General features: G+C 57.1%; 2 protein-coding genes across 2 annotated transcripts; both read left to right on the forward strand.

The window, feature by feature from the left end:
- The first annotated feature begins 9,125 nt into the window (after nucleotides 1–9,125).
- On the forward strand, nucleotides 9,126–190,281 carry ITPR1 (inositol 1,4,5-trisphosphate receptor type 1). The gene is made up of 59 exons (XM_054694812.1): nucleotides 9,126–9,166; nucleotides 9,833–9,908; nucleotides 26,017–26,128; nucleotides 28,149–28,219; nucleotides 81,239–81,354; nucleotides 86,511–86,597; nucleotides 87,529–87,687; nucleotides 89,283–89,381; nucleotides 89,922–90,005; nucleotides 90,084–90,230; nucleotides 91,983–92,078; nucleotides 93,351–93,395; nucleotides 96,257–96,411; nucleotides 98,176–98,275; nucleotides 99,134–99,294; nucleotides 99,632–99,773; nucleotides 100,525–100,683; nucleotides 102,279–102,451; nucleotides 103,049–103,168; nucleotides 103,555–103,749; nucleotides 105,349–105,600; nucleotides 105,746–105,887; nucleotides 106,516–106,669; nucleotides 107,252–107,439; nucleotides 108,047–108,185; nucleotides 108,614–108,672; nucleotides 109,608–109,769; nucleotides 109,867–110,037; nucleotides 110,230–110,295; nucleotides 111,149–111,286; nucleotides 112,328–112,453; nucleotides 113,134–113,334; nucleotides 114,778–115,029; nucleotides 116,146–116,271; nucleotides 118,380–118,508; nucleotides 120,332–120,452; nucleotides 121,789–121,973; nucleotides 124,093–124,241; nucleotides 124,987–125,098; nucleotides 140,138–140,270; nucleotides 141,878–142,068; nucleotides 153,159–153,339; nucleotides 153,444–153,697; nucleotides 155,147–155,347; nucleotides 156,029–156,139; nucleotides 157,608–157,703; nucleotides 159,065–159,187; nucleotides 159,861–159,965; nucleotides 160,739–160,931; nucleotides 161,655–161,777; nucleotides 164,675–164,850; nucleotides 165,903–166,067; nucleotides 166,647–166,842; nucleotides 167,959–168,051; nucleotides 168,920–169,059; nucleotides 169,249–169,414; nucleotides 171,425–171,585; nucleotides 182,800–182,961; nucleotides 188,951–190,281. The coding sequence occupies exons 3-59, from the start codon at nucleotides 26,037–26,039 to the stop codon at nucleotides 189,035–189,037; spliced, it is 8,130 nt and encodes a 2,709-aa protein (XP_054550787.1). The 5' UTR covers nucleotides 9,126–9,166; nucleotides 9,833–9,908; nucleotides 26,017–26,036; the 3' UTR covers nucleotides 189,038–190,281.
- Nucleotides 190,282–252,946: 62,665 nt separating this feature from the next.
- On the forward strand, nucleotides 252,947–258,474 carry BHLHE40 (basic helix-loop-helix family member e40). The gene is given in 6 exon segments (XM_037522073.2): nucleotides 252,947–253,026; nucleotides 253,131–253,174; nucleotides 253,177–253,199; nucleotides 253,430–253,537; nucleotides 254,431–254,554; nucleotides 255,852–258,474. Coding segments are annotated over 6 exon segments (1,239 nt in total). The 3' UTR covers nucleotides 256,712–258,474.
- Nucleotides 258,475–279,901: the final 21,427 nt, after the last annotated feature.

A 279,901-nucleotide genomic window follows, 5' to 3' on the forward strand; every position in this document is an offset into this window, starting at 1 on the left:
AACTGTCATCCCTAGCTGGCTAAGAGTTACTCCGCGAAGCACTTGGCTGTTTTTCTTCTCTTTACCTTCTCACTTGCGCGGACATGTCTGCGGGGGCCACTGCTTCAAAGCCCTGTTCCAAAGTAGGTTAGCCTGATAAGTCTTTTTTTTTTACCTTTTCTTTTTAATATTGGTGCCGCTTCCCCTGTGATAATGTTCTGAAAATAAGTTAAGTGGGAGAGAAGCAAAGGCTAATTTCATCTGAGAACCTAATTTCTAAAACTGATTTGGGGTCAGAATATACATTCCTTAAAAAAAAAAAACAATAATACAAATATATTCCGATAGTAGTATCGCACCCTACTTCCTTCTCAAACCCAGCGAACTTTTTCAAAACCAGATGAACTTAAAGAGTTTATTTTCAAATTCTTACCTAAATCACTTTTCATGAAAGGCCGGATCTGTTTACTTGTTACAACAAGGGATGTTTTCATTGAGTCTTATAGCATTTTTTTTTTCAATTCAGCTTCAAAACAATACATCCAAACACTTAGAAAGGAAGGCCTTGCTTTTCCTTTGAATGGGATTTTCGGGGAAACAACAATATTTTTCTTTTGAAAGGTTTTTATTTATTTATTTGTGCATGTACCGATATAAGAACTAGAGTGTAGGCCAGAGGTGTGGGGGGTGAGAGGACTCCCCAGAGACAGAGTGGGGAGCAGATCAGGTGGATCCACTGAAATCTACTGCTGAGGGGAGCAGCGGGGAGACAGGAGAGGTGTGCTGCGCCCTGTGGTTTGCTCCCTGGCCGGCTGGGGATGGAACTCGTGCTGCAGAGGCTGCAGACAGCTTCATAGGTTGCGTCTTAACCCCTTGCACCACCAGGGAGGCCCCAAATATTCTTATTTTTTATGTGAAGTGTACTAAGTGCCTGTTTCATTTTTCCTAAGGAGCCCTCACCTTACGGAATGTCTCATCTGCTCCCGGGAGAGCCAATTGCACCTGTTCCTCAAGGTATTTCAGCTGCAGGGAGAGATTCAGACTGCCTTTCAAACAGATGTGCTTTCTGCTTGCTCCTCCTCCTTCTCCTAAGAGGTAGCACAGTTATAAATGTAGATAAAAGGGCTTGTTGTTGTAAGATGAGTAGAGAAAGTACTCGGAAGAGATTTCCCTTTGTCACTTGCTGCGATGTTCAGTATGTGCTTCAGTGGCAAAGGACCATGTTGCCATCATGTCCTCTCATGGGGAAATATCCGCACATGAACTGACAGGTGCCTGGATGGTGGTGAACTACCTCAGGTGAGCCGGGGGCTGGCACAGCATCTCGGCGATTTCCTAGGTCACAGCTGCAGTCTGAAAAAAAAATTGCTAGAAAGCGGTTGGGAGAATGGAAAGAAAGACATGCAGAGGACTACAACCTTTGATCAAAAAGCAGCCAACCTTCCCATTCGTACCCATCTAAACACTGCATTTGAAACTCCTCTGGAAGGAACGTGGTGACTAGGATAAAGGCAGGCATCCTATCAGTCTGTGCCACTCTCTGCTGTGCCCAGTGTGGTAGCTGTGGAATGCCACGGTGCCCACTAATTGTAGACCCTATACAGACAGGCACTGCCCCATACACAGCACCCTCTGCCCCAACCCCACCTGCCCATTCCCCTTCCCTGGGTGACTTACTGGTGTGTTTCGTGAAGGGTTGACCTCAAACTCTCATCTGGATTGAACTCCTGATACAGGTTACCCATATCCTCGAGCTACAACAAGAGGGACAAACTATTTTCAATCTGGGGACAAAATTAAGTCAGGACAGAAAGCAGTTAATTTGTTCGCCTGCTGATACAGCAGAGGAAGTGAAATGTGTGCTTTCTACTTGACTGGTAACTGAATTAAGTAGAATTCAGGGACTGGTTTAGTGAATAGGTCTATTGATCATTAATGAACTTGCCCAGGAGGAGGGAAAAAAACGAGACCCGCAGGAATTCTCAAGTTTCCCACTTCCTTCTACTCATGCATAATTCTCTTTGCTTTTCTGGTTGACTTGAAAAGACCCCTGGAAGGATATATTGCAACACGCAGACTTGCTAGCAACTTTGGAGACAGTTGACATAAAATTGCCTAGTTATAGTAACTCACTCACTTTGCATTTGCTCTAAAAAGTTAAATGTAGATTTTAAAATAGCTTCTTACACTTAACTTCACCTTTAAAAAATATAAAATCACTCTCCAGCATCATTTTGAAATGATCGCAAAGATGGCCATAGAAGTATCTATAAATGTGGCAAAATGTAGATTTTTTGAATAAGATAGACAGGTAGGAACACATAAACATAATATTTATATTAAATAGATTTGCATTTTTGAGAGTGAGTTTCAGACATCATGAAAGTCCTCCTTTGTTTTATTTATTTATTGATTTATTCATGCATATAAGAACTGGGGTGCAGGCCAGAGGTGTGGGGTACGGGGCAGTGAGAGGATTCACCAGAGACAGAATGGGGAACAGTGCCGCGGACCAGCACAGCAGTAGACGATGAGGCCGTCTCAGGGTTGAGAGACTGCGCAGGGTGGTCAGGGATTCGGTTAAAGAAATGACAAACAGACACACTTCAAGAGAGAGTGTAAATCTGAGTGCTCTTTATTTTAGTCAGTGGTCAGTATATATATGTTTTTTCTAAAGGCATAGGATCAGTGAACATCAAAGAAATCAGCTTGCTTATAGGTTTAGCTAATCATTGACAGGGCAGTGATTTATGTCCAAAATACATCTGGACCTAGCTGCATTCCTAAGTAGACAGGCTATTAACTCTTTCTATATTCTTGTACTAATTACTACTACTACTACCTACTTATGTTTACTCATAATTAATTGTCATGGGTGAATTTATATTATAATGCAGTTAATATCAAAGGTACTAAAGTCAAGCACATAATAGAAAGATTATTAAACTAACAATTCTATTATAACACAGTGTTGAGTAATGTTTCATTTGCATTAGCCTAATTATTAAATTACGTATGTTTTCTAATTAGCAATCAATGACCAGAAAAAGGAAAGATTTTAGAGAGACAGTTGTAGCAGAATAAAGTTTGTGGGCCTTGAGAAAGCGAGATAAGGTTCCAGGTGGTCAGCATTTCTTTTAATCATCTTTGTGGCAGCTTCTGGTGGTCGTTATCTCTTGGCAGGCATTCGGCTTCTCTGCATCTTAGGGAGTTTGCTGTTCTCCCCCTGCGCGCATGGTTCCTTGCCCACGCCGGACCTCAGGGACCATGGCAACAGCCATTAGCCCTGAGGGTCACTGCAGGGGGAGGTGCAGCAGAACAGAACAGTTAGATCTACTGAAATACACTGCTGAGGGGAGCAGCGGGCGAGGCAGGAGAGGTCTGCTGTGCCAGGTAGATCAGCTCCCTGGCTGGGGATCGAACTGCCTTGGTTGGCGATGGCTTGATAGTTTGGAGACTTAAGCACTTGCACCACCAGGGAGGCCCCTACAGTCCTCTTTTAAATTCCTAAGGATGAGGGCATTGGCCCATAGATCTCCAGCACCACACTTACACCGAAGAAAACGAATAATGCCACAATTTATTTTATTTTGTTTTATTATTTTTATTTATTTTTGTACAAGAGCTGGGGTACAGGCCAGAGGCGCGGGAGGGTGAGAGGATTCACCAGAGACAGAGCAGGAAGCAGAACAGCAGATGGACTGAAAGCATTGCTGTGGGGAGCAGCAGGCGAGACAGGAGAAGTCAGCTGTGCCATCTGGGAATCTCCCTGGCCGACTGGGAATCGAACCCTCACTGCAGAGGCTGCGGACAGCTTCACAGTGCTGTGCTCAACTGCCTGCACCACCATGGGAGGTACTGCTTTAGTCCTTTTTAATATAAATATCTTCTGCCTTTCCTCCCCAGGAAACTGATTGACTTGCTGTGTCCAGGCCCAAGGTGTGTCATGGCCCCCACCTCCTGGGTTTGAGTGATGTAATCCTTAAACACTGTGCAAGGACATTTATGTGGCAGGGTGGATTCTCATGGAATCCTATCAGGAGGAGGGTAATCGGATCATTTGGTTAGCGTGGGTAAATGCCGTGTCACTTCATTGTAAAGGTCCACATTCCATCCTTTAATAAGTGGGTAACTTATGGGGGAATTTTTAGGATCCTGTGACTATCCTGTTTCCCATCAACATTTCACCCCCAGGGATTTGGCATCACTTGGTGTTTTAGTCTAAGTAAATCATCACCCTGGAAACGGCAACGTGGTGATTTTCTAGTTGCCGTTATCCTAATTCCTGCGACATGTATGGACTGACTTCTTCCATGAGGAATTCTGTTTTCTTTTCAGATGTTTCCTTTCATGTCACACATAAAGATAAGATAATAAGCCTTTCCTGAGGTTACTTCTGACCCCCCTTGTGGTTCCGATAATCGATTAGCCAGTACATGCCCAGCACTGGCTCTGGGGCCAGAGCTGAACTAGATGCTGCGAGGGGCACAAATGTAGGACGGTTCCCCTTTCCAAGAGTTTAGCACAGGAAGATAATCCAGCCTTGCAGGGATGCCTGCGAAAGAGTTTTGTGGGTCAGCACAAGAAACACCAAGATCTGATGCTAAAATTATGAGTTGTCTGTGCTGTTGGGTCCGTGGGTTTTATAAGAACCTCAAAAAGGACTGGGGATCCTTCCCTACCCACAGAGAGTTAACGACTGAGAGAAATTGGTTGGAGGGCTGGAGTCATGAACCAGATGGAAGAAATAAAGTGGACTCTCTGGCTTCAGTGTGGTTCCTTCTGCCTGGTTTGGAGACGCTGTTCCTTTAAGTCCTCAGGATCATGGGCACAGGCAGTGGAGATCTCCATCTCCTACCTGGGAGAAGACTGGGAACGGTGCTGCCAGGACCCGGAGCTCCCTTGGGCACTGAGCATGTGTCACTTTCTCTGTGCTGTTGATGGTGTTTGATGGTCTGGCCTGGGTGGGCCTGCAAAGCCCTTCCATGCCCATGGCCCATCTGATCAGTGAGGCTGGCAGAGCAGGATTGATGCCCAGAAGATTCTGCAGAGGGAGGTGGTGGACAGAGGGAGGTGGCGGGGCACAGGTCACATCGGGTGTGGCCGATGTCAGAGCCAAGTTTCCCGATCCTGCCTTCTGCAGCTCAACCTGCTGTTACCCTGGTGGCACCTGAGGGCCCCGCCTCCCGTGGTGGAGTCAATTGTGGTCTTTAGTGTGTGCTGTTGGCCGAGGCCTGTTTCTAATTGTAGGGTCCCCCTGGGGGAGGCCGGTGTGCTAGTTTTGGACATTCTTCAGACTTCCGCTCAGGCTGTGACACTGTCCTCATCTGCAGAATGCTCCCACCTCCCCCACAGGCACTTCTAGGGCAAAGGCATGACGGCAACTTTCAGGGCTGATGATCATCCTGAACACGATTCTGAGAATCACGTGCTTGGTTTTCTGGAGCAGCACAGACTGGTGAGCAGCGAAATTAATTCAATCTCTGATTTTATTATATGAAATATATATTACCAATACATCCAAAATATGATCATTTTGGCATGTGATCAATATAAAAACTATTAATTAGGTATCTTACCTTTTTTTTTTTAAAAGATTTATTTATTTATTTGTACAAGAACCAGGGTACGGGCTAGAAGTGCGGGAGGGTGAGAGGATTCACCAGAGACAGAGTGGGGAGCAGAGCAGGCAGACTGACAAAATACTCTGCTGAGGGGAGCAGTGGGAGAGACAGGAGAGGTCTGCTCGCAATGTGGGAACCTCGCCTGCCAGCCGGGATTGAACCGGCGCTGCAGAGGCTGTGGACAGCTTCAGAGCGCTGCGCTCAAACGCCTGCGCCACCAGGGAGGCCCTAATTAGGTATCTTGCCTTTTATTACATCATCTTTACAATTCAATGTGGATTTTCTACCTACTTCACATCTCAGAATCAGAACTAGTCAGAACATCTGATGTGCCTAAGTGGCTGGTGGCTACTGTATTGGAAAGTAGGGGTCTAGAAAGTTCTTCCAGGGGAAAAAAAGAGAAGAAAAAGCTCTTTCCCCCTACTGAGCATGGAGAATGAATTGGGCAAAGATTGTCATCAGCCACGACCCGTCATCACAGAGAGCTCCTTTGCATCACAGCAAATTTAGAAAAACTTCCTTCTGGTGACCTAGCAGCTTCTAGAACTTGATGCCAATAGCAACATGTTGGTTGGGATCATCTGAGCCCACAGGTAGAGGAAATAGCAGGTGACCAAGAGGGGGCTGTAAGGCATGTGTGCTCAAAAAGTGTGTTTATTTAGGGCCTCCCTGGTGGTGCAGCGGTTGAGCGCTGGGCTGCGAAGCTGCCGGCAGCCTCTGCAGCACTGGTTCGATCCCCGGCCGCAGGCGAGGATCCCACATGGCGCGCAGACCTCTCCTGCCGCCTGCTGCTCCCCTCAGCAGTGTACCTTTGTCCTTCTGCCTGTTCTGCTCTCTGCTCTGGCTCTGGTGAATTCTCTCGCCCTCCCGCGCTTCTGACTGTACCCAGTGCTTGTATAAATAAATAAATAAATACAAAAAAAAAAAGTGTGCTTATTTAGCTGACGCCTATTGAAATACTTTTCAACAAGCTTTCCCTGCAGGTGTAGCCTAAAACATGCAGACAGGTGAGTGGAGCCTGCTGGATGCAGGTGGCAGGGAACACATGCATGGGTAAAATACGCCCTGCCTCCAACGGCCTGGGCGGGGAGGCCATGGGTGCAGCAGGAGGGAGTGGGTGTCCACTGCACGCGAGGAGGAAAATCACCCACCCAGCTCTCAAACACCAGGACCTTCTCTGCAAACGCACCGACTGCTGCACCGTGCCTGGAGTGACAAGCACAGGAGAAGTTACCCTTTGGTGTTTACTGAATTTGTTTGAAGAGCCTAAATTCCTTTCAAAATGGAATAGATTGTTTTCATGAGGGGGGAAGGAAGAGGTCAAATGGGGAAAGGAGTGGACCCCTTTGCTGTGACCGGCGGGTGCTGGTGGCTGGCGCGGTGGCCTGAAGCAATAGGTGGAGACGCCGGTGCCCAGGGCCCGGGAGGGCGCTGCGAGGACAGGCACCCAAGCTTGGCTGCAGAGGACTGCCCGGTGCCTGGGCTGGCAGGAAAGGCCAAAACCAGCAGGAGGTGCCCGGTCCATTTGCTCCTGGGAGGTGGCGGGTAGCAGCCGAGGTCAGGGTTCCCGAGGCAGACGCCCGCCACGGTGAGGCTTCAGGGCAGTCACTTAACCTCTGCGCCTCAGTTTTCTCATGAACGTTCATGGATAGGGCTGACCAGGCGCGCACGGGAATGTCACCAGCGAGACTCATGCGCCCGCGCGCACCGGCAAACGCCAGCCGGGTCAGCCGCGCCGAGTTACGGTTCCAGCGGCGACGCCCGACTCGTGCCAAGCGGCTCTGACAGAAGCAGATTCGTTCTAAAGTTCTAAGTCCTCAGGTCGGTTCTAAGTCCTCAAAAGGGGGGCAAAGAGCTGAAAACGACCCGCCCCAGGGCTCGGAGGCTGCTCCCAGGACTGGGGGGGAAGCGGTTTTTCCAGCCGTGGCGTCGGATTTCCCGACGGGGACGGAGGCACTTGGGGGCGCGGCCCTCCCGGCGGCTCCTGGCACCTCGGACTCGCCGCGGGTGCGCGCCCCGGGGGCAGACCCGGGCCCGGCCGGGGAGGACCCCGTGGGGGGGGGCGCGGCCGGCTCCGGAGCCCGCGTCCCGGGGCTGATGCGCCCGAGCGCGGGAGGCTGGGCCCCCGGGGCGCGTCCCGGGCCGGGTCGGGCCGGGTGACCCTCGCGCCGCAGCCCCGCGGCCCCCGCCCCGGAGCCGCTCGCAGCCCGGCCAGGGCGCCGCGGGGCCGAGGCCGAGACTGACCCCCACCCCGCTCCGCGCGCCCCGGGACGCGCTCCCGGCCGCCGCCGCTCCCGCCCGCGGTCACCGCTTAGGACGCCTCGGGGCGCGGAGCAGGGGCGCCCGGGAGCAGGGGGGGCCGGGAGCAGGGGGGTCCCGGAGCAGGGGGGCCGGAGCAGGGGGGCCCGGTGCAGGGGGGTCCCGGAGCAGGGGGTCCCGGAGCAGGGGGACCCGGAGCACGGGGGTCCCGGAGCAGGGGGGCCCGGTGCAGGGGGGTCCCGGAGCAGGTGGGTCCCGGAGCAGGGGGGCCCGGAGCACGGGGTCCCGGAGCAGGGGCGCCCGGGAGCAGGGGGGCCGGGAGCAGGGGGGTCCCGGAGCAGGGGCGCCCGGGAGCAGGGGGGGCCGGGAGCAGGGGGGTCCCGGAGCAGGGGCGCCCGGGAGCAGGGGGGCCGGTGCAGGAGGGTCCCGGAGCAGGGGCGCCCGGTGCAGGGGGTTCCCGGAGCAGGAGGGTCCCGGAGCAGGGGCGCGCGGGAGCCGGGGGGGCCAGGAGCAGGGGGGGCGCGGAGCAGGGGGGCCGGAACAGGGCGGGCCCAGATGGGGGCGCGCGGAGCAGGGCGCGGGCCACGGCCGAGGTCGCGCCTCGCGTGTTTCCTGGCCCGGCGGGCGCCAGCGGACACCACGCGCCCGCGCCCGCGCCCCCGCACCCCGCTTCGGGGCCGACGCGCACGGGCGGGACAGGGGCAGCCGCGGCCGCCTCGCGCCTCCTCCGCGGGCGCCGGGGTGGCCGTGGGGCGCCCGGGGTTTCTGAGGTTCTGGGCTCGGGGAGTCGGGGCGGGGGGGCGCGGGCAGAAACTTCCCAGGGCAGACCCGCCCGCCCGCCCGCCCCCGGCCACACCCCGACCTGCCAGAGGCCGGCGGCACCGGCACGCGCCCGCGGGGTGAGGGGCGCCCCCGGGGACCCGCGCCCCGCGCCCCGCACCGAGCGCCTGGGGGGCGCCGAAGCCCCGCCCCGCCCCGCCCCGCCCCGCCCCGCCCCGCGAGTCCTCGGGGGCCGGTCCGGCGCCCGCGGCATCCTGGGACTTGTAGTCCCGCCGCGCGGCCCCGGGCGCCGCCGACCCCGCGCCGGACTACATTGCCCAGGGGGCGCCCCGGCCTATATAAGCGGCCGGCGCCGCTGCCAGGAGCAGTGACCATGTGGCCGCGCTGCTGAGCGCTCGGCGCGCGGGGGAGGCGGGCGCGGGCGGAGGCGCTGCCGGAGCTGCGGGTTCCGCCGCCGCCTAACGGAGCCGCGCGCTGCCGGCATGGGCTGGCCCGGCGGCCGCTGACCCGCCCGGCGCGCGCAGGTAGCGGGGCGCGGGCGGGGCGCCGGGCTGCCGGCGCGCGGGGAGTCGCGGGGAGTCGCGGGGGCTGCGCAGCCCGCGCCGTCTGGGGCTCCTTCGCTGGGGCTTTTCTGGGGGTCGCTTGAGGTGGAAGCAGGGGTCTGGCCCCCCGTGGAGGCTGCGGGCGCTGGCCGGGCGCGTCCCTCCCCCGGGCGGGAAACTCTTGCAGCAGCTGCAGGAAACCCGGCTCTTATTTTTTCGGGGGGCGGGGGCTCGCGCGGGGTGCCCTGCGCGAGGGCGCTGCAGGAAACACTTTCTCACACGTGCAGCCCTCGGGGAACTCGCGGGCGCGGGGGCCTGCGGCGGGGCCGTGGGCCGGGCTGGGGACGCGGAGGAAGCGGGGCGCGGCGAGGGGCGCCCCTGCGGATGCGGCTCCGCGGGGGCCGCGGCTCCGGGGGGCAAGTGCAGGGGCATCTGCCAAGCCCTGCCCTGGAGCCGCAGCCCCCGCGCCGCCAGGGCCCCGCGCCCTGGCGCTGTCAGTGGCCCGCCTGTGATCCTCGCCCAGGTGACACCCCAAGCCGCGGGGAATACGGGGGGGCGGGGGGGGGCGTAGCTGAGGAGGGTGGGACGCGAGCCGCCCTGTCAGAGCCCCGCCGGCAGCCTCTGACTTTCTTCTTTCTCAACCCGCAGGAGCTGACTCCAGAGGCGCAGGACTGACACCCCTGGCTGCACCTGCTTTGGCAACAGAGTACCTGACTCAGGTCAGGTGAGTGTGCAAACCCGAGGTTGTCCTCGCTGCTGTGAGCCGTCTCCGAAGAGCCCTTGGAGACAGGGGGCAGGAAAGGAAACTCCCTGGCTGAGTGTCCACAGTTTGTCTCTGCCCGGGGAGCGCCTTGGGAGGCCGGGGGAGCCAGGGGGCGTCCCTCTGCTCTGGGCCAGGGCTCAGCCCTGGAGCAGCCTGAAGGGCTGTGAGAAGAGGGAAAAGCCCTTCCATGGAGCAGTAACAGGGATGCCCGTTGGCGGCCCTGGAACCAAACTTGCCAGACAGTGCGCTGATGCCCAGTTCTGAAGGGTGCAGAGCGTTTCACCTGCCAAGACGCGTAAGCAGGGATGAGCCGCCTCTGTCGGTCACAGAGTCACTTTCTTTTTGCTCGCTGGGAGCGTGTGTTCAATCAGAGTAGGTTGGAATGCAAGAAATGAAAGCGGTTGCTGGCAGATTGAGAGTTAGAACTTGAAAAAGGGAAGTTGGTCTTTGAAGCCTGAGATAGTGGTGGGCAGTCCTTGACACCTACCTGGTCCTCACAGCATCTGTGGGGCTCCTGTTGTCTTGGAGCCTGCCGTGGGTGAGGAGCGAGGGCAGCGTTTATCTGTACTCAAGCAGCTCCTGTTTTCATTTTTTTTTTTTTCCCCAAAATGGTCAGACTTGCAGAGAGGGAGCTTTCCATGAGTGCATGGACATCCCCATTGCTTGTAGATTTGGCATCGAAAGCTTTTGCTTCCAGAATGGTGAAGAGCAGGGTAAACAAGGGGTGATGGGGGTGGGGTGCAGGGACTTGATAACTTCTTGAACGTTCTAAATATTTGGCTGTTCCCTGGGCTACAATCTTTGGGCTTTTCTAATTAGAAAATAAAAGCCAGACCCTTCATTATGGTAGTAGAGTGCTCTTGTTTCCTGCTGATAAGATCCTCAGGCGTGCTGGGGCGGGGTGGGGGTTGGGGGGGGCCTTGGATGTGTGAGATCTAGGTCCTTCTCGGAGCTCTGTTGACTCTTGAGACTACGTGGGCACTCCCTAGGCCAAGGTCAAGGATTGACTTCACAGCTTCTGGCTCACAGACTCTTCAAATAGTTGCTGAAAAATAACACTGACCCATTCAGTGCAGAGGCAAACCAGGTCTAGGGCTAGCATCATGGCAACAGGCGGCGAAGCCGAGGGCCAGGGGTGAAGCCACTCACACAGTGGCCATGCGGTGGCCACAGCATGGACCCCGAAGCAGTGGGGCTGCACTCTGTCGGTGTCCCAAGATGCCGGGAAGTTGGGGGTGGGGGCGAGCCGGAGTGGGAAAGTGATAAGCCTGTGGCTGTTGATGAACCTTGGCTCTGGCTTCTGTCCCACCAATGGTGAATGAAAGATACTTCCCTGATGTGAGAAGGAAAGGATGTAGCCGGGGGCCGGGGGTGGGTATTTCAGGAGGCAGTGGATGGAGTTTGTTTGGGAAAGCTGCGTGCTGCAGGCGGGGTGAGCAGAGAAAGCAAAGTGAAAGACAGCAGGGCCCATGAAACCAGGCAGGACTGTCGGTGGCAGCATTAGGCTCAGCTTGTGCCTCAAACGTCTTGATCAGCTGCACCTAGACCTGGGAGCCGGTTAAAAGAATCGGGTGTTTCTCCTTCTGAATGATTTCAAAGTTTAAATGGCAGTGAGTGCTGCAGCTGTGAGCTCTGCAGTGCCGCTGCTTCTCACATACCCTGCAGTTTACTTTGTGGCTAGTTTGCAGGACACTTTCCTTTTTCGTGTGTGTGTGTGTGTGTGTGTGTGTGTGTGTGTGATCACATGATAGAGAGAGAGTTAGGGGAGAGAGTGTCGAAAGTACAATCTGCTTTTTGAATCATCCCCATCAGAACAGAATATTTTGCCAAGACCTCCTTAACAGGCCAGGGGAGTTCTTCATGCCCTAAGTGACTTGCTCCTGCCCTCCACATGGACCCCTGCGAGTGTGTGGCGCTGCTGAGCCCATCTAATGAAGCGGCTGCCTTTTGCGGGGATTGGCATCTTGTCTTAGTGAGTGAGGGGGAAATGGTTGCGTGGAGGAGAATAGATGGACTCCACGAGCCAGCTCCTCTTTCCTCAAAATAGATGAACCCAACAGAGAAAGGAGGAGAAAGTGGGAGGAAGAGAAAAGACACTTTGAATCCAAAGGTCTAGAACCAGCTGACTTCCAGAGCAAAAGTCTTGTGGCTTTTTGGCTCCTCTGGATGGTCTCCTGGGAACTCTGAACCCCTCACAGGCAGCTCTAAAAAAAAAACAAAAAACCAAACCACAACTAGACAAGAAACACCAAGAATGAACAACAACAGGTACGGAGACAGAGAAAGTAGGCAGAGAAAGTAGGACAGGAGTTGGGTTTCTGGGCCGAGCTGTCCTTGGGTATGTCTAATTAAGGAGCCTCCCGAGGCTGGCGGCCTGTCTCGTTGGCTGTTGGCTGGATCTTGTAAAACAACACGCAGCCCAGGCTCTCCAGGAACCGGACGCGCATGCCATTTCTTAGCTTTTACTGTTGGAAGTTTTTGCGTGGCTCTTCCAACACAGTCCCTCTAACTCGAAGTCAGTGGCTAGAATGACATCATTTCTGTGACTCCTACCCATTGTCACCCTGTCTGTGGCCCTGAGGTCGTTGCCGGTGAGGACGAGCTGAGTGTCGGGCTGAAAGCAGCACCTGTCGAGCTGACCCTTGTGTTGAACTGCGCCCACTTACACTGAACGTGGTTTGGGTGATAAATCTGTTCAAGACGTCCTAGTGCCTGTGGATGTTGTGAGGGCTCACTGTTTATTTCAGCCTCCAGCACATTCCCTGGGCGCCTGCTGGGGCCCAGGGCCTGGGGCCATGGCAGTCCTCTTGGAAAGATTCTTAAAGCCTAGTGTGTGTGTGGGGCGGGGGGAGGGGGGACGGGGAGGAGCAGGCATTATAACTTAGGAGGTAGCATGGTATGAAGGGGAGTAAGTGCTATGGGGGAAGAGAAGGCAGAGGAAGGGAAACAGAAAGTAGCACGTATCGGCCAGGACGGGGAGGAACTGGACCCCTTGTGCGCTGCAGCTGGGAATGCGAAACGACGCGGCTGTGGTGGAAGACAGCCTGCTGCTTCCTCAAAGCACGTAACGCAGGGTCACCACATAACCCAGCACGGGACAGGTGTGGACGCCCATCTTCACAGCAGCGTTGTTGACTCAGATTTGTCCCGGTGGGTGAATGGGCAAACAACACGTGGTCTAACCATGCGACGGAATATTACTCAGCCTTAAAAAAGTGAAATTCTGCTACATGCCACCACACAGACTCCCCTTGAAAACTTTCTAAATGCAATAAGCCAGACACAGGTGAACAGAGTGTGCCTCCACCGATGCCAGGCATGGAGAGCACCCAGTGCATCTGCCAGAGGGGAGGAGTAGGTGCTAGGGGAAGGGGAGCAGGGCATGGGGTGCTCGATCAGTGGGAGAGTCCTGGCGGTGGAGGCCGGTGATGGCTGCGTGGCAGTGTGAGGTGCTTAATGCCACTGAGTGGGCCAAGTGAAGGTGGCCGCAGTGGTGAGTTTCGGGAAGCACGTGTATTTTGGCATAGTCAAGCAAGCGAGAGCAGTCACAGCTACAGACCAGCGTAAAGAGGGTAGAGGAGCAGTAACAGGGCTTGGGGGCCAGAGACGGACTCCTCGGTATGCAGATGCTTGGGCAGAGATCTGGTGAGGTGGCAGGTGGGAGGGAGGTGACTGGCGGGTGTGTGTGTGCAGCGGGTCCGAGGCCAGGAAGCTCGACGGGTCCAGCTGGGACAGTGTGTCGTGTCAAAGCATGCAGTGGCCAGGTGCTGCAGGTAAACAAGGGTTTATTTCCCCAAGGATTGCAGACCTCTCAGAATTTTCGGTGTGGTTCTCCACCTGACCGAACACCATCCTTTCTGAAGAGTGAACTCTGGGGAGGCTGACGAGAGCACATACCAGATTGGAACTTGATAGGGGTGAGACTCAGATTTCTTGACTGGCTGGTTAATCACCTGATATACCTGGGATTGAAATTCAGCTCAGTAGCAAAGGAGTCTTTTCAACCTGCCCTTGGTTCAGACAACAAGTGCCAGCTAAGCGCCTACGCGTTCTCCTGGGGTTTATCTTCGACTCAGACCTCTGCGCCCACCAGCCTGCAGCCCGTCCAGCCCATTCCACAGGAATCGCAGGAGCAGGACCCGGTCAGCTGTTCAGCCTCCGCCAGGGGATACGTGAAGCCTCCGATGGCTGATTCTCCCCGGGAGGGAAGTCAGGTTCAGACTTAGGACAAACATATATTGGGCTGTTTGCTGCTCATTTTAGTGAAAGTTGGAGGGGGGCAAAGAGAAGCAGCAGAGCCACCAGGCACCCCCAACCCCACCATCCACGATTAGGGGTTTTGTTTCTGTTTATAGAACTAAAAGGTGGGTGTATATTCAAACTTCACAAGGGCCGGTCCAGCTCTTTGGACCCTGCCTTTTGACTGCATATCTGCACACATGTTCTTATCAATAAGCACACACACGGCTGTGGCTTTTGCAAAGCACCTTCCCTTCCATGGGGCTTTTTCATTTGCGTGATGGCCTGGGTGGAGTCCGTTGGGTAAAAGAGCCAGACTTCATCACCATCGGAATCCTGGCTTTCTCACACGGTGTATATTGTTTTTTAAGATAACCGAATGGAGGGCCTCCCCTGGTGGTGCAGGCGGTTGAGCGCAGCTCTGTGAAGCTGTCCGTAGCCTCTGCAGCGCGGGTTCAATCCCGGCCGGAGAATCCCATGTGGTGCAGCAGACCTCTCCTGTCTCGCCTGCTGCTGCCCTCAGCAGTGTATTTCTGTCAGTCTGCCTGTTCTGTTCCCTGCTCTGTCTCCGGTGAATCCTCTCATCCTCCCGTGCCTCTGGCCTGTACCCCGATTCTTGAATGAATAAATCTTTTAAAAAAAAAATAAGATGACTGAATGGAAGGTAAAGCCTTATCTTAGTGCTACCTGCCCTAGTACAGGGAGGAAGCCTGGCAGTCAGTGCTTCAATGTAGAATTTTTTTTTTCCCTTCAAAGTAACTGAAGCCAGTGAGGTCGGTAGGGCTGTTTGCACTAAAAGGGAAAACTGGACTGTAGAAAAATTGAACCCCCTGCAGTACCGTAGCATGGAGCTTGGTGTGGAGAAGCTTCTCTGCTCATCCCTTGCCCTCCGGGCTTACGAGTTCCTGTGTTCTGGCCTCGTCTGTGTCCTCACGCACACCCCTCTCCCTTCTCAGCTTTGAAGCCCTCCCCCACATGTGGGTACATTCATATTTTAGTATTTATCGCTGAGGTTGGGATTCTTTTTTTTAAGTCACAGTATTATCCATCTCCAGAAAAGACAATTTTTGTCGATTCTGTGTTTTATCATTTTCTTTTTTTTTTTTTTAAGATTTATTTATTTATTTATACAAGCACTGGGTACAGTCAGAAGCGCGGGAGGGTGAGAGGACTCACCAGAGCCAGAGCGGGGAACAGAACAGGCAGACTGATGAAATACACTGCTGAGGGGAGCAGCGGGCGGCGGGAGAGGTCTGCGCGCCATGTGGGATCCTCACTGGTGGCCGGGGATCGAAGTGGCACTGCAGAGGCTGCGGGCAGCTTCACAGCCCAGCGCTCAACCGCTGTGCCACCGAGGAGGCCCTTATCATTTTCTTGATCCATATAGATCTTTAAGAGCACACACACACATATATATGCATGTGTGTATATGTGAGCGCACATACACACATTTTTAACGCAAAGCCTAGTCAGTCAGTAGTACAGCATCGCAAATGGCTGACTTGTCTTTGAACCTGTGCGTTTTCGGTCCACCTGTCTTACTCCCTGTAGGTTGTGTCTGAGGAGGCCGTGATACGTTTCCCCACAGTTTGGCCCTGGCCGGCCCTCGGTGTGCCGTGGCTGAACATGCCCCTCTCTCTGCCAGCATTGGCTAGTTCCATGTGGGGAGTTGAAGAGGGTCAGTTCCGTCAGCTTCACTCCGGACTGAGTCTGCCTGTCTGGGTGTGCTGTCCTTGGGGTTAGCACCTCGGAGCTGCCTTGCCTTGACCTGCTGGTTCCTTTAGGGCTGCGGGACTCCTGATTCTTCCCTCCTGTGTTTGTTCGCTGAATAGTTATTAAAAGGAATTTCCTCCACTTGGTTTTCGGTTCCCTGGGGTAGAGCTCGTCCATGACCGGGTCAGTACTGGACTGCATTTTGCCAGTTTTCAGAAATCACGTGTTGATTGCCTGGCGTGACCTGTGGCTGTGGTTCTCAACCAGGGGCATTGGGCAACATCTGGACATTTCTGGCTGTTTCAACTGGGGAGCGGGCGCCAGGGCCCTGCCGCCCCAGGGCCAGCGTGCAGCTTCACCCGACGCTGCCCAGCCCTGCGTCAGACTCACCTCCCCCACTGCAGTGGGGCGCTGCCGCGAAGCCTGGACCCAGGTGGTCCATCAGGCATCACATGGACTCCTGATCTCAACACAGTCTGTGCTCCACTCACGCCATCCTTCTCGTGCCCCCGGCCCGTCGCTGCTCAGCACGCGGGAGGCCACTCCCCCTCCGCTCCGAGGCTCCCTGGCACCTGGAGCCATGGCGTGCTTTCTTGTGTTCTGTATGACGAGACGCCCGGCACTTCTGTGTTTCTGGTCCCACACCCAAGTCTGCCTTCCCCAGGATCCCGGCTCCTTCCAGTGGACATGAGCAGGGAGGCCTCTGTCAGGGCCAGGTAGGGAGGCCTCTCGTTCTCACGCAGATCAGGAGACAGGAATTCCAGGCGAGGAAACTTAACACCCAACCATTCCTACCTGAGTCGAAACAGCCTTGCCTTTTAAAAAAGATTTCAGAATATGCTCTGAGCTTTTCACGTTGGTCTCAGGTTCAGCCTCAGCGCTGGGGCCCAGCACAGACATCCCCAGACAGCAGGCATGGCCTGTCGACCCGGCGCGCCTCAGCGAGCTAGGGAGTCAGCTGGAATCCACAACATTGGGGAGGAGGGGGGCAGTGCGGGCGCGGAAAAGGCCGTGTGTGCCGCAGCAAGCTCAGGCCCCTGAGCTCTGTCTCTCCCTGTCTCTGTCTCTTTACACACACAAGCACACACACGCGTGCGCGCATGCACACACACACAGGCAGCTTCGCTGCAAGTTCAGCGTACATCTCACCGCAGTGGCTGTTAGCAGCTGGAGAACTTCACCTGCCTCTGGCTCTGTGCTGGCTCTGGGAGCACTAGAAACCCGACCCTCGGGCCCCGGCCCCTGGGCAGAAGTTGCATCTCAGCACAGCCTCAGGAGCCTTCTGGGCTGCTGCCCCTGTGCCCGTCAGGTTGTCATCGTCCACAGAAGTCCCTGTGGTTCCTGGAAACAGCGAGCTGAGCCTGCTCGTGAAGGTGTTGGAGCAGCAGCGGCTCCCGGCGCCCCAGCTGCCTGTGGGGATGGCCCGGCCCGTGGCTGTCCTCCTGGAGCTGACCTTTGTCCTGACCTGCAGCCCTGTCACTTTCGGTTTCTCAACAGGCTGGTCTCCAGCTTGAGGGGAGCGAGTGCAGGGCCGTGGGGTCCCCTCTGACGGAGGCGGGACCTCTCCTGCGGACACTCGGGGTCCATTGGCAGGCAGCGGCAGAGCCGGCCCTGTGGAGGCCCAGGCACGGCACCCCCAGCCACCCTGTGGCCTCGATGTGGGCTGGGGTGGGGTGTTGGTGCCTCATGGCCATCGCGGATGAGAGCTGCGCAGCCTGGGGGTTCCTGGGCTTCAGGAACAGTTGAGCACTGGAGAAAACATCCCGCCTCGCAGCTCCTCTGCTGACCTGCATCTCAGGAGCTTTATCTCGGGAGCTGATTTAGTTTTGTAAAAATAGCTTATAAGTACCCCATGCCCCTAATTTGGACCAGAAAAAGCTGATACAACACCTGGGCCTGGGCCCATCATTTATTTCTCTGTGTGTGTGTCTGTGTCTCTGAGTGTGTTTGAGTGTGTTTCTGAGTGTGGCTCTGTGTCTGAGAACGTGTGTCCATGCGTGTATGTCTGTGAGTGTGTAATCGTGTGAGTGTAATGTGTGTCTGAGTGACAGGAACTGGGCCTGTCCCTGGCTTGGCATGTGATGTCCTCTCTGCCTGCTCTGCCTCCCCCACCTGCCGCACATGCACGTTGCCAGATCCTTCTAGTCCCAGCCCAAATGCTTCCTCTTCTGGGAAGCCTCCTGGCACCTGCGGCTCCCAGCACTCTGCGCCCGTTTTCCTTGTGGGCCTTTTTGATGTGTGCCCACAGGGCACCTGACAAGTACTTGTGCTTTCTCACCTCTGTGTAGCCTGCTTCTCCACAGAACCTGGTGCTCCACACCCTCTCCTGATGGACTCCTGAATGGCCCCAGAGCTTGGAAGGGCCCCTCTGCTGGGGAGAGCCAGGTGCAGCCTGGGGCCGGTGGGTGGGTCCTTGGTGGCTCCCCGAGGACCAGGCCGGGGGCCTCTGGAGCGCTGGGCAGGGAGAGGAGGCAGAACCGGCTGTGCAGCCCCATTGCTTGGGGTTCTGGCCTGGCCCTGCTGACCGCAGGCAGTGCCCAGGGGGCCAAGTGTTGGCTACTTCTTGGGGTCAGACCCAGAAGCCACCATCTGCGTGACTCTTCTGAGTAAGTATAACAATACCTGCTTTGCGTCACTGCTGCCAAGTGGTAGAGTAAGGAACCCTTGCCGAAGGTCAAGGTGAAAAGCCCGAAACAAAACCCCAGGTGTGACAGTGGGGCCTCGGCCGGCGCCAGGCCCGCCTCCAGGGACGGTGACGCTGTCTGTGGCTGCTGTGGTCGCGGCTGGGGGCTGAGGGACTGTGGGCATCTGTCAGGTGGCGGTCGGGTTGTGTTAAAGCTCCCTGTACAGGTTGGGCCCCGAGCAAAGAAGTGTCCACCCTACGTGGCCCTGAGCTGGGGGCCTGCCCTGGAGCGATGGCCCGTTTCCGTGGTCCCGGCTGCAGGCAGGGACATCTCAGGCTTGGCCTGACTTTAAATTAATTTCACACAATTACCGCCCCTCCCCCCCCCCCCAGTCTGGTTTTGGAGCCCTGTGGTCTCAGCTTTGGCCACAAACCATCTGTGTGGCCTCAGAGATCAGCAGAGGTTGTGTGTTTGTTTCCATGTAGAAAACGAGTCTGGGCTATACAGTGGTGAGGCTCTGCTGACGGCCGCTCTGCCGGGCCCTCAGTGGTGGTGTGAGGGCGGGAGACCGGGGGCGGGTTGGGTCGACATCTTCGCTGAGAAGTCCCCGAGCAGCTTCGGTCCCTGTTTCCAGCCCGTCACAGGAATGTGCGTGGAAGGGCAGCCGGTTCACCTCCGTGTGTGTCTCTGCGCCACGTCTGAGCCCACGATGGCCCTGCTTCCCTCCGCTCGTCCCGAGAGGCTGCTCCAGGCCCTGCCCTGGGGAGCCCCCGAGCTGGTGGCTTCCTTTGGGCCCAGCTGAGAACTGTGACTTCCTGGGCTCCAGGAGGAGGGCTCTGGGGTCGGGTGATGACCCGGGCTGGGGGCTGCATGTCTGACCAGACCTGGATGGGGCAAGAAGGCCAGGAGGGGCTGCACCCAGCTGTGCTGCAAGGACCAGCTGGGGCTGCTGCTGCTTGTCCTCCCCTCCCGGTAGAGATGAGCGCGTGGCGGGTCTGCTCAGAGAAAGCTCCAGAATTCACCGTGGAGGAAGCCTGGTCCTTTTCTTGCATGAGCCCACCGTGCATGGCGGCTCCTCGCTCACGGCTGCAGCCACATCACCCTGTAGGCACCTGTGGGGCGGGGGGCAGTCTGAGGCGGCTCAGACGCTGGCACCTCTTTTCTAGGGCTCACTCTTACGAGGCCTCCTGGTGCCCATCGTGGCCCATGGAAGGTTTTGCACCTAAAAGGGAAGTAGCTCCCTTTTGTGTGGGTGTCTTGGGGCCACGTCTGGTCTGCGGACGGGCCGCTGCCCGGGCCCCACCCTCCCCCCCACAGTGCTTTGAAGCCTCCAGCGCGAGCCCTTTGCTTTGCTGCCTGACTTAGAGGAAGCCTTTTGATTTTATTCTTTTCAAAGCAGGCAGCCAGATGCCCGGCACTTGGAGGCTCTGGCAGCGCCCTGGTCCTGGGGGTGGAGGTGGGGTGCCCGCCTAGGCAGAGCAGGGAAGGTTCCCCAGCCCGGCATTTTCTGTTGGTGAGGTTTTCAGCAGGCGACTGGCCTTTGGGGCCTACGGGGGAGCCCCGTCCTCTGGTGGTGGCCGGCGCTTGCTCTGGCTCACGGGTGGGGGCTGTCCTGTGGCACTGGCACCCCCACAGCGAGCCCGGTGTCCCATCCTTGTGGCGTGGACTGGCTGGGCGACTGGGCTGACCCTCAACTGACCCAAGCCCTGAAAATTCAGCGAGATTGGCTTGGGAGAGCACGAAGCACAGCAGGTTAGAAGGTTGAGGGTGACAGCCCGGGAAGGTGCTCCGTCTTGGGCTTGCTACGTGTCCTCTGTTTCTCGTCACTCCTGCACACGCACTCACGCTCACGCCTCCCCCTTCTGCACATGAGGAAACTCAGACCTGGGGAGCGCGTGTGAGCTAGTCAGACCAGGTCTTGCTGGGCAGGGTCCAGGCCTTGTTCTCGCAGCCTGAAGTGCTTTTCTTTTCTTTTCTTTTTTTTTTTTTTTGGTGGCACCCTCGCCAGTGGCCGGGGATCGAACTGGCGCTGCAGAGGCTGCGGCAGCCTCTCAACCCAGCACTCAACCACTGCGCCACCAGGGGAGGCCCCTTTGAAGTGCTTTTCTGCGTGGCCTCCTCCGTCCTGACCCCTGGCCTCTCCGAAGCCTCGGCTCTTCCTGCACCCAGGTCACTGTCCCGTGGCCAGTGTTAATTCTCCGCACAGGCCTGTGTCTCCCTCCCTCTGCTTTGCTCTGTGGCTGCCTGAGTGCCCCCACTGGACACAGGGTCACCAGGGCAGGGGTCTCATTGCCGCCTGCTGACCCCCGGTCCTGGCCCAGGGCGGCACTTAGCCGGCGCTTCTGCAGTGAGCTGAATACAGGGGAGTTTCGACAGCAGGGACCCTCCTGGGCTGTTCTTTGCACCTTAGTCTTGTTCTGCTCAGGTTTCGTTTCCTTGGAGCAGGAGTCCTAAGCACAGGCAGCACCAAAGCAGATTTTAAAGAAAATTTACGGCGGCATTTTCCGAACGTTTGGATCTCTGGAGTGCGTTCCGTTCCTAAACGGTACGGAGGACCCCAGAGGACCTCTGTTTATGTGAGTCGTGACAGCCTGTATTCATCATATTAGAGATGAACACGGAGCAAACATAACAAATAAGCCCATTACACAGTCACACAGCACCGTGTTATTTATGAACAATAGCTGTATTTTCCAAAACAAAAGAAGCCAGCAAGCACAGAGGCGTTGGTCTGCCTTCCTGCAGGTGGCTGTAAAATTCAGCTTCAAAGGCGCTGGCAGGAGGCGCGTCGCACACTGGTTCTGCCTTCAGCGCCTGCGACCTCCCTGGCCCCGCAGCCTCTGGAAGACTCAGCTGTACACACATGAGAGATGAGGGGGAAGGCAGGGGGCCCTGGTGTTATTATCAGAGTAGTTTTGACTTTGAAGAGCCCCTCAAAGGGCCTTGAAACCCCTAGGAGGGAGTCCCTGGTGCACCTTTGAGAGCCACTGACTTGTGGGCTAGGTAATTGGAAAAGGGGGGGTGTGGTACCTTCTGAGAGAAAGAGACATGGAGGCTTAAGCGGCAGGTGCCATTGGTTCCCCCAAGTCTGGCCCTGCCTCGGAGGTCTCTTCCAAATTATGCACGTGAGGTACACCCAGGCTGTCTTTGCAAAGCATCATCCTTCTAGCGGTGCCTCCTGAATTGCAAAGGAACACTGGGAATTTGGATGTGGGTCATGAAACACGAGAACACATAGGTTCCTGTCCCAGCCTGAGAACAGTGGTCTTGCCCGAAACTTCTGGATCGCTGTGATTCCACCAACCCTACCTGGCTCGTAGCTCTCGGCCTCTGATAAACCTGGGCCTTAGGATGGATGCGAGCTTGTCTGCACGCTTCGTGCTCTTAGTCCTGTCACCCACGTGTTGACGCCTTCAAGGTGGAAGCTGTTAAAAAAGGGCGAGCCCTCGTGCCTATGGGAAGGCGGGCGAGTCAGGCCCGGCCCTGGAGAGCGTTGCCGGTGGGTGACGCACACGCAGGAGCCAGAGCTGAGGTCATTCGCTGGCTGGGGGGGGGGGCTTCTGATTTCCTCCTTGTCCAGCCACCCTTGAGGGTTAAGCGGCACCTTAAGCAACTTCTCGGTTATTGAACGTGTTCTAATTTCGTCTCATCTCAGGACTCGTTAACTTTTAAATTCTGAATTGTGTGTAGGCGAAAGTTGAGGTTTTTTTTTTTTTTTTTAGAAAAATGAATATAATGCAATTAGTTAAGTGCGTGCATGAGAAATAGATGGAAAAATCACAGAAAGTGAGTTTCCTACCACTTAAAGCTTTTAAGCGAAAGCACATAAAATCCAATCTTGAGCTGCTTAAAATGAAGTGAACAGGCTTTAGTCTAACACCAAAGTGGAAGAGGCTCTAAATATGAATTCTCATTCCTTTGAAGAGGCGCCCTCCTGTCCAGGGGCCTGTTTGATGTGGGCAGAGGGGAGGGCAGTGGATTCTGCCTTTGGGCCAGAAAGCACTGGCACCTCGGAGGGCTGCGTCAGCCTGGGAGGCTGCCCGGCCTCAGCGTTCCTGGGACGTTGTTTACCCGACGTGCTGGTGTACGTGTGCACAGTCAGAGCTGGCTGTCTGGTAGGAAATAGCAAGTCTGGGTGGACGTGTGTGAGGACTATGATGGGAGAAAAGTGGATGTCTTTAGTCTGGCTTGAAAATGCAAAAATGGAAAAAAAGGGCCAAAAAGGAGGGAATTATGCAGCTGAGCACTTCGGCAGATGATTTGGTTTGCCCTCGCGGTGCCCCTGCCAGATGGACGGGTTGACCCCCTCTCTCTCCCCTCTATTTTTTTTCCCTGGGTGAGGACCTGAGGCTCAAAGAAGTCCCAAAGGTGCCTCGCAGCACACGCAGGCCATCGAGGAAGCGGGCACCAGCCCCAGGTGTCTGAGTCCAGGCTGAGCCTGTGCAGCCGCACAGCCGGAGGGGCCTTCTTTCCAGGGATGGAAGTTTAGCAACTCAGTTTCCGACTCCCAAATTCCTCATAATAGTCTGCCGAAAACAGCCCCAGGCCTCTCTTCTCTCTCCCTGATCCAACAGTATGAACGTGACTTCAATTAGTTTCAGGAAAGCAGTCACTCAGAAAACAGTTTAGGTTCTTCCAGGCAGCAGGTGAAGTGACACTGTGGTTCTGTGCCCCCACGTCTGACAGTGGCCCTGCCCGGCCTGCCTGGGAGCTGGGATGCCGCAGGTTGGAGGAGTCCCATCCTTGAGAAGACACGCAAATAGCAAACAAGTGGACACGCGGTTTTAGGAGAAGGGTAGAGACCCGGATAGGGCAGGGGGTCTCACACAGCAAAGCGTGTTGGGGACATCAGGCCCAGATGTGGGGGGGCAGGGGTGGTGACATCAGACTGGGCTGCAAAGGTGACTGGGAGTTAGCAGTGGTGGGAGAAAGGAGGGTGTTGGGGCAGCCCCGCAGCATGTGCAAAGGCCCGGGGGTCAACGAGGCACCTGGGCAACGTTTACTTTGCCCGGGGTGTGGGGGCCAGGAGGGGCAGGGCCGAGAGATGAGGAAGGAGAGGTAGGCAGGGACCAGATCATGAAGAGCCCTAGAGGGATTCTGGAAGTGTCTAAACAGGGGAGTAACATGGTTTAATTTACGTTTCTAAAGGATCGTACTGACGGTGTGTATGGAATCGGGTGCCAAGGAAACATGCATCAGAGACAGGACTAGGAAGGTTTTATGGAGCCCAGTTGAGAAATGATCCTGAGATTTGGTTGGGGGCGGAGGAGTTTGAAAGGATGGGAGGATTCAGGAGATAAATTAAGGCTTAAAATCAGTAAAATTTAATGCTCGATTAACCCTTAATCAAATTGGGATTTGAGGCAAGCTCATGTACTTGCTGAGTGTTTACTGAGCCCTACTGTGTGCTGGCGTTCCTCGTGGGGACACTGGGGTGCGCAAAACTGAGCCCAAAGCAGATGTGGTGCTAACTCGGGTGGTGGGCTGGGGAGGGATGCGCATGTTCCAGGCTGGGGACAGCTGACCCGAGGCCCTGCAGCAGAGGCCAGGGGCGGGAGGCCGCTGGTGCTGCTCTGGGGTGGCTGAGAGTGGGCGTGGAGGAGCAGCAGGGCGGGCACGCAGGTGGTGATGCGCTGAGCTGCTGTGGGAGTCCAGGAGCAGAACCTGAGTTGCTGCTGACGTGAGACGCAGATCAGGGCGTCATCACCAGGGAGAAACCCTGGAGCCAGCAGAGGGGACAGGACACAGGAAGGTGGGGGGCGGGGAAGGTGGGGACCCCACAGGTGCAGAGACTGCAGGTTCACAGCTCCGTCACCCCTGGTTCGTGTTCTCCAAGGAGATGCCTCCTCCCTAATGGAGAGAACCCTCTGCACTTTGCTGGGGAGCTCACAATGAGCCACGGTGGTGCCCCCCATATAACCCCAGGGCCTCCCCAACCAGGTGTGCTTGGCATGAGGCCTTAGAAGTAGTTCGCCTGCTCTGCCTGGTCCAGCCCCCTGGGGGAATGGTCTTTCCACAGCTGTCCTGTGTGCACCTTGCTTCCCACTGGGTGCTGAGTGCTTCGGATATCCCCTGCCTGCAGAGGAAGCCATTCCTAGACCCCCATTTTATATATGCGGAAGGCAAGGCTTTGTGGGGGCGAGGGGTGGCAGCACTGGCTGGCCTCCTGCAGTGTCCAGATGACCTGCTCACTTTGGGCCCAGCGCTGTGATCCTATTCTTCAGCGACTGCCCAACCTGGGGTGTCAGGAGCGGCAGGTGGGTGATGCTTTGCAAAGAGCAGCAAAGTCAGACAGAGAGCCTGCCCGTGGAGACTGGGCAGCGGAGGGCAAGGCCGGGGCCATGTGCAGGGAAGGGGTGGGGCAGGCAGCTTGCTCTCAGTTGCGGTCTGTACAGAAGTTCATGCCCAGGGGGTGCGCTTCTTCCTTGCCAAGTCTGGTTGTTCTGGGGGGTGCTTCTCCCGGGCAGTGAGCGGGGCTCTCTCACTGTTTCCTCCTGCTGAGGGCCCTGCGGTCACTGCCGCAGGAGAGCAGCCTCAGGCGAGAGCTTGTCCACCCTGCTGCGCCTCCCAGTGCCTGGGGACTTGAGACGGCACAGATGTTTTGGGAGGTCTGCTCTGGAGGCGAGATCTTGGGGAGCCCCGGCCACCTGCACCCCCAGCTGCATGCACGTGGTGGGAGGGGTCAGTGGCGGCTGCCCCTGCGCCTCCCCAGAGCTCAGCTTGTGGTTTAAATGTCACCTTAGCTTTTTATAATTGGCTCCCACGCCTTAATATTTATGGCCTGATGAAAGCCGTTTCTGTGAGTCATGTCAATATTTTTGTTGGGGTGTGTGTGCGCGCCTGAGTGCAGTTCCTGGGCAAGGTAGACACACACAACCAGGCAGTTTCCTAGGACTGCCCTGGCTGGCCACGTGGCTTCCTCACCAGGGCTCTTCGCTGACCCCGGCCTCCAGGCCTGCGCACCGGGAAGGGCTAGCCCCTGCCGTCGGAGATCCTCTCCCTCTGCAGTTTCTTGGTGACAAGTAGCAGTTGGTTGAAGTGCCAAAGGCGGTGAGCTCTGTGGCTGGACGTCCCCGGGCTCATTCTGAGTCCTTGCTCGTCCCTCAGCCCGACCTCCAGGCCAGGCTTTGTGGCAGGTGCTTCGCCGTGATGCCACATCCCAGGCCCCGGCCATGTTCTGTCAGACTTTGCAGCTCCTCGGGACTGCCGGGCCCTTGGCCGCCTTCCCCATGGTCAGTGTATAATAAGCAGTTAGTTTTGTATTGAGGGTCCTGCAGAGTCGAATTTGGGGACTGTTCCCCATTGCGGCTGGAGTGTGTGGAGGTGAGGGGGCGCATGGGACAGACTCCATGCCCGCCCCATCCCTGCCCACCCCACGCCCTCTGTGTGCCGCTGGGACCAGGGCACCAGCGCCAAGGCCACTTTCCCCGCCTTTTCCCCCCCAGAGCATTGCTGTCCTGGTGATAATGTTCCCTTCTCTCTCCCTTCTTTAGGGTCCCCGAGAAAGACAGACATGTCTGACAAGATGTCAAGTTTCCTACACATCGGAGACATTTGTTCTCTGTACGCGGAGGGGTCCACAAATGGATTTATTAGCACGTTGGGGTAAGAGCGTCCGATTTCTTATGTGGCCAGATTTGCTGGAGACATCGCCCCGCCAGCCCCAAACTCGTGTTGCTCAGCGTGTTGCCACTTTACTTGGCTTTTCCAGGATGGTTCGAATCCTGAAATTCCACGGTCACCAAATTTATCCTTTTACACAGAAAGAGTTTTCCTGCCAGTGCTGCAAGAGTAAAACCTCCCGAACAGGACTCTTCATTTCAGCTTCCTCTCCCTCTGTCGTGAGGGAGGCGCAAAGCACTTGGGGTGACGTTTGGAAGATGATTGTTTACAGTCCCCCCAAGCAGTGCCTTTAGCTGGGTCGCCGCGGCCACCCTCGACGGCGGCTGTCTCGGAAGCGAGGCCCGGAGCCCCCGCGCCGTCTCTCTCCTCCGAAGCTGAAACCTCCTTCAGTCGCTGCTTGCGTTTGAAAGTTGGAATTTCGCACAGGTCTAGAACTCAGATTTTTGCTCTTTTATGCCTTCTTCCATTTCCGCCCAGCTCCGCGGGATAGAAATACGTTCCCGGGTGCGCTCCTCTGACTGTCTTCTCCCCCTCCTCCCACGCCCACTGTCTGGGAGAGGACGTGAGGCGCGCGGCCCTCGCGGACAGCGGTGCGGAGCCCGGTGCTCACGTCCAGAGCGCAGGGCTAGGGCGTGTGTGTGGCGAGAGCGGGGCCGGGCAGTTTGTTGCACTTGGCACAAGCTCATCTCAAATAAGTGGGGGAAGGAAGGCAGCAGCCTCTCCAAGCGCCTCCTCCTCGCTGCCGCCGGGACCGCGCGGTCACAGCTGTCCCTTATTGTCCCCTGTTGTCCCCTGTCCATGGCGAAGGCTGCCCCAGATCTCCCCCAGTCTCCCCAGCCTCAAGGAGGGAGGGGTTCAGGTGTGAAACCCCAGCTCCTCTGGATGTCGCCCTAGACCTGGGCCACTCTCCTGCCCCTTCCTCCTCACTGGAGTCACCCCAGCTTCACTCTGGTTCCGAGTTGCTTCACCTAGTAGGTCAGGTATGCGTGGGGGGCTGCCACGTGCGCATTCTGCTCTGGGTTCTTCATAGAGTCTCAGGCCAGCTGCGATACTGTCCCTGACTCTCCCTCCTGTTGAATTTTGGAGCCCAGGAGGCAAGCAGCTGGCAGGCTTTTCCGGACCTCTGCAGCCCCCCACTGAATAGATAGGAGCGTCCGGCCTAGGCAGTCGCCTCCCTCTGAAAATGCCCCCTCTGCATCCTTGCAGCTGCCTCAACTTCCAGCAGCGCCACTCCCCGCCCACGCAGGGGGTTTCTGACTGCTTTCCTCTTGCTGTCCACAGAGGGTCTGGGGTATATTCCCACCACTCTGCTTCCAGGGGTCTGGCCCCCACTGCGAGGTTCCAGGGCAGGAACCCAGCTCAGCAGGTCTCGCATCCCAGCGCCCAGACTGGCCCCTCAGCTACTTTTTTTTTTTTTTTAAGATTTATTTACTTATACAATAGCGGGGGTACAGGCCAGAGGCGTGGGAGGGCGAGAGAATCCACCAGAAACAGAGCAGGGAACAGAACAGGCAGAAAGACTGAAATACACTGCTGAGGGCATCAGCGGGTGAGACAGGAGAGGTCTGTCATGCTATGTGGGAATCTTCCCAGCCGGGCGGGATTCGAACCGGCCCCTCGGAGGCTGCGGACAGCTTCACAGCACTGCGCTCAACCCGCTGTGCCACCGGGGAGGCCCCCTCAGCTACTTTTACTTGCTGTTGCTGAGCCCAGCTCCCAGCTTCCGAACCATTGTGTGTGGACTCAGCCCCACGCTGGACGTGCACAGGGGAAGGGGTCTAAAATGTGGTGTGTCCACAGCATCAGCTTTGGGATCAGGATTATTAGGCCCTGACTCGGAAACCTCCGGTGGAAACGGGCCCTGGCGGGAGCAGGCGTCCAGGCTTTGCACAGGGGCAGCGGGTATGTGATTGTTGCCTGGGGCGTCTGGCGTGCTCAGGTGCTTAGGTTTTATTTTTCTGCACTGGGCTTGCTACAGCGTTTGTCTTTGTCTCCCCTGCAGCCTGGTTGACGACCGTTGCGTTGTGCAGCCTGAAGCTGGGGACCTCAACAACCCACCCAAGAAATTCAGAGGTAAGTTGGTGGCCTTCCTGGTGTGGCAGCCTTGCCTCTGTTGAAAATTCTCGAACTCTGTTGCTGGGTGCGATTTTTTTGCTCTTAAAACAACTGTACGTTTATTTACCGACGTGTGTTTTCAAGTATGATTTCGGTTCCGAGTTTTATGGTGTCTCTAATGCATAAAGAAGTTCAGTGTCAAGATGTCGGGCGACTTTGGTCAGTTGACCTGGTGAGCACGTGCTGGTAAGTGCTTGTTCAGTCTGCAGGTGTACTTTGGCACAGATTGGTCTCTAAACAGAGGGTTTGTGGGTCCCGTCGCAAGGATCTTTGTTCTGTTAGCAGTCTTGCTGTTTTTTTGGGGGGACGGTGACTTTCTGAAGTGCCTGAATGGGGCTGGGAAGTGCTTGGTGATGGCAACTGCTTGTTGAGTTGGAAGACACAGGCAAGACAGCCTTCCCGTGGCTTTCTCCCAGAAACGCCTCTCTCGCATTTGGCAGCTCCCTGGGAAGCAGCCTAATTTATTCCTGGAGGTGTTTAAAATACCTTTGGTATCTGGAGGTGAGATGAGCTCTTTTGTTACCTCTTTGCTGTTGGTGTGACTGTGATTTGCAGTGACTGTGATTTGCAGTGATCGTGATTTGCAGTGCCGGTTGCGAGGCAGGATGATCCTGAGGGATCTAACATTAAACAGGTGCCCAGGGCTCCCCTCCACTGCAGGTGGGAACCTGGGCACCCGCATTTCTTAAGGCTTCCCGAGTGAGTCTCACACACAGTGGGGCTTGAGCACCCGGCTCAGGAGTTGGACTGAGGGCTCAGCCCCAAGCCTTGCCATTTGCCGACGGTATCGTTTGAGTTACACGTGCTTATTGTTAAGGGATTTAGGGAGGGCTTGATTTCTTTTGGAGAAAAGCTAAAGAAATTGGAATAAAACAGAAGGCAGACACTGGAGGGTGGGAGCCGTTTGGAGATGCTGGCTGTGGCGCCGCATCCAGTTGGCGTCTGGTTGGCTGCTGTCTGGAGGGTGCTTTGCCCGGGAGGGGCTGTTACACTCACCGCTGCCATAAGTGCGTGTGACAGGAGCTGAGGGAGCTGCTGAGTCCCTGGTGCCACCTCCAGAGCAGTGCTGAGTGCAGGAGGGCCCGATCCAGCGACCACGGTCGTGGCAGTAATCCCCATCTGATAGCCTGCTGTACCTCAGTTTACCTTTTCCCAGGGCCAATCCTGGTGGACTGGGAGCCGGGGCCCTAGACTGTGCTTTTAGGTCCTGGTGCCTCAGTCCCCGGCAGGAGGGGGCGCGGGGGGCTGCTCAGGGGCCTCCACAGTTGAGGTTAAGTGGTCTGTCTGGGATCCCACAGCTGAGTGGGTAAAGTGGGGCTGTGGGTCTCAATTTGGCTGTGTGGTGAGTTCACCTGGGCGAGTCCCAGAAAGACCGATGCCAGGTGGCAGCCTCAGGGCTCTGATGTCACTGGGTGTGGGGGTTTGCGAAAGCTCCCCAGGGGTTTCCCTCTGGCAGAGAGCCGGGCTGCACCACTTGCCATTGGGGGGGGACAGCCTGGCCCCGCTGGGCTTCCTGGCTGCCAGCAGCTGGGTCGGGAGCTTTGGAAGGTTAAGCACTGAGCAGGGGTCACAATGGCTGTTTGAATGCAGGCCTAGGACCTTGCGGTGGGGACGGGGCGGGAGAGGTGCGTGTTTTCCCGGCTGACGTGAAGGGATGTTTTGAGAGAAGGCCCTTTGGAAAGAACCAGACTCCATTCCCGGCTTGGCCTGGTGCTGTCGGGGACAGACCGTGAGGTCACAGGTGGACCACCTCCGTCAGTTGAAAGGAAAGGCCCCTGGGTTGGGAGCTGCTCTGCACGGGGGGTGCCTGGCTCAGCACAGGCTGGCTGCGGGCCTCGTGGGCAGTGGGCCCTGCTCAAGGTGAGACCCTGGAGTGCCAGGGAGACCTCGCCCAGCTTGGGCCCCGGGCAGCGAGGCTCCGTACTCTCCGGTCTGTGGCTGTATCCCTGAGCATTCTCCAGCTGTGCTTTCTGAAAGGAGAAGGCCTCTCTCGCGGAGGGGTGTCTGCCCAAGTATGAGTGTGTTTTTGAGCTGAGGTCATTCCACTGTTGATTAAGTGACCCTTGGGCGCGGGGCAGTTGGGAGGCCTCACTGCCATGCCTCTGTGCCCCGGTGTTCCGCAGGCCCCCAGAGGAGTGAGGTGCTGGCCCGACGCCCGCTGGATGGAGGCGTCGTCACCAGAGCCCTGCAGAACTGCGTTCGGTCATTGGTTCTGCTGTGGCTTCCATTGCTTCCTTGCCAAGTTATTTTCTATATTGAGAACCATCATAACCTGTTCTTAAGTAAATGGAAACCAAAGGCCTATTTATGCAATACTCCCTGTGGCTTCCGACGCTGGGTTTTTAATTTTGTAAATGGCTCTTGGAATCTGCTCCCCTACTGGTTAATAACAGGGGCCCTCAGACCTGGCTTCCTGGGGTCAAATCCAAGTTCCCCTGTTCTCAGCCCTGTGCCCCCCGAGAAGCGGCCTAGCCTCTGCAGACCCGGGTCTTCTCATTGTTAAAGGGAGGCGGTGACCTTTCCTGCTTGTCAGGCTGTGGAGGCCCTGATGTGTGCTGGCCCTGATGTGTGTGGGCCCTGATGTGTGCCCTGATGTGTCCTGGGGGCCCTGGGCCTCACCAAGGGTGCGGTGAGTGACGCTGCTCCCGCCTCTGCTCCCAGGACCCAGAGCTGAGCCTGGACTCACAGGTGGAGGCGGAAGGGTAGGGCTGTGTGCCGGTCCCTCACACGAGTCATCGGATGCGGCCCCCCTCTCTGTCTCGAAGTGCCCTTGAGGGTGGGGTGTCCACATGGCCCCCTGGGCCCAGATTTGATGGCCACTGCAAGCCGAGGGCCCGGGGTGTGGTGCTTGATCTTCCAGGGCTTGCTGCCTCACCTGCAGCCTGCAAAGCAGGGTGGGGAGCGCTCCTTCCTGGGGAGGTAATAGGTGGGTGATAGCTGGCGAGGTGCCACGGGGTGCCCGGTGCCAATGCTCAGGCCCAGGCGTGCGAGGCTGGGCTGTTACCACCACGCTTCTCCCTACTGCAGAGAGGTGCCAGCCCAGGGTGATTTCTTACTGGGCCTGCTGCCCTGACTGCCCGTAGGAAGAGAGGACTGGTGCCCATCAGCCGCGGTCTGCATTCTGGATGTGTGCGGGCGGCAGCCCTGCCCCTGGGCTGTGTGAGCCCCTGAGACTGGCCAGGCCTGCTCTTGCAGGGCTGACTGACACGGCACGGGTGTCCGTGGGTGATGGCAGAACCTTATTTTCTGTTGCTTACGTTCCCCAACACTCCAGTGCCCTCGTCTCCCCCCACCCTAACCTCAGGGTGCTTCTTGGTGCCCCCTGGTTTTTGAAAGTGTTTTGCGTTGTTGCATTGTCTGCTGCATGTGTCCGGTGTTTGCTTCCATTGTCCAGCTGACTTCGCTGCACGTAATTCCCTCAAATTCCCTACATTTTGTTGAAAATGGCTGCATTTTGTCCTTTTGGGGTGGATCGACCACACTGTCTGACCGGTGTCCTTCAGTGGACATTCAGGCTGTTTCCATGTCCCGCGGTCCTGAATAAGCTCCATGAGCGTTGTCGGGTGCACGGGGCTGTCACTTAGGGGTCACAGTCTTTGGGCAGATGCCCACGAGAGGGGTGGCCGGGGTCTGGTAATTCCGTTTTCAGTTTTTTAAGGCAAATCCAGGTTGCTTTCCATAAGGGCAGCAGCGGCTCACCTTCGGGGGCGTCTGAGTTTTGCTGATGTCACGTTGACCGATGGCAGTTGAGCACCTGGCTCAGCGCCGAGGCCCCTTAGTCTCAGTGTCAGACGAGAACCCTCTTCCTGTGCTCGCCCCTGCCAACCCTTTCCCACGGGGCCCGGGGCCCTTGCCTCAGATGCCCGTGGCCTCTCCTCGTGGCTCTGATGGGGCATTTCAGCGAGGACCAAAGTCCAGCGGGAAGAGGGCAAACAGTGCCCGGCGGACGTGTGCATTCTTTAATGCTTTCTCAGCTGTCCCCAGTGCCAGCCACGGGTGGCGGCGTGTCACCTGCGGCTCGTCCCATGCCTGGTGCAGCGCTGGGAGTGTGGCCCTGCCGCTGGCACTCCCCTCTGGAGACCCCGACTGCTCAGCATGTGCCCTGGTGGCCTCAGTGCGAGAGGAGGGCGCTGGCTGTCTCGGAAGAGCCACTCACGCACCTTAACCACAGCCAGGAACTTGAGCCCCAGCCTCCAGGACCCTCTATCCTCATCACAGAGAGCTGGTCGTGTGCCCCCCGCCCGGGGCTTGCAGGCACTGCAGGGCTTGGCTGGGAGAAGAGTCTTGTGCTGTGAAGCTTTGTCCACTGGCCTTGAGGCTCACAGCAGCTCGAAGGGGGCCTCCAGCAGAGGGTGGGGAGTCAGGAAGGAGAGGGGCCCCGGCCTGTTGCGCCTGCAATGTGGGAGCTTTTAAAGGACTTAGGAAATGGGGGTGCGCATGAAGCACCCCAGCTGTGTCTGTCCCCTCTGATGCTTGGGGAGGGGGTGTTGTTTCATCCCTCCTGGCCTCACTTTCCCTGTTTGTTGAGTGGAGTGTAAGCGAAGTCATTCCTGAGATCCCTTTTGTTGTGAGACTTTGAAATCAGCGCCAAGGAGACAGTGTCCCAGGGATGCGCAGGAGCCAGCGCAGTCCAGAAGCTTCTGCTGCCTGGGGTTGCCGGGGGTCTTCGTCTAGAACAGACGTACGGACAGAGGCGGCCAGGCCTGCCCCCAGAGCCTCTTGGGGACGCAGCCAGGACCTAGGGTCACAAAGGTCACTTGGGCCGGGTGGCCTGGACAGACCGCCGGGCTCGCTGGCCTTCCACCGCCCTCCTCGGCTGCACGTTGCCTCAGGCGTTGCTAAGCAACGATCTTTTTAATTTTTTTCCTCTTGGCAAAAGGCATCCAAGGAATGAACCCATATCTGACTGAGTTTTAAATACCACATGCAAAGGGGTGGGCCTAGCTTAAATCTTGTTTGTCCTTTTGATTCTAACCCACGACGGGCCTTTCGCAGTGGGGCTGAAGGCCTTCGTTTCAGGCCGTCTGGTTAAATTAGGCAGAAAAACGCATCTGTTTAAGGTGCTCGTCACGCCAGTGCCTCGAGGCGTGAGCCAGTTTGTGTGTGCAACGCAGCGCCTGGAAAAGTCCCCGTAACTTGTTCTGTATTCACAAAATCAACTCAGATTTAATAAAAAAATTAGTAGGTTTTTTATAATCGTTTCGGATTTACCAGCTTATCTCAATCAAACCAACAGACGCCCGAGAAAGGAAACGACACTATAATTTAAATCAATTCCCCGGGCAACAGGGAACGCTCACAGCGTGTCCCCCGGTGGCCGGGCCGCGGCCGGGCAGGACTGTGCTGGAAGCCCGCGCACCCTCGCCCGCCTGGCCTCCCGCCTGCTTGCTCGGGGCCGCCCACGTGGGCCTGGCCCCGCACTCCCTCAGCCCTGAGGAGCTTCCCCTGGAAGACCTGTCTCCAGGCAGCAGACCCCAGGCCCCGTGTGACGTCCCTCCCGTGCAGTCCGTGCGCCAGCCCAGAGCTGCGCCAGCCGAGAGCCGCGCCCTCTCCCGAGGTACACAGGCTCCAGCAGCCCACAGCCGCCCTGTCCCAGGTCGGAGCGCGGCGGGGCTGCGCGGCTCCTCCAGCGGGGCCAGGCCAGCCGGCGCGAAGGACGCGGAGGAGGCCGTGTCAGGCCGTGCCCTGGGCACACGTGGTGGGCGAAGGGCTGGGATGGTCGGTCCTGTGTTCGGGACACCCCTGAAGCTGGGCGGCGAGCCCCTTGCTCCTGACGACCGTGCTTCCTTTTCTGACAAACGCGGAAGTTGGAGAGAGTCTCTTGGGGTCAAAAGCATGTCTGTGTCGAGATTGGGGTTGGAGCTCACCCTGAGTTCTGCTCGCACTGTCTTCTAGCTGCGGTGCTCGCACCAAGGATTAAAAACATTTTTCCTCTTCCGTCATATGTGTCATCGGTGATAATCTGTTTTCTAGCTATGCAGGTAATAGTGCCTTACCTGGCGCTTCCAGGCGCCACCTGTGTCTGTTCGTTTACTCGGAATCGCTGCTTTTTATGCTTTCCTCCATCGGACCCTCACGACCCATCAGCATCCCCTGTGGACACGGTCGTGCAGGACGCCGAGTGTCCCTCCGTCGCGGCAGAGCAGGAAGCGGCAGAGCCCAGAATGAAGCCGGAAAGCCCTCTTGATGCTTCCTCCCAACTGCCTGGAGTGGGTGCTGGCCCGGAAGTCTGTGGATTTTAGTGTCCGGTTCCACCTTTGCTGCTCCAGAACAAGTCATTTTGGGCTGCGCTGACCTGAGGGCATGTCCCTGCATCATGGACACACAGCCGCCCACTCTGCTGCCAGCGAGGTGTCTCTCACTGTCGCCCACTTCCAGACAGACGGGGCTCACCTGGCGGGGGCAGCTGACCCTGCCCTCCCCTGCCCAATGCGGCAGGTGCAGGCCCTTAGGGACAAGCTGGGTGGAGAGGATTGACCTCTGCTCTCAAGGGGTTTCGCTGTCTCCCCGTCTGTCCATCAGGGATGCATTCTGCACGGCTGCCTGTGCAACCTCTCCCCACGCTGCCTGGGTCTGTCCTTCAGCGGGGTCTCTTGCAGGTGACAGTGTTCCTTGCGGCCAGGAGACTGGCCCCTCCTCTCCTGGACCCCCCTGTTTGATCTGTGGTTTTGGCCTTTCCTTGGCCCCTTTTACACACGATGCTGGGAGACAGCTGAGCGCCTTCTCACGGGGCCCTGACACCTTCTGCTCGAGACAGTGAATGCCCTTGGGGTGGCCCTGCCTGGAGAGTCTTTGCTGACTGTGTGTGGAGAAGAGGCCCCTTCCTGTGCCCAGACCCCTGACCAGAGGGCTCGGACTGACTCCCGGCCTGGGGATTTCAGTGCGTGGAGTTTGCAGCCGTCCCTGGGGCCGCGGGGCTTCACCCCTGCTGGTCTCCCACATCTGACTGCTGCGCCCCAGCACCAGGAGGGGGCGGTTCTGGAGTGTGTGGCCTTTGGAGGAAGCCCACAGGCCAGCTCTCCCCCTGCCCAGCTCTGGTCCTGACCGATGGGGCATGCGCCCACATGACGATCCTGCCTTGGTCTGGACTTGGAGCCCGCCAGGGAGGAAGCGTGTTTATCTCAAGCCAGGGGCAGGCGTTTCCACCACGCTGGGCGGGCCGGGGGGAGATAGGCCGCTCTGCCGCTTTCCTGAAAGCCCCTCCCCCCACGCATGCTTGTGTGAGTGCACATGTGTGTGTGAGCGTGTGGTCGGTTCAGAGGGGCCCCTCTGGGGGGCCCGCCTCGGGTTCCCTCCCTGGCTTGGGACAGTCCAGGAGAAGGCAGGACAGTGGCCACCTGGAGGGGATGGCCGGCGAGTGACCACCTCCGGGGGGGCTGTGCTCGGTGCAGGGGCTGGGGGAGGGCGGCCGCGCCTGGGGAGACCGTGTCTCCTCAAAGAGCCGGTCTGTTCTCCTTCTCGAGCAAGCGCGGGGGCCAGTGCCGAAAAACTTCAATGTGGGCAGTTGCGAGCATGGGGAAAATAAGTCGGGCATGATTCCGCCTCTCGAGATTTAAAAAGTTCCTTTTTTTGTCTGGTATTTTTCCGGGTACATTCGAGTTCCAATTTGGGTGTTTCTGAAATGTCTGGATGTTTGGTGAGGCTAAAATTGTACGTGTCTAAAAATGTCACGGTGATGGCACTTCTTTGTGTGCTGACGTGGACGCAGGCGGCACCTTCCTGCCGCCACGGACGCCCCCAGCGCCCCCTCCTCGGCCGGCCGGGCCGCATTCCAGGTGAAGGCAGGAGCGGGTCTGATCCGCCGCCGGGGAGGCCCAGCTCATGAGAACTTTGCTTCAGTGTTGTCGGCACAGAATCCAGGGTTCTGTTGCCATAGTTTCAGTGAAAAATTTGACCTTAGCTACAATAACATACAGTTTAAAAGAACTAGCTAATCGGTTTTCTAAAATTAGTGTTCTCTAGTACATAAACCAGTAGGAATGGAGTATTTAATTAAATATCATACCAGGATGTGAAAGCCCGAGGGAATGCAGTCCCTGGAGCCGGGGTGGGGGGGGCAGGCGGGAGGGAGGAAGCCCGGAATCCGTCTCCGCTGGTCTCTCGTGAGCTCGAACTTGTAGTTTTTTTAATGTTAGCATTGCCTTTATTTTCAGATTCGTCAGGGAGGAACATAGAAAGCTTGCTGGGAGGGCAAAACAGAACATGCAGCATGATTTCCCGTGTGCCCTGCGGGCTGTGGACAGAAGGCAAGGTGTGGCACACACCTGCCCGCGACCTCCTGGGCAGCCGGGTGGACAGAGGGGCCTGGACAAGTTCCTCCCTGCCCGCGTGTTTTTGAGCAACTGCGTTCCAGATGCCTGTTCTTTGCTCGACGTGTGTCCGGGGGCTGGCGGCTGTCTGGGGCCCATCCTGAGCCCCGGCGCATCCCGGCAGGCCCAGGCACCATTTTTCTAGGTGTACAGAGCTGGGCATCCGCGCCCCTCCCTGGGAAGAACCCCCGACAACGCTCATCTCCTTCACAAGGACTGAAAATGTCACCAATGTCGTGGGGGCCCAGACAGACGAGGCCCCGCGTCCCCCTCAGCGGCTGCTCGTGTGCTGGTCTCGCCTGTCCCGGCCTGCATGGGGGCCGCTCGGCCGCCGCTGGGCTCGCCGCCCTGTCAGCTTTGCTTCTGGTCGGGAGCGCTCCTCAGGGCGGGCTTCCTGGGACTTCTGTCGGTGGATCCCCGGCCACTTGACACATTTTCTTTCTCAATTTCACTTTTATGATTTCAGCTCTTTTTTTTTTTTTTTAGCCTGAGAACAGTCTTTACAGGAGTGGAAGTGTGGGGTGTGTTGCGGGGAATGTAAACCTTTTCCGTTTGACTTGTTTCCCGGGCTGCTGGCTGCTGCCGTGGCATCTTAACTGTTGCAGTGGAAAATATGTCCTTGGCAAGACTCTGAGAAGCAGCCCAAAGGTCGCCGGACTGAGCGGAGCGAGCGCCTTGCCTGTTGACGAGGTCGTCTACCTGGACGCCAGGACGGCGGCTGCCCGGGAGGAATGTGCAGTGTCAGGGGCGACGAGTGACGGCTGCTTCTGGGGATGCTGGGCTCCAGACACGTTCCGCCCGTTGCATCAGGCCGTGGTGCTCAGATGATCTGAATTCACCGTAATAACAACTTAGGAAAAATGCTGTCGGGGGCTGGTCAGGGAGGTGATGCCCAGGACGGCTCGACCCGGCTCCCCCAGCCCGCGGCCTGGCCTGAACGGGGCCACCTGAGTCTGGGACATTGAGCAACAGCCACTGAGGAGGTTGGATGTGGCAGTTGCTTGGTGGAAGGGGGACTCGTCAGGGCACTGGTGCTGGCAGGCAGCCAGCTCACACGGGCCCAGGCCGCAGGCAGCCAGCTCTCAGCCTGAGCCGGGCAGCCGTGTCCGTCTCTCCCCCCGCACGCTGTTCCTTTGTGCTCTTGTCCTGTCCTCACCTCGTTGGGCTTCGGGCTCATACGGCACCCTTCATGCGAGTGGTGGGGTGTTCCGAGGCTGTGCCCTCTGAGAGCCCGGCCATCCATGTCACCTGTCTGCCGCCGGGCAGCCCCGGGGAGCCCAGCGGGCTCAGCGCTTCTTCATGTCAGCATGAGCTGCCAGTTCATGCTCCCGTGTCCTCCGGGGGCTGGTTATTCTTGGGTCCATTTTATAAGCTGTATTTTTCTAGAAAGTTACCTATGTCCTCTAAATTATGCTTGGACCTGTCGTGTCCTGGTATTATCTCTCCCATCCCCACGGTGTCCATCTGGTCCCCCCAAGGGTGTCCACTTTGGAACCCCAGAACCCGTGACCACACTCACTCCTTTGTGAAAGGAGCTTCGTGGACAGGGTTAGGTTCTTAAGCTAGGAAAAGGGTCCCGGGCTCCAGGATGTGGTGATGGACTCAAGGGCCTTCTCAGAGGGCAGCTGCAGGGTGAGAGCTGTCCTCGGAGGTGTGCGGAGGGAGGGAGGCTGCAACCCAGGGAGCCACCAGAGACAAGGACAGAGTTCTGCCCTGTGGCCTCCAGCAGCAGCCCTGTCGACCGCTAAGAGAACAGGCCTTGTGTGGCTTAGACCACTGTGGTTTCAGTGATTTGTTTCAGCATCTGCAGGGTTAATATAATAATACTTTTTATGTCATTGTGCATTTTATTTTCTGGATGAATATGGACATGTTTTTCTGTCTTCTTAGTTTTCACAGAAACATTTTGGCTTTATTAATGGCATTGTTGGTTGGACTGACTTGAAGTTCTTTAATTTCTGCCCTTTTATTATTTTCTTCCTTTATCTTTTGGGGATGTGTTTACTTTTCCTCGACTACTCTCAGGGATGATTGGATTCATCAGATTGTGAACCCTCTCCAACAGTGAGCGTTGGAGGCCCTGAATTCCTTTTTATACTTCAGTCGCAGCGATGGATTTTGATGTGTAGTAGATTTTGTTCCTAATGTGAAGTGTTTCATGTTGTGTGTGTGTGATTTCTAGTTCTCACTTACAAATACATTTGTCGGCTTCGCTGTATGTTGGTCAGATTGTCTGACCATCACAGCCATCCTTCAGTCTCAGGGGTGTGCTCTGCAGCCTGGCCTGGGCCTGCCTTTTGCACGTGTCACCCTGCAGCTGGAGTGCACACCCCGAGTGGACCCCACTGGGGCCTTTGGTGGTCGGCTTCATCTATCAGATTTTGAAAGACTCTCATTAAAATGTCCCACTATTGGTCTCTTGGGGTTATGAAGCTGTTCTACATCCTTACAGTGGTGGTACGTGTGTCTGTTCAAACTCATAGATTGTTTACGACAGGACAGAGTGAATTCTAATGTATGTAAACATTTAAAACAGGTTTAGAAATTGCCAGCTCTGGCAGTGGGATTGCAGTTCTGCCTTGTCATTTTTAAGTTCTTGTTCTTCTTTTAGGTATACTGAGGCTATGTGTGTTTTTTTTTTTTTAAAGATTTATTTATTTACATAAGAACTGGGTACAGGCCAGAGGTGCAGGGGGTGAGAGGATTCACCCGAGACAGAGTGGGGAGCAGAACAGGCAGAATGACTGAAATACACTGCTGAGGGGAGCAGTGGGGAGACACGAGAGGTCTGCCGCACCATGCGGGTATCTCGTTGGCTGGCAGGATTGAACCAGTGCTGCAGAGGCTGTGGACAGCTTCACAGCGCTGCGCTCAACCGCTTGCACCACCAGGGAGGCCCATACTGAGGATATGTTAAGAAAGGCTTACACTTATAAAATTGTTATGACTTCCTGGGGAAGTAAGCATTTTATCATTGTGTAGGGTACTTGTTTATATATTTTATGTCTGAAGTCTTTGTTATCTTAATAACAAACGCACACCAGAATTTTTAGTTAGTATCTCTCGGGTACTAACTTTATAAAGTTTCTTTTTCTTTTTTTTTTTTTTTTTAAAAGATTTATTTATTTGTTTATACAAGCACTGGGTACAGTCAGAAGCGCGGGAGGGTGAGAGAATTCACCAGAGCGGGGAGCAGAGCAGGCAGAAGGACCGAAGTACACTGCTGAGGGGAGCAGCGGGCGGCAGGAGAGGTCTGCGCGCCATGTGGGACCCTCCTCCGGTGGCCGGGGAGCAGCCGGGGATCGAACCGGCGCCGCAGAGGCTGCGGGCAACTTCGCAACCCAGCGCTCAACCGCTGCGCCACCGAGGAGGCCCCTCGGGTACTAACTTTAACTGTTATATTATTTGTCATTGTGATTTAGAGGTGTTTCTGATTGATTGCCTATAACTGGCTGCCTTTGTCTATTAATTGGGATTTTAGTCTATCAACGTTTGTTGTAATTACTGATGGTTTTGGATTTACAATCTTAGGTGGTTGTTTTTTTCCAACCTCAAATGGCCTGTGTGTGTCTGTATTTTCTCTTCTTGGTGTGTTTAAGTTTCATTGAAGGATTTTTGTTTTTCTCTATTCCATTTTCCCTACTGTTGTTTTGAGGCTTATGCTTTATATGTTATGTTTTATGTATCAGCAGCTACTCTGAAATTTAAATTGTGTTTAAAATGCATTTCTAATTAAGGCTGAGGTTAATGACCATTGTCATTCTCCTACAGTGTAAGAACCTTAGAATATTTTAAATCTTGTTACCCTCCCAGTTTATGCTTTCATTGATCATAATGTTAGCATTTTATTTATTTTTAATTTAAACTTGCATATTAATTGATTTCTTTACTGCCATTTAAAAATATTACCTATGTAGAATAATTTTCTCTCTGCTTTAAGAACCATCTTTTGACTTTAGAGTGTCTATTAGTTATGTCTTATTTGAAAATTTCTTCATTCTCAAGTATAGAATTGTGGGTTGATGGATATTTTCCCACCTTCATTAAGCTGTTAATGAAGCTTCACTAATGAAGCTTCACCTTCATTAAGCTGTTAAAAGCAACTGACCGAAACTATGCTTTGTATTTTCTCTCTAGTTGACTTTAGGATCTTCTCTGTGCCTTTGATTTTCTCCACTTCTAAGAGTTATAAATTCCCGGCGAGGGTACATTTTTATTTATCTTGCATATTTGGTTAGTTCCCCGAGCTGCACTTGTTCGCTAACAATCATGGAGAACTCTGAGCTGTTACTTATTGCAGTGCCTCCCCACTCTCTCTGAGATTCTGGGGCTGCGCAACGTGCCTGTTTTCATGTCTTCATCTTTGCTCTGCAGGCTGTACTCTGGGTAATTTGTTCTAAAATGACTAATTCTCCTTGTCTGTAAATTTTGTTCTAATGTGTTCTTTATTCTTTGAGAGTTTAATCTCAGCTATATTTTCATTTGTAGAATTTCTGTTTTCTAAAAGTTTTTGTTCATTCTCATGCCTCAATGTTTTCAAGCCTCTATGTTGCTTCCTGTAACACAAAAGCCATATTCTTAAAATGTTCTAGTTCTAAAAATTCTAGTAGGTGAAATCTCCGCAGATCTCATTTTTTGTAGTGGATGGTTATTCTATTTTTCGTAGCAGCTGGTTCTAAAAATGGCGTCTCACTTCCCTATATGTTTTCTCATTTTCCTGTCAGCTTCTGTTTCTTGGAATTTCATCTGTGGAATTTTTTTAGGCCTGGGTTAAAGTTAATGTTCCTCCAGAGAAAATGGTTTCCTTTTGCCAATTGCTTGAGGGCCAGTTAAATGCAACTCTGGACGACTTTAAACCAATTCTCTGCCCAGACTTGTCTTTAAGGTTTTTTTTTGTTGGCTTGTTTTCTGGTTAAAGCTGTAAGGATTTTCTATACAGTGTGAACCTGAGGGACACAGCAGTGGGTCACTGTGGTTATGAACAATGGGGGTTTCCTCTCCTGTCCAGCAGCAGCGTCGAGGGACACAGGCCACCTTACCCGTCCACTCTCCAGGGTGCCTGGCTGGTTACTCAGCGTGGCTCGGGAGGTGTGAGTGCTGGGTGGCCCACGCCATGTCACCTGACGGCTTCTGGCTTCTGTAGGCTCAGAGTTTTATCTCCTGTACCCAGTACAGGACCAGAATCATAGTCTGTGGTCCCCAGGTTTTCCAGACAGCTGCAGGCTGACCGCTGACTTGGGCTGACTGCCCGCAGCCTCTGACCTGCGCCCCAGTGTTGGCTCTCGGGTCCCTCCTGGCCAGCTGCCTTGGGACGTGGTTTAAAAGTGTGTTTTCATGGTTGATCAGGCTCCTCTGTTTTAATCCAGAGGCTCATTCAGGGCAGCTAGTTGGTCATATTTTCAGAAATGGACGTATACCTGTGCTACTTTTCACCTCGTTGCAGCGGCCATGTTGGTGTGATGGAAATTATGGACGGCAGCAATTTCCGAAATTTATAGTTTCATAGCTTTTCCTTTGGGGAGAGTGGGCTGTGTAGTTTTAATATTTAGAATTTCCAAGAAGAGGATTCTGGTTGAGTTTGGGTCCAATGACTTCTGGGCTGGTCAGCTTAGACCGTGGGCTTAGAGTTACCTGTGCTGACAGGGAGCCTCCCAGGAGGTCACCTGGGCTGGGAGTCCATTCCTAAAAAAGGGGCACTGGGCATGCTCCTGATTGTCTGCTGGGTGAAAATTGTGGGGAAATGGGTGGCATTTGAGTCTGTTCGTAACGATTTTGACTACAAGTAAAGAGAAAAATCCATATCCCAGTGGCTCACAACCCGTCTAGGTCATCTTCCCACAACTCTAAGTGTCTAGGTCACAGAGGCAGTGCTGGGCAGAGAGAAGGACGCAGGAGCCCTAGATTTTGCGCCACATCATCAGGATATGGACTTTTCATGAGCTGGTTACCTCATGGTTGCAGAATGGCTGCTGTGGCTCCAGGCATCCTGTTTGCATTCATGGGAAGAATGAAGGGGCCGCACGGTGAAGACGTCTCTCATTCCCGTCCCTTTTACGCAGCAGCGAAAGCCGCTTGTGTTGCTCAGCAGCCTGCTTCCACTTCATAGGTCTGTTGGGCTCCGCACTGTAAGGGCCTGTAGGGGTTTGAGGGAGTGATGCTCTGTCTCGGCAGCCTCGGCGTTCAGAATCAGCCGGGGAGAGAGCTGTGGGAAGTGGCTGGACATCGGGGTTTCCATGTTGCGGTATGGCGACTGCGCAGATCTTTTCCTTTTCATTTCCTGTCCTGGTGATGGAGGAATACTGACTTTTATTTCCATATTATAAGTGATGCAATGTACCTGTCCGTAAGAACAGCAGAATATTCCCGACTGGAGTCAGCCGGGAAGAGCAGCACTGTTACTGAAAGCGGTTGACTTGATGAGCAGTCGCCACTCTCACTGACGAGCACCTGAGTAGCGTGTCCCGCGCACGCGAGTAACCTCTGCCTGTATCTGTAACTCCTTCCCTGGGCTGGGAAAGGCAAGGGATGAAGCAGAGCGTTTCGCCCCCACGGCTGGGCTTGCACTGGCCAAGCCCGGTGTTCTCTGTGAAGCTCGTCTGGGGCGGCGCTGCCAGTTTGCACAGAGGAGGGCTAGTCCTCGACTCCTCACTTACTGTCACTGCCGTGTGAGGGGACGTCAGAAGTCATCCCGGGAGCTCACCCTGGGGTTTGCGCTCCCTGGAAACGCTTCTCAGAGCCGAGCTCCCCTGCGGTCTCCAAAACAGTTGGGTTGGTAACTTACATCCTCAAAAAGATGAAGCCTCAGAGAAAACCTAAAATAAATTGCAGAATCTATTTTAAGTTCAATATGTTTTCCCGTCTCGTCTTGAGGGGGAAGTCACTTTTCCTGGAAAGTGGCGGGGAAGCCTCCCCTTCTTCCCGCGAGCGCTGTGGGGCCCGCCGGCGGCACTTGCGGAGCTGGGCCCCGGGAGCGCCTTCGGTGGCTGCAGATCCTGGCGAATGCGTGGTCGTGGGCAAAGGACCTGAGTCTTCTACGTCTTGATTGTCTTGACTCGCTCACGAGTGAAATGGCAGCTGTCAGTTTAGGGGGCTCGGGCCGGAGGACGTGGGCATCCCGAGGGCAAGGCCGGGCGTCGCAGCACGTCCCCGCCCTCCGCCTGTCACCCCGTGTGGCTCCTGGGATGCAGCTCGGCCTCCTGTTGGGAGAAGGGGTTGCCGTTTCTTCAGGAGCGTCAGGTTGGACGGCGGAGAGCGGCTTCTCGAGGTGCCTGGAAGGCAGGGACATGCTGGTGGAGCCTCGCCGCCCTGTCCCGTGGCGGCTTTGCGGAGCGCGGGATTGTATCCAGTTCAGAGTTGAGGGAAGATGACCCCAAATTCAGAATCCTAGAAGCGCTGCTGCAGGGTGCACAGCTCCGGCCCTCGGCTCCTCTGCAGGCGCTCACCCGCCCGCCTGCTGCCTTGTCCCCACGGGGGCATGGGCACCTGGCCTTCACCCCCCGGACTCCGGAAGCTGTGTTCTCGCTGTTTGCTCTCAACGTCACCTCCTCAAAGGGCTGTGTCTGTGTCGGGAGTGGGCATGTCACCGATGGCAAAGATGTTAACAGGTGACGCTTGAATCTCACGGAACCTGTCCAGCGCGGGCAGCGCTGCACTCTGGAGCACGCGCTGTGGGGTTGGCGTGGGCATGAGAGGCAGCACCAGGGACGAGGGGTGGCCAGAAAGCTGCCAGCCTCCCAAGCCTCCGCTTCTGCCCACTGAGCTCCGTGACCTCGGGCCTCTGCTGGTGCGTGTGTGATGTGAGCGTGGTGACTGGCTGTGAAGCCCCTCCAGCGCCTCGCACGGGCAGGGCCTGGCCTCCGCACGGCCTGTGCCACGTCTGTGCTTGCAGCCTTCTCCATCACTCGTGTCCCTGCACTGATGATTATTTTAATCTCTGTTTTATGCAAGGCTAGGTCTAACATTTTGTTCTCGCATCCCAGTTGTAAGACGCAAAGAACAAGCCTCCAAATTGGTCACCCACACTTGGTTTATGAATAAATACGCTAAGCGTTTACTAAGCCCACGTGGCTGAGAAGTGACAATAGTGCCCGAGTGTGTCCGTGATGGAGGCTCGTCTTCAGCCACCCCCGGTGTTCCTGCCCCTGGAGTCCTGCCTCCACCTCCCCCCAGGGGGATGCCCCTTGATGCCCCGGCCCCATCGGGCTTCAGCGCACTCAGGACTGCTGGCATGGTGGTGTGGCAGAGATGCCGCGTGCCCCTGGGCCCCCGTGTTAGCTTTGCCAGATGCTGGCGCTGATGTCTTCCAAGCGCAGCGGCTTCTGTTGCAGGTAAATCCCCCGTCATAGTGATGGTCCTTCTTGACCCCTGCCTCTCCCTGTCACTTGCCCACATCCAAGGGGTTGAGCCTCAGACGCACCGGGGGCATCTCCCTCCCTCCTGCCCACAGGGACCTGGGCCAGGTGTGGCGGGTGGGGGCAGGAGCCCCTGTCTGCAGAAGGACCTCCGTGTCATCCAGGTCGCTGCACTTGACTCAGCTAAAGGCATATTTCCTCCTTCCCCTCTTAGGCAGCAGGACCACGGGCCGGCTCAGGCTGGGCGCCTGCCATCCTGCTTCCTTATTTGTCACGGGCATTCGCCCTGACGTAGTGCCAAGCCCTGGCAGGCTCCAGTGGGGTGACCGGGCGAGCACCGGCCGAGGGGTGCTGGGGAATCGCCCTCCTGCTCCTCTCAGTGGAGTCTGTCTCCAGCTCTGCCCGGTTTGTTTTCAGGATTTTAAAGTTAATCAGACCTTCCGCCGGCTGTGAGTGAAGAGGCTCTGCCAAGATGAAATTGCCGTTGAATGAAAGCCCAGTGCAGTCGAATCAGGTTAATTAATTGCCCATGTTATCCTCGCTTTGCACTTTCACAAGAAACACCGAGTGTGCGTCGGTTCCCCCTTGGCACGACGTCCTTTCTGCAGCCCCGTGCTCCGAGGACTGGCGACGGCGTGCGTGTGCGTGCACGTGCGGGCGTGGGGGGGCCGGTCTTGTCTTTCTAGTAAACTCTCAGGCCTTCCATTCTCGTTCCCCGGGTGGCGTTTCAGTTCAATTTGGTTGGTCAAGTCGAGCAGCTGTTTAATCTCCCTCATGCAGAAGACACATCTCAGCGCCTCCCGGCCGCGTGCCCTTGGGCGCTGGGCAGCGTGAGAGGGCCCTTTGTCCTGCGTTCGGATTGGCGCCAGCGCCCGGGCACGGCTCACCCGGGCTCTTCAAGGTGACAGGAAGGACGTTTTGTGTGTGTGTGGGGGGGAGTATCCTGAGTCAGGAGTTGGTTTGGGGATGTTGGGCCTAAATGATCCTTTCATCTCAGCTTAAAACCGCCCCCTTCTCTGAGGCCAGAGAAACATTTCCTGTGTTTGCTCTTCACACATGGGCCGGGTCCCATCCCCACCTGCCCATCACCCTGTTAAGAAATTCTGGAAACAAGTGAAATGCCCCAAACCAGAGGAGTGGGTCGAGAAGACCTGGTGTGTGCACACTGGGTTGTTCCTCAGTGATCAGAAAGCGAGAAACTCGTGTCATTTGTAGCAACAAGGACAGAGCTGGAAGGGATAAGTCAGGAGGAAGGTACTACTGGATGGGGCCTTAATGTGTGGACGATAGAGAAACCGAACGACAGGCAGGTAAGACGGGCTTGCACACCCCCTGACTGCAGACAGCAGCGCTGGAGCCCCCGGGGGCTGGGCGGGGGTGAGGACAGAGGAGGGGAGCGCAAGGGGCGGACGGTGGGTGATGTGGGTGGTGGGCACACTGCCGTGGCCGAACTTGATAGGGGGATCCTACCATCACCTCAGTTGAAAATAAATTAATAATTAAAAAAGAAATTAAAAAAGAAAAGAAGACGTGGGCTGTGAGCTCTCCCTTCTCAGCAAAAAATGGCTTCTCGGGACCGGCCCGGCTCCGCAGGGTCTCCGGAGGGCGGTGACTCCAGAGCCCTCTGCTTGTCCGGTGGGCAGGGAAATCCTAGGCCCTCTTGATGCGTCTCCATTTCTGTAAATTCGGGATTAGTGAGAGAAGCATCACTCGAAAGCATTTTTTAAAAATCCTCATGACTTTACCTGCCGTGCCGGCTTGGCAGACACGCGCTTCCGCACAGACCACGCGAGCAGTCGGCCTGCGTCTGCTCTGAGGGTGCCGAGACGAAGCCCCGGACAGCGAGCGGACCCCCAGAGCTGTGTAGGCAGAGGGACTTCCAGTTGTTTTTCTCTTGCAAAAAAGCTGCGAAGGACACGTCCAGGGCTGGGTCCTGCTGCTGGGGGTGTCTAGGGGCTCGCAGTGGTTTTGGTTTTTTTAAACCTGGACCATTCTGGGATCTCTGCGTTGGTGACGTTTCCTGTTGTGGAGTGGATGTGTCTCCCCCAGGAGGGGCTCCCCAGCGTGCTGGCCTGGAGCCGGGGCTCCGCCCGGGGCAGCACCTGGAGGAAGGACATGGGGAAATGCAAAGGATGTGGCGCTTCTAGGAACTGCACAGCCAGGCGGTGCTTCCCCGCCCCAGACAGAGACAAGGCTCCCTTGTTGAGCAGCCCTTGGGGCCCAGTGTTCTCTGGAGACCTTCTTGCTGATGAAATCAGGGTCTGCAGCCTTTCCAGTGCCTTCTATCTAGAGCTGGGGCGCTCACCTGCCCTTGAACCTGCCGGCAGGTTGGCACATGCTGGAAAGCAAGTCATTCTCGGGGCTGTTAATTTCTAGCGACGCAGAGTTCCCCAAGGCCCCGTAACCCTGAGCGGGAGGTCCCAGGACCAGCGCTCCTGGGCCTGCCCCTGGGGGTCTTGACAATGCCCCAGAGCGCAAGGGACACCCAAAGGGGATGGGAGGTGCAGGGCCTGGGCCAGGTGCGGGGCCCCCACCCACCTCGGGTCCACCTGGTGGGAATGTGGCCATGGCTTTACTGGCGGCTTCCTGGAAACCACATAGTGCCTGGTACATAATAATTGATGCAAACCATCACCACCTTTGCCTGGACTGCGCTTTGAAACGACTCGCCCCGTTCCCAGGTGCATGGCCTGCGGCGCCGCAGAGCTCTGGTTCTGGGGAGTACTGGGACAAAGTCAGGAAGCTTGGGGGCTGGATGGGCAGGTTCCTGGACCCCAGCAGCCTCTCCGTGGGGGCACAGTCTGGGTGTTTCCCAGTCAGAGTCTTCATGGGGGTGCAGCAGCTGGTGACCATTGTCCAGGGGGCCCAGTCCTCGAGGCCGCTGGGCTCCCGCAGCAGGCACGTGTCTCCCAGGTTCCCTGTTCATTGGCAGCAGGTAGAAGTATGTAAAACGTACATTTTCAAGAGTTTTCCTACACCTGGGAGTCGTCTGCATCTTGCTTTCTCCACCAGAGTGTTGCTGCCTTAACCCTTAAGAAAAAAATCAGTGTCTTCGTTCTTTTTAACAGATGAGGCTTATTCCACAGGACGGCTGTGCCAGCGCGACAGTGGCCATGCTCTGAGTGATGGACACGTACATTTTTTCCCTATCATAAACAATACTGCAATTTATCAAAAATTCATCCAGCCCCTACTTTGTGCCAGATGCTGCGCTAAATGCTGTATAAATATTTAACTAATTTAATCACTGTAACTGCCTAATGAGGCTTGTCTGCCTTACCTACCAAGAAACAGGAAAGAATTAAGTAATTTGCTTTTCTCCACGTAGCCTGACGCCAGAACCTGGAGGCAGGCAGCCCGGCTCTGCCTGTTCTAACCGCTGCTGAGCGGGACTGTCCCTGAAGCCACACCCCGGTGCGGCCTTTGTTCACGCTGGCTCTGGCGGACACTTCTGCACGGTGGGCAACATCAGTCTAGAATTAGCAGAAAAATTAATTTTTATGGAGACGTGGCGCACCATTCTGACACAAACCGGCTCCCGGCGCTGACAATGGGGGCCAGCCTCATGGTGACACGGTGCTCGGTGCTCTGTGCATCGTTAGAGTCACCCCTGGTGGCGCCTGGGGTGGCTTTTCTTTCAGGGAACTGCCACGTGCTAAGGCTCCTGTGAGCCCAGACCACCACCCACCCACCTGCTCGGCTTCGTCGAGCGGTGCCAAGCATCTCACGTTGAGTGTGTTTCGGCGTGCGTGTCCTGCTTCCATGCGGACACTGCAGGCCGATCCTCGTGAGGTCATGAGCTGACATCACGGTTCTCTTTTGTGATGAGAACCTTGAAGACCTGCCCTTAGCAACTCTCAGGCATACGGCGTGGAGCCGCCAACTGCAACCACACGCGGCGTGCCAGCCCCTCAGGACCTGCTGCTCCTGTCACTGGGAGCCTGTGCTTCGGCCAGGCACCTTTTCTCCTCCACCGCCTCAGTCCTTGGTGGCCGCTGTCTGGTCTTTATTTCTATGAGTGACGTTTTTAGATTCTGCATCTAAGTGACCTGTTTCACTTAGCATAATACCCTCAAGATTCATCCAGGTTGGTGCGAACGGCAGCCTGTCCTCCTTTCTCCTGGCTGCGTAGTATTCCTGTGCCTGTGTCTGACCACATCCTGTGTTATACATGTGCACATGCACAGGCCTGTGTACGCATGTGTCTGCAGATATACACACGCGTATCCTGCCTATCACACATATCAGTTTGACCCATCGGCTAATGGACAGAAAGTTTGCTTCCTATCTTGGCTTTTTTTTTTAAGATTTATTTATTTATTTGTACATGCACTGGGTACAGTCAGAAGCGCGGGAGGGTAAGAGGACTCACCAGAGCCAGAGCGGGGAGCAGAGCAGGCAGAAGGACCGAAGGACACTGCTGAGGGGAGCAGCGGGTGGCAGGAGAGGTCTGCGCGCCATGTGGGACCCTCCTCCGGTGGCCGGCGAGCAGCCGGGGATCGAAACGGTGCTGCAGAGGCTGCGGGCAGCTTCCCAACCCAGCGCTCAACCGCTGCGCCACCGGGGAGGCCCTATCTTGGCTTTTGTAAAGAATGCTGCAAGAAGCAAATAAGTGCACACATCTCTTGGAGACCGTGTTTTCATTTCCTTTGTGTGCATTTCCAGATTGGCATTGCTGGATCATAGGGTAGTTCTATTTTTAATTTTTTGAGACTCCTCCCTACTAGTTTCCACGGTAGTGTCACCAGTTTCCAGTCCCACCAATACAGTCCCACCGCCGAGCTGGTGACGGATCACTGCTGGGCGCGTGCGAGCTGGTGATCTGGGACGCTTCTCATGCTGTTGGGTTTCTTCCTGCCCGTTCGGTTGGGCCTCCAGCAAGAAAATATTTTGGCCAAAACTTTGGCCTGAGACCCATGTGTGGCTTTCAGGTTTAAAACTATGTGTTTTTTAGCATTTGGAATTCAGCTTACAAGGTTGAGTAATTCTGTTGGAGGTTTCTTTTACCCTCAGATTATTTTTGCAGATTCTGTATTTTTCCCTCTGTAACGTCACAGTGCAGGGATGTGAGTCAGAAGCCCAGGTGAGGGCTGAGACGTTACTCGCTTTTCTAAATGTAAATCAGAAGCTTCATGTGGACACACGCTTCGCCTGCACAGCAGTGCTGACGTCTCAGCCTCCCAGGGGGAGTCACTGGGGTGCCGCAGTTCTTGTTGTGAGTTCATCGAGTCTAAAGTAAGTTTTCTCACAACCACATATACCGGGCCCCCCACCCACTCCCCCGTTCCCTACAAGAACCCCCTCCCCACTTTGAATAAACTAAAAGCGCTTGGATAGTTCTTCAGCCAGTCGGCTTCCTAATTCCATTTAAAAACAGCTTAAAAATATTGGAATCGGCCTTCTGAGGGGGAGTGTCTTCTGTCACTGGACGGGCTTAGCGCGTGTGCAAACACGGCAGGAAGAACAGGGGAGGCCGAGCTGCCCGGTGGAATGCGGAGAAGAAAGTCTGGACACGCTTGATTGACTGAAGGCAAACAGTGCAAGACAAGGGAGAGCAGTTAGAAAGTCTAGGAAAAAACCAGAACTAAAGTAAAAAGGAAGTGTGTTCCCACTGCATCTGGCGCCGCCAGCGCGCGGAGCAAGGCGGGACACTCTCCTCGGGACGCCCGCCCCCAGCCTCGGGGAGGGAAAGTCGGGTCAGGGAGGGCAGGGCAGCGAGGGGACGACCGTGGCCGAGCGCGTGACGCAGCGGGAGGCGAAAGGGGCCACACGTTTTCTTTAAAACAGAAAGCCACGGGCAAGGAAATAGCAATTTTTTCTTTTTAAAACAGGAAAAGGATGAAGAAGGGACAGAAGAGTTCAGGGCCCTGTACAGAGGGCATCTGGGAAGGGCAGTCGGGGTGCAGGGGAAGGGGGTGTTGCTTTGCATTGTCAGCTCATTAGACTCTGAAAACCTTCCTCCCAGCCCTAAGGCAGAGCATCACCGTCCCCTCAGGGACCCGACCGCCAGGCTGAGGAACAGGCCGGTCACCGCTTGCCTCTGGTTATGCCTTCTGCTGCCACGCTTTGAACAGCTCTCGTATCGGGCCATTTGCCTCTAAGTTCTTACAGCCGCACCTCAAAATAAAAAAGCCGTCTCTTTGGATAACTCAAAGCCGTCACCACATCTAATAAAACGAGCTCTTCCTGCCGTTGCCGTCCTGAATTTTCTGTTCCCTGAAAACTCCTTCCTAATAGTTAATACATTCCAGGGCCTCCCCTGGTGGCGCAGCGGTTGAGCGCTGGGCTGCGAAGCTGCCCGCAGCCTCTGCAGCGCCGGTTCGATCCCCGGCCGCCGGCGAGGGTCCCACATGGCGCGCAGACCTCTCCTGCCGCCCGCTGCTCCCCTCAGCAGTGTACTTCGGTCCTTCTGCCTGTTCTGCTCCCCGCTCTGGCTCTGGTGAATCCTCTCACCCTCCCGCGCTTCTGACTGTGCCCAGTGCTTGTATAAATAAATAAATAAATCTTTAAAAAAAAATAGTTAATACATTCCAGCGAGGCTACACATCAGGCTCCTCTGCTGTGTCTCCATCCCCTCTGAGTCTCTTAATCTCGAATATTCCCCTTTCCCTCTCTGTCACACCTTTGACTGGCTGAATTTAACTTGATAGTAAGAACACGTGCTTGCACTAGATTAGTATAGGCAGCCTTGTCTATTTTTACAAACCTTATGTTCTCCTTAACTTTTAAGCACATTGTCATAAACATTCGTTTTTAATGCCTAAATTTAGCCGTCCCTAAAGCGGGAGCGTTCCTCTCTCAGCTGTGTTGTCCAGGATTATTGGGGTGCAAAGGTGGACATTGTTAGCACGGGGCGGGTCTGCACATGTCCCTGCTGGAGGTTCTGACCTAACAGCTAGTGGGTTCCTTGTCAGGTGCAAGCCTCTGCGCTTTCAGTGCATTTTATTTAGTCCTTACAATTGGGGAGGAAGGACATGTGGGGACCCATGGGTGCTGCAGGCCTTGAGGAAGCAGCCGTGAGGCCGCGGGGGTCAGCGCCTCCTGCTCCGCTTTCAGCAGCCCCTTCCTGGTGCTGAGCTGCCGGCGGACGGCTGGTTTGGACAGGGAGAGCGTGTCCATGGGAGGAGGTGGTCGGGCTGGCCTGGAGCGGAGTCCTCCTGTGACTGCTGCCGATGTGGGCGAGAGTCCGCCACTGCCCTCGCTGAAAGGACAGCTGGCGGGGCCACCGTCCTGACCCACACCACGTGGCCTGCCCGGGGACGCTGAGCTCGTGGCCCAGGGGTCACCGACGGCTCCAGAATCCTCGCTTGGTTTCCCTGGCTTTTGCTTTTTCAACCTTTTGAACTTTGCTAACATGAAATTGTCCAGAACTGGCGTGCTGAGACCCCAGGCTCGTGAAAATGCGCTTCTGTGTTCAAATGTTGACTTTCTTCGGTCCAGTGTGACATGCTGACCGAAAGGGCAAAGGAAAAAAGGGAGCAAATGAGAAGGACCGTCTGGCGCTTTGTGTTAACCTCTGGGCTGGGAGTCTGGAGGGGGCGCTGGGCAGGGACAGGGTGCGCGTGCCTGGAGGCGTCTCCGCTGCTTCATTCACGCGGGAGCCGCTGACATTCCCGGTGCCGCCTGAGTCATGGACCTTTCTTAAATGTGGGGTAAATGGAGCGCGAGTGACCGATCTGCTGATCACTGTCTGCAGCCCAGGGCGCTGTGCGTGCTGTCCAGGGTCACAGCGGACTCAGCGCTGGGGACTCTCGGGACGGCTGGCTCTTAGGCGGATTAGGCAGGCTGGGCTGAAAGCCCCGCTCAGGGATATGTGCCCCGCTTTGCTTTTCATGCTTGTCGACATTCTGGACGTGGGAGAGATTGGAAGGTAGACGCACCCCATCAGAATACCTTGATACTCCGCAAAATTCTTAATTCCTGTTTTTAATCAGGAAAAAAATGGTTGGATTGCAGTGTCAAGTTGCAACAAGTTAGCTTTGCATTTTGCCTTGGAACAGTCCCCAATTTTGTTAAGCCTTGTCTTGTGGTGACCGTAGATTTGAAATAAGAAAAACAACTGATAGTGAGGGCGAAAAAAAAAAAGCTCCGAGTGGGTGAAGCAGTTGGACTAATTGTTTCGGCTGAGGTTCCCAAGGAAAGCTGTCTGACATGTTTCTGTTACACTGAGCAGACTGTTTACAGCAGGGATCATTTAAATATGGCCCACCAATACCTCAGGTTTCAGGTTGCCAGCTCTGTGTGTTGAGACTTTCCAGAATCTTCTAATTGCACCGTGAGTGTTTTTCCTTTTTCCTTTGTGTAAACTGCAGGACTTTGTACCTAGCAGAAAATAGCTCACCTCCAAAGGTGACGGTCATGCATCCATTCAGAAAATACCAGGTGCTGCAGTGTGCTCACGCACCCCGCGGAGCCCGGAGCCGGGGCGTCTGCACCCCGAGCACATGTGTCCCCGCAGAGCAGGGTGAGAGCAGAGCAAGGATGCGTGCGTCTGCAGGGGGTGGTGGGTGCAGCGGGGTGGCCGCCCTGAGGAGGGTGGCAGGGGGTCTTCTGGGGGGTCATCTAGGTTGATACGTGCAGAAACACGAAGAAAGCTGGAGCCCCTCGCCATGTCCTCACCCATGCCACTGCACCCCTCAGCCCGCGCCACACGGGAAGCCACTCGTCCTCACCCTGAGAGACCCAGAGGAATCTGGGGCGTAAGTGGGTTTGATCAGCATCTGAAGGTGAAGTGACCCAAATCTGATTTCCTCCCAAGCACAAGAGCCCCCACCCACCCCTTCATGTCCTGTCGCACCTGCAGCCGCCCTGCGCCAGGTGGGACTTTCAAATAAGTCCCTTCAGAGGTACCCAGGGTTGGGACTTGGACCTATGAGTTTTTGGGGGGTCACAATTGAGCCCTGACAGAGGCTGGATTTAGCATAATTTGGCTAAATTCTTCGTTCCCCGGCAAAGGGAGCGCTGGGCGGTGCCCGAAGCCTTTCTCCAGCTGAGGCTCCCGGGAGCCGGGGCGGCCGAGCCCCTTCCCACCCCAGCGCCGGTTCCCTGGGCTCTCGCTGGGCCCTGGCTCCTCTGCGCAGGGCGGGTTGGGGGCCCCTGTGGGGTCCCGCTCAGACCCTCCAGACTCTGTAATCCACCGACTTCCCACTCGGGACCTGGGCTCAGTCCTGGGGGAGCCCTGGGCTCGGGCAGCACGTCCAGTGTGGCTCCTCGTGTTGCCCTTAAACTGCTGAGTTCCAGAAACCTCCATCCACGGGGAAGGGGCCTCCTCGCCGTGGGGGTTTCTCACCCTGACTCTGCTCCTTGAAAGACGTCCTCCGGCCGCGCCGCGGAGGCTCATACCCAGGGCTCGGGAGCAGCAAACGCTTACGAACACTTTGTGAAATTAAATTTTGTCTCCTGCTGCCAAGAAATGAAGAGTTTTTCTCTTTCCCATTTGGGGTCAGAGGCTCCTGCTAGGTCGGGGAGGTGTCCTCACAGGGCAGGCCATGGGAGGACCCGCCCCAGGGGACGCGGGGACCGGTCACCCACTCTTTGACCTGGCCGGGTTCTGGAGCCACCGGGCGGCTGGCTCCGCGGAGGAGAAGCGTGGCTGATGCGGGAGCAGGTTTGGAGCGTCGGCTCCCGAGGAATTCAGCTGGGCGCAGCCGGGCGCGGGATTCGGAGGCCAGACGAAGCGTCTTAGCGCCAGCAGAGGCCCCGGTGTCCAGACGCTGGGCTGCTCTGTCTTCTTGTCCTCTGCATTTGTCACCATTTTGGCCCAAAGTTCGTGCCAGGATGTTCAGATGCCTCCCTGCTCGCTGAGTGGCACAAAGTTGGCTGCCTCGCCCGCGGCGCGCCCCGGAGCCAAGTCCCTCTACGATGAGCTAGAACAAATCCTCAGATGAACCTCGGGGAAGAATGTTTGAGCTGGGAGAGGAGAGCAATTCAAAGGACAAATAAATTTAAAAATCACGACTTGTGAGGCATTGTAAGCCGAATTAGGAGCCCACTTGGAAACGGGATCTCAGATTTTAAAAAATGTGATTGTTTCCCTGAGCTAATGCTGGTTCGCAGCACTGGGTATGCTTCAGGGGTAAAGGGTCACACCTCCTCAGACCCCACCCCGGCACCCCTAACCGTCCACCTTAGGCCATCCTGGGCCTCAGCGCCCCCACCCCGCTCTGCCCCTGTGGTCCGAATCATGCACTTACGTTTCTGGGGTTTGTTTTTGTTTAGTTTTGTCCCTTTGCTTGTTTCTTTACAGTCTACAAATAGTGAGCTCCTCCAGGATTTCTTTGTCCTTCTGACTGACTTTATGTAACATAACCCCCTCCTACTCCATCCAATTTGTTGCAAAATGGCATAATTTCATGGTTTTATTTTTTTTGAAGAGCTCAGTAGTGTCCCGCCGTGTACATAAGCCACATCTCCCTGCCCCACGCTGCCCTTGGGCTCGTGGTGTCTCCACACTGGCGTGTGACTAGTGCTGCCGTGAGCCCCGGAGGGCCTGTGTCCCTTCACGTCTGCATCCCTTCACCCTCAGCTGGGCCCCAGGGGTGGCGCTGCTGGACCCGATGGCAGGTCTAGTGTGATATTTTGAGAAAACCACATGCTGTTCCCCACGGGGGCTGGGCCGCCTCCATTCCCACCACCAGTGGACAGTGGACGGGGCCTTTTCCTCCACATCTTCACCAGCGCTTGTTGCTTCTGGTCTTTTTGGTCTGGTCCGTGCTCGCAGGCTGAGGTGGCCTCTCCCTGTGGTTTTGATTTGCATTTCCCTGATGAGCGATGACATCTTTTCATAAGCCATCTCTATGTCTTCTTTGGAAAAGTGTCTGGTTTTTCTTTTGGTCGCGTTGTTTTCTTGTTGAGTTGTTAAAGAGTTCTTTGTAGACACTGGGTTTTAGGCCCTGTCTGACGGATGATGTTCACATATTTTCTCTCAGTGCAGTGTCTTTTTGTTGTCATCAGTTTCTATTGCTGTGTAGAAGCTTTTTAGTTTGATGTAGTCCCGTGACTTTTTTTTTAAAGATTTATCTATTTATTTATTTATTTGTTTGTTTGTTTGCTTATACAAGCACTGGGTACAGTCAGAAGTGCGGGAGGGTGAGAGAATTCACCAGAGCCAGAGCGGGGAGCAGAGCAGGCAGAAGGACCGAGGTACACTGCTGAGGGGAGCAGCGGGCACAGCAGGAGACGTCTGCGTGCCATGTGGGACCTCGCTGTCGGCCAGGGATCGAACCGGTGCGCAGAGGCTGTGGGCAGCTTCGCAGCCCAGCGCTTAACTGCTGCGCCACCAGGGGAGGCCCCTTTTTTTTTGCTTTTGTTTCCCTTGCTGTTGGGGTAGTTTCCACAGGCATCCCTCATGCCAATGACCCAACTGTTTTGCCTGTTTTCATCTGTGTATTTTATGGTTTCAGGTCTTACATCCAAGTCTTTATGTTGAATTTCCATCTGTGGCATGAAGTAGTGGTCCAGTTTCAGTCTGTGCATGTGGTTTCTCCTTTTCCCCGATGCCAAAGGAAGTCAATTGTCAACTGTATAGAACAGGCTTGGGGGCAAGTGTTGGTTATGGAGGGCTTCACAGAGGAGGTGATGCTTGAGCTAGTTCCTGGGGGTGGAGAGGCGTTTGTCAGGCAGGCAAGATAGAAAGAAGAATTCCAGGAAAACATAACCTCACACATGAAAGAACAGAGAGCGAGAGCACCGTGGGGCCTGCACGAGAGACTCGCCAGGGCGGGAGGAGGGCTGAGGATCAAGGTGCAGAAACAGGAGACCAGATAGATGCACAGGGACCCAGATCCTGGAGGGTCGAGCGGCAAAGCAGCTTGGACTTGACCGCAGCCACGGTACTGCAGAGGAACTTTGGCAGAGGAGTGAGTCTGGCGTATTGGCCTTTTAGGAGGACAGCTCAGGGAGCACTGGACAGATGTGTGGTGAGGACAGGGGTGACCGCGAAAGCTACGGTGCGGGTGAGGGATGGAGCCCACTGGGCTGTGGGGTGGAGAGAGCAGTGGGAGATGTACTTGGTCAGGACGTGGCGTCTGTTAGGCGCGGGTGCTGGTGAGAGGGAGGCTCGGGAGCAACTCCCCAAGGCCTGCCTTGGAGCCTGCGGCAGTGGGGGAGCAGGGCGGGGACTGCTGCAGGGTCGTGCATCGGGACCATGCATCGGCCTGGGTGGCTGGACCCGCTCCTCTAGACCCGGTGTTCTCTCCCTGAACAGGGAGACCTCTGAGCCGGCGTGGCCATGGGGTGGAGCGGGCATGCCCTGTGCACGCCACGCTCTCCTGCCGACCCCCTGCTGTCCTTCCTTGCCTCTGTCACCGGCTGCCCCTCCGAGGGTGTGTGAGTGCCACAAGTGAGGGGTCTGCCTAGGCATCAGGGCAGTGCTGGGCTCCATGGTGCCCGGCAAGTGCTTGTTGAGCACGTGGATGAAGTGTCCTTTGTCCTTCTCGCCTCTGCAGCTTGGCTGTGGCAGCAGACACACCTGCCTGTGTGAGGCCTTCCACCTGTGGCTGCTGCTCACCAGACCTGACGGAGGCAGAGCACCCCCCCGCCCCATCTCTCTCTTTTTAAAAAAAGATTTATTTTTATTTTTATACAAGAGCTGGGGTACAGGCCAGCGGCGCCGGAGGGTGAGAGGATTCACCAGGGACAGAGCGGGGAGCAGAACAGACGGAGCCACTGAAATCCACTGCTGAGGGGAGCAGCGGGGAGACAGGAGGGGTCTGCTGCGCCCTGTGGGTCACTCCCTGGCCAGCCTGGAATGGAACCCGCGCTGCAGAGGCTGCGGACAGCTTCACAGCGCTGTGCTCAACCCTCTGCACTACCGGGGAGGCCTCCCCGCCCCCCACCATCTCTTGCTGGAAAAGCCAATCTGAGGATGGGTGGGGTGTGCCTGTCCCTGTCCACGTGGCCCTCACCGCCCATCCTTAGTGGGTCTTGGCTGCTCGTTACCTGCAGCCACCTTTCCTGTCGGGGTGTGAGGGCCACGGCTTGTTTGCACAGTGGGTGCTGGAAAGAGGTTTTAAAGTATCCACAAAGCCAGAAACTCCTCCTGCAGGGGAGAGGGTATCTTGGTGAGTCTGATTACGTACCGGGCTCTCCTGTTCTCCTTATAAAGCACCCCGGAATGTCAGCAGCAGTGGGCTTGTCTCCCCGCTCTGTGGGGATATTCCTGGCGCTCTCCCACCTGCCTCTCTGCGCCGGGGGTGGGACCGGAGCGTGTGTAACAGCTTTGTTCCCAGCCTAGCTTGTGATGCAGTGATGCCGGCGGAAGCATCCAGTAAATTCTGAAGGATGCGCACGCACTTGCCGAGCAGAGAGCGTCTGCCCTCAATGGTGCTCTGGGCCGGGGAAGAGCGCCCAGTGACGGCATCCCGGGGGGAACGGCATCTCTGCCCATTTGTGCCTGCTCGCGCCTTGAGACGTTTCCCTTGCCTGTTGGCACAATGATGCTTTACTCCTGGGCCTCTCAGTTGCTGGGGATGCGAAGATGACGGCACGTGGGGTGTGTGCTTCCTCGCCTGCGTGCTGCTTCTCGGACACGGTGACTTCCTGAGAATCCAGGCCTCTCCCAGGGCGGCCCGGGCTGTTCCGCTCGGGGGTCATGCTTCAGTACAAAGGCCACCTTGAGAGGATACGGCGTGCTTCCCGCCTGCAAGGAGAACTTGGGGGCCATGCCGAGTGGCAGGTTACACACGTGGTCCGAGTGCACAGGGCAGGCCGTGCTCGTGTTGGAGGGCAGGATGGCGGAGGCCAGAGGGGAGCTAGGCAGGGATTTTCTGCCACCCTTTCTTGGCTTCTTCCACACGCGATAAGGATTTATAAGGAGGAAGTAAGTCCCTTAGACTCTGGCTCTGTGCTGTCATGCTTGGAAGCTAAAAAATATCATTGCCTACAAAAGCAAAAAATATCCTGTGACTATTGCGCCACGGGGAGCTTGCCGACTGGCCTGCAGGCCTGCCTGGCGTTGCCGTGGACGAAAGGACAGGAGAGAGGCACTTGGCCGGTCTGTCCATGCGCTTTGTTGATGTGCAAGAGACAGTGGCTGGCAGTGACCTTGTAAGGGAGGAGAGTGACTTTGATGCTGTGGTATTAAGGCTAAGGCGTGGGAGGCAAGTCATAGCTGAAAAACACGCCTGTTTATTACCCTGCTGCCTGCACCCAAGGCAAAGGAGACAAAAAGTGGTTTTATTGTTTCTTTTCATCACCATGGAGTGAAATTGTCACAGGTAGTAACTAGCAAGCAATGTGTGGCAAGCAGGGCACCTGCTTTGAGGGGACAGAGGACCCTGGCTGGGGGAGGGGCGGCCCGCGGTGGGCACTGGCTGGAGACCTCACTGTTGTCGATCACTGGACTGCAGACGTGGGGTGCCGCGCAACTCTCGGTCACACCTCTAAGGCATAGATTCCCAGGTGGTGACCCCTGGGTCTGGGGGCGCCCAGGGTTCTGCAGGTGTGGACAGTCAGACGGTATTGTGAGAATGATGCCCAGAAGTGCCGGCAGGGAGAGCGGGGCGCGGGACGGTGGGAGCAGGGAAGGACCAGGCAGCAGCGTTCAGGCGGGAAGGCTGATCCGGGGAGAAGCCCTGCACATGGAAGGCGCCGACGTGGCCGTCAGACTGCCGCTGCGGGGGCTGGTGGCAGGACAGAGAATGGCGGTTGGGCCTGACGCATGTCCTGCTTTCATGTGACGGTGGCCCAGATGCGAGATTGTTGTCTAAATGAAAATGCCTCTCCTGAAATGTCATCGGTGCTGAGTGTCGCAGGGCCACCTTGTGAGGACTGTGCGCTCTGGCTGCGACTCGCTGGGAGGCAGCCCGGGCCTCCCTGGGCCTTGCTGCCTTCCTGGAGGTGCTGGTGGGCCCAGCCCTTGAGTTTCGCACAAGCTGCTGTGGCTGATTCGGGCCGGTTACTGCAGAGCTTCTTGACCTTTAACATGCAAGGCTCCTCCCCAGGAGTCCTAAATCAGACTCTGGGGGTCCAGAGTGAGGGTTGGGATCCTGGCGCGGCGGGGGGCCTCACGGGCAGCGCCACCCAGACCCTCGGGGCCACGGACCAACTCCTCCATGAAAATGAGTTTGGTCTCTGCCAGCGCCGGCCAGCGGATTTGTGTTCTCCTCAGCGTATGATAAGAAGGTGCCCCGTGACGGCAAAAATACATTCACCTTTGAAATTCATCCAGAAGAACAACTTCCCCATTGCAGATCCTCGTCTCCCTCGCTCCTCTTTATCTCATGGAAAAATTGCGACATCATTTTGGATACAACAAGGTTCTTGAGTTCCCCGGCTGCCACGTCAGAGCAGAGCAGGCTGCAGGACAAGAGTGACGGAGGCCACAGAGGCCATGCGGAGGCCTTGGGGGTCCCTGGTGGGGTGCCTGTGGATAGCAGCCGCATTGGCCCTGTGCCCCCCGCCCCCAGGCTGTACCCCGGCAGCCTGTCCCGGCGGGGGTCTGGGCAGGGCCCACCGCAGCGCCAGCGCCTCCTCCCTCCCGAGGGCCAGCCCTCCGCTTCCCGTCCAGTGGAGCAAGCGGAAGGAGAAAATCGACGCTTTAGTTCCTATAAAGCTTGACACTATCGGGCTTTTTAAAGGTCTTAAGTGGATAAATTGGGCTTTCGTGTAGGTGTGTTTCCTTTTTGAAATTGTTTGATAGGAGGTTAAAAACTTAATTGCGTGAGATTCTATAGAAAACAGATTTTCTCTGCCAGTTTTCTCTGCGAGTGACTCGCCCATCTTCTGAATGACAGCGTCGAAGAGCGAGGAGAGCCACGGGGGCAGCTTGTCCTTCCCGTGCGTTTCCTGCCCCTGTGGACCTGCCTCCGAGCTACAGGTGGGGTTTCCTGTGGCTGACGGCGAGGGCGGGAATCCAGGCCTTGCCCTGTCCGCCTGCCCTGCGGATGGCGGGCCAGTGGGGGCCTCGGGGCTCCTGTGACCGTCCCTGTCCTCATCCCACACTCCATCACCCAGCAGCACCACGGTGTGGGGTCCGGCCCAGAGGGTCCCTGCCCCACCAGGGTACAGCCTGGGGGCGGGGGCACAAAGCTGTCCCAAGGAGCTGCTGCAGTGAATGCAGGGCCAGACCTCAAGTCTCTTCCCCAGCTCCTCGTGCTCCTCACCTGGGGGCCCAGAGCCCTGTGTTGCCCTGCGCAGAGGCGCACCCAGCGCGGGCACCCCGCACCCCGAGCAACTCTAGAGGGCCAGAGGGCCAAAGTGTCCTCCTTTTACCTCATCCTGAGGCCTCTCCAGTGCTGACTCAGACAGACCTCTGACAGCCACACACCGCTGCGGAGCTGGCCCTCAGACGGGGTCGCCTGGTGTGAGTTACGCCTTGTTGTCGGGAGCGGAACGTGACAGTTGTGCAGAGACGTGTGGCTGGCCCGGGGCCCCGCCTCCAGCCCGTCGGCTCTGTGACGCTGGCCCTGACTTACCTGCTCCCTGTCATGGTTCATCCGAAAGACGATGCTCTGAGGACAACATGATGATACTGTACAGAAAGTTTGCGTGTGGACACGGATCTGTAAATGCTGGCCATTGTGTACTGATGAGCACGCCGCCTCACCGACATGCGTTCCTGGGCTTGTTTCCTGTCTTGGACACGAGTCACGTCTGTCCATACAATATGGTTCAAAAGAGCGTGTCCGTCTTCACACAGACAGGCCAACGCCGATCTCGCTTCCGCTCCGCTGGAGTCTGTGTCAGGCAGCGGCGTGAGCTCGAGGCCTTGGTGGCTTTGATGATACAGAACAGAGGAGTCGCCTCCTCAGATGGGAGGTGGGTCCTTTCTGGTGACACACGGCATGACGTGTCACGGCCAGAGACTTCCTGTGAAATTGTTTTCCTTCGCTGCTTCTTTAAAAATCCCTGCAGACCCTTTGCAGATTATAGGCATAGCTCATCTGGGTTGGATAATTAAATATAACTTCATTTTGACTGTTGAGTCGATTCTTTTTAAAAGAAAATTAACCTTGCAAGACACCTGGATGCAGAGTTTTCACCTTATTAAGTATTCGGGGGTACAGGGGGTTAAGTTTCAGGCCAGTTAAATACAGACATGGCTGGGCTGTGGCTTGGAGACGGGGCCTCTCAAACTTACTCCTCCAGCTATTCCTATGACCCACGTCACCCTTTCAAAGAACCCCACAAATCCCCCACATTTCACTTTATAGGAACTACCAAGTGAATTATTCAAATTTACATAGTTATCTAATCTCCTGGTCTCCCTGGCAGCCAGAGGGAGGGTTGCAGGAAGGTTTCGATGAGCAGACAGAGCGCTGCTGTCCCGTCCCCAGTAACTGCAGGTAAAGCTGCCCCTGCTGTCCCTCTGTGTTGCCCCTCCCCCCACCCCCTGCAGGGCCTGAGTTTCACAGCCCAGCTGATGGGAGCCCAGCTGATGGGAGCTGCCCACTGTGTGCCCTCGCCTGGGCTGACCCGAGCTTGCTGGCTTTCTCCAAGCCCCATCCAGAGCAGGCTCCCTCCTAGCAGGTGCCAGAGAGGGGTTTGGGGAAGGGGGCGAGTGCCACCCTGGGGCAGATTACCCCTCCAGGGAAACACAGGAAGCGGGTGGAGGGTCCTGTCTTGTCCTAGCAAGTATTTATTGTTTCTGTGAACACCGGGCAGAGTGTTTGGTGCCAACCAGCTCGTGAGTCTCCGCGCGTCTGAGATGCCACAGCCAGGGGACTCGGCTGTGCTCACCTGGGCCTCAGCCAATCCCCACTCTGCACACCAAGCTCAGGTGCCTCCTGCTCTAAATCATCCCCATGCAGAATGCACCTCTGTGTCTGTCCACCCTGGAGGGAGTCTGGCCGAGGCAGCGGAGCAGGCTGGAGGGGCACCGTCGGGGACAGCTGCCCATGGACACGTCTGGCCCTGTGATGTGGATGGGGTCCCAGCTCAGCTCCCCGGGTCAGGCTGCCCTGAGCTTCCCAGACCAGCACAGCCCAACAGGTCACGTCCACATAACTGCAGGGGCTCGCCCTGTGCCCCTGAACCTCCTTCTGCACACGCAGGACAGAAGTGGGGTGTCCGTGGGGACTGTGCCGCCTCCGCGTTAAATCAGCCTGGGCCGGGTGCCGCCCACCCCGTTACAAGTTTTATAGGAAGCAAACATCTATTTTGGCTTTGTGCAGACTCCACTGTATGGAGCACTAAAAATAACCAAATGCTCACAAACCATTTGTGATGTAAAAATGCCTGCGGGGACCGAGTTGCCTTTGCCCGCAGGCTGCCAAGTGGCCGGGCCAGATGCCCCGAGCCCGCTCTGCCGGTCATCGGGCGTTTCTGGTGTTGGAGGGACCTGCTTTCCCCGTGGACTTGAAAGGTCGCCTTGCCCACACCAACTGTTCAAGACACTTGAAACACTTTAGACAGGCTGCTGCTTCCTTTTTTTTTTGATTGCCAAAGAAATGGTCTATTTGTGGCTTGAAGATTTTGTGAGTTTTGTCTTTAGCCCTTGTGAAAAAGAGGGCGCGAGCAATGGAGGTAAACAGACCACGGGTTAGACTCGCTGAAAGCCAGGGAGGTTATCCCTCTTGAGTCCTCCTCACGTTCCCCCTGCTGACACATTTCTGGAGCTGTGCTGTGGGGACCCGAGTTCTCCAGGTCCCTGGTTCAGTGGGGTCCCCGCACCCCGAGGCTGTCTTTGCTAGTGTTGTCACATGCGCTGGAAAACTAAAAACCACGCTCTGGATCAGGGGCCAGAGGCCTCTTCTTTACATCAAATAGTCATTTTCTCTCTTAGCAAATAAACAAGATTTTGGATCCAGAAACACATCAGAGCTTGACCACAGAAGAGCCGGCTGGTTGGATGCCTCGAGGCTAGTTGTTGCTGGTCTGTAGGAAAACTCCCTCCTCCAGGCTGAGCGGGTCCCATGAGCCCCCTGACCCAGTTCACCTGGTCCCAGCTCCGCACTGCGCTGCCCGCAGAGTGCCAGGGTGGGTGTGAGCCTGTGTGCCCATGTTGCCCCTGCGCTGCGTGCTCTCTGCTGTCCAGGAGTGCTGGCCCGCCGTGAGAAGTGGCTGACGGCCTTGCCTGCGTTGAGGCAGTGACTGGAACAGCCTCATGACCGTGCAAGTGTCTGCCTGACTGTTGGATTTCTCGGAGATCACCGGCTCTCAGAAGCCAAGTGCTCCAGGGAAGTGACAGCCAGGGTTTGCTGGAATAACCCATGGAAGGTGCCAGTCTTCCTCACCGGGCTGTGTGCTCATGGGCTCTGCCCCCACCCCCTGGGGGGCACATTCTCTGGGCTCATCGGCCTGAACCACAGGAGACAGCGGCAGGTCTGCGGGGGGCCGGGGGGAGCTGTGTGCGCCCTGCAGGCCTTCATTTCAGCGCTTTTCTCCTCTAGAATTTAAAGGCATCTTCAATGTCTAAAACACTCAGTGCCACTTTGGGGGTGGGGGCGATGGAAAAGATGTTTTAAAAAAGCCAATTCTCTTGTAAATGGTTGCTAAAACGGGAAGTTGGATTTGGAACTTCTTTGGAAGCAAAACAAATATTTAAACGATGAGATGCACGTATCCTCGTAAATGCTTTCATTTTAGGAAAACGAAAATTTGTGGGGTGACCTCATGTCAGTGTCTGACCATGCAGTCACTGAGCTCCATGGTGGAAGGTCGCACAGATGTGACCCTGGAGCCCAAAAAGCTCGTGCTGACTCATCTCAGGCCGTTGCTGCCTGTGGTCTGGGTACGCTGGAGCAGCCGTGGCTTCCTGGGGGTGCAGGGCCCGGGCAGTGCCCACAGGCTCCCGGGCCAACCTGCCTTCTGCCCTCCTTGCTTCCTGCAGTTTCCCTGCCTGCCCTGGGGCCAGTGGCTCTGGGAGCCCACGGCTGGTTAGAGACGCACAGCTCGCCCTGCTCTCCCTGGCTCCGGCTTTCACTTGCCTTATTTGGTAAAGCTCTGGGCCTCCTCCTTCCTGGAAGGGGCTGTTTCGCCCTTTTCAAGGACTGCTCCCACTTTCTCTCTTGAGCCCCACCAGCCTGCAGCTCTGCTGGTCCCCGAACCCCGTGTGGTGGGGCTGGAGCCTCCAGCATGCGCAGGGCAGCTGGTGGAGAACCCCGTGCACAGGGCAGGCCAGCTCAGCTTCCCTGCGGAGCAGGGCCCTGGGCCAGAAGTGCCTGCCTGGGTCCTCAGGGCCGGGCCTGCCCTTCCCCCTTCCTGGGAGCTTGTCCTCCCACCTCTCCCGCTGTTGTTTCCCGCTATTGTTTCGGCCTGTGGTCCGCTCCCTTGCTCGGGGATCTTCCCTCTCCTTTGGAAGGGAGAGATAACTTCGCTCACACAAGAGCGTCACACCCCAGGTTCTTTTTAAAGTTACGTTTCCAGAAGTATCGTTTTTTTAAAAAAGATTTATTTATGCATTCAAGAACTGGGGTGCAGGCCAGAGGTGCAGGGGGGAGAGGATTCACCAGAGACAGAGTGGGGAGCAGAACAGGCAGATCCACTGAAACACACTGCTGAGGGGAGCAGCGACACCCCAAGTTTTAAAAGTTTTCATGGATTATTCTTCTCTGAGTACCACTTTCAATGTTACTTAGAGCAAAACGCCTTATCTATCACCCCCTTAGCCCCGTGTGAAGTCATGTTCTTTGCACCTCTCACCCCCCCCCCCCCCGCCCACCTTCCTTAACCCTGTGGCGTCTAGAGTTTGACCGCACAGCCTCTGTGGTTCCAAGTAGCTTCGTTTAAAAAAAAAACAGCCTAAATTTGAGAGCTAGAGCGGGGAGGCTTATTTCTTGGAGCGTGCATTTGTTTAGTGTTTTAGCCTAAAAAGGAAGTTTGTAGACCCCCGCCCCCACCCCGAAGGATGCTTGTGCTCTGAAATAAGATGGGGATGGAGCGCATGGAGCGGAAGCGAGGCTGGTGGGAGCCAGTCCTTGCTCTGGCTGGTGGTTGCTCTTTGTTGTTTCGGAGGCAGGAGGAAGCTGGATCTCCCGGGTTTGTCGGGAGGGCCCTGGCCCAGAGGATGTCTTACCCGGGGGCGGGGGCGTCTGCAGGGAGAGCCACCCCCTGCGGCCACTTTCGTTTTCAGCCACGGGCCTTGCAGCCTTTCCCCTGCACTGGCTCTCTGCAGTGCCTGCTCTGACAGCTTCCGGCTGGTCGGCCTCGCCTCCAGTTCAGTTTTGGGGTGCAGTTCAGGGGTGCTAGCACCACAGGGTACCCCAAAGGCGAGCAAAGAGGTTCCTGTGTGATGTCTAGATACTTCCTGGGGTGGAGGCCAGAGGAGGAGTGTAGAGGGCTGCCTCTGGGTGTCAGGTCCCAGAATTAGCCCCGCTCTGGCCGTCAGGGGGACCCTCGCCCCACGACAGGCGCCCGTGGGCCCTCCTGTGGCAGAGGTGGCCGTCCCCTGCCCTCCCCCACGCCCCTGCCAGCTCACTCACAGCCTGGCTCTCTAGGGCTTTGCCTCCCCCACGTCTCCCACGCAGGTGCCCCGGCAGGTCCTCTTTCTGTGCTTTTCTCCAGCAACGAGAGGCCCTGGCTGCCCAGGGCCATGCTCTGTGCAGGCACCTGCCTGAGCCAGGGCCCTGGCGTTCTTGGCCGAACTACGTCTGGAGTCAGAGGTGTCGGTCGCACTAGGTGACCTGGGGGTGTGCTCTCGAGGTCCCCGTGGCCCAGCATCCCCTCTGTCACGCCACCTGTTTCCCGTGTTGTTGCTCATGCTTGTGCTGGGCTATGGCCGGTCCACGTCACAGGTGGGTGAAAACCTGCCCTGCGGGTCCTGGGAAGCCCTGGTGGGCTTGACTGTGCCTCAGGAGCTCCCTGAGGCTGGATGGGCTTGGGGTGCACACTCTCACGCCTGCCGCTGGCCCTTCACGTGGTGGTCTTCAGACCTGACGGATGGAGCCAGGGTCATGTTCTGGTGCAGATTCAGAATCGTCTACCCAAGAACCTGCATTTCTCACCAGCCCCAGCGGTGCCCTGGTGCCAGTGCAGGGTTTGGCCAGAGCTAGTTTGCAGAGGCGGGACCAGCCTGCGTGTCCTGACTGTGCGTCCTTTGCAACTGATGTGGTGAGTCGCACCTGCAGGGAGCGGTGGTTCCCCACAACCACTGGCGGTGCCTCCAGGGTCGAGTGAGAAAAAGGAGCGGAACCTAGGAGCATGGCGGGGACTCTCGTTCGTAACGGGTTTGTTGGAAAGGCAGGCGCTCCTAATGGGTGTCTCATCTTTGTCGCTGGAGGCTGCACCCCGAGCCGCCTGCGTCCTCTCGAGACAGCCTGGAGCTGCGGGGTTCTCACACCTCCCCTCTGACTCTGCGCAGCCTCCTGGGATCCAAAATAGCAGTGTGTAGGGAGAGTCTCCCACGGCGGGCTCCACACCGGGCGTCTCTGCGAAGTGGGGCTGATTTGTTCTCTGGGGAGGAGATCAGTCGTGGAAGACCTCAGTGTCCTCAGAGACATGCGGCTCCCGCTGGTCTTTGATGCTGGCCTGTGTCCCTCCCCTTGGGCATCCCCACCCCGTGGTCCCCGGCCTGGCTGCCGCTCAGAATCATTTAAGCGCTTTGCAAGGTGGTTTGCCCTCACTAGGTGAGAAGTAGAAGCTGAGCAAATTAATACACAAAATAAACTTTTTAGACTCTGAGCACTAAGTAGCAGTTTTAGGGGGCAGGAGGGGACTGTGTGGGCTGAAGGTTACCTCGAGGGTGGCGATGGGAAGGCTAAGGCTGCGCACTGGGGCCACTGAGGTTATGAGCCCAGGCTGCATCGGTAACGAGTTCACCAGGACACTGCCCGTCTTCCAGCCCCTTCCTGCCCGTCAGCCCCTGGCCCTGTGACCTTCCAGGCTCTGCCCTCTGCATTTACTCGTCACGCATCCACCAGTTTCACCTGTCACTGAGGGTGGGTCTTTAAACCCGTTTCCAAGCAGCTGTGAAGTCTTTTATTCCACCTGGCTTTGCAGGCACCTCCTGGGCTGGTTCTCCAGAACCTTCCTGGCTGCTCCTTCTGAGTCTCCCGACTGTGTCTTCCTCCTTGTCACCCCTGAATCCCGATCTGACCCTCGCTCTGCTCCGTCTCCTCTCTGGATGGTCCCGTTCAGTCCTGCAAGGTACCGGTGTGGAAGAGCCACCCGGGTCTCTCCAGCCCCTTCTGAGAGCCAGGAGGCCTCCGCGCACTGACTCCAGCGCCTGCGGTGTCGCGGCCCACAGGGGCCTGCTCTGCCCTGCCCCGGGCAGCCTGTCCTGCCTGGAATTCACTCATGTTTTGCCAGGAATCACCCCCTCCCGTCTGTGTGTACGTGTCTGTGCTCACATCGCACCCCAGAGCAGCCCTGGTTTCCCTGCCTTGGTCCCCTCAGTAGCTCCAGCCCTCTGGGGCTCTCTGCCTTCTTCCATTCTTCCCAGACCCAGCTGTGTCTGTTTCCTTAATCTTGGCCCCCTTGAGAATCATCCAGAATCGAAGGTACATGAGGACAGAGCTGGGGACAGAGGCCATGTCTGTCTGGGTCCCGGCTTTTCCGGCTCTTTACTGCTGTCTGCCCTGCTGGGCTCCGGGCCTGGCGCAGGCGGCCTGCCGGGCTCCTGGCGTCTGGACCAGGGTGACGCGGCCTCGTGTTTCCTGGGGCAGGAGTGTGAAGAGCAGGGATGACTCGGGGAACCCAGCTCTTCTCCTGAATCCTCTCCTGAATCGACGGCCCCCTGGTCGTCTTCTCACCAGGTCTTGCTCCTCGGGCAGGGTTGGGAAGCTTTCATTTAACCTGGTGGTGGGGCGGGGGAGAGAAGCTTCTGATGGAATAACAGAAGCCCCTGGCTCCTCGGCCGGAGCAGCCTGCGAGGTTGGGGTCCCTGAGCTTGAATTTGGAGGTGATGTCTTTAAACAACTGCCTTTGTCTTGGTGGATGTTTCTGAGTCGTCCCTGGAGCCCTGTCAGTTTAACAGATCTGACATAACCGCTTACATAAGCCGCCTCTTAAGGATGCAAATTGAAAACGCATCATAGTCAGGGCTTAGAGCTCCCTTCACTCTGCAGGCTCTGGGGGCCGGCTTGCAGCTCTCAGCCTCCTCCCCCGGGTAGTTCAGAGCTGGGTGCGAAGGACTTTCCCACCTAGAGAAAGAACAGGAGAAAACGTGAGTGTGAGTGCGGCAGGGTCTGTCACTGTCTTTGAGCCTCCACTCTGGCTCCTGTGGCCCCTGGGGTGGGGGGGGCAGCCTCAGCAGCTGCAGCCCCGGCCTGGTGCCCCGCACACTCAGGCCCAGTGACTGGGCCCTCTCAGGTGCCTGCACCACCTCGCATGTTGTTGTGAAGCGTGCAGTCTCTTCCTGGTGAGGCCGCGCCTGTCGCTGTGCCCTCGCGTCTCGGGCCCTTCAGGATACAGAGGGCCACAGCCCCGCTCGCTTCCGAAAAGCTGGCTGCTGTCAGGGCTCAGTCATGTTGTAGACCTGGCTCCCCCGCCCCCAAGTGATTAAGGTGAAGCTGGAGTTGAAACCCCTTGCTGTGGACACCAGCAGCATTTATAAAATTGTGCCAAGCCCGACAGCTCTGGCGGCCTGCTCCGGAGCTCCCCACTTTGCAGAAAGGTCACCACGCTTAAGTCGCTGCCTGTTTCAGGGGAGTCTCCATGGTTGAATTCCCGTGCGAGCTAAGCATTGTGAGTGCTGTAAAGCGTTTCCCTTCACACCTGAAAACTGGGGACAAGCAAACAAGCAAGTCCCCCCCAGGCCTCCCTGCCCTGCTTCAGAGTCTGGCTGGTTTGGGGCCAGAAGGGTTTAGTGACGGTCACAGGCCACGTGCCCGCGTGCCAAAGCTCCTGCCCTGGGAGCCACGGGCCGGCGTCAGCCCCCAGGTTGGGCCTCCGTGCGTCTACTGACTGCCTCTCGGCTGGCTCCTTCCATCCACACAGGCTGTCTGCCCCCCAAGAACCCCCACAGCTGGATGCCACCTCTCAGCTCAGAGACCCGTCCCGCTGGCCCGCCCCAGGCACCTGCGTCTGTGTAGCTGGTCAGGGCATCACCCAGGCCCTTCCCCGCTAGCGGCACTGGCCAGGCAGAGTCCTCTGGACTCTCACAGTCCTCTGGGCGTCGGGCTGTGCCGCAGGCCTCCTTGAAACAAGTTGCCTCCATTGTGCTTCTCTGAGGCAGTAAAGTGTGTGACCCGTTGGAGGCTGAGAGTCAGCGGGGTCGCGGCCTGCTGGACCCAGAACTCAGGGCCCCAGGGGAACATGTCTGCTCAGCAGTGACTTGGGGCCCATGAGAAAGTGTGTGTCCATTCATGAGGTCCTCTCACCTCCAGCTGCTGGCTGCCCAGGTACCAGGAACCCAGCATGGCCCAGTCCTGGTGTGCGTGTGTCGTGTAATGAAGCGTGAGAGAGCTGGGTTTTAATGTGAAATTGCCCGCTTTAAATAGTGTCAGTCACTCTCCACTTGCCCTGACAGTAGAGGCCAGATACAGCTGTCCGTGTGCCGAGTTAGGCCTGAAGTCACCCCTGGCAGCTGGCGCTGAGGATAATGCTGTTAGGTGAAGCTTCTGTTAGCTCAGTAAACGTGTCCGTGTAGACAGCTGAGGGTGAGGTTTTGTGGGGCCTTGGGTTTGGGTGATGAGGGTGTCACCCGAGCCCCACGTCCCTCGTGATGCAGAGGGTACACCACGAGCCACACACAGGTGCCGTGGACTGTCCCGGCTGGGGTCACTGCGAAAGGGGGCGTTGGAGTTCTGTGGAGAAGGGAGGGTGGGTACCGAGGAGCCTGGTGACGATGGAGGCGCGGGAGCACCTGCTTTGGCTTGAGACCAAGTGCTGTGTTTCCCCCGGGGATGCTGGCCAGCCTCTCCTGGCTGCCTGGTGGGGCCCAGTGGTCTTTGCCGCCGTTCACTTCCACGCTTGGGTTTGCAAACAACAGAGCGGTGTGTTGGAGGCCGAGAGTGTGAGAGACTGGACTCAGGCCCGCACCAGGCCCTCCTGCGGCCCCCATCCTTGAGCCTGTGGCCGATGCCCCAGTCTAGGTGGAGGCCGGAGCCCCTGGTCAGGAGCCAGCGTGGTCAATTGGTCAGCGGAGGTTTGCCTCGCCTCTCCCCTCCCGGTGCAGGAGGCCGGCCCTCCCTTGCGACTTCCCCCTCCCTGTTCCTTTTCATACGGGGCGTAGCTGGCATGCCGCCTTGTGGAAGTTCAGGGCTTGTTGACTGGATGCGTTTATATTGCATTTCGTGGCTCCCTAACCCCTCTGCCACATAGCTGCCATTGCTTGGTGGTGGCTGGAATGGCCAGGGTCACTCTTAGCGGCTGTGAAGCCACCGCTACTGCAGGGGACCAGGCTGCTGTGCTGCGCGGAGAGCTCGGAGCCCCCCTTCTGGGTGCGGGCGTCTTCCTTCAGCAACACCTGCCGGCTCCTCCCGGCCGCGGCCCCTGGGTCCCCTGCTCCACGCCGTTCCTGCAGGGCCAGCCGTGGTTGGCCCGCCGAGAAGCGGTGTCGCGAGAGCTGTCTGTGTCTGGGCTGCTGTGGACACCACCACGGTCAGCTTGGAGAATCACTCTCCACTTACCCCAACTCCTCTTTGAGGCTCCTCTTTGAGCTCCTGTTTTCTCTCCATGGGTGTGTGCGAGTCCCCAGAGTGGGCACACCCACCAGCCGTGCACCCGCGCCAGCCTGCTCTGTGGTTGCAGGGTGGGGGGGGGGACGCTCCCCGGGGCTTCCAGTCCCGTTTCCCTGACGAGCGAGGGCGAGCCCTTTAGACGCCCACTTCGGGAACCAGCTCTCTTTCTCTGTTGGGCTTTAGGATCCGATTCCTTGTAGTGCTGCTGACTTGAAGTTCTTTCTCTTCGTGGACGGTGGCCTCTTGTCCAGGGTGGGGTTGGCAGGGGGGGTTCTTCCATCCTGTAGGTTGCCTTTTCCTCTTGTCAGCTGTCTCTGTTGCGTGATGCTGTTTAGTATCAGGTGCAGAAAAGTCACCCCTAAAACCATTGCCAAGGAGCTTCTTCCCTTTGTTTTCTCCTGGGAGTCTGACAGCACCAGGTCATATGTTTAAGCGTGACTTGCTTTCTTCCCAGAATGGTGCCAGATTGTCTGGGTGCGTGTCGTTCTGTCCGGCTCTACCCAGCGTGCTTCTGCTCCTGAGTGTGGCTTCTGAAACTCAAGTCATGTTCCAGGCTTGGGTTGTTAACACTCACTACAAATTGGTGATATTAGGGCCGTTCCCAACAAGGCTACTCTTTGGTGCCACATAACACTGGTGCATTCCCTCGCATCCTTCCCAGGTGCTTTTCCCCTGTCTCAGGAAGCAGGATTGCTCCCCCTCCCGCCACCCAAAGCTTATTTGTAAGTGTGTCGACACACTCACTCTTGTGTCGGTGGCAGCACTGTTCACAATAGCCGAGCTGTGGAAACAGCTTAAGGGATAAAGAAGCTGTGGTCTGTTTTACACAATGGAATACTACTCAGCCATGAAAAAGGTGCAGCCCTGCCAATTGTGAGAACACAGCTGGACCTGGAGGAAATGATGCCGAGTGAAGTAAGTCAAAAGGAGAAAGACAAATACCAGATGGTCTCACTGAGGTGTGGAGTGTAGAGAAGCCAAACGAGGGGACAGACAGAGTCAAACCAGGAACAAAGTCTGGAAACCTGACTAGCATCGAGGCTGTTGCAGGGAGGGGAGGGTGGAGAGCAGTGTGTGGAGGGTCCCGGGGACTGTGGTGAAGGGCTCCGGTGGTGGATGTGGTGTGGTAACCTCCACCTGTGATCCTGTACCTCTGAATCACATAGTGTTGTCAGCCAACATTTTCTTAATAAAAATCACAGCAGAAAATAATGTGAAGAGGCTGCTTTGTCCCCGCCTCTGGGCTGCGGTGCTGTTTGACTCGTGTTCCAGGGTCAAACTCTGACTCCAAGTGTCACACCACTTACGGCTTCGATATAGAAATCTCTCTCTTTGGGGGAAAGCTCGACGGCAGTGAGGCGTGCTCTCATTTAGAGAATAATATTGATAACATTACAGAGGCTGTGTTTAAAAATAGCTTATGAAGCCCACATTTTAAACATGTACAATTTGAAAAGTTTTGACGCCTGTGTAGACCAGTGAACCGTCACCACAGTTAAAATAATGAAGATACTCATTGCCCCCAAGTGTCATCTTGCCCCTTTTTAATCTCCCCTGCCTCCCTCCTTCCCCCTTCTTACCCCCCGCCCCCCGGGAGCCCCGATGACACGTCGCCGTAGCGCAGTTTGCATTTCCTAGGACTATATCCAGTGTGTTCTTTGGGCTCTTCCACACCGCACAACCATGTCAAGACTCATCGGCGTTGCTGGCCCTGCCCTCCCGGCTCGGTGCCCCCCACAGCACGCTTCAGCTGGCTTATCACTCAGGGTGGTCAATGGGCACCAGCCTGGCCCGTTTCCGGACCCCACACCACTCATCACACCCCCGCTGGCTTCCCGTGGGGGAGAGTCGAGCCTTCCTGAGCTCACGCGTGGTCTGTGATTCTCTTGAGATTCCAAACCTGCCCTTGCCTGTTGGCGGGAACCGGCCCGTGGGCTCTTGGGGGTTCCGGGCCGGAGCACAGGAAGAACACCCTCTCTGGGAACTGCCTCTTCTGCTCTTTGAGAAGAGCTGAAATAGCTTTAATTCTTGGCTTCTAAATGGAGAAGCTAGGAATTCCTGGCATTTGTCAAATATAGGTGAACATTTCTGTGTTTTCTATGTAAATTGATAGTGTGTGGGCTCTTTGGAAATTGTCGTGTGGAGACTGTGGTGGGGCAGGTGGTTTTCTGGGAATGTGCACGTGACGGTGGTGGACACGTTTGTCGGAAGAAGGTCAGCACTGTGCCGGTCAGCTGACTTCTGCGCCTGCCCCTCTGAGCCTGGTTTCTCAGAAAGCGAGTCCCACAGACAGTCAGGAGCCACCGCAGCCCAGGAGGGAGGGGTGGCAAGGTGAGGCCCGCCGCCTCCGGCTGGGCGCTGCAGCCAGACCCCACTTCAGGCCTCCGTGGCCTTCAGGGGGACGCTGCGTGTCACGTGTCCCTGGTTCCGGGAACAGAAGTTGCCCAGAGCGAACTTTGCCAAAGAAGATGGCATCTCTGTTGCTCAGAAGGGCGCAGCAGGAAAAAAAAGTGGTCTTGAGCGTCGCCTCCCAGGTCTCCCATGTCGGCAGAGCCGGGGCCACAACCGCCCCTGCCCCTCCTGTTCCTGACAGGTTGGGTTAGCAGCTGAGCTGCAGCCCCGCGCTCTCTCTCCCGGGCACGGCGTAGGCGCCATTTTTGTTCAACATCTAGAGGAACTGCGGTGTCTTCAGCTGTCCTTGGTGCGCTTCACAGGCTTCGTCAATGAGTTTCCAGAACAACTGACTGAACATCGAGTCCTTTTTTCCCGTCGTGGCGGTGCTGGATGTGGGAGGGGGGTGTGAACATCAGTCGCCTCTGAGAAGGGAAGGGAAGGAAACCTGCCATTAGTGATCAGCTGCTTTCCAGCACGGCTCCCGGACAGCCGGGAGCCCCGCGCAGGGCCCTGGCACGGGGGTGGGGTGGGGTGGGGTGGGGGGCTGCTGGCAGCGGTGGCCGCGTGAGCAGCGCTGGGGCGGAGGGGAGCCCTGTGCTGTGGGTGGGATGAGAGTCGGCCCCGTCACTGTGGAAAAGCAGTTTTCAGGTGGATCACAATTTCCAAAGCAGAACTGCCCCGGGTCCGTGAGATCTGCCCTGGGTGTGAACGTGTGCAAACAAAGTCACGCGCTCAGGGAGGCTCCAGCGCCTGCGTGTTCCCGCGTGCCCAGGTCTGGACGGCTCGGGGGAGGCCGGCCCGGCCGGCAGGGGAGCGGGCCAGGGTTTCCGTGCGGAGGAAGCATCCGGTCGCCCCCGTGGGAAGGCGGGACCTCGGTGGCCTCTGTCTCTTAATGACAAGGCCCCTCTCTGCCGACAGGTTGGGGGCTGACACGCCAGTCCCACCTGCACAGCGTCACGACGTCCTGCTTGGCGGGGACGTGGTTCCTGTGCAGCGGAGGCCAGATGTCACCTTGGCTTCCTCTTGGAGTAAATGGGGGTTAATTACTTGCTGGTGACAACATCAGCAGGTTTTCCTGTTGCGAGCTGCTCTTCTAGAGCGTTCTTCCACCTGGGTTAGCCACGCATTCATTTCCGGGCCTGTGATTTGCTGAGCAGCCGAGGTCACAGTGCCGAGCGAGGCAGATAAGTGTTTCGGAAGCCGCTGGCCTGACTTGAGCGCGCCCTCGAAGTGCAGGTTATATTGTTTTCCCTTCCATGGCGTCTGCCTCCGTAGGTGGGAGACTCATCCCGCTTCTCTTCGTGGGTCACCTTGTCTGTTGCCTCTTAATCCTTTAAAAAAAAAATGGCAAGATGAATGACCAGCGCTTAAATCTTTCTTGTTTCTACCTTATGTAAACCCCCTTGATTTCTCCCTCCACAAACTCTGTGGTGTGTATGTGGCAGCTGAATGAAGAACTCAGAAAAGGTGGCCAGTGGGTTGCTTGTCTTTTTGGCGACTGCTCGAAGAGCTCAGGCTCTGGGTGGGCGGGGACTGGCTGCATCCAGCGGATGGGGAGACTGGTGTGAGGGCTGCTTGGTGGCCCGAGGACAGGCCCTGGGGGTGGCCGGGTGCACACAAAGCATTTCTCCCCCGGCCTCCACCGAGTTCTGGTTTCTCAGCTGCTTTGCCCCATGGTGGAGCTGGTGCTGGGTTGTCACTGATGGCGCGTGGACAAGTTTGATGCTGCCGGAGGGCCTTCTTGTGCCAGGACACCCTCTTCAAGTAGGGGTGCGGTGCTGGTGCCCAGGGGGAGCACTTCTTGGGCCCGTGAGCCCGGCAGAGACCTGTGGATCACGGGCTGTAGGTTACGTGTGTTGCCGAATTTGACGGTCACCCACAGTGCTGCAGCCATCAGGGGCAGGGGTCTCTCGCTGCAACGTGGGGGCCAGGAAGCGGATGGCGATGGAGGTCACAAGCCTTTAAACAAGCTCTGTGGACTCCTGCGTAGCCCTGAAACAGTGAGGGGCCGGGAGGCTGGCAGGGAACTGCTTCACAGATGCGGGTTCCTTTGGGGGTGACGAGGCCGGTGTGGGGCTGCCTAGAGAGGCTGGTTGCATAACACAGGGAGCGTGCTAAATGCCGCCGGGTTGCTCACTTCAGAATGGTCGTTTTATGTTACGACCAGTAACATACCAGTAACATTTTACCAGTATCGGTAAAATGAAGAATAAAAGTAACAGTCCCGTATCTGACGCCCGGTGCCTACCTCCCCACTTTCCAGAGGCTGTGCTTTAAGATACTCCAGTGTTTTCTTCTGGCATTTGCTGTATGTCTAGATGATGTGTGTCTCTTGGTATCTGGCGATTATTTTGAATCTCGGCTGCTGACTTCCGTCCTGGATGAGACAGGCTTTCTCCTGCCCTCCTGCTCCCCCCCCATCACCCCATTGGCCTTGTAACCTGTCCCCCCACCTTATTTTCAGCCAGACTAATACTCAGGCTCAGATTCTTATAACTGTGTAAATATTGACACTCTGGATTTTAATATGCAACTTCCCCTGGCATTAGCGGTCTGTTTTTCTTTATTTGCATAGCTCTGCTGTGCCGTCCTCTGCCCTCGCCCCCTCTGAAGCCTCAGCATGTGCGGGTGCTGTGCTGCCCCCCAGCCAGGGCTGCTGAGCCCTTAGGGAACCCCCTGGGCGGGCGGGTGGGCCTCTCGCTGCACCCTGTGGGCTCACCCCACCCGCCATGCACCACCCTGCAAACTCCTCCTGCCTCCCTCACTGTGGCCAGGGCTGAGTTTCATTGATGCTGAAGTTGGGCTTTTTGTTTTCAGTTTTCCTCATGTGGGATTTTTTTTGGGGTGGAGAAGAGGGTCCTTATTCTGCTCAGTGGACTCCAGGTCAAGCTTCTGTTAACCTGGGAACGTAGTTTCTGGATTGCCGAGTGCTCCCTGCTCAGGGTCGGGGGCTGCATCGACTGTAACTCAAATTCCTCAGCTCTCCATCCTCGCAGCGCCCGCTGTCCCCTGCCCTCCTGCCGTGTCACCGTCAGTAGTGGGCTGTCCGCCTCCCACCTGCCGTGCGTGGGCCGCCTTCTCGGCGTTTCACCCGGACTGTGTCCCAGGAAGCCCCGACGAAGCACGAGCAAATGGGAACTCTGGATTTCCTCTCCTGTCCCCACTCTGCCCTCTCCGGCCTGCCCTTCCTTCGTGGGCACCGTTGCCAAAAAGACCGTGTCCTTAGAGATGAGCGGGGTCTCAGCCCAAAGGCCGTGGGCGCACGCATCCCGCTACTTCTGCATGAATCCGCCGCTGTGCGTGACCAGCAGCCCGAGTGTCCCCTGCTGTGCCCCTGCTGTGCCCGCCTCTAGTCCTCGGTGTTGAATTTGGCCACAGATGCGTAGAGCTGGCAGCGACCTCAGAGGACGTGCCTGCCGTGGCCTCCGGAGCCGAGGGGAGCTGTCCACTCCACAGCCACGAGGAAGCCCACGCTCCCTGCAGCCGGCGGTTACCCAAGTGTGCAAAGCAGGCAAGGCCTGCCGCGGGCTTGGGGGACCATGGGAGAAGTGGGGTTCAGCTGTGTCACGGCAGCCTGTGTTCGCAGACTGAGCCCCTGACAGGACTCCCTGTGGATTAGGCTGCTTTGCTGTCTCACTCTCCTGGGGCCCCATTGTGGGGGCTGCAGGCTCGCTGGAGGCCCTTTGTGCTCCTGTCTCCTCAACTGCGCTGCTGTCCCTCCTGAGCCAGCCACGCGCTCCCTGGCCAGGTTCTGGAGGCCATTTTTGAGCAGCGCCCACTGAGGGGAGGCGCTCGCTACAGCCCCCCAGCCCTTGAGCTCTTAGTCAGGCCCCGGTTCAGCCGACTGCGCCTCTGCTGCTAGTCCAGCGTGGCATGTGTGAAAGTTTAGGACTATTCCAAAGAGAATTTTTGGAAAACTTTAGTTTATTCTGCAAAGGCCTAAAATAAAATAACACTCGTCACACAAGATACGCGCATGGCATTTCTTTGGGGTGAGCTTGAGCCACAGTGTGGGGTGTGTTTGTGTGTGTGTGTGTATACACACACTCACTTCCCCCAAGTAGGTTTTATGTATATTCTGCTACTGGATTTCCTGTATTTGCGGGTTTCTATCCTTGGCACAGTATTCGCATCCAGCGGAACTTTAATTTTGCCCAGCGGTACAGTCCAGATAGCGAAGGACAACATGGAGCCAGCAAAGTGAAGAATTTGGGAAGGCTACTGTAACATCCCATTTGAATTGCTTAATTTGATTTTGACTTGGAATCAGTTGCTAAGCAACCAGAAGGCAGGACAGAATCAGCAAGGCTAATTCACTTCTGTTACTAGCGCGTGAGCATGGCTTCTGTTTACATAGACGGCCGAGGTGAAGACACATAATCCCATGCAGATCCCCGCTCTGCCCCGGAAATAGTTGGTGTGGCCCTGACAGCTCCGCTTTGGCTGCACCCGCTGCTGAGCCACACTCTCCGGGACGCGAAGCCGAGGTGTGACCCTGGGGTGCGGCCCCTGGTCTGTGGGGGGCGCTGCCCTCCCTGTCCGGAGCAGTTGCAGGACGCGCTGTGCCTTGTGGGGGGCACGTGGCATCGGGGATCCAGCCCAATTTTCCCAGAATCAACCGAAATCTGGAAAACTTTGCAGTGCACGTTCTTTATCCATCATCCCGTGAAGTCTGTCGGGGGACGTGCGTTTTACATCCTTTCCTTCTCAATGTCTTTTTGATGAAATTTGAAATCGTTAACCCCATGTGATTCTGAGAGTAACTCACATATCAAATATTAACGCCAGTGATGTCAGTATCGGGAACGCCAGCTTTTGCTTTACGTTGTGTGATCTTCAGGGACGGCGCCCCGGCCCAGCCCAGGTGCCGCCCCCTGCTCTGTGCCAAAGACAGAGCGGCAGTGTAGACCGCGCCTCTGGGCTCTGTGTGTGTGCCTCACCTGGCGGTGGAGACGCTGCCTACATCCGCCGGGGAGAAGACCCTGGTCTCTGCCGCGCATCACGACGTCTCCGAGGATACAGCAAAAGACAGTGACTGTGGGCTTGTTTGGAGGTGGGGAGGCCTCCCTGCTTTTAAACCTGCTTCCTGCCATGACTGTTGTTCCCTGGAGCCCTTGATGGTGTCTCTGGTGTGTGGCCTGCTGTCCGGGTGGGGCTGGTCCTGTCGAGAGGGGCATCAGCCACCATGGGCGTGTCTTAGAACTGCTTGGGACTAGGTCAGCTGTGTGGTGAAGGAGAGGATAGGAGCGGGGAAAGTGCCTTTTATTCCTGCAGATAAACCATCTTTTTTTTTCCCTGAACAACTTCAAGTCTGAATTAGGGGGAAATCCTAGTGTTTCTGTACTGACAATAAATGAGTTTTTCTTACTTTGAGATAGTTACTTGGCGAAGATAGTCACCAGGTTTTTACCTGTTCGAGGCGCTGTAAGGGCACCTGCCTTAATGCACAGTTAGTAGATCGAGTATTCCTAGAAGCCTGGTCTGTTTTCAGGGTACCCATTTTCCCAACTATGCATATTCATTCCAACTTTATTTTTATAAATACCACTTGAGAACTTAGTATGTCAAAAGTAAATTTTCCAGAGAGCATCATCTTTAGAATTCCTGTTTTATTTTATTTTTTTAAATAAATCTTTTTTTTTTTTTAAAGATTTATTTATTTATTTATACAAGCCCTGGGTACAGTCAGAAGCGCGGGAGGGTAAGAGAATTCACCAGAGCCAGAGCGGGGAGCAGAGCAGGCAGAGGGACCGAAGCACACTGCTGAGGGGAGCAGCGGGCGGCAGGAGAGGTCTGCGCGCCATGTGGGAACTTTGCCCGGCGGCTGGGATTGAACCGGCGCTGCAGAGGCTGCGGGCAGCTTCGCAACCCAGCGCTCAACCGCTGCGCCACCGGGGAAGCCCTAGAATTCCTGTTTTACAGCAGTTATTTCTAAACTTTTTTGATGGCATGTCCTTTACAAAAAATTTTTTGATGATATAGATATAACCCGTGGGTGTGGGTGTATTTAAGCAACACATGTATTTAAGCATTTTATAAATGTGTTACTAATAAACTGTCAGCTTTACAGAAACAAGGAGAATAGAGGTTAATGAAAAAGATGAGTGATTATGCGGTATCCTTTTAATTGTGATTACAGTCTCATCAGCAATACCTTTGGGGACGTAGGTGCTTTTGGGCCACGCATATCATGGGGGACAATATTTTATTCCTGTTATGGAGGCACCATTGTTTTCCATCCTTGCTAGTGTTTCGACAGTATAAGAATCCCCTCTCGGCATAGTCACTGTAGCCTGCCCCCCCCAGCACCCACAGGCCTTACCTCTCCCCTCACAACCCCAACATTTTCACCCCACTTGCCTCCCCGCTCCCTCTGAAAGCCCAAGATCAGTGGTCAGTTTGCAAAGGTTGGTTTTCAATTTTGTCTTTGACCCTTTGGTTTTTCTGTATTCCACATAGGCGTGACACCATCTGATATTTATCCTTCTCCATCCGGCTTATTTCGCTGAGCATGATCCCTTCCAGCTCCGTCCATGTTTCTGCAAATGGCATGAGTTTATCATTTTTGATGGCTGAGTGGTTTTCCATTGTGTGTATATACACCACATCTTGATCCACTTGAAAGACAGCATTTTAAGTGGTTTGCGTACTCTTCTTTATATGTGGTAACACTTTCAGGTCTGATTCATTCATATTTCCCCCTATTGTGACTGACAAGAGGAGTAAGAGCAGGGTCATTTATGGGCTGGGTTTGCGTGGCTGCCATGTGCAATGTTTCGATTTTTTTGCAGAAACCATCTGATGTCATTAACCCCCCTGCCAGGGTTAGTGCCCTGCAGGCAGTGTCTAAAGTTGTAGAGCCTGTGTGCCCTGGATGGTGGCCCTGGAGGAGGGACAAGGGTCAGACGGGCTCAGTGTGGGGCCAGGCTTGCACCGTCTTTCCAGAGGGGGCTGCTGTACTCAGCTCTCCAGACGCTGCCCGGGAGGCGCCTCCAGATCAGCTTCCTGAGTGATGCTAAGTGGATTGACGTGTGTGGGGTTTCCATGAAGGCGCTGGGATGATTGTTGCACACAGTGAGGACACTGGTCCCTGCATTCCCATCACTAGGACAGGAGGTGGCTCAGGCTGCATCAGGAGCCCTCATCTGGACCCTGGGCCCTCGCCACTCAGAATGGCTGTGTGGGAATGGCCAGAGGGCTGTGGTCACCCTGAGGTGTCCCCTTCCCGGATGACTTGGGTGCGGCCGGGTGGCCAGCACCGGTCTGGGCGTGGGCTGCATAGGCTGCAAGGTGGGCCAGTAGGGAGCTGTGCAAAGGGCCTGTAACCTGTCACTTCTGCTGGTGCCTGAGGGGAGCACTTTGTCCCAGGGAGGCAGTGGGCACATGCTTCCTCGCTGACAGCCATCTGTGTGTTTCTTCCAGATTGCCTCTTTAAGCTGTGTCCCATGAACCGCTACTCTGCACAGAAGCAGTTCTGGAAGGCGGCGAAGCCCGGGGCCAACAGCACCACCGATGCAGTGCTGCTCAACAAGTTGCATGTGAGTAGGGATGGCTGTCGGGGGCAGGCACGGGGCCAGCCAGGCCTGGCCGGCAGTGGTGGGGCCTAGGCTTGTGCCCTCCGGCTTGGGGACTGGCTGTCATACGCCCTGAGATGTCCCCTTCCCGGGGTGTTTGGGCACGGCTGGTGACCAACCAGTCCGGCCTCCCCGCCCCTGCTCAGGCCAATGACTCGGTGATGTTGACCTTCTTCCCTGTCTGGTAAGGGGGGTGGCGGTGCTGTCCACTGACGGGGTGCAGTGAAGGTGTGACGGGATGCAGAGGACACAGGGACAGGGCCTTGCACGTGGGCGTGCCCCGTGCGTCTCAGCTCTTGGCTCACGTCGTGACTGTCACTGTTCTGATGTGCTGTGTGACCACAGCCGCACCTGAGCCTCTGGTTCAGGACTTTGGGGACCGCAGTGTTATTTCAGGGCTTCCAGGCAGACATTCTCACCTCAGCAGGCCAGCGCCCCCTTGGCAGTGGATGTGCTGACCCTGGCCAGCAGGAGGTGACACACAGAATAGCTGAATAGGGACCAGATGGAAAAACAGTCGTGAGGGAGACACAGGAGGAAAGTGGCAGGTGTCACGGTAGCTTGTGTGAGTCAGCAGAGAGCAGGCCCCACTGCCAAGGGCCGGAGACGCTGAAGCCCCAAGGTCTGTGCTGCGCCCTGACAGCCGGCCTCGCGCCCCACGGGTACAGGGGTGCAGCCCTCACAGCCCAGAGGCCCACTTTCCCAATGTTACTTTCCAAAATGCCTGGGGGTCCTGATGGTGTCATGCAGAGTGCGATGTGTCCTCTCCCTCACGAATCGCCCTTGCACTCCGGAAGATGTGCTTGCGTGGTGCAGCAGCCGGGACCCCTCTGGGTGGCTGGGGTGAAGGGGAGTCGGGGCGGGGCTCCAGTTGTGGCCTCTGCTTTAGCCCAGTGACCATCCAGCCCACTGACCGTGCATGGGACAGGCCCGTCCCCTGAGCTTCGGAGCCCCTCCCTCCACTGCTGTCATGTCCGGGGTCCCCTGTGGTCCGTGTCGGGAGCACAGGGCCCATCTGAAGGGGATGGGAAGCCTCCTGGGAAGACTGTCCATTGTGTGTGCCTGTGGGGTGAGCCGGGGGAGGATGGTGCCTGTGGGGTGAGCCAGGGTGACGGTGTCTGTGGGGAGAGCCTGCCTTGCCTTTTCTGGTATGAAACTCCTTGTTTAATGAGATCTTCTTGGGGACTCTCAAGCCCTCATTTCCCCTACAGCTCCGTCAGCAGGAGTGTAAACTGAGGCTCTGCTGGCCGGGCAGGGAGCTGGCTGGGAGGAAGGGCTTGGCGGGCTGGGCTGCAAGTCCCGGCGTGTCCTCACGCAGGCCGTGGCCTGCATCCTGCCGCTTGGGGACGTGGGCTGCAAGCCTTGGGTTTATTGAGAGGAGCTGAGAAGCTGAGTTTTTCTGTAGGACCCTCCCATGAAGCCTGAGCTGCCACTCAGCCCGGGGCACAGCCCCTGTGCCTCATTTGGACAGCGGGTCCTCCGATGCCCCTTGGCGAGCCACCCGTGAAAGCTGCGCAGTTGGAAAGACCCATCCTGCCGGTGAGGGGCCGGAGCTCCTTGTTGACGAGAGAACAGTGGGCTCTCTCCCAGGCCTCTCAGAAAGCTCAGAGGAGGCCGAGTGTCCCCGAGAGGGCCATGGTCTATGTGGGTCCCCTTCCTGCGCCGCTGGGCCTGCCCCGCACGCCCCAGCCTCTCGCTGCCGGCTGCACTGGAGTGATGTATTTTGGGCTGTCACTTGCCTTTGGGGGCCAGCGGCCAGTCTCCAGTGGGTTTCCATTTTTATTTTTGTCAACTCCTGTGAAGCAGCCTAATCAAAGGTCAGAGTATTTTAAATTAATGCCATTTAAGGAATTGGTTGTCTAGACCACTTGACTTCCTTTTGACTGGGAGAAGCGACCTGCTGGCAGCTCTGACGGAGCATGACATCTAGTGGCTGGTGGCCCTGTGTTCACTTCTGCTGCAGGAATTACCGGGGTACCTCCTGCCCCAGGCCTGGCAGCTCTTCCCGGCAGGACAGCATTGTGCTCTTCCCTTGGGGTGGCCCCTGTGTTGTCAGGCCTGCAGGGCACCCAGCAGCCCGGAGAGCCCAGGACCGCCTGGCCTGTCCAGTGTGACAGCCCCACGGCCCAGTGCAGAGCGGGCAGCCCTGCTGCTGTCCCGGGGGCCTTGCTGTGGCCATCTCCTGGGGCTTTTGTATTTCTGAAATCAAAGAGCAGGGGGCCGGCCTGGGCCGACAGGTGTCCCCAGGGCCCAAGTGAGTCTGGTTACGTGGGTGTCCAGAGCAGCCCTCGCATGAAGGAGAGGCAGCAGGAGGCGAGACTCAGCGTCCCTGAGTCTTTAGGAAAAGAGTTCCAGATGGACCAAGGAAGGAAAGCTAAGGGTGAAGGCCTTGGCTGGTGTGTGGGGTGCACCCAGCCCCTCCCCCAGGCCTCCGCGCTGTGTCCTAAATCATCTTAAATTATTAACTTTTAAAAAGATTTATTTATGCACTCAAGAACTAGGGTGTAGGCCAGAGCTGCGGGGTGGGGGGCAGTTAGAGGACTCCCTAGAGACAGAGCGGGGAGCAGAACAGGAGGATCCACTGAAACACACTGCTGAGGGGAGCAGCGGGGAGACAGGCGAGTCTGCTGTGCCCTGTGGGTAGCTCCCTGGCCGGGGATCAAACTCATGCTGCGGTGGCTGAGATAGTTTAATAGCGCTGAGACTTGAACCCTTGCGCCACCAGGGAGGCCCAGTCATCTCAATTTATGAATTAAGTCTTCTCAGTCTCTAACCGCCTCTTCTCCCATCTGGTCTCACAAGCAGACTTGTTCTTGCTCGCTCTTGCTCAGGCTCCCGGCTCCCCGTTGTCGGCGGTCGGCGCTGTGACTTCCCTGCCCAGGCCCGCGTGGGCAGCAGCCTTCAGGGTCCTGACAGCTTCCTCTGTTGTGGGGAAAGTCGCGTGGGCTGTGCATGTGCCGGCTCTCTCCCGAGGAGACGCGCCCGGAGCGGGTTGCTGGGCCAGCCGGCGCCCTGAGAGCAAGGGGAGGAAATACCTTCATGTTTCAGATGCGTGTTTCTTAACTGAGGCCACAGGAAGTGCTTCAGATGAGAGGAATGTCCACGGGAGCCCTCTCTCCGCGCCCAGTGCCGTGTGGAGGCCCGGGAGCCCCGCTGTGTGGGTCTCTGACGTGAATCCTGTCCGTGTGTGTTTTGAGCAGAGAACAGCCACATTTGCACACTTCCTTGTTGGAGAATGTTTATTTTACTGAACCCATTGATTTTCGCCCTCTGGCATTTTTCTCTTTCTTGTACTTCCCGTCCAAATTAGCCGAGAGCTGCTTAGCAAGAACAAACGCCTCTCCCCAGGTCTCGCTTGCCTTCCACATGGATCCTGCCCCGGGTCTTGTTTAGAAAACCCATGGGTGCTGCAGAGCCCTCTGGAGGGGGGGCATCGGCATGAAAACGGGGGGGTAAGGTGAGAAGAGTTGGGCCTTCTGAAGGGGGCAGGGCAGAGGCTGGCCGGCTTCTGCCTGCTGATACTCGTGAAGGCGCCACGGAACTGGGGGTTTGTCTTTTGTCCCTAAGAAGAGCAACTGGGAACTGAGCCCAAAAGTGAGAGCAGGAGGCCTCTGAGTCCACCCTGGTTCTGGAAGGACAAGGCTGATGCCATGAAGCTGAAACTGCCTGTTAGGACAGGAGCCTCCCCTCCTGCCACGTGGGTCTCGTGGGTGCGGGATCGCTTCTTGCAGCTCGTTTTCCTCAGAAGATGCGCCTTCCTAGCGATGCCTGTGCTCTGGCAGGGCCAAGGGGTGCTGAGATGGAAGGAAACGGGAAGGTTGTCCACCAGCCAACTTGGTGACCCTCAGACAGTCTCAGCAGCAGGATGGCCCTTGTGTTGGCAGCAGGTCACAGGCACGAGGCTGGAATGCTCCATGGACGTGCACGCGGCTCTGCTCTGCGCATCAGCCCCGGGAGGATGCCTCGTCCCCGATGTGCAGGCGTCTCCTGAGTGGGGCTGTATTTTGGAGCAGGGATGGAGCCGCCTGGCCCAGGGCTGCAGCTGGTGTGGGGGGAGCAGGACTGGGATGGGCAGGTCCTGGAAATGGGACCGGCATCTGGCCTCTGGGAGGAGAAATGACTGGTCAGGGCCCCGTACCCCAGCCCCAGGTTGGGGACACAGGTTGAAAGGGCAATTCACAGACTGGCTGGGGAAGCCAGGCCCCTGCTGTAAGCTCTGTTACAACTGGAGTAGAGTAGCCGAGTCACAAGGTTGGGGTGAACGTGGAGGGTGGGGTGCAGCCAGGCTGGCTACCCTGGAACCCGCTGTGCAGCTTTCCCCCCTCGCCCGCCAATCTTGGATGAGGAGCGCTGCCCGGCCTCCTTCGTAACTGCGCAGAGCTGGGGTTAGCCCAGATGTGGGTTTGGGGATCATCTCTGTGCCTTAATAAAGTGTAGTCTGTAAAAACGACATTGGTAAGCGAAACCCCAGGTGTCCCTAGAAGTAGAGGAAACGGTGACAGCCCCTCTCACCCTGTACCCCACTGCCTGCGCAACCTCCACCAGACTCGCTGGTTTATTTCTTCTTCTTCAAGATTGGGGTGATGTCCTTCCTGGCAAGGAACAGCCATAAAAACTAAATTACAATCAGAGCTAACAATGACAGCCCCCCCAGATGCCACCAGGACCAGCCCAGGGCTGGGAGGTACTTTCATCCTCACATTGCAAAAGAGGAAACTGAGGCTCACAGGTACTAATGACACATTCCAGGTCACACAGCCAGAAGCACCGCCCAGCCCGGCATTGAAATCCAGTTTTACTTGACTCCAAAGCCTTAAAAGATAAAACTTTTATCGATTAGAGGTGGGCTCAGCAAATCCCCTCTCACCCCTACCCCGTTTTCTTGAAAAGTATATACTTCTGATCAAGCCTCGCCCTAAGCACATGTCCATGAATTTCATAAAATAAACAAATGATCTTTAAAAAGCCGTCGGGCCACCCGCGCGGAGGCCCTGCCCTGGGCTCCCACCCGCCCCGCGTGGCCTCAGAGACGGCTTCGTGGCCGCGCCTTTCCTGGCCCTGCGGTGTGGCAGGGAAGTGTGGCCGCCGCGCCCTCCCTGACCGCTGTCCCTCTCCCGCAGCACGCCGCAGACTTGGAAAAGAAGCAGAACGAGACGGAGAACCGGAAGCTGCTGGGGACCGTGATCCAGTACGGCAACGTCATCCAGGTATGCCCGCGGGCCTGCTGGGCCCCGTCAGGGAGGAGGGAGCGAGAACCAGACCCCGGACCCCCGCCGCCTTCCCAGGTAGCTGCCCGACCGGGGCCTGGCGTTTCTAGTTACGGCCGGACGAGGCTGTCTTCCCGGTCCTCTCGCGCCGGTGTCCACACTCCCCTGCTCCGACTTGAACTGTGTCCTGGTGTCCCCAGTGGGGCGCTCCCTTGCGCACAGGAGAAGGCTGGCCCTGCCCTTTGGTGTAACTTGCAGAGATTGGAAGTTCCTCCTGTGGGGTCAACCTGGCTCCCCGGGGACTCTGGAATGCCCCCACTGGTTGGCTCCAGAGTTGCTGGCCAAGGATAACAGGGAGGCCTGCCCGGGACCAGCTGTCCCACACCCCAGCAGCCTGGAAGGTGTGTGGGTGCAGAGGGGGTATTGCATGTGGCCAGGGTGTCCCGCTGTCTCTCCATGTCCAGGGGCGACCGCCTTCACGCTCCCCTCCAGCCCTTCCTAGTCGGAAGCCGTGGCCTGTGCTTCCGGTCTGGACTGAGCAGAAGACGGTGTTTCCCTTCCACATTTGTAACTGTTCACATCGCCATTCCCGAGGGTTAAAGATTCGGGGCTTAGAAGTCCAGGTGGACGCTGCAGTGGCCACGCCCTTCCCGTGGAACAGCCTCACGGCCACTGTGCCAGTAATGGCCTGTGAGCTTCTCGCTCCCGCTTTGCGCCTGTGATGCCTGCGTCCCTCGTGTGGGGCCGGCCCCTCTCCATGGCCTGGAGCATCCTCCGCCCTCCCAGGGCTGCTGGGAGTGCAGCTCCGGCCCCCCGCACCTTCCGGCCTGAGACGCCCCTGCACGGGCAGCCCCGGTGGTGGGGACGTCGGAGGCCTGTGTCTCAGGTGGAGGGAAACGGCTGCAGCGCTGCCCTCTCTCTGTGGTTTCAGCTGCTGCATCTGAAGAGTAACAAGTACCTGACCGTGAACAAGAGGCTCCCGGCCCTGCTGGAGAAGAACGCCATGCGGGTGACGCTGGACGAGGCCGGCAACGAGGGCTCCTGGTTCTACATCCAGCCTTTCTACAAGCTGCGCTCCATTGGTGACAGTGTGAGTGCAGACCCGCAGGGTGCCCTTCCCAGCAGGGTGCCCTTCCCAGCGGGGTGCCCTTCCCAACCTAGGCCTGCCCTGGGCCTGTTGCCCCCCAGCTGTGTGATAGTCAACTGGGAGAACTTTAAAGTTGGAATCGGGGCTCACCCTGTCTGGAAAGAGGGGGTCACTATGGCAACCGTGTTTGGAACACAGTGCTGCATGTGTGTGACCTAAATAGGGTGGCTGTGCTTTTCCCCCTGGGCTTCTGGAGAGCTGTTGGAGCAGCCTGTACATCGGCAAGCCTCTGGGAAAGCACGGCTGTCCAGTGTGCCCCACCCTGGTCACTGGGGCGGGAGTGCGCTGCTGGGAGCTGGAGGCCGTGTGTGGCGCGGTGGGTTCCAGGAGCAGCCGTGTCCTCTACCGCGAGCTGCCGGCAGGTCTCTGTCCCTTTCTGCAGTGGCGCTTGGTCCCGAGTGGCCTCTCCCCGGGTGAGGGGGCTGTGGAGGCCACCGGGGACCGGGCAGCGTGGTCCTTGTTAGCCACATGAAGAATTCAGGGCGTGGGCACAGCCCTTACGACGGGCTTGTGTGACAAGTGCTGCCAGCTGCATTTCCGACCTTGTTACAATCCGGAAATTGTCAATTTGTACTAGAAAAAATATGTGCCTAAAACAGAATGGAATCGCATCAACATGTTCCACCAGCCTGAACCTACAACCGAGCTTTGCCAGTTTTCAGTGTCGCGGTTTATGTTGCTGTAGGCCCCTTACACATGTGCCCAGCTGGGGGTGTGTGTGGCCAGCATCAGGCCCCCCGCCCCAGTTGGTACACGGTCAGTGTTGGTCCCCAGTGAGACTGGAATAACAAGTTCAGACGCTGAAGTTTCAGTGTTGGCGTTTTTGAGGAATTTGCGTTCACATGGAGCTGGAGAAAGCTGATTGCTTTTGTTCCCCAGATGCCATCACTCCCACCCTCGGGTCCACCCCCTGAGGAAAGACGGGGGCGTCTTGTCCTCACTCCATTCTCGGCCTGGACAGCGCACCTGTCCTCACACTGACCTGCGTGGCTGCACCTGGTGACAGGCGAGAGGCCTGCGGTCTTTAATTGTCCCCAACAGTGCTTTCAGGGGCTCCCTTCCCAGGCCACGGGCCAGCTTAGTGGCCATGACTGGTGCTTTTGCAGGTGGGCTAGAGTAGGAAGCATCCGGCTGTGTTAAGTATTGGGGGAGGGGGGCTCTGTGCAGATAGAAACCTACATCTGTGCCCTCTGTCCATGCCCCGTCTGTGCCCACCAGGCGCACGAGCATGCACGTGGCGTCAACTCCACCATCTCTAGACAGACAGCGAGTCTCTCAGTGTGACTTGTGCTCAGAAAAGTGTTCAGGTCATTGTTCTGGACTTTATTCTTTCAAAGATACTTTTTCTGCTTCTAAGAGTTGGCGCGTACAGGTGTCTTAACTGAACCTCACAGGCAGCAGTGCCTGGCGGCCCAGAAGTCACCTTGGCCTCGGAACACCCCTCCTGCGAGGGTTGGGGGGTCCCCTCCCCGCAGGCTCTACAGCTCCTTCCAGGGCCACCTGGCCCATGTGCAGCCTCTGCTGCTCCTCCTTTCCAGGTGGTCATCGGTGACAAGGTGGTTCTGAACCCCGTCAATGCGGGCCAGCCCTTGCACGCCAGCAGCCACCAGCTGGTGGACAACCCAGGCTGCAACGAGGTGAGGTGGCCGTGGGCCGTCACAGGCACATGGGCCCCGGGGTGCAGGGGGTGGACTCCTGTGGCAGGAGAGAAAACCAGGGCCCAGCACCCAGCGTGGCTGACCAGTGGGTGGTGGGTGGGGGCCGCCCTCGCTGCAGCCCTTCACGGGTAGACTGGTTTTGAACTCATTGAGCCAAGGTGGACATTTCCGTGAAGTTTGTCCAGCTACGGGGCACCTTTTCTGATTGGTCCCCCTAAATTGTGCTACCTCTTTATTGGGGCTTGCAGTGGGCCCTAGCAGCAGCTCGGTGGGTCAGCAGCCCGAGAGATGGCTTTTGGCTTCCCGGGTCAGTCTGCTTAACCCCCCGTGGGCAGTCTTGGGCGCAGGGACAGTCCATCTGTGCCTGTTATAGTGTGTGTGTGAAAGTGTGTCCGTGAGCCCTGGCGGTCGGCCCCACGAGTAGCTGCCCCCTGGGTCCTGGCCCTGGGGCAGCTCCTGGGCCGCAGCATGGCCTCGCCTCGGGCGGCAGCGAGAAGCTGGGGCTGCTTTGCTCTTCAGGTCAACTCCGTCAATTGCAACACGAGCTGGAAAATAGTCCTGTTCATGAAGTGGAGCGACAACAAGGACGACATCCTGAAGGGGGTGAGTGCTGGGCTCATGCAGGAGTGTCCTTAGCTCCCCCACCCCAGCTTCTCCCCTCAACTCCTGGCCTCGCTGCAGGGCGACGTGGTGAGGCTATTCCACGCAGAGCAGGAGAAGTTCCTCACCTGTGACGAGCACCGGAAGAAGCAGCACGTCTTCCTGAGGACCACCGGCCGCCAGTCGGCCACCTCGGCCACCAGCTCCAAGGCCCTGTGGGAGGTGGAGGTGAGGGGGGCCTGGGGAGGTGGGGTGAGGGCTGGCGGGTGGGGTCTGGGTTGGGGGACAGGACTCGTGGGCGGGTGGACTGAGAGCCTCCGGGTCCGCAGGCCCACCCTGGCTCAAACACGGGTGGGCGACCCAAGAGAAACCAGCACACCAGGCCCCCCAGAAAGATGCCGGATGCGCTCCTGGAGGAAAAGAGCAACCTCCTTGTTTTTTTAAAGACCCCCTCATCCCTTATTTCCCCTTCATGCCCCTTCCCTTCCCCCCTTCACTTCTGCCCCACCTGTGCAACCTCAGCTTGGAGCTCATCGTCCACTCGCTTATCGTGCTGTCGGTGCATTCCCTTTGTTTCCTCAAATTACCCCCCACGTCGACTCGCCCGGTGTGTCTTTCATCATTCCTTACGGCCAAACAGTATCCCGGCCCGTGGACAGGGCCCCGCCTTGCCCAGTCCTGCTCGTGGGCGCTCGAGCCCTTCCCTGGGCTCTGCTGGTGTGAATTATGCTGAAACAGGGACAGCTGCTTTGGAGGCAAGCCCAGCCCCGACAGTGGAAATTTCCCTCTCTGGGCTGCTGATCTCCTCTTGCTCCTGTTGGTTCCTTTCCTTGCTGGTTGACCCGTCACCATGACGTGTTGTCAGGCACCTGCCGGGTGCACAGGTGTTGGGGTATAAGACGCATGCTGTGCGGGTGGCGGGTGAGGGGACGGGCCCTCTCCCTGTGCTCGGGGGGCTTGGCTGAATTGGGGAGCGTGGGCTGGGCAGGGACGGAGGACTTCCTGGAGGAGGCCGCCCCGAGCTGGTTCTGGCAGGGTGATCTGTATTTCACGGATTCAGAAACTTCAGCTTTCTGTAGAGAGCGTGAGGCATGGGCTTCAGCTCTCAGGCCACTTAACTTGATGTCGTCATCACAGCTGCCTCTTTTTTTCCCACTGAGAAGAAACAGCTGTCTGAGTCTTAGTCTCCAAAAGTGGGTTCCCTGCCAGATTTTCCCTGAACATCCTAGGAAGCCATCGAATGTCTTCCTTTTGCATTTTTTTCCTTGCAGAGGCTGGAAACTTAAGTGTCCCTTCAAAATAAAAGGCAACCCTGTGCATTTTCATATTTTTAACGACGACAGAGGCTTCACGCTGCCCCGGGGCTGGTCACCAGTAGCTCCCCACGACCGTCCTGTCCTGCGGTGGCAGCTCTGCCCCTTCCTGCCTGTGGGTCACGTCTGTTTGGCTTTCAATACAGCATGAGCTCCACTGTCTTTATTCTGCCGGTTTAAGCAGCTGTCTGCATTCTAGGACACGTGACCGTGGAGACCGGGGGTCTTGGCCCTGCACGGCATCCCCCCCATGGGTCCCCAGTGGCGCCTGGTTAACTTTCTCCCCAAATAGCTGCCTCCGCAGGTCTCTGAGGTGTGCCTGCGGCCTCCAGTGCTCTCAGCACTCCTTAGGGAACCGGAAACTACCTTCATGTTTGTGTGGAAATACCTTTATTTCACTGATTCAAAATCTGTTTTGTTTTTTTTTTTTTGGTAAAAGTAGTAGCTTCATTCAGATACAACCCGTATTCCACACAATTTTCACCCATCTCACGGCAACAGCTCTCATGGGTTTTCAGTCCGTCCAAAGGCCTGGTGCTGTGGGCCCGCCACACCCCCTAGGCCCCACCTGTCCAATCTGCTGGTGTATGGTCTGCTGGACGCATGCGGCCAGTGTGGCGGCGGCGGCCTGGCTCCCTGCGCCACTCCTGATGGCCTCCTCTTGCAGGTGGTTCAGCACGACCCGTGCCGGGGCGGAGCCGGGTACTGGAACAGCCTCTTCCGCTTCAAGCACCTGGCCACGGGCCATTACCTGGCGGCCGAGGTAAGTGGAGGGCCAAGATTTTCTCTTTCTGGGCTGAGGGGCTCCTCTCCCGGCTCACCCATGGCTGGTAGGGCCCCCTTCCTTTTCCTCCCGCCTCACCCCTGCTCCAAGCCAAGAGGCCCACATTCCAGGGCTCCCAGGGCTTCCCTCTGGAGCCCTGCTGAGTCAGAAGCCAGGCCAGTCTGGCACTCAGGATCGTTTGTGGGGTCTGTCCTGCCTCCTGCTCTCCGCTCCTGCCGCCTTGCACGTGGACGCGTCTGGGCTGCTGGGCAGCGAGGTCAGGCTGCGGGGACGTGAGACACGTGAAGAGCTGGCATCTCAGTTCCCGGAGCACCAGCCGCACGGACGGGTCTTGGTTCTTACCTGTAGGAGTGTGCAGAAATCCCCAAATTAACTTGACCTTAAATGTCTGTGAAGGGTTTTGCAGAAAGGCAGTCCTCTGCTGCAGGACTGAGGGCTCGGCCCTGACTCTGGCATTCACTCAAGGCGCATCCGCTGGCCTGGCGGCTGCCAGGCAGATACCCATGTGGACGTGCATGCAGGGCAGACTCAGCGGACGGATGGCGAGGGCATGTCCTCCAGTGGGTGTGGACCTCGCCTGCGTAGCGCACCGAGGGTGGCTGAGGGGCCCGTGCCAACCCCCGGGGCTGCCCTTGGACGAATGTATGATTTTGAAATAATTAAGAACCAGAAGGGCCTCCCCTGGTGGTGCAGCGGTTGAGCGATGGGTTGTGAGGCTGTCCGCAGCCTCTGCAGCGCCAGTTCAATCCCCGGCCGCCGGCGAGGGTCCCACAAAAAAAAAAAAAAAAAAAAAAAAAAAGAACCAGAGACCAAGATGCCCTTAAAATCTGCCATGGAACCATAAAGAGTTGTGGACCCAGCGCCCCAGCTGGGCTGGTCATGGGGCTGGCCAGAGTGGGGGGCCGGCTCCCGGCAGGCCCTGCTGGGCCCACATCGCCGTCCTTCACAAACCCCGCAGGAAAGCCAGCGCCCGCGGAGGGCCTGTGTCCATCTCGGGCTCCAGCTGCCGCTTCGCTCGAGAACCCACTGTGCTGTCACTCGGTCTGCACCACGGAGCGTGTCCGGTGGCGTGTGTGTGTCGTGGCGTGCTCGTGTGCCGTGTCGTCGTTGTGGCATGCTGGTTCCGTGGCCGGAGGGACGGGACGGCGTCTTGCTGGCGGAGAGCCGTGTGCAGGCTGCGGGGTCTCCTGCAGAGGGCCGAGCCCGAGAAAGCAATGGATGTTTTAATTTCCCAATGATTTTTTCCATCAGGTAGACCCTGACTTTGAGGAAGAGTGCCTGGAGTTTCAGCCCCCCGTAAGTATGGAGGGAGCCTGCCCGTCTTCCTCTGTAGGGCGAGGGCATAGCTCAGGGGCGCCGCTGCCGCTGAGGCTGGGGATGGGGCTCCTGCCCCTCAGCAGAAGGCCTTGTGCTCGCTCCTGTGTCCAAGGGCCTAAGGGGGCCGTCGGGCAGCACGTCTAGTCTGAGCCGGCGGGGCCTGCACCTCCCGTGTGTCCCGGCAACCCCAGCCCCCATCCTGAGAAGCCGCTTGTAACTACCACATATAGATGCTGTCGACCTTGATCCCGGGCGTAGAGTCAGTCCCGGGGCGGGCGTGAGGTGGACAGTGGGGGTGAGACGCGTCGCTGTCTAAGCCTGGGCTTGGCTTCCTGCAAAGTCAGGAATGGACTCGGTTGTGTGGTTCGACGCCTGGCTCCTTGGCTTTGTCCTTTCTCAGAGGCGTGTTGCTGGATCATGCCGGTCTGGGGCCCTCGGGGGCTCAGAGTCCCCAGCCGAGGGGCTGGGGGCAGCGGTCGTGCCGCGTGGAGATGGGGGTGGGGCTGCCCTGGTCGCCCTGGGAGTGAGCAGTCTCTGTGTGGTGGGCCGTGTCCTCCTGGACATCTCTGGACAGACACAGGGGGTGGGAAGGTGTGTTCCTGGAGCTTGAGAAAGCTGGACTCGGAAAGCGCTTGCCAAGGGCCGGGGGGCTGAGGCGCTGCCCTTGGCTCCTGCCCGTGGCCCTCTCTTCCCTGCTCCCGAGGGGCCTGCTGCCGCCTTTCTCCTGTTTCCCCTCCCTCTGGAGCCCCTTCGGCGCCTGCTCCCCACTGCCCTATCCCGGAGACACTGGTGGGGCCAGCCCGGCCTGCACAGGGACACCCGCGCTGAGTCTGGGCTGCAGGCCCTGATGGTTCGCACAGCCGCGCCCATCCGGTCTGTCGGAAGGAGTGGCCGAGCCACGGGGTGCTTGCATCTGGGGGCCCCACCTTGGGCACGGAATGGGCTCCCCTCTGCAGGAGAGCACATGCTCGGTGGGCCGGGGCCCTGGGCGCCTGCTGCTCTCTGCCTGGACGTGAAGAGCCCGGCTCGTGGCAGCAGGGTTGAGGACGTGGGGGAGGCTGACCCTGTGAGGGTGTGTGGCTCTGGACGGGGCTTTCCCTTCCCGGGCGCATGCTGCTCGTCTGCAGCTGTGTGGCGGGGTGCTGTGGGGTCGGGGTGCTGTGGGGTCGGGGTGCTGTGGGGTCAGGGTGCTGTGGGGCTCGTGCTCTTGGGTAAGCGGCATCGCCCCGAGGGGACAGAGCGGTCAGGGCTGTCGGTGCCTCGCAGCCCCAGCACGTCTGTGTGCACGGCCTCGGGAAGGAGCGAGCGCGAGTTCATCTCTGCTCCGTAGACGAGGAAGCAGAGCTGGCCTGTCCTCTCCTGTGTCTCGGGGAGTCTGGCTTCAGTGTTCATGCTCCCCAGGGGTGGCAGGCTGGGTGGGCTGGGGCGGAGCGACCGCCGTGCCATGGTCCTCGCAGGAGCAGCAGTGAGAGGCTCCTGCCTCTGCCCAGGGTATTGGCCTTGGGCCGGGGCCCGCTGCTGGCCGGGACACACCCCTGGGGAGCTGGCATTGCCTCTGTTTGGAAGGAGTGGGGCCCATTTGCGGGTCACCTAATTGTTGGAGGCTGGTGGAGGCTCTTGGGCCCCACCCAGCGTTGCTCACTCGCCCTGCTAGAGTGCTCAGCACCCACACTGCCCCTCTGGAGGACACAGCACAGCCCCTCTGGGCCTGGCGCTTGCGCCCTCCCCCCACTAGGTGGCACCTGCCGCCCATACCCTGGCCTGGCCCGTGTCCCCACCCTCCTGCCCTTTTCAATTTTCTCCAGACCCTCACGGTCTGTGAACTCGCCGGCCTGCAGCTGGGCCTGGCTCTCCGCAGAATCGGGCTGGCCTTTGTGTGCACATGGTGTGCGAGGGCCCTTGTGGTGACCGCACTTGGAGGAAGCTGAGTCCAGGCCCCCAGTTTTGGCCCCACAGCTGGCGTCCTGCTCCAGGGCGGACAGGGTCAGCGGGGATAGTCATGGGGAGGCAGAGGCCTGGGGTCGGGAAGGTTTGGTGGTCAGCAGTGGCGGCTGCTGCAGCTTCCCGGCTGAGGGCCCTCGTGGCTGGCCGGGGCTCAGTCCTCGCTCCCCCATCAGACTTGCTCCCCCAGTGTGGCAGGTCAGCAACGAGGACTTGTGGCTTCCCAGGCAGGGGTGTGGGGTGGGTGGGTTCTGTCGACTTCTAAGGATGCTGGGCATTAAACATGCCCCCACGAGGTGTCCGGTGCCCACGGGGTGTTGGCGTCTGAGCGGCTTCGGGAGCCGGCTGCTCCGGTCTCCAGGGCAGTGGGCGTGGGGCCCAGGCTGCTATCCAGTTTCTCGGGAGAGCCTTCGCTACTGAGTGTCGCCGGCAACCCTCCTGGACTAACGGCCGAGGTTTTTTTCAGGGCTAGTCTGAATCTCAAATATTTTCTTGGCTGCCCTGGGATCGCTGCTCGGGAACATGTGCCTATAATCGATGTATTTGACCTGTTCTCCTGGGAAGGGGCCTGGCCCGGCCGTCCTGGGGCAGTAACCCCTGCAGGTGGACCCATGGCCCAGCACCAGGCCTCAGGATGGGCTGCTCGGTGCTTTCGCTCTGCCCTGCCCTGCAGACGCCGCTGCCTCCAGCCCTCTGCCCAGGGACCTCCCTGAGCCGCCGCGGCCATCAGTGCAGCCGAGAGGGGTGGCTGCTGCCGCTGCAGGGCCCGGTGTGGCTGCGCAGAGCTCCAGGGCTCCTCCCGCGGTCCTGGCCCTGCGGCCCTCCCTGGGCTGCACGGAGGCGGTGGCGGAAAGCTGAGGGCTTGGCCTGCACCCGCCTTGACGGACCCTCCCCCGCAGGTGGACCCCGACCAGGACGCCTCGAGGAGCCGGCTGCGCAACGCCCAGGAGAAGATGGTGTACTCCCTGGTCTCTGTGCCCGAGGGCAACGACATCTCCTCCATCTTCGAGCTCGATCCCACCACTCTGCGGGGAGGCGACAGCCTGGTCCCCAGGTGGGTTCGAGGCGCCTGTTCGGGAGCCGGGTGGCGTGTGGGCCCGGCCTCTGGAGTTCCTGGTCCAGCGTCTGGTAAAGGATTCGTCCCCCCTCTGCTGGCATCAGCGCTGCAGTCAGATTTCCAGGGTCTGTTTTGGTTTAGTTTTGTCTGAATTCCTTGCGACGCAGGCGAGTCCCAACTTTCCTGTCTGCCGTGTAAAATTTGAAGTTCCAGCTCAGGTTTTCTGTAACAAAAAATGTCTGTGACGCCCCTAAGCTTCCTGCTCTCCGGCTCTGCGAGCCTGCGCCGAACCTGGCCGTGCCCACTGAGCGCCTGGTCCTGTGCGGCCGCCCCTGTGTCTGCGTGGCAGGCACCGTCCCTCCGCAGCGGCCAGGCGGGGCCTCGAGGAGAGAATGGCGTCATCACCACCACACCTACGTTAACGGAGAAGCAAAGTCGAAAATTATAAAATGACCCATGCTTAGAAGAAATCACAAGAATATCTTAATGCTCACCAAGAAGCAAGTAGAAAATCACTTTTAGTTTTTAACCGAGCCCTCAGCGATACCTGCTGTTAGCCCTTTGGCTTGTGTGGCGTCAGGCGGGTTCCCGGGACACAGGTGACCCTGTGGCTCCCCTGAGACTCACAGCTGTTTTTGGCTCAGTCCTCTCTGAACCCCATGTTCCAGACACACGTCCCAGCAGGGGCTGTCGGGAGCATCGTGCTAAGTGACGGTGCCCCTCTCCGTCACTGAGATGAACTCGGCCCTTCCCGAGACACGGCGTCTTGCCGTCTGCCTGTCACTGTTTGAGGAAAGCTTTGTTTAGCAGCTTCGAGCCTCGCTCTGTGCCAGGCTGTCATCTGCTGGGGGAACATGGGAAGTGGGGCTTCTGGATGGGAAGACGGGTGACTCCTCACATGTCACCTGACCCCTGGGCTGGCTCCGAGCCCTCCTAGCTCACACCGGCTGCGTGGGGGGCACGCCCCCTGCCCTCTAGGCCGCACAGGGGACGGACGGTAGAGTTGGCAGGTGAGAGTCGTGCCCTCGGGAGGCTGGGCGCCTGCTTCTGCCACGTGTCGGCCACCGGGCTCTGTCACTGAAGCATCGCCAGGTCCTGGCCCGACTTCCCCGCCACACTCGTGGCTCCCCTGGTGTTGGGGTCCCTTCACACAGGCAGGCAAGTGACCTTTCCTGCTCTGTGTTGTTATTTTATTTCCCAGCTTGCCTTGTTTCTTTCCCAGCTTGATTCATGATTTTTATTTTACCGCATAGAAGATACAAAATGCTCATGACAATTAACCATTTTACTTTTTTGAATTTAGGGATCTGAACTTTGCTCCGTGCTCTCCCTCCCCAGGGTTATTAACTAGCCGCTCATCTTCTTCGAGGAGTTTTCGTGATCTCATTTTTCGTTTTCTACCATAGAAACCTTAAGATATTGCTTCGCTGTCTCTCATTATAAACATGGCGGATGCTCAGTGACCATTTCTGGTCCCTCCCCTGCTCACTCTGTCCTGAGACCCCCAGGCACAGGGTGAGACCTTCTGTTTAGAAGCACAGCGCCTCACGGTAATAGAAGCCGTTAGGAGCCACCGTCCATTGTACACGCACCGAAATGACTGTGGGCCAGAACCACGGGCTCCTAAGTTTGTGTTGTCCAACGTATGTGCAGACAGCTGCTTGGGTGTTTTTTCTATTTTGACCGATACCCTCTAGACTGCTGGCTGCAGAGAAGACTTAAGCATTCCTGGCTCCTGAAACTCTTCTTTATTCCCCTTAGGAACTCCTATGTCCGGCTCAGACACCTGTGTACGAACACCTGGGTTCACAGCACCAACACCCCCATCGACAAGGAAGAGGAAAAGCCGGTGATGCTCAAGGTGAGTCCCAGCCTGGCTGCTTCCCGCTGCGCCCGCCGAGAAGGCGCCTGCGGGGATGCAAGAGCGCATGTGGCCTGGGCGTGAGGCGCTTGGGCAAGAGTGGCCCCGGACACGCTCAGTGTGATGACGAGTCCCCCCTGGGAGCTGGGGAGCACACCCAGGGCTTTTGAAATAATCAGCACCGACAGAGGGGCGGGCGCTGGTTCGCGTCTGCCTGCGGGTGAGCTGATGGGCCGCTGGCCCTGCCTTCGGGGACACCGGATACCACGATGAGTTCCCTGATCTTTGTTGTTTCTCTGTGTGTAGATGCAAGCTTTTCTTGCAGTTAAGTTCTCCCAGCCCCTGTCTTTCCCCGCCCAAAGCCGCCTCTCCTGGCCCGCCTTCTCTTGGGTCACAGAGCGTGGGTGCATAGATGCGGGTGTCTGTCTCAGTAAACGGGCCATACGCTCACATGCGTGCGTTGGTGACGAGGGAGGTTGTTGGAACCTATTTTTCTGCTTTCATGAACATTTTCAAGTACATAGAGAAGTTGAGAATATGGTAGAGTATCTGCCCTTATAACACTCTTGAGTCAACATGACCGTCTTGCATGTTTCCCTCCCCCGTGTATGTGAGCACGTCTCTGAGGACAGGCATCCCGGGTGCTGTCTGGGCGGGGGAGCTGTAGGGGCGAGGCCGTGTTTCCGGCCCCCAGGCCTGACCGTGGCTCATGGTTTGGGCCCCTCCCTGGTGCTTCCTACAGCCGCGTGTTTATAACTGCAGAGCAGCCCGGCGCTTCGGCCGCCGCGTGTGCAGTGTTTGTTGGAAGCCTCGCCGCTCCCCCCGAGTCGGTGCCCACGAGGCTTCTTTGCATTTCAGATCGGCACCTCCCCGGTGAAGGAGGACAAGGAGGCCTTTGCCATCGTCCCGGTTTCTCCGGCCGAGGTCCGGGACCTGGACTTCGCCAATGATGCCAGCAAGGTGCTGGGCTCCATCGCGGGCAAGCTGGAGAAGGGCACCATCACCCAGAATGAGAGGAGGTGAGGGCCGGGTGCCGCCCACACCCGCAGTGCTTGTCGCCGCGGGCAGGGTGTCTTTGGCCGTGACTGCGGAGAGAGCGTCGCCTTCGCTGGGTCTCTTGGGGGCTGCCCCTGTGGCGAGCCCTGTCTCCCGCTGGGCAGGAGTCTCTGGTGCCGCCACCAGGTGTCAGGCGGGTGCTGCCGTGATGCTGGCGCTCGTGCCAGTGACGGCCTTGCGTCGTGGGCTTCCTGCTCTTCCGTCATCGGCCTCGGCCGGCAGATCAGGAAGACCTGGTCGCTGTGCCTGGCCATGGGTGGACGCTTCGCTGCTGACCGCCTCCTGCCTCCGCGGCCCCAGGTCTGTCACGAAGCTGCTGGAGGACCTGGTGTACTTCGTCACGGGTGGCGCCAACTCAGGCCAGGACGTGCTGGAGGTGGTCTTCTCCAAGCCCAACCGCGAGCGGCAGAAGTTGATGCGGGAGCAGAACATCCTCAAGCAGGTCAGTGGGGTGTCCGGGGCTGTGGTGGGAGCTGGCACCCGCCCGGGAGGACGAGGCGTGTCCCCCGGAGAGCACAGACTTGGTGTTCCCAGAGTGGCTGAGGGTTAGTGAGGGAAAAGTTCGGAGCTGGCGACTCCATGTCCCCACATGACCCCCGCACCCCACGTCCAGCATCGGCGTCCTGCCAGCGTGGGTGTGCGGTGGAAGCTGGTCCTGCGTGGACGCCCAGTGCCGTCCAGAGCCTTGGGGACCGGGAGCCGCTGGGCATTGTGGCTTCAGTGCCTTGGACGGCGTCCCGAGGGGTCAGCCGAGCGCCCTCACTGCCCCCGGCCCTTTGTGTCCATGCATGCGTCCTTCACGCCCTCCCCGACAACTCAGTCGATCACTGGCGCTTCTGCTACTGGCAGAGTTTTGCCTTTTCCAAAATGGTCTGTGGTTGGAATCACAGTCTGTGGCCTTCGCAGAGGGCCCCTTTCTCCCGGAGACAGGGTGGGGCCCGGCGGCCTCTGCACGGCCAGTCTAGGTGAAGAGGTGCCTGTCCCAGGGTGGCCGAGCGAGCCTCCGTCTGTGCTGGGGCCTCCCCATGTCTCGCCAGTGTAGATGGAGCTAGACCAAGCTAAGAGGGTCGCAGGCTTGTGGTGTGGCTGGATGGGCAGATCTCCATATGTTTGGGCAGGGAGACACTATGTCCTAGGTCCGGTGACTTGCCGTGAGCCCAGCAGTGACAGGGTTTCTCTCTGTTCACCCCCAGATCTTCAAGCTGCTGCAGGCCCCATTCACGGACTGCGGGGACGGCCCCATGCTGCGGCTGGAGGAGCTGGGGGACCAGCGGCACGCCCCCTTCCGGCACATCTGCCGCCTGTGCTACCGCGTGCTGCGGCACTCCCAGCAGGACTACCGCAAGAACCAGGTGGGCCCTGGCGGGAACACTGCTGTCTGCAGCCCGGGAAAACCCAGCAGAGTCCTCAGGTGGGACTCCCTGGAGCACACCCCCCCACGCCCATCTTCAAGCAGACTGCATTCCCTGTTACTGTTGGTGATGACCTCGTGCCGCTTTTCCGGCCTGGCCCAAGCGATTCCGCGTGTCCGTGCCAGGAGCGCCCAGTCTTCCCTTCCTGTCCTCCCAGCCCCCCAATGCCCCCATCTCTGCTGCTGATGTCTCGGTTTTGACTCTGGCCATTCTCAGCCACAACCTGCATACGGAAGTGTGGCTGCCTCTCTCCCCAAGAACCGTGTGTCTGGCCTTGCTGGGGTCCCCAACTGCTTGAGCCTCTAAGAAACAACTGTCTCTTGCATCGTGGTTCTCACCTGGGTGTCCCCTCATCCCACAGGGGACACTTGGCGGGTCTGGGCCCTTTGAGATGTTGGGACCTGGGGGCACTCCTGGCACCTAGTGGGTGGGGGCCAGGGAAGCAGCTAGACACCCCGCAGCACACAACAGCCCCCCTACAGCAGGGTGATCTGATCCACGAGTCAGTGGGGCTGAGACGGAAACCTGTAGCCCATGCGCGGTGGGGGTGTTTCCTGTCACCCTCCTCACCCCGTCCAGCCGGCCTGACATTGCAAAGGGCTTCTGTTCCAGGCTTCTATCTGCCATTGTCCCCAGCCTTTAAGTCTAGACATTGCTTAGTTTAAGTTTGCTGTGGTGTCGTAACGACAGTGTCAGGCTCAGGCAGCTCTGTGAAGGACTAGACAGACTGGACAGACCTCGTGGGCAAGTGTTTCTGAACCTTTCCCTCAGCCTCTGCTGTTGCTTAAGGACAAAGCACCTAGGCCTGTGGGTCTGTGGTCAGGACGGTGGCCGTGGGCACTGTGGCCCCCAAAACGCAGCTCCAGGGTATCAATGCTGAGTCAAACAGAGCCCTGCCGTCCTCCACGGACAAGGCCAGACCGCGCCTGCCCTGTCTGCCTTGGACAGGAAGCCAATGCCTGCCTGTGCCCCTGTGCATGGGCATCCGGTCCAGGCTGACGTTGGGTGGTTTCTGACAAGGGGTGTGTGTCCGCCGTGTTAGTCCTGAGCAGTTCCGGGGTCTGGGAATAAGAGAAACCCAAGCCAGCTGCCAAGGGCCTGAGCAGACAGGCTGACAGGAGTGGGTCCTGCGGTAGATCGGAGCGCTGGCAGAGGCTCCTTCGGGTCTCGGGGTTTCACGGACAGTGCCGTCCGATCCCAAGGAGGGCAGCCGAAGAGGAGCTCCTGTGGATGTGATTGATGGGCCCAGCGGTCCAGCTTGTTTCCGTGGCCCCTGATTTTTAGACGCGGGCTTTCACCCCATAGAGGGGCGGGGTGCAGCGACGTTGTTGTGAATCCCTAGGGAGGGTCCCTGCATTCAGTTCGGGGCGGGGCACATAGGGAAACCCTCTTGAACGGGGCAGGGGAGCCGGTCGTGGGCAGATGCTGTCCGGTGGTTCCTGAGCAGAATTCTCGTCAGGAGCAATGCTGCCATACATGAGTTTGGACTGACCAGCGTCCAGTGCCCCCTGCTGACCTGCCTTTCCCCCTGCAAGGAGTACATCGCCAAGCAGTTCGGCTTCATGCAGAAGCAGATCGGCTACGACGTGCTGGCCGAGGACACTATCACCGCCCTGCTGCACAACAACCGGAAGCTGCTGGAAAAGCACATCACCGCGGCTGAGATCGACACCTTTGTCAGCCTGGTGCGCAAGAACAGGGAGCCCAGGTGAGCCGCGCGATGCTGGTCCTCGAGGCTCTCACGGGCTCCATGTCCCCGGGGCTCGGGCACAGCCCCCATCCCAGCACCCTCAGTCGGCTGCTCCTTGGCCGAGTTGTCCCGGGGGGTTCAGTTAGCGTTGCTGAATCGTGCCCCTCTGTGGCACACGCACCCACCCTCCCCACACGCATACCCTCTCTCCTCCCTGTGGGTTGTGACGCCCCTTCCTGCCCCCCGGCTTGCAGCGAGGGTGTCGTGAGCCCTGGAGAGTGCTGCGACCCACAGGCCACCCCACCCGTGAGGATGCTTTGTGGGGCTGAGCACAGGAACTAGCTCATTTGATGCTCTCCTCTGAACTCGCACTTTATCTCATGAGGGCAGGCTGGGCACTGAGCCTCCCGGCCACTGTGCCCAGCTTCTCTCCTGCCTCCTCCTCACCCACCAGGCACCGCGTCTTTCCTCCCTGCTGCCCTCTGGCTCCCCTGGGGTTGAGGTGCCGGGGACACTGCACGTGCAGGGGAAGGTGCAGTGTCCGTGTGAGGCGGGTGGGGCTCCGGGAGCTGGCCCTCTGCTGTCTGCGGGAACCATTCGCACCTGCGCCCACAGATTCTTGGACTACCTGTCTGACCTCTGCGTGTCCATGAACAAGTCGATCCCGGTGACGCAGGAGCTCATCTGCAAGGCCGTGCTGAATCCAGCCAACGCTGACATCCTGATTGAGACCAAGTGAGTGGGTCCTGGGGTCCAGGTGAAGACAGGAAAGGGGCGCAGGTGGCTGATGGGTGGTTCAGGGCTATCTGGGCTCAGCTGTTGACCCTCAAGTTCCCCAGACGCCCTGAGTTGGCTCCCTGGCCTGGGCCATCTCTCCCCGAGCTCTTGGTTTGGGACCTGTCCTGCCATCTCCCACCTGCCTTAAAGGTGACGTCAGCTCACAGGAAACATTTTACACGTGCTCAGTTGAATTTTAAGAGTTGAAAGTTCTCTGCATGTGGTCGTTACTGGTACTTTCACGCGGCCGTGAGGCCGATCCCAGGACTCACCCTAGTTGGTGGGAGGTCAGCCAAGGTCTCAAAAATAACTCCCCCACCCTGCCCACCCTGCTTCCTTTCCAGGCTGGTTCTCTCTCGTTTTGAGTTTGAAGGGGTCTCTTCCGGGGAGAACGCTCTGGAGGCAGGCGAGGACGAGGAGGAGGTGTGGCTGTTCTGGAGAGACAGCAACAAGGAGATCCGCAGCAAGAGCGTGAGGGAGCTGGCGCAGGACGCCAAGGAGGGCCAGAAGGAGGACCGAGACGTGCTCAGCTATTACAGGTGGGCTGCGAGCCCCTGGCCCTGCGGGTGTCCCTGGAGGTGGCCAGCGGGAGAGGTTTCGGGACCACGTGTGGTTTAGAGTGCTGGTGCTGCTGGCACTCGGGACAAACTGCTGTCCGCGTGTGGCTGCGTCTGCCCCGATTCAGGCCCTGCCCTGTGGGGTTGCGTGGCGTGGGCTCAGACCCTGGCCTTCTGCTTGCTGGCTCCTTTCCTCTGGGAGCTCGTCCCTCTGCAGGCTGGTTCCTGTCTCTGCAGCACAGAGACAGTGATGCCAGCCCCACAGCGCTTTTGCAGACAGTCATGAAATGTGCATGTGTGGGAGCTCTGTCTGTCTGTGTCTGTTGTCCATCCACCCAGCACAGCGGGTCTGTTTCCATGTGGCTCTGTTCAGGTTCATAATGACCGTGAGTTGCCCTCAGGGCTTCCCGTTCCACCCCAGCCCCCTGCTCTGACTCCCTGATCCATAGCAAGAGGCCTGGGGCTCGCCCCGAGTGTGCACCTGTTTGCGGCTCTGTGGCCACCTCTCCCATCAAGGGTCTGCTGGGCCCCAGCTCAGCCCTGCACCTCAAGGGGAGGGAAGGGAACAGAAGGGAAAGAACTGATAGATGCATTTAAAAGAAAAAGGTGGGAACCCGCTGCAGCACTGCTAACCCAAGCCGCCTGCGGTGACACTGTCCCCGTGACCGCCTGGGCTCCCGCCCTCCGCCATGTGTGCCTTGCCGCCTGCTCTCAGGACGCCACGTGCCCCTCTCCCCGCCCCCCGACGCCTGGGTCTGGGCGGCACACCCGGCACTACGGAGGCAGATCCTCCTCCCACTTGACTCGTGGGCAGGATTCCACTCCCTGAGGGACCTCACGGTCACCCCTTGCACCCAGCACGGCTCAGTCTTTCACATCAGGGTGTCCCTGCTTGGCTGTCGGTGACAGTGTCTGAAATTTGGAGGGCGGCGCTCGCCGCCAGAGCCGTGTCTGTTGGATTTCTCATGATAAGCGAGTTCCTCTTCTGATGCCTGATGACCTCCCGAGGAGGCGCGCCTCGGCCGGTCAGGTGTGCAAGTTAGCAGGTGGCTGTGATCAGGCAAGGAAGAGAGGAGGGACGCTCAAGGAGGCCCCTGCTTCCTGTGTCTTATTTTTTGTGTGCGTGTGAAGTCAGAGGAGAGATACAGGATGAAAGTTCTAGAAGTCCTAATCAGATTGATGGCAGGCAGTATCTTGATGCTTTTCCAACATGTGGCTTCCCTGCGAGTGCCTGTGAGTGCTGTCGGAGCCACAGCAGAATAGACGGCCTGTCTGGTCAGGTGCCCCTGCCCGTTTATAGAGCTCACAAGGCCGCAGTGGGATGGGCAGTCCGTGCTCACCTGAAACAGGGCAGGACACGCCTGCCTGCTGGTCCAGCCTGAACTGGCCAGTCTACAGGGTCCTGGAGCCCAAACTGGGGGTGCCGAAGCCCAAGCTGGGGGTGCTGGAGCCCAAGCTGTGGGGGCGGAAGTGGTTTTGGGGCTGATGTCACCCCTGTGGGCGTCGGTCCTGGACCGTCCCCTGAGCCTTCACCCCCCACCCCTCGCGCCCAGAGTCAGCTCCTGGCCTCGCCGTCCCCAGGTACCAGCTGAACCTCTTCGCCCGGATGTGCCTGGACCGCCAGTACCTGGCCATCAACGAGATCTCGGGGCAGCTGGACGTGGACCTCATCCTGCGCTGCATGTCGGACGAGAACCTGCCCTACGACCTGCGCGCCTCCTTCTGCCGCCTCATGCTGCACATGCACGTGGACCGCGACCCGCAGGAGCAGGTCACGCCCGTGAAATACGCCCGCCTCTGGTCCGAGATCCCCTCCGAGATCGCCATCGACGAGTGAGCCGCCGGCGGGGCTGGGCGGGCGGGAGGCGGGCGGGCCGGGCGGTTTCCGGGTGCGTCGCCCTGTCCACGCAACAGGCGCGATGCGCCCCGGGCTGCGGAGCCCGCCGGGAAGAGCCGGCCTGACCCCTCCCCCCTCCAGCTATGACAGCAGCGGGACGTCCAAGGACGACATCAAGGAGCGCTTCGCGCAGACCATGGAGTTCGTGGAGGAGTACCTGCGCGACGTGGTGTGCCAGCGCTTCCCGTTCTCCGACAAGGAGAAGAACAAGCTGACCTTCGAGGTGACGTGGCCGCCGTCGGGGGGCTTCTCCAGAGAACAGAGGGCGCCCTTGTGGGCCTCACAAGCCCGGCGCTGTGGGGAGGCCCGGGCCTGGCTGCTCCAGAGGGTGGCAGAACTGACAGGGAGGCCCTCGGGGCCCCCTCAGAGCAGGGCCCGGCTGTGCCAGGACTCCCGCTGACGGGCCAGAGGGGACGCTGTGCCTGCAGCCTGCCTCGGCCGTCCCTTGCTGAGGGCCCCTCCATCCCCGGTGCCTTCGAGCTGGGCTGTTGCCCCTGGGCCCCACTCTGGAGGGGGTCCCGGGGTGGTGCTGTCGGGGCGGGCCCCCACGGCGGCCAAGTGCTGACGTGGACATCTGGCGTCCCCTCGGGGAGGCTGCGTGGACGCGATGATTAGGTCTGTTTTTTGTCAGACATTGTAGTCACCAAGGCAGGTCACTAGCTTTAGAGGTTTTGCATTTAATTCCCCACCTTACGAGATAAAGCGAAGTACCGCCAGGAAAGGGCGAGCGAAACATGCTTGCTTTCTACAGTCAGGAAAGGCGAGGTCGGCCACTTATGAACAGTCAGCCTGCAGTGGAACTGAGGGATACAGGCTGTGAAATGCTCTTTTCTTCTTTTTTAACACAAAAGGTGGTCAATTTGGCTAGGAACCTCATCTACTTTGGTTTCTACAACTTCTCGGACCTCCTGCGATTAACCAAGATCCTCTTGGCGATCCTGGATTGCGTGCACGTGACCACGATCTTCCCCATCAGCAAGATGGCGAAAGGGGAGGAGAACAAAGGTGAGGGTGGAGCCGACGCCCGGCCCGGCCTCCCCCCTAGTCACTGGGACATGTTCAAGTACAGGGGGCAGCTGGAGGACTCCACAAACCCCCAACCTGGCTCCAACCCCAAGAGCTGGAACTTCCTGGCCGTTGTGTTGCGTGGGGATCTGTGTTCATGGGGCCACCTGGGAGGTCCCCACCAGCTGGGATGCTTCTCGGGGTTCTTGGGATGTCGGAGCCCTCCCTGATAATGTGTGCATTAACTGAGAAATAAATCCGGCATCGGGGCATCCTCCTCCCATTTGGGACGGTGGCAGCCTGCCCTCATGGGTCCCTCGGGGGGCAGAGGCACCTGCTGGAGCCTCGCGCAGACATGGTTCAGTGTCCGCAGCCAGAACAGAGACCTCGTGGCCCTGCTTGGTCTGTCTGCATGCGTGTCGCCCCTTGTGCCATCGAGTGCCCTTTTCCTGCTCTGTTGAGGGATGCACAGGGGTGACGTGATGTAGCTGAGAGCACAAGGGTATGGCTGCGCTCGAGGAGGGGCCGCTGAGGTGGCCGGGTCGTGGTGCCGGCGTGAGCAAGGTGTGTCCACCCTTCTAGGCAGTAACGTGATGCGGTCCATCCACGGCGTCGGGGAGCTCATGACGCAGGTGGTGCTGCGGGGTGGTGGCTTCCTGCCCGTGACACCCATGGCTGCTGCCCCCGAGGGCACCACGAAGCAGGCGGAGCCGGAGAAGGAGGACATCATGGTTATGGACACCAAGCTGAAGATCATCGAGATCCTCCAGGTAACGTGCTGGGTGGCTCGCAGGGGGGCGTCCAGTCCCCTCCCTACTTTGATGAAGGCCTGGACCCCTGGCAAGAGAATGGGGAGGAAGTTCCCAACTCAGCCTGTCGGGCCTCTTCTGAGCTGACCCCTTCACTCCTCTGCTGTCACCTCCTGCCCTCCCCTCAGCCGTGGCCCTCCAGCCAGGCCAGGCCTCCCATCTTACCTGAGCCTCCCATCGTCCAGGCCTCACCCCACCCACGCTCCCCCCTGCTGAGAGCGCCCTTGCTGTGCTGCTGCCTAGAAGGCTGAGGCCCCACTCACGACGCAGCTCACGGGGCCCTTTGCTCTGCAGCGCCTCTCCCTCCTCCCTCCTGTCGGAGCAGAGGGCACGAGAAAGACCTGGGCGCCCCGGAGCCTCTAGATCAGAGGAAATGATCAGAAATAGGAATAACCAAGCTAGTTTTCAGCGGTAAAAGCGCAGCTTTTTCTGTCCCATCTCAGGTCAGAGGCAGCCAACTTGACCCTCTCTCTGGAGGCGCTTTCTGAAACGCTGTGGGGATGGCTTGGCGGCTGCAGTTGTGTGTGCTCAGTAACCGATCTGTTTCCATTTCCACTTGACTCCGTAGTTTATTCTGAATGTGAGGTTGGATTATAGGATCTCCTGCCTCCTGTGTATATTTAAGCGGGAATTTGATGAAAGCAATTCCCAGACTTCGGAAACATCCTCCGGGAACAGCAGCCAGGAGGGCCCAAGCAACGTGCCAGGTCAGTGACTCCAGGACTGGATGTCAGCCGTGGAGTGGCTCGGGGGTGGCGAAAGCCAGGGGTCCGAATGGCTCCCTAGGGGGACCCTGGAGGTGACCTCCTGGCCGGGGACTGCTGAGAGCGCCCGTCTCCCCAGGCAGACCCGACCCTCCCTCTGGCAGGGGTTGCTGTAACAAAGCAAAATGTCCATGAAAACGGATGGGTCACAAGGGCCTTTAAGCCATGACGCGGCTTCTCCGGGAGTTCTGCTGAAGTAGGAAGTGGGGGGCGTGTTGGTGCCGACCCACCTGTGGAGTGGTGTGATCTGGGGGCGCCTGGTGCTCTGTGGGGGGCCCCTGTGTGAGACTGGGGGTGTAGCCACAGGCAGGGCGAGCAGGTCGGGGTCAGCCCCAGCAGCCCGTCACCTGAGTCCCGGCTCTCACTTCCAGGTGCTCTTGACTTTGAACACATCGAAGAGCAGGCGGAAGGCATCTTCGGAGGAAGGAAAGTATCTTTTCAGCCACTGGCGTGGGTGGTGCCGAGGCATCCAGGAGCCGCGGGGCCTCTCCTTGGCTCTCCGGGGAGGGCGTGGGCTTTGGGCTCAAGCTGGGGCAGCTCCCCTGGGGACGCTCAGCACCGAAGCCACCCCGGCCTTTGCCGTGGCTCAGAGTGCGTGTGTCCACGCGTTCTGCCTGGGAGGACAGGGTTTCAGGAGACCGCCCGGAGCACGCGCATTGCAGGGTTTTCTCCAGTGGTGAGAAGAGCAGGGCCTGGGCTGGGAGTGGGAGGTGAGGGGACTGTCCCCTGGGGCTGCGCGTCTGGGGCCTCACCCGGAGCTCCTCAGCGACCTCACAGCAGGAGCCCCAGCGCTCTGTTCACATATCAGTGCCTTTTGCAAAACCCAGATTTGCTCCGTGCTGACCTGAAACACTGAGACTCAAACACCCACGAGACCGAACACCTGGGTATAAAGCAGCCCCGCACGAGGTTCTCCCAGTACGCACATTGGGGCCTTTGCGCCATCTCCTGCTGGGAGACCGTCCCCCCAAACAGTGTTGGGTTCAGCCAGCAGGTGTTGGATTGCACTGCACAGTGCTGTGAGTTAGCAGGGGCTGCTGCGCTCCGGGCCTGCAGAGGTCTGTGGTGTGACTGTGGGTGGGTCCCTGGGACCAGCACCTCCGTGGTGCACTGCCCCCCTCGTGCTCCTGTGGGGACGTCTCTAAGCTGGGGTCTTTATCTCCCTCCCTGCCCCCCACAGAGCAGTTCTCAGGGGCGGGGGACCGGCTTGCAGGGCCATCTGGTCCGTGGGGGGGGCTGCGTTTGACCACTGTGACTCTGAACTGCCCGAGTTCAGGGAAGATGGCTCCATGGGGCACCGGGTCCGGGTCTGACCGGCCAGGAGGGTGCATGCTCACCGGCCTCCACCGCGTGCCCTGCAGTGAGGAGAACACCCCGCTGGACCTGGATGACCATGGCGGCCGGACCTTCCTGCGCGTCCTACTGCACCTGACGATGCACGACTACCCCCCCCTGGTGTCGGGGGCCCTCCAGCTCCTCTTCCGCCACTTTAGCCAGAGGCAGGAGGTGCTGCAGGCCTTCAAGCAGGTAGCGCGCCGAGCTGTGCGTGTGGCGTGTCTGCAGGTGTGTGGGTGCAGGTGTGCGTGCGTGAGCCGCGCGTCACTAAGTGGCTGTTCTTGCTCAGGTCCAGCTGCTTGTTACCAGCCAGGACGTGGACAACTACAAACAGATCAAGCAGGACTTGGACCAGCTGCGGTCCATCGTGGAGAAGTCAGAGCTGTGGGTGTACAAGGGGCAGGGCCCAGACGAGGCCATGGATGGCGTGTCCGGTGAAAATGAACATAAGAAAGCAGAGGTGGGTGCGCTGGGTTGTGCCACCTGGGGCGGGGTCCCGGTCCTCTCCAGTCCTGCCCGGTCCTCTCCGGTGGTTTTGGTATAAATGCAGTTCGCAGGGGGGGCTTGCTCTCCTCCGGAGGGACGAAGCTGCCCTGATGCGCAGCTGTGGTCGCAGAGCCGTGCCGACCGCGCTGTGTCCCTCTGTCCCTAGGAGGGGAACAGCAAGCCGCAGAAGCACGAGAGTGCCAGCAGCTACAACTACCGGGTGGTGAAGGAGGTGAGCCCATGCCCCGCTCCTCTCCGTGGCTTTCCAAGGGGGTATAGGTTCGGCAGGTGAGCCCAAGGTGCGGACACAAGCTTCTCCCTGTGTGTGAGTTAGTGGGAGAAAGCCGGTTGCGAGGCCTAGTGCTGGGTTTAGTGTCTGGCTCTCAGCTCACTTGTGGCCTCGTCTCCCTCCCTGAAGGAGCCCCTGGGCCTGGCAGCCTGTGGAGGGTGGAGGACTGGCCACCTGCAGGGAGGGTGCCTCTAGCCCTGTGATGGCTGTCCTGCTTCACGCGTCTCCATGAGGGTGTTTGGGGCCTGGGGCTGTGGGGGCTTTGCTCCTCTGGCCAGGATGCCCAGCTTGGCATCTCCGGGGCCCGTCTGGAGCCCCCCACTTGCTGCTGCAGCTAGATCCCGTGACTCTCCTGGAGGGCCTGTTCTCCCTTGGCCTGGTGTGGGCCTGGCTGGACACCACTGGCAGGACACTACTTGGGCCATATCACCCTGTTCCTTCATGCGTTGTGACCCTTCTGCCTCCCTGCCCACCACCCACCCAGAAATCTTTTTCTAACGATGGCTGCTGGGTTTTATTTTTGCTTTGGAAAAGAGACGTCCAGCCTTACCCAGGCGTAGCTGACAAAATTGCGGTGCACTTCCAGCATGACGACGTGTGCACGTTTCATTGTAAGAGGGTGACAGTCAGGTGGACGGTCCACCCCTCTGCGTAGTCCACCTCCCACAGGGGAGACCTATCCCCACTGGTTTCAAGGCGGGTGTCTCAACCACAGTCCTCAAGCTGCTCGTTTCGACCCCCACCCCCAGCATGAGACGTGGGTCAGCGGCCCCCACATTGGTGCATTTTCTCCCAGATCCTGATCCGGCTCAGCAAGCTCTGCGTGCAGGAGGGCGCCTCCGTGCGCAAGAGCCGGAAGCAGCAGCAGCGCCTGCTGAGGAACATGGGGGCCCACGCGGTGGTGCTGGAGCTGCTGCAGATTCCCTACGAGAAGGTGAGCGCCTGTCCTGCATCTCTGTCCCCGTCCGGATGTTGGTGAGACACAAGGGACGTGTCCATGGTGGCTGTGATGCGAGGGGCGGGGGCTTATACGAAGCAGAGCATGGTCAGTGAGGTCACAGCCCTGCCTCCAGCGTCCAGCTCTGTCAGGGAGGATCCTGTCCACTAACTGCCTGCTCCACGCCACGTGGCTGGGACAGGGCAGTAGGGGTGGCCCAGTTCGTGTGGGGCCTGGACCTGCCCCCCAGTGCTCCCTGGGGCTGCAGGCCTTCCTGTCTGGCCTTCCAGGTGGGTCTTTCTGTTGGTGCCAGAGTTCTGCTTTGTCTCCTGGCAGCTTCTGTCATCGGTGGTGATGGGATTTAGGGGAGTCGGTCTTGGCAGTGTTTTGCAGGGAACTTCCTATCGTGGGAGGTAGCAGGCCCAGGTGAGGCAGCTGTGAGTTGTGGTGCAGGTAGCGCACATGCCATCACCCCGTTTTGCAGGCAGAGGCTCAGTGTAGGTACAGGATGAGCTGAAGTGGCAGGAGGCCCCTGGCCAGTGGCTTTGCCCAACTTCCCGCTCTGCTGGTGCCCTCTCCTCCGCTGCAGATTAATGTAGCCCAAAGCTGGGTGGCTAAAGGGTCCTGTGCCTGGGTTGGGTCCCCTCTGGGTCAGGTCAGCCCCGTTCCTCTCTGGGGCGGGGGCATTTGCAGCTTCCTTGCAGGTGTCAGTGTTGTTTCTCTTTCCCCAAGTGAAATCTCTGGTCTCTCCTGGACCAGCGGCTGGAGCTCATTTCCATCCAAGGGGTATAAGCAGTCACCAGCTTCTCCCAGGACCGCAGTGCAGCCCTCGCTGTTTTCCCTTGGCAGGCACCGGGTGTGGGGTCCTGGGATCCGAGGTAGCACCACCCCCTGGCCTGCCTCCTCCTGTCTGGCAGGGCAAGAGTTCTCGTTGGCCTTCATGGACCAGCAGGGACTCACATCCAGGCTACATCACACATGCAGCCGCATCAGGACAGAGCCTTCCCAGCCCGATTCCCCATATCTCCTCCCTTGCAGGCCGAGGACACCAAGATGCAGGAGATCATGCGGCTGGCGCACGAGTTCCTGCAGAATTTCTGCGCCGGCAACCAGCAGAATCAAGCCTTGCTGCACAAGCATATAAACCTGTTTCTCAACCCTGGGGTGAGGCGGGGCTGGGGGCAGGGCGGGGGGTCAGGCAGGGCTGGGGGTCTGGGGGAGGAAGAGTTGTGATAGGGGATGTAAATGGGGCAGACTTGGGAGGGCCGCTGGGCAGTAACTTCCTAAGGCAGGCGTGTCTCTACCAGTGACGTCCGGAGGGCGGCCCAGCAGAAGCACATCTGTCGGGTCTGCCGGACGGTAAGCAAGGATGCTCAGAACAGGCGATGTATAACAAAAACAGTGCTGCACTCGTCGTACTGCCCACCCGAATGCCCGCAGCCAGCAGTAGGGTGGACACGTCACCTACTCCCGCCCCGGGTGTCTACACCGGGCTCACGCCTCACCGGCTCGTGCATCGGCCTGGGTGACGACATCGCTGACTCAACCTTGAGCAAAACAGCCGGGCAGAGAGGAGGCCTTAGCTGCGAGGCACAGCAGGAGCCTCTGCTAGGAAGCAGCAGCGGTTGGGGTGGGGCTGGGGCTCAGAGGAGCCTGTCTGGGCCTGGGTCTGCAGCCGGTGTTTCCGTTTAGCTGAGTGCTCGTGATTTTTTCACTGTCGCATGAGATCAGAACCGGTTAGTGAAGAAGCAGGCAGGATGGAGACAGCAGAGCATGGAGACACCCTCTGGGCCTCGGCTGCCTGCCCCGGCCACCCGCCCTGACCCTGTCCACCCCTCCCGCAGATCCTGGAGGCCGTGACCATGCAGCACATCTTCATGAACAGCTTCCAGCTATGCAGCGAGATCAACGAGCGCGTGGTCCAGCACTTCGTCCACTGCATCGAGACGCACGGCCGCAGCGTCCAGTACATCAAGTTCCTGCAGACCATCGTCAAGGCCGAAGGGAAGTTCATCAAGAAGTGCCAAGACATGGTCATGGCCGAGGTGACAGCCGTGTCCCTGTGCTCCTGTGCCGGTGTCGCGTGGGGATGCCGAGTGACTGGGTTTTAGCAGCAGGAACTGGTGCCGACGGGAAGCCGTACAAAGGGCCCTTCTGAGGGCGGGACGTGATTGTGCGTGTGCACCTTCTCATGTGTGTGAGCGGAGTCTTGATCTAGGCAGCAGTTTCATTTTTTTAAAAAGTAACAAATCCATTTGTTTTACGAAAGTTGGACTCAGGTTGTCCTAAGAGAACCTGAAAACAAACAGAAACCCAGGAGCAAGGAACCATCCTAGGGAGGAGAGTGACCGGGTGGAGCCTCCCTTCTTGGGAATTTTATGACTTTTTCTTTCATTATTCCCCCAGATTCACTTGCTGGAAAAATTGTTGTTTGGTGACTCCTGAGAGCGGGCTGTGGGGTGGGAGCTGTCCCCCCAGTCTCTGGGGATGTCAGTGCCCCCGTGTTGTGGACGGAGGGCCAGTGACCAGGAGCCAGAGTCCAGTACTTGCTCATTAAGTCTTTGTGGCTTCCTAGCAAGTGGGGGCTTATGCGGATGCACTCAGCGCCTGCAGCTCTTGTCCATCTGTCTGGGCCCGTCAGTGGTGCTGGGTCAGGGGGGCTGTGCCACCTTGGGGGAGGTCACGGTGCCACTTCACTGACTGCGCAACATGGCACGTGTTGTTTCTCAAACCGCATTGGAGGAACCGCCGTCTCCTGCAGAGGTGGTCATGGAGTGAGGTCGCGGGGCAGTGATGGGGACCCGCTGGAAGCCCCCAAGCCCCCACTGTGGCGGCAGTTTCTGTCTGGTCCTGGGCTTAGCCTCCGTGCCAGTGCCGGGGCAGGTCCGGGCTCACCCTGGTGTCCCGGCGGGGTGGGCACCCAGCCAAGGTGGTTGGCCTGACAGGCTGGTCAGGCACCTGCAGATCGGTGCTCACCGGGTTGGGCTGCTGAGGGTGTGGCCCTGCTTACTTGTCCCCTGCGCCGGCCCTTTCTGCACCCCCACACCCAGGCAGTGCTCAAATGGACTTCACCTCAGTAGATTCTTGAGCAACCCCAGCTCTGGGGGCCAGTTTAGAAGAAGGATGCCAGGCCAAGTGTGGCAGAGATGCCTCTTCTTAGTCGAGGCCAGCAGGTGTGACTGGGGCAAGCACAGCATGGCCAAGCCGTAAGGGGACTCCTGGCACAGCGGACGGAGGCCCTGCTTCTCACGCCTCGGCTGGGGTGCAAGAGCAGCTCTGCTTTCCCCTCTGGTCTGCAGACGCTCCTGCCCTGGTGGGTTTGTGGGGCCCCCATAGTCCCACGTCTGGGGGGTAAGGTGCTCAGGACGTGTAGTTGTTCAGTGATGAGAGAAGCGAGGCTAGTTTAGGGTGACGTTGGTGGAGCGTCCCCTGCTCCGCTCGGGACACTTGGGCTCTGCCGCCTGCTCACCAGCCCTGTGCTCCCACAGCTGGTGAACTCGGGAGAGGACGTGCTGGTCTTCTACAACGACCGGGCCTCGTTCCAGACCCTGATTCAGATGATGCGCTCGGAGCGGGACCGCATGGATGAAAACAGCCCGCTCATGTACCACATCCACCTGGTGGAATTGCTGGCTGTGTGCACCGAGGGCAAGAATGTCTACACGGAGATCAAGTGCAACTCCCTGCTGCCCCTGGACGACATCGTCCGCGTGGTCACCCACGAGGATTGCATCCCCGAGGTCAGCAGGCGGGTGGCTCTGTGTCTCCCCTGGGCGTGCGCTGGCTGGGGTGGGCTCCCTGGTGCTGGGGGGTGAGGCCCAGTCCCGCTGTGTGTGACGGGAGTGTGTGTGGGCCGGGCGGCTCCCTCCTGTGTCTCCCTGAGGAACAAACTCGGCCTGCTGAGCGTGAGCCTGGCCAGCGCAGGGCTGTCCTCACGGTGGGGCTGCCTGAGCAGCAGGGAGGTGGTTATCCAGCGTGTCTGCTGCAGGTGATCTACGGGAAAAGCACTTCCAAGAAGAACGTGAAAATAATCTGTAGATCCTGCCCCCGCAATGAACTCCTGCTGGGTTTTTGACGTAAACCCTTCCTCAAGGCTGTCTCTCCCCTTCCATATTATAAGGCCAGGGACCAAAGCAGGAATTTCACAGCGTGTTATATATTTTATGATGTTGTTTTAAGCTATGCATTATATGTACAGAGCAGGTGTGCTGTATATTAAATACACATGGTTTCTTTTTAGTTTAATTTTTTAAAAAGCTAATAGTTTGAAGTCAGGCAGCAAATGATAAGCAACTGAAAAATCTAGCCTGCACCCCCCCACCACACAGAAAATGGCTTCCTACGGCCTTCCTTGGCGCTCCAGGCCGTGCTTGTGAGCACACACCAGCCTGCGCTCACCCTCTGCCCCCTATTTATTTCTTAACAGGAAGGTGACGTCTGGGCACACGCCCCATTTCACGCCAGTCCTGAGAGAGGGCCCTTGTTCTTCCTTCCAGTCCCATGACATGCCGCTGTGTGTGTGCTGGTACCTTCCATGACAGTCTGACATGTTTGTCATATAATGAGGTCCAGATCATTCCTAAATATGAAAAGAAGAAAATAACGAGACTGCCTTTCTCCCCAGCATGTCCACACAGCCATGTCCACACAGCATGATATCAAATTTGGGGGTTCTTCGGTAGCTGCTGGTGAAAAGGGTGTGTTCACATAGCTTTGGTGCACACTTCTCTTACTGTGGGTGAGGGAGGTGAAATATTAGCCTGCTTTTGTCGGAGACAACCTCAGTGTAGAAAATCAAGCCGGTTTGAAGTGGAGCGCCAGGCTGGCGTTGCAGAAAGGCCCCTTCTACCTTCCAGGTCAAAATCGCCTACATCAACTTCCTGAATCATTGTTACGTGGACACCGAGGTGGAGATGAAGGAGATCTACACCAGCAATCACATGTGGAAGCTGTTCGAGAACTTCCTGGTGGACATCTGCCGGGTAAGGCCCTGGGCTGGGAGCTAGGGTCCTGCGTGTGCACGTGTGTGTGTGTGTGTACATATGTGTGTGCACACATGTTTACGTGTCCGCCTGGGCCCTCGGTGCAGGCATGCGGGCGTGTTCACTTGATTTCAGCCACTGACACGTGGCACCGGAGGCTCATTTCCATCCACCTTTGATCTGAGCCCAGAATAGACTTTATACCTCCTGCTTCCAGGAGACGGTTCTCTCTGGTTTCCCGCCCCCTACTTGGGGGGCTGGGTGACAGCCCGGGCATGCTCAGCTGAGCCCGCAGGGTCTTCCTCCATCAGGAGCACGGTCCCCAGCCAGACCCCTCCTGATGGGAGCGTGTGCCCGGGCTCCGGAGTCCACCTGTGGCTCACGCTGCTGGGACGCCCCCATGGTGAGGGTTATAGTCAGGTGTCATGGGGAGGGCCACGGCCAAGCCTCCTCAGGAGTTTAGCTGATGTCAGAGAAGAGGTGCACCAGAGCCCGGTGTGGAGTGGCTCTGCCTGGCTGGGACTTAACCGGCACGCCAGAGGATGGGAAGCTGCTCTCCCTGCCGGGCTGGCTGGTGCTGATGCTCAGGGGTCTCCTGTCCCCCACCCCGCGCCTCCAGCCCGCTGGCCCTGGGGCTCTGCCAGAGTGAGGCCAACTTCGCTTCTGCCAGCCGGGGCTGGGCAGAGCCTTCTGTAGAGGCCCTGGGATTAGGCGTCTGGCCACCGGGTCCCTGCCTGAGTGTGGTGGCCGAGTGAGGCCCAGCACCCTGCGGGCGGGCCCGTGACCCGATGAGTCAGCGGAGCACCCGCCAACCCTCACCTGGCGACTCCCCGCTGAGCTGGTCACATGTGCTGTGAGGTCACTGCCCAGTTCCCTCTTGGGATGTGTCCACACGCTGCCCACACTGAGCTCAACGCGATAGTGGCTAGTGACACTCAGTTTAAACAATGTGTTCTCGGGACCAGTCAGCTGGGGAAGGGGGGTGCTGTTACAACGAGGGGGCGGTGGCTTCAGGCTGGGTCCGTCATCACACATGCAGAGTGAGTCTCTTCGGTGAGGAAAAGCGGGGGGAGTATTCCCCCGTAAAGCTCTGGATGATTTGCTTGGGCATTAATCAAAATCTCTCTAAAAAATTTTCTTTGAAAACGCGTAAGTTACTCTATAGACACGGTCAGATGTTTTCTGGAACCCTGTAAATAGCTAATGATATTCAAAGCAGCAAGATCAGAGGAGAGACGGAGCCTAAGATCTCAGCCCCATCACGCCCCACGCCCCTCAAGGGCCCGTGGGCCCGGGGCGCTCCCTGCCGTGGCAGCTGTACCCCCTTCTCTCCCTGCGGTGCACTCATAGCTCCATGGCCAGGGCGGATGAGTCACTTACCAGGACTGTTCACTTCGGGGAAGTTTCCTTATTTTTTTTTAAATATTTATTTTATTTATACAAGAACTGGGGTACAGGCCAGATGCACGGGAGGGTGAGAGGACTCACCAGAGACAGAGTGGGGAACAGAACAGGCAGACTGACGAAATACACTGCTGAGGGGAGCAGTGGGCACGGCAGGAGAGGTCTGCTCGCCATGTGGGTTGCTCCGTGGCCGGTGGGGATCGAACCGGCACTGTAGAGGCTGCGGACAGCTTCACAGCATTGCGCTCAACGCCTGCGCCACGAGGGAGGCCCAGAAGTTTCCTTATTTATTAAACTATTTTTAGTTCTAATGATGTTTATTGAATTAATGTCAGTTTTGGGCAGTGTTTTAGGGGTACCGGTTCACACTTCCACAAATGTGTTACCTCACCGTGCCCATCACCAAACCCAGCACCCCCATGCAGTGCGTGGAGCCCTGCCTGCATGGCCTGCCTCCGCCTTTCTGGGTCAGGGTGCAGATGCCGGAGCCCTGCCCGGGCGGCCCTTGGGGCTTCCGCCTGCCACTTGGGCTGGGGCTGCACTGGGTTCCCTGTCCTGTGTCTCCCCCTGTGGTGTCCAGGCTGGCCCCCCTCTTTCCATGGGCCAGGTTTTCACTGTTGTTACCTCCAAGGGGGCGGCTCTGGCCTCCAACCTTGCCGTGGGTGCGTGGGTGAGGGTGGCTGTCTCCCTGCCGGTGTCCCCAGGCCTGCAACAACACAAGCGACAGGAAGCACGCAGACTCCATCCTGGAGAAGTACGTCACCGAGATCGTCATGAGCATCGTCACCACCTTCTTCAGCTCCCCCTTCTCGGACCAGAGCACCACCCTGCAGGTGAGCGAGCGGCTGGGTCCGGCAGCCTGCACGGCGCTTCCCCAGAGCTGCCGCGGGCCCCGCACGAGGACGGTCCGAGCCTGCCGTCCTGTCCCAGTGGTTCCCTTTCTCTTGAGACGCTTCCTTCCCTCCAGCTGTGCCCACCCCCTTCTGGCTTAGGAGCCCCAGTCTCCAGTGGCAGGAGAAGCAGCCTTAACCATCCTTGGCGTGGGCAGGGGGCAGCTGTTAGGGGGCTGATGGGTACCTGGGGTGGGGCGGGGGTTACAGACAGGTGACATGGAATTAAATTTCAGGTGATGCTCAAAGGGAGGGTAACTGGGGTCCACTGAGTGCTCACTGGGGTGTGGTTGGCAACGGTTATTTCCATTGACTGTGGGGGAGTTGACAGGAGCTCAGTGCAGCCTCAGAGGCAGGGCGCTCCCTGGGTAAACTGAGGTTCAGAGGGTGTAACTCCCATGCTCAGCCATGGTCAGCTGCTTCCTGCCCACTGGCCTTCCTGGGGGCCAGGTGCACCCTGTCTGGCACTGTCTGCAAGCAGGTGGACTTGTCCTGTCACAGTGACAGTCTCCACGGCAGGACCCATTCTCCTGCAGAACCAAAATGTCAGAGCAAATGCACCCAGTGAATTGTGAGCCCATTAAACAGGACTGGTGCTTTCCTGTGTCCACATGGTGTGCTGAGCCCCCCCAGAGGTGCTCAGTCGCCCGCTGCCCCGTGGGCCCAGGAACCCAGTGGCCGGGTTCCTCAGCCGGTGCTCTTGGGCGTGAGGAGCAGGGCAGAGTCCTCCCTACGGGAGCACGGGGACCCTGGCTCCCACTGAGCTGGGGAAAGGGCTCGGCGCCACTTCCCATCCTGTGGAGGACTTCCCCTTCCCGGGCCGTTGCTCGCCACTGGCGGCAAGAGGACGACTCCCCGGCCTGGGCTGTTGTGGGTCCCCGTGAGATCCCGTGAAGCGCAGGTTTTCATCAGTGCATCCTTGGCTGGGTTTCCGGGGGCCCTGCAAACTCCCTGCTCCCTGGATTTCCTGGCCCTAGCCGTCCTTCCCCCAAGCCTTTTCTGAGGAAAGCTCTCTAGGGTCTATTGATCCTTTTTCCCTTTGTTGTATTAACTCTCGCTGGTCTTTGGAGGGGCTGTGCAAGTCCTCCCCCCATAACTAGAGAGCAGGGGAACGGTGCCCCAAACCCAGCATCTTTGCCCTCAGGGCCCCAAACCACCCGACCCTGTGGCTTCAGGTGGGGACAAAGGCAGTCCCTCGTGTACCCAAGAGCTGGGATCACCACGTGGTGGGTGTTCGTGGGAGTGCAGGAGCACGCCTCCTCGGGGAGCGCAGGGGACGACCCCGTGTAGTCGCTTCTAAGTCCTGGTCTCTGGGGTGATGGCCCCGGAGCTCCCGCCAGACCGAGTTTGTGTCACCGAAATAAAGCAGACAAGGCCTCTGAGCTGCGCTCCCCAGCCTGCTGTTGCTGATTGAGACTGTGGGCGCTGCTTATGGCCGTCACGTCTGGGGGAGCCTGGGCTGATGTGCCCATTCCGTTTATGTCGTGTGTGGGTGACCTCAAGGCCGGGAGCTGGCGCCCTTTGCTCGCGGTCCTGGAGCCGGCCTGGTAACCAGCAAGACCATGTTCCGCTGGGGCCCCGCTGCGCCTCCTAGTGGTCAGATTGAGATCGCGCCATGTCTGGGCATCGCCCGCCAGTGCTTCTGAAACTGCCCCCGTGGCCAGGCAGCTCTGGACCCCAGCTCACGAGCGGCCGCCCCTTCTCACTTTCGCACGCGCGCCCCAGTCCCAGGCTCACCTCCCGCCCTCTGGGCCTCTCTCCCGCAGACGCGCCAGCCCGTGTTCGTGCAGCTGCTGCAGGGCGTGTTCAGGGTCTACCACTGCAACTGGCTGGCACCCAGCCAGAAGGCCTCCGTGGAGAGCTGCATCCGGGTGCTCTCCGACGTAGGTAAGATGCTGACTCAGCGCTGGCCGAGCCCCTCCAGGAAGTCTGGGCCAGAGCCCAAAGTGCAGCCTTACCCCCCCTTTCGCACCCCCCCCCCCTCCGCCACACACATGCGAGAGCCAGCACGTCCCAGGGCCGGCCGGCGCTGAGCGGGCAGCCACGTCCGGCGTCAGGCAGCTCCCGGCAGGCGCCCGCGCACACAGCTGCTTCAGGGCCTGGGAAGTCCCTCGTCAGGAAACCCGTCTGCTTAATCTCACGAACGTATCTGACCACATGGAAACTTTTTCCCCTGCCAGGCATCCTTTAGTCCCGAGAAGTGCCCTTTCTCGGAAATCCGCCCTGTGCCTCTCCTGCCCCCTCGCAGGGCCACTGCCCCTCGCCCTGGCCTCCATCAGTGCCTTTCAGGGGTGCTCTTCTGCCGCCCTCGCTCTGAAGGGTTAATGCTGTCTGGGCCCCAGAGCCTGCCACCCGGCGTGGACCGCGGGGGTCCCCGCCCCGTCCAGCACCTGCACCCATGCACAGGGTATTGGTCAGGGTGGGCGCGGCGCCTGTGCTCTCCCAGGGAGGGTAGGCCGCTGGGGAACTTGGAGGCGGTCTTGTGGTGGAAGATGAGCCTCCTGAGAGTGGGCCAGGACCACGTCCTGAGCGGCTGTCCAGGGCCAGGCCTGAGCCCCGCCCCGCCCAATCCTGGCCTGCCCTGTGTTCCCTGGAGTTGCTGGTGGGATTGGCCTCCTGACTGGCTCCGTGCTCAGAGATGCCACCTCAGCGGCCCTGGGGGCGTGTGCAGCCCTGAGCTTCGACTCCATGACCTGGAGGGGCCTCCATGGAAAGCCTCACGCCCCCTGGGCTGCCCCCTCCCACGCGCTCTCAACTCGCTGAGCTGAGCCAGGGTGTCCGGCACAGTGTCCAGCGAAGCGGGCCAATTTTCTAGAGGGAGAAGAATCACCTGTGTGGAAAGAATGGCTTAGGTTGGGCCTACGTCAGCATTTTGTAAGTTTGGTTGTAAGGAACCCCAAACTTGAGAAAGTTTGGAAGAAGCGTTCACCGGCTGGATGAGTTCCATGGCTTGGTGATTCTTAACTTGTGTGAGCGCTTCTGAGACCCTGAAACGCTGTTCCTGGGGGAGACCCACTGAGGTGGGCGCTGCCCTAACTGTGATCCTGGGGTGTCTTAACACCCCATAGAGCTGCCGCCCCCAAGGGACCGTGGAGTGGAACCCCTCAGTCTTCACCCTCTGTGCCGTGTACACAGACTCTGGGTGCGGTGGCAAGAGAGGTTCAGTCTATCTCTGGGGCTCCCTCCTGAGAGCTCCAGGCTCACGAGTCCCCTTTCTGCACAGCCAAGAGCCGGGCCATCGCCATCCCCGTGGACCTGGACAGCCAGGTCAACAACCTCTTCCTGAAGTCCCACAACATCGTGCAGAAGACAGCTATGAACTGGCGGCTGACGGCCCGGAACGCGGCCCGCAGGGACTCTGTGCTGGCGGCCTCCAGGGACTACCGGAACATCATCGAGCGGCTGCAGGTAACACCCACCGGGCCCAGGGAGCCCCTGTGGGCCACCGTCTGGCTGTGCGGGCTTGGCCTAGAGCCGGGCCGCCAAGGCGCGAAAGCTTGTCCAGGCCTGAGGACCTTCTGGTGGGGACCCATAGGGGAGGGGCAGGAGGGCCAGGCATGCCTGGGATGGAAGGAGCAAAGCCAGAGAACAAATCAAGACCATCGTTAGCCCCCCGGCGGGTTTCACATCTCGTCCCTTCCAAGCCTCTCCACTTGTCTCAAGCCCCCGAGTCTCGTTCCACGTCCCCAGTCCCTGGGCAGGTCCACGGCTGAGAGGCAGGTTGGTGCTGCTTCACCTGTCTCTGCTCCAGGTACCTCCTCCAGGGCTCTCCCCAAGTCCCCTTGCCAAGCCCTTCCCTCCCCCCCCCCCCCCCGTTGCTCAGCTCCACCCCCAGTTAGCTGGGGCAGGGAACACGGAGCCTCCCCTTTTAGGTTACGCCGTGAGGGGCCTCTGAGCCACATCTTGAGCAAAGACCATTCCCCACGGAATGCGTCCTGGCCCTTCTCTGCTTTGCAGAAGGGCCAGGTACCATCCACTCAGCTGGGAACCACAGCCTTCTAGGCCAGCGACAGACGCCCAGTGTCTCGGTTCTCAGACGTCTCACCTGCGTTGTCGGGGAAGACAGTAGAACACTGACGTCTGCACGGCGCTCGTTCCAAAGTCTTGGCTGTTGGCTGAGGGGACCCTCGTATCGCCATTTGTTGTCAGTCTCTGTTGTGACGGGATGTGGCAGCAAAGCTGTCGTGATGTCACAGGAGCCCCTTGCGGACTGACCGCTTCTGTGATTCATCCCATGTGGACACCCTCCCCATTGCGTCTCCATCCTTCTGGCCCGCCCTGGCCCCTAAAGGCACGCACCTCGCAATACCATGCACATCAACTGCAGCCTGAAGTCTGGCCGACCTCGCAAAGGTGCAGGAGTCCCCCTCCTGGGGGACTTCTTGGGCTATTGGAGCCCGCGCTCCTGGGACAGGGTCCTGTGGACAAAGTGCTGCCCGAGTTAGGAAGGGTGACTGCTGATGGGCGATGTGGGTGTTTGGGGTCCCCAAGGAGGTCGTTTACAAAACTGACCCTCTCTAACTATGTGGTGAGATTGGTTTGAATCAAGGGATGTTGCAAGGCATCATCTCACAGTCTCGTGGGAACGTTGCCCCCCAAAGAGGTCATTTGATCCACTGGTGCTTTCTTTATGCGTCCTCGGTAGCGCTGCGTGAATACAGGCGCCGCCTGGATTTGGCTGAAGACAATCAAAGACTATCCTGGGTTTTAGCTTTAACTTCTGGGTATGAGGTTGGACCAGGGCTTCCCTGGCCAGAGCCTGCGCCATGTGGGTCCCTGCTGAGGTATGTGCAGGGGCCTTTTCCATACCACTGCCGTGGCTGGGGCCCCTCCACTTCCCAGTGCCGTGTCCTGCGCATCTTGGCCGGCTCCAGGCAGGTCCAGGGCCCTGCCACACGCAGATGACAGCACCTTAGGGCGCGCACATCCCCTCTGCCCCCGGGTGGCGTGTCTGGGTGCTGTGCCGGGGCTGCCACTCCTCACCTTCTCTCTGCTCTCCCACAGCCGGGTATGTGGCGTCTAAGGACCCTTGTGCTGTCTGGTACACTGTAGCATGTGGACATGCGTGGGCTGAGCCCTCGTTTTTGTGCTGTGTTTACTGCATGGGTGACGGCTTCTCGGGAACAGCTTGACAGCACTCACACATACTGCTAACCGGAAGCGCAGGGCTGCCCGTCCCCATCCCCTGGAGAAGACCCCAGGCGCTGTCCCTGCCCCCGCCGCAGGTCGTGGGCGGCATCCATGGGCGTCTGTCCCGTGGCCCTGCTGGTCTCCCACCACTTACCACACTCACGCTGTAGGCTTTCTCTGCATTGAGTGTGATTTTTGTGTTTTGTTTTAACATTTTGGACTCATCCTTGAGAGGCCTAATGGGGCAGGTGGGGAAGCTGCCTGGTTTGGGTTTGTTTTCTGCCTTGGAGGTTGGTGTGTCCGGCCTGCCCCCAGGGAGGCCGCCAGTGTGCTCACGGCACGAGGACGCTGCCCCGTGGGCACCCCGGCCCCAGCTCACTGTGGTCCTCCGTTCCAGGACATCGTGTCGGCCCTGGAGGACCGTCTGCGGCCACTGGTGCAGGCCGAGCTGTCCGTGCTGGTGGACGTGCTCCACCGGCCTGAGCTGCTCTTCCCTGAGAACACGGACGCCCGGAGGAAGTGCGAGAGCGGGGGCTTCATTTGCAAGTAAGCGGCGCCCCCTCCGGCCAGCGCAGGCTCTGGGCGCCAGGGCAAAGCCTCGTCCCGAAGTGGGCCTGGTGGGACCCCGGTGGTGCGATATGGCCTGTGCAACCCCAGCGACCTCCCCAGAGCCAGCGTGGATGACGCCAGCTGCTGATGCTGCTGGGAGTCTCCTGGCTGCAGCCATTTCTCATGGCCCGCTCGGGGGGTGTGGGGAGCGCCCCCAGGAGCCAGGAGGCTAGGAAGGGCGTGATCTCCAGCCCCCCTGGTCTCCTGTCGGCCTTCATGGGGTGGGATCCAAAGGAACCTCGAGTCTCTGTTGGCTTCTCCCCACTGAGGCTGTGGGCGCTTTCACTCATGGGCTCTGCCCAACCTCAGTCCTTCCTGGGTGGGTCCAGAAACCACCTTAGTCCAGGGCAGGCCTGGGGATAAGGGAACAGCGTGTGCTCGCAGCAGCGTCCTCATGAGGCTTTTCCACGCCGGCGCACTTGAGCCGGGTCGCTGCTGTGCTTGGTGGTCGATTGGCCACGCTGTATAAGGGACAGCTGGGGGGCCTCTGCCTGTCCCCTCCCGGCCACCCCTCCGTGGGCCAGCAGGTGTCGCTGTCGAGCCGTGCTGAGCCCTGACTGTGGTGCCCGAGCCCTGGATGAGTGATGCCTGTTCGAGCCATGCGTGGCCGTGGCCGTGCTGCTGGTGGGGCAGGCCGTCCACGTGCAGCCGCCCTGCTGTAACCCTGTCCCCTCCCCCCAAGGTTAATCAAGCACACCAAACAGCTGCTGGAGGAGAACGAGGAGAAGCTCTGCATCAAGGTCCTCCAGACCCTCCGGGAGATGATGACCAAGGACAGAGGCTACGGAGAAAAGGTATCACACCTGGCTTCAGGTCAGACCGCATCTCTCTTCGGTCAGAGGATGGGTTCAGAAACCACCTTAGTCCAGGCGTCCTGACCAGGGTTGGCTGGTTTGGACGCTCCGTTCCTCCTGAAGATAGCACAGACACATGCTCCCCCGTGAAGTCCAGCGCGCACAGTTGGCTTTCCCAGGCGGCTTGCCGCGTGGTCTGTGGTTGGAGAGATGGGATGACGCGATTTCCCGTCTGCTTGAATTCCCGACGAGGACGCAGACGCCTGTGTCTGTGCCTTCCTGGACGGGGTCCAGCTCAGCGTGCCTGCAGGCTTTGCTGCTCGTTTCTGGCGAGAGGTTGCACAGGCCTCCGGTTATTAGGAGATGCCCTCCAGCCCTACCTGGAGTGGAGGAGGCGGACATTCCTACTTGAGGTACTGGCGTGGGTGGTCCTGGGCGTGGGACTCGTTATGTGTGTGCTGGGCTGGGGTGCTGGGTACCCCCCCTCCACCAGTTTGGTCTGAGTTGGACAAAAACCACCCATCGCCCCCCTGGTGTCTCCAGCAAAGCATCACAGGCCCGACTTACTCAGCCCGCATTTCATGTGGCGCAGCACGTTCATGGGTCTCGCTGCCCACCAGGTCCCTCGGCGCCCCCCTTACCTCTGGAAAAGCCTCGAGGGCTGGTCCACCGCTCTCCTGGCTGGGGCGGGTGGGGCGGCTGCGCTCTCGCAGGCAACGCGGGACTTTCTCGGCAGACAATGTCCCGTGCGAGCATCGGAGCCGCGGCAGGCAGGGGTGTTTGTGTGTGGAGAACGGAGCAGGAGTATGCAGTGGACGTCCCCCCACTGTCCCCAGCCCAGGGCTTTTAAGTGTTCCCCCACACTTGTATAGCGGGCAGACGCGGCCGCTGCGGGAATTTGTACCTGTGACTCAGTAGAAAACTGGGGGGGGGGAGCTGCCAGAAGAGTCCTATGTCGTGGTCCAGGGAGGCCGGCGGGTGGGCTGGCCTGTCCACACACACCTGCCCTGGTCCCCTCCCAGGAAAGCACAAGAGGAGACACAGGAAGGGCAGTGCCAGGCAGACTATGGTGACAGCCTCTTCCGCAACACTTTATTTTTCGTGAGGAGAGCTTGGAGAAGTGCCCCTCGAGTGTCCTGGTGACAGCCAGCCTGTCTCCGTGGTCAGGTGAACGTCTCCAAAGGCTCTTAACCAGGTGTGAACATACTTGCACCTTTGGGACATAAAACTTGATTTTAAAATGCAGAGAGCACAGTTTTCGCTTCTGGAGCGTTGTCTGTGCCTTTCTGTGGCAGTATTTAAAGTCAACTTGGAGTGTCTACCCCAGTGAGTGTTCCAAGTGGTGATTATACTTTCATTTCTCTTCAGCTTTCTTTTTATAACATGCGAAGTGGAAGCCGCAGGCCTCTGTTGAGTCCCCGTGGCTTGCTGAGAGCCATCGGGTCTTGGGCAGGAGAAGACCGGACCCCATACCCTGCCCCCCTCTGACGAGCCTGGTGGCCGGTCACATGCAGGCCCTGGACGCCCGGAACTGGGCGTGGAACCTCCCACGAGCTTGCTAAGGCCTGGGCTTGAGGACAGAGAATGGGTGGCTGCTGAGGCCAGAGTCCCCGTCACAGCCAAGCAGAGCGAGGCTGGGGGAGGGTGGCCGCCCTCCGCCCGGGCGTGCCTGTGCTCCCTTGGTGAAGGCGAGCGCCCACCAGGCAGGCCTGGGAGGCCCCGCGGCCCCCAGAGGACGTTTTCTCTGGAATCCCTTGTGCGGCTCCTCCAGGACCCGCGGCCGTGGACTCGACGTACAGAAAGGGCTGGCACTGAGCGCTCTTTCTGCTCCTCAGGTCCTTGGCGACGGTTTTGTCCAGTTTCACTGAGGCTTTTTGAAAGTGCTTTCCACGTTCCTGGCGGTCACTTTGACTAAAGACCCCTTGACGGGCAGGCAGGCCAGTGCATTCGTGGCTGAGAGGAGCGAGAGCCGCGGAACTCGCCTTCCCAGGCCAGCCAGCAGCTTTGTTGATGCAGAGCCCATGCTGGGGTGCACCCCTCCCCGGGGTCCAGGGCGCCTCTGCCTCTGCCGGCGGGGGGCGCTGCCGTGATGCCCAGGGTCCCGGCTACAACCCAGTCACATCTGACGGCAAGGGAGGGGCTGGCCGAGGGCGAGGGTCAGCGGAACGTAGTCGTGACCGCTTAGGAAGTGGAAGACTTGTCAGCGGTTGTCCCCAGAGTGCAGAGGGCCCCGTGCACATCCTCTGTGGAGTGGCGCGTACTGAAGACCCTCTCCCAGAGTAGCCGCGGTCAGGTGCTCCCTGTGAGGGCCCACTCAGAGCGGGGACCTCCAGGACCGACAGCCACCGCGTGCCAAGGTCCCGGCGGCCCATCCCTGTGGCAGAGATGGCCTCCCTGCCGCAGGCTAGAAAGCGTGGCCAAAGCTGTCCCAGGGACAGCATGGGCCCCCGGCCCTCCTGGGGACAGTGGAGTTAGGGTGAGGCTGCTGTGCGGCCCCTGGGGGTTACTGAGCTGCTGTTGACTTACATCATCAAAGAGCTTTGGAAAGGAATTCAGGGGCCGAGAGTGGATGGGAAGGGCGAGCTCAGGACCTGCCTAAGCCCTCTCCTTCCTGAACGGCAGCAGCTGTCTTCCAGGAGAGAGGCAGTGGCTCGGGGGTGCCCGAGTGCCCCCCAGGAATGGCCAGGTGGCTATCACCAGCGCCCTCTCCTCTGGGCAAGGATGGTGCCCAAGCTCCCAGCCGTCGGTGTTCCCAGGGCCGGCTCTGCCAAGCGGACTGAATATTAATGACGTATAATGAGAGCTCGCCGAGGGCCGTCCGTCTGCTCTGCCCAAGGGTGCCGCGTGGTCGATGCTCTTGTTTTTTCTTTTTTTGGGACTCCAGGCTGCTAGTGGTGTCGTCGCGTTGGCACCGCCACCTTAGGAGACGATGTCTTCTTTGGTCATCAGCAGTGCCAGGAGTTGGGGCCTCTGGGCTGGGGACGGTGGGGCTTACCACCTGCTGAGCCTGAAACTCTGATTAACCCACGGGGCCTTTAGACTTCAGGCCTCCATGAAGGGTGAATGAGTCTAGAGAATGTTCTTTCCAGATGAGCCGTAGCCCCCGAGTCCCTCTGCCCTGTTCTCTTCTGCAAGAACCTGCCTCCCTGCTGGGGGCCGTCACAGTGGGTTCAGGTGGTAGGTGCATGGGAGGTGATACAGGCACGGTCTGGGGCCCTGGGTCATGTCCCTTGTGAGGTTGGTACCTGGCGTGGGAGCAGAAGTGGCGGAGGATGTGCCAGAGCAGCTATCCTGGGGGTGGGGGGTCGTGTCCAGAATGCCCTTCCTCCCCAGGGGCCCTGCCTCAAGTCCCGTCTACCACGCGGGGTCCTTTACGAGGTCTCTATCGCTGAGCTGGCTTGTATTTCCTCTCCTAACCTCTCCTCCTTCTCTCTCCCCCTTTTTTCTCTTCCAGCTGATTTCCATTGATGAATTGGATAATGCTGAGGTTCTAATTTCACTTTTTCTAAGTGTCCCGTGGTCCTGTTTCCGTGGCCCTGTCCCCGTCAGCGCTGTGCTCTGTCGTGCCCTCTGGTGTAGTGTGCCCCCGGGAGTGAGTCCGCCCGCTGTGTCTGTGTCAGCATCTCCCGTGGGTGTGTCTGCCTCTGTCCTTGGTTGCCCATCCAGTCTAGATAAGGGTCTTCTCACCGGCTGTGACGCTTCAGTCGGGGGAGTCTAGACTCTCCCCTGAATTTCTCATGGACTCTGGCTGTTCACCTGTCGCTGAGACTCAGTGTTGATGCTTTAAAGAAAGGTCAGATGCAAAAAGAAGTAGCTGCACTGGTGCGGTGTGGGCAGTGGGGAGCCCGCTCTCCCCTGGTCCACACATGGGGCAGGGCTGAGGGTGGCGGTCTGACCCCAGCCGCAGCAGGATGGGATGTGCCGTGCTGCCATCTCTCTTCGAGGGACAGCATCTAGAGACCGGGCGGTGGCCTCGTCTCCGATGCTGTCTGTGCTTAAGGGTCAGGTTGGCGTCGCTTGCCCAGAATCACCCTGGAGACCCAGGGCGGTGTTTTGTGTGGGATTTGGGGACCCTCAGACGTCGTCTGTCTTGTGAAGTTTTAAACTCTTCTTCCCCCTTCTTTAAGAGAGATACGTGCTTAGCTAGTGGTCCTGGGAAGAATTTGGGGAATAAATACACATCACGGAGGGAGTTGAATTGCTTGGCAAGTTGGAAAAAATTTTTTTTTTTACTTCAAAAGCACCTGTCTGGTCTGCTTCACCTGCTCACTCTTCTGGTAGGCTAAGCAGTCCCTTATTTGCAGGAGCTGGAGGTGGCATTACTCCGATGTCCCCTCTATCGGCCAGGTCAATATCTACCCCCAGATCGCAGAATTGTGTGGTGATGCAGATAGACCCACCAGGGCCTTGACACTGAGTCTGCCTGGTGGTTAGAAATGGTCCGGGTCTTTCAGGAAGGAGCTTAGAGGTTGCGTGGCTGGACTTGGCTCACAGCTGGACAGTGGCCACTCCAGGGCGCTCAGGGCACCTGCTGTACCTGCTGTGCGGCCCTGGGCCTCCCACAGCCATCCCGGAGCGGGTCTAGCCTGCCCCTCCTGGGGGTGGGGGTGGGACGTGCCCGCAGGCGGTGAGGGGCGGGGAGGCACTCGGTGGGGGGTGTCCCTCTGCCCTTCCTGCCGGCATCTGCCCTGCTGTCTGGCAGGCACATGCCTGCCAGGCGGTGGTTCCCCTCAGGTCCCGGCTCTGCCCTGGGTGGTTCGAGCCTTGCAGGAGAGGGGCCTCCCGGCAGGGGTCTGCGGGCCCCACCTCGCTCCTGACCAGTCCGTGACACGTGTGCTCGCTGAGACAGGCGTGGGGCTCCGGCTGGGAGCGGCCCTGGCTCGGGAAGATTCCCAGTCGGAGCAGGTGTGTTTATAATTATCCTCGAGGAAATAGAACACTGTCTGTTTATAAAAGAAGAATGTTCTGGCAGTCGCTTGGATTCTTTGAAAATCCCCCGAGGAGGCAAGTGTGTGTTGTCGTCGGCCCCGGCGCCCATCCCTGCCCCGGCCGACACCCACCCTGGCCTCTGCCCTTGCTGGGACTGGCCCGCTGCCGCCTCCCGGCCCATTGGCAGAGCCGTCTGCAGCCCCCTGAGTGCCGCACCGCTGCCGACCTGGGGCGGCCCGCTGGGAGCTGCTGCGTGCGGAGGGTTCCGGCTGGTCCAGGAGCCCTCACCCCACCGGGGCTCCAGGACCAGGCCCTGGGGTGGCCCAGCACACCTGGCAGGGAGGGGCCCCGCTGTGGTGCGAGGGCAGCTGTGCGGTGAAGGGCTCGCAGGGCCTGCCAGAATCGGGGTGAAACAAGGACAGAGGCAGAGCCGGGCAGGACGCGGGCACGGCCTGGCCTCCCCGGGTCTTCCAGAACCGGGTCGGCCTGAAGCCCCAGGAGTGACGGCCGCTGCTGCTTCCTTTCAACCCTTTTCTTTTTCTCTCTCCCCCCACCTGCTTCCCCACCGCGTGTCCCCCCCCCGCCCTCCCCCTTGACCCTCCCTGACCCGTCCACCTCCCTGTCCTTCACTTCTTCCTGCTCTCTGTGTCCTTCTCCCTCCTCCCCACCATTCGGTGGCTCCATCCTCACTCCTGCTGCCCCCTTTTCCTTGGGGGCTGAGGGGGCAGAGAAGTAAGGGGGCTCCTTGCACACTGCTGGGTGAGGGCGGCACGCGGGGGCCAGGCGCGGGGACACCGTCACCCCAGGAAGCGTCCTTATCTGCCCATGAAGCAGGCACCCATGGGTGCTGAGATGGAGACTGAGGTGCCTGGTTCAGCCAGACCTGAACCTGAGGGGCCCGGGGCTGGGGTACAGTCAGGCCTGCGGGAGGCGGGGTGTTGGCCTTCTGGAGCTTACAGTTTTGGGGGGAGACGGCAGCAGTTCAGGTTAATGTTGCAGGCCAGCCACTGACCAGGAGGAGGCCACAAGATGGGGTTACCAGCGGTCATCCGGGGCCCCTCCCAGGCAGGGAGCCGCCTGGTGGCTTAGGAGCTTGGGGGCAGCAGTAAGGCGCCCCTGCAGGGGATCGCGAGTCCTGCTCCGCACTGTGAGGTGCTGCTGAGTGATGGGGTGATTCGGGGGAGGCTCCAGACGGGAGGCTGCGGCGGGGCTTGCGGTGCCCTGGTGTCCCCGGAACACCCTGAAAGGATGGAGGGCTTCAAGCGGGTGCCCGGCCCTGGGGACAGGCTGTGTCTCCCCCATCAGAGATGTCCCGGCGTCCCTGCCACCTGGAGCCACGAGATGTCCAGCCTTTGCCTCCCTGCCCGCCATGGGCCAGACAGACACCGCCTGCTCATGGGGCCACTGCCCACCACCCACTCCGGGCGGCCTCTGCCGGCACAGGGCGGCCCCACAGGCTCAGGGCAGCCGGGAAAGCCGGGAGAGCTGTGGTGACAGCCTTCGCCTTCAGGGGGCATCCTCACGACGCCCTACTTTCCTCCTCGCCCTGGGCGGCTGGCTTGGGCACCTGCCAGCATTCAGTGGCACTTACATAAGAGCCCTTTTTTCCTGGAATTTAGGCTCGCTGCTGATGTGTGACCTTCAGCAGTAATTGCCAATAAATGCGGTGGGGCTGTTTACTGTTAGACGCGGCAGCCAAGAGCCGGCGGGCTTGGCTTGCTCGGCACAGACGGTGCGGCCGCGGCCAGAGGCCTGGTGCCGACCTGACTGTGGCAGTGGGGTACCCTCAGTGCCGTCAGGATGCTTCTGTGGAAATGAGTGTTTCTGCTAAGCCCGTTCTGCAAATCGAGGCAGAGCTGCCGGTTGGAACCCAGTGTGTGCCTCCTGGTTCCGGCACAAACACCGCCAGTGAAGCCCGCCCGCCAGCAGGTGCAAGGAGGGGCCCCTCCTGCTGGGCCGCGAGGGCTGCCTGATCCCCAGTGGGGCTGCGACAGCCCCACCCCATGGCTCCTGGGGGTGAGCAGAAGCTGGCGGCCGCGTCCCGAGGGCGGGAGGGCAGCATCCACTCGGTGCTCTGGATCCACTTCTCAGCAGCTGTCATTTGGGGCGACCCAGCAAGGAGACACGGTGTTTCAAAGGAACATTCTAGAAGCCTGGGGGTGAAAGCATCTCTGTTGGGAGCCTCTGCGTGGCCATGCTCTGCGCTGGCCTGTTGGAGGCACACATTACACACGTGTGCCTGGGACGGGGGTGCTGCTCTCCGGGAGCGGCGGGGCCCTTGGTGGCACATGGGTTCTGAGCCCCGAGAGTGAGCCCCACGCACCTGACCAGCTTCTGTGCAAGCGTCCAGGCTCTCCAGGAAGAACACCTTGGTGATTGGAGACACGTTTTGAAATCCTGTTTCAAAGCCGGTCATTGGAACTCCTTTTGTCTACTCATTTTTATTTTGCTGACCTCGTCTAAAAGCCCAGGGGAGCCTAAGGTCAAGGAGGCCATGTGAAGAGGCAGAGGGGACAGCCGGGCGAGTTCAGGCCTGGCCAGTCTTGGGGGCGCTGCCCTGATCTGGTCTCCCAGCCCCAGACAATGACCTGGGCCCCAGCCCAGTGGGAGAAGGGGGGCGGGGGTTCCCACGTGCTGTTTGCTTAAAGCCCCCTCCCCTCCCATGCGGCACAGCGGGTTGCCTTTCGTGTAAACACTCCATATGCTCATTCCCTGAGCATCCTTTGCTTTGGCTATTGTGTGCTTACGTAGCCGCCGTCTTATTTGAGCACATGTAACTCTAATATGCTTATATATTTCAAAGCGCAGCTTGCTGCCGTAAAAATAAGCTTCCCCCCAAAGAAATACAGTTGAAATCCTGCTAGGAGGAAGCCTTCGTGAGAGCTGCTTCTTACCAAATTGTGCCGCGAACAACTGACTTTTGCCTTGGCTAGAATCTTGTCAGGTGCTGGCAGGTTGTGATTTAGGGGGCTTGCAGGTTAGCTACCGTGAAGTGCAGTTCACTGAAGTCCTCCAGGCATTACGTGACTAGTGCCTGGGCAGGGTCCTGGGGGAGAGCTGCTCCCTGAGCCTCGGGCCGGGAGGTGGCCGGCTCAGGGTCACACACCATGCTGGGTGAGCTGCAGTCAGTGACGCCTGTCCAGGTGAGTCCTGGGCCTGTCTCAGTGGGCTTCATGGAAAGTTCGAAGGAAAAAAACAATCAATTTGAATCTTGAAAGATGATCTGATTTTAAAACAATGTGACAGCAGTTTTGGGAGGCGGTAGATGATCGGCGGATCCATGAACCTGCTGCCAGCCCCGGACCTGGGTGGTGAAGACAGCCGCACGCCGCCTTCCGAAGATGCTGCTGTGGACACAGACCTCAGACGGGAGAATCAGAAGAAGTCACGCCAGCTCCCATTCATCTTCGTTTCTTTAGCTTTTGGCCGAGGAAGAGGAGGCCAACCTTGGGGTCCTGCAGGGAACCTGTGCCTGTGACCCTCCTTTTCGATCACGCAGGCTCAGTTTTGAGGGTGTATCTGTGGGCAGGTCACCAGTGCCCCCCCCCCCAGTGCCCCCGCTGCTGCGAGATGCCTGGGCAGTTGCCGTGATTCTGCTGCTTCCGATCGGTCCGGTCGGCACCAGCATAGACAGCAGGGGCACGGCAGGGTCTGCGTGGCACACAGCAGCGTACAGAATGTTGGGGTGCAGTGCAAGTATGTGATGGACTCCCCACCACCTTGGAAAGATGCAGGCCTGAGCTCTGCTTGCACGTGAACCAGCCGTACCTGCCGTCTGACTTTGGTCCCAGACGACTGAGTGGGGCCAGGTTATAGCTGGCCCTGCACTATGACATACTGGTGGCACTGCTTTCACCAGCACTGGGCCCCCGGGAGAGGACTGTCCAGGCCCCTGCTGTCATCACCCTGTCTTCCCTGAGCCTCCGAGGGGCTTGGTGTCCTTGTCTCCGCTGTGGGTGAACAATGCACAGGTGTGCGGTGGTGCTTCCTTTGCATCTGCTCTTCTAGAGCTGCCTGTCCTCCATGGCCAGAGGCAGACCTCGGCTTCCGTCCTTGTCCTGGATGTCTCCGTGTCAGGCCCCTCATCTGGCAGCACGTGCACAGGCACATCCGTTTCAAAGGAAAGTGCTCACTGCCTCTGGCCGAAGCCCCTTCTGCAGGTGAGGCAGCGGCGGGCCCCTCATCTTTGACCTTGTCTTCCGTGTTTTGTACTTGAGTGTTGGTCTGGACCTCTCTGTGGCTCATGACGCCCAACTGCTTTAACTAACATGCTGCATTTTACACCCTAGCAGCTGCCCCAGGCCCCAGAGGCAGAGAACTCCTCTGAGGTGTGTGCCTCTCGTGGTAGAAAAGCTACTCTTGGTCGTCCTGGCTGCGTGTCTGAGTTGTCCCGGCAGCGTCTGTCTTGGGGGCAGGGGTGGGGCAGGTGCTGTGAAGCTCTCAGGGACTCTCGGGAAGGACGTTCTGTGGAGCTCCTTCCACAGGCTCCTCCGCGTCTTGTGCATCTCAGTTAGGGATTCTGGTATGTCAAGGCCTTTCTGGAATAGATTCCGGTCCGTGCAGAGGAGGGTAGAGCTGTGTCCTGCATGAGCTGCTGGGGTTGCAGCTCCCCACATGCTCCGCTCTCCCAGCTAATTCCATAAATGAGGGACTGGGAGGGATGGGGGTGCCCGCAGTCCTGCAGGTGCTTCTTGGGGGGTTGTATCTCCAAGTATCAAAATTTGTTCTCTGAATCTGTTCTACGCTCTTGGTAGTCCCACCGAGAGAGGCATGCATGGCATCCAAGCGGTTCTAGTGCACGTGTGCAAGAAGAAACGGGTTGTTGAGTGCATGACTTGCAGTGTGGACGCTCCGCCTGCAGTGTCTGGCTGGAGTTCGGTGCAGTGGGTGGCCTGGATCGGAACCCCGTGGCTGGGGGGACCCATGTCACCCTGGGCCCGTGGTGTCTGCATGTGCATGCGCAGATCCCAGGGCTGCCCTTCGAGTCTTGCTTTCCCAGCTTTTCGGGATGTGTGTGAAAGCGGACATGGTACTCATGATACACAACTTGCTGTTGTCATCATCATAAAAAATAGCATTGGCCCCAAAGCCACTTGCCTGCTTGCCATCACCGGCACACCGGGGTCGGGGAGTTGGGCAGGATCCAGAGGCCCTGGGCCAGTGTTTGGGGAGACAAAAACCGCCTTCCCCCGTGTCACTTGGCGCTCCTTGGGCTCTGTGTGTTTGGTCTGGGACTGACGCTGAAGATGGCCGCATCGGACTTAAAATGGCATTTCTGCATGCTTAGCAGGAGCTTGAGCCGAGCCCGCCGCTGAGGCAGCTGGAAGACCACAAAAGGGTACGTATGTGTGCGGTCTGGGTGCCGGGAGCTCGGCCCCTCCCTCGGCCCCCATGCCTTGGAGATGCTCCTGTGGTGGGTGTCCATCACTGCGGCCAGATCGCTCAGGGCCAGTCCCAGCCTGTCCCTTCAGTGAAACCGCCCGGCCCCAGCGCCACCCGCACCTGCCAGGCTGCGGCCGGCCGCCCCCCAGATGAGGGCCAGGCCAGCCGGCCAGCTCGCCTTGGCTCACTGGCTCTCTACTCAAGTGACATCTTCCAACAAACAGTTTTTTCCTAAGTTATAATTAAGAGGTGCAATGAAAAAACGTTCGTAATTTTGCTGCCCAGCTATAAAAGCTGCGAATGATTCGCAGTCTCCTCCCACCCACTTTTTACAACGCGTGGCACTGACCTCGTGGTCCCGTCCCCTGACACTGGGGTTACTCTTAAGTGCACAACTTTTGTCCCTGGCTCTTTTTTTTTTTTTATAAAGATGTATTTATTCATGCATACAAGAACCGGGGGTATGGGCCAGATGTGCGGGAGGGTGAGAGCATTGACCAGAGTGGGGAGCAGGACAGGCAGGCTGACTGAAGCACACTGCTGAGGGCAGCAGCGGGGAGACAGGAGAGGTCTGCCGCGCCATGTGGGTAGCTCCCAGGCGGGCCGGGATCTGCCCTGCAGAGGCTGTGGACGGCTTCACAGTGCTGAGCTCAACCGCCTGTGCCACCAGGGGAAGCCCGACTCTTGTTTTTCATTACTTTTTTTTGCATTTTTGGGAAAGTCTTTGAAAGTTAACAGCTGCCTAATGTTCCACAAATGGGTGCTTTGTTTTCCTTTGTGAGGAAATGCGCCAATGTGTATGTCTCCAGATAGATTCCTAGACGAGGAATTCTGAAGGGTGGGTACTTTCACGAGGTGTTGACCAGGTCTTGCTAAATCATTTCTAGAAGGTTCTGTGCACTGCATCGATTTCATGGTGTCTATAGCTAGGTAGTAGCTGGATGTCTTCACTCTTTGCTGATTACCGTGCTGTCGGTGCTGACATTGAGCCAGGGCACGACCTTCATCCCCATCTCACAGATGAGGAAACTGAGGCTCAGAAAGGCTGGGCACGTGACCCAAAGCCCCAGGGGTAGAAGATGAGCCGTCCCTGCAAAGATGCCCTGGCAGCGTCGGCCTCAGGCTGCCCGCAGGGTGAATGGGTGGCCTGGGGCACCTTTGTGCTGCTCACACGCCAGCCCGCCAGGCCCCCCACACTCCACATCTGCCCTCTGTGAGTTGTGATCCTTAGTTCGAAGTGAGAAAGGACTCGGGGGGTTGTCCTCTTACCTTCCCCGCCAGGCCCTGCTCCCTCTGCAGTTCACCCACCGGGGCCTGGCCTCCCGGGGCTGTCCTGGGTCTCCGCTCTCGGGGGGGCAGTACCAGTGTCACTCGGCCCACAGCCGTGGATCAGAGGTCTCCTGTGTGGCCAGCCCTGGGGTGCTTGGGGTGCCCTCCCCCGGGCAGTGCACGGGGAACATCACTCCTGCGGGGGTCACCGCCTTCAGAAGGAGCCGCTCCAGGGGTGCAGACACAGGCGTGGGGAAGGGGGAAGCTGCCCTAGCGCTGGCGAAGCCGCGAGGCCTGCTCCCGGGAGAGGCGCGTGGCTTAGAGCAGCTGGGCCCTGAGAAGCCACACAGCCCAGATTCTTCCCTTGGGGGGCCGTGTCCCCTCCTCCCACGTGTGTCCCACCCAGCGGTACCCCTCGTGGCGCAGGAGCCCCCGGCTTAGCCGCTTCCTCTGCCTGACGTGGCCTGGCGGCCCGTGAGCTGTCCCTCCGCAGCCCTGGCTGCCGACGTGTCGGCTTCCCGCCGGAGACAGCCTGGCGTTCCCCTGGGAGCCGTCGGCCCCTGGGCTGCTGGGGAAAGACGAGTGTTTCTTCCAAGGGGGGGGCCTGGCCACGTGCAGCCCCTTCCTGCCGTCGGCCGTCCGCCCCCGAGCGCCCACTGCTGGGAGCAGCTCCTGCGGGAGGCTCCGGGGAGGCTTTGCTCTGCAGATTTTAAGTTTTCCTCAAGGAAACCACCAGCTCAGAAAAGCAGTCTTCCGAGAACCGACGTTCCCACGCTAGGGATTTGCTTAACTTTAATGATGAGTGTCTCTTCTCTCTCTCTGTCCCTCGACCTGAAATCCGCAGTCTTGGTCTTCTCAGGGAAGGCGTGAGCCTCGTCTGTTCACAGCAAGAGGAAAGGAAAGCAGAGCCCGCGCGCTCTCCGGCTTTCCCACCCCCTTGCAGTTTACTCTCCTGAGCGTGCGGAGAGGCGGGGGGGCAGGTGTGCCCGAAGTCTTGTAATTAAGAGGGAAAAAGTTTGTAGAGTGTGTGTGCGAGTGTGTGTTTTCCACAATTGGCACGTTTCCCGATATTCCCCTATGGGGGGAAAATGTACCATTTGATGCAGCGGTCGCTATGGAAACCGCCAGGGTTTCTGTTGGAGGCGAGGCGGATGGTGAGGGGAGAGCCCCGTGCGGCCTCAGTTGGGCGTCCAGACGGCATCGTCTGCAGCCGCTGTCCCTGGAGCCCTCCTCTGGACAGCGGGTGTCCCTTCCCCTCCCGCTTGCTGACCGGCCGGGGTCCGGCCGCCGACCCTGAGGCCCTAGAGGAACCGGAGACTCCTTTTGGCACCCCGGCCTGAGGGGTGACCCTGACAGAGCCCGTCCGCGGGCAGCTCACACTCACCCCTTCTGACCTGGCCACTCAGGCCTTGACCTTCCAGGTTCTGTCCGCGACAACCACACTGGCTGTTTCCTTTGGCTGCAGCGTGGACGTCTGCAAGGCTGCCTCCTGTCCCGCCACTTGCGCAGGGACCCGCGTGCCGGCCTCCAGCCGAGCACCCCCGTTGCAGGAACTCAAAGTCTGTCCCTCAACGTGGGAAAGTGCAGCAGGTTCATCATCACATCAGAGAGAAATCACATTTAACCCCATTACGTCCGACTCTGCGTCCCCTTCCGAGCGTGCTTCCTGAGCCCCTTGAGGCGCGCGCTGCTCCTGTGGGCCGTCCTCTCTGCCCGCAGCGCCGTGGGCCGGCCGGGGCAGTGTCGCTGGGCCGTGCGGGGCTGGAGCCCGATGCCGGCCAGGCGCGCCTGGCCCCCAAGCCTGCCTTCCCTCCCAGGAAAGATTACCCTCAACTCAGTCCGTTTAGAAAGTGCTGAAAGCCACACGCGGCCTCCCGGGTGGGCGCACTGATGGAATTTTGAGTGTTCTGGAGTCAGGTGGGAAATGAGAATCGGGAGCTAGTCAAGGCGGCTGCCTTTGCTGAGCTGTGATGAGAGACAGCATTGTGGGTGGAGTGGAGCAGGGGAGATGGAGATTTTTCATTTCCTGAACTGTCATTTCAGAGCCAGCGCTGCCCCACCACCCCCTGTCCATCCCCTCCCAGTTTGTCTTTGACCAGCAACGGTCCCCGGCAGAGGAGCAAAGCTGCCGGGGCCTGGGCCTCCCACCACTGTGACGTTGAACTAGGCCTTCCTGCCTCTCTCCCCTGCCCCCCCTGGGGCGCCCTTGGATACCCTCCGCCCCTCTCTCAGGATGCCCTCCGTTCCCCACTGCTCTCAGGACGCCCCCCACCCCCCCTGCGCCCCACCATGCCCTCCTGTCTTGTTTTGCACACCCCGCCCTTGAAATCTCCAGGCCTATTCTGGGAGCTTATTAACAAATCACTTTAAATTCTCCTGACTCATGTTTCAGTTGCAGGTCTCGTCAGAAGAGCCCTTGAGTCTCTATTTTCGAGACCTGCTGTGTTTCAGCACCCCCTCCGCTAGACTTCTCACTTACCTCTCAGCGCTGTGCGGGAGGAACTCCAGGCCTGGCGCTCCGGCCTGGGAACGCATCCAGGGGAAACCCATACAGCCTTTGCTGGAGAAACTACCCGACGGGGACGGGTCGGAGGCCCTTAGCCTGACCGAGACGGGCAGGGCTGGGGCAGTCCTGCTTCCCCGGGGCCCCTGAACCTCAGGGTGCTCCTTTCTGTTGGGGCTGCGGAAAGTGATCGTGTCCCGTCCGGGATTCTCTCGTGCTCATAGTTTTAAAACTTCTGGGTGGACGTGTTCGAACACCTACAGAGAGAGTGGCAGGAGTTCTGAGAGCCCCCGATTCACAACCGTCTTGTCTCCCTTCGAGCCTCCCTGGTTATTTCCAGGCAAATCCCAGTGTCATGTCCATGATGCTGATCTTTTGATTTTTTTTTTTATGTGATTTGATGTCTGCCATTGATTTATTTTCTTGAAGGTGGTTTTTTTCTTTAGCATTTGGCCAGTTGGCTGTTTGTGTAAGAAAGGCTTTCTTGCAGATTTGCTGTCATCAGGCACCGTTGTGGCTGCTTAGTATACCCTTAGGGCCTGGGGCATAAACCCCAAATTTGGGGGGGGGGTGTCACTTTTTCACATTGCTATGTGGAAAGTGTTGTCAAAATTTCAGTCTGTCTGAATTTTACTGGCTGATCCCAAAGAGATCCCCAAGGCTTATCCTTGACTGTTGTTACTGTGAGATGTCCTTCAGAATTAATGTCCTATCTTTATCATGCAAGAGAGGATTTCGGATATTTATCATTCTAGATGGCTGCTTTTTTAAAAATCGGGTTTCCTGAAAAAATATTGACGTTAACCTCAGAGTTTCTAGATGCTTTTAATATCTTTTCACTGAGTAAAACAGAACCAATTATAACGAGTCTCCTGTGGTGTTTATTTTCTCGATTATTAGTCTCTCTCTTATGTGTTACATCCAGAGCCTGATTTCCTTATCCTGTTTGAATTAAGGGTGAGGCGCTCAGGCAGATTTTGGTCAACCGTTACTATGGAAACATCAGACCTTCGGGAAGAAGAGAGAGCCTGACCAGCTTTGGCAATGGCCCGCTGTCGCCTGGAGGACCCAGCAAGCCTGGGGGTGGAGGTAGGCCATGCAGATGCTGGCGGCCGCTCTGTCGGGCCCTGGGCGCAAGGTGCCGGGGTCCGCAGAACAGGGTGAAGCTCTGAAGGTGGGTTTGGGTGCAAGGGAGCTTTTGAGCAGCTTGTCCTGCCTCCCGTCAAAAGAATGTCTCCAGTGAGTTGGCTGCACCGAGCTCTTGAGGAAGCCTCCTGCCCCTCTTCCTGGTCAGTGGGCCTCGTGGCGACCACTGAATGATCTAGAAACTTCATTTCCCTGTAACCACTAGGATGCGCTACGGCCTGGTAGTGACTGGTCTGTGATTTGGGCCTCAGTGTGTCCCCATCTGAAGGCCATGCTGTGTGCCTCCCCAGAGTCTCCACCCCCATGGGAGTTTGCCCAAAAACATCCCCGTGGAGAGCCGCTTCAAAGCAAGCCCTGGAAGCTGTTCTAAAGCAGCGTGACCACAGTTACGGGTAGAGGTTGAGCTCGCGGTGGGTGTGCTTTGGGTTTTAAGGTGGGGCTAGGAGTGCCTCTGACTTGCCTGGCTCCCCCTCTATCAAGACTGTGGGCACTGGGGTCCCGTGGGTGGGGGGCTTGGTAGGCCACTCTCCAGCATCTCTGCAGAGGGACCTGGGCTCTCACCCCATGCTCACTTGAAGCCCGTCTGCTCATTCACAGAGCTGCAGCTCCCACAGGGATGCTTGTCAGGGCACCCCAAAGCTGAGCTTTTCCTCCAGAAGCACCCAGGGAGCCTCACGAGAGGTGCCTCACGTCTGATCTCAAAGCGATTTCCCTTCACATGCTCTCAGGAATGTGGTCATGCCATAAATATGAGAGGCCCTGGAGGTGTCAGGAGGGGGGTTGGGAATGTGTCAGAGAAGCTGGAGGAGACAAGGCGTGCGTCTGCCACACATGGGATCTAGAGATCAAGGGCAGCCAGGGTCAAGGGCAGGCAGTGCCGAGGAGGTCGAATCTGAGTTGAGCTCTGCAGGGCAGGACTGAAGCCGAGCAGCCGTCTCTCCGTGTTTCAGAGGAGATGCAGGGCAGGTTCCTTCTAGACAGTTGTCCACTAAGTGGCCTCTCACCCAAAGCTCCCCAGGAACAAGATGTGTTCTGTTCACACCTCTCTCCCCAGCCTCTGGCTCCTTGCCAAGACTGAGTCAATACTCGCTGAATGAATGAACCAGCTAGTGAGTGATATGAAAGGGCGGGTTGGGGCTTAGGCAGCTTTGTTAGAAGGAGGACTGATGCGATCCTCACAGGCCGTGTGCCCTTAGGACTGTTGGAGCGAGTATCGAGGTTTAGTTTGTCCCTTAAACTCAGCTCAGTTCTCAGTACCTCTTCCCTGGATCACTGTACCTCAACTAAGGGGGAGTCTTGGCTGCCCGGCTTGGGGTCTCTGGCTGCAGGGGTCTCGCTCTCTCCATTGTACCTGCCGCCTTTGAGCCATCTCTGCCACTGAGAGCTGGTGTCCTTGGCCGGGGCCTCGAGGCCTTGGCCTCTGCTAGGTCAGCCTGTCCTCGGGAGGCTGTGCAGAGGCCGAGAACTCCATTCCGGCCTCGGCGTCTCAAGCGCTGGCCTGCAGGAAGCGTGTGGTCGGGGTCATTCTCTGATGTGCTTCTTTCTCCCAGGGGGCGGTGCCGGGCCGGGCTCCGTAAGCAGGGGTGAGATGAGCCTGGCCGAGGTCCAGTGCCACCTGGACAAGGAGGGCGCCTCCAACCTGGTCATCGACCTCATCATGAACGCGTCCAGTGACCGTGTGTTCCACGAAAGCATCCTCCTGGCCATCGCCCTTCTGGAAGGCGGCAACACCACCATTCAGGTAGGAGGGGCTGGCTTCCCACTCGTGGGGTCCTACCCGACACGGGGGTTGGGGGACGTGCCATCTCGAGAGCACGAGCCCGCCCTTAGCCCGCGTGGGCACTCAGCCAGAAGCCAGACTGGCCGGGAGACACATGCAGACTGGTAGAAGGGGCGGCCGTGCAGGCAGCCGGCCAGGGCCACCGCAGGAGCCCGTCAGTATTTGCTCAGTGACCGACGCACTGAGGTCCATTTGCCGTTTTTAACCAGGACCCCAGAGGGTCCCACAGATGACAGAGAAGAGCTGTGTGCACGCGCACGTGGCTTGTCTTTCTGGAGCTGCTGCAGCCACTGCTGACTGTGAACGTGTCTGCCTTTCAGCAGCGTCGTCCACAGGAGCAGAGCAGCCTGCGCTCGCGGGACAGCCAGGCGCTGGAGTGGAAGTCGAGCAGATGATGCTTGTCAGCCGGGTTCGCTGACCATTTTTAAATAAGAGCAACTGGAGCTCTTGGTCAACGTCCTTAAAAAAGCACTTTTGAATGATTTTACTTTTACGTGAACTTTTTGTGTAGACATGGCAATTAGGATAATTTCTTTAAATATTTGTGGCGCCCTCTGTGCAGTCTTCCTTCCGTGCTGGCCGTCTGCGTGAAGGTTTGCTTAGGGGGGTGTGTGCACATATTCTGACGACAGCTTTGTTGAGATGAGAAACTCTCCATAAGACTCACCTTTGTGTCTATTGGACTTGACATATTTCTGGTCTTGAATTTAAACTCAGAGTCGGGATTAATAAAGTCAAAATTCTTCGTGTAAGTTAGCAAAGGGTGTTTCTGGCTGTGGCAGGTGAGCTGGGCTGAGGTGCCCACTAAGGTACCTTCCGGCCCTGTGTCTGCTCCTGTGACTGGCTGGCAGGTGCCCTGAACCTATCCTGCATCCCCACCTGCCCATACCCACCTGTGAGGTCGGTGCTGGGACTGGGCCCACGGCAGAGACCTTCGCAGGCCCAGAGCCCCAGGGGCACCAAGCCGTTGCCCAGGGGTGCCATTTGACGTCCTCACGTGCGATGGTGCGTGGGCCCCTCTCACCTGGGGCCCCTGTGGTGCTGACACTGCTCTGGTCTCTGGCCACGGGGCTTCCAGGACCGCACAGCTGAGCTGGGCACCTGCTGGCCTCCCTGGCTTCCTCGGGCGTTAGTCTCCAGGCCCAGACCTCTGGGACCGCCCCTGTGGGCCAGGTGTGCCAAACAAGGCACAGGGTGACCTCTCAGGCCCCAGACGCATCCGGCACAAGGGCCTGACCACGTGCTTCTGAGAACACATCCCTGCAGCTTTCCTGGCTCCGGCGTCACCCCTTCCATGGAATGCTGTTGAGGGACGGCGGTGCTGTCTGTTGCAGCTAAATGCAAGTTGGAAATCGCGGGTTATTCCCTCCCCTCCCCGAGTTTTAATAAAGCTTCACTCCTCTGAGGAGCCCAGAGGAACGGGCAATGTGGCTGGGACGCAAGGCCGTGAGAGTCAGGTGGTGACGCCGAAGTCTGTGACCCTTGGGAGGCCCTGGAGGAGCTCCCGTGTCAGACCGAGGGGCTCAGCTGGACGTGGTGGTCGTCCAGCAGGCAGGCTCAGCTGCCCTGTCACTGCCTGGCCACAGACCAGACCTGGGGGGCCGGGGGAGGTTGTCTGTGGTCACTAGGCTGCGCCGGACCCAGGGACCATGTCAGGGTGGTAAGGGCCTCTGCAGGGAAGCTCGCAGGACTGGGAGCTCTGGAAGTGAGGCAGAAGGGCTTCAGGGGAGCCTGTGGCTCTGAACCTGTGGCTCTGGGTCCTGCCGGCATGTGCTCGGAGGAGGAAGGGACGAGAGCCACCTTCCAGTCCGTCCCGCGGTGGCCTCTGTCCTCCAAAGCCTGGTTTGTGGACAGTGGCTGGAAATGTGCTGCTTGGGCTGATGATGCTGTGTCCTGGCAGTGGCCTGGTCCTCAGCCATAACCGGGGTGAGCAGGCCGCTTGGCTCCTGTGCCTGCTCTGGGGCGGGGGAGGCTGCACTGGTCCTGAGAACAGTCTCTGGGACCGCGGCTCTCCAGAAGTTCTGCATTTCATTGCCTGGACCTTGGAGAACTCAATTTATGGGAACCCCCAAAACAAGCATGTGTGGGACCTGCTGGGGTCCTGTGGGCTGCTGGCATCTCACTCTGAAGCTTGTGACCCGCCGCATCACCTTTTGTCCTAACAGGCCTGGGTGCAGGGTCCATCGCTTCTCCTGGCCCGACATGGCCCGAGGCCATCCCCGTTCCTTCGGCCCGGCTTCTCTGAGGGCCGTCACGTCCAAGGCCAGCCTGACCTCCAGGCCCTCTCCCCCAGGTGTCCTTGGCCACTCAGACCTCAGGGTCAGCCCCCTCCCCCCGCTTCCAGGAGAAGGAAGCACCCCCCACCCCCAGTTCTGGGCCCCGGGATGCGCTGTCAACCTTCTCTGTCCCACGCTGCCCACCCCCTTCCTGCCAGCCCCAGAAGAGATCTTGCCTCTCGCCTTCATGTCTGCAGAAGTGGGAAACCATAAAATAAGCATTTGCTTATGAATTAATTTCTGGCACGCGTGGGGCGCCGCCAGCCTCGCAGCCCGCATATCCGTCCTTGGCGTCCCCGCCAGCGCCTGTGTTCCTTCCTCCTGAGCTGTTCCCACAGCCGGGGGAGGGGGGGCAGCGGGGTGGGGGGTTCCCGCGCCTCCTCTCCCGCAGGAAGGCAGGGCCAGCCTCACCTGGGAAGGCCCAGGGCTGGGGCCTGCAGCCGTGGTGCTGGGTTTGGGTAGACGCCTGTGCTGGGGGTGGAGGCCGCGGCCTGATCAAGGGCCCGGCACAGCGAGTCTCTGGACGCCGGCTGCAGGGCGCAGAAGCCAAGTGAATTGTGTGGATTGCAGAGCTGCCCACGCCGTCCCTCTGCCAAGTCTGGCCTGCAGACACGCCCAGAACGGGCTCTTTCCTGCACGTACGCAGCTCGGCTGGAAAATGTGAGAGGGCGCCGCCAGGAAGCGGCTGCACACTCAGTCGGGGGACCCCCGCGCCGCCCTTCCCCACGCCCCCTCCTCCAGGCGGGCCGAGAGCTGCGCCGCCCCCTCCCCGGACCCCGGGGGGCCGGGCCGGGCCCCTGACCCGGGCAGCGCTGGGGGCGGAAGGGCGGTGTGTGCCTTGCTGGCAGCGGAAGGCCGATGGGAGGAAGGCCGGCCGGGCTTGGCAGCGCCGGCACCCCGGGAGGAGGAAGAGAGTGGTGTGAGCGCGGTTACGTAAAAGGGTGTTGTTGTTGGCAGGGAAGGCGGGAGTGAGTCACTGGTGAGTGGTGTTTTCTGACCTCAGGCTCTGTCCGTGTGGGAAAGCAGCGCAGGCAGCAGCGACAAGGACCAGGCCCGGCTCCCCGGGGCCGCCGGCCAGTGGGCAGGCGGGGACCGTCCCTCGGCAGGGCCTGCGCCGCACCCACCACCTCGGGGGCCCAGGGCCGAGCCTTCCGGGGAGGCTGCCTGCTAGGGAAGCCCGTGGCACGGGGAGCTGGGCCCCCAGAGTGGACACGCCTGCCTTGCGCTCCCGGCTCTGCCCGGGGCAGGTGACCCCACTGTCAGGAGGCTCTGGCGGGGGCGGGAAAGGAGGCCCTTCCCCAGGGCGTGGCTGCGTGGCCTCCCGCCATGACCTGGGGGGGAGGGCAGGGCAGTGGGAGGGAGGTGACCTGCCACCAGCCAGCTCTGGGTCATCCTTCAGGACACGGCCTTCCCAAGAGGGTCTCCGTGTAGCTCCTGGTCAGAGGGCGCACTCCTGGGGACCCCGAGGAGCCCAAGGGCACATGTCCTGGCTCCTGCTGTGGCAGCACTGGGGACCCCGTGTCTCTGCTCCTGGGGTGGCTGTGCGGAGCTGCAGGCGGGTGGGTGTGGGGTCTTTGGAGCAGGACATCCGGCTCCTCCTTCCTCGGGCCGGCATGGTGCCTGAAGGGGGGAGCTCCGAGCCCTCTACTCGCTCTGAGGTTCTCCGCCTGCCCACTTTTCTCTAGGGCTGGTCCCACTCACCCCCAAAAGGCCTTCTCCCCCACGTCCCAGCCCTTCTGTCTTCCATGCTGCAGCTGAGGCCCCCCAAGCAGCACCTGCCCTCCTGTCCCCGGCCCAGCAGCCCTGCATGGAAGATGGACCCCATACCCCGAGACGTCCACTGCAGAGGCTCCTCCGGGGCTGGCACGCTGCCCGCCGCAGCCATGGTCCTCGGCCGCTCCTAGACCCATCCCTGTGTGCACCAGAGCCGCTGCTCCACGGCAGCCTGCCCGGCCCACTCCCCGGCCCCACGTGAAATGCCTTCTGCCCTGACCTGTCCCTCTGACCCCCGAGGCAGAGGGGGTGTGCCCACGTCTGGGTGTTCATCTCCCGAAGAATCTGGAGAAAGAGAACTCGCTCTGGGAGTCAGGGCGGGAGCCCCCGCCCGCGGTGGGGGCTGAAGGAAATGGCATGGGAAGCTGGGCCTGGCGTTTCCACGGAGTCCTTGACCCTGTGGCTACTTTGTGGTTCAAGGCCAGCTCCATCCAGGAGGGGGGACCGAGGTGGGCGCGGGAGAGATGGTCACTGAGGAACAGAATTCCGGCCCCAGTGGCCACCAGGCACTTCCCTGCTCACCCTTCCTGAGAGCCACCGTCGGGTGAGGCGGCGGGAGGTCAGTGCTGGGCGCACTTAGCGGGCTCCTCCCCTGCAGGTGGGGCCGCTCGCCGTGCCTGGGGCCTCGGGAAAGGCACGTGCATTTGGGTAACTGCTCTGTCTCCTTGGGGTGACTGTCCGGGGTGGTGATCCCTTGAGGCACGGCTGCTTTCTGCTCAGTGGGGAGTGGGTCAGGCCCTTGCTCGGGGTCCAGACCTCGCCAGCTGCTGTGTCTGGGGTTTACAGTCGGGCCTGGATCCTTGCAGGCCGAGCCCCCACCGTGGCCTACAGCCCTCCCGGGGGCCAGGGGAGCTCGCAGGGAGGGGGCTTTGCTCCCTGCTGTCCGTGGACCGCCTCTGCCTTCCCGAAGTGCCGGGAGCCGGCTCGGGTGGCCGTGGCCGGAGCCTCTGCTTTGTTTCTGATGTTGCCTGTGGGTGACGGGGAGGAAGCCGGGACCTGCTTTCCTCCGAGCTGGGCAGTGCGTTGCACGTTACAGGCTGGCTTCCGCCCTTCGCCTCTGGCCAGCCCCCGCGCCCAGTGTGTGGTAGTGACCAGGAAACACAGGCACGGCTTCCTGAGCGTGCAGCCGACCAGCCCGTGGTCCTGGCTGGCTGGCCTCCCTGCCGCGAAGGCAACGTGGGCTTGGCCTAAGGGGCACTCACGTCACGTCTCTGCTCTTGCCCGTTTTGCACGAAGCAGCTCAGGCGCTGGGCCCACTCCGTACTCAGGCCGACGGCTGGCTGAGACCCTCCTCTTGTGTGGAAGGGGCGGGAAGCGGCTTCGTGCGTCTCACAGTGCCCGTCCTGGCCTTTCGTCCAGGGGATGGGGAGGAGACGCTGCTTACAGAGAGGAGCCGGGGGTCTCAACAGAGCCCCAGCTAGCAGAGCGGAGCTTTGACCCCAAGTTGAGCTTTGTGCCCCTCAAGTTGATCTCAGCTCCTGCCAGGCTAGATTGCCCCGGTCGCCGGGCTCCCATGGGTGCTGGGCCGGGCTCCCTGCTCTGCTTCACACTCGAGAGCAGGGCCTCTTGTTTCAGGTGGGGCAGCCTCGTCCCCAGTGAGGTGGGCTGGGAAGGAAGACCCTGGGCTGTCTGATGAACCCCGAAGGTGGGCCTGGGGCCCACGGACAATGGAAGGCACAGTGCTATGATAAGGTGGGCGCTCCTCTCTGCCCCACGGGGGTCCTTTCTGTGAGGCGCCTTCTGTGGCCACAGGTGACCCTGCCCCTTACCTGTGATCCTTGGAGTCCGCTGGAACTCGCACGGGGGAGGGGGTCCTGCGGTGGCTGCGGGGAGCCCTCTACTATCCCCAATTAGTGGATGCGTGTGTGAGTTGTATGCCTGTCTTATATTTACAAGAGGAAGTATCCCGTTTAATTTTATTTTCACACCAAAAGCCCGAGTGTTAAGAGAACATGGTGTTTTAACACTCCCTCGGTTATCAGCTGCAGCGCGGAGGCTGTATATTGTCACATACAGTTTTCTGAGTATATTTCCACATTTGTTACCTGGCAACATCGCCGCGCCGGGACACGGGGCTGCCGGGTTCCTCCGACCGGCACCGTCCACCTGGAGAGCGCAGGAGTCCAGGAGTGACGGCTCCGTGCGGGGTGGGCCGAGGTGGGGCCGAGGCTGCCTGACACCAGGGCCTGTGGCTGCGTCCAGGCCTCTGTGCTCACCCGCCTGTTGTGTGGACTAGATGTCCCGCCCCATGGCTCGTCTCCTGGTCACCGCAGCGCTGCAGACGCGAGGCGACTGGGCGGGCGGAGGGCCCGGTGGCTGCCGCATGTCCTCAGGCTGCCTCAGCCCCGACCATGCTCCCGGAGGACCCTTGCACACAGTTGCCCTGGTCTCCCTGTTGAGGCCACACACTCCGAGACACAGGGACACTTCGGGAGACCCCGGCACTGAGCTCTCGTCTGAGGGTTTTCGAGGATACTGAAGGGTGCGTCCTAGGAGGTGCTTCTGAGGATCCTGTGGGCAGCCTGGACGCGCCGTTCAGCCCCACGGTGCAGCCTGTCTGTCCACAGACCCTGGACCCGTCCTCCTGCATTCCCCTGTGTAAGGAGGAGACTCCGGCCCCTGGACGCTGCCTGTCTGGCCCTTGTGCCGGGTCCATTCTGAAACCCACCAGTGCGTGTGTTGGGGCTGCACCCCCAGAAGCGCCCACATGGCAGGGTCTTGCTCTGGCGTCTTCAGGACGGCGCTGAGGGGCGGCCAGAGTCCTGACAGCGAGAGGTACTTGTCTCGAACCCCGGGGCTTCCCAGCATGGACGTGATCCTGCTGTGCAAACTTTCAGAAAACCCCTCTCTGGCCTGGGGAGCTTCAGCCAGCGCCCGGGAAATGCTGCACCAGAAAACAAGGTCACGCCGCATTTTTTTGGTGAGCACAGGAATCAGCAGCGATGTTACATAACTGCTATTTATAGCTCCTTGCTCACTGTCTGCAGGCAGACGGTGCCTGAGAAGGGCTTATAGAGCTCCTGGGTGCGCTCACCTTCCGGGCGGCAGGCGGGAGCCGCTTACTCTCCGTGCGTCAGCACAGGCTCCGCCGCGGGCGGTGGGCGGCGGGTAGGTGGACGCCCGTTGCCATGGCGTTCTGCTCCGTCTCTCGGCCTCGCACCCCTCCCGGCGCCTTCTTCCTCCCGCTTTCCTTTCTTTCTCTCTTTTTTCCAGCCTGTGAGCTTCGCTGTCTCTCACACCTGCTCAGGACCCCCGGGCTGTCTGCAGAAGCAGCCCCCCCTCCAGCCCTGGGGCAGCAGGGCTTGCCTGCAGGTGCCTTTGTCCACCCGCCCTCGGGCTTGTCCCGTTTTTCATTTCCAGCCCTCCCTCCCAGGCTGGGGCCTGGACGCCTGCCTTCTCCCGCACCGAAGCTCGCTCCTTGTGATGGGATTGTCCACTCTAACCACGAGGATCCTGTGGTCCTTGGGACAGACATCCCGGGAAAAGGGCTCTGCAAACCCACCATCCTGCGTGCTCCACCCCGGCCGGGTCTGCTCCCGGCGCCAGCACGTTATCGGTTGGAGCCAAGGAAACGAGAGACCCGTGTGCCTCGGCTGCTCCCAGGCTCAGGGGGTTCTGTTATCTGCAGGTTGAAGGTTGCTACAACTCAGCCCCCCAGCTCTCTGCAGGGGAGCAGAGCTGCTTTCCAGAAGCCCTGGTGGCATCGGGCGTGCCTGCCCGCCGGCCTGGCCATGCAGCCTCCTGAGGGCCGTCCTTGTCCTCCAGCCACGTTGCCACCAGAGCACAGGCAATTAAGGGTCTGCGTGGGGAGGTTGTAATGAAATGTTCTTAGAAAAGAATCAGTCATTCCCAGGAGCAGGCTTTGAGAGAGGAAAAAAAAACAAAACCCAAACCCACCCCTGCCGTGCCCGGGAGTTGTGCAATTCTCAACAGCAGCAGCCTGTTGGAGCAACCAGGGCGAGCTGACTTCCCCCTCATAACTCTTGCTAGACACATCTGCATAAAAGATCCCCAGATTCCACACCGAGAAGGTAATTTTTTTTCCCTCTGAGTAACCGGAGGGACTTTCCCCTTGGGCCCCGTCCAGCGGCCTGGCCTGCAGTTGAGAACGCTGTCTGGGGAGGAGCTGCCAGCGGCTGAGTCCAGGCTCCGGGCTCTGGCAGCTGCCGAGCCGCTGGCCACGACCCTCCTTCCCATGGGGAAATCGAGGCCGCGTTCTTCCCCAGGCTCCTGCCTTCCTCTCCTTTTTCTCTCCGCCTCCACTGCCTGGGTTTGGGCTTTTCCATCATGACGGCCCTGAGCCTGGGGTGGTGCAGCACCTGCTGTCCCCAGGGCACTCGCTGGGGCTCGGGACTCTGGGGTGCCCCTGCCTCCAGGGCAGGCGGCTGTGCCTTAAGGGGTGTGTTCTCCCAGGCGCCTCCCAGAAGCCCACTGAGCTGCTCTCGGCCGGGGGTGAGCCGGCCCCAGCCAGGGGCCCACGTGACCATCCGCCTGGCCCAAGTCAGTCACTGAGCGCCGGCGGCCCAGCGGTCAGCACTTCCCCGTGGGACTCGGCCCAGCAGCGAGCCTCAGGCAGTGTCACCGCTGCCCCAGCTGTTGGCACTTTGCTCCTCTCGCCCCTCAGGCCCACGTGCTGCCGGGCCCCCTCGTTTCAGGGTGGGAGTGCGGGCACCCCAGGTCTGGCCACTGCTGGCCCCAGCTGGGTGCACTCTGCATCTCTGTGACAGGCTCTGCAGAGCTGCTGCCGCACACGACCACTTTCTATATCTTGCAAGTTGGCGTGAGTCTTGCCTGGGCTACACCTGGGGGGCGGCAGGCTGCACCCCTCTGAGGCCCATCCAGCCACGGATCCGATGCGTGGGCTGGAGTCACCCCCGCACCGTCCACCCTCACCTGCCTGCTGGAAGGTGGGCTTATGCGCATCCAGAGCCATCTGTGCCCCTGAGGTAGCGTAGTCACGGTTCCAGGAGAGGAGTCTGTCCTCTCCGGGGTGAGGAGACCAGCGACACCACTATGGCGGCCTGTGTGGGCACCACCAGAGCACTCCAGAAGGTTCTTTTTGTCGCTGCTATGGACTGGCGGCTCTGAGGGTGTCCTCCAGCCTGCCAGGTTGGGGAGCGAGGGCTGGGGAGACCCGCGTCTCGGTGACTGGCTCTCCCATCTGCAGGAGAGAGGTGTGAGCACCTTGTGGGGGCCTGAGTCCTGCAGGCGGGGTGCCTGCTGTGGGGGCTGCTCAGAGCGTGCTCCCCCGTCCCCCTCTGACAGTCCAGGAGGAGGCTCAGCAGGCCTGTGGCTGTGCTGGCCCTGCCCTGGCTGCGTCCAGGTGAGCCCGACCTGGGGCCCACACACCTGTCAGGTGGCACGCAGGTGAGCACACAAGTTCCTTCAGGCCCTGCTGAGGAGCGGACACCATGCGCCGGCTGGGCTACGTCAGGATGGCCCCACCGCGTGGAGGGGGCCGTGGCCCATTGTCCACCTCACTGCTGCTCACAGCCGTTCCAGGCTGGGGCCTGTTCACAGGGACACGTGGTTACTGGCGACTGGTGGTAACTGAATTGTCTTTGCCTCGGCTGGCGGCTGTTTTTATGGAGGACAGGGTCCAACCTCTTCACTCCCTGTTGTACCACCTGGGGCTGGCGCGCATCCCGCGGATGTCAGGCGTACTGCAGATGGTGGCTGGACGGGTGGACAGAGGGTGGATCGCTGCGGGCGCTTGTGGCGGGGGATGGACGCATGGGTGTGTGACTGGCCGGTTGCATGGGTGGGTGTGTGGATGGAAGGAGTGATGGGTGAGTGGATGAAATATCAGGAACTGAAACAAAAGGAGGGGGCACCTGCGGACACTGCTGCTGGGCTTGTTATAGGACAGGGAGAGGCACCCCAGACCCCCACAAACCTGCCTATTCTAAATGGGTTCTGCCATCCGCCGCATCAACACAAAACATATGACGCTGCCCCTCTCCCTGTCCTATAACAGGCTCAGCCAGGGCATGGGCGTCTCGAGACCTCCAGGCGCAGCGAGGAGCTGAGCTTCCGTGGGGCAGCCACCTGTGTCCTGGCCTCTGGGGGCGGCTGACAGGGAGAGTCAGAGGCAGAGCGCGCATGGGAGGCGCCCTGTGCTGTCTGCTGGGAGCAGGCAGGGCTGGTAAAGCTCCCGAGGGAGGGGGAGGGCTCGGTGTCAACCCTCGGCCATGTGGCTGGAGGCCGGAGGAGGTTCAGCATGACCATGGCCTGTGGGCAGGTGAGGACGTGGGTCCCCAGGCTGCTGAGCTGGCTCTGGGCGAGAGGGAAGAATTGGGGCCCCAGGCAGCTGAGAGGCTGTGTCTGCTAGGCCAGGCCGCCTGCCCTCTGGGAGTGCTGTCTGCAGATCCGGCTGCAGGGTGATTTCCTGCTTGGGGCTTTGTTTTACCCCCCTGGAGATGACCGTGTTGTATTTTGATGTAAACAATTCACAGCAGGGAATTGTTGTGAAGAGGCAAAAAGCAGCATTCTTAGGGAAGAGGAGACACCAGACTGTGTTTTGTGTCAACACCAGCACCACTGCTCACAGCAGCCCCTGAGCCCACGTGCCTGTGCCGGCGGTGCACACCTAGGGCCCCCGCGCTCTGGCCACGCTCCCTGGCTGGTCCTTCTGACTGGAGAAGCACGTTTTCCACGCAGGTTGTGTCCCACCAAGGGCATCCTTGTTCTCTGCACTCGGACAGCTCTGGGGCCATTCACCTGTCAGCCTCGTGGCCCGCCCTCAGCCGGCATGCGCCCTGGGCCCCGGGGCTCTGGGGGTGACAGTGGCCACCGCAGGCCAGCCCAGGCCCAGGGCACTGCTCCAGCCAAGACGCCACACGTGTGGCCTCAAGCTCCCAGGAAGCTGAGCCACGGGGTCCGGGGGACGGCAGCGCCGGGCCCATGTGGAAAGGCGAGGCCCTGGGGCGGCCGGGGCCGGTCTAGTTCTCCTGGGGCCGTGGGCCACGCCGCCCCTCACTGGCCGTCTGGTCTCCCGGGCAGCATTCCTTCTTCTGCCGCTTGACAGAAGACAAGAAGTCGGAGAAGTTCTTCAAGGTCTTCTACGACCGGATGAAGGTGGCCCAGCAGGAAATCAAGGCGACGGTGACGGTGAACACCAGCGACCTGGGGAATAAAAAGAAAGATGACGAGGCGGACAGGGACGCCCCATCGCGGAAGAAAGGTGAGGCCCGAGATGCCCCGCCCCGCCGCCCCCAGTGGGAGGTTGTGGGGACCCGGGCCATCCCCGGCGGTGGCAGGGCTGATGCCGCCTTGTCTGCGCTCCAGCCAAGGAGCCCGCCACACAGATCACGGAGGAGGCTCGGGACCAGCTCCTGGAGGCCTCCGCTGCCACCCGCAAGGCCTTCGCCACCTTCCGGAGGGAGGCCGACCCAGATGACCACTACCAGGCCGCCGAGGGCGCCCAGGCCGCGGCCGACAAGCCCAAGGACGAGCTGGAGATGAGCGCGGTCATCACCATCATGCAGCCCATCCTGCGCTTCCTGCAGCTGCTCTGCGAGAACCACAACCGGGACCTGCAGGTGAGGCCGCGCCCACCCCCACAGTGGGGCCGAGAGGAGCGTGGGGGTGCTGCAGGGGGGGGGCGAGGTCGGAGCAGCCACACCGCAGGTGGGTCGGAGCCCATGGGCCAGGCCCTCTCCTGCCCCCGGCAAGAGGGACCCTTGGAAAAATGTACCCGTGTGAACCATCACCTGCTCCAGAGTCACCTGCCCCTCCCACCGCCACCAGACCTGGAAGGTTGAGACCCCTGAAGGCTGGAGGGCGAGGACCCTTGTTAGGGCCGAGCATCGCCTTGAACAGGCTGTTACCAGCTGTTGACACATGTGCTTAGCAAGGCTTCAGTTACACGAGGAACACACCAGTTTCTCTCTGTGGAGGCTCAGGTGAAAACCAGCCCTCAGAAGGCAGAGGGTCTCTGCTCTCGCCTGTGCCCACCGGGCCCTGCCTGGCCGTGCTATGCTCTGGCCCTCCCCGCGCCGCGCCTGCGCACTAAGCTGCGCTTTGCCTTTTTGTCCTTTTAAACGTAACAGCACGTCCTAGATGTCTGTCTGCGTCGCCACACACACTGGAGGTGGCGTTGGCACGCTGAGGATGATCTAGCTGCTGCCCAGCTGCTGGGCATGTCCGTGGCCCCCAGTCCCTTCTGTGCACGTCTTGTTGCCCGGGTTGGCGCGGGAGCAGCACGCCCTGGCAGCAGGGTCCGCGGCCACAGGGCCAGTGCTTTATCCTCCGTCCCTGCCTGCGCCACAACCTCTCCACAGCTGACGCGTGTCACTTACAACCGAACAAAAGAAACGTTGTAGTTAATTTCCCCTGATTTTAAGAAGAGACCATTGGAGTCTCTTGCTCTGCGTGTGAGGAGGGTCTTGCTGTGTCGGGTGGAGGTAGGGCCTGCTCCAGGTGTCCGGTTAGCCTCCGGCTGTGGGGGACACTCCCCGGGCCTTTGTGCTGCGCACTGGCCGCCCCCTCACCATGGAAACGGCCAGGCCCTGGCACCGTGCTTCAGCCAGCCCGTAACTGTCACCTTTCCAACATAAGTCCCGCCCCTGGGGGTGTCACCACCTCTGCACGTCACCCCTGAGGGGGGGAAGGGATAAGAAACGAACAGAGATGACTTGAGAAGGCTGCAGGTGTGTGAGCCGGCTGACAAAGGGGCGCCTCCCCCGCTGCTTCCTGGGGCCCACACCTGGGAGAGTGGCTGGAGGTGGAGATGGAGGTAGAGAAGCTGGAGATGCAGGTGGAGGAGGAGGAGCCGGTGGAGCAGGTAGCAGTGGGCCGTGATGGTGGCACTGGAGCTGGGGGTGGCCGTGGTGGCGTGGCTGCAGGCAGGTCCACGGCTGGCTCAGTGGGGCTCTGGGCCTCTGTGGGATGCTGAGCAGGGCAGGGACCCCCACTTGCTCGAGTAGCAGGACTGACGAGCTCTCCCTTCTGCGCCCCACCTGCGCCCACCCCGGCACGGCCCGTCACAGAACTTCCTGCGCTGCCAGAACAACAAGACCAACTATAACCTGGTGTGCGAGACGCTGCAGTTCCTGGACTGCATCTGCGGGAGCACCACGGGCGGCCTGGGGCTGCTGGGCCTGTACATCAATGAGAAAAACGTGGCGCTCATCAACCAGACGCTGGAGAGCCTGACCGAGTACTGCCAGGGGCCCTGCCACGAGAACCAGGTACTGGCGTGTGGGGTGGGGGTGGGGGTTGTTCTGGACATGCCGTTGGCAGGGACGCCCGGTCTCCGTGCTTGGCTGGCTTTGGTTGGTGTGAGTGTCCAGCTTTAACTTGACAGAGACGGCAGGCCCCGTCCACGCTGCCGCCTCTCCTGGCCACCAGCACGGGTGGGTGGTCCCACTACAGCAGAAAGGGATGGGAAACGAGGACGGTGGGGGAGGAGACAGACGGCATCAAGGTGAATTCCCTCCTAGCCCCGGGTGCTGCCTGCCCGAGAGGCTGGACTTGGGGCCGTGCCTTGGGCTCCTGCCTCATATGGATCAGACAGGGCACACGCCCTCCAGGCTGCAGCCTTGATCAGGAGTTGGCACTGAAGGCCGTGGGAGGTGGACAGGGGGACACACCTCTGGAGGGACAGGGTGGCCGCAGCCCAGCGTCGGCTCCGTGTCCTTGAGAGCAAAGCCTCCTGCCCGTGCGGTGGCCTGGGCATGGCCGACTGTCCAGCTGTGGGGCGTGGGGACTTCCTGCTGCCCACTGCTAATTCTGAAACTGGAGACCGTCCACTGTCTCATTTTACCACTTTCCACGGAAAACACGTGGCTCTTAGAGACACGGCGTGGGCGGCTGGCCGGCCAGCACCGCGTGTCTCAGGCCCGTATCCTAACGCGTGTGTCTGTGCCCAGAACTGCATCGCCACCCACGAGTCCAACGGCATCGACATCATCACGGCCCTGATCCTCAACGACATCAACCCCCTGGGGAAGAAGAGGATGGACCTTGTGCTGGAGCTGAAGGCAAGTGTCCTCAGGGCGTGGCCGGTGGGGAGGCTGGGCTCACCCGCGGGTCCCCGGCATGAGTTCTGGCTGAGACATGAACTCCCGTGCCCCCAAGTTTGGGGCTTAGGGGTGTGCCCCGAGGGCTCAGGCCCAGGGGCTGGCTGCAGCGGCCCTCCCTCTGAGGTCTCCGAGTCCCGCCATGAGCATGAGAGGTGGCTGAAGGTCAGTCCAACCACGCCTGTTCAGAACCCCCACTCCTGTCTCCCTTGTCGGGGAACCCTGTCATCCACCCTGTCGCTGCTCTAGCAGAAGGCGGCCTCACTGTGTTGGTCTAAAATACGGGGAGTTTGTGACCTCTGACGCCCCCTGTGGGTTGGGGCAGACCGCAGGGTGCAGAGGGCCCATCGGCCCCACCGGCGCCCCAGCCCCTCAGAACCAAATGTGTTTAGGGTGGACGTGGCACGGGACCTCGGGGGCTCGGGCTGCTGCCCACCCCTGGCTCTGGCTCCTCTCAGCCGAGCCCCCATGCATGCCCGTGGGCTGCGGCATCTCCCCAGGATTGAATCTGTCAACCCTCCTGGTCTCGCGTCTGTTTTGAGGCCCATGGCTTCTTGGGGCCCATTGCCTTTTAACTGGTCCTGCTGGGCGTGTTGGGGGTCTGTCCAGGGACCCCACCCGTCGAGCAGCCCGGCGGAGCCCAGGACCCCAGGGCCAGCGGCGTGTTTCGCAGGCGCGGCGGAGAGGGCCGGCCAGAAGCCCACAGCGTCCCTGGCGTTCGATTCTTCCCTCCGCGTTTACACGGACAGTCCAGAGTGATTGTCCTGGGTGAACGGGTTGGGTGGATTTTGTGGTTTTGTGGCTTTTCTTTCCTCCTGGGACGGACTTTGTGTAGAACTGACTCGCACACCCGGCCCTGCGCCCGGCCCGTTGACCGGCTTGTGGCACTTTTGGAAACGGGGAGGCCCAGGCGCTCCTCCCGCTCAGCAGCCCGTGGCCCCACCCAGCCCAGCCATCCGAGGACTAGTACCAGGGTGCCTGCCCCAGCTGGGCCCCCTGCCACACCGCCCCCCGGCACCCCGGCACCACAGATGGAGGGCAAAGTGGGGCAGGGCCCCGGGGTTACTGGTACCAGCGGGACCCCTGGCGTTGGGTGGAGGCGCTGACGGGGTGTGTTAGGCAGAGGGGTCAGCTCCAGCACCTGCTCCGTGCCTGGAGCCGGGTGACAGTGGGCCGTGGCCCCAGAGCCACCTCTGACCTCGCTCTCCTCGGGCACAGCCTTCCCGCCACCCAGGTGTGCTCTTGCTTCCACCCGGGCTCACACGGTCAGCAGGGGGCTAGGCTGACCGCCCCCCACCTCTGTGACGCAACAGGGCTGCCACTGTGTGGGGCAGGGCGCTGGGGAGTGTGACTGCGGCCTCGGTGTCCGCCCACGGGGGGCGCGTGCCCAGGCAGCCCCACAGCTCCTGTCCCCCCTCCCGCCCCACAGAACAACGCCTCCAAGCTGCTGCTGGCCATCATGGAGAGCCGGCACGACAGCGAGAACGCCGAGCGGATCCTGTACAACATGCGGCCCAAGGAGCTGGTGAGTCTGGCCGCTCCAGCCGTGCACCGTATGGGTCCCCGCAGACGTCTGGATCTGGTCAGGGGCACACTCACCCCCAGTCTGTGCAGGAGCGAGACTGGCACCCCGGGTGAGCCCCCCAGCCCTGCCTGCCCAGCCCCAGGGACTGTGCGGTGCTGGGCTCTGCCCTTCTCCTGGTCACCTCGGTGGCCGGCAGAGAGCCCGGCCACTGTCCTGCCCCCGTTGCCGGGAGGCAGCCGGTGCTGCTCCCGAGTCCGAGGGCTGTTGCTGTGGAGACCAGGCATGACGGTGAGCTCAGGCCTCCAGGAGCCTGGCCGCTGCCCCCACTCAGACACTCTTCCTGCCACTCTTCATCCAGAGCAGAGGACTCAGCAGCCCTGGTGCCAGCGTCCCGGACACTGAAGGGGCTTTTTTAGGTGCCCTTGTTTTGTTTTTCTCTCAAAACACACTATTTTGGGGTGACTTTCGCAGTCGCTAGGGGTGGTGCCGCACCCGTGAGACGCAGCGACAGTGAGGCTGAGATGGGGCACGTGGGCCTCTCCCTTGCAGGCACCGGGCCCCAGGGGCTCTGATATCCCTGGCACGTGTGCGTGCATGTGAGCGTGTGCAGGTGAGTGTGCATGTGTGTGCACAGGTGTGTGTGGGTTTGAGCACATACGGGCATGTGCATGCGTGTGGCCACCCCACCCCAGGCAGCCTGCTGCCTCTGCGTGGTCACAGCTGTTGCAGAGCGGCCCAGAGATGTAGCTGTCGTGCCCACGTTCCTCTCAGCCCAGTGAGTCGGTCCCGCAGCCCAAGGTCTCAGCCTGAGAAACCCCCCGCCGAGAGGCCCCGCGGGGTGCAGGAGGCCGAGAGGCTCAAAGAAATGGCTCCCTTGTCCTCTGACTCACGAGCTGAAGGCGTTTTGTCCCTATTCTCAGACTGACTTAACCTAAAATGCTGCGTGGATATGGGAAACATTGGCCAGATGACTGTCCTGGCCATTTCACTGGCCACCCTGCTCTGCCCCGCAGACGGGGGCTCCCTGCGAAGGGCCTTCTAGAGTCGGGTGGCCTCTCGGCTGCCAGGGGCTGTGCCTGGGAGCCTGCCCTGGATGTGAGGCAGGTGGGCAATGGGCGTGGCAGAGCTTGGGCAGGAAGAGCTGCAGCCGCGGGAGCGCCTCAAGCCTGCTCCCCGATGGCACCTCGTGCTGGGGCCCCTGCCCCCAAATAGTGGCCTCGGGGCTTTGGCAGGACAAGCACGTTACTGCTGCAGTGAGGGGCAGCAGCGACCGCAGAGGCGGAGCCGCCCATGGGTGGGCCGCGTGTGAGCGAGCCCTGCTGGAGCCCTGAGGCCGGCCCTGTGGCCTGTCCCTCTTGCAGGTGGAAGTGATCAAGAAGGCCTACCTGCAGGGGGAGGTGGAGTTCGAGGACGGTGAGAATGGAGAGGACGGCGCTGCCTCCCCCAGGAACGTGGGCCACAACATCTACATCCTGGCCCACCAGGTAGGCCCTGCGCCCGGCCCGCCACACGCCTTCCGCCCGCCTTTCCTGGAGGACCGGGCCCGGCTGTGTCGCCCTTGGCTGTGGCCGCAGGACTCTGGGAGGCCCAGCCCCATGTGGCGGGTGTATACTGGGTCCCAGGCCTTACACTGCCACCTCCCAGCAGCTGCCCGAGGTGTGGGCACTGTGCCGGGGCACCTGCCACCACAGGGAACACCTGGCCACTCGCTTGCCCAGCACTGAGCCCAGACACCTCCCGTCCGGGCACCCCTGTCAGTGTCCTGCCACTCCTGGGCAACGGGAGCTGCCGGCGGGGGCTGCCGGCGGGGCCGGCCTGCGGGTGCATCCCTGTGGCCTCTCTTGGGCACGGGAAGTAGCTCCGAGGCCAAATCAGGATGGCGGGAGGTTGGTGCACCCCGAGTGCCTGTGCCTGGTCCCCCCTCCTGTCCCGACCAGCATTTAACGTGAGGGGGTCTAGGGTCTTGCAAGTGACTGGCGGCTTGGACACCCAATGCTGTGTGATACATCCAGGACCCGGGGAGCCCTGGGCTGGCCGCTCTGTTCCTGAAGCAGCAGGGTGCAGCGCACGTGAGGGCCCATGACGTGGCGCACTGGCACCTAGAGCTGGGGTGCACGTGTGCCTGCGGCTCAGTGTGGGCCTGTGTGTTGTGTTCAGCTGGCGCGGCACAACAAGGAGCTACAGACCATGCTGAAGCCCGGGGGCCAGGTGGACGGCGACGAGGCCCTGGAGTTCTACGCCAAGCACACGGCCCAGATCGAGGTGCGGGGCTGGGGCTAGAGAGGGCGGCCGCAGCCTGTCAGGGTTCCTGCAGGCAGAGTGTTCAGGGCGCCGTGAGTCCCGAGGGCCGCTGCTGAGGCAGGCGCAGGGAGGCTGTCTGAGAAGTGGCGTCAAGTGCAGGATCTCCGGGAGCAGGAGTGAGGGCAGGAGCCTGCTGGGGGCAGCCCATGAGGGCCAGCGGGGGGCCAGGCCTTGCCGAGCAGGCGAGAGCATGGGGCCCAGGCTCTGCAGAGCGGTCTCGAGAGCTGTGCAGGCCCCTGGCGTCCTGCCCTGGGCAGGGCACCCCGATGCAGTTCCGAGGAGCCAGGTCCTTCACACGGTCATCAGGTCACCCAGGCGGGGCTTCCCTGGTGCAGACTTGGGGCCCCAGGGGCTGGCCGTGCAGTTCCACTGTCCATGAGGGACAGAGATTGTGCAGGACAGACAGACTCCTGTGAGCCACGTAAAACGTTGTGTGGCTGTTAAAATTATGGAGAACTAGTCGGTTCCGCAAGAACTGCTGCTCCCTGGCCATGGAGACCCTCCACCAGACAGACCCGGGCATCACCAAGTGCTCTCCCAGCCACCGCCTCCGGCAGCCTCCTGCCCCGGGCCAAGGTCATGTTAGAGTCTGGGCCCGCGGCCATGGCGCTTGCAGGCTCCGCCGGGGGTCTCAGCGAATCTGGGGACGCGGCCCGCCCGGGCTGTGAGGCGGAGGCAGATGGGCAGGCTGGTGGCAGTCTGGGAGGTAGCTGAGCCGGGGCTGTGTCCCCCAGATTGTCAGGCTGGACCGGACCATGGAGCAGATCGTCTTCCCTGTGCCCAGCATCTGCGAGTTCCTCACGCAGGAGTCCAAGCTGCGCGTCTACTACACAACAGAGCGGGACGAGCAGGGCAGCAAGATCAATGACTTCTTCCTGCGCTCCGAGGACCTCTTCAACGAGATGAACTGGCAGAAGAAGCTGCGGGGTAGGTGTGGCGCCGGCACCTGGAGCCCAGGGCAGGGCGGGGAGCACTAAGGATGGGGTGCCGGCTCTGGGAGGCCCCTGGAGAGGCGTCCCCCAGGGCAGCATTGAGGGGCTGGACTGGAGAGCTCTGGGGAAGCTTCCAAAAAGCTTGATTTTGGATTCTTGGTGTAGAAAACTGAGAGGCACAGGCCTGTGGCCTGGACTGTTCTTCCGGGGCCGCCCGCCCGTTTTCCTGTCCTGGCGGGCTCACCGGGGTGTGTTCTGCTCTTTCGGGGATGGGGCTGCAGGAGGGAGGTGGTCGGGTCTGTTTTCTGGGAGCCTTGCCCCCCCGCCCTGTGGGCTGAGCTGGAGCAGCTCTGTCCTGTCTGTGCTGCCCCTGCCTCACACGGCTGGCCACAGAGGCTGGGCCCGCCCCCAGCTCCCCTGGTCTGCGAGGGTGAAGGCAGGCAGCCTCCCCCAGGGCAACCTGTTTGTCCGCCTCTGAGCCTGCAGCTCCCAGCAGCCACACCCCTGGGGCAGTGAGGTACATGCCACCTGGAAGGAGACCACCCCAAGCCCACCCTGCCCCTCGGGGTGCAACTGAGAGAAGAGAGGCCTCCTGCTGGCATGCTTCCCCATGGCAGATCCACACACCCTTGGGCACAGTCCTCGGGCAGGGGAGGGGGCAGCCGGGGGCAGAGAGGCTGGGGTCACTCTCCCCAACCCCCGACCCCCCTCCCCACAGCCCAACCTGTGCTGTACTGGTGCGCCCGCAACATGTCCTTCTGGAGCAGCATCTCCTTCAACCTGGCCGTGCTGATGAACCTGCTCGTGGCTTTCTTCTACCCCTTCAAGGGCGTTCGAGGAGGTACCTGCCCCCACAGGCCCTTCTGGTGTGGAATGGAGGGTTGTTTGCACGCAAGGGCCAGTGGCCTACCATTGGGTCTAGCTGGGCAAGAGGTGAGCTCCTCGGGTGTCTGCTGGCGGGAAGAAAGGCCACGCTTCCGTCACCCCTGCAAGACATTGCTCCCGTCAGGCCCTGGCGTCCCGTGGGGGCTGTGTCTCGGGCCGCCGGCTGAGCCATGACATGGCTGCGAGGGGCTCAGCCCGCCAGGGTTCCCCACTCTCTGGCTGAGCACGGGCTGTGGCACCTTCCTGCTATGCATCCTGAGTGCCTGGGCTGTGGGTTTCCCCAGGGGGTGAGACCTGTGGGCCTGTCTTCCCGGGGGCTTGCCCAGCACACTCTTCAGCTGTGCCGTTGGGTGTGTTTTCATTTACGTTTCATGTCCCCATAAATATTTAAGGTCAGTTTTTATCTCACACCTTTCCCTGGTCACTTGGGGCAGTGTCGAGGCCGGTATCTAGGGACAGTTCCAGGGACAGTGAGTGGCAGCTCCCTTCCCTGTGGTGACACCTTCGTCCGTGGAGTGACTAGACAGGGTGCCCAGGCTCGGGTGGCCTTGCCGGGCCTCTGGCCCATGGACATGGAGCCGTGGCTGTGAAACTTCAGTGTGGGTTTGGAGTTTCAGGTGTGTGCAGGGAAGGGTCTCCCACCCACTCAGGAGCTCCAGCTCCTGGTACTTGCCTTTAGCGTAGAGACCCAGGGTGAGGTGGCCATCAGGGGCCCGCCATCTGCAGTGTGGTTCCTGGTGGGCAGTGTGGTTTCCAGCATGTGGGTGCTGCCCTGCAAACACAGGCAGGACCCTGGGACACCCTGCCCACTGCAGAGAAGCTAAGGAGCCTCAGATGCCCCTTTGGAGTCAGGGGTTTGGCCTTTTCTTCTGTCGGATGTACCCAGCCATCTTCTACGCTCACTGCTAACCATCTCTAAGAGGAGGCTTGTACCCCCATCTAGAAATAAGGTCTGATTGCTCACCTGAAAGCATTTCTTTGAGATCAGTGTTTGTTCCTGTTGAGCCCTAAAGGATTCCAAAAGTTCCCTCCCACCAGGCTGTGAGGACATGTGAGGTGTGGCTCCGTGGCTGACAGCACACAGCTGCCAAGAACAGGGTGGCCTTAAAAGCTCCTTCCCAAGAGCACTGCTTCCCCCTTCACAGCTGATGGCCTGCAGCATTCCCGCCAAGGGTAGAAGCAAGCGTGGTCCTGTGCTTTAAACACTCCTACTGCTGAGACTGTCAGATAAGCACACGGGTAGTGAGAGCAGCTGAGTAAACTATGCAGCCACTAGCCCAGCTGTACCTACTGCGTCTGTTTCGTCTGCTCTCCTCCTGCAGCTTCAGAGACATTTTAAAGACATCCAGACATCTTGCCGTTTGGCCTGTAAATACTTCCTCATGCACCTTCAATTTATGAGAATATTTTAAAATATGTAATCACCATGCCTTTATCATGTTTACAAAACTAACAGTAAGTCATGTAATGCGTGTCCGTATTCATGTCTTCCCAGATGCCTCAGAGATGTCCTTCAAGAAGTGGTCTTTTGGGATGATCTAGCATTATTTTTTAAACACTTTTGAACAGTGGGAAGACGGCAGGTTTTTACATTGGCCCCTTGAGGGTTCAGGTCCATGCCTTGTACCAGCCCCCTTAGAGGCAGTTTAGGGTGATGATTAAATACATCACAAAAGGGAAGGCCAGCCCCAGGCTGAGGGAACACGCTTACAAAGCAAGTATCTGATGAAAGGCCCATGTCCAGAATCTATGAAGAATTCTTGCAGCTCAATAATAAAATACCCGGTTAAAATGACAGGCGAAAGACTCGTCAGACGCCTGACAGAGAACACACTGAGAGGACTAAAGGAGCGATAACGGGCTTCTCACTGGTTAGATGCAGGGGTGCGGCCGCGGCCTCCCTGCCCTCTTCTTCCCGAGTCTCTGAGAAGCTGCCGCCCTGGCCGGCTTCCTCCCATCAGGCCTCTGTGTGAAGACTCCAGGGAGGAGGCAGGGGCTGGGCCAAGGCACCTTTGCCAGAGACACGTGAGTCTCGGCTGGGGCGGGAGCACAAGCAGCATCTGGCGAGGCGTCTCCTGGGGGCTCTGTGGCCCGGCAGCCGGGGGACCCCTTTATGTCAGTGGCCTCGATGGCCAGGTCTGCTTGCTTACATCTGAAGGAGACCCAGAACGTGACAGCATTTGATGCAGGGGTGGTTTCTTCAACGAGTGTTTTCCAGCCTCGTTGACGCATGTATGTGGCCAGGCCATCTCAGGGGACACCCTAAATAGGACACGCGGGGGCGAGAGACGACAAAGCCTGGTGTGAGCTGCACAGGGAGCATCTAACTGCAGGACGTGATGGCGTGGGGTCGCCCTCCCCTCCCTGGGGGAGCTGGGCCAGGCAGGGCCTGCGTTTTCCTTCCCAGGCCTCAGCAGAAGCCGGCAGGACGGACCCTGGGTGCCTTTCCCAGAGCAGGCGGGACACAGGGATGGGGTTCACAGGGAGCAAGCACCCACGAGCACCTCCTGGGCTGGGTGGCTGGGGCAGGAGTGGGACAGACAGAGGAACAGGCTGCCTGGGTTGAGGGGGGCAGCGAACACAGCAGGGGATACACCTGCCAGTCAAGGTGAGCGGAGGGATGGGGCCTCCGAGCAGGTGGCATCCCTGCTACAGCCCAGGATGAGTCAGAGGGGACCAGTGTCCAGGCAGGGGCAGCTTGTGTGAGGGCTCTGGCAGGAAGAGGTGCACGTGCCCACGGGTCTGGGGCAGAGCACTGGAACTTGGCGTTGAGCCCCAGTGGCGAGGAGACCGGGAAGGCAGGGCCGTGAGGGGTTGGAGGTGGCCGTCCCCTGAGGCCCGCCTGTCTTGCAGGCACGCTGGAGCCGCACTGGTCGGGGCTGCTGTGGACGGCCATGCTCATCTCCCTGGCCATCGTCATCGCCCTCCCCAAGCCGCACGGCATCCGGGCCCTGATCGCGTGCACCATTCTCCGGCTGATCTTCTCGGTGGGGCTGCAGCCCACGCTCTTCCTCCTGGGGGCTTTCAATGTAAGTCCAGTGCCCAGGCTCGCATCCTGGGTCAGGCGAGGGCAGGAACGCCTCCCGGCCGGCCCCAAGCCTCTGCATCCGGTGCAGAGGAGGCTGGGCTGGGCAGCCGCAGGCTGGGTGGAACCTTGGGTGCGACGCCCTGGGCTGGAGACAGTCGGCGAGAGCACGGGAGTCAGGCGGGAAGGAGGAAGCTGAGGTTTCGTTTTTGCTGGGTCAGGAGGTTAGAGGCTTTGTCCCGACACAGAAGGAGCAGGTGGCCCGAGAGGCCCCGCAGCAGTGGTTGCCCTTGGAGAGGTGCCCACTGGGCCCACAGAGCCTTCACACGGGGTCTGTCCTAGGCAGGCGAGGTCCCTGCATGGATGGGGTGGCGCTGCAGTAGGTGCCTGTCATTCAGGGTGACAGCAGTGTCCCCAGACCGGTTCAGTGGCAGAGACAGCAGGGACTCTGGTGGGGGGAGCCTGGGGAGCTGGCCTGAGGCACGGGCTGGGCCAGGCCGTGGGGCCGGGGTCCTCGGGAGGCCTGGGCATGGCTCGAGGGCGTCCAGCTTGGTGCGTGAGGCACGTGGGCCTGGACTCCGGGGTGGTGCTGGGCCTGCCCTGCGGGTCCGTGCCTGTCCTGTGTCCCGGGAGGGACAAGGACGGCCGTCTGAGAAGAAGGGCCGTGTGCAGGGGCCATTCAGGAGGCAGGCGCAGACGGACGCAGGCCAAGTCCCGCTGTCCCAGAGGGGTCTCCTGTGCACGCCCCCGCATTTGTGTCTCCGACGTCAGCCGTTCACAACGTCAGCTTCTTTAAACGTAAATCATTTGAGAGAAGGACTCAACTTAGCAAAGACTTACCATCTGGAGTGGTGTTAGCTACTGGGGGGCGGGCGCGGCTGCCACCACCCGTGACTTGGAGGGAACTAAAGAGAAACCCTGAGGCACGCAGGGGAGGGGCAGGGTGGCCTGGAACGCTCCAGGCCCTGGAGCCCCGAGGTAGGTGGCCGGGGCAGCTCCGTCCTCAGGTGCCACAAGAGGGACTGCACCTGTCTGACCGCCCCCATCTGCCCCCAGGTCTGCAACAAGATCATCTTCCTGGTGAGCTTCGTGGGCAACTGCGGCACGTTCACACGGGGCTACCGCGCCATGGTGCTGGACGTGGAGTTCCTGTACCACCTGCTCTACCTGCTCATCTGCGCCATGGGGCTCTTCGTGCACGAGTTCTTCTACAGCCTGCTGGTGAGCGCCCACGCGGCATGGGGCCCAGCCCAGCACAGCCCGCCTTCCTGGGGGACTCTTGTGCCTGGGCTCCAGGTCAGAGCCCCCCGGGGCTCTCAGAAGAAGCTTCCCTGGGAGCCGGCCAGGCCCCTTCACCCCGGTAGCCACGCACACGGGCCCTGCACAGCACCCCACCCACTGGACTCGGCAGGCCCACAGGGAGGCCAGGCCAGGAGAGTGGGGGCATATCCGGCAGTAAGAGCAGAGCCTCCCCCATGCCAGGCGGGGCGAGCGCTCCAAGGCAGGCGGGCTGGGCAGGGACAGCTCCTGTCTTGATGGGCCGAGGGGGGTCGGCTCCTCCCCCCACCAGGTTTGCACGGTGCCGGCCCAGTTTCAGTTGTGCTGCAACTCGGAGGCATGACTTGACTGCTCTCTTCGGCTCACTCTCCCCAGCTCGCCTGCCACTGTTGAGAGGGGCAGAGAACTGTTAGGGGCGACCTGTCCCCGGGGGCGCCTGCTCTGTGCGGGAGTCTCCGCCACGGGGTGTGGACGACCTCTGACGGGGAGGCATCCCGAGTGTGCTGCGTCTTTGTGTTGTAGCTGTTTGACCTGGTGTACAGAGAGGAGACGCTGCTCAATGTCATCAAGAGCGTCACGCGAAACGGGCGCTCCATCATCCTGACGGCGGTGCTGGCGCTGATCCTGGTTTACCTGTTCTCCATCGTGGGCTATCTCTTCTTCAAGCACGACTTCATCTTGGAAGTCGACAGGTTGCCCAACGAAACGGCTCTTCCAGGTGAGTTGGGACCATCTGGTCCTGTTTAACGTTAGAAGAGCAGTTCCTGACTGACCGCGCGAGAGCGCGGCCTTGGCCAAGCAGCTTCCTCCCGGCCGCGTCGCCCTCCCACCCGGGCCCTGGGTCTCGGACCCTGGCTCAGGTCTTCTCAAAGGGCGCCTCAGAGCTACATGAGTGTCCAGAGTCACATTAAACATTAGTACGACTGTTTCCATGAAACAATTTGACCGTGGATTTGGAGAGCTAAGGAGGGGGCCTTCCTGTGACCTCACAAACGCAGGAATTCACTGGAAGGGCGCGCCTGCCCCTGTGCGTGGAGGGAGGGGGTCCCCGTGGTGAGACACCAGAGCAACCTGACGTAAGGGGTGCAGTGGGGCACAGTGGCCATCCCCCCGCGCACGTGCACAGCTGCAGCCTGGTGCCCGGGTGGGAGCTGCAGGAGAAGGATGATGGCAGGATCCACGCGTACTTTTAAAAAAGGAAAAAGCCGCCCCCGTCTATCAAGTATGGTGGCCTCAGGGCTGCCACTGTTCGCAGGTTTCACGACCCACTTGTTACTTTTACACGGCAACAATAGGCGGGACCTCCAGATTTGAGAATGAAAAATCACAAGTTTGAATGATACCCAGGAGCTCTTCCCTCGGTTACGATATCTCACGCCACGAGCAAGGGGTCACCGCTAGGAGCCCAGGCGCCCAGAGCCCGCAGAGCCACCTGGAACCGCTGGGGCTAAGCCGCAGCACCCCTGGCCGCTGCCTGCTGCCTCCGGCTGTGGGGGACACTGGCTGGACCTTGAGTTTCTGCTAGTGGGGCACTCGCGGAGTCTGCACCCCCGGTGCTAGTCGTCGACGTCTCGGCTGCCTGTCCTTAAAGTCGGAGAGGTGCTACTGAAGTGCGATATTTCTAGTAAGCCGACAGGAATTGACATTTCTGGCTTTTTTCCCATCCGGATCACCAAATGAAAGTGTAAATTGCATCTCTGCTTTGAATTTATATGCAGGATTGTCGGGTGTTATTTATGTAAAGAATTGTTTAATCAGCAGTGAATTGGGGACTTCAAACATTTTAACCATATGCTGCCAGACTGTTCGTCATCAGGGCCCCGTCTCTCCCCAGAAGCCGGCGAGAGCTTGGCAGGCGAGTTTCTGTACTCGGACGTGTGTCGGGTGGAGACGGGGGAGAACTGCTCCTCTGCGGCCCCCCAAGAAGGTAGGACCTCGGAGCCTTGGCCCCGGGCCTGTGCCGGGCTGACGGGTGCCTGGATGCAGGGGGCGCGCTGTGGGAAGGCGGGCGGGAGCCAAGGGGAGCAGCAGAAGGGGGTGAGAACAGACGGCCACCGAGCGAGCAGCCGCTGCCGACGTGGCGGGGCCGGTGTTCGCAGCGAGGTAGAGCGTGGTCAGAAAGCGCAGGCTCAGTGCCGGGCAAGGGGTGGACTGCGGAGAGAAGGGTCCCCTGATCCGGGAGCTAGGGGTATCCCAGGCCGGGAAGAGGGTGGGTGGTGTCTGCATAGGGGGCAGTTCGTGTGACGTCCTAGAGGTGGGTACACGTGCTCAGCATGGTGCTGGTCACGAGGCAGAAAGTAAAATGAGGCAGAAAGGGGACCCGAGGGCCAGGTGAAGGCAGGAAGTCTGTGCTTGGAAGTCGCAGGGCGATGAGGCCTGTGACCCATCTCATTGCAGGGGAGAGGAGAGCAGGGTGGGCGGAGGCCTGCTTCTCCCTGCAGAGGCCAGCAAAAGGGCCCTGAGGCCCCTGTGAGGGCGGTTGGCTTCCCAGCAGCCCCTGAGGCCCCTGGCTCCACCCACACCGAGCGCAGAGGCTGCCGGCTCGGAGGGCGAGCAGTTCACCTGGGGTCCGGCCTGCCCGGAGGGGCCAGCTTCAGACACAGCGGCGGGAAGAGCAGCACTGCCATGCTGGGGGGGGCGGCCATGAAGGGGTACACTTGGCTCAATAGCTCTGGGTGACTGTCAAGTATCTGACTTTGGGTCACTGCGCCCTGCCGGGTGCCAGCCGGGAGCGGCCGTGTGGCCGCAGAGCCCGGCCCGGCCCCTCCCCTCTGAGTCTGTCCCCGTGTCCACAGAGCCGGCAGCGGTGGAGGAGCCAGAGGAGGGCAAGGAGCACACATGCGAGACGCTGCTGATGTGCATCGTCACGGTGCTGAGCCACGGGCTGAGGAGCGGGGGCGGCGTGGGCGACGTGCTCCGGAAGCCGTCCAAGGAGGTGCCGTCTGGGGCCGCTGCTTCACGCGGGATGGGGTGGGGGCCAGCCCTCAGACACAGGGTGGGAAAGAATTACCGGGGGGCTTGACAGCGGGACACCCAGTTTAATGGTGGGCCGATGGAGGGGGGCTGGCACGGCCTCTCCCCGAGCCCTCGGCCCGGGCCCGGCTGATGACCCCCTCCGCTCCAGGAGCCGCTCTTTGCCGCCAGAGTGATCTATGACCTCCTGTTCTTCTTCATGGTCATCATCATCGTCCTCAACCTGATTTTTGGGGTCATCATCGACACCTTTGCCGACCTGAGGAGTGAGAAGCAGAAGAAAGAGGAGATCCTGAAGACCACGTGCTTCATCTGCGGTGAGCCGGGGCGGCCGGCGCGGGCTGGGAATGCGGCGCCCTCGCCCTGCTGTCGTCGGGCTCCCGAGCATCCCAGGGCCCTGGGCCCTGGTGTCTCCCCGGGCCTGGCCCGCAGTGTCCCCCCTGCAGTGTCCAGCTCAGGGAAGGGGCAGCTGGGTTTTAGCTGGGCTGCGGGCTCTGACCAGCTGCTCAGCCCCTCGCTTCCGGGGCTTTGTCGCCCATCGCTCCCTGCGGGTGCCCCGCGGCATGAGCTGCCCCAGGACAGTGGCGCTCGGGTCCCAGGGACGTTTTCCCTGTAGCTTTAGGGAAATGCACATAAATGTAAACGAATCAGGCAGAAATCTGGGAGCTGAGTAATCATGTCAGGATTATTCATAATAAAGTTACTAAATATGTAAATCTACTAGTATGTATACTCAAAAAAAATGAGCATTTTCTATTTAAAAACTTAAATTCTTTGCTTTTTGCCCCCCTTAACACCATTTAGAGCTTTTTGTTTTGACATAATTGCAGAATTTCAGAAAAGTCACAAGAATAGTATCCTGAATTTTGTACTCTTTACCCAGATTCCCCAAATATTAGTATTTTACGTCTGCTTGATTCGCACACACACATTATTTTTCTGAACAGTTTGAGAACTGGTGGCTGGCACGATGCCATCTCATCCCTCAGCATTTCAGTGCGTGTTTCCCCAAAACAGGTCGGGATGTGGCCAGGCACAGCACCTTGGCCCCGCTGCTTCACACCCACCCTTTACCCCACCGACGACTGCAAGGGCCTGGGCGCGGGGCCGCTCTTCCAGCCTGCCCCTGCCCTCCACGGGCACTCTTGAAGGTGATGGGCTGCTGCTGTATAGAACGTCCCCTAGTCTGGGTTTGTCTGATGTTTCCTCAGGGAAACACAAGGTCGTGCATCTCCCAGGAGCTGCCAAGCACCATGGCAGCCTCCCGGGTGCGGGCCCCTGGGGGAGGTGGTAGCTGCCAGGTCTCCGCCTGTGCAGTGGCTGCTTGTCCTTGTAACTTAGAAGCATTCACGGAGAGAGATGTGGAGACCACAGCGGTCCTGTCGCTCCCGGGTTCCACATGAACCCATCAGTTGCGGCCTCTGACCGTGACGTCTGCTTGAGTGCCAGGTGGTGATTTCCTGTTCTACTTCCTGCTCTTGTTAGCTGGCATAATTTCTCTCTCGGATGTATACTCTGCTGGGATTCGAGACAGGCGGGCTCGGAGACGCACCCAGGAGATCAGAGTGCTGTCCTGTCGTGGTTGACTTTCCTGCTCCCCGTGCCCCAGATCTTCCTGCCACGGCCCCTTCGCGCTGGCGCCTGTGTTTTGTCACATCCCAGTCGTGTCTTCTCTCCTTGGGCACTGTCTCCGCGCCTTGCTGTGGCGCATGAGCTATTCCAAGCTCACTTGCCCCTGCCCTGGCCGGCCGTTCCCCCTACGAGCCCCGGTTCTCGGCGTGGAAGGGTGTTGGAGGCAAGGCCCAGGCCCAGGGAGTGTGCGTCCCGGCATGCCCGTGACCACACCTTCAGGTGCCCGTGACTGCGGACCAAGTCCACGCTGAAACCTCTGACAGCTCCTGCGCTGGCGCTTACGCCACGGCTGCCCTCCCCACGGCTGCCCCCGTATCTGCTGCACATTTGCTTAGTCCGAAAGACAGTCCGGGACGGCTCACCCAGACCTCTGCTCAATACGAACTTAGCAGCTAGGGTTCAAATCACATTTAAAGTCTTCTTTGTCTCCTCAAAAACCCTCTACGTGTCTGCCCACTGGCACTTACCTGGGGAAGGGACACAGGTTCCGGTTGCCTGCTCTGCACGAGCCTGGCCTCCGCCGCATGAGCACGCTCGCCCTGAAGACTGCGCGGTGGCTGAGGCCGGGCCACCCCTGTCCACGGTCTGTGCCCTGCAGCCGTGCTGTCGACACTGTCCCTGAGGCTGGGGCGGGGCCCCTGGCCTCCACGCACCTCTGGGGCAGCCGCTAACAGGCCGGCTCTGTTTCCTGCCAGGCCTGGAGAGAGACAAGTTCGACAACAAGACGGTGACCTTCGAGGAGCACATCAAGGAGGAGCACAACATGTGGCACTACCTGTGCTTCATCGTCTTGGTCAAGGTGAAGGACTCCACGGAGTACACCGGGCCCGAGAGCTACGTGGCCGAGATGATTGCGGTGAGTGGGCGGTGCTGGCGGCCGGGGCCTGCGTGCTGGGAGCCGAGGGAGCCGCACGTGGCAAAGGAGAACATGCCGGCGTCCACGCTCCACTCCTCCCGGGGCTGAGTGCTCTGGGTTGGTGGGAAGAAGGCCGGTGGCTGGGTGGGCGGCAGCCGCGTCAGGGCAGCAGCCTGGCCTCTGCCTCATGCGGGCCACTGCTTCCTCTCCTCCAGACAATGGAGCTGGTCTCCAACAGACCAGTAAGGCCTGGTCTCTACCAGGCATGAGCAAATGGCCACTTGTGTGGGCAGGCCTGACTTGCGGGACCTCGGCCAGGCCTTTCTGGGAGACCTTTGCTCATCACCCGGCAGGGGTGATGATGGAGGAGCCAATGCCAAGTTCACTTCCTGCTGATGGGCAGCAGGACTGCTGGGTCCTGGCTGGCTGTGCTCCCAGACCCATGGTGTCCAAGGCCACTAAGATGCCAGAGCGGTGGGGGGCAGCGAGGGCACCCCTGTGAGGCCAGGGGTCCTGGTTCGCATTCCTGTACCCCAGGCGGGTTGCTCACTGTCAAGGAAGACCCCATGGTTCACTGAGCCGCACTCTCTGGGGGGCTGGAGCATGCGGCCTCGTCCTCCCCAGGCCTGTGATGTTCACGCAGAGGTGGCTGTGAGGAATCCCCTGTCTGTCTGTTTCAGGGTCACTGTACCTGGCCCACCCGCTGGCTGCCTGCCCCAGGGGTATTTCTAGCACACCCCTACCTCGGGTGCCAGGGCTCCTGAGGCTGCTGTGCTGCCTGTGCTGGAAGTCTGAGGGCTCCTTTCAGGCTTCCCCGTTGTCACTGGACAGGGGGGCAGCTGCAGCTCGTGCCAGAATTCGCACTGACCTGGTGGGCCCTGGGGATTCCCAGGGGGTGCTGGGGCTGCCACCCGGGACTCGGAGTCCTGAGGGTCTAAAGGAAGAGGCAGACTAATGAGAAACGATGCCCCGAATGGGCTGCGTGATGCCAGAGGCTGGTGGCCTGCTTTGGGCCCTGAGGCCTGTACGGCTGCCCCAAGAGGGCCTGGGTGGAGAGAGATGAGGCTTCGTGGTGGAGAGGACTTCGGAAGAGGACTTTGAAAGACCAGGGTAGAGAGACCAGGGCCGTAGATTAGAGAGGCGGGGAGGAAAACCGGGCATAGGCAAGGGGAGGAATGACCCAAGTTCGAGAACAAGCGGTCTCTGCAGCCTGAGAGCGGGCCGGGAGCTGTGGACCTGCTGCAGCTGCTCGCGAGGGGGCAGGTTTGGGCCGAGAGCGGCAGGACCTGGCGCTGGAGGCCGGAGTGAGCGGTTCCCCAGCAGGGCACGTGGGGCCCAGAGGAGATGGGGAAGCCTGTCGGTGCCTGTGCTGACGCGCCACAGGGTGCCGGGCCGGGGTGCCTGGGCTGAGCCCGCAGACTCGCTGTCCCTCCAGTGGCTTGAAGCTGCCAACTCAAACTGGCATGAGCCGGGCTGGAGCCCATGAGGCTGGCCGGTGTTTCACCTTAACTTCAAGGTGGAGACGAGCCTGCTTTCTCCTCACTGGGTCAGGCCCTTGCACTGGACTCACCCTGACCGTTGAGGCTTTCAAGGGCCCGTCTATTAGTGCCCATCCTCCAGGGTTTCCTCCTCAGTCGTGGATTCTGCCAGGGCCCAATCACCTGCTCCAGTCCTCGCCCCGCCCTTCGTCCCGTCAGTCTGGGCTGTGTGGGAACGGCCAGACGTCCACGCTGCTCTCTGCAGCGTCCTGAGCGCCTGAGACCACCAGCTGGTGGCAGCGCCGCTGTAGCAGCATCCAAGCCCCTGCTGGGGACTCCCTGGAGAGAGAACTGGCCCCAGCAGTCAGGAACAGGGCTACTTAGCTGAATCATTGTGGGGAGCAGATGCCCCAGACCTCAGGGTTGCAGTGGAACGTGCTGGGCCCTCAGCTTCTAGGAGCCAGGCAGTGTCTGGACTTGGGCTGGAGGGTCAGAGCTGGGCCCCCGGCTCCTTTGCCCACTGGTGACCTGTCCCTAAGGAACACGGGCCCCAGGTGGTGGGAGGGCCTGCCTGGGCACCAGGCGGAGACAAGCGCTGCAGCCTGCCGACAGGGCCCCAGCGCCAGGATGGGGGCTGCACAGCCACCCTGACAAAAGCCCCTTGACAGCGTCAAGGGTAGCAAAGGTCGGGATGCTGCAGCTCCATCCTGCAGAGGGGAGAGTGGCGGCTGACGGGTGAGCACCAGTGGCGGGGTTGGGGGGGCGGGGGACGGGGGTGCACATGCAAACAAGACAGCTTGCTGCTCTGGCTGTCGCCTGCTCCCCTGGACCAGGTTCACCCTCAAGGCCCCAGGGCCCGCTGTCCATCATGGAGACCGGGTCCATGCCTCTCTGGAAGGAGAGTAGGCACCTGAGGCAGCTGCGCCTCACAGTTGAGAACTTAACCCACGGATGAGTTTTACACACACCAGCAGAGCGTTCCTTGGGGGTGGGAATGTCCCTGGCACAGCAGGGCCGGCCTGGTGCCTGCTCTGACGTCATCACTAAGAACTGGACGTGGAGACAGAATTCACAGGCTTGCGTCTGGACACTGCTTCCTCCTGGCGTGTACCCCCAGACACGCCACGGGACTTCTCCGACCTGGTCACCGGGTGGAGCGGGTGACCACCACCCTACGTGTGCAGGGGTGTGGGTGAGGCAGCAGCTCCCGGCGAGGCCAAGGCCGTGGGAACCTGCCCCTGGCGTGCTGTTGCTAAGAAAAGTCAGATGGGCATCTGAGCCCCAAGACCTTCCTCCGGGGGAAATACTCATGTTGTCCTCCCTTAGCTAAGGTGTCCACGTGCCTCGCGTGCTGAGGCTGAACTGATGTGCCACTCTCACATCCCGCTGCTGGCGGGCAGTGGTGGCTGCTGTCCTGTGGTCAGTGGTGCCCCCGCCCACCGCCTGCCAGGGTCCGGGGGAGTCCGAGGCCGGCTGGTGGCCCCCGTGTCCCCGGGTGCCGGAGGAAGGCAGCCGGCCCGGCCAGTCACCCAGCCCCGACAGGCTGTCCTTTCAGGGAAACGCGCTCCAGTGTGACCTCACTCAGTCAGGCGGGAGAAAAGCCCCGAGCGTCCCCTCCCCACAGGAACCGGGGCTTCGGCGACAACGCTGACCATAAGCCAGCCGGCACTGACCTGAGCAGCCCGTCCCGGCCGCGTGTGGGCCCACGCCTCTTTTGAGTAATTTCAGCACCACCCAGCTTGCCTCTGGTGCCCACGGAAAATGGGAGTGTGCTCGTCTGTGGCTGCGGAGCCGGTGAGCGGACAGGCCAAGGCGCCTCCCGGCACGCGGCCACCGGCTGTCTCTGCCCGAGGCAGAGGCCCAGCACGACGCAGGGTCCCGGCAGACTCGCGTCCCCAATTCCCGTGACAGTCACCCTCAGCAGAAGAGCTGACCCTTCCTTTGATAAGCGACGGAACGAGCTGCGAGTTAGGAACAGGAGAGTAGGAGAGTGGAGGAGGAGACGTAGTGAAGGGCGACGACTTGGCCGCGGGCACCCGCGTTGCTGGTGAAGCAGAAGGCTCCCTTCCGTAGCCTGCGCTTCCACCTGTCGCCGAAAGCCTGTGTTTTCAGAAGTGTGGTTCTGGATAACTCGCACGCCTAAAGCCAGGGTGAGGGGCTGCGTGCTCCTGTCCGCATCCCAGCCCCCAGACCGCGCGCCAGTGGACAGCTGAACGCCAGCAGCGGGCCACGAGGCCCTGAGAGCTTTGCCCTGCGCCCGCGTGTCCTGGGGCAGCCGAGACCAGGACAGATGGGATACCGAGCCGAGTCCGAGTCATCTGCAGGCAGGGGTCCTTCAGTCCCCGTGACGCCATCGTATGGGGGACCCTGAGGCCCAGGAAGGTGGAGGACCGCACGGGGAAGTGCCACAGCGCAGTCACCCCAGGCCACCTCCGTGACAGCAGCCTGCAGCTGCGCAAGTTCCTCCAGGGACACCCCCCCCCTCGCTCCCCCCCAGGGGGGCTGAATTAGCCGCCTTCAGAAGGCGCAGTGGGGCTGGGAGAGCGTGGGAAAGAGGATCTTGCCGGCAGTGCTGACTGGCTGGGGCTCAGTCACCGGCCAGGCTGTGAGCAGGCCGTCCTGCTCTCCGCGTGCGCAGTAGTGGGCTCGGCCTTCACGCTGGGATTCTGGCCAGACGTGGGAGGAAGAAGCAGAGAGAGCCCTCAGGGTAGTGTCCCTGCCTGGCAGGCCTACGCGTCCCTTCAGGTCCCCTGGGCTCCGGGGCCCTCGGTTGGGGATGGTGAGGTGACCCCCCCCGGGGAGCCTGCTGGAGTGAGCAGCCAGCCTGGGAGAGGCAGAGGGGCTTGGACCCTTGCTTCACACTGGAAACACAGCGTCAGCAGCGGGCCACCGCCCCGGCCCTGGAGCTGGCTCGGCAGCTGCGCTCTTCCAGTCCAGGCTTCACGCACACGCTCGCTGCCAGGGCCTGACGTCACCCTTGTCTGTCGGGAAGATGTGGCATCTGGAGCCCAGGTCTGCCCTGGTCCCCACGCCCGGGGGCGCTCTCCCTCCTGAGCGCCACGGTGGGGAGGGTGCCTGTCCGGGTTTGTGAGGACGAGGGGAGAGGGGCAGAGCGGCCATCCGCCAGCCGGAAGGAGGGCGTACACTGAGGAGTGGGGGCCCGCCGGGGCATGCAGACACGCGCTCCCTCCGCCGCAGCCTCCCGGCCGTCCCCGCGTGCACGGTCACCTGTGGGAGCGTGTGCTCGTGCGTGCCCCTGTGCACGTAGGAAATCCCTGCTCCCACATGCACTTCCCCAGCTCAGCACTTTCAGGCTCCACGGCGCACCTCCCTCCTGCCTGGAGCCCGCCCCGCCCTCCCGCAGCCCCCGCCAGCAAGCCCTGGTGGGGTGGAGACCGGTGCTGTCCTCTGGCCTGCAGGGTCACGGCACTGCCTGACTGTGGTCCTCTGACCTGGGTGTTGTGAATTCGTCTGCCTCACGGAGCGGGTTCAGGGTTCCCTGTGCTGGCTGTGGGGCAGCGCAGTGGCGGGGCTCCCAGCTGAGGTGCAGGAAGGACTTGCACAGACAGGTTCTGCGAGGCTCCAGCTGCTCAGGTTTCCCCACCTAGAAAGTGAGGCTGATCCAAAGTGCCCTCACCCTGAGCTTCAGAAGGGGGGCCGAGCTGGACCCCACAAGGGATGAGGGGTCTTTGGGGTCAGAGTGCCATGGGGCTCGGGGAGGAGCAGCACAGCGCCGCTTTCCCTCGCGCCCGTGACAAGGAGGACACCTCCGAGCACTGCTTCCCCAGAGCCTCCGGGCAGGGCTGGCCTGAAGCAAAACCCACTCGGCCTCCCAAGGGAGCTGCCCGACAAGACACGTCTGTGGACACCTGTCTGTGAAGCTTCTCCGTAGCGGACGCAGCCACCCTCCTCTGGGCCACAGCCAAGGGCCCTGGTACAAAAAGAGGAGACGTAAATCAAGGCCAATATTATGGAAAGGTCATAAAAGGTCAGAGTTTAAAGTCCACAGGATCCAGAAGAGGAAAACCAATGAAAATTGCCAAGGTCCCTTGGCATCCGTGCCCAGGAACCGAGCGCTCCCTCAGCTGACCAGCTGGACGTGGAAGTCCCTGGGCAGTGTCCCGGCAGCCGTGGAGAAGGCGGTTAGCCCGGCCACCCGGCCTCCTCCTCCCAGACCTGCCGCCGCAGGTGCATGGGCCCGGCTGCTGCTGCGCTGGCGCACCCCTCCTCACGGTCACGTCACCTGGGGGCCCACAGCACCTCGCCAGATGATTCTGCAGCTGGCTTTCCTGGGGATTTCATCAGAACTGGGTGCGGCCCGACTCTGTTACACTGTGTCATCCAAGAACAACTGCCCGGGTCTGGCAGGGAATGTCATTCTAGCCCGGCAGAGGCCCGCAGCGTGGGGCCCGCCTGCGTCACGGCAGCCAGCGCTCCAGACCAACCTCACTGACGCCCAGACTTCAGACAGCCTGGGCAGCCTTCCTGGGGCTCTGCTCTCTGACACTGTGTTCCCCAAAATAGCCTGAGGGCCCTGAAAACACTGCCCCCCTCTCCAGTTTCCCCCAACCCCCCCATCACGTCCATAGTGGGGATCCACTGTTCACGTGTTTTTAAACGTATAATGGCGTGAATGGCGAATGCAGAGCCATCGGTGGTTGTCAGGAAATCCTAATCACCATTTTCACCCAAACGCGGAGTCTGGGTGTCTGGCTGTTAGGCGTTCCTGCGGGGATCCGGAGGAGCCCGGGGCTGCTTTGTTCACCTTCATGGGAGCAAGCGCCCCGGCTCACGAGCGGGGCGAGTGGCTTCAGCCCGCCCAGTGTCCTGCGTCCTGTTCTGAAGCATCACGTACCACCTCCAGGCCTCCCTCCCAGCAGCGCCAGGGCGTGGACCCGTCCCTCACTCCTGCTGTCACCCCGGCACCCAGGCATCGCCAGCATTCTGGGGAAGTCAGTTTCCCTCCTGCCCTGTGAGCTAAGTAGAAACACAGCCGCTGTCTGAGGTGAAAGGACAGCGCCTGCCGCCTCCAGCCTTCAGGGGGGCTCCGCTCCAGGGGGCCGGGGAGCAGTGGCCGTGCCCCAGGGGCCCTTCTCCTGTCCTCACGGCCCCACCAAAAAAGCGTCCCTGCTCCCTGCAAGAGCAAGAGACCCAACAACAAGGGTCCGTTGTTTATGTGGTAAACAAAACTACCTGGGCGGCTCCGGGGAGCTGATTACCTCAGTCCTCTTTCTTAGAACAGCGGCTTCAGTTGAACCTGGGAATAAAAAAAACACTTCTCAGAAAGATTAGCATTTGCATCACACAATCCAACTTCCTCTCCTCCTCCGAGCCTCTGTGTGCTGTCACACCCTCCCTCTTTCCAGTCAAGGACATTTCAAGAGGTCAGTGCCGCCCCCAGTTCTAAAACTCAGTGTTTGCCTTTGCAGGGACTTTTCCAACTCTACCTAGAAAAGAACTAACCAGAACTCTAGCGCTTGTGGTCAGCCAGCTTCCGGCTGCGGCTTCAGTCAGCCTGTGAGCTCTGACAGAGGCAGCGCCGCAGGGCTGGCAGCAGCCGGCTGGGACCAGGGCAGCTGGTGCCTAGTGACACGGGTACGTGAGGCGCCAGCAGTGACTGGGCCCCTGGAGCACAGACCCCCGAGGCAGCGGGCAGAGCCCCCCCCACACACACACCCCGTGCACACACCACGCCAGGAGGGCCCGTGCAGCAACAGAACAGCTCAGCTGAGGGTGACTTTCTCAAACACAGCAGGAGCCCAGAGGCTGAGCAGCGTTTCTGCTCTGAACAGGCACACAGGCAGGCTCCGTCAGCACGGGCAGACCTCAGGGTCTGGGGGGCCGGGGCCCGGGCTGCACCAGCGTCGCCCAGCTCACAGGCCAGCTCAGCCTGGGTAAGTCTGAGCGAAACAGAAAGTACCTGGAGCTGGGTGGTCTCTCCGCCCCCATCCTGGTGACTGGGAGTCTCAACATCAGACCTACGTGCTCTGAGGACTCCTGTGGGTGAGGAACCATGAACAGCTGCTTGGGGTGCAAACCAAGTGGAAATGGAGAGAACAGTTTGGCTAGAATTGCTGATGAATTTCAACTACCAGGTGCCCCGTGGCCGTTGGAGATACGCCTTATGCTCCAGGATGACTGTCTAATGGCAGGAAAGACAGCAGCCCCATGGCGTCTAGAGTTCTTGAATTGTCTGAGCTTGAGCTGGTTTCCCAGAGTTTAGGATTCTAGTGGGATCCCCCACTTGGCTCTTCATGATTGGACACAAGGTCAGAGGAGCAGACGTGGGGCTGGCGAGCACCCAGCTGGGAAATACTCCTCCTGCCTCTGCACTGAAGGCCCCAAGAGATGGAAAATGGCTCACCCCTCGGGTAGGGACACGCGGCCCCTGGCACTTGGAATTTTCCTCATCTTTACATTTAAAATTGGATTCAATTTCATGTTCAGCCCAGGGACATTTCTTGAGTTTAATATAAAAATATTTTCAGTTTACCGTTAGCCAAACTAGATATTCTAGAAGGACTTTCTATGGCTCCAGGGACGGGCAGGGCTCCCTGCCTGGATTGCTGGGGCAGAAGGTGAGGGAGGGAGAGAAGCCGCACAGCTGCCTTTGCCCACAGGCCCATCAGGCTCCCGCGCGCCACAGCAGCCCCAGCGTGCGGAGTCGCCGTAACCACAGCCGGGGGTGAGCACAAGGGGCCTCTTCTGTCTGCAGCCCTCGACAGCGCGGCGCACGACATCTGCACTTCTGCATTTGTTCAAAGACCTTCTGAAATCACTGCATGGAAAGCCAGACTCTCACGTTGCAAAAAGTGGGTGGGACCCTGGAAACGCTCTTTCATCTGTGGCGCTTCGCCCACTCGCCTCAGAGTACGGGCAGGACCCGGCCTGGAGCTCGCCCTAGCGCCCCTCTGAGTGGCTTTTGGGGACCTCGTTAATGTGGACTCTTCGGAACTCTGGGTTTTCTGTATGTGTGGCGCGTCTGCTAAGTAAATGAACGTAGAGAAGATTTGAGAGCCAGGTCGCAGCTGAACCTAGCTCGCGTGCCCGCGATGCCATGTGCAGCCGCAGGTGGGTGCCAGCTCCTGCGCCCTTTCACCCCCACCTCAGGCAGGCAGACTGACCCGCAAAGAGACACTGGCTCACCACCTCCACCCCCTGCATTCCGTACCCCGCACTCCTCCTGCACCCCCCCAACTCCAGCCGAGCTGCCTCCAGCCCACAGGAATGACCCTGAGCTGCCCACACCTAGCAAGCCCCTCACGCTCCCTCCCTCCCTCTCTGTCCACGCTGCGTAACTGGATCACGGTCCTGCCTCACTGAGGAAGCCCGGGAGGCTCAGGTATCCTTGTGCTAAGGACAGAAAGGACGTCCTCAGGTACTTGTTGAATATATTTTTTAAAAGCTTCCAAGACGACTAAGGATGCTTCTGCTTTTGATTTGAATCCAAAGAACTACCCAGTTGCCCACTCCTCTCCCCAAATATAAGCAAGAACCACCGCCTCCAATTTGTGGGCACCAGGTGACGTCCCCTCTGAAATGCAGGACTCGGGCCCTCTCCCCCAGGATAACTGTGTCCCTTGCAGGGCTCGGTCATCTGCGTAGCAGCCACAGGAGCAGGACGGCTGACCTCCAGGCCTGGCCTGGCACCGCTCGCCGCCTGGGGGTGCTTGGAGACACTATGCGGTGTCTCTGGTCTGAGAGGTGCAGTGGGTGCTCCGGTCTGCTCTGCTCTTCGGGGGTCAGCCTGCATGTGCGCCACAGTCCCCAGGGGACTGGGGCAGCTCATGCTGTGTGGCCTTGCTGTCCTGTGCACTGGGCTGCTCCGGCAGCCCCGCCCCACTACCTCTTCTTCAGGGGCCTGCGTGCCCTCGTCCTCCGCATTCACCCTCAACAGTTGGGACCATCCTTGGCGCTGCCCTGGGTGGGTGTGGCTGTCCCCCGGGATTGACCTGGCGGTGGAGGCCATCGGCCATGGGTTGCCTTGGCTACCTGGTGGGTCTCTCCTCCACTGTCCACACACAGCAGGAATCTTTATAGACCTGGCGGCAGGTTCCAGGCTGGCTGTCTGAAGTGTTCTCTTGCTCATGGCCATGTAGGGAAATGAAATGAATACAGGCTGACATGCAGGTGGAGGGAGTTGGTGCAGAGTGTTTGGAATTAGAGGGGGAGATGGTCCTACCCCTCCAGTGGTGACGTGGCCACTGAGGTCCCCATGGGCGCACTCGAGTGGACGGTGAGAGGATTTTCCCTTTCCACCCCATCAGAGGTCTGTGGTCTGCATACTAAGTGGCGGCTGTGTGGCCCCAGCTGTCCGACACATGGCCCAGAAGCACCCGCGGTGCCTTCCTGTGACGTCTCCCCACGGGGTCTTGTCTGGCCTCCACGCTGCTCGATTGCCTCACTTGCTTTTTAATATTTAGACAAGTCTCGTGAAATTTTCTTTTTACACTTGAACATGTGGATGTCTTCCATTGTAGCTAGAGGCTGCAAACTCAGGTTTCCGGGCCGCCCGGCATGCCTCACCCTGAATTGTCGTTTCACTGGATGCAGCCAGAGCCTTTGGTTTGCGTGACGCTGTGGCTGTCTCCCGGCTGCGGTGGTGGAGCGGTCGAGAGGCCACGTCTCCACAAAGCCAGAGATAGTTACCATCAGAAAGTACCTACACAGAAAATTTCTGAGCCCTGTTGTAAACACAAAGCAACAGCAACAAATTGTGTGTGTGCATGGGGGGGGGGGGGCATGATTTGTGTTGGAATGTCTCCTAGAATTTGTGCTGATGACAGCAACATGGCCAGGTGGGAAGTGACACGCGCTGTGCAACGAGACCGTTTTCTTCCCCAAACCTCCTGCCCACTAAGCTTTTCTTCCTGTTCCTTCCCGCCTCTCTGGACAGGGGTGTCTGCGAGGCCTGCTCCTCGGAGGACGCAGGGCGGGTGGGGGCAGGGAGTGGGAGGAGGAGCCTGCCCCACACTGCAGGGAGGATACTGGTGCAGGCATGAGCTGTCCCCGGCAAAAGGACAGAGGGGGATGTGGCGGGGCCCGAATGCACCCAGCCATCATTTCAAGCTGGAAGGAAGAAGGAGCTCAGCCAGACGGCTGAGTTCCATGACTCGCAGGAAGGGCTGGTGGGGACTTCCACCTGCCTGAGCACCAGGCACACACGTCTGGTGGATGCCAGAGCAGTGGAGACGCTTCAAGGGTGCTGGCAAATGACTTCCAAGTAAGAGACATGGCGGACTGTGACGTAATTGCTAAGTGTGTGGAGACAGCAGAAGAGGGGGGACCCCTGGGCGGGCATTTCAGTGGCGCATGGCCTTGCTCATGGGGTGGGGGGCGTTGGGCAGTGTGTGTGCGCTCAGTGTCACTGGACTGCGCACCCAAAAATGATAGAAATGGAAACTGGAATGAGGTTTTTCCTATCATTTTTAAAGCCCAAAACTCTTCAGCCATGTAATTTGCAGAGATCAACAACACAGTGATATTCACAGACACAAATTGGGGATCTTGTGTGCAAGCCCGGTTCCCCATATTGTAAGTGATTTCTAAGAATTAAGAGTTCAGTTATATTCAATTAAAAAGACATTCACTGAATGGTTTATTAAAAAATGACAAATTAATTTTGCGAGAGACAGAGACAGCCTCCGGGGCAGCAGAGCGAGGGCCGTGGCTAGGCTGGCTTCCCTGCTCGCAACTCCTAGCAGTGACCCGCCTTTTTTTCAAATGTGAATTTCAGGAAAGAAACCTTGACTGGTTCCCCCGGATGAGAGCCATGTCCTTGGTCAGCAGCGACTCGGAAGGAGAGCAGAACGAGCTGAGGCACCTGCAGGAGAAGCTGGAGTCCACGATGAAGCTGGTCACCAACCTCTCTGGCCAGCTGTCAGAGTTAAAGGATCAGGTAAAGAAAACGCACCCCATCTGCCAGACCACACCCCCCACACCCCCCTCACATAAGACTTGATGAGGGAAAATCTCATGTTACAAACTGATGTTTCTGTCCCCCAGAAGAGAGGGATCCGCCCATGACCCCCCCCCATTTGTCCATCGCCTCCCTTCACTGCCCATTTACAGGGTCACCCCACGAGTGTGCTTTCAGTGCTGCTTAGGATGAGGTTTTAATATGAAAAACAGAACCAAAAACTGGGCAAACGCAGATGACGTCAGTGAGGTGCTGTGCAAACCAGGCCGGGTAAAGAGGCACTAGCTTGCCTTCTTCACCGACAAGACTAGAGGCTGTTTCTGGTTTTGCTTCTGAGTCCTCAGCTCTCTGCTCTTACCCAAGATGGTTAAATAAGTATCTGGGATAAACCAGCGTGGAGACTCCTTTTGGTTCATCTGTTGGCCAGACCCCTGCTGCGTGGCTCCTGTGCTGGGGCCAGCAGGGGAGGGGCCGGGGAACAGGCAGGTTTGTGCCAGACCTCCCAGACCCCTTTCCCTTGAGCCCCAGGGTCACCAGGGTCCCCTGGCGTGAGGCGCGGGTGTGTCAGGACTTGCACAGGGCAGGAGGGGCGGTCTGTCCTGGCTCCTGAAAGCCACTCCGTCACCTTCACAGATGAGAGGCTAAGTTCCAAGCTTGTAGCTACCTGGCAAGACTGTCCCGGGGTGAGCTGCAAGGTGCGTCCGCAGGTGGCTCACTCCTGTTCCGTACATAAGGAGCGAAGGCCCCACCTGGGGTGGACACCCCCGGAGAGGGCTCCCCGCGTGCGTCCAGCAGCCCTGCTCTGAATGGCCCTTCCCCACTGAGTTACTCCAGGTCCCCCAGATAGCACTCGGCCCCCAGTTCTCCACTCTCACATGTATTAAAAGGCAAATAAGGACTCATGGGGGACGGCCTTGTTTGGGAAGGTGGTGACACTTGGTGGCCACCTGAAATGAGGAACAGCCGCAGGAAGGAAAACGAGGGACGTGCTCACCGCTGGCGTGTCCTGGGGCCGTCTCCCCGGCCGGACTGTGACCAGTGTCGCCAGCGCTCACCTGACTCATGAGCACATTCCACACCACCAGCTCAGAGCCTTGGCATTTTTTAAACCCAAGACAGAACTGTCTCTGTGAAGCCAGAACACCTACGGCCGGGCTGCGTGTGGACTCGGGTGCATCAAGTGGCTTTAAAAGCCAGTTTAACCGCTTGGTTTCAGCCCTTTGCACATTTTTTGCTTCAAAGCTGGCCCCTAGAACCCCCTTCAAAAAGCCCTTCCCCCACAAGCCTGACACGGAGCCACCTCTTGGGTAGCGCCACAGGCAGAGTTGGGGGGTGGGGACACTCTTGAGGGCCGCACGGTGCCCAAAATCTCGGGGAGAATCCCTGGGGAGAATGTGCTTCTTTCAGCTGGAACTAGGCAGTGTTCTTGTCTGATTATGTAATTTCTAAGGCAGCTTTAATGCCTTTGCCTGAGAATCAACTTGTTGAAAAGACTGAACTGTCAACTTCAGCGCGTGCAGCCGTCACGACGCTCACGTTAGAAGTCCCCACGCTGCGTTGCAGCCGCGGTCCCTAATTGGCATCCTCTTCCGAAGGGAATGTTTTCTAAGCTAAAAACCAAAAGCCCCACGAATGATTTAATGAGCAAGAGGTTCCTGTAGGTGTTATTTAACAAACAGCCGTGAAGGGCCCTCCCTGGGCAAGCTCTGGGGCCACGGGACGGCCCCGTCACTGACGCTCTTTAGACCTCCTGGCCCGAGGAGCCCACAAGGGAGCAGCGCGTGGCTGTCTTCAGTTTTAATCTTACGGTTATTGACTTCTTTGTTGTTTTCTTAAACTCCCAATCTGCGGAGGGGTCACCGTGGCGACGTCAGTCAGGCCTGGGCGGCGGTGCCTCCCTGGCGCCGGGAGCGGGGCCGCGCCCAGGTCTCCTGACTGCTCTCCCGTGGGTCTCCCTCCGCGAGATTCTGAATACGAAATGTGATTCTCTTACATTCTTATTCCAAGGAGGAGAGCTAATGTAAGAACCTAAATTTTTTTTGCATGTCTACTTCATAATGCAAAAGGGCAACTATCGAGAGAGGGTTCACTTCTTGGAAATGTGACTGCTTCTGCAGGACAGTGAACCTGGTCTGCCAGGAATACAAGAAGTGCTTGGACGTCCAGATGATGACAGCATGTTCTGATGTTTGGCATTTCTCACGCAAGAGGGTTATCTTGTTAACATTCACTGCGTAAGGAAGGAAGAGGAAAAGACACCATAGTTGCCCAGAGCTAGAAAGTGGAATGTTAAAGAAATCTTACTGCGTCTCTGTGCTCCTCACCCTGTGCTGGAACCACAGAGGACGGAGGTGACGTGTGCCCCCGAGGGCCCCACAGTCTAGCAAGAAAGACAAAGTGCATTTCTAAGAGGGCCACGGTATGCAGAGCCCCTCCACTGAGGCAGGAGCAAAGTTCCAAGGAGCCCGGAGAGGGAGGGAGGCCGGAGGAGCGGAGCTCCAGTCTTAGGCGGGTGCCTCTGAGCTGGCAGAGCTGCAGCTGGGGGCCGCCCAGGACAGGAATCGGCATGAGCAGAGGCATGAGACGCATGGCATGCTCAGGAATGGCGCTCCGTCCTGGTGAACGCGCTTCCTCCTTTGAACCCCACTGACAAAACCTCTGTCGCCCGGTGCAGCCCCAGCACGGGGTCACAGAGGAGCAGAACCATTTCCCTTTCTGCGTAGCCCTGAGCCTAGAGAGGGAGACACACACATGCCTGGTCGGTCGGCGCGGTAAGTGGGGCAGCGGCAGGAGCAGACGGCCGGGTGGAGAGAGGGGGATGAGCTCAGCCTGCTCCGAGGCTGGTTCCAGTAATGACCACAGAAACCTCCCCGGAACTGGGGTTCGGTGTAAGAGCCCGGGGACTTGGCGAGGACAGGGCCCGAGCCCGACCCGGGACTGTGTCTCAGAGTCGCTTTGCTTGTACTCGGTGTTTCGGGCTCAGCGCCCGGGGCCAGGCCAGCGTCACAGGACGGCGAGAATTAGTTGTGCTGGTTTGGGTCCCGGGAGCTCGGAACCGGGGGCCTCCCTGCGACACGAGAGCAGTTTCCAGTCTGTTGAGATCTTTCGGCTGCATCTGACTTGTTGTGAAGCTGCAGGACTCTGCTTCTTGTTTAGAATGAGTTGAAAGAAGGAATGTTGACATTCAAGCTTATTTCTGTTTCTCCTCAGCTAGGTGGGAATTTTGAAGATTTTTACATATTACAAATGGGATATTTTGCAATATTCAAAATAATTTTTCAGCGTTAGAATTCTGAATATGGTTAGTTACCTGGATCTGAGTCTGATGGGTTGTTTTCCTGATGGGTATCTTATCGAGTCATTTCTTTTTTTTTTTTCAAAAGTAGATAGAGAATATTATGTGAGAATATGCTAAGGGCAAACTTTGGCCCTATTTGTTTTGATTTAGGTAACAGACATACAGGGTATGTGTGTCCACCTATGTAGACAGACAGACAGATACGCACTAAAGGACCAAGGACACCTAGCTGGCCATACACTGACCACTCTTCTTATAGCGCAGAGTCAGTTCCTGTGGGTTTTGTCTTAGTTCCCTGTAACTGCAGTTGGGTGGCGACTGCTGCCAGAGGGGCCAAGAGCTGTCTTCATCAGTCCCTGACTTGACAGCCACTCTGCCTAAAGTTCATGGCCGATCAAGACAGAATTCAGTCAAATTTAGGTACCTACTGTGTGCTCAACTGCCGAGAATCTTCTCCCAGTTTGATCTCATTTGGTAAAAATGATACATGTCACCAAGCACCTTTTTAACAGAAGTGTTCAAGTCTATGGGGGAAAAACCCAGAGTGAACTTGGCCTATTTCAGAGACAAGCAGTGAAAGGCTCCCCACACCTGCAGTGTCCCCTCCACCGGGGGCCCTGGGCCTACTGAGCCGGAAACCGTGGCCTTTGATCTCTGGTTTTACAAAGCTTCAGGTTGATTCCTAGGATATGCTCCAGTTTAAGGACCAGCATTATAAGGAACCAGAGAACAGCGTTAGGCAGCTGTGTAGACCTTTGCGGTTCCAGGAAGATGACTGCGAGAGTGGAGAAGCTGGCTACTGTGTACATCAGTTAGGGAGCTGCCCGGTCTGCAGGAGGGTGAGGTGATGGTTATCTTAGAAAGACAGACCTAACCGCTGGAATAGGACCACACTGAGGTCTCAGGGGAGAGTACAGGGGTGGAAAGCAGAATGAGCAAGACTCACGCGGTAGGAAATCCTGTATAAATTACTCGTTATAGAAACACTCATTAACCGACAGGTTGAAGATAAGCTAATTTAACAAGCAAGGTGGAGATAGACGAGTTTATTTATAGCTAAATTACAGAAAAAAGTTTTAATAGCCAGCTGTAACGGCTGAAGTGTTTCAGCAGCTGTACATGTCCTTCAGTGGGCTTGAACTTACCACGATGGCTAAAACCTTTAGCTGCTAAATCTACTGCAGCTGTCTTACCGGACCCCACGCAGGGTTACTTGCAAAGACAGAAGCTGAGAGGAAAACTCTGAGCCACATGTCCTAAGTTCCAGGCCGTAAGAGGAGCAGCTTCGTGGCATGACGACCCACACGTTTGCTCCCGCGCCCACAAGGGCCTCCTGGGTCTGACGCGGGCCGCGCGGGGTGCAGTCTGCCTTTAAAGATCTGTCACTGGCCTACGGAGACGCAGAGGCTGGCAGGACTGTCTTAATTCAGCTCCTTATGAAAAGCTTCATCAGAAGTTACCTTCTAGAAATATTCTTTGTGAATATTCTAAATTTTAAGAGAAGGCATCTCACAGGAGGCTAAAAATAGTGTTTTGATTTGAAAAGATAACTGCTCTGTCATGAAAATTAAAGAATAACCATTTTTATATTCTCTCAGGATATTCCATACCCAAAATGAGTCTGAGGAGACCAGGTGTAAGCGTCACGGGGCGGTGGGCGCTGCCCTGAGGGCCTGACGGGCGTCCTCGCAGGCCTCCCCGCATCAAAGGGATTATCATCCCAGCGGACTCTGAGAAACTGAGTAACCATAAGGAACTAGGTCTGGCTCCAAACCCCATTATTCTTTTCACTTCTATATTGTGACACTTCTCTGACATCAGCAAACCAGAAATCTAGGAGTAGGCTCCTGGGCCGCTGGTCGCCAGCCACGTAGTGTTTCCCCCATGCGGCCTTTCCGTCTTCACTGCTCGGCGTGCCCAGGATGCAGCGTGGGGCCGACTGGGGCGAGAAGGAGGTTAATACAGAGAATTAACATGCCCCGGAACACCCAGAACAGCGCTGGCTGCTGAGAGAAGTGGTTCAGCAGTTGAGAGACTAGGCCCCTCTCGTCTCCGGTCACGAAGGCATCTTCCCTCGGGTTTCCCCCTCCCCTCGGTGTCTGGCGGCAGGACAGGCAGCAAGAGCGCCGCCATCTCCTCCGTGGCGGTCCCTCGGGGACCTCGGGGGCATCTCAGGCCTCGCCTCTTTCTCTCCCACACAGACAACTCGGGGGTCACAGGACAGGAGTCAAGACCCCAGGAGACCAGGCATAACCCCTCAAACCTGGCATTCGAAACACACCGCTTTTCTCGATAGTTCGATGTGTTGTCACCGTTGTAAACAGCCACCATTTTCCAATGAGACGAAATCACTTGGAAATGGATTTGGGAAACAATCAAGAATCCTTTGCTTTTACTGTTTTTTGTTTGTTTGTTTGTTTGTTTGTTTGTGAAACAAGCAGCAGACGGTCCTTCTGAATGTCACACTGCATGACTAGGCCACAGAATCCCCCCCTGCCCAGGATGATGTCCTTTTTGAAGTTGTGTGAGTTTGCTACAGTGACGGGACACTGTTGGTAGAAAGTGGGTTTCAGTACAAACCATAACCACAGAGGTAAACCTATGGTTCAGTATGTGATCTGACGTACAGGAAGCGTCTGGGTCTAATGATGAAACTTTTTAACTTTCCAGATGACAGAACAAAGGAAGCAGAAACAGAGAATCGGTCTTCTAGGACATCCTCCTCATATGAATGTCAACCCGCAGCAACCAGCATAAGCAAGTGAAATAAAGAGCCGGATTTACCTTTTTTAATTATTATTAGTGTGGGTGTGGCTACTCGGTTCTGCATCGCCCACGGAGGTTACATGGAGGCTTATTAGTACATTTGTAAATACTCGGTTTTATACTGTATGTATATGATTGCTACTCTCAAGGCGTGGAGATATGCATTGTAATTACAACTGTTGGCACAAAGACTTGTCATGTGTGCCAAAAATAGTAAAAATGCCTTTTTTGGAAGGACTGAAAGAAAGCACCTGATTTGCACTTGAACCAGAGAATAGACTCAAAAGTATATGACATGTATTTTGTATTTAAAACTAGAATAGCCAGTATTTATGTTTTTTATGAAACTGTGCAATACAGATGATGCAGTCACAGTCAGTTTGTAACTCCCTGTTCTGGGGGGAGCGCACATCTTTGAAGCTGGTGTGTTACGACTATGTAATAAATGGTTAAATATCCAATGATGCTGCTGCCAAAATCCTATTACTAGTGAGTTCAGGCCCCTGGGCATTCTGCGCCTGTGACTATCCTGTGGTGATCCTGCTCCTCGTTGCTAGTGGCGTTAGTGCCTCTGTCTCGTCGCGGCAGTGCCCCCGGTCAGCATTCATTTTAAGAAAAGCAACTTTAGTTTCGAAGATCCTTTAAAGCTTATGAATTGAACATTTAAACTATTTCTTTAAATAGGAGCTAGATTAGAGGCTCAAACTTTAGCTTGTGAAGAAGTGGATGACTTTTTTAAAGGGAACTTTTTATGCAATGTCTGTGATAAATGCATACTGCTGGCTAATCAGTATCATCTCCTGGGTGAATTGTGGTGTCACTTTATAAAGAAATGAATAATCGACGGTTTCTAGGTTATCTTAGTCCAAACAGTAGAGCTGATTTTTTTTCTTCATCTGAACCGACATGCTACAGTAGGTCAGGAGCATTAAAACTATCATATACATCCAGACGAAGGCCAATACGACCTCTCCCACTCGACCCGCGGTTGAACACTGACATGTTATTCTTGTGAAAGAGCCACGTTTTGATTTTATTCCTTTGTCACGTGATTTCTTGATGAATGAAAGTATGAAAGGAAAATTTTGTATCTGTTGCCTAGTTTTTACCTGGATCTCATTTTACAGGAGAATCTCTGCAAAAAGTTTAAAAATGTATCCGGAAGCAGAGTTCTGAAATGAGCAAAGTTTGTAAATGCATATACAAAAATATTTAATAAATGATGCAGAATAATATACAGGGACGGCTGTGGCTCTCATTGGGGCATTCGTCTGTGTCTGAACAGCTACTCCATTATGTATTTCTCTAGGACAATTTGAAAGCATGACTGGGATGCTTCCCAGCATCAGAAAATGCTCACCCGTCTGTGGACCCCCGGTGAGATCCGCTGGAACAAACACTGGGGAGGTGACTCTGCAGTTGGTCCCTTCTTCTGGGTGGTGGTGCCCGCTCCTGGGGTGTTGCCCTGGGTGCGGCCAGCGACCTTTTGCAGGAAGCCCATTTCATCCCTGCTCGGTGGTAAGCGTCCTTCGTTCAGACAATCGTTTCACAGAATAAGCCAGATGTTTTGCAAACGCTCACTGTTCTAGTCTCAAAGCGGTGATCGCGCTGGCTGCTCTTTCTCACTGATTTTCCTGTGTTCAAGCAGCTAAGAATAACCACCAGCTAATGTTGGGAACTGGGTCAGGATTAAAATCCAGCTAAAAGACTAGTCATCACCGATGCTCCTAGTTTATAAATTTGATAACTCAAAACAAGTGAGTGATTTTCCATTCAGTGCAACCGATCTCCACAAAACTTTTCCATAGTAAGGCCAAGCAAAGATGGCGTGCTCTGCTGACCCCACCACCCTCGCGCTGGCCTACAAGGACGCGCTCCTCCTGGTCGCTCCTGGACCCCTTCGTGTCAGTGTGTGTGGTCGCCCCCCAAGACCCCTCCAGGTCAAGGCTCTGCACTGACATGTTCCGTTTGCAGCTCTCACAGGCCTGTCACGTTTCCTTTGAGTCCTGTCACTAAAGATAGAAATCCTCGCCTGAGTTTTGCTAGCCTCAGCAGAAAATAAATGACTGGAATGCCGCCCCACCCAATGTGCGGCAGAGCCTGCCCCTGGCGTTGGGTGTGAACACAAAGCGAGCATAACTGAAACAAAAATCTGAAGTTAAAACTCCTGTGGCCTTTGATATGTAATGGATTTCACCTTTCTCCAGACACTGTGAACACCTCAATTTCAAGGATCAAGGGACAAGCCCCCTTCAAAGCCACTTACTGAGATGAAGAGCCGCTGTGACTAGGCAGGAGTGACAGCGTGGCGGGAAGGTGCCGACACGTAAGAAAGCTGCTGGGGTTTTGATTACTTAATTTTAAAAGTTTGCTTTAGTGCCAAGTTAGAGTTCAAGATTTTTCTTATTTCCTTGACTAAGCCATTTGTCCCTAAAGGGATATGGCAAGTTCCATTCCACTTGTCTAACACTTGAGGTATCTTCCCCCATTTAATTTTAATGAAAAGAAAGTCTCCCGGGGGGTAAACAGTAGGTCGCTCCGGGACTCCGCTCCGGAATAAACGAAGGTCCCTGACTCCTCCAGCCGCACAGGTGGCTCGTCCGTCCCTCCTGGACAGGGCTGGGGGGTCTCACAGCCCCTTGTGCAGAACTTGTCACGATGCAAATGGATTTGCTTTTCTTTTTCAAATCTCTTTCAAAAGAGGATTCACAAATTAGAAAGTACTGCATACTGAAAATGTTGTGGCAAAGATAAGAAGCTCCTTAAATCTCTCTTTTGCAACTACAAATCTCATATAAACACCCCTCGAATTGCATTTGTGAAATGGAAGCTCTTCTTTCCATCAGGGCCAGGCAAGGGGGCGTTCTCCATGTGAAAATGCTCGGGTACACGCTAGCATCCTGTCCTACCCCACAAGTCGATGTTTATTAGCAAACTGCTCTGTTCTTCATTACACTGATAACGCATTAACAATCAACTAGAATGTTGGAAAACCCCCATAAAGATTTCGATTTTACAGAAAGTACCCAAAATTCCACTAGTTTTGCATCACAAAGCAGTGGTTAAAGTAAAGTTTTGAGTAAAGTGCCATGTGTGTGGTTTTTGTGGGTGGTTGCAGCTCAAGATGACTCTTCGGCTCCTCAGAGATCTACAGGGGAGAGCTGGGAGGGCAACTGTGAATTCAAACAATCACCATCATAACAAACACTTTCCCACATTCAGCAACATCTAACAACCCCCGCAGCCTTTCATCAGCATAAGTAGCCTTCCAGCCGGGACCCCCATCCCTGCCCAAACGAAGAAGGTCGAGAGGCCAGGTGGATGGTGCTGTTTGGTCACCTCGGATAATTCTTGTGGACTGTGGGCATGCCACCCTCCCAGCTGTGGTATTTTAAACGCATCCGGTAAAGCAAATGTCGAGCTTACTGTAGCACTGCATTATAAAAAAATCACCAATGGAGAAACTTAAAATAGTTTAAGGTCACGCCAAACCAGTGTGAAAGAGAATCCTAACACCTAGAAGTGAAACTGCATCATCCACCCAGCCTGGAAAGAAAAAAGAAAGCTAAAAACCACTGTAGTATAAGAATGCAGAGTTTGAGAAAACCCCTAAGGTGAATTCTGAACAACAACAACAAAAAAGAGCCCCGCAACATAAGAAATGCAAACTCTGTGCAAGAACCACTAATGGAAAGAGTTTGCCGGCATTTCTCTAATTACCTCACGAAAGACGGTGGGTCCCAGCAGAGCTTGAGACAACCCAGGAATGAAACTCTTCATTCCAGAACTCGAGCCAGTGACCAAATGTGGTCACCTAAAGCATCCCAAAGGGTCTTGCAGGAGCTCTGGAAAAGCTCCCTGGACAGGAAACAACCAAGACTTGGTACGGAGACCTGCCCCGTGTGGGACTGGGTGCCGAGCGTGAGTGATGGACGTCAGGCCACCAGGCAGCTGGGGCTTAGCCACTCGGCAAGTTCCTCAACCATCTGACTCTTCACCCCCACGGAGCGAATGGGGGTACCAGCACTTCTGTGGGCTGTCAGGAGCGATAAGAAAGGTACCAATGTCCAGGGTCTAATGGATACTCGAGCATTTTATTTCCCTATCCTTGGCAGTACAGTCATTTCCCTTTTCTCACACCCATCCACAATCTCTGCTAAATATTGCATGACCAGCGCCGCTTTCTGTTCCTGCTAACTGGGATCTTAAATCCCCAGGCCTTGACATGACATGCTTGGGACACATTGAGTCGTTTTTACAAAATTAACTCTGACAGCCGAATTGCATTTTAGCTACCAGTTTGAACTGACATGGTACAGAAAGAAGACGACCATACAGTTCATAACTTTCAGATCTTTATTTTCATATGTGTGATGAATGTTGAAGCAAAATTTTTTTTCCAAGGGAAGATATTATTATGATCTATTTCCTTAGTTCATGAAGTGCTTTTGTCAACATTCTCACTTAAATCTCCCAACCCTGTTAAGTAGCTATTACCCCTGACGTCTGCATGGTCCTAAATTTTATTTTCATTTAATAGTCAAATCAAAGCTCTAGACCACACCTCACCTAACTGTAGGGACTCCCAGGACTCTCCGTAACTTCCAAGATCCACACGCCCCAGCACCGCACCCCTGCCGAAGCTGTCAGGGGAATGTTACCAGGAACACTGTCTGCTCACCCCTGGCCTAGCGACAGCTTGCCAGTACCTCCCAAAAAGGAGGTTACTCACTTGTCTATAACCTAGTTTCTTGGCGCTATCCCCAAAGTGACACTCTGTATTGCGTGTGATCCATAGGACCACAAATATTGGAGGACTTTAAAAGCAGACAGCTGAATGAGGGTCTGACCACCAATCAGCCTGAAACCAGGAACACTTGGAGCCTGGGGACATTGACAGGATCCATCACACCCTCAACCAGGGGTCTCTCAAGAATTAACTGGGCTGCCCAGGCACCCACAAAGCCTCCGAAGACAACTGGAATCTGGGGTGAAGGTGAACAGTAAGTTTCAACACCTCCCCAGGCTGCTCTGTCTAGCCTGGGAGAGCGGCTGCTTCACCCGATCCACAGAACCAGAGGAAAGAAAGAGGATAAGCCTCAGGGAAGGCCTTCATGAGATGGAGATACACAATCTACCTGGTAAAAAGCCACAGTGACGGTCATAACACATTTGCCCAATCCAAACAGCAGTGGGTCTCCCCTGGAATTGCAGCACAAAGAAGAAATTAAAAAAAAAAAAAAAAGGTTCAATAGGCAATCAGAAAACATCAAGCAGAACATTATTTACATTATAGAGATGCCAGAGAAGAGAGTGTGGCATGCAGCACCCAAGATGGAAAAGTGCTTTTTTGCAATGGTCATAATTGTCTCAATTTGGAATTGCCATCATAGCTTTCCCTTATAGATGACTCATGAGGCCTAATAGTTGTTTTGAGCTGCAACATTAATTAATACAACTTGATTTGCTTTTCCTTTCAACTCTCTCTCATCAGAGGATCTATGAATTAGAAAGTATTGAATATGAATGCTTTGTCAAAGCCAAAAATGTGGCAAAATTTTAGAACTAATGGTAGAAAACTTCCCTAACGAGAAAACATCTCTAGATCCAGAAAAACAGAGTTTAAAAAAAAGAACCCAAAGACAGCCATACTAAAACACACTGTAATTAAAAAGTCAACAGTTGAAAGCAAAGAATCTTAAAAACAGCAAAAGGAAAACATGTTACTTTTCAAGGGAACTCTTATATCAGCAGGTTTCTTGAATAGAAGGGAGTGGTGCAAAGGGCTAAAAGGAAAAACCTGCCAACCAAGAATACTTTACCCTGCAGGGTTACTCAGAGCTGAAGGATTGATAGAGAGGTTGCCAGACAAGCCAAAAACTAGAAGAGCAATCACTAGTATACAAGTCTTAAAGACATAGTACAGGGACTACTGTAAACTGAAAGGCTATGGCACTAAGAACAAGAAAACAAATAAAAAAAAAATTTCAGTGGGAGAGTAAATATATACGCCAGTTACTATGAGCCAATTACTATAAAGCAAGCTTGAAAATTAAAAGACAAAAGAAATACTAACCAAAATAACAATAATCAGTTATGAGAAATAGAATAAAAAGGTACAAAAATGACATCAAAATCCTAAGGTGGGATAGGGGGAGTAAAAATGCTCTCAAGTTGAAATAGCTTGTTACTTACATAGGATATTCTGTGTGAACCTCATGGCAGCCACAAAGCAATAGTAGAAACAAAAGGAAATGCAGAAGGCACCTAAAGATCTAAAGTTACCAAACTACATGGGAAGAAAGCAAGAGAAAAACAAAGGAACAAAGAGGCACTACAAAGAGATCTAGAAAACAACAAAAGGCGGTATATACAAATTGATCAAATTGATCAATAATCCCTTTAAATGTAAAATGACAAAAGTCTCTCGTGAAAAGAGAATGCTGAATGGACAAGCCAACAAGTCTTTCTATAGGTAGTTTATAAAAGACCCATTTAAAATGCAAGGACAAAATCCATGCAAATGGAAACAGAAAGAAAGCTGGTATGGCTTGTATTTATATCAGACAAAATAGACTTTACAACAAAGAAAAATGGGCACTATATAATAATAAAGGAGTCAGTCCTCCCAAAAGGACATAGCATTAATGTTGATGCACCCAACATAGGAACCCCAAAATACCCAAAGTATATGTTGACAACACACTTAAAGGGGGACCTGCAGCAGTACAGTAAGAGTAGGAAGGCTTACCACCTTACTTACCAATGCAAAGATCACCCAGACAAAATCAGTATGGGAACATCGGCCCCGAGCAACACATTAGATGACAGATAGATGCAGAAATTGCATCCAAAGGCAGAGGATATACATTCTTTTCAGGACTGTGTGGAACAATGTCCAAAACAGATCAATTGTTTTGGTCACAAAACAAGTCTTAATAAATTTACAGAGACTGAAATCATATCAGACATCTTCTTTAGCCATGGCAGTAGGAAACTAGACATCAATTACAAGAAGAAAACTGGAAATATCACAACATGTGAAGCTTAAACATGAAACTAAATCACCAGAGGGTCAATACGGGAGGGTCAACAAAGAAATCAAAGACGCAATTAAAAAGGAAACAAATTAAAGCACAACATAACAAAACCTATGGGATGGAGCAAAAGCAGTTTTCAGATGGCCATGCATAACGATACAAGCCTCCACTAAGAAACAAGAAAAGGGGGCCTCCCCTGGTGGCGCAGGTGGTTGAGCACTGCGTTGCGAAGCTGTCCGCAGCCTCTGCAGCGCTGGTTTGATCCCGGCCGGCCGGTGAGGGTCCCACATGGCGAGCAGACCTCTCCTGTCTCTCCCGCCGCGCCCCTCAGCAGTGTATTTCGTCAGTCTGCCTGTTCTGTTCCCTGCTCTCTCTGGTGAATCCTCTCACCCTCCCACACATCTGGCCTGTACCCCATTTCTTGTATAAATAAATAAATAAATCTTTAAAAAAAAAAAGAAAGAAACAAGAAAAGTCTTAAACAATCTAACTGTACTCCTAAGGGAACTAGAAAAAAAGCCCAAGTGAAAAGGAAGGAAATAAGAAAGAGCATAAAAAAACAATGGAGACTACAAAGACAACTGGAAAGATTAAACTAAGATCTGGTTATTTGAAAAGATAAACAAAATTGACAAACCTTTAGCTAGACTCACCAACAAATAAAGTGCTCAAATAAATGAGCTCAGAAGTATTAGAGAAGTTACAACTGACACTAAAGAAACACAAAGATTGTAAGAGACTACTATGAACACCTACAAGAAATGGATGAATTTTTAAACTCATACTATAATCCCAGGCTGAATCACGAAGGACTAGAAAACCCGAAGTGCAGCTACTAGTAAAGACATTAAAATAGCAACCTAACACCTTTCCTAAAAATGGAAGTCCAGAACCCAACAGCTTCGCTGGTGAATTATACCAAACGTTCAAGAAAGATGTAATACCTATCCTCCTCAAACGCTTCCCAAAAGTAAAAAAGATGGAATGCTTCCAAATTCGTTTTACAAAGCCAGTATTACCCTGATGCCACAGTCAGGGAAGGGCATCATGACAAAGGAGAACTGCAGGCCAGGGTCCCTGGTAAAGATACATGTAAAAGCTCGCAACACAGTACAGCAAACAACACTCACAAACACATTAAAATGCTCCCTGACCGGGCCTCCCCGGTGGCGCAGCGGTTGAGCGCTGGGTTGCGAAGCTGCCCGCGGCCTCTGCGGCGCCGGTTCAATCCCCGGCTGCTCCCCGGCCACCGGAGGAGGGTCCCAGATGGCGCGCAGACCTCTCCTGCCGCCCGCTGCTCCCCTCAGCAGTGTCCTTCGGTCCTTCTGCCTGCTCTGCTCCCCGCTCTGGCTCTGGTGAATTCTCTCACCCTCCCGCGCTTCTGACTGTACCCAGTGCTTGTATAAACAAAACAAACAAACAAACAAACCAGCAAACAAATAAATAAAGCATGCCTCTATAAAAAAAAAAAAAAAATGCTCCCTGACCAAGTGGGATTTATTCAGGATATCAGGAGGGCTCAACATCTGCAAAGCAGTAACATCGTACACCACATTCACAAAATGAAGAAAAATCGTAATGACCTAAACAGATGCAGGAAAAGCATTTGATGGATTTCAGCACTCATTTATGACAATCATTCTCAACAAGTGGGGACAGAGGAAACACTTAACATGATTAAGGCCACGCATGAGGAGCGCACAGTGAATATTCCTGCTAAATTCAGAAATCGCTATTTCATGAATAGAAACATGTAGAAACCAGAACATAGACGTCCGTGGCAGAGGAGGAGTTACGACTCAGGCACACTAGCTGTGCTGACCATGAGCTCAACCAAAATTATTCAGTGCCCACCACGTCTTTTCATATTATGGAAACATCCTAGGGTCTGGACTCAGAACACCATGGGCATTCCCTTCACATTCTCTGGAATTTTTGGGTTAAACAACACACACATCAGGGCCTCCCCTGGTGGCGCAGCAGTTGAGCGCTGGGTTGCAAAGCTGCCCGCAGCCTCTGCAGCACCGGTTCGATCCCCAGCTGCTCCCCGGCCACCGGAGGAGGGTCCCACATGGCGCGCAGACCTCTCCTGCCGCCCGCTGCTCCCCTCAGCAGTGTCCTTCGGTCCTTCTGCCTGCTCTGCTCCCCGCTCTGGCTCTGGTGAATTCTCTCACCCTCCCACGCTTCTGACTGTACCCAGTGCTTATATAAATAAATAAATAAATCTTTTAAAATAAAAAATTCTTAAAAAAAAAAACCCACATCAAAGTGATACAAGAGAATTAGATGAGAGGAGATAAGCGAAAGCCACTTGTAAATCAAACAATAGTGGATGTGTAGCTGTATCATACACACACGGAGATGTCTAAGTGCCTACCCCGGTGTGCCAGTCTCCACATATGTACATCATCTGTGTCATTAACTAGTTCATGGTGGCCAAAGTCTAATGGCTTATTTTTATCTACCAGTGTTCTCTGCTACTGTCTTCCTGTATTTTCAATTTTTCTTTATTTTAATTAAACACAGGATAAAGTACACATTTGCCTTTCTTTTCCTGACATCTAAAACCCTTATTTTATTTTATTTATTTATTTATTTATTTATTTATTAATGTTTTTCTTTGTTGAGTTAACATTGGTTTACAACACTTTGTGTGACTTATGGGAATGGGTTCAAACCTCCTTAATGTATCTTTTTTTTTTTTTAAATAATAAATTTTATTTTTATATTCCCCCATACAATTGCAAACCCCCCATTCTGACCCCAATCCCTCCCCTCCTGCCCCCCACCCCCCAAAAAGTGTCTCTGGTTCATAGTTTTTTGTTGATTTTGATTTTCACTTTCTTATAGTTATTCATGTTCCTGGTCCCTTATTTAAGTTTTCTAGATTCCTGCTATGAGTGAGACCCTCCGGGATTTTTCTTTTTCTTTCTGGCTTATTTCGCTGAGCATGATCCCTTCCAGCGCCATCCATGTTGCTGCAAATGGCATGAGTTTATCTTTTTTGATTGCTGAGGAATAGTCCATGGTGTATATGTCCCACATCTTCTTGATCCAGTCATCTATTTTTGGGCATTTGGGTTGTTTCCAAAGCTTAGCTATTGTAAACAGTGCTGCTGTAAACATAGGGGTGCAGGTGTTCTTTGGAATGGATGTTTCTGTGTCCTTTGGGTAAATACCTAGGAGTGGAATTGCTGGATCCTATGGAAGCTCTATGTAAAACCCTTATTTTAAAACCCTCATCATCTAATATTAATTTCATGAGTAGATTCTTTAGTATTACTATGTGCTAATTTAAAGTTCTTGATCCCTTTATTAAAGAAATAAATGATTGATTCTGGCTAATGGTCAAACGGACATTGGAAGATTTAGTTATTTTATTTGAAACAAAGAAAAAACAAAAATGTTAAGGGAAACCAGCATTTCTCAATGAAACATTATGAATATCCAGAATCTCTATCACAATTAAAAGGTTTACATTTCTAGGAAGAATGTTTTTCCTTTAATAATAACAAAAAAAGAGAGAATATAAATTTCCTGGGTGGAAGAACATATACAGTAAGCACTTTCTTATTCTCCAGTGTCCAATCTGGTGAGATGAAATTATAAATCCTAACAGTATGCGCTGTAAATGGCACACCCGCAACAAACGCTTATTCTGATGGCTGCAGGTGCGCAGCATGCCCGCACCGTCCATCACAGACAGGTACCGAGACAGACCAAGGTCACCCCAAGGACACCCCCTCTGCAGGGTCAGGCACCTGGAGCAGCGGCGGGCGGCCTCTCCGCGTCTTTAAAATGAAAAATTGACTTATTTTCACGTCGTTATTCACCGGCAACCTCGTCAAATGATTCCTTTTCCCAGCGAGGAGCCCCGTGGCCCCGGGGAGCCCCCGCCAGTCCCCCAGGCTCGGGGCGCCCTGCAGGCCGCGGGGCGAGTGGAGCAAGCCGGACCCAGCGCCGGCGCTCGGGGGAACCCGCCGGGTTATTTCTCCCCAGTCCCGATTTTAGCTGCAGGTTCGCTCCAGAGCAGAAGCCGCTCCATCTCCCCGCCTGCAGCGGCCTGGCGCGGGCGGCCTCGTGGGATCCGCACCGCTAGGGGTTCCCGGAACCCGGGTCCCCGGAATCTCCCGGGGCGCCGGCAGGGAGCGCGGGCCAGCACGCCCAAGCGCACGTCCAGCCTTTGGAGACCACCCTGGAGACAGGAGGCAGGGGGTTGTTGAGACACCCCCCCGCAAAAAAAAGGTAACACCACCAAACAGCGAGGGTTTCCAGCTCGCAGCAGGGACCCCAGGGACCCCGCTGCCCGCTGGCGCCCGCGCTCCACCGACACTCCGCCCCCCGCGGTCCTCCCGAGAGGGACAGACGCGCCAGGGCGCGCGCCAAGGCCTCCGGGTGAGCGCGGCGCACCCCACTGCAGGACCTGGGCCCCGCACCCCAGTACAGGATCTGGGGCTTAAGCCCTCCCGCACCCCACTGCAGGGCCTGGGCCTGCAGCACCCCCGCACCCCGATGCAGGGGTTGGGTCTGCGCCCCCCACACCCCACTGCAGGGTCTGGGCTTGTGCCCCCTCGAACCCCACTGCAGGATCTGGGGCTGAAGCACCCCCTCTCACCCCAGTCCAGGATCTGGGGTCGAAGCCCTCCCGCACCCCACTGCAGGGTCTGGACCTGCAGCCCCCCGCACCCCGATGCAGGGGCTGGGCCTGTGTTCCCCGGACCCCACTGCCTGGTTTGGGCCTGCGCCCCCTGCCCGCGGGCTGTCTGCGCTGCGAACACGCCACTCTGCAGGGGCCTCAGCTGCCGGGGCGCCCACGCGCACCCGGCAGGCCATCGCAGCCCGCCCCCCACGGGGCGGCCCGAACCCACGGCCCCCAGCTGCCCCCCCCAACGCTCGCCAGCAGGTGGGCCCCGACGGGGTACCCCGCCTCTCCCAGCACCTCCCAGGCCACGGCCCCCCGGGGGCGTCGGGAAACAGGCCCGGCCCAGGGGGGGGGGGGGGGGGGTCGGGGGGCGGGGGGCGCTGGCCGGAGCCGCCGCAGGGCGCACAGGGCCTGGGCCAGGGCGCGCCCCTGCTTTTCCACCAACGCCCTGGACCCGCGGCCCGAGCCTGCACCCCCACACCCCACGTGCCGCGGGCGGAGGGCGTCGTCCGGCCAGAGGACCCGCGTGGGGCTCGCAGGCCACCCCCAGGCCCCTTGTCATTGGGGGGGGTCAGAAGGCGTCGCTCCGGGTCTCCCCATTTCAGGGCCCTGTGCGGGTCGCGCGCCTCCTCCTGCGCCTCCGGGGCGCCGGCCCCCCTCGGGCTCCCGGCCAGCGGGGCTCCGCCCCAGGCCCCCGCCCCAGGGGACCCCAGACCCCTCGCCACCCTGACACCGCAGGCCCCGGCTTCCGGGGGGTCACGGGCGCAGAGCAGGCCCTGGGCTCCCCACGCGTGCCCGCGGCCCCCGCTGCGGCCCAGGCCGCGTGTGCGCCCCTCGCCCCGGCTCCCCTGCTGGGCGCGCCCTTCGCCTCGCGGGGCGGCCTCGCGTGGCCGGGACAGGAGCCCCCTTGGGGCTCAGCAGCGCCCGCGTTTCCCACGCGTCCTGCCCGCGCCCCGGCGTCTGAGCACCCGGGGAACCTCAGGTTCGGGAAAAATCCTAGACGGAAAAACTAATTCCATGAGCTCTGATTAAAAAGCGGCAAGCAGGGGCCACCGCGCACCCCAGCACTGGTGGAGTGAGGTCCTGCTCCTTCAGAACACCTGACTTGGGGGTGCGGTCCCCCCCCCAGACTTGAGCCAGAGGTGGGGACGGGCAACATGAATAATCCACTGTTTGGTAAACCTCCCCCACTTAAAAAAATAGATTCACTGCTTACAGCTGAAACAAGCAGGGCATTCATCACACGGCGGAGGCATGGATTTCATCTGGCTCGGGCAACCCTATATTTTTAAGAAAATTAGTTTTGTGCGCTCGGTAACAAGCTCGAGGTGACCACGAAGACCCTGCACCCCTGCACGCACCACACAGCGCACTCGGTGGTAACTTTCCTTCCCCAGGGATTTCCAGCTCCACAGCCCAGCTCACCTGGTTTCATTTTTTTTGAAACCTGGCACAGGTATGTGGTGCCTGTTTATCTGTCGCCTAGCAACACTCAAGCGGTCAGGACGGGCCGCAGGGCGTGGGGTAGGATTCTGGGGGAAGTCATGCTATGCCTCAGACTTAATGAACCCAATTGAAGGTTTTGTGTGAACAGCAAAGCTGTCGTTTCTGTTATTGCAAAAAACTGTTATTGCAAAAAACATGAGTGACCCCAAGGGAGCTGCATTTTGCAATTGTTTTGTGGAGCGACTTCTTGGCATTGTTGCAAGTAAAAATATCCTATATTTTTGCAGGTTGTCATACCGATGTGAATTACTTCTCTATCTGAGGCCTGAACTCAAAACGTCTTTTTTCCAGCTTATTTCCCCAAACTCTGTTTTCTTCATAATCCAAAGATAGGATTTTATGAATATTTAATGTTGGCTTCCCAGTCTCCTGCTGGAGATTCCGCTTTGAAGTTTACCAAATAGCGGTGGAAAACTTCGGTGTATAAAATGTTGGCATTTGAAAGGATCTTCTCCACAGTGTGGTTCCAGAGAGCCGGCTGGCCGGCGGATCCCTGACATCTCACGCCTGTAAATTAAATATGTCACAGAATCTCTCAGCAAACAAAAACCTCTCTAATAACAGCAACTCTCACCCTTCAGTGGCACGCTGGGCATTTTTCACCGTTTAGTTTATTTCCCTTGAAGCCGAGCAGTCTAAGACCACTGTCCAAGAAGCACAACTGCAGAACGTGAGGGCTAACATGCAAAAAAGCAAACGAAACCAGGCTGAGTGCCGAGGCACGGGGAGGAACACCGTGAGAAAATACGTCTGATCTGGTAGGAAACACAATCGCTGAGCAGAAATCAGCGTGCGTCTTTGTCACAGCTGATAAGACGTGTAACTTTTCCAGCAGCTTAAAAAGGCAAGTTCTGCCTCTCGTAAAACCACTGGATTGACACTTCTGGCCAAATCAGGCCTGGGCCAGCCAGCCCCCCGGGGTTCCCAGCTGGCCTGTGCCCCTCGCAAACCACATTAACCAAGATAGCTGCTCACTCACAGAAATTCTCAGGCAAGTAATTTTCATTTAGAAATGAGTAAGCTACTGAAGTTAATAAAATGGGTGTGCATCGCCCCCACACCCCTTCATGCACCCAGGCCCCCGGGGAAGACTGATTTGAGCCTGTCCTGTTAATGTTCAACCTAAGTTGAACTTTAGGCCATAGCTGGGACATAGGGATGACCTGACTGTGGGCTTTTTAGGGGTTCTCTTGCCCCCCCAGACTGGTTCAGCAGGTGTTTCTAGTTCCTGGTGGGGTTGTTCCAGCCACAGAAAGGCCCGTGAGCTCGGCTGACGGCGGCCCAGTCTTGATTCTCACGCCTCTGGAACTCGGTCTCAAAACTCGAGTACGTTTCTCAGGCCGCCTACGCACCCCACCGGTAAAGGGGAGCCAGGCCCCGTGCCCCACCACCTCACAGGAGTGTTCTGGGGGGAAGCTGACATCAAGTCACTGGACTTGGAATTTCCTGGGACCAACACCCCGAAGCTCGTTCGCCCTGCTGTCCCCCCGATCCTCAGTTCACCAAGACACGCCAAGACCAGCGCTGGCTAGAGACTCGGGCACCTGCCTGTGCCGCATCTGGAAGGAGGCCCAGGCAAGGTTTGAGCTGACTGACTTCTAACTCCTCAGCTCCTCCACCTGCACATCAAGTACAGGAGGACACGCAGCCGCCATGACAGACTCTCAGAGCCGCTGCTGTGCAAGCTTCCAGCCGGGACCCTCATGGAAAAGCTGCACTTTCTGGGGCCTCCCTGGGGGTGCAGGGGTTAACGTCTCAGCACTGTGAAGCTGTCCGCAGCCACTGAGGCCTGAGTTCCATCCCCAGCCAGGGAGCTACCCACAGGGCGCAGCAGACCTCTCCTGTCTCCCCGCTGCTGCCCTCAGCAGTGTGTTTCAGTGGATCCACCTGTTCTGCTCCCCACTCTGTCTCTGGGGAGTCCTCTCACCCCCGCACCTCTGGCCTGTACCCCAGTTCTTGTATGCATACATAAATAAAAGTAAATCTTAAAAAAAAGTTGCACTTACTATGGGGTGCATGTGTCTCCCTAGATCACCTTCCTAAAGTGTCCTTTTTTATCTATTTGGATGAAATTTAAAGAAATATTTTCACTCAGATTTTTTTTTATGGCAGTGCTATATGATCTGTGTAGAAAATCCGGGAGACAGAGAAAAACCTAGACTAAAAGAGAGGAAATGCGACAGGGAGTCACACGTGCTGGTCAAGTGGCAAGTTCATCTTCCAAAACAAGAAGCAAGGTGCTCGCAGCCCTTCCCAGAGGGAGAAGCGAGCGCCGTGGCGCCGCGTCCCGTTAGAACTCGGGCTGCTGCACGAGGGTCAGGGCGACGCACTGACCACACGCGTCGTCATGGATTTTCAGCTGAGATGAGATTTCAAAGAAGAGAAAAGTTTGCTGAGCAACCCACTGCTCGGCAGAGGCCGGATTGGGCACAGGGCTGACCTGCAGACTGCTGAGCCCAAAGGAGCACCTCCTCCGGGACAACTCAGGTCTGGAAGAAGCGTCCGGAGGCGCAGGGGTCTGCAGAGGGTGGTTTCCAGTCATTGGATTGTGGAATGACCTGAGGACTGAGTCATTCATCCAAAGGTGTGCCTCCGGGGCCTCGGACTTTAGAGGGACATCCTTAGTGTGAGCGGAAAGCAGGAGACTGGACTCTGCACACGACGGCTTCTCTTTCAGAGGAAGAGATTATTTCTAGAACTGAGCGGTCAGGGCCTGCTGATGTGCTTTGTGCTCATTGCTGGAAGGGAGAAGCCTGAGATGGAAACCGGAAGATTCCCAAAGGGCAGGAACGACGCCCAGGAGTCTGCTGAGAAGATGAATCGGACCTGAGGGGCCTCGCGGCGCGGTGAGCTATGGCTGCCCAGCCCCGTCCCAGCAAGAGCAGGCGCTGGCCTCTCCCATGCGCGCGGCTCGTCCCGCTTGGGTCAGCGTCACCCACCCCTGAGAGGAACTTCGTGTTCTTCTTGTTTCTCAGGAAACAGTGTCACCCACAAGGTCTTTCCCCGGGTTCAGGCTGAGCCCTCTGAAACTGTCACCATTCTCGGTACCAGCGCCACTCCCTCTGGGCATCTCCAGCTCCTAACACAGAAAAGGGAAAATTCCAGAAGAGAAATAACTGGGGTGGGAACATGAAGACCCCACACTCTCCAAGTTAGGTGATTTTTCTGAGCTGGAGTACAAGTTCTGGGACCTCCGCCGTCCTGCCTTCCTTTCTAAGTGCAAGACCGCCAGGACCCTGGTTCCCGGACAACGCAGGCCACGAGTGGAAGCTGAGCACGAAGAGTCGCCATCTCTCTTTTCAGGAGAACCTTCCTGAGCTTCTTGTTCCTGGGGCCTTCCCTGCTCCGAAATCCATGACCTTAATTTAGCCATTTAGGCTTACCTATTCCTGCTCCGGCTATGTGCGTGGCTGCTGAGCAGAAACCGTTTGCCTAGAGAGCAGGGGCCCAGTCTAATCCCCGTAAGCACAGGAGAGGCTTCATACACCCATTGACTTAAACAAGCAAACAAACAAAACACAACCACAAACCCTAGAATGTCTGAAATAACAGGAAAGGAAGTTTTGCGGGAATGTCATTGTATTCTCTGATGTACTAATTAAAGAGAAATTTGATCTTCTACCAGTCTTATTTTCCTTTCAAAAGAAAACCACCCTTTCAGTTCTCATTTGTCACAGGCAGTTTTCATGAAGAACCACTGAGAAGCAGTTAAACGGGGAGAGTCCTGTCTCAGACGACATGAGCCACACGGTTGTCTTTGCTGTTCTCTCCTGTCCTCTTGTTCCAGACCTTTCTTCATTGTCAACAGTAACTGCACCTGCTCTTCCCAGCTGTTGGTTACCGCTTAGTCACCACAAGTCACCTCCTAGAGTAAGCCAAACCCTGCCGCAGAAAAATCTAAGCACAATTTTTAGAGCATGGTTAAACATTTGATTACACATAGCACTGAAATCACCCAGTTTCCCAATCCCAGCTTTAATTTGCCCGCATCCTTATTCTCAGAACAAAAAAAAAAAAAGTTGTGTTCCTATTCCATAAACTTTCTTAAAAGACATTTGGATATTTCCTCAGCGATGCTTATTTTTTCAGCCTTTAGAGAATGAAAAAATAAAGATCCAGGCATGCACTGAGCAAACTTAAAATTAATTTTGACTTCACGTCTATACATGTTATTGATGGGGCCAAAATACTCAGTGTGCAGTTCCGAGCTTTTTCTCAAGTGATCGTGTTATGTTTCCGAAAAGGAGATTGAACTTGCATTTTGTTTCCCTTTCATTGGGGGATCCATATTCTGAGAGGGACATCTGATCCAAAGGGAGAAAATCACGTTGTTTCCTCGCTGATTTCCTTCCTGTATGTAAGCTCCGGCTAAGACTAAGTCCTACCCATGTTCTGACAGCGCCGAGACTGCCTTCTTGTTTTTTCCAGCCTGTTACATAACTACTCTTCCGTGGATGTCAAATATTCATTGTGTCCTTATAAATAGCTGTCTCTGTTAGCCTCCACGTGTGTTTGAAAATAACTCAATAAACCCTGTAAGACAGTGGGTCTGATGTCTTCTCGGAAGCATCGGAGAATGATGGTAGGTTTGGGCCATTTGTGGCGCTACCCTAGCCAAATCATCGAGAAAAAAAGGATTGCAAGTTCCTGTTCTATTGACTTCATTTACAGAGTGCCAGCTGGTTCCAGCATTTCCCTGTTTGTACGAATACTAATTGCAAGCTTTGCGAACAGACCTGATTTGATGAAGGGAAGTCAGGAATAGAACATGAGCCAGTTGTCCAGTGTCAAGTGCACGCCACGTGCCTCGCGCTTACCGCTGACTCCTGAGATTCTGGAGTCTGGATGATGGCTGGAGCTCATCTCTTATTCTCAGCCATATAATCTTCCAGATTAAATTGCACCAGAAATAATCTGGGTACACCCCACGGAGAGTAAATAGCAGCAGACGGCTCTTTGCCCCTCCCCCTCCCCACTCTGACACATGACTTTGCATGTGATGGTCTAAAACCTGCAGGCCTGATATTTTCACGGCCATCCTGCAGCTGCGAGTGTTATATAACCTGCCCGCTGTTGTTTCCAGTTAAAAATATGTTTATAAAGTGACAAAACCAGCCTGTAATAAATGTGATTTAAGGGTAAGCCTCTAAGTAACATGCCCAGGGATTCTGAGGCAGGCCGAAATCACTTACTTCCCATTCTGTATTCCACTGGTCCATTTTTCACTTTAAAATATGTTATGTTTAATCAAAAAATATTTCTGGTCCGAGTATATGGAGGTTCCCTGGGATTAAGGAGATTCACTTGAAATAGATTTTTCTTTTTCACAAGATTTCAGCTTTTGCAGAATTAGCTCCATTGTGGATATATTCACATAATCACAAAACTCGTTTTTCACTCCATATAACTTTGTAGAGATGTTGCTCAAGGAAACAGCTAATACAAAATTTGTTAACAGGAAAGATCATAATTAAAACAAAAACTTGAACCCTGCAGTTGCCTAAAAAGAACCGAAAAGCAGAAACAGCCTGGGAACATTTTTGAGTTGAAATGGATAAAAATATATGTATCAAAAGCAGTTCAGAAATTGATCCAAATAGATGTGGGATAAGAATGACTTCACAAAACCAGTCTGGAAATATGGACAATTCAATAATTGGTAAGGAGGTAACTGAGTAGCATTGGGGGCCTGGGGGGTGGTAGAGTAGGAGGGAACATATGAAACAGGACAAATTACAGATGGACAACAAATATAAAGATAAACACTGAAAACTACTCAGGCCCTAGAACAAAAGCCGGATACTCCCTTAATGACCTTGGACTATAATTGTCTTTTCCAAATATGAATCAAATCCAGAAGTCATAAAAAGTATTGATAAATTCATTTATACAGGACTAAAATGTCCCAACAAAAGCCACCACAAGCAAGTCAAAAGACAAATAAGGTGAGACAAAAATATTTGCAACTCACATTAGTAATGAAGGTTTGGTCTTCCTAATATAAAAGAGCTTTAAATCTTCAAATTGAATTTCCAACAGAAAACCTTAAAAGATAGAAAGCAATTTAGAAATAAGATGTTTTTTAAATGTTTTTTGTCATTTGAAAAAAAAAAGATTGAGAACATCCAGTGGAAAACAAACCTCCTCATGTTGCTGGTGGAAATGTAAGTTGGTATAATCATTATGGGCATTTTAGCGCATTTTAGCAATATTTACTAAAATTATTAATGGTTATATGCTTTGCATAACTTGTGAAGTGACCATGCACAAGGGTGCACACTGAAGAATTACTTACTGGAAACATCCCAAACATTTTTCAATAGAAGACTGGATAAATAAATCATGGCATATCCATACAGTGGAATAGTATACAGCAGTAAAAAAAGACAGAGTAAAAGTATTTACCTACTAATGCAATTAGATGTCTAAGATAGTGTTTACTGCAAAAAAAAAAATAAAGATAAGGTGGTGTGTGTATTCCCTACCTTTCCTGTAAAAAGGGACAAGCCTATGGTGCCACATAACTGTAATAACTTCAATAATACAAACAGTAATAACTTCTAGTGCCTGGCTGTTTGTGTGTGTGGTTTAAGATCTTGGTAACAAAGTGGATGGGGAACAGCATTTGGAGAGAAGCATTTCAACTTTGGAATTCTTTGACATTTTTCAATAATATAGGTATTAGTATTCAAAAATTAAATTCAGATCAGCCTTTTCACCTAATCTAAGCCTAGGAGATGATTATATTTACTTCTGATTATATTTCTCTTAATGACACATTTTCTAAGACTGCATGTTGCGCTAGAAACTTAAAATTAGTTAGGTTTGGTTGAAATTCAGTATTGAAAGAGTAAACTGCACAAATTATTTTAATCATATACTTGACTTTACTTAGTCAATTTGGACTTTCTTTGTACAACTCCACCCTAATGTGTCTACTTCAAATATAATCATTCCGTTTTTCTTAGAAATGTGTGAGAATGTTCCCTGATCAAGGAGACTAACCTTGTCACTGGAGAATTTTAATCAATGTGAAGCTTTCATAAGCATGTAAGTATGTTAAAGATTTTTATGTTAAAGTTTACATTTTTACATGTGCATAAAGTTTGACTGAAGAAGTTAATTGGCCATCTGCATTTCTTATTCATTTTCCCTCCTCCTAACTTGGAAGATAATATTTTACTTTTATGACAAGGTTAAAACTCATTCCTTCAAGTGCTAAGACATTGTCTTCAGCACATGCAAGAGCATTTTCCTGCCGATGGAGGATTCTTACCAGATGACCCCACATTTCTTTTGGAAATCTTTTGACCCCGCCTTTAAATATAAGGATTCATCCTTTAAAACAACCTCAACAACTTGACACCATTAAGATTTTATCCCAGTCCATCCAAACACCGCTTCAACTTCAGGTGCTCCCTTAGGGAAAAGCTGCCTCCTCTACCCTACTCCAGTTATCTGCCCCCAATCCAGCCTGGAGGTATCTTTGGAAACACTCCCCATAATTATTAAATAATTAATTCTATAATTTGTTGTTTCGGTCGGCCTCCCTGATAGAATCTCACGAGAGAAGCCGACTCTCTCTCCTCTTCCACGCAGTGTATGCGCTGGCTCCCGGGAAAGTGCCTGGACTCAGTATATATGTTGGGTAAATAAAGAAAGGAATGAGTTGCCTTTGTTTCTCCCCAACATCCTTCCCTCGGTTGGGAACACAAGCTCCTGGAAGGTGAGAGACTCTTGCAGACTGATGGTTTAGGTAGAATATTACAGAAGAACTATATACCTATTCATATTTATAATATGATACATAGTATTATATATATTTATTAATAAATATATCTGTTACATATTTATTCTAACAAGGTAATTGGGTATGACTGGCAATATTACTATCGACAGACCCAGCCATTCAATATCCTTGAAGCAATAAAAGTTGGCTGGCTTGATGAAAAATAATGATAAAACTTCAAAATACATTTTGCACCAGTAATCCTGACAGCTAATCCTTTACTGACAGCATTAACCAAAGCGGTGAGGTGTACCCTTCGCCAAGGTGAGTTCTAGACAGTGCACGGCTTACCCCCGGCAGGCGGTATCTCAGAAAGGCCGGCACAATCGAGCCAGCACAGGACATTAAGAATATTTACAGCCTGCACAAACGGAACAAATAGCTTCCATCGCGGCCATTGGATTTTCCTTGGGTTGTTGTAATGACAATTTCTTTAACCTGATAAGATAACAGATTTTTAAAAATGTAATCCTGTATTTGTTGTCTGGTTTGCACAAGATGTACCTTTAGTACATCCAGATTTTCATAACCCATCAAACAGTTTTTCAGTATGTGTTATGGCAGGATATTCTAGAACTGCCAAGAAAAGTAAATTCACAGAGCTGCCTGCAACTCACTAACTATAACAAATTAGCATAAGCAGCCCCATTTTAGAAGGAACGGCTTTTACAAGTTACACAGAGAAATAATGTGATTTTGCAATTATATCATTAAAAACTGTCCATATCCTATACGGTCTCATCATGAATATTAAAAACAGCTTGGCAATTTAACATAGCTCGTTCATCTATGTGAGGTGGCGCTCCACAAAGCAGAATTGGTGATGATCTTAAAACTAACTAGAAAAACTAGCTAACAAGTACCTATTTTTATGGATTTTTTTTCTACTTAAAAAAATGCATATCAAATAAAACCTCTCAACACTTGTCAGCTCCCCTGTGAACATATACCATATAAATGGACCAGCACCGGCTGCCAGGAAACACTAAAGGCGAAGTGCCTCTCCCACCATGCTGTGAAGTTCAGAGCGAAATCTGTCCCAGACCCATGCCATCCCCAGCACACAATGAACCATTTAGAAAGGACTGGAGACCGGAGAACATTCTTCACATTTCTCCGCACAATAGCAGAGATCTGATTTTCTCAGTCACCCTCGCAGTTTCACAATGCCTCTGGCTGGTTGTTCGCAGCACAAAACAAAGGTGAGTATTTTCAAACAGCTCATTAGCTTAAGCTCTGTTCATTCTGGCAAAAGGAATAAATAACTCCCCAAGGCAAAGAAAACTCTGGCCGCAGGCTGACCTCATTTCAGAACATCCCTGGTGCACTCCATTGCCAATCAGATACTCAAGTGGTACCCGGCAGAAGTTAACGACTAAAAAGGCGTCGAATCTGCTTTGTCCACTGCTGCGGTGAGCAGGGAGCCCCGGGGTGATGCTCACAAGCACCGAAGGCCGTTATGTCTTCTTCGCAGAGCCAGAACAGCCTCCCCGCTCAGTCTCTGCTCTGAGGGCTGCGGAGGGTTGAAGGGACCCCGGTACCAGGAGGGAGAGTGGAGCAGGAGAAAGCAGGGCTTGGGGGGTGGAGGCCGAGATGCAAACCGAGCCAGGCTGCAAGAGGGGCTGAGACCCCGGCCCGCCTCTGCCCGCCACCAACCAGCGCGTTCCTCAGTTGCTCTGGGACCTGGAACTTCGCTGCGCCTCCCTCTTCCAAGTCAACATGTCAGACTCACCCCTCACTCGCCATAGCCTCTCCCCAGGTCCCGTTCCCACTGGTGCTCCCAGTTGCCTGGACAAGGAAGCTGGGCGTGTCCCCCTTGGCTCTCCTGCCAGTGGGGCACCGAGTCCTGCTCAACCTATTTTTTGAATGACTCCCCGTGCGCCCCAGCTTCCCGCCCCTGCAGCAGCTTCCAAGCCAGCGCATCCGTCCCTCAGGGTTGTGACCCCTCACAGTCCTGCTGGCCCGCCCTCCCTCCGCGCTGGCCGCTGCCATTCTGGTTTTAGAATCAACCTCCCCTTCCTCACACCGACTCGCCCATCCCCTAAGCAACCCCTGGCCCTCAGCGCCAGCCTGTCTTCCCCATCTGCCTTGACCTCAGTTTACCTCTCTCGCTTCCCCTCCAGCCTCTCCCACACGCCACCACCAGAAAGATGATTCTCCTCAGCATCCCGGGGGCAACGCTGAATGGAAACTCAGGTACTTCCTCTCCTCTTTGCAGGACCCTTTTCCTTCCCCATGTGCCCAGTTTGCCTCTTTATCCTTCCGGCCTCGGGGTGGACATCGCCTCCTGCCAGGAGACACCCGCTCCCAGAGCCGCGTGGCACCCCAAGCACAGCGGGCTGACGAGGTCTCTGTAAATAACGCCAACAAGGTCGGGGCTCGGCTTCTCCCCAAGCCTGGGTAGACGCCAGGGAAGTGCATTTCACACAGCCTGTGGCACCAGGTGACGTTTCCCGGCAGTTTTAACATTTTAGGATGGACTTGGGGACCCCAAAGCAACGGTCACAGCATCACCCAGGTCACTCGTGAAGACAAAGTCTTGTCACCCCTGAAAGGCCGTAGGAACTGGCAACAGGATCTGAGGCGAAAGAGAACTGGAGTCAGGACCAGAAAGGAAGCTGTTTTCCGCTGCTTGCTCTTCTGATTTTTGATTTGTCCACTTCATTTTTGATTTATAAAATAGGCAAATCAAAAGGGTGTTATACATTATGAAAGGGTATTATATAAACAAAGAGGTATAATTTATACACACACGCATATATATGGAAAATAAAATTTTTACCTTCTGTGTTTTACCTGCCCATATATTGCTGGGAGAATACGCCAAAAAAAAAAAAACCCAGCCACATTGGCCACCTCCTCCAGGAAGGTGACCTGGGATGTCAAAGGACAGAACTGGAAAAGGCTTTCAGTGACATTCGTTTATAGCTTCTCCAATTCCCAATCCTGTGGAATGGGTGATCTGGTCAAAAGTTTTAAAAATTAAGCAGAAATACAAATGTTCCTCCCTGAGGTTCTCATTCATGAAGCTGGAGGCAGAGCATGGAGACCTGTGTTTTCAGCGACTCCCTTGGCGACATGTGTGAGCTGGCAGCTTGGGGAACAGGGGTCAGGTTGCACTTGGCCTTGAAGGTCATTGAAACTAGTCATTCCCAAGCCTCGGTGTCGTCCCTGACTTAATCCCAACATGGAGGACAGCAACAGGGAAGCCAGTATTTTGGCTTGCGGTTTGCACTGAGATCACTAATCCGGAGCCATCCGTCACTCCCCACCGCGTGGCTCTCTTCTCAATCTGTGTGCGCGGGAGGCTCTCCATCGTGCTGGTGGCCAGCCTGCAAGACCACTCCCACCTCCTGGTGTTCACATGCCTGCAGCACCCCCACCCTGAGCAGGGTCAACCCCCATCACCACGGGACACTGCAGAAAGGATGCAGCAAGACGGCCCGAGCAGGCCGCGGAGAGCATTCTGGCCTCTGCCTTGGTCTCTCTGGGCTTGTTGGCTCTGGGGAAGCAGCTACCATCTCGGATGACGTGGAGGGAGCCAACCACCTCATGAGCTGCCGGAAGCTCTTGCCGAAGCCAGCCTGGCAGGCCGCTTACGGGCGTGCGTACCCATCTGGAAGCTTGCTTTCCCAGCCCCGGTCAGACCTTCAGATGACTGCGACCCGGCTTAACGGCGTCACAGCAAACTCACAACAGATCAGGAGACAAACACATGCAGAGTGACCCCGCCATTCCGGGCCCCCGGCTGTGTGCACTATCATCTCACCCGCCACCTTTGAGGGCTGGCATGCAGTGTCAGAACACTAATGGGTCGTTAGTTCCCACAGGCGTAGTTCTCACCCTGGGGGCACCTCCACTCATCTTCATCTCCCGGCTGGCAGTGTTTCTGGCCTGGCACTCATGGGTCCCAATATGCCCCCTGCTTCCACGGGCGACGGTCCATTCAGACAGACCCCACGGGGCCTCTCCAGCCCGGGCAGTGTTGCTGGTCCAATGGCGATGAGCAGTGTGGACACTTGCCAGTCCCACCTCCCTGTGACTGCCTGCGCCCGAGTGCCGGGAAAAATTAAGGGGTTGTTTGGAAGTGCTGTGTGTTTCTACCACGGGTCCCATTGAGGCCTCCTCTGACGCCTCTCTCTGGCCTTTCCCTGGAACTGGGGTGAGAGGATGACGACCCACATTAGCTTGTGATGTAAGTTCCACCCTTTGAACACTGCTGAACTGCAGCCTGCAGTCTCAGTCCCTGAGATTGGGGAACAGCAGGGAACACCTGATCTCCAGCTAGCAGATGACACACGTGCAACATCTACACAGAGTTTACGGAAAAGACTTTAACCTCTTTGCTCACGATATCAGAAAGCGCAACCCCTAGGCCTGCCCCGGGAGGCTTCACAAGGAAACCAGCACGCGCCATCCTTGATGTCACCGCGGAGGCTTCCATCCCTGTCACTGATGGGTCACCCGCCAGTCTTCAAGTGAACACGTGCATTCGCCTTATGCCTGCTTTCTCTTTTCTGTCAGTTTCTAAGAGTCAGATTCATTTGGCTTTGATCTGAGTGAACCCCTGATTACTTAAAAAGTCCAAATCCTCACCCCACTGGTGGTGTTCTGCCGGCACAGAAAAGCAAAGGTCCATTCGTCAAACATCCAAAGAACGAGGACAATGTGGGATGTGTGTTGCTTGGTGTTGCCTAGCAATATGGTTAGGGCAGAGGAATCACAGAGAGGATGAAATTCACACCCACGAGGAAATCATATTATTCATAAACACACACACACATGCACGCACACACATCTGACATCGCTGGAAGAAATGCTATAAACTGTGAGTGCGGAATGATAGTCGCAAGTTAGAAAAGCGTTTGGATCAGCGTAGAATAAACATTCTAAGTGATTTGTTGTTTACACTTCAATTTCTATATGAGCACATCTGTCACTTAAGGGGGAAAATATTACACGCCCGTGCGTGGAATTGACCTCGGCCAATATTAGGAATATTAGGAAATTAGGAAATATTAGGAAACCCGCATTTTTAGAATGCATCTGTAATACATAAAATTATAGGGAGAAGTATTTAGTGTATCGACAACTGTTACCTCTGCTCATCCTTATTTGAAGAGACTGAGGTTTGCCACGAATGTCCCTAAAAACCAAGGGTGGTGGTAAAAGACATGTTTGCCCACGTCACGCTCTGTTTCAAATCCTGATTCTGTTCTCTGCCATGTGACCACAAGCACGTTATTTAATTTCCCTGAACCTGACTTTGCTCATCTGTCGACTTGAAATAACAGTAATATTTCACATCTAGGGCTGGTATGGGGGTGAGAAGAGGGGGCTGAGCACTGGGCTTAGCACCCCAAATGTAGGCTTTCTGCTCCTTGTTAGTATGACTGCAAAGCACCTCTTGCTTGCCAGTCAGTAAATATAGAGGCCCCCAGTTCCCCCAGTGATCATAGGGGTTTTGCCTGTGAGAGGCTGTTCAGGTGTCACCCTATTCTTGGGCTCCTGATCCACTCACTCCTCCTTCCGAAGTCAGATCTCCCAGCAATTCAGTCCTGAGAAGCGCCCAAGAATCCTGCAGCCACCCTCTAAAGGAAAGGTCCCAGCAGGCAGACGCTTCCTGCTCCACCCTGTCCAGGACCTAAGCCCCAGGCCAAGATCCTCCAGCCCCAGCTCCTCCCTCCTCCCCAAGAACGGCTCTCTCCTCCACCCTGCTTCCTCTCAAAGGCTCCCCTCTCCCTTCCTCCCCCTGACCTTGGAAATGTCCTCAGTTCGGGGCGGGCTATGTTCCCTGGCACCATCGCTTTCCAGGCTCAGCTGAGGGGTGGGAGAGGAGGCCGTTCCCTCTGTTTGCTCCTCACAGCTCGGTTCCCAGCAGCCTGGGCTCTGAAGATCTAGGGAGAAAGATCTGGAACAGTGAGCTGCCAGTCTTGCCTGGGAGAGATAGGCAATTAGCAGAGCCTGAGAAGCTTCCGTGAAAGCGACATCCGTGCCCGCTAGGCAGCAGAAGAACCGAGGGTGACCTGAGAATGAGAAAATATTGATTCTACTTTAAGATTAAAAGGTGAATCAAGAAATAATTTTTATAAAGACTCTGTATTTTTATTGACTCTTATTATCCTTTTACTGGGATGAACTTGGGGATTCTTTTCTTTTGAACTATTTTCAACAGAATTAAATTATAAGTGCTTTCTTACTTACTGTGGTCGAGAAAATTCCACTTACTGAGACAAAAATAAATGAAACAAGAGAAAAAGAAAGGGCCCCGTTTGCATGAACAGCAAGAAGATTTAAGTCCCAAGAGTTCACTTAATAAGAAATGGAAAAGATTTGAAGTTACCAAGGTCAAAAAGAAGACTTGTACAAATGGAAGCAAAAGAGACTTGACAAAATGTCCGTGCTCGCCCAAAATCTGGAAATATTTTTTAAAATTTCAATGAAAAGAACTTTTCTAGCTATCCAAGCTGGTGATAACATCAATATGAAAGAAGAAATCAGCAAGAGTAGACACAAAATCCTCAAGTGGAAAAATAAGGGGTTCCTCGCTGTGTCAGATATTAAAATATAAATCTGTGGCGTCTCTCTGGTGGCGCAAGGGGTTAAGTCTCAGCACTATGGAGCTATCTGCAGCCACTGCAGCACGAGTTCGATCCCTGGCCAAGGAGCTACCCACAGGGTGCAGCAGACCTCTCCTGTCTCCCCGCTGCTCCCCTCAGCAGTGGATCTCAGTCAATCTGCCTGTTCTGCTCCCCACTCTGTCTCTGGTGAGTCCTCTCACCCCCTCACACCTCTGGTCTACACCCCAGCTCTTAGATGCATAAATAAATAAAATATATCTTTTAAAAAAAAAATACATATATATATAAATTTATGGTCACTAGATGGGGTGGTAAAGAAGTAGCCAGTAACTCAGGGGGACAGAGATAGACTCAATACAAAAAGCAAATTAGTATATAATAAAATCAAGTCTCTCAGCAGCGGAGAGAGAGATGCCTGTTCAGTGTTCACGTCTCAGATACGATATAATTAGCAGAGAGAGTAGGTCTCAAATATTTTCACCACAGAAAAAAAAAAAAGGAAATGGTGCTGATGTGATAGGACAGAGGTGGTAACTAATCCTGATGCAGGAATCATTTTGCAATTTAAAAATGTACCAAATCAAAATGCCATATAGTATCGACTTTACAAGTGTCCTTTGTTAATGATATCTCAATAAAGCAGGAGAAAAAATGGGGTTTGAGTAACTGAGTAGCCCCTCTGGAGGGAAAATAAATAAAACTGAATCCTAACACTATACCTTCCACCAGGATAAATTCCAGACAGAATACATTGTTGGAAAGACAAAGCGGTGGGGGGGGGGGGTTGTGGGGGGAGGGAGGGAGAAAGGAGAGCTGAGCGTGCCAGAATAGATGTTAGATAATTTTTTATATAATCTTGGAGCGTGGTAGATGCTTTGACATATAGGAAAAAATCCAGAGTCCATAAAAGATTGATTTATACATAAAATAAACATTTCCGGGTGTCACAGCAACAACAGAACATTGGCAAGGTTGAGAGACAAGAAACTTTACAAAAATTACAGTCATACAACAGATTAAAGTTTTCTACAAGTCAGTAAGAAAATGATCAATGTTTCAATTAACAAGACAGTTTGTAGAAAAAAGGAAGAAATGGAGAAAGCTCTAGTTTACTCGCAGAAGATCTCATTTCCCCTGATCACATCGGGAATGAAAAAGTTAAAAATCACTGTGGGGGGAAAACACGGTCCATCAGGGAACCTCAATTTACTGCTGAAACTGTAGATTGGTCCATCATGGGCAGTTTTGCAATATATGTCCAAATTATGAACGGGCACATTTTTGATGCAGCAATTCCTCCTGCGGGGCCTAGCCAGCAGATGTGCTTGGCCTTGTGAGAAGCGACGTGGGTGCTAGACTATTTAACAGAATTTCTGTAATAGTCAAAGACTAGAAACAATCAACGTGCCCATCAACAGGCTGCGGTTGCGCCTGCACAATGGAATATCACACGGCTGTTAAAAAGGATGAGGAGTCACTTCATGCTCCAGGGTGAATGGTTTCCACGACCATCTGCAAAGTCAAGGGTGAACAGGGCCTGCTCCATCAGTAACCCCTGGAGAAGGAACAACTAGGAAAGAGTTTTCCCAGATACCCCGTCTTCTGTGAAATGTGAGTCTTGTGTCTTACTTAATCCGGAAATAACTAAATAAAAGTTAAAATAAATAAAAAGTCTTTGTCACTTTGATCGTTCTCATGTAAATAGTTCAGTATTTTCGTTGGTATTTTGACAATCCTGCTTCAGCAAATAACTGAAGATCCTTTAGGATTTTTGTGCTATCTTTGTTTTTATGGAGTTTGTGCTTTAAATATAAATCCTCCCTGCGGGGAGAATGCCAAATAAAGCTGCTTCTTCTGAACGCATAATTTTCTGCTGTGACATTACCTGATTTAATTTTTCAGGTTAACACGGGCGGAAGGCGGAACTCTCAGCTGGCCCCCAAGGTCACTGAGTTTCGGCGAACAGAGCTGCCTCCTCTGTTGGCACCTCAGCTGGGCTTTGTGCTACAACACCGTGCCCAGCAGTCTTGACAAGAAGCCACATGTCCCCGGAGACCTTCAGGCTTTCCTGATCGTCCCCATATATGGACAGGTTGCCGGCCCTTGCTGTTAACCTGCTATTTGCAGCTTAATCAGAATGTTGATCTCTTTACTCTGGTGCGCAGTGAAGTTCCGCTAAGCTCAGCTTCCTCAGTGATGACGCGTGTTTTTAAATAAATCTTTATTCAAGTATATTATAGACACGAAAGTTCACAAGTCGTTATTGTACAGTGTTTTCACCAGGATACTTAGGTGACCCTCACCAACCCTCAAAGCTCCCTGGTCCCCCTTAAGTCACTGCACCCCACCTTCCCAAAGACACACTCTCTTAAGATTTCTTTTCTTTTTTTTTTTAAAGAGATGTAGTTCCTGAACTTTTTTTTTTTATTTATTTATGCATACAAGAGGTGGGTGCAGGCCAGAGGTGCAGGGGGTTAGAGGATTCACCAGAGACAGAGTGGGGAGCAGAACAGGTGGATCCACTGAAACCCACTGCTGAGGGGAGCAGTGGAGAGACAGGAGAGGTCTGCTGCGCCATGTGGGTTGCTCCCTGGCCGGGGATCGAACTCGTGCTGCAGTGGCTGCAGACAGCTTCATAGTGCTCCGTTTTCACCCCTTGTGTCACCAGGGAGGCCCCTTTGTTGGGATTTCTATCAGACTAGGTCTCCAGAGCCCATCTGGACTGTTGATAAACTTCATATAAATGGACTCATAGCATGTGCCCTTAGGCGTCTGACTTCCTGTGCTCAGTACTGGGTTTGGGAAGCTCACCTGTGCTGCATGGAGCATCGATTCACGCCTTCTCGTTGCTATGGCTACTCCATCCCGTGCCCCAACTGACCTACCTGTCCAACAGGGGGTAGGATTTGAGTTCTTTCTAGTGTTTGACTGTTACCAATAAAGTTGCCGTGAATAATGTTATTTTTGAGTGCACAGGCATACACTCCCTTCTACATGTGTGTGCAGATATATGCATGCACACACGTGTGTATGTGTGTGGAGCTGCAGCGTGGGCCATTTACACGAGAATTTCTATGGCTCTGTAAGTAGCTCAATGTCAGAAAGTACAACTTCCCTGAACAGAAACGTGGCGTTGTCCCACCTCACTTAGCATCGAGATGAATTCAGCAGTGTCAGGCTCAGGACACCATCCAAACCCCACAAATAATGAATTAATTGAAAGATTAAAACGTGACCATCAAACTACGGCCCGCAGAGCCCCGACATCATGCGGGGGGGGCGGGGCAGCTGTCTCACACAGGGCGCTGTCAGCAGCTGAAGTCCCCACCGCTCCCAGGCCTGGGAGACTCAGGTGCACCTTGCTAAGTCACAGAGGCATTTTCTGATTTTCTGGGGCGTGTCCCCACCTGGAGGAAAACGTGCTGAGAAGTTACAGATGGGTGGGGCGGCACTCCTCGGTGGCTGAGAAGTTCCCAGGGTAAAAAGAGCGGCCACTGGCAAGTTCCTGTTCTGCTTAGCAGCCCTTCGAGAGACGGAAAAGCCACAGAAAATCAAGATTTCCTTGGGGGCACTTTCTCCTGTTCAGCCACGCTCACTGCTTACTGCACCTGCCCGTCCCCCTGCTGGGACCTCTTCACGCGAGGCCCGTGCGGGGCCTGCCAGCCGGGCTCGGGGGCTCCCGGGCAGCCGGGCACAGCCCCTCTCACACGCCTGCCGCCCTCAGAGACCCGGGAGTGCGTCCACCGGGCAGTGAGGAGGCCGGCCATTAGGCAAGCGCTTCTGATTGAAGTTCTTGTTCCACTCATCAGTTGTCATCGCACCAGGAGAGAAGGTTCAATCTGATAATTATCAAAATGAGTCAGCGGTAGCCGCAGAGCAGCGGGGTTAAAGTCGGGGCTCTGTGGTTTCCAGCGCTGTCCAACCAGCAGGGGGTGAGCTGCTGCACGTGGGGCCTCCTGGCCTGACCCCTTGTTTGGCCACCTATAAGGTAAAGAGTTCTAAATTTAATAAAGGAAGAGGAAGAGGGAATGAGAGAGAGACAGAGAGAGGAGGCGTGTTGGGGGGGTAAGGCAGCAGGGAGGGGCTTCGGCCCTCACCAAGGAGGCGCTGGCTCTGCAGGGGCCCGGGCAGGATAGAAGGAAGCAGCTGCCCGTGGTCACCTCGTCCAGGGCGATGTGCCCGTTTTCATCATTCTCGCCCACCATCAAACCAAAACACTTTGTGTCCTAATTTTAATTTAGAAACTACCAGCACAGAACTGACCAGGGGTTAAAAGGCACCCCAAGCACCCGGCTGCCAGCGTCCGTGCATAATCATTCCTGTTTCGCAAAGCTCTTGGCTCTCAGCAGCGGTCAACAGTGTCCTATTTTAATTTTGAAAACCTCATTTTTCCCTCAGCTCTTGAAATTCGAGAATTTTCCCTGGTTTCCAGGAGCACTTATCTTGAAAGCTTCTTGCGGACATTTATTACCCAGGAGCATTCCTCCCACGTGCTGGGGAGGTCTGTTCTCCCCATTTTATTGCCAAGGAAACTGAGATAGTGAGAAGCCCCGGGCTCTGCTGAAGGTCATGCCCGCTGGGCAGATGCAGAGCAGAACTCCGTGTCCCTGGCAGCCTTCCCGAGCTGGCGGCCTCGCCTCTGTTTGAACTGCCTGGAAAATAGGACTTTCAAGAATCCTGACGCGGAGAGGAACACGCCCCGGCGCTCATGGCGGCTGGTGACCGAGTGTGGCCAGGTCCTCTGGCCTCCCAGGCAGGAGCCGCTTCTAGCACGAGGAGCTCACCCACAGCCACAGCGGCTCTTTCCCTCAGTTTGCACGGATTCTGATGAAAGGCTCCCTGTCAGCGTCTGAGTGCCTCAGGCACCCAAGCAGGGGCGGGGACTGGGTCCTCTGGCCTCTAAGACCGTGTGTACCTCCCCCGCCTCCTGGGGGCCCCTGTTCCTGAGCACCCCCCTCCCCCCAGGGGCTTCTGAGAGTGGCTCACCCACTGGTTCCAGAACCCACCCCTGCATTCCGGTCTCCCCACCCCTCTCCTCTCCACCTACTCTGTCCTTCAAAATCTCCTTTATCTTCCAGTTTCATCTTGAGAATGCCCTCCCTGGCAGCTGCTCCCTCACCCCACCGGCCCAGGTGGCTGCCTTATCTGACGCCATCTTCTCTCCTGACCCACAGAGGTGCCCCTCTGAGTCCCGGGAAACCACTTGCAGGGCTGGGCCTGCTAGGTTTTACTCATCTCCCCTGCTCTGTCATGGGAAACGATTTCCCTTCAAAGAGCAGGGGTTGCTTCCTGAGGTGGGGCGGGGGGAGCCCTTTCTGCCCTGGACGTGGGACAGCATCCCAGGCTTTGTGGCCGCCGTCCCTCGGACTCCCCTGTGCTCTTTACAACATCAAACCACTCTCAGCGCCAGGTTAGCGGGGGGCTGCCTTTGGTCCTCAGCTACAGTTTGCCTGACCTCTGGCTTGGCAAGTATTTCTTGGCTTGAATCCTGCTGGAGTCGACCTGTGCTGTGTTGCTGGAAATCTGGGCGTCCTTGACGACTTCTGCACCCGTTCAGAAGAATAACAGTGTTCGTAAAGGAGACTGCTCGCTTCCCTTTTCTCAACCGTTGTGAAAGATCGAATTTGGCACAGAACCCAGATGCACTTTTATACCCTTAACTCCTTGTACTTTGGAGCGAACATACTATAGGATCTGTATTTATTTTCTTTTAAAACGGTGAAAACACGGCGGAAACCAGCATTTCTGTCTGTGGAAGTATGTGCTTGCAAAACCCGCGCAGATGGCTGGCCTCTTTTGCGTCATTCAAGGGCCAAACTCCATCACGTTTGCAAAGATTCTGCCAAAGCTGTTGAGGCCTCACAGCTTTTTGTAGGAAGTGGGATAATAAAACTGGCCTGCACCACTGATAGGGCTGTTTCTTCAGGGCGTTGCAAAATGTCTCATCCTGTCAATGATTGCTCCCAGGGAGGATGGCAGGCAGGCTAATATTTATAATGCCTGAAGTCTAGAGAGCGCCGAATCCTAACCACTAGACCACCAGGGAGCTTATAATGCCTGAAGTCTAGAAAGAAGAGCAAAGCAAGGGTCACCCTCAAGTCTCCCGCCCTGGGAGGCCAGGAGTGCCCATTCCGTGCCACCCCCTCCCCCTGGCCCCCGGAGAGCTGCAAAGGAATAACCATTAACTTGGGCCTCCCTGGTGACGCAGGGGTTAAAGACAGTGCTATCAAGCTATCTGCAGCCTCTGCAGCATGAGTTCGATCCCCGGCCAGGGAGGTGACCCACATGGCGCAGCAGACCTCTCCTGACTCGCCCACTGCTCCCCCCAGCAGTGTGTTTCAGTGGATCTGCCTGTTCTGCTCCCCGCTTTGTCTCTGGTGAATCCTCTCAAGCCCCCACACCTCTGCCCTACACCCCAGTTCTTGTATGCATAAATAAATAAATCTTTTTTAAAAGAAGGAATAAGCATTAACTGTTCAGTTAATGCAGTCATTTCCTGCATCCGCTTCTCAGGCCGTACAGCATTCCCTATTAACGTATCTAACCGAGTTACAGTTCAAACAGCCGGTTTCCATATCAGCAGCTGTTTGGCTTAATATCTCTTCAGCAAAGGTGCCATGGGGAGGCTTTCTGCAATAAACCTCACGGAGCTCTCCGCCTGCCTTCCCAAGGAGCTCAGCTGAGGACGGCATTAACCCCGGTGACTGATAATTTGTCTGAGAGTGCACTTTAGGAAACTTGCAGATGAAATTGTCTTAAAGATGTCACATCTGAAACCCCCTGAACTTGAGTGAAATTTAATTACAGCCTGCAGGACAGGCCATGATTTGATTAGGATGCTGAAGGTCAGTCTGCCTGGAGAGAGCTCGGACGCCGGGTAATGGCCAGTTGCAGTGCCCGCGAGAGGGAGTGATGGGCAGGAGTATAATCAGCCAAGTCTTGAAAACAGCATTAATTACAGCGTGTTGACTTCTCCCACTTGACAGGGAAGCCACGATGTTTCAGATCGCTCGTTTTCCTGGCCAGGTGAGCAATTAAGGAGCAGAGAAGGTAGAAAAGTCTTGTGAGAAATACGCTTCAAAATTAGAGCTATTTAACACTTAATAAGCACCTGTGGGCTAAGGCCGGGGAAAAAATTTATTATGAACCTCGTCCTGTAAAAGTAAAGCTCATCTACGGTCTTTTATCAATAAAATGTCTTTGTTTCATGAAAAGACGGGGCTTTCGTGCTGGAAAGAGCCACCAGCTTGAAAGAATATCATTGATATTCATGTTTGATATTTAGAAAATGCATTCTTAGCACCGCAATGGCGCTTGGAAATGGGCAACACAAGGGGCAGAAGCTACTTTGTAAACTAACAACTCCGCTGAACGTTCTGCTGCGTGTCTTGCTGTGTGTTGGTTTCGCATGTTTTGAAAGCAGCTGAGAACGAAAGGCAGCCTTTAATTCTTAGCCTGGATGTCTGAATTCAGACACCAGGTTGAATCATATGACATCGCCGCTTATTTAGGTCAAAAATCATCCAGTGTCGCAATTTCAGAAGTGGTTGCTGTGTCATCCCTGTGAGCTGTCTGTGTCGAGGGCGGTGGGGACAGTTACCAGTTTTACAGGACTGAAATTTATTCTTCTATCAGAGACGAGATGCCAGATAACAATGGACAACAGATAACAGGTAGAAGCCAGGTGACGTGGTCGCAGATACTAGAAGACAGAGAGCAGAGCGATCGCTCGAGAGATAACAGCCCTCGACCTGCGGAGCTCTAGCTCAGCACTGTGCAAAAGAAGTGTCTTATTCTTTCCAAGGTTCTCGAAGGACCAGTAGAAAGTTTCTCATTGTCACAGTAAACACCTGCTGCCCAGCGTCCTTTAAACCTGCCCCAAGTCAGGGGGTTTGCAACCCCACTTTCCCCCCGTTCTGGGCCGGTCCTGGCGATCCAGCAGTTCACCTTATTCCGGCCCAGCTCAGCCACCGTGTGTGAACAATCTCTGCATCTTCTCACTTCCTCCTTGAAACAGCCCTATGAGGGAAGTCTGAGTTTTGTGGATGAGACTTTGGGATGAGCAAGACCGTTTAAAATTTGAGTCTTTTTTTTTTTTTGCATCGACACCGTATCTGACGAAGTGGGGGAAGACAGGAGCGATGGGGGGATCTGCAGGTCTTTATGTCAAACGGACATCGCTTGGGCGTCCAAATCTGGGAATCTCTAGTAACGTGGTTTGGCCATAAATCATATTTCTGATATTTGCATTTAGCCTTAAAATCCTACACCGGGGAACGTAGTTGAGAAGGCGTGTGGCGAGGCCCCAGCTCTTCGTTGCCCTGACCTGGGAGACCCTATCTAACTCTCTCTCTCGCCAGCCCTGGGACTCCCCTGGCGCGCAGCAGTTTCCCAGGTGAAGACGGTCGCTGATATTCCCAAACCGGAGAGCACCACGTCTTGGTTATTCTGTTTCCATCATCATTGCTATTTCCCACCAGCTCTTGGTGGGAAAAAAGAAAAAACTTAGACTCCATAAAAAAAAATTCCGATAGATCAGTGTTACAGACCTTTGTTTTTTTCTGCTGAACTATACTCAATGGGAGGGGGAAAAGCTGTGAATAGCAGATAAGAAGGTACAGTTACGTACCTGTTTATTTTTTTTTAAAGATTTATTTATCTTACAAGAGCTGGGTACAGGCCAGAGGTGCGGGGGGGTGAGAGGATTCCCCAGAGACAGAGTGGGGAGCAGAACAGGCAGAATGACTGAAATCCACTGCTGAGGGGAGCAGTGGAGCAGCAGGAGAGGTCTGCCGCGCCATGTGGGTTGCTCCCTGGCTGGCCGGGGATTGAACTCGTGCTGCAGAGGCTGCGGACAGCTTCATAGTGCCGTGCTTAACCCCTTGCGCCACCAGGCCCTACGCACCTCTTTAAAGATACATAGCATTTTCGTGATGTGTACCCCTTGTTTGTTCTCCTCACTCTACAGAGGCCGAGAAAGGAAAGCAGGGAATTGCCACCGCCCTCCCGGGAGCCTGTTTTCACGGGAAGCTCCATGCAAAACCTCATCAGGCCACGTGAGAGGGATTTACTTCTCTGAGGCGAGCCGTGAGTCAACAGCACAACAAGGCGGTGTTGTTTGAATCCTCCAGGCTGCAGAATTATCCAAAGAAAAGCTAGCTGATTTTTTGAAGTGATAGCTAAAGACATCTTTGAAGACAGTCGAATCCGGGTTGGCAAGGCAAAAAGTCATGCAGCAGATCAAAACAAGAGAAGAAAACTGTGACTAAAATAAAAGTGATGATATGTTCATGTGATTTCAACATTTGAGTCTGTAGAAATGAATTAAAGACTCTTCTCGGAAAGGTTCTGGTAATTTCTCACCAGCTGTTAGATAGACCAAATAGTTTAAAACAAACAATCTGTCGAGGTTGAAGGGAGGCCCTTGTTTTTAAAACCTTATTAATAATCATCATGAAGAGAAGATGACAGAGGGCATCTCTGCTGGTGCCGGGGTTCCGGTCAGCACTATCCAGCTCCCACCAGCCACTGCGCATGAGTTCGATCCCCGGCCAGGGAGCTACCACAGGACGCAGCAGACCTCTCCTGTCTCCCGCTGCTCCCCTCAGCAGTGGATTTCAGTACATCCACCTGTTCTGCTCCCCACTCTGTCTCTGGTGAATCCTCTTGCTCCCCACACCTCTGGCCTGCACCCCAGATCTTGTATGCATAATGAATACAAATAAATCTTTAAAAAGAAAATAGGATGAGAGACCAGCCATTGAGCTGCTGGGCCCAACTGCCCGTTCACTGCTGCCTTCCCTCTCTGACCCTCTCTCCCCTGCCCCGCCATTGTCCCATCACTGCACAAGCCCTTCCGTCCACAAGCCGAGGTCGTTTCCAAAGTGCAGCTGTCAGAAAAGAGGCTGGAGGAGAGGGGCCGAGCCTGCAGAAAGACCTGTTTCTGGAATTCCAAGCCCTCTCTTCCTTCACACACAGAACTCGAGGCTGGTGCTGACAAGCGTTCGCCATGAAAACATTCCAGCACCACGAGTTAAATCAAGTCTTAATTTGCTCCAAGTGAGCAAACTCCCTTGTCTTCCGATCAGGGAGTTTACTACAGAAACACAGCGGGCGAGACAGGAAACAAGCTGCCGAGGGGCCCTGGTTGGAGGCCCCGGCGCGGAGAAGCCTGAACTCAGACCAACAGGTAGGAGCGCGGACTCGGTCGGGAGAGGGGACCAGCCGTGGCCCGGGCGGCCAGTGACCAGGGGCAGCCCTTGCCAAGCGGCCTCTGAGGGCCTTGGTTTCTGAGGTTGCCCTCGTTGCTGGAGTAAGCGGGTCTGTGGACCGGGTCCTCCCTGGAGACGTCCAGCAGCCACTCCCTGGCGCGGTGGGTGGGGGACAGGCAGACGGGCGTGTCCAGTGACGGAGCTGGGGTGCAAGGGCGTGCTCCCCGGGTGTGGCTTGTGGGCGGACTCTGCACGGGCGGCCAGCAAGCTGCCCTGGCCCCTTCCTGCCAGCCCCGCGCAGGCTGCCAAGGGCCAGGCGAAGGAGCCCCGGGTGCGAGGACCGGCCCTCCTCGTGGCTCCAGGAAGCTCCTTCTCCTGCTGCCGGCAGCGGAGCCCGGCCATGGGCGGCAGCGGCCATGGGGTGCGTCGTATGGTCTTACCCATGTATGTATTTTTCCTTTCCCCAAACTCACGTCGTTTTATGTTTTCTCATGGAAAAAGGATTCATTTAAGTGGCTTCAAATCCTGTGGCAAATGGCGAGCAGACAAGCACATCGAGTATAGAAAAAATGTTAATGGGATAGATTGTAAGATCTCAAAGTCCTTTTGGCGCAGCAAAGCTCATTTGAATTGTTCACCCTGGGGAGGTTAACTCTGAGTGAGTAGCTCAAGCCTCCAGCTGCAGGGCTGGCAACTCGGGGACAGGGGAGGTTAAGGAGCGTGTGGGAAGAGAAGGGTTTGCGGGGTGGCTGGAAAGTGAGTGCCGGCCCCTGGGAATAATACCCGTTTCCTTCCACACACGTCCTCCCTGTCCCGAGTAGATGCCCCTTCGCACTGAGAAGCAAAGTAGCGCGGGAAACTCTTTAAAATGGGCTTTCTTCAGCTAGATGGCCGATGCCCTTCCCTCTTGGTGGTTTCTACAATGTTGTATTGAGTTTGGGGCATCGTTTTAAGAGATGGCAGCATCCAGTGTGCAGCTGGGGCTTGTAAGGTGCTTGTGGGATACACCCAGAGACTCTTGTTGCTCTCCGGGGGGAGGAGGCTCGACTGCCGGTCACTGGCCCACCCAGGACTTCATTCAGCAGCTCCAGGTGTCTGATCTCTGAACCCGGGGCGGTGAGGGGGCTGCTGATCAGAAGCCGTAGAAATCACCCTTTGCTTTCACAGTCAGTGCCTCTTTTGATCTCCCAGCAGCCCCGAAAGGTAGGCCGGGCAGTTGTTATTTAACAGACCGGGAAATGGAGACTCAGAGATGAAACAGCCTGTCGGAGCCCTCGGAGCAGTGAGCGGGGAACACCTGAGGCCCGCGGGCAGCTCTCGCCCCAGTGATCCCTTCCCTTGCTCTGTGGGCTCCCCAGGCCGCTCTCATGCTCTCCAACCCGTGGAAGGATGAGTCGAGAAAAGCACCCCTCTGTGCCAGCGCTGGGCCCCGCCAGGCTGAACACGCAGTTGGCCTGACCCCCGATGGCCTGATGTTTGATCTTGTGCAAGAGCCAGGGTCAAGGCGCGCAGAGCTGCTGGCCCACGGCTGGGGAGGGGCGCGCCGGACCAGGAGCGGCTGGCGAGGTGGGGCGCTTGGCAGCCGCGCCGCCCAGGTGCCTCCACGCGGGAGCATATGCTCAACCTTTCAGTAAAGGCCACGGTCGTATTTAAAAACAAAATCTCCAAAATTTCTATTATGAGCTTCCTAAATCCCCATTGAATGAAAATGCAGTCTTTGCTCACTCTCCTTCCGAGGCTGACATTTTAAAATACCATTTTTCCCCATTTCATTTCCTATCTTTAGAGGAGCCGCTGTCACGCAGCAGAAGGAACCGGGTGGGAACCCGGAGACCAGCGCCTCGGGCTGGCTCAGTGCGGTCCTGTGGGGCCGGGGGAGCCGCTCAGCCTCCCCGGCGCATTTTTGCTCGGGAAATCTAGGGGTTTTCCTATCTAAGCTTTGAGATCTCTGACTCTCAAGTTCTATGATTCATTTCTGACTTAGGTTTCTCTTGTTTAATGTTTGCTGTTTGCTCGGGGTGCATGGCTTTTGCAAGCCTACTTTAGCTTCTAGAGGCTCATCTTGTCAGGGCTGCTTCCAGTCAGTACTAGGAACAGGACTCGCCGGATAGACACGGCTTTGCTTCGCAGCACAAACTTGATCCCATCCACTGATCCTGATGAATGCTGTACCCACGTGGTCATCCCCACGGCAGTGAGGATGAGAGAAGTCAACTCAAAAACTGAATAAAAAAGATCAATTGACACATATCACTAAAATGAGATTGTCAGCAGCTTCAGGCAAGGTTTGATCAAGATGCTCCACCCATTTCTCCATGATTTCATTGACTCTACAGATCTTACTTCACAAGTTTTACCCTCACACAAACAGCAAGAGGCTGCAGTGGTCTGGGCCTCCTATTTGTACCCAATAGGGGTTTTGCGAAAAAGCTGGGAACTTCCCCTAGAACCCACAGAAAACCCTTGTGTGGCTCCTTGGTCTAAACTGGGTCACACAATCATTCCTGAACCCGGGGAACGCGATGTCAGCGTAGACCTGGTGTCTGCACCAATCCACGGCAGGGCGTGGGACACCGTGACGTTGTTAACCCCCTCGGAGCCTCCGCTGTTCCCAGCCCCGCCCAAACCAAGGTCCAAACCCTGAATGCCGCCATGGATGCCAGCTGCCCAGTGGTACAGGGGTCAGTCTTCTTCTTCCCTGGTGTTCCCCAGATCGCAAGTCCTGACCCTCTGCCTTTGGGGCCACCGCTCCCCCAAACCACCTCCGTGAGAGTGTGTTGAGCTGAACTGCATGTCAGGTGATGGAGGAGACACACACCCAAACAGACAGCACCGCAACCCTCAGCCCTTCTTCTCCAGGCTGTTCTGTCACGGCTGCCGTTCGTGCTCCCCAACTTCCCCACTATTTATATTTTACCCCTCTTATTTTTAGCCGTAAGTTTTACTTAGTCTGAAGATAACCAAATATTTCCTGAATAATAAGTCTCTGAATATGCATATTCTCTAAATGTGAATATAAGCCCATTTGCAAATCTAGCGCTTACATCTAGAGTGTTGCTGGCAGGACTCTGAAAATCAGTTTTGCTTTCCTTTTTTTTTTAATGGAAAAATGTACTATAGCAGAAGGATTTGTTCTCCACAAAGCAGACCAACTTTTTTTTTATTTCAATGATCTGGGTAGTTCCCTATAGACTTATTTACTCATAAACTATTCAACAAATAAATACCAAGTCAGACTTCGTAGATTACATAACCCCTGCCATGAAAAAAAACTGAGTTAGGACTGACAGGCCCACTCAGAAAAGAGAAGAGGCAACAGGCAGGGAGGACGGCCTTTTTTTAACCCAGTTTCCAGGCGAGCGGCCCTGGCGCTGTTCAGCCTGCTCGCCCATCCCAGTCCCCGGCAGCCGTGCTAGGGCCTGGCGGGAGGTGCGCCCCCAAACCCCAGAAGCAGGAAGCCCCCTACTCCAGAAGAAGGCCCTGAGTGCTCCGGGCTGGACATCAGGGAGTGGGGGGCCTGGAGCCGCCCCAGTCAGCTGCCCCATTTAGTCCTTCAGCCTTCTCTGCGTACCCGGGCTGTCTGGCTCAGCCTCCCCAGCACTGGCCCTGCTCTGGGGGCGGCAGGGGGCTGGGAAACAGGCAGTCGAGCCAGCCCCGGATAAACACCCCACAGGCTGGTCTCTGTTTTAGGAGCCAGGGAACTGTCCCTGGAACCCTCAGAAAACTCTTTTGTGTCTCATTGGCCTAAACTCCTGAATCACAATGTGAACTCTTGTGCGACGCGACGCGGCGGCCCCGGCCCGTGCTGGCTTGGGCGGTGGGGGATGGCCGCCAGCAGAAGGCGGGGCGAGAGCTGACACTTGAGAAGGGACAATCATCACTCCACGTCCCATCCAGTCCCGCTGGGCCATGCGTCCACGCTGCGAGCATCAGCCAGCCCTTAAGAAGGAGCGTAGACAGGTGCACTCCTGCCTGCCCTCTCCTGCGCCTGGGAAGACCAGGTTGTGGGGTGCAGGGATGCATTCGAGCCTTGGATCTGGGGCTACTAGCTGGTACGAACCACTGTCTTCCTCATTTCCTGTGCCTCTGCTAACCGTGGAGCGCTCAGGGGGAGAAGATTCCAGTTGCAGACTCTGTCTGGCAGTGCCTGGAGATAGGCACGAACAAAATGGAAATAATTAGCTATTGAAGAGTTAATCCTCCCCCTTGTTCCTGGAGTCTCGATGAGTTGATGTTTGGCAGCCTATCTATAAAATAATAAAGGAAACAGATGAGTAAATATCAAAATAATTCTGTTTGTCAGACACGTGAACCTTGAGAAATTCACTCAAGAAATATTAAAAATGGATCTACCATGGGACCCAGCAATTCCTCTCCTAGAATTCCTATCCAGAGAAAGCAAAAACTCTAATTTGAAGGGAAATCTGCTCACCTATGTTCACTGCAGCACTAGTCACAACAGCCAAGCTAAGGAAACAACCTAAGTGCCGCAAAGCAGTTGAGCGGGTCAAGAAGAATCAGAGCATATGCACAGTGGAATACTACTCAGCGATGAAAAAGATAAAGTCTTACCACTTGTGACAACCTGGGTGGACCTGGAGGGGATGATGCTGAGTGAAATAAGTCAGAAGGAGAAAGACAAACACCAGATGATGTAACGTTTGTGTAATACAGGGAAATAAGACAAAGGGTCAGATAAAGCCAAACTCAAAACAAACCCTACAAATCTGACCTTAGAACTGAGGCTACCTGAGGGGGTGCAGGAGGGCGAGGTGAGGACAAAGTGGGGGAAACACCATGGATTATGGGTGCTTGGGTGGTGGGTATGGTGTACAACACCCAAAGGGGGAGCCCCAGTAGCTCTAAAACACAAACAGTGCCGTAAGCCAAGTTACCTCGATAACAAATTGAAGTGAGTGAACAGGAACAAAAGAACCCAACTCAGCACAGGTGCGGGTGGGAGCAGCTGCAGGGAAGCAAAGCCAGGTGAGTCCCGGAAGGGGCGGTTGTGAAGTGAGGTCATAAAAACGCCGGCATTTGGGACCTCCCTGGTGGTGCAAGGGGTTAAGCACAGCACTGTGAAGCTGTCCTCAGCCTCTGTAGCACGAGTTCAATTCCCAGCCTGCCAGGGAGCTACCCACATGGCGCGGCAGACCTCTCCTGTCTCCTCATTGCTCCCTTCAGCAGTGTGTTTCAGTCAGTCTGCCTGTTCTGCTCCCCACTCTGTCTCTGGTGAATCCTCTCACCTGTATCTCTGGCCTGCACCCAGCTCCTATATGCATAAATAAATCTTTAAAAAAAAAAAAAAAACTGCCGGCATTTTACAAATGTGCTATTTGCATCATTCTGGAAGCAAAGTATGATGGCTACAACACCTGCAATCAGACTAATATCGACCGCTGCTGCTTCTGACACTTGTGATGGAAGCCCCACGCCTGCCCTGCCCTCGGGTTCGGAGATGGAAGTGCCTGGAGCTGAGATCTTCAGACACAAACTTGACAGTCTCAGAAGGCGTGATGGATGGATGACCAAGTCCTTTTCGGAACCATTTAGGGTGCCGGAAGCATCACTAAAGAAAAACGAGAAAAAATTCACCCCTGGAGACAGGCCTCCGCTCGTGTTTATAGGACACCCCTGAGGCCAGGCCACGGCAGCCTTTCAGGCCAGAGAGTCCACATTCCTGCCCTTGGCCTGGAGCAGCTCGTTCATTTTCATTTCGTTGGGACCCTGTGAATGTGCCCAGGAAAATCTGCGGTCCACACGGCTCCTAGCAATCTCCATGCTCCCTCTACGCCCGCCGGAGCGGAGTGCTGTGTCTGACGTCTGGGCTGTGCGTTTTCACGGCCTGCTCTGTGCCCGAGCAAACCGCTGTCCTCCCAACCAAGCGTGGGAGTTGAGCCATGGCGGCCGCCGCCTCGGAGAGCACAGGAGTCCTCAGAAGTGACTCGCTTCCCCCTCTCACACACCCTTTGCCTTTTGCAGATCAGGGCAGTTTCTAAGCCTTTATTTGTGCCCGAGTTGCTGCTTTCTAGGCACGTGAGTGCTTTTTGCCTGCATTTGCACAGGGCACTCAGCACAGGCCTCGAGGGACCTTCTACCGCCCGTCCACCCCCGCCCTTCCGACCCATCCATCCCCTCTGGCCGGGCCTCTGCCCTTCCCCTCGTGCATAATCAAAAGCATGGATGGTTACGTCCTTTATAACAAAAGCCATACTTGGTCACTTCAGCTCACACGATGACGCTGTTAAAGTCGCTGCTGGGGGCTTACGTCAGCATCTGAAACTTGAACGGACGTGTCTGAAGAATCCACACTCCTGCTAACCGCAGGCACCGTTATGTGTAGACGAGCCTTCTGTAAGTGGGAGGAACCTGGCCTCCTGGGGCACAGGCCAAGAAGCCCTTCCATAGCACAGCAGGTGATGCTGGGACGTGGGTGAAGCCACTGTCTGAGGAGCACAGGGTTTTCTGAAGCCCCTCACCTGCCCCAGCCAGAGCATCTTTGCATTTGTGTGCTTTGACAACTGGTGGAAGTCTAGCGGGCGTGGGGAGCTCCACATTTTAAGAGCAGGCGAAACGTCAAAGGAAAGGAAATGTTGAACAGATCACCTGCATTCCCCAGGGTCCTGCTTAAAGAGGCACCTCGTCTCTCCTGCCGTGGATGGCTTTCTGGGTCTCCATATGGGAAGTGTGAACAATTATTGAGATTTTTTTTTTTACATAAAATCTGATTATAATATTTTTCGGTATGGTAGATGCGACCATATGTATCCGGAAACAACTAAGATATTTAAATTCAGTTAGAGAATAATGAGTTCTAGTCTGTCTCCTTGGCACCAAGAGTCAAAATCCATCGAAAGGACGAGGTTAGCAGTCACATCCGTGGGTGCGCACACGCACCTGCACACAGGTACCTATGCACAAGACGCAGGAGCAGCCGAGTGCCCCAGAAACAGTTCAGAAAACATGTCTGATCTGAAAGAATTTGTAAAAAAGAAAGAAAAGGAAAAATGGACCTTTTCAACTGAGCCAGGGTTCTGACATCTACACAAGAGAGTCTGTGATGACTTTACTTTCCCGACGAGCTATTATTATAATTCCTCGAGGAACTGATTACCAGACTGGGGATGTGAGTGTATGGGTTTGCCAGGGTTGCTGGAACAAAGCACCACAAACCGAGCTGCTTACACAGCAGAAATGTACTGTCTCACCATTTCTGGAGGCTCAGGGTTCAAGATGTATTCAGATGTCCCCTTTTTGTGATAAGGACTCCGGCCATATTGAATTAAGGTCTACCCCACTGACCACATTTCAACTTGATTAATTACCTCTGCCATCACCCTACTTCCAAATAAGTTCACACCCAGAGGTATTGGAAGTTAGGACTTAAACATAAGAATCTGGGTCGGGGACACCATTCAACCTGTTGGCCTGAGAAAAAGTAACCTACTGTCCAACAGTTTTCTCGGGTGATGGAGAATGAAAAGGAATGATAAAAACAACATAGAACAGAATAATTGCAACAAATTACAAGATGAGGCTATCCACTCTCGCCACTTCTCAGCACTGTGCTGTAAGTCCTAACTACTACAAAGTAGCCAGGAAAAGAAATAAAAGATAGGCTGGAAGGGAAGAAGTACAACTCTGTCTACTTGCAGAGAATGATCTTTTTATTGATACCCCTAAAAAGAAAAATCCACCAGGCAACTTTCAGAGCTATAGGCAAGTCCAGCAAGATTGCAGAATATAAGATGGATGCAGAAAAATCAGCTGTGGTTCTATGCACGAGCAATGAACACTCACTCAGGTCACACAAAAAATATAGAAAATAACAAATGTCGGTGAGGATGTAGAGAAATGGACACCTGGTGCAGCCACTGTGGGAGATGTCTTAGCAGTTTCTCCAATACAGTTGTGGTCGCTTCCCTACAGCCTGGCCAACAACGGAACTTGCGCTGGACGTAGGACCAACACCCTCCGCTGCATAGCCCAGGGGTGGGCCAGCTGGGTTTGTGGAATTACATTCTGTGACCTTTGCCCAGGGAAGTTGCCCAGTGACATTTCTAGGAACGTACATACCTTCATTGTACGCAATGTATGACTGTAGTTAAACATCAGAGCTACCACAGGATCCAGCAATTACACCCCTAGGAATACACTCGAAAGAATAAAAAACAGATGTCCACCCAAAAACTTACATGCGAATGTTCACAGCAGCATAATTCATAGTAGCTAGAAGGAGCAAACAACTCCAATGCCCACCAGTGGGTAAATGGGTAGCAACATGTGGTACATCCATACGAAGGAATATTACTGAGTCATAAAAAGGAATTAGCTTCTGATATATGATACAACGTGAATGGAACTTGGGAACATACGCTAAGTAAAAGAAGCCAAAAATGCAAATTGTGCCACATCATATCATTCTATTTATAAGAACTGTCCCAAACAGGCAAATCCATAGAGACAGAAACTAGTTTGGTGGTTGCCAGAGCAGGGCAACCGAGAGGTGATGGAAATATTCTGGAACTAGATAGGTATGATAGTTGCAAAACATTGTGACTAAAAATCACTGATCTGTGCACTTTATTTTTTTTTTTTATTTATGCATACAAGAGCTGGGTACAGGCCAGAGATGTGGGGGTGAGAGGATTCACCTGAGACAGAGCGGGGAGCAGAACAGGTGGACTGACCAAAGTATGCTGCCGAGGGGAGCAGTGGGGAGACAGGAGAGGTCTGCCATGCCATGTGGGTAGCTCCCTGTCCCGGCCGGGGATTGTGCTGCAGAGGCTGTGGATTGCTTCATAGTGCGGTGCTTAACCCCTCGCAACACCAGGGAGGCCCTGAACTGTGCACTTTAAAGTGGTTAAAATGATGAATTTTATGTTATGTGAATGTGTTTTGCCTCAATTAAAAATAATGGGCTCCAGAGAAGGAAACGAGATTGGGGTGGAGGGCAGAGTAAGAGGAAAATCGTCTCTGTTCCATGTGAATATTGTACCATGTGAATTTCTAAGACACAAATTAAAACATTTAAAGACACAGAATCTAAGGCCTGCCCGCCTCATGGTCCTCTCTGGGCTCCATGTGCACAGTGCTGCGCTTTCTACTCATTCTGTCACGTGATCTTCATGCTATGGCGCAGGTGCCACCGTCACGGCCCCAATTCGTGAATGAAACTCAGCCAAGGGCAGTTGAGCCAGTTGGTCAAAGTCTCTGGAGCGCCGTGTGGCAGCGCTGTGGGCACACAGCGGGGCTGACCCCTCCTGCCCCGACCCACCATCCACCCGGACCCCCTTCCGCTGGCGTCTGAAAATGCTGGTGCCGATGCGATCCTGCCGATGGTGGTGGTGGCTTTGTTCTTTCAGAGGCCAGCGCATACGCTGGTTTTCATTCTGCTTCTTGAAAAGACAGGACTGTGAGGAGAGAGAAATCAGCACTCTATAAACTCCTACCAATGGGCATTTTCCATGGAAACAAAGCAACATTTATGGATTGCGTCTTGGTTGGCTGTCACAGTCTAGGTGCTAAAATGTTGCCTTATGTAATCTTCGTTACAGGGCGATGTTGCCTTATTTAATCCTCGTGACAGCCCCGAGGGAGAGACTGTCCTCCGGGCACCGACCAGAAAAGACAGACAGCCGGGGGATGGGCCCACCCGAGGGTCCCGCTGCTGGCCTGGAGTCTGGGGCTGTTCCGGGAGCGCCTCATTTACCCGAAGGACTCTTGCGGAGCAGCCGTTCTTCTCCTAGTCCCTGTAAAATTAAAATGAACCGGAAGATGGTTTCACACGGCGCCCAGCTCAGAACGTTGGTGCCAAGTTCTTGCCACTCGGAGCAGAACATTTCAGCCATTGGGAGAACAAACGCTTCTCTGAATGTTTGAAAAGTCAATTCCTCAGGGCCCTCCTACCTCCCAAGGTGCACAGGGCGGCCAGAACAGCTCAGGGGAGAGACGTCTCAGCTCCTCCGTCCTCCTAGGCCTGCTTTGGGACTCACCGAAGGCACCGGAGTTGCCCCATGAATGTGGCGCTTAAATGCTGTAAAGTGATGGTTTCAGAGAAGTTAATTCCCTTTCAAACAGACGGAGGGTCTCTCAAGGGTTGTTGTCACAGGTAAAGCAAGGCCCCTCAGCAACATTAGGACTGCCTCTCTCCCCTCCTGCCGGCCTTGGTCCAGCGAAGGCCCCTCCCTGATCCAGCGGCGTCGAACGCCAGACCCCTGCCAGCGGCGGGGGCAGTGACCGCAGCCCCCTTTCCCGGCTCAGTGGAGTTTGCCCCACAGAGCATGAAGCACACGCCTGCCGTGCACAATTCAGTGTTCTTGAGGGACTCACCAGCTGAAGCTACTGTCGGTCTCATTTCACCCCCACAAGACCCCTCCTGGCCCTCGACAGTGTCTCTGGCCCGGGCACAGCAGCCTGCTTTCTGTCTTTGCAAGCGCGCTTTTTCTGCACATGTCCGGGGAGCCCCACATGCTCTCTCGTGTGCGTCTCTTTGACTTGCAATGTTTCGGAGCTGTGGGTGGGTCACAGCTGGCCCCACGGCATGGACCGGGCACACTGTCCCCAGCACTCGGCTGACGCGCGTGCAAGCTGCGTCCAGCACAGGCCGCTGAGCAAGGCGCCTGTGAACGCTCACGGGCAGTCCGTGTGTGCACACGGGTTTCTGTCTCCTGGGTCCTTGGCTGTCCAAGGAGAGAATTGCTGGCCCAACAATAGTTTCATATTAGAATTTTGGACCAGCGGCCGTTCCAAAGAGGCGTGGCTTGGTTTTTGAGACAAGGAAGGTGTGTGTTCGGCCCTGGACTGAAATCCAGCACTGCCTCCTCCGAAGCCCCCACCACGCCGTTGCCTGCTCCCGTGCCTGGACCCTAGGGTGGGGGCGAGGTGGTGGGACAAACGACTGGAGCCTCCGTCAGAGCTTCTCCCGTGTGGAAAGGCATCTGTTCAGGGGGTTTTCTAAGAGGAGTCCTGAGGACCTAACATCTAAGGAGGAGAAAGTGATGCCCAGATCAAGTGTTTATCATGCCTGATGTCTTATTGGTAATTTGCATATCAGCTCCATCATGAGCCTCCATTCAAAAACACCTTCAGTCTCTGGTTAGGGGTTCGTATCCCCGCCTGGCAGAAACAGCGACATCCGCCCGCTGGGTTTCAAAGGCTGGGCTTGGATGTGTTTGTCTGAAACATCCTATTAAATTACTACCATTTCGTCCCCCTCTTCGAAGAATCACTGCAATCCAGCATTTTGGGTTTCCATCTTCCAAATGATAACCTTGAAAGTGTGATTGTTTTTCTGATTGGAAGGTGAGATGTTTTCTCTTCTGAGGGTCTAAAGCAGCAGATGTCAAGTGCCCAGATGTCCTGCCTGGGCTGTCTGGGCTGCTGTGACCCGGCACGTGAAGTGAATTATTTCTCACAGTTCCAGAAGTTGGAAGCCTGAGCCGGGGAAGGATCTAATGATTCGTACGCAGAGAAGAAAATGTGAGAAGCCGAGGGTTTACTTCCTCTCTCCAGAGGACAGGGCGTCTGTTTGGACACACTCCTCTCGTTTCTTCTATGTTCTAAAAACAAAAACAAAAACAAAAACAACTTGTCTTCTATCTCTGCCCATTCCTGAAATTCTACAGTTCACCTGGGTCACCTTTAAGTCTAAATTGTCAAAAAAGAAAGAAAACCAGCTGTCATTGCACAACAATGGGATTTTTTTTTGCTGATAAGCACAAATAGCTGAGCTGTAGCCCTTTTTGGACGGCTTCAAATGCAATTAGCAAGGGCAGGCGAAGAGCTCCCAGGCCAATTCAAGAGTTAGGTAGCAAGGGAACTGAATTTCCACCCGTTGTCTCTCCTGGGGGGGCGGTGGGTGGGGACATCACAAAAAAATGGTATCTTTTACATTAGGGATTGTTGTAGTTTTGAGACTAACAATCACAGCAGCCAGAAATCCGGGACCCCAGGAACACTCCTGCTGTTCCAACACAATCAGGACTCTCTTTATTCCTGCCAGGCTGCATGAGCTGGGGGCTGCAGGCTGCCCACGCCAGGCTGTGTTTCCGGCCTGGCCTGGCCACTGGCAACAGTGTCCAGTGAGGGGCCTGCAAAGGTCACGGCAAGAGCTTCAGCAGAATTGCCTAAAAAATGCTGCCTGGTTATGGAAGGGAAGAGGTGTGGGTGGTGGGGAGGGGGTGGGGGAGGTCATTTGCTGCACTTCCTTCTCCCCGCTGCTGGCGGACGGCAGTGTCCTCATCCCCTGACGTCCGATGGCCTTGGGCAGGAATGCCTTGTACTAAAAAGGACAGAAGAAAACGTCAGAGGGATCTGGGTCCCTGATGACCATGGAGCCACCACACTAATCCCGGAACACCCGCCTCCAGGGGAGAGAGAAATCGACGGTTTCCTTGGTTACACAATGGTTATTTTAGTGCCGATCCTATCAGGTACACCTCTCCTCAACAACTTCTTTCTCATGTTGTTATTCTTCCCCCCAAAAGTACTGAGATAATCACCTTCGTTAAAAAACAGGGATAATCAGGCGTTCACTAGACGTCTTGGGGTGATGCTTGGCCATATGTATAAATATCGAATCACGATGTCAAACACGTGAAACTAACACAACGGTATATGCCAATTGCATCTTAAGGTAAAAAAAAAAAAGAAAGGACAAAGAACTTCTGGAGAGCCAAGCCTGTTGTCGTGCTTGTGATATCTTGATCGCCACCGAAACTATCATCATCAATTAACATTGACTATTTTAGTACCAAAAAAAGCAGAAGACGGCGTTCTCCAACAGAGATCAGCAAAATGTGGCCCGCCGTATAAAGGGCTGCTATGCAGCAGGAAAGGGGGTGACGTTCTGACACCTGGCAGGTCGCCCGGCCTGGGAACGGGGGGGACAGCCAGAGCAGCCAGTCCGGATGCGAGGGGGGTCGCGGGGAAGCCGTGGGAGTCGGTGTCTCCGGGACAGTCTCTGTTTGGGAGGGCGAGCAAGCTCTGGACGTGGACAGGGGTGATGGCCAGACACTGAGATCGGGCTCGAGGCCACCGTATCGTGCTCACAATCATGTTGAGAGGCACGTTTTGTGTTCTGGAGATTTCACCCCAATTTTGAAAAAGCGGAGGACAGATCTGGTCACGTCGTCTCCCTGCTTCTGCCCTTCATTGCTCTCCCGCTACGCTGATAACTGAGTCCCAGTTCCTGGCTGCCCGCAAGTCCCGCTGGAGCTGCCTCCCGCCCTGGCCTCCTGCCCCTGCCTCCCGCTCCGGGCCTGTCCGTGGGGCAGGTCGCACCTCCCTTTCTGTTTCGTGAGCCTCTCCCACCCCAGATCTCCGCAGGCCTTTCCCCAGCAGTCCTGGTGGACTCGGCCTCATCCTCAGGCCTCACCCAAGTTCTTCTCCAAGAGGCCACCCCCAAGTCTGTCCCTCTGCCCCCCACTCTGTTCTCTTCCTTCCTGGCACTTTTTACAAGCAGTAATTACTTGCCGCTGTTTTATGGCTGCTCTCGCCACTAGAATTAAGCTCCATGATAGGGGAGCCTCTCCCTGAGGTTTGTAGTTACAAACCCAACCCGGCCTGCCTGGAAGGAGCGAGCCTTTGATAAGTGTGTGCTAAATAAACGATAAATCAATAAAAAGAGCTTTCAAGTGTGAAGGGAAGAGATTTCATTGCATTTTTAACGACTAACGATGTTAAGCTTGCATCTAAACATTCATTTTGAAGTTGACTTCCTAATAAAAAATAATGGCTCTCGTCGGCCTAGTTAGTTTCACATTAATGATTTTTACAAGACTCTTTCCCACATCCACATACAAGTGTGCTGTGGGAGACAGATAATCGAGGAGGGCTTCTTCCCCTTCTATCAATTATTATTTTTAAAGAAACGTAAGAGTTAGCCATAAAAGGTGAATGTTTCTTAAGCTCCTTCGACTCTAATTTTTTAAAAAATCATGGAAAAAGGAATCACACGCCCTTCTGACTAAATATTTTCCAGGGCTAGTTTCTTTGCTAAAAGTTAAAAGAATGAATGCTACAGTCTAAAATTATAACAGGGAGTGGACAAAAAAATTCCTGAGAGAGATGGAAGAAAATTGAATTCACATATTAAAATTCTGTGATATCCAAGGAGACTTAACTTTTGCATACTGGCGACATGACAGAGTTACTATTTGTAACAAAAGTGACAATTTCAGAATTGTGTGTCTGCAATACCCAGTGGCAGTGGCCTGCTTGAGCAAAACTGCAAATTGCAAGGAATTCAGCCTGTGTCCCCCATCCTGCCGCCTCAGGACTCAGCACCCCCCCAGTAGGGAGCCCCGAACTGCCCTCTAAGGCGACACTCCACTGTCCCTCCCCAGCCACCGCCACAGGCAGACGACCAGCTCATAGAGGCATTAGGAGGGAGATGAGGGGGGAGGGGAGAGATACAGCCTGGAAGAAACAGGAAAACAGCAGGGAACCATCACCAGAGGCGCCTAGAGCATGGACCGACTAGAGCATGGACGATTCTCCATTCTCGATTCTCGGAGGCCCTGTGCCCTGTGGGTCTCCCCTCGCCCCAGCCTGCTCCCCTCACCTCAGCCCCCCTCTGTGCTCAACGCAGCAGCTACTGGGGCCCTTTGGTGACTTGACTGTTCTCCAAGCTCGCTAAGGAGCCCTCCCGGATGCATGTATATGTGTGAGTGTGATATGGGTGTGGTGGTGTGTGTGTGGTGTGAGGGTTATAGGGTGTGGTATGTCTGTGGAACGTGTACATGTGGGTGTGCTGGGGTGTGTATATGTGATGTATACATGTGATGTGTGGGGTGTGTGTGTGTGTGTGTGTGTGTGTGTGTGTGTGTGTATGTAATCTTACCCAGGACTCGGCCTGCATGAGTTTACCCCAACCTTGCAAAGCTGTGTCTCAGCAGGAGTGACTCTGAAGGCGCCTGTAAATCTCTAGGTCACCCCTTTGTCAAGTCCAAGCTGCCGTTTACAGCCATGGTGTGGGGGCAGCTCGGCGCGTTGCCCTTGGAAGGACTGTCCTTCGCCGCCGCCTGGCCACTCAGGCTGTGCAGTAGCTGCCCTCGGACACCCCCTCCTCAGCCTCACAAGAAATTGTCCTTATTTTACAGGTGGGGATGCAGTTTACAGGGGTTAGAACAATCTTTCATTTGGGGTTTTTTTAAGTGTGTTCGCAAGTGTCCTTAATAGATACTATAACCTAATGAACCTCAATTAAGTTGCAAGATTTTCCCTCAACGATCATTGATTTCACCGATATTTATTGAGCTGCTTTTATGCGCATGGTTCCTGGTAGGTGTTGTTAGGAAAGGCTGGAAAATAGCCCCAATTGCGCCTCTCTTGAAGGAGCAGGGGATTTTCTCTGGAGGCACAATCATAGGTGATTCTGTGAGCTACTTTCCTTATCTGCGTGGTTCTTTTTCAGCAATTATCAAATTATCTTTGCAGTTCTCTGTTCCTGCTTGGCCCCTCGGGATAAGGAGCTTCATCTCACTCCCTTTGGATTCCCAGAATTGGGGGAGCTGAACGAACCCCCTTCCCCTCCCCTTGTTCTGATGCTAGCGGGTTTAGTACAACATGCCAATGAACCCCAACCCAGCATGGAAAAGAGCCGTCACTCAGCAAAGTTTTCAAAATAACGAGTCTGCACCGCACACAACTATCCTGAAGTAATTCTTTTTTTAAATTTATTTATATCTATGTTACATCATTGTTCATTTTTAAACAATGTTTGCTCCCCGCCCCTCAGGTGTAGTCCCCATAGAATTTCCTCCACCAATGCTGAAGTAATTCTTTTTTTTTTTAAATGATCTAATTTTATTTTATTTATTTTTTTAAAGATTTATTGTTATTTTATTTTATTTATTTAAGCACTGGGTACAGTCAAAAGCACAGGAGGGTGAGAGAATTCACCAGAGCCAGAGCGGGGAGCAGAACAGACAGACTGATGAAGTACACTGCTGAGGGGAGCAGCGGGCGGCAGGAGAGGTCTGCGCGCCATGTGGGACCCTCCTCCGGTGGCAGGGGAGCAGCCCGGGAATCGAACCGGCCTGCAGAGGCTGCGGGCAGCCTCGCAACCCAGCGCTCAACCGCTGCGCCACCGGGGAGGCCCTGCTGAAGTAATTCTTAACCACCTTCCCCAATGCCCCTGGGATGTTATAAGCACGTCTTTAGAAGGAAAGGAATTCCACAGTCAAGCACATTGGGGAAGCAAAGTCTAATGGAGCCACAGACTCAGCGCTGGAGTGACCCCTGGGTAGACACCAGGGGGTGCAGATGGGACCGACGGGTGTCCTGTAGATGCTGAGAGATATTTCCCAAATATCTGATAGTGCATCCGTGGGGGGAAAATTGGGGAGTGGGAGTAAAAAAAAAAGAATTGCGGGACAGGAACTCGGGAGAGGCACGCCTATTAAGAAAGCACCCCCTTGCAGTCCCAGAGTTAGCACCAACCTCAATTTTGCAGCCTCCGGGCCTCCCTAGCTCACTCAGACCAGGAAGGAATCACCCATCAGCACAGCTAGGGGTGTTCTGAGACCTCCCCACTCACGGTGCCCAGTCAGGGGCTAGCATTCTGCAGAGGAAACAGACATTTCTGGATCTTCAACATGTGGAAGGGTGACTCTGGCTCAGTTCTGGAGTTCGGGCCCTGTGCAGAGAAAGCGCCGTCTTGCAGGACTGGCCAAGGTGCCGGGACCCGGCTACTGCCTGAGCGGCCTGGGCTGGCCCTGCCAGGAGGGCAGGGAAAGGAAGACCACGTGGAAGTCGTCGGTGCCACATGCCAGGCGTTGCTGATTGCTGTTTATTTCATTCTTGAAAACAGCAGACATGGGTCTTCCCTGGTGGCACAAGGGTTAAGTCTCAGCACTATGAAGCAATCTGCAGCCACTGTGGCAAGAGTTCGATCCCCGGCCAGGGAGTTGACTCACAGGGCACAGCAGACATCTCCTGCTTCGCCCGTTGCTCCCCTCAGCAGTGTGTTTCAGTCATTACACCTGTTCTGCTCCCCACTCTGTCTCTGGTGAGTCCTCTCACCCCCTGCACCTCTGGCCTGCACCCCAGCTCTTGTATGCATAAATAAATAAATCTTTTAAAAAAATGGAAAACAGCTGAGATGAAAAGAAAATCAACCAAGGATTCCCTAATGACTAGAGCAATGGGTGCTGCTCAGTAAACTGGATGTGTGTGAATGAATGAGTGAATGCCTGAGTGGATGAATGAGTGAATGAGTGAGCGAGTGGATGTATGAGGGCGTGAACCAGGGAGGGAGGGGTGGGTGGGTGGCTGGGTGGCTGGTGGGAGGAGGAGCCGGGCAAGAACTCCGGCATGAACAGCTGTGACTCAGATAGCGGCCCTGGCTTCAGCTCTCTTCTGAGAGGAGGTTCCGCCTGGGCCGTCGCTGTTTTCCATCTGCAGTCTCCTCATGAACGCCTCTCCCAGCACACAGTCCTGTTGATCTGAGCGAGTGACTGAGGCTGGGTGGTAGGAAAACCTGAGCAGCAACTGTTTGTTCGAGAAAGCCTGTGCGTTCTGCAAACTCACTTTCTCTCCCTCTTGCATTTGCTCTCTCCGGGCTCCTCAACCCCAAGAAAACCAGTGCGCGGAAGGTTTGCGACAGCCACCCTCAGGTGCACCGCACACGGTCGCGGCACAGTGTCACTGCAGCACTTACGCCTCTTTTGTTTTCCAGTAAAAAGACTTTGGGGGTGACCCATTCCAAACAGGTGCAGGCGAATCCATGCATTTTAAACACCACAGTGGCGCGGTGACCCCTGCGGACGGCAGCTGAAATAATAGATAATGAAGCTTCACTTGTTGGGTTGTTCATCTAATGAACTCTTCTGCCAACAACTGATACCAAATAGTTCGACATCGTAGTGCAGATCATGGAAGAATTAAAAAGCAAAATGGACATATCTGCAGGATTAAGACAGTTCTTGCATTTGCGCAGGATCTATATACTCCCTGGGCAATAATTCAGCTTTCCTGAAAGTTGGCGCCAGGAACTCCCGCTCCACATCTAGAAACCAGCAAGAGTCGCCCTGTTTCTCCGGCTACTCTGACTCACTGGCGGGCGGGGGACACGCCTGCCTGTCGCACGAAGATTGACTTGATTTTCCCTCATGTGCTTGCAGATGTGCCTTCCTGTCTAGTATTTGTGTTTCATTCCATCAGGCCCTTTAAATGGCAGCACGCGTGTCCTCTCCAGGAGGGAACATTTCAACCCGCACTCCAGAGGCTGCTGACGCCTTCGCCACCGCCCGTGGCTGACGCAGGAGGGTCCGGGCAGCGTTCCTGGCCCGCAAAGTCTCCATCCTCAGCCTCCAAACCGCAGACCCCGAGGTAGGGAACTGTGCATCCCGCGCGCCACTCTCGTATTTGATCTTGCCTACTTTTCAGGGACGCTGCCACAGCCGCGGGCGGAAGCAGGGAGAAAGGAAACACCTTTCTGCATGCGGGGAGCCGGGTTCTGTTCCTGGACACTCCACGAGGCGGGAGGGAAATAGTGAACTCGACAGCGCCCCACGAAGCAAGTGTCTCTGTCTCAAGGTTGTGGTTGATGGAAACTCTGGGGCCCCCACGCAAAGTTCTGAGCTGAACAAGAGGGACGCCTGCCTGTTGGCTTGGGCCTGGCTGGGTTCTAGGAGGCAACGTGGGTTTTAATGATCCCAGGGGCTACGTGTGATCAGTTCTAGCCTCCTGCCTCTGAACTCCCCAGGCTGGTCTCCCCTGCAGGAGGGTGTGTTTGATGAGCCCCAGCCCTCGGGCCAGGGCTCCAGCTGGAGATAGGGCTGCCACCTCGACTGCCTGGACCTCGACTGCCTGGTAACCCAAGGTGTTGAAACAGTGACCTGATCTCATGGCTGGCCCTGCCAGCCGGTGCGTGGAGGGTGCAGGTTATCAATAAGGGTTCACAGGATTGAACTTGTAAACAAGGGCACAGCACCTAGGAATTAGTTTCCCCAGCTGCAGCTAGTCCGGCTCTCGGCTGCCGGTACAATCTCTTCCGCCGTCACGTACCCCTCCGCCATGACACCCACATCTCAACAGTCTGGTGTCCGGTCCTAGAACATGCCACCTGTCCTGCATCAGGGCCTCTGACCACGCCGGCCCTTCTCCTGGCCAGGCCAAGGTGGCTGCCTCTTGCTCCCAGGACTCGGTTTACATGCTCCGGCATGAGGAGGGTGGAGGCCTCCCGGTTCTCAGCCCCTTATTTTCTCATGGCCTCTCTCTTTCGGTGTCCCTGTCCCATTCATTTCTTCCTGGCAGTCATCAAGTTCGGAAGTGAGTTGCTTTTATTTGTTTATTCCTTTGTCTAGTCCCCCTCTCTAGGAAGAGAGTCCTATTTGCATTTCCACAAGGACACGCAGGGGGCACTTGCAAGGGACTGAACTGTACCCTCTCCCCATTTCTAAGCAGAGCCCCAGCCTCCAGGGTGATGTTTGGAGGAGGGGTCTTTGGAAGGTAATCAGTGCTACATGACGTCATGAGGGTGGGCCCCCCATCGTGGGAAGAACACCCCCTGGGCCCTTCCAGGAAGAGACTCCAGAGTCTTTCGGTGTGGGGAGGACACAGCTCTCTTGCCGTCCACCAGCCAGGGAGCGCTCTCCCCCAAACCTGACCTGCTAACACCCTGACCTCCCCTTTCCAGCTCCAGACAGCGAGCAAAGACAGTTCTCCGAGCAAGCCCCCGAGTCCATGCTCTCTCTCCGCGGCCCCCCAAGGCCGCGAGCCCATCACACAGCAAATCCCTGCTGAATGAGTGAACATGTCATCTCTTGTGTGCAACCAAGGGTTAACTGCAATTTGTAACTGGAATGAGTTTGGATGCCTCTGTTAAGCAAAAATCATGTAATTTTTAGTGTCCTTTGGCCAAGGTTTCCGGCTTTATTTGTTGGTCATTGTGATGTGAGGCTTTATTAACACAACTTGCCTGTTTTTCTTTGCCACTCTCATCCCAAATCCCTATTGTTGCTAAATTTATTGAAAGACACAGCCGGGCAGCGTCCCTGTGCACAGCTGGCCGCCAGGTCGGATGTCCCAACTAGCCAGGCTAACTGTCAAATAGCTTGCATTTTACTTTTTAAAAATACTGGCCAATTGTTTGAATTGTTCAAAAGTTTTAGTGCCGACAAATCCTATGGCGCGCTCTGAACACCTCCATGAAGCAGTAGGATTCTTTGTGGAATGAATTTATACCGGTGAATTCTAAAAATTTCCACTGCTTTTTTTCTTAGATTGTAAGGGAAGATACTTTTAAAGTATTAATAATCATTTCTTCAGTCCCGTCACAATTCTTACAAACATCAAATTCATAGTCCTCAGCATCTGTTTATCTTTTCATATACTTAGAAGCTAAAACTTTTTTTTTTTTTAAGCCTATTGTGCTATTCTGAACTCGAGAAGGGCCATTTGAGGTCAATATTACCTTTTTCTGGATAAAAAGTTCGGGTCTCCCAAATTGTTTCCTCACTGCTGGGCTCAAAGAGCGATCTACAATTATTACAAAACATGTCCAGTCCTAGACCTGAGGCCACCTTCTGTACAGTTTTGCAGAGAAAATCCTGCAAAATACTAATGAAATGCTGATATCACAAGCCACAAGACTAATAACAAGATTCTAACGTCCAAATGACATCCATGCGACCAAATGCTCAGAGATGCCAGCAATTGCTAGCATTCTCCTAATATAGAGAGAATTAACAGGCACTGGTTGAGTGGCCGGGAATAAGTATTTTATTTTATTTATTTTTGTTTAAAGATTTATTCATTTATGCATGCAAGAACTGGGGTACAGGCCAGAGGTATGGGGGGTGAGAGGATCACCAGAGACAGAGTGGGGAGCAGAGCAGGCAGATCTTCTGAAACACACTGCTGAGGGGAGCAGCGGGGAGAGAGGAGAGGTCTGCTGCGCCATGTGGGTAGCTCCCTGGCCAGGGATGGAACTCGTGCTGCTGTGGAATAAGTATTTTAAGCACATTATTTCATTTGATCCACACAAGGACCTATGTGGTAGTTAGCATCATTATCCCATGTTACAGGTGACCAAGCCGAGGCTGTAAGTAACTCATCCTTGTCTGTCCTCCTGCAGGAAGCCCTGCTTGAACCCCTACCAATGTTCCAAGCTCTCTTGGGCCTTTTCATCTCATTGATCAGTCGCCCCTCACGGAAGACCCTCCTCTTTGAGCATGTGGGGAGAACTGGCAAGAGGTCAGCCTCGAGGTTGTTCTCGCTATTGAAGAGGAGAGAGAAGGGCATGGCTCAAGGAAAAGTGTGGATGTATGAAGATGAACTGTTTTCCCGTTAAAATGCAAGATTTATTTGTGGGCAAAAACATTATCTGGAAAATGCACAACCCTTCCAAATGACCCACAAATCAAAGAAAACTTACAAAGACTATCAGAAGGTATTTTGACATAAGAAAAAAATATGAAATATTGTGGGATGCTGTGAAAGTAGTATTTTGAAGAAAAAATTTAACTGTATATGCTTATAATAAGAACATTGTTAAAATCACTGATAACATCTTGTATCACAGAAAACTAGAACAAGCAGAGCAAATTAAAATCAAAGTAGAAGGCAGCTAAAAGAAAAAGAAAAAAAAAACCGATAAAATAGAAGTTGAGCAAACAATAGTGAAAATCAACACAATAAAATTTGGACCTTTGTAAAAATCAATAAAATTGAAAAGCTCCTTAGCAAGATTATCATGAAAAAAAATCCACAAAATAACAATGAATTTTAGGAGTGAAAAAGTGTTTATCACTATAGAGACACTAAAGGTATAAAATCTCATACCAGTATATTGACAAATTTAAATATGATAGACACATTTCTTGGAAAATAGAAATTACCAAAAATTAACTTAGAAGACATCAAAAAATTTAAATAGCCTGATATTTACTAAAAATAATGTATTTGTAGTTAAAAAAAAAAAAAAAAACTTGCCCCAGAGGACACTCCAGGCCCCAGATGGCTTCTCATATTCTTCAAGGAAGAAACAGCATCAACCAATCCCACACAAGGTCTTTCAGAAAAGAGAAGGGATATTTCCCAATTTGTTTTGAGGTCAGCCTTACCCTGGTCCTAAAACCTGACAAAGATTATAAAAACAGAAAAGCTACGGCTGCACGCCCTTCACAATCACAGACATGAAAACCCTTAAAAAACACCAGCAAATCAAATCTAGCAACAAAACTAAGAGTGATACATCATCACCATCAAGGCAGGCTCACGCCAGGAATTCAGGGTTGGTTTAACACTCCGAAATTGTAATTCGTGATAGTCTGTTAGGATGAAAAATCCTAACAGTGATTGACTCACTGGAAAAAGAAAAAGCATTTGCCAAATTCAACATCCTTTCATGATAAACTCCCCCAACAAGCTAACAGAAGAAAATGTCCTCACTGCACGGAGGAAACGATCCCACTCATAGACACCAGCAGGTGTATGGGAGCAGCTGAGTATTTCATTCCCACCATCGAAGTGAAGGCCAGGATGCCCTGAAGAGAGACAATACACCACTGAATTCCACCAGGACCAGAAGCTTTATTGAACACTTTCCTAAGTGATCTGGAAGCTCTTCACTTGTGCAGGCCTATTGATTTCTTTCTGATGGGGACTAGCCAAAATGACAACACCGTCTCTAGGGTAAAGGATGTTTCAAATTGCAGTTCAGAAATTATCGGTGGGTTGTGCAATCAGCTTAGTGATTTAAAGCCAGAACATTTTCAGAAGTGAGATTGATTAGACTAGACTAGAAAATATTGAGGGGAAGTTTTGCTTTGTGAAATTTTTGCTCAGAATGCATTGGACTGGCTTCTTCCTCAGTGGTTGAATTTTTCCTTTAAGAGCGCCACGGAGACTCAGGCGTCCAGGAGAGAGGGCGGCTGTGGACGAAGCCTCCGTTGACCTAGACTTACACGTACTTCCAGGCCGTGTCGTGTGTGTGTGTACTGAGTGATGATATAAAACGTATTTTTCACTGTGACTATGATTTAAAAAGTTCGAGGCTCCACAAGCAGGCAAAAAGTGATATCTGAACAAGAACGGTGTTGATCTGCGCAGGGGACTGTGGGCTCTGACTTCCTGCACAGGAAGGGCTGGGAGTGAACAGTAACAGCCAGACCTTCCCCCCACACAGCATCAGGCCGCGAAAATGCTGAGTCGTGCTAGGAAAGAAAAAAACTTTCCCTGGTACCAGTTTATGTTCTTTCCATATTTATACAGCCAAAGCAGGGCTGCAAAATGTCAGAATTATCCAGTACAGCTCCTCAGGGCTACCTTGCCCAACTCCAGAGGGTGCTCTCAGACAAACTGCAACACGAAGGGCTCTCCCTGGTGTTGAGCAGTGCACAACCCACACAACCCCACCAGGCAACCATAAGTACTTTGATTAAGAGCACAAGGTTTGGACCCATCAAAGGTGGGGTCTAGCTCCAGGCCTAACCCCAGGCTACACAACCCCAGGGGGCATGTTGCTTAACCTCCCTGGGCCTAAATTTCCCCACAAGGTCCCAGATTCTAGGTGAGTCCCGGGCACACTTGGGTTCTCATTATGTGTTAAATGAACGTGACAGTGAGCTAGTAGTACCTGCCTGACAGGGTGGTGGTAAGTAGCAAATGAATGAAAGACTACAAAGTTTTTACAAATTGTCCAAAAGGTAGCACGCAACAAACACTGAACAAGCATCCACGAGGGATGACAACTATCAGGAGTCTTCGGGATTGGAAAGCAGCCTGCTGGGAAGGAATTACTTTGCTCAGATGAATACAGAATAATCACCAACCATGGAGAGAAGAGAAACAGATTTTTTAAAAAAACCCCAGAAACAACTGCACGTTGGCAGGGTGGGGATAATTCTGGAAGGTCGAGAACACATTTGGAACAAATGAAAAGTAGGAAGCGCCTGCGCTTTGCAAGTGCGTGCACTTGTGAGGCAGGTAAGGAAAAGTTGTGATAATTTCAAAGAATTCTCAGAACGATACTGTCGAGAGCCACGGAAACCAAGATGTTTGGGGCCACTTCTGACCTGCAAAGGGGGTGACATACATGTGACGGCGGCAAGGACCCGTGCTCCTCACACCCCCCAACCCCGCGCTTGTTTCCTGGGGGAACTGAGGGTTTGAGGCTGCGGTGACACCCGAGGGCGCGCGATGGAACGGCCGGGCTTCCTCCGGGGGGACGCCGGTGGGTGCCCTTTCTGGGGTGCGGCCGCCCACCCCCCAGCAGGAGCCCGGGCGGGGGACTGTCACTGACTCCCGAGAGACAAGCCCCAAAAGCAGGCTCCTGGAGGGGCTCCCGGGCCCGGAGGCCCCCGCGGGGGCGGCATTCTCGCGCGGGGGGGGGGGGGGGGGGGGTTGCGCCCCAAGCGTCAACAGGAAGTGGGCGCTCCCGCCCCCCCCCCGACCCCCCCCAGGAAGCCGCTCCCGCCGGCCGCGGGTGGACGCGGCGCTCAGCCGGCCAAGGACTCGGCTCAGAGGCGGGGACCCCACCCCGCCCCGCCGCGCCCGGGGCCACGTCCTCGCGCCCCGCCTGGGGGCCCGCGGTCCGCGCCCGGCGCAGGGGTCCTGGCCGCGGGGTGCTGGCCGGCGGGGGGGGGGGGGGGGCGGGGCGCTCACCGTCATCTCTCAAGTCCCCGAACTCGCGGGGAGGGGGGGGGGCGGAGGTCAGCGAAATCCCCAGCGCGGCCGCGCTTGAGTCACGAATTTCCACTGGCGCCCCCCGCGCCGCCCCCCGCGCCCCGACTGTCCGCTGCGCCCCGCGAGCGGGGCACGGAGACGGGGCGCGGGGCTCGCCTCCCCCGCGCCCCCAGCCCCCCGGGGCCCGCGCCCCGAGCCTTGACCGACAGCAGCAAAATCTCTTCCCTCCTCCGGCCGGGGGCGCGACGCGACCGTCCCGGGGCTGCCTGCGCCCCCCGCCCGGGCTCTCCCCACCCCCGAGGCTGCGGGGCCCCGTCCCCGCCGGCCCCGCGTGCAGCGGGCGATGCCCCCCGGGCGCGGCCTCCCCGCCCCCCACAACCCCCGCCCGCGCTCCGGGTGCGGGTCGCGCCCCGCGCCGCCCGGTTCCGGCCGGGGCGGGCCCCCCGCGTCCGGGCTGGGTCGGGGCGCGGCCGCGGGGAGGCGGCGGGCGCCGGCGCGGGGCGCGGGGCGCGGGCCGGGTCTGTCCGGGCGGCACCGGCCGTCCGGGGCGCGCCGGGGCGCGCCGGGGCGGGGGGCGGGGGGCGGGGGGCGGGGGGCGGGGGGCGGGGGCGGCGCTGCCCCGGGCGGTCAGGTGCGCGCGGCGTGCCCGGCGGCGGCCTCGGCTGCCCCGGCTCCGGGCCGCCTCCCGCTTCCCATGGGGTGACCTGCGCCCCGCCCCGCGCCCCGCCCCCGGCCGGCGGCTCCTGGACGCGGGCCGGGGGGACCGGGGGCCGGGGGGGGGTCGGGGGGGCCGGGGAGGGCCGGGGCGCGGGGGGGGCCGGGAAGGAGCCGGGGCGCGGGGGCCGCGGGCCGGGGGGGCGCGAGGGGATATTCCTCTCCCGGCTTGAGTCAGCCGCGGGCGGCCCGTCCTCCCCCGGCCCCGGGAGACGGGAACTTACTTCACTTCCCCGGGGCGGGCTCGCCCACGCCGGCCCCCCCGCCCGGCCCGCCGGCTTCCGCGCCCCCCCGGCCGGCGCGGCCGGCGCGCGCCGCCCCCTCTTCGGGGAAGGCGGCCGCAGCACCTGGGCCGGGGGGGCGCGGGGCGCGGCCGACACGTGAGGCTCATGTGACGCGGGGGCGGGCGCAGGTCGCTCCCCCCCCCCGCGGCCAGACGTGCCGGGAGTCACAGGGCGGAGCGCGCACCCGCCCCCCGGCTCCCATTTAACCCGGCCCGCGCGCCCGGGCTCCCCGCCGGCCCCCGCCCCCCGCCGCCCGCCCCCGCCCCCCGCGCCCATTCACTTGGCTCGCGCGGCGGAGGCGCAGCGCACACGCCGCCAGTCCGCGCCGCGCCGCGAGCCGGGACACCATGCACGCCCCCAACTGAGCCGCGCCCCGCGCCGCAGCCGCAGCCCGCGGACCCCGAGCGCAGCCCGAGCGCCCCCGGGACGGCCTCGCCCCGACCGCCGCCCGCGTCCGCGCACCCCGGCAGCGCCCCGCGGCCCCGGCTCGCCGCGCCATGGAGCGGGTCCCCGGCGCGCAGCCGCCCCCCGCCTGCCTGCCCAAAGCGCCGGCGCTGGAGCCCGGAGACCTGCCTGGGTAAGCGGCACCCCCGCCCGGGCCCCTCCGGCGCCCCGGGGCGCTCGCCGCCGGGCTGCTGCAGCCCGTGCACGCGCAGCCACGGCCCTGCTCTCTCCCCGCAGGATGGATTTCGCCCACATGTACCAAGTGTACAAGTCGAGGCGGGGATCAAGCGCAGCGAGGACAGCAAGGTGAGCGCCCGCGGGGACCCCCTCCCCAAGCGCGCGCCGAGTTTCCAAGAAAAGTTTCCCGCGTGGAGGGCGCCGGGGTGCGCGAGGGGTGCGCGAGGGTGGGCGCGGAGCCGCCTGGAGGAGCGCGGAGGAGAGGCGGGTCGGGGGGCTCCGCGCCGCGGCGGGACCTGCTCCAGGGGGGCTGCGCAGCCGGCGCCCGGGCGCTCACCGCCGCCCCGCGCGCCCCGCAGGAGACCTACAAACTGCCGCACCGGCTCATCGAGAAGAAGAGACGTGACCGGATCAACGAGTGCATCGCCCAGCTCAAGGACCTCCTGCCCGAGCACCTCAAACTTACAGTAAGTGGGGCGCCGGCCCCTCTCCGAGGCCGCCGCGCTGCCCGGGGCGGGCGGGGGTCACTCGCCGCCTGCAGGCCCCGCGGGGAACTACAGGCCCGGGGCCGCCCCGAGCTGGGGTGGGGGCTCCCCGCTGCAGGACCCTCGAGTCCTGGGGTTTCCTGACAGCTTCGTGCAGACGCGTGAGCTCCCCCCGGACTCCAAGTGGGCCCCGGCGCCGCCTGGCCTTGCCGGGCGCCTGAGGCTTCCCCTGCTGGCGGGGGCTCTGGCTTCCCTAACTTGAGCAAATCAAGCAACAGGGGGGGTTTATGTAACCCCTTCTCGCGCCCCCCCAAGACTCTTTACCCAGAAGACTGACTGTCTGTCATGGTGACGGTCCTGTCCTGTCCTTCCTGACAGTGGCTCCTGGCTTGCTAGCTTGGCAACCTTGGCTGGGGGAAAGGGAAAAAATAGTACTTGAGAAGGGAGAAAAAAGCCTGGATGAGCTGGAAGTCACGCAGGGGTGTCAGGCCAGACGCTGGGGAAGTCTCCTGACTGCCAGACACAGGAGAAGTCCCCGGGGGGTTGACACCGCTGCGCAGAAATGTTATCTGCGGATTCCCCTGAGTTAAGGTCAGCTGGGCTGGCGGAGAAATAGATCTGTCAGAGCCGTCTCCCGAGATAGCTGCTGCTTGCAAAATGCCTCCGAAGAGAGGCGACACTCGTTTTTTACTCTTTCACGAGGATGTGTGTGTGTGCGCACTCTTTGAAAGCGTCACCTCCAATCTTCAAACCAAATCGAACCGACCAAGAAAGACTTTGGGTTTTTATTTCCTTTGGAGACATGTCTCCCCCGCTGATCGGAGGACGGGGGACTTCTGCGCTCACTGCTAACGACGAGGCTCTTTTTATTCCAGACCCTGGGCCACTTGGAGAAAGCAGTGGTTCTTGAACTTACGTTGAAGCATGTGAAAGCACTAACCAACCTAATTGATCAGCAACAGCAGAAGATCCTTGCTCTGCAGAGCGGTTTACAAGCCGGTGAGTGCCGGCGCCTGGCTACCACGGGGGGAGGGGGTGGGCAGCGGCCCGGGGTCTCCATGTCTGGTGTCAGGCGTGTCCCCCAGCAAGTGGCTTACGCACATTCCTTGGGGAAGATGTCATTTTATCTGTCCTGAAAGGTCAGGCTTTTCATTTGGAACGCTGCCGTGTGCCACCTGGCAGGAATACAGATCAGTCCAATGATGAAGTATTTCTGTGGCATTTTGGGTTAAGAGAGTCTGGGTTCTGGGAGATCCCCCCCCCTCCTTTAAAATGCCAAGGCACCTATAATTTGCATCGTGGGTGTTTTACAGTTGGGTCTCGTAGCCTCTTTCATTGGAGAATAAATCATGGGTCTGGCCCAGTGCTTTCCTGTTTCTCTACTTCCTTATCGCTCTGTGTGTGGTATGATCCTGGCAGGGAAACAGGCAGAAGTTTTTCCTGCATTTCATGTGGTTCCCTGAATAGCCACTAGGTATACTTGGCGCATTGCACAATGGAATGAAACCACCCAAGTTTCGCCATTCATTTCTGGCTTCCAGAGAATCACAGCCACGTCTGACCTTCTGGTGTCACCCTTCCAAATCATTCTCTACAGACTGGGGAGAAATTCTTCTGCCCACTCCCTCATTCCTTTCCACTCTGCCCTCCTTTCTGAGACTAGGAGGATGAGAGCCACCAAATCCTATCGAGTGCTTCTGCCGGTTTCCTCTTTGGAAATGGGAAGGTGATCCTGCCAGCTTGGGGGACTCAGGCTAGAATGCGTGGAAGAGGCGCTAGAGGTAGCGCACTGAAAGAGCCTGGCATGGCCGATACTTGCAGAAGTCACCGGGAAAAAAAAGCTGGGTTTAGGGGATATCGCTGCTTGATTGTTTATTCTTACGGCCACACGATTGCATGGTCTCTATCTTGTCATAGTAAATTGAGGTTCATTAAAATAACTACCTACCAACTGACAGGGATGGGTGTTCATTGTTGTGTCACTTACAATAAAAACTGGGGGGCTCAACAAATGCACCTGGAGGAGAAACAGTCCATCTCTCAGAGTTGTGGCCTGTTTCTGGGCTGATGCGGCCATTACAATCATCTTTTATCTCTGAGTGGTAGGACTGTGGGTTTTTTTTTGTTTTTTACACTCATCTGTGTCATGTAGAGCTTCCCTGATACTATTTTTTTCCGGAGGTAGGAATACAAATCCCCAAATGCTGTTAGCCAAAAGGAAAGTTCTGGGTGTTTGGGTGGCGGTTTCCGGTGAGCCCGAAGCCCTTCTGAAATGTCTTTTGGACCTGTTTCTCAGGTGAGCTGTCTGGGAGAAATGTCGAGGCAGGTCAAGAGATGTTCTGCTCAGGTTTCCAGACGTGTGCCCGGGAGGTGCTTCAGTACCTGGCCAAGCACGAGAACACGCGGGACGTGAAGTCCTCCCAGCTGGTCACCCACCTCCACCGCGTGGTCTCGGAGCTGCTGCAGGGGGGCACCTCCAGGAAGCCATCAGACCCAGCTCCCAAAGCCATGGACTTCAAGGAGAAGCCCGGCTCACTGGCCAAGGGCTCCGAGGGCCCGGGGAAAAACTGCGTGCCGGTCATCCAGCGGACTTTCGCTCACTCCAGCGGGGAGCAGAGCGGCAGCGACACCGACACTGACAGCGGCTATGGAGGAGAGTCGGAGAAGGGAGACTTGAGGGGCGAGCAGCCCTACTTCAAAAGCGATCATGGCTGCAGGCTCCCCATGGGAGAAAGGATCGGGGCTATCAAGCAGGAATCCGAGGAGCCCCCCATGAAAAAGAGCAGAATGCAGCTCTCCGAGGACGAAGGCCACTTCCCCAGCAGCGACCTGATGGGCTCCCCGTTCCTGGGCCCCCACCCACACCAGCCTCCCTTCTGCCTGCCCTTCTATCTGATCCCACCGTCCGCAACTGCCTATCTGCCCATGCTGGAGAAGTGCTGGTACCCCACCTCCGTCCCGGTGCTGTACCCCGGTCTCAACGCCTCTGCCGCAGCCCTCACCAGCTTCATGAACCCCGACAAGCTCCCCACCCCCTTGCTCATGCCCCAGAGACTCCCTTCTCCCTCACCCGCCCACCCGGCCGCCATCGACTCCTCAGCCCTGCTGCAAGCTCTGAAGCAGATCCCGCCTTTAAACTTAGAAACCAAAGACTAAATTCTTGAGGATCCTGCTGCTTTGCTTTCCTTCCTCCCCCACCCCAGCCCCCCAAAAAAAGTGTTTGTGAGTGCAGTGAGATTGTTCTAGCATGGATGCCTTGATAATCTGAGGCTTGGAGAGAAGAGCGTGTGTGTGTGTGTGTGTGTGTGCGCGCGCGCGCGTGCACGTGTGTGTGCGCATGTGTGTGCATCATGTGTGGGTATAGACATTAAAGCTCCTTAGTGTAGGAAGGACATGAAGGATTGGGGAGGTGGTCCTCGGGCCTTCTCCCCACCTGGACGACCACCCCGGAACAGATCAGCTGGGTGGTCAAGAGCCCCAGAGTGAGTCGGTCTACACGCCGAGAGCCAGGCCGCTGGCTTTGAGTAGAAGGTACTTTCTGAAGAGGGCTTTCCACAGCACAGTTCCCAGCCAGCCCTGTGACCCCACCCTTCTCCCTTTTATTGTCGCTGCTGTGACTCATCGCCCGAGAGGGCAGCCAGCCCGTGCGCTCTGCCTGCCAGGTGGTGAGGGAGCTGACTGGCAAGCGAGGCCGTGGTTTGGGGAGGCTTCCGCAGGTCTGCTCCCCACCCCTGCCACGGCTGAACATGCAGAGTGGAGCCTCTGCTCGGGCTGTCAAGCGATTGGCTTACTGGGGAACTGACGGGCCCTCTGCTTGGAGCCCAGCTGCCAGGAAGGAGGGAGCCGCGCCCACGCGGCTGGCACCCCTCCCTAGGGCTCCCATGCGGTCCAGGGAGCCAAACCAGGCCGAGCGAGAGAGGCGGACTTCCCAGCACCCCAGGGTGCAGAGCCAGCTGAGCCCCCTCACCTGCTAGCTTCAGGAGCAGAGCTAGACCCGGGATGAAGTTCTGTCTTAAAACTTTCGGCCCAGCGTAGCTTCTCAAAGGCCCAGGCACTGCGGGATCCTTTCTACTGGCCCCAGCCCCTCACCCCAGGGTGTCTGGAGCGTCCCCACTGCTGAAAAGGATGCTGTCCCTTCAAGGAAGTTTTACGTCCGGCCCAGAGGACTTTGTTTTCCGACTAGCCCAGCCAGCCCTGCACCAGCTCTTCAAATGCACTATGCTGACCGCGAATCGTGTGTTCGTTTTTTCTTTCCCTGTTTTTATTTTGGTATCAAGTCGTTGCCTTTATTTGTAAAGCTGTTATAAAATATATATTATATAAATATATTAAAAAGGAAAATGTTTCAGATGTTTATTTGTATAATTATTTGATCTACAAAGTGAGAAAAAAAGAATGTATTCCTGCTTTTGAAGAGAAGAATTTTTTTCTCTAGGGAGAGGTACAGTGTTTATATTTTGGAGCCTTCCTAAAGGTGTGAAATTGTAAATATTTTTATCTATGAGTCAATGTTAAGTAGTTGTTTTAAAATACTTAATAAAATAATCCTTTTCCTGTGGAAGAGAAAAATGGCCTCCTGTGTTTCTTAACTCCTTTCTTAACTCGGCTGCTGGCTGCAGTCTCCGGGCCGCCCCTCCAGGAGGGCCCACGTGGTCACCTGGCTGTCCTTCATTCAGCTTTTCACGTGCTTTGCATTTGTGCTCAGTCAGACAGAATAAAGGGAGTCCATTTAGAAGGTAAATATTTGTTCCTTTTTTATAACTAGCCTTTGCCAGAGGTCCCCAGGACCTCTCTTTCCAGAATTAAGCAAAAAATATTCCTTCTCCCAGTCTGTTCTTGCACCAGCTCTGGGGCTTCTCAGGCTATTCAAGGATCAGAGCCCTGGCGCTGGGCGTCTGGGCTGCCTGGCGGGGCGACGGGCGAGCAGGGTTCTTATGCAATACCAGGTGACGCTGGGACCGCGCCTCTTCGCCAAACCCGTCTATAACTTTTTTCTAATTTAGCCAGGTCTAATGGATTTGCCACCTCCTGTCTGACAGCTGCTCCAGGATTAATCTCCACATCCTGCCCGGACTTCCTCTGCCTGGGTGTGGATGTGCAGGAGCGAAGACTGGTGCTCCTTGGTCAAGTGCTCTTCGGAAAAAAAAAAAAATTTCATGGGAGCAGTGGGAATGGGTCCCAATTAAGATTTCTGTGGCTCCCGGCCCCTCCCTGGCCTTTCTGAGGGCCGGTGCCTGGTGCCTGGTGTTTCAGGCCGAGGCTGGGAGGCTGGAGTCTTCCAGAAGCCCTGCTTGTCCGGAGGCCCGTGCGGCCTGGCCTCCCAGGGCTGGGGGCAGTGGGGGTGGCGGCCTGGCCTCCCCGGGCTCAGGGGCGGCCTGGGCGGGCAGGCGGGCACAGAAAGGCCCCACGGGCACGTGTCCCCAGCGGCGCTGGCAGCTCTGGGGGCCCCCTGGGCGCGCGAGGAGCCGGGGATCAACGCCCAGGGCCAGGGCCTGCGCACCTGCGTCTGCTCAGGTGGAATGAAGCCTCCGGGCCCCACCTGCCGCCCTCCCGGGCCGGTGGGAAACGCTGGCCCGGGCCTGGGCTGGGCCTCCGAGCGCTGCCCGCCGGCCCCTGAGTTCCTTCCTGCGTTGCTGGGCTTTCCTGGCCAGACTTTTTTGGTAAAAACCTAAACCAAGTTTATTTGGGGGAGGGCCCGGGAGTGGAGATCAAGGCCACAGTCTCCTGCGCCCCCCACGCGCCCTCTTCCCTGGGCTGTGACTCGGGGCGCAGAAGGAAGTGGTCGGCGGAGCACCCAGAACTGAGGAGGGCTGGCGGGTTCCACCCGGGGCGGCCCAGAGCCGCGTCGTCCCGGAGCCCGAGCCCGGCCCCCCGGCCCCCGCCCGCAGCTGTTCCTCCCCGGCCGCTCCGCGCCCTTGACCTTCCCCGCCGGCCGGGCGGGATCCAAGTGGCGCAGAGGGACCGGGAGGAGGGGCGCGGCCTCCCCACCCGCGAGGGGCGCCCCTGGGCGGGGGGCGCGCGTGAGGGCGGGGCGCGCGCGAGGGTGGGGCGCGGCGCGGGGCGCGGGGCGGGGCCTGCCACCCCAGACGGGGCGCCCGCCGGCCCGCGGGATGGTCTCACCCGGGGCTGACCCGCCGCGCCTGTTGACACAACGTCACGTTTCCGACTGCAGCCCTTTCATGTGCGGCCCGCGGCTAAATGCGGCTGCTGGTTCCTGGAAGCAGACGTGCCTGGCACCGCGTCAGCTGAAACCTGATCCCGGGGGAAGCTGGGCAGCGGAGCGCGGGGCCCCCAGAACAGGGCCTGGCAGCCGGGCGGGCACCCCACCCCCGCGCCCGCGGGCGGGGAGCAGGGCTGGGTGCGCTGGGGAGCTGGTGCCTGCAGGGGCTGGGCCTGGACCTCATTAACCAGGAGCCAGAAGCTTCCCACAGGTCATCACTCATCCAGCAGCCCAACAGTCTGGAATTAGGATTCCAGTATTCACGTTTTGCAGCGAAATGTAAGCCGGCCCAGAGATGGAAGTTAACTCGCTCAAGGTCACACCGCCCCGAGAAATCTCTAAGCCTGCGTGGCGGGCGGTGGAGCCGCAGGGCTGTGCCGTCTAGTCCCACCCAGGAGAGAGCTCGGGGTCTGGCCCGCAGTGACAGTGCTGCTCCCAGCACCCCAACAAGCTCGGGGCAGCACTTAATACCTGCTGGGGCCTCTTCTAAGGCAATAACTTCATTTTCACAGCAACTCCATGCTCTAGGGATAAGCATGATTCTTTTTATTTGAGCAACAATACGCGGGCACAGAGAGGTGGAGTAACTGAGGTCAGGCACACAGCCCCAGGGGCGAAGTGGAGCTTCAGTCTGGGCGGTGGGCAACCGGGTTGAGCGCTTCACCGCAGGACCACACCGCGCTTCTCGTGGGACGATGAGGGGAAAGCAGGCCCCGCTGCGACTGTTAAGGCCTCCTCTGCGGGCTTTCCCTCTGCCAGGCCCAGCAGAACCCGCGTTAGCTGGAGCACCACTATCTCCTATGGCAAAGGCGGAGGATGAGTATCTCTGTGCCCATTTAAGATGAGGAAGCTGGAGCTGGGAGAGGGGAGGCCTCGTGGGAGGGCAGAGGCAGGACCCTCCTCTGGTGTGGAACTGCCTCTACCTGACTCCACTGTGGGCCTGGACGCGCAGGGTCTCATTTAATCCCCCCACAAACCTGCGGGGCAGGGGCCATGGCCCCCAGGACACCTAGGAGACAGCTGAAACTCCAAGGAAGGGGTTTGCCTGGTTCTGGACTCGCTTCTGATAAATTTCGCAGGGTGGCCTCCCGCAGACCCAAGTGGGTGAGTCGTCCATCCAGTGAAAGAAGAGGGGGGCCTCGGGCGGGAGACCAGAATTCGGCTTCCAGGGCTTCCTAGCTCGGTGCTCTGGGCTCAGGTAGGGGCTGCTCCCTTTCTCGTGTCTCCCCTAGGCTCGCGGAGGTGAGGTGAGGGGTGACCCCTGGCCAGACAGCTGCTGGAGGGAGGAGCTAGGCCTGAGCCTGAGCTCTGTTCTGGAAGGAAAGGTCGGTGGGTTCAGCAGCCTGGCTCCTCCTGCCGCTTCCCCGGCCTGGGCCCTCCCCAGGACCCTCTGTTGGGGGGGGGGGGGCTTTGCGGATGGGGTGAGATCGCAGGTCTTTCGGGGATCCCACTGCCGGGCTCAACGCTGCAGACAGTGTTGAGTTCCCAAGTGGTTTCAGGCACAGAGCACGTGCTCAGGGATCGGAGTGTCCTCCCAGGCTCTGAGTCCCCCCGGGCCACGTGGCCTGGAGGCGGAGGGGCCTTCCTCTGGCCTGGCTGGTTTTCTCTCTGTCTTGTATGTCGTGGAGTTTGTTGGAATGAGGTTCCAGTGCCTTTTCACCAAGACGTGGGGAAAGCACAGATCCCCTCCTGCCTCTTTCTCAGGATCCAGGGGGAGGCGAGGCCATGCAAAGCCACCCCACCCCCGCCCCCATCGCGCCACCTCCCTGTTTATCCCGAGCCATCTGTTTGGCTCCTCCACGTAGCAGAACATGAGCCGGGCCGGCACAGCCTCGCCCACTGGCTGTGGACGCCGCTGACTTGCCTGTGTCTCTGCGGGGCTGTCCAGTCTTGTGATGGGGCTGGCCTGGGGCCCAGAAGGTTCCTTCCGCTACGGATGGGGCCCTCCCTTCCCCGGGGACTCTTAGGGAAGACCAGGAGGTGGGACCTCAGGGAGAGTCCCAGGCTGCTCTGTAGGCCTGACTCAGACCTGGGCCAGAGTGAGGGGGACAGCCAGCCTCTGCTACCCCCCACCCACCTTGGAGATGGCGAAAGCGACTTGTGTTTATTGTTTGTTCAAAGAGCAAATACGGTTTTTCTGGAGCCTGAGTTATGGAATTTGGATATAGGGTGGAAATTTTGCAGGGGGTGGTCTCTGGGGGAGTCAAATAGGGGAAAAGAGAAAACCATTCTCTTTTCAGGGAAAAAGGTGTGTTTCTTAAAATTTTAAATATGTGTGTGTGTTGCTTTGCTTTGGAGAGTTTTAAACATATACAAGAGGAGAGAGAGAAGCAACGAAGAGAAACAACCCCGTTAAAAAAGGGGCAGGATGCCTGCAGAGACATTTCCCCAAAAGAAGACACACAAGTGTCCAAGAAGCACATGAACGAGCTCGGCATCATTACTCATCAGGGAAATGCAAATCAAAACCACAATGAGCTAGCACTTCACGCCCACTAAGATAGTTATAAAGAAACAGCAAAACGGAAAATAACAAGTGTTGTCGAGGAGGTAGAGAAATTGGAATCTTCTGGAACCTTTGTACATGGCTAGTGGGAATGTGACAAGGTTCAGCTGCTGTGGGTAAACAGTCTGCTGGCCCTCAAACAATTATACCTGGATCCAGCCTATAAGTCTGCAGTTCACTCCCAGGTCTTTCCCCCCGAAAGCAGGTGTTCCAGCAAGAACAGGTCCACGTGTCACAGCCGCAGCACCTTGGTCTGTCTCTCTAGCTCCCCGTCCACGTCCCCTGCTCACGTATTCTTTCGAGGCAAATCTGGACCTCACATCATTTCATCTGTAAAGAATTCCATGTAGGTCTCCGTAGGATAACTATTCTAAAACCTGTATACATGGTCACACCCGAACATTTTAACAACAGTGAAGGGCAATTTTTTAAGACAGATTTCCCCTAGAGGACTACAGGATGGCTTCAAAATCTGAAAACAAAAGAAGTGATTAGTGAAAAAAAATTGCTCCCCCATCCCAGTTCATCCTGTTTCATCCTAGTTCCCTGGCACTCACCAGGTAGGCAGGTGGGTGCTGTTTTAGTTTCTTGTTGAATTTGTTTACGTTTATGTGTGCGAATATGAACAGGGACTATGATTTGCTTCTTTTTTTTTCTGTTTAGAAATTGCATGTCATTGACACCATCCTGTGCTCGTTCTGTGTCCCGGCGGGAGCCAGCCTCGGGAACACCTGAAGGCTTTGAGTTTCTTTTCTTTTCTCTGGCTGAGCAGTCTCTCCTCACGTAGATGTGCTATAATTTAATGCACCAGTTTCCCATTGTGGACAGGTGGGTTATCTCTGATCTTTGACGAATTGGGCTTCCAAGACTGTTTTACGCAGATGCCACTGGGACATGTGTAACAATATTTATGCAATAAACTCCCATACCTGGGACTGCTGGAGTGTGGACGGAGCACCTGTCCTGAGGGGTGTCCCGGGGCTGTGACCCTTCACACTCTTTAGCAACTGGGGCAGACACTTGCAGGGATGCCAGAAGCTTTAGAGTGTGCACCTCGAGACTAAGATGTCCCACTTTTAGGAGTGACCCTAAGCGAATTAGCCATCAGGTTGTCAAAGATTAAGCCACCTGGGTGGATAACGCTGTGCTATTCATAGTAGTAAAAAAAAAGAAAGTCAGAAAAATGGCCTGGAGGAGCCTGGTGGAGTAAGTTGTGGGATGTCTCATGCTGGAATGCCAGATCGTCATGAAAAAATATGTTGGGAAAGAACACTTGTTATTATCTGTTTGTTGTTAAGGGGGGAAAGTAGGTCACCAAGCCATATGTTCAGAATAATCCCCTTTTTAAAAATAAAATGTTTATTGATTTGCCATCGGGTTCCAACGTGACTTCAGTTTCAGAAGCACAGCCCCTCACTCCCCGGGTGTATCTGCTGCAGCACCCCCCACCGGGGCTCCCGTGCCATCACCTGGACGCCCTCAGGGTGACCCCGACTCTGAAATGAAGAAAAACAATAATACTTTGAATCGTTCCTTTTCTCTGCCTCAATTTCCACAGCTGTAATAGGCAAATAAGAAGCTCACCGACTTGTGAAGGGTCAATGAGCTAAAATGTCCAAGATGCTTAACAGTATCTGGCACCCAGGGGTCCGTGTCAGGGTCTGCTAAAGTAATTGCATGACATTTGCATAAGGAAACATCTGACAGGCCATACGCAATGTGAACCCTCTTAGCAGGACTTTGAGTTATTGTGACTGGTAGGATTTTTCCCTCTGTGTACTTGATGACAACGTCGCTTCTGTAATATGCATTATATCATCAAGGTCAAAAAAAATGAAAGGGGGAGCGAGAATGGGATTCTGAGGTCTTCTTGGAAATCTGGGCTCAGCAGAGCCTTGGGAGATGACGTGGAAAGAATGGGCAGGAAGCTGTTTTGGTTGCCAGCCTCGCCTTGGGCAGGGCCAAGCCCCACACCCTGGAAGGAGGCAACTCCCTCCAGTAGTGCTTGGAGAGGCCTGGGGAAAGCTCACCCCTCTGACGGAGTAGCAATCAGAGCCCTGGCTAAAAGGTGCAGATTCACTCAGCAGCGCCCCCGTCCTTCAGGGGGGTCCCCCCTCATTCACCATCGTGCGCCTGGTTACCTCCTGAGACAGGGCAGACATTCGGTCAGTTCAGACTCTGCCGTCTGAGCTTGGGAACAAGCTTTCTCCTCTCAGTCTCAGTGTCCTCAACCACCGCATGGGCGACGAGAGATCTTGCAAAGACTGTGGCAAGGACGGAAAGACTTCGGTATGGAGATGTGGCACCTGGCTGGAGTCAGGCAGATGGTGGGTGCACAAGCATATGTTGAATGAGTGAATGAAAAAAGGAGATGTGTGCAGGAGCTTATTCTTACTCAAGTGCAAATGACTGACCCAGCCATTCTTTCCTGAAAGCAGCTTGGTAGGGCATGAAGGGAGGGGCTAGAAAGGACCCGGCTTACTTACCCGACTCTGCCCCACAGTGTGCTGGGCACCGTGCATGCGCCATCTTGGGTCATTTCCATTTTCCACCTACAGAAATCGAGACCCAGGTCACACAGTCAGTAGATAGCGCAGCCAGGATGTGTGACTTTAAATCCTTGCAGAAGCATCTGGAAATCCCCGTGGACCACAGCACTGGGAGGGAGGGGTATCTGGGGACAAGACAAGCCCCCGCCCCCACAGGCAGCACTGACCGCCAGTGGGTGCAGGGACAGTGCTGGGCTCTAGGATAAGCAAGCCCTTGCTCGGTTTCTTTGCATCTGAGTGTTGCTTTCAGTTTGTGTTTTTTCTGGGGAGGGAGCCCAGAACCCACCGCTCAGGACAGAGGGCTCAATTCCCTGGCGGCAGGGCCTCACCCAGTTGGGCAGTACCAGGTCACCCCGGCTGGAAGGGAGGGAGACTAGCCCCCCTCACCCCCCCCCCCGCTCCCGCAGCTGTGAGTGGGCGTTTCCAGGGCAGTGGCCTGGCTCCCTGACCCGTGGCTTCTCACGGACCAGCCCTGCAGACAGGCGCTCACTGTCCAAGCCTGTTCCAAGCCACCGGGCTGCGTCCGCACCCGCCCAGGCCTGCCGTGGTGACTCAGCCTTTCACCAGGTGACTGGCCTCCAGTCACTTTTTCCAGCCTGACCCTCGTCCTAGGCCCGGTCTGGGGAGGCCTGCCGTTGTTCCTTTGGGATTCTGCTGCCTTCTAGGTGTTCTGAGGGAATCTGGGGAGCAGGGGAGACTTGAATTCCCGTGGTGGGTGGGTGGGGTGGATGAAGGCCCCTCTGTAGGTCCACCTGGTCTCCCTTCCCACAAAGGGCAGTCGAGACCACTCAGGGTGAACCTGCCTCCCCAGCATGGGTGCAGCCTGGGTGTCTGGAGCTGGGGACACACTTGGCCCCTGACCAGCCAGACCTCTTTCCAAAAGAGGTCTCTGGGTATGGGGTGGGGTGGGGCACATGCCACATTCCTGTCCTCAGGAGGTGGAGGTCTCGGGGGACATGGGTGCTGGCCAGCTAAGCTCGCCAGTCAGTGCCAGCCCCCAGGGCAAACATGGAGCAGGAGTCCGCCAGGGTGGATGATAAGGCTGGTGTGATCCAGGTTAGGGAAGGAAGAGTGGTTAAGAAGGGGTCTAGGGCCTCCCTGGTGGCACAGGGGTTAAAGTCTCAGCCACTGTGGCCTGAGTTCGATCCCTGGCCAGAGAGCGACCCACAAGGCACAGCAGACCTCTCCTGTCTCCCTGCTGCGCCCCTCAGCAGTGGATTTCAGTCCGTCTGCCTGTTCTGCTCCCCGCTCTGTCTCGGGTGAATCCTCTCACCCCCTGCATCTCTGGCCTGTACCCCAGTTCTTGTGTCATAAATACATAAGATAAATCTTTTAAAAAAAAATCAAAAAGGAGCCTAGTGGTTGGGGTGGGGGCGGCTGAGCTGTGTCCCTCTCCCCAAGATTTTGCAGCCCTAACACCCCGGTGTCTCAGAATGCCACCTTATCTGGAAATGGGGGCTTTGCAGAGAGGATCAAGGTCACATGAGGGCCTTGGGGGGGGTCCCTTTCCAGTGTGAGGCATCCTTATAAAATGGGAAATTTTGACACAGTCACGCATGGGGAAGAAGCCCCGAGAAGATGGAGGCAGAGACAGGGCGGAGCATCTCCAGGCCCTGGGAAGACCGCCAGCGAGTGCCCAGGCCAGCGAGTGCCCAGGCCTGGGACAGGCCGGCCCGGGACCGCACCCCTCACCTTACTGTCAGTCCCTCAGCTCTCTGAGTTGGTGACTCAGCCCCACAAACCAGCGTGGAGTTCCGGGCCTGGGACACCCCAAGGGCCAGAGCCCCATGGGAGCGGGCAGGGGCCGCAGGGGGAGAGAGGAGGCTCCCTGGCTGGAATGTCGTCAAAAATCCCTTTATCTCTAATGAGAGGGAAGTGGATCCGTGTGGGCGCCTCCGGCGACCATAAAAATAACAATAAAAATAATAAGCACCTTCAGGATGTATAGAAAGTATGAGCTAAGCCAGGGAGCAGGAAGCCGCTGGGCTCTGCAGCGCTCCCCTCAGGGGGCGAGCCTGGGGACCCTAGAGAGCGCAGCCAGGCTCCCCGCCTGGAGTCCAGCTCCACCCGCCAGGAGTTCTGTCTCAGCCTCTGCCTCCACCTCTTCCCCATCCGGCAGGCGGGCGTGGGGAGGTGACACTGACTCAGGCGGCGCAGATGAAAGTGCAAAGGGCCAGAGCCGCCAGGGGCCAGGGTCACTCAGACGTGGCCAGGGCCCAAGTGGGGGCTTCCAGCGCGCCCACCCCCCCACCCCATCGGATAGTTGGGCCCGCCCCCTAGTGGCCGAGCCTGTGCTGTGTCACCGGCCCCCCCAACACCCCCCCACTTCCCCTCACCTCCGCACCCCCGCCCCAGTCCTTGGGCCAGGGAGTCAGCACATGACCCGCGCTGGCCCATGAGAATCCTCCCCTGGGGCTCTTTCCCCTGCGTCCAGGGAGAAAGATCGGTTTCCCTGTGGGGAAATAGGACGCTCGTGCTGGCCAGGGCCGGCTGGAGCTGCTAGGCAGAGCGTGCCCACTTCCCCAGCTCACCTCCCGCCCCATCTTCCCTTCCTGCCCAGGCAGCCCGGGAGGAGCTTCTCTCCAGCTCCCAGCAGAGTTCTGAGCCCGGGGCCGGGGGTGTGTGCTGGGCTCCCGCGGGAGCCAGGGCCCAGACGCAGCTTCCTCGGCTGGTGGCAGGAAGGGGGGGTGGGAGGGGAGTCGGGCTCCAGGGCAGGAGAAACTTAGGCTCCAGGAAGTTCTCGAGGGAGAGGGACGTGAGGGAGCTTCCGACCCGGGTGGGACACGGAAGCGCGGGAGAGAAGTGGACCTGGGCCCGCAGCGCCCGGCGTGGCGTCCGCAGGCTGAGCGCAGCCCTGTGCCCGGCGCCCTGCCTCCCTCATCTTCCCACTCCTGCCCCGTCCCGCCCGCTCGAGGCCATCTAATCGCTGCCACCCCCGCCGGCCCCGCCACAGGAAGGTCAGCCTCCAGGGCCGCCCTTGTCAAAGCGGCAGAGCCTTTCCTTGATAATACCCAAGGCAAAAGCTGACCTAGACTCCCGATGTCCAAAGGCCCAAAGAAGAGGCCACAAGGCCCCAGAACGTTGGTCTGTGAGTTGGCCAAAACCCAGATCCGGGCCCCTCGGGGAGGGTGGGCCGGCTTCCGCCAGGGTGGCAGAGCCGGGCGGTCATTTGATCCTCAGCCGCCTGTGCCGGACTAGATGTCACTGGCTATCACTGGCCATCTCTCGGCGCCTCTCACCCGGGGCTGGGTGGCTGCTTGTTAGCTTTGGGGCTGGGCCAGTGCAGAAACAAGAGGACACCCCACCTTCAAAGGGCTGCTGTGGACCAGAGCCTTGGCCCCCACGGTGACCCCCACCAAGTAGGCATGAGGTGGGGTGCTGCCTGGCCGGCTGCGGGATGTCTGCACTGGGATTTATTTTCCACACAGCCTCAACTGGCTGGGGAACAGCCTCTTGGGGCTCCTGGGGGTGCCCCAGAGATAAAAATTCCTTAGGAAAAAAATGGCCCTTTGCAAAGTCACCCCTACTCGTAGGCATTTTTGAATTTTTAAAAAAAGATTTATTTATGCATACAAGAGCTGGGGTGCAGGCCAGAGGTGCGGGGGGGGGGGGTGAGACAGAGTGGGGAGCAGAGCAGGCAGACTGACTGAAACACACAGCTGAGGGGAGCCACGGGGAGTCAGGAGAGGTCTGCTGTGCCATGTGGGTTGCTCCCTGGCTGGGAATTGAACTCTTGCTGCAGAGGCTGCGGACAGCTTCAGAGTGCTGCGTTTTAATCCCTTGTACCACGAGGGAGGCCCCATTTTTCAATTTTAATAACTTCAGAGCCTTTTCTTGGCCCCGGAACGCCACAGGCATGACCTCCCGTAGTCCTCAGATGCCCTCACGTGCACAGCCTGACAGTCCTCGTTAGCTGCACTGGGGAAACTGAGGCTCCCCAGTGAATGAACGGCGGAGCCAGGAGCCAGGCTCAGGCCCGACATCAGCTGCCTTGCTCTCGGCCGCTGCGTGACCCGGCCTTCTCTGGGCCCACGGCCTCTGAAATGCAGCCGTTTTACCCTCCTGCTCTTACCCAGCAAGCGCTTCTCACAGGCTGCCGTGTGCCAGGCACAGCCTGGTCCAGCAGCACATGCACACAGACAAGACCCTGCCCCGCTGGGCCGCTCGGCTTTGTACCCAGACGTCCCTGAGGGGCAGCGACCGAGGCCCCGCTTTACACACGAAGCAGCAGAGGCGGGGTCCCCAACTGCTGCCAAGCCCCCTAAGCTAGTCCTCTGTGTTCGAACACCCAGTGGGGAGCCGGATGGGGTCGGCCCTGATGGATGGCACTCTCGTGCCAAGCCACGGCTGTGCCCTGGGCACCGGAGCAGCCTGACATGTGACCCTGGGCCCTGGCGCGTGACCCAGGTCTGCTTCAGCAGGAGGGACAAGGCCGGTGGTGTGTGAGGAGACCACGTCAGCAGCGTGTCGGGAGCGTGGGTGCCCTTTGGCCCCTTCTCTGACGTGATCCCTGACCCAGGTGTGTCAGGAGGAGCCGGGGCCGCAGCCAGCAAGTCACCCGAGGCTTTGAGCGTTGGGACTTTGAGCCAGTCCTCCGAGCTCTCTGGACGTCACGCTGCTCAGCTGTGAAGCGGAATCAGGAGGTTCGCCGTTCGCCTCCCGCCGGGCTTCCAGGACTGTGATGAATCCAACACAGTCACGACCACGTGAGGCACGGGAGTCTCGCCACATCCTACTTGAGTGTCACGAGGCTCCACGAGGCTGCAGAGAGGAACCCACAAACTCACTCACTCGAAGGTGAAGTGACCGAGGAGTCACGAGCCTCGCCCCGACCAGGTCTGGAGGCTTTCTCCTAAGGGAAACCAGATTCGGGCTGCAAGGAGAGACAGGGGCCAGGCTTACTCTCCCTGAAACAATCAGAAAGCATCTTTCTTTTTTTTTTTTTTTAAGATTTATTTTTTTATGCACGTGAGAGCTGGGGTGCGGGCCAGAGGTGCAGGGGGTCAGAGGACTCACCAGAGACAGAGTGGGGAGCCTGAAGTACACTGCTGAGGGGAGCAGCGGGGAGACAGGAGGGGTCTGCTGCACCCTGTGGGTAGCTCCCTGGCCGGGGATCGAACTTGTGCTGCAGAGGCTGTGGACAGCTTCATAGTGCTGTGCTTAACCCCTGTGCCATCAAAAGGCCCAGCAATCAGAAAGCATCTTAAGTGTGTTCTAGACAAACATCAAAAATAAAGAAGTGAAAAAATATACGGCCCCCAACGAGGTAAAATCCCGTGTCTGCCATCGGTCCCGCGCTTTCCCGGGGGAGTGTCTTGGACCAGCGTGCGAGCTCCCTGAGGGCAGGGCCTTTTCTGTTCCCCTTCTGCTGCTGCCCCACCTGGCACACAGGCCCTGGGTGGCTGCTGGTGAGTGGTGAGTGCAGGGCAGGGGATCAGAGCGAGGATGGTAGGGACTGTGGTACCCAAAGGGACTCTTCCCTGGGGATCCCTGGGGATCGCCCTGCTGAAGCCCGAGCGGTTCCTCCAAGGCCGCTGAGCCCCCTGCACAGGGCCAACCTCGGAGCCTGTCATCACGCAGGGAGGAAAAGGAAAGCTTGTGCTGGGTGATAACCATCGCTGTGAACTCCTCCCTGTACCCCTCCCTGCAAGCCCTGGCCTGTTTACTGGAAGGCTCGACCCTGTTTCTACATCCTGAGCACGGAGAGATTTCATCACTGGCTCAAGGCAAGACAGGGAAGGCTGGGTGTCAAGGCCCCGGCGATAAGGCACGTCAGATTTGGGGTGGCCGCGATGGAGGGGGCAACGTTCCCGCACATGGCGCGTGACGCTGCTCCTTCCTGTGCTGGCCCTTTCTCTCCACACGTACTGATTTGGGTCATGCCTCAGGGGCATTGGGCCTCCTGGAAACCCACCCCAGGGCCTTCGTACCTGCTGATCGTGCTGCTGGGAGCCACCCCCGACCCCCATCCCAGGCTTCTTTGCAGCCCAAGCTCTAAAGTGGCCTCTGAAGAAACGCTTTCCTGAGCACCATCTCGTTCACCCCACCTCTCCTGCTCGGCCTGCTTCCTGCCCCGTCTGCGACTCCTCAGTGATTTGCTTATGTTCTCCCCTGGGCCCCACTTGCTAGGCACCTCCAGAGGACACCTAGGACATCTGTCACCCAGGACAGGGCTGCCGGGGCAGACACTCAATACTGTTGTTGAATCAGGGGGTGGATGAATATTCCCTACGTGTGACCTTGGGAAATGCTTTATGCTCTTGTGCCTCGGTTTCCCCATCTGTAAGAGGGGCTGACAGCGACCTCTTAGGCTGCATGTGTGGATTGAAATGAGGCTGCCGCCACTGGGAGCGTCCGTGTGCCAGACACTGTGCTGGACACACAGAACCTGGCATCTAGAAAGCACGGGGCTCGTGACTTAGGGTTCGTGCCGAGACTGAACCCACAGGCTGGGTTCCCCGGCTCCTGAGTGACCCCCTGAGGCCCCAGGGTGACCTGAGGCGGGAGTCATCCGGGGGGCTGGACCCAGAGCCAGCACTCTGGGAAAGAAATCAGTTTGAATTCTCAGAGGACTTTCTTCTTGTGGATTCTCTGTTCCCTCCTGACTATCCCATCCCACTCCACCCTCGGCCCCGCCCTTCCCAACCACACACCAAGAATAACCCCACACCCTGCGTGCCTCCCTGTCACCGTTTCCTGCCTCTCTGGTCATGGGCTGCTCGGGGCCTGAGGGATTTTCCAGCTCAAGGCAACGCTCGTGGGACGCAGCAACGTGACACAGGGGAGCTGCGAGCAAGGAAAGCCCCCGGTGGTCAGGGAGTGGGGGGCCCTTGAGGTCCCGGGTGGCCAGAGGCGCTGGGAAAGGGGCCGGGCCTTTCTCTGGCTGCACCCTGGGCCCCAAGAGCGGCTCATCAGAGGCCTGCTGTCAGCTCAGGCTGCACTGGCCACTGGCCACGGCCTCCAGAGTGACCAGGCCCAGAACAAGAAATTCCACTGAGCATCTGAAAAAGCCCTGGCCAGGCTGGGCCCAAATGGCTTCCAGTCCAGAGACCTACCCGCTCCGGGAGGAAGTCTGCTCAGCCCTCTCCCTCCCCCAGGGTCACCCGGGCCCCGGGCTGCCCCACGCTGACCCGGCGGGCGCTTCTCTGATAACCATCACAGCCAGATACCATCCCAAAGAGCCACTTCCCCGTGGGCTGCCCTTCGCCCCTCCAGTCCTGATAGCCATCTGCTTCTTCCGAACTGTCCAGGCCGGCTCTGGGCCTTCCTCATCAGACTTGCCAAGTGACTGGGAGCAGATTTCAGCCCTGTTCTGGGTCTCGGTTGCCCACCCGCAAAAGGAGGTCCTGAGGGTCCCTCTCAGCTCTGACATTCTGGGACTCAGTTTAGAAACTCAGCCACCGGAATCCTTACTGGGAGGTATCCACCCCCCACCCAGCCACCCCCACCAAGCTTTCCACCCTCGGGGTTTGGCAGATTCACACACATCCTGGCCTGGCTGCTAAGAATTTAGACGGGTCCCCGCCCGCCTGCCGGGTGTGTGATCAGCCTACAGGGTGAGGATAAGATGCCTGGATGCCCAGAGGGAAGTCAGCGACCAAGGGGCTTCCCCTGGCAGAGGGACATCCAGAGGAAGCCACTAGGGATCTAGGACAGGCAGCCAGAAGGGCTACAGCATAAGAAGAAGTGGCCAGGGAAAATGCTCTCAGCCACCATCAGGAGCCTGCTGTGTGCACTGGGTCACACCCGTGAACATGGCCCCCCGGAACTGGAATGCGAAGTGCTCAAAGCAGAGGAGGAAGGTTTGTCAGCCCATATCCCACAGCCTTCCGGTCTCTCTTACTCTCAGAATCCACAACCGTGCGTCCAGCTGTACAGGTTGGTCACTGCGCAGGGGCGCCCACGGAGAGTGAGCGTGGGCTGCAGGCCAGGCCGGGCTCCATCCCCTAAGCTCAGGTCTAGCACGGTGCCGGCTCCAGTTCTCGGAAGCGTACCCTGGCCCGGCCCTGGCCTGCAACATCTGCCAGAGTGATCCTTTTGGGTTACACACACACACACACACCCCTGCTCAGACCACACAGCCCACCCCTCTTGACCAGGGAGCACCCCAGCTCTCCAGGCCTCCGGTCTACACCAGCCCCTCCCAGGAGACACCTCGGACTCCTGCACGCCCCCAGCTCACCCGCTGGCTCTCGTCCTTCCGTGCCCTCACAACCCCGCTCTCCTCCGAAGCACTGTCAGATCATAATTAAATTATGAAGAGTATTAATAATTGATCGCTGCCTTTCTCTCCCAGGAAGGTAGAACCTCCTGGAGCAGGGCCCATGTGTGTCTGTCTGTCCCTCCCCCGTCACCCATCTGCTCGCGGGCTGCGGGGCCGGAGCCGGCGGTAACGGTAGACAGGTGACCGCAGCTCAGGACGAGCGAGGCCAGCAGGGAGGTGGCTGCTGGAGGAAGGAGCAGTGGCAGCCGGAAGGCCATCAACTGGGGGGGTCTCCTCGTTTTGCGGGAGTCTACAAGGACAGGCCGGGCTCTGGGGGCAGCCTGGGCGAGGGCACTGAACCCCAGGGACCCGTGGAGGGCAGCCCCTGTCTGACACCTGCCAGTCAGAGGTCTCGTCTTCCCCGGTGCCGGGGCCACAGACAAAAAGAGGGCCCCGATCCGCAGCTGGTCACCCTTAGAGACTCCCCAGATCTCCTGGCTGGGGAGCTGTGGGCCATACGTGGCTCCAGACTCCACCCCCACGTGCATGCGTCCCGGCCCGGCGGGGTCTGGGGCATTCGGCTGTCTGGGAGGCAGAGGGCCCGCCGGCCGGGGAGCCACACGGGAGCGGGGTGAAGGCCGTGCAGCACCCCGGCCTGCACGGCTCTTGGCTGCGGGGCGGCCCTGCCTGCGCCCGCTCCTTCATCCTGAATTAATTACTTTTTAAATGTTAAATTTAAATCGGGTTTAAAATGAGCCTGGGTGTTTTCAAACACATTCAGGGAGAGAGCGCACGATACCCATCTTCTGGCCTGACTCACCCCGGCCAGCTCTGCTTCGTTTCCGCCCCCCCCAACTGCAGGAACGGCCATCCATTCCAGGCCATGCACCCTGCGGTCTGCGGGAGGCTCCGCGGGTGAGTTTCTTTTCAAAGGCGGGTCCTCCGAGCTCAGGCCGCGGGGTCGGCTTTACTCTCAGGCGGGCGCAGGTGCGCGGATCCCGCACCTGGGCCCATTTACTTGAGCGGCTCCGGCAAGGGGGCCGCTCAGGGCGGCCTCCACTCGGGGTGGCCCTGGAGAGGGGGCGCTCGGGGCCTCAGCTTCCGGCAGGTCCCGTGGTGTGCAAGGGTGCGCCCCTCGCCCAGGGGGCCGTGGCTGGACGCCAGGCCTGCGGTGAGTGCCCGGCACAGGTCGGGACGGTGCGGCGAGGAGCGTGCGCCTGGCCTAGGCCCCAGACGTGCTTGGCGGTGGAGCCGGGGCAGGCTCAGCTGCGTCGCCACCAGCCGGGAGCAGAGCTGCTCAGGAAGGGAGGTGGCCGGAGTGGGCGGGAGGCTTCTGCCCGCCGTGGGGGTTTGGAATCTCGGCTCCCTGGCCCATCTTAAATTGCTTCCAGAGCCTGACCTCCAGCTGGCTTCTGGAGTAATCCACACCAGTTGCTGAGGGAGGGGGACCTTGGCGCTGGAATTCCACCCCCTCTGCTCTGGAGGGAAGGCAGGCAGAGGAGGGACGGGGAGACAGATGTGGCCCACACCCTGTCACCGAGCAGAGGGGGACACTGAGGCTGGGCCGGGGCAGCCACGGGGACCCCAGAGTTTGCTAGAGGCAGAGCCAGGACCGGAGGCCAGGCCCCGAGGCCAGGCCCCGGCCTCCATGAGCCGGTCTGTAAAATGGACACATGCGTAGAAAATGCTGCCCTTGGGGTGGGAAGCAGCAGGGAGTGAGGCCCCCCTCACTGGGCGCTGGTCAAAAGCCACAGAGCAGGGGCCCAGGGGGAGGAACCAGCTTCTAAGAAGGGGGCTGCAAGTTGTCTCCCCAGAGACTTCTGACAGCAGAGCTGGCAAGGACTTCCCCCGACCCCCGGCGGGGACAGCAGGTCACAGTGAGGCAGCTGGCCCCGCACAAGCAACTTCCCCTCCTTTCTTGCGAACCCCGATAACGGGCTTCCTTCCGCATTCTCAGGACCAGCCTGGCACCCCAGCCGACCCCCTGATCACACTATCCTCCTGCGGCCTCCGCCCTCCCCACCCTCGGCTTGACCTTGCCCTAGAATGTCCTTTTCACAGGATTTGGGGCCACTTGACTCTCCTCACCTCAGCTGCTTCCTTCTCTTCTTTCCGACACTGATGGGTTGAGTTTCACTTCCCCCCCACACCCGCAGGGGTGAAGGCGGCACGGTGTCCTGTCACCTGGTTCCTGGCAGCTGCGGGGGGCCCGGCGGGGGGCTGGTTCTGGTTCTCTCCACCTGGCCAGCCCCCTGCTTCCTCTTTCACAGCCTGGGTGCACGTCACGTCTGCGCCTGGGGCAGGAGGGGCGCTGGTGGCCCATGCCTGCACAGTTTGGCGGCCACTCTGCAGCTCTCTCCCCGACCCCTCCGGGGTCCGTTCTGCGGAAGCTCCGAGGTCACGCAGCTGGTGCGGGTGGAGGCAGGACTTGAACCCAGGAACTCGGCCCCGGAGTGAGAGCCTTAGCCACCGCACAGCTGTCCCGAAAGGGCCGTCTGCACAGCCTGCTGGTGCCCACCAGACACCCGGCCTTCCCCTGGGAGTCTCCCCGGACTCCCGCCATATTTGAGAGACAACTGCAGACTGTCCCCCCGCTTATTTCACGAATGGGAATGGGGGCATCCAGTGTGTACTTTGATGAGGGAAGTGGCGGGTCAGAGAGGTTAAAGGCCCGGACCAGTGTCCCCTAGCAGGTCAGGGGTGCGTGAGGTTGGGGAGAGACTCGAATGCATGCTCTTCATTATTGAGTGCCCACCGTGTGCCAGCCGCATGTCAGCAGCTGGTGTGCAGTGGGGCCCAGCTCCAGGCTCCAGGTCTTCGGGGCTTACACGTGAACGGGGAGTGGTGGACAGCTGAGGACAGGCCTCTATAGCTGGGCTGGTTCTGCCCCACAGGTGGCCTCGCTGGAGCCGCCTGCAGCACGTCCCCCCGCGGCCAGCCCACTGGAGGGACAGACCCCGCGCTCGGGCCCAGCGCCAGCCTCAGAGGTCGCCGCGGTGGGTCCAGACACCTGCCCTGGGCCTCCCCATGACACCCTGCGAGCTGTTGGGCCTTTGGGCCGGAGGCCCCTGGGGCGGGGTGGGGCCCTGAGTCACTGCCACCTCGAGCTGTCTGCGCACCCCCTCCAGCTGGCACACCCTCAGGAAGCCCAGGCGGGGCAGCTCTGAGGGCAGCCGGGCTGGACTGCTCAGTGGTCTCTCCCGCCTCCACCCGCCCTCTCCCTCACCTGTGCTCAGTCATGCCTGACCCACCCAGGTAGCCTGCCCAGGCCCCACGCTGCTGACGCTAACCTGCAGCCGAGAAAGCCCTCTGCCCCCGCCCTCTCCTCGGCCCTTCCCCCCGGCGGCCCGTCTCCTGCGTCCTCCCCGGGGCGCAGCTGGGGCGGAGGAGCCCTCTCTCCAGGCCATGCCTTGTCTCCTCGTAAACCACAGTTCCTTTCACCTTGGCTACAGGGTGACAGATTCCAAGACCACCTTCGCCCTCGGCCCCGCTCCCGCTTGCGGGGTGGAGGGATTGCTTGGCGGAAAATGGCCTCTCGCCGTCCACCTCTCGCCAGAGGTGCCCATCCATGCTGTGGGCTGAGGGCGGCCCGGGCCCTCTGGGGCCCACTGGCAGGCCTGGGGCTCACGGTCTTGAAGCTTTTCAGGCCACTGTTCCCTCTGGGACTGAGGGCAGGCCGGGTCATGGGGGTGGATGGTCCACACACTCTGGATCCGCAGCCCGAGGCCCGGGCCCGGGAGGCCTCAGCGCGCAGCCGACAACGGCTGGTTTGAGCTGGGACCAAGGACAAGCAGCGGGAAACACCCTCCTGCACAGAAGTGGCCGGTGAGGATGTGTGAGGGGCAGGAGAGATGGAGGACGAGGTAGGCAGAGAGCGGACCAGCCGGGCAGGCCAGCCAGAGACCACGAGGGACAGCAGGAGGGTGCGCCCGGCCACGGCGGACACGGGAGGCAGATGCAGAGACGGAGAGACGGTGAAGAGGCCGGGGCGGCCGGGGAGCGAGCACAGGAAATGCAGGCCAGAGATGGCCAGGCAAGAGGAGGGGAGACAAGAAAACAGAAGAAGCTCCGAGCTGCAGGACGGCAAGGACCTTGAGCGTGAATTCCTGAGGGGGCCGACCATGAGCCTCCAGACCAGACGGCCTGGGAGCAGCTCCTAGCGGTGTGCTTGAGGTGGGCGTTCATAGACGGTGCCTCAGTTTCCCCCCCTGCCAGAGGAAGGCCGAGTCCTCCAGGGCAGGTCCCAGGCTGGCGCGGGAGCAGCTGTGCGGGAAGCGCCCCTGTGGCTGGGGTCGAGAGGGGCGTCCTGGGGGAGCAAGTGTGGGGTGTCCCTGCCCCTGCCCTGGCATGGGGCAGTCGCCCCAGTTTCTCCCGGGCTGTCCCATTTACTTCTGGCTATTAATAGCACCCCCTTTCACTCTCCAGAGCGTCCTGGTTTCGCTGGGAGGCTGTCTCGCCCTGTCGCTGGGGCGCGCTGGGGCGGGGCGCTCCGTGAGCACGGGGCTGGGCGCGAGCTGCCAAAGGTGACTCTCCCGCGGGGGAGGTGACACGGCCCGCGCTTGATGAGCCTCTGATTTTCCAAGAAAGCTGGAAATCCGAGTTCCTGTGTGAGAACTTCTCTTTAAAACTAGGCCTGGTGTTTTTTGATTTGGGGGTAAACTTTCATTTTAGAGAGTCATCCTATTTCCAACATCCAGCACCCCATGAAAATGTGTCAGACGTGCCCCTGCTTAGTTCAAGCTCATGCTTCTGGCCGCAGGTGGTCTGTCCAGCCTCGGGTGAGAGGAAGTGACAGCACCCAGGGGCCCAGACAAGTAAACAGGTGGTTGCCACAGCGAGATAAGGGTGTGTCAGAGCCCAGAGCGGCTGAGTCAGAGCCTGCGCTGGGGCCTCCGACTCAGCTGCAGGTAGGGAGCAGGCGGGCTTCCTGGAAGCCGGGACGAGGGGGACAGACCCCAGAAATGATAACAAGGACAGAGGGACATGTCCCCCCATCACTTGCCAGGTGCTGGGCCCTGTACTTAGCAAGGCTTTTCTCAGGGAGCCCACGCGCTGACCCTGGAAGCCGGGGGCCCTTGTTTTCCTCATGTTCCAGGAGGGGACAGGACAGAGAGGGTTGGTCGCCAGCCCAGGGGCACACAGTCAGCAGGGAGCAGGATGTGCCCTGCTTCCAGGCCCCGTCCTGGAAACCCTACGGGCAAGCAGGTGGCCAGGGGCATGCCCAGCAGCAGAAGGCTGAACATGACCAAAAGCCAAGGGAGTTCGCTGAGGTTGATGCTCGTGCTCGCCCCGTGGGGCAGGAACTGGATTTGGGGTCTGGAGGCAGGAAGGAGATGGGGGAGACCCTCGGGGAAACCCTGGAGGACTGAAACCACCAGGGAGCCTTTTCCCTCCCCTCTCCCACTTCGCAGAAGAGGAAACTGAGGCCTGGGGCCCTTTACACACTTTCCCAAGGTCACACTGTCTGGCTCAGGCCAAACCCAGGGCTCTAACTCCCTGCAGGACAGGGCCGCACCCCAGGGCGGGACGGACAGGAAAGAGAGAAAGCCCAGGAGCCTGGCTTAAGGAGTTATCTGAACCGGAGACATTAATCCACCCGATTCCGTTCCCCAGCACGCCCTGGGTGGACCGAGTTGTTCTTCAGGCCTCACCCTCCCCACCCACCAGCTTCTTGTGAAGAGAGAGGCTGGGAGGTGACTCTTCCTTAAAATCCTGACTCTGGGCTGCCTATGGCCTCCAAGCAGGGCAGCCCATCAGAGGGCGGCAGCCAGGCCTTTGAAGCCTCCACTGGGAGGTAAATCAAGTCACTGGAAACAGCTGCCGGCTCTGTGCAGAGGCTGCGGGCGGGGCCTCGGCGTCCAGACAAGCCCTGCCTCTGGGTCCAGGCCAGCCGCTAGTGCATGGTGAAAGTGCAGGCGGGAGGGGCAGCTAGGCTGGCCCCTGGCCTTCTGGGGCCGCCTGGGGGCTCTGCTAATTCGCATGGATGGATGGTGGCTCAGGTGGAGAGACAGACCCTCGCACAGGCAGGCAAGTTGCCCACCTCAGCGGACTTGTATTCCGGCAGGGGGATGAAGACAATGGACAGGCAATTAAATAAATAACTCCAGAGACAGGGAGGGTGATTCCAGACTAGAATTTTGGTACCGTGGACATTTCGGGGCTGGGTAATTCTACATTGTGAGGGGCTGGTGGGATGTTTAGAACATCCCAGGCTTTTGCCTTGACACCATCAGCAGTCAGTCCCCTAATTAGGCCCACCCAAAGAGTCTGCAGACATTGCCAAATTCTGCCTGGGAGCAAACTCATCAGAAAGATGGCCCCGAACCCGAACCAGAGTCTTGCTGCTCCAAAAGAGACCCCAGGCCCGCAGAGGAGGTGCCCCAGAGCTGACAGGAAAGGGGGCCTGGACCCTCCCAGACCCGCTGAAGCAGAATCTGTGCTGGACACGCCCCTAATCGTGCAAAGAAGCCATGACTGGGTCCAGGCATCCCAAGGCCGGGGCGTCCGGAGGACAAAGTGGCTCCAGGCCTGCTGTTCATGACCTGGAGGCCCAGTTTCCCCATCTACAGAATGGGGTTGCACCCCTCTTTCTCCAGGCAGGGAGAATGCCACCCCCTTTTCTCGGCCCACAGCTTCAGCCTCCATCCTTCCCCAAGGCTGGGAGGGTGAAGAGAAGGCAGGTCCTCTTGGCTGGAGTGCGCCCCAGATGGAGACCCCAGGTCCCTCCGGGACCCACCGTGTGGAGGGCCCCTGCCCAGAGACCATAAAGGCTAGTCCAGGGATGAACCCTTCCCTCACAGGGGCACCCACGAGCTGTCGGGGGTGTGCATGTGCCGGGCACAGGGTCTGGAGCCCTCTTCGCCCTGTC

Source organism: Talpa occidentalis, unplaced genomic scaffold (genome assembly GCF_014898055.3).
Source record: "Talpa occidentalis isolate TD23 unplaced genomic scaffold, MPIMG_talOcc4v2.1 talOcc4.10, whole genome shotgun sequence".
Classification (NCBI taxonomy): Eukaryota; Metazoa; Chordata; class Mammalia; order Eulipotyphla; family Talpidae; genus Talpa; species Talpa occidentalis.

Coding starts and splice junctions, on each gene's coding strand:
- ITPR1 (XM_054694812.1), top strand. CDS start 26,037: ATGTCTGACAAGATGTCAAGTTTCCTACACATCGGAGACATTTGTTCT. Junction 124,242..124,986: donor AGCGGGGGCTTCATTTGCAA/GTAAGCGGCGCC, acceptor CCTCCCCCCAAG/GTTAATCAAGCACACCAAAC. Junction 169,415..171,424: donor GACCACGTGCTTCATCTGCG/GTGAGCCGGGGC, acceptor GTTTCCTGCCAG/GCCTGGAGAGAGACAAGTTC.